Below are 288,358 nucleotides of genomic sequence, written 5' to 3' on the forward strand. Positions count from 1 at the left end.
TCAGCTCCAGCCATTGCACTCACTTGGGGAGTGAACCATCGGAACAAAGATCTTCCTCTCTGTCTCTCCCCCTCTCTGTATATCCGCCTTTCCAATAAAAATAAATAAATCTTAAAACAAAAAAAAGCAACAGGGATTTGGGCTGACCGTTTTACCCCTGTTTACAAAAATTTTAGAAATTGGAAGCAGGCCGTCTTGGCTTAGTACATACTAGGCTCTGTTACAACCCAACCAACTGGAAGGGGCAGAGAGGCATCACACACATTGTACATATTGCTCACATGATTAGCTGATATTTTTCTTTGAAGTGGTTCCAGTACTGTACATTAGTGAAAACGTACTATCATCCTCATTCTGTCTTCTTCAGGATTCATTATCCAAATTGCCCATTTCTAAAAGGAGTTGGATAATACCCTTTGCCTTCATTCTAGAGTCGTTTGTGTAACAGAGTAGTTACTGTCTTTGAATGGTTGATAGAATTCATCTCCAGCATCGCATGGGGCTGCAATTTCATTGGAGGTAAGATTTTTAAATAGTGATCCAATTACTTTAAGGCAAGAATCAGCAAACCTTTCCTGTCAAGAGCCAGTTAGTAAATATTTTAGACTTTGTGGGCCACATCCAATCTTGGTTATGTACACTTTTTTGTTTGTTTCTTTAAAAAAAAAAAAACAAGTATTAAAATGTAAAAACCATCCCTAGCTTTCAGGCTATACAAGGCCAAGTTTATCGAATGTACCATAGATGACCCATCCCAGATTTTGTGAGCATAGGAAATTTAGATTTTCTACATCTTCTTCAGCCACTTTGGCTGGTAATATATTTCAAGGATTGTGCTTCTTTCTTTCAATTATTTGTGAATTAAAATTGTTTAAAACATATTATCTTCCTAAAGTTTTTACCCGTTTCTAGCATTGCTAGTTTTCCTTTTGCCCATTGATTTCTTTTTTTTTATTAAAGATTTATTTATTTTATTACAAAGTCAGATATACAGAGAGGAGGAGAGACAGAGAGGAAGATCTTCCATCCAATGATTCACTCCCCAAGTGAGCCGCAACGGGCCGATGCGCCCATATGGGATCCCAGGACTTTCAAGGTGAGGACTTTAGCCACTAGGCCACACCACTGGGCCCGCCCATTGATTTCTTATTACACTTTACAAAAGGTTTTCAATTCTATTGTTCCAACTAATTCAATTTTTGTTTTTGCTAGTTCTTTCTAGTTTACCTTCCACTTTGCTAATATCAATTCTATCAAGTACTTGCTTCTGTTTTCTTACAGCTTAGTTTTTCTTTTTCGAACTTATTGAAATACATGTATAACTCACATTTTATTTTTCTTATTAACCTACACCAAAGGCGATGTGTTTCCTCTCACATCATATCTCAGTTTTTTTATATACTTTCTCATTTTCGTTATTATTTCATCTTTCTACATGGATTATTTTAAAGTGTGTTTTCATTTTCTATTCACATGATTTGCTTATTTGTTACATAACTTTTTACCTTGATTTTTGTGTGAGGAAATTAGGTGATCTGCAAAATTCCAACCTCTGGAAAATTAACTGTTACTCTAGGTCCCATTATGTAAGCAATTTTTTTAAATATCCCATATGTGTTTTTAAAAATACTTCTGCGTTCATTATGAGGCATTCTGTTCATTTTATTGTAAGGTATGTTATTCAATAGTGTATATCTTACTTTTTTCTTCTATTTTTATCAGCCATTGAGAGATTACACAAAACTCTGAAAACAAGTTCCCACTCTTTTTTTCTAATTTTAGCATCAAAATTGGTTTTTGTTTAATACAAGAATAATGTTATTCTAGATGAGTTTTTGGCAAGGATTTATCTGATTTTTTTAAATTTTATCTTAAAACTTTTTGAACCATTTGCCTAGAATCTGTGTGTCTCTTATCAACAGCCCTCATCTCTAATTTGTTTAGATTATAATCTGGCTAACCATCTTTAATTTATTTTTTTTTTTAGCTAGAGCATTTAATTCAGGATTGGTTGGATCCGTTTCTACCAGCATTTCCTTTTTAATTGCCCTTTCCTTTCTATCTCTTCTTTCTTCTCTCACTTTAGCTTGTAGAAAGTTTTGTACTCTTATTAATTAGGAAGTTGTATATTCCATGTCTTTTCCTTTAGTTGTTACTTTAGAAATTCCAACATGCATTGCCAGTTCAGTTATAATTTGTAAAGAGATTGCCCTCTTACCTTGTCAATACAGAAGTCCTAGGACACTGTACCTCTCAACTTACACGTCGCCAAGCAGTTTATTTCTGTCTTACTTTCAGGTTCTACCGTTCTTTTCTTTTGTAACATAATCAGAGTTTGCTTAGGTTCATCTTCATATTTAAAACTTTATTTGCTCTTAAGTCTTTTTTGCATCTCAGATGATCTATAATTTTCCTTCTTCCTGAAGTACAAACTCTTCAAATTTCCTTCAATTATACTACAGAAGTGACAAGCTTTCTCATTTGTGTTGTTCAAAATATCCTTGTTTCACCTTCAAAGTTACAGCTCTTTAATGCTACTCTAGCTTAATTTCAGGTGCTTATTTCATCATAACCCCACGCAAGAATAAATCATGGGCTTTGTTTCTGTTTCCTGAACCATGCTCTAGAATCACTACTCCAAAAACGCAAATTAAACTCTTAAGTTCATCAAGTTTGACAAACTTCTCAGCTTCATTTCTGTGCTTTCTTTCTTGGGTTTCATTTTCTTTTCCATTTTCCTTTTGACCTTGTTTATCTTACTCTCAACTCACAGATATATTCTTAATTTTTTTCAAATTTATTTGAGAGAGGAAAAAAAGGCTCCTACCTGCTGGTTCACTTCTCAAGGAAGATTGGGGGAGGCCAAAGCTGAGACAATATAATCCAAGTCTTGAAGGTTAGTGGCAAGAACTCAATTACTTGGGCCTGGCGGTGTGGCCTAGCAGCTAAAGTCCTCACCTTGAACTCACCGGGATCCCATATGGGCACCAGTTCTAATCCCGGCAGCTGCACTTCCCATCCAGCTCCCTGCTTATGGCCCAAAGATTTAGGACCCTGCACCTGTGTGGGAGACCCGGAAGAGGTTCCAGGTTCCCGGCTTCAGATCGGACGTTGTGCTTACTTGGGGAATGAATCGTCGGATGGAAAATCTTCCTCTCTGTCTCTCCTCTCTGTATATCTGACTTTGTAGTAAAAATAAATAAATCTTAAAAAAATAATAAGGTAGAAATTCGAGACATTTCACAAATGGTCAAATATTTAAAAAAAAAAGAAAGAACTCAGTTACTTGAGTCATCACCCTGTGCCCCAAGCTGTGCATTAACAGTGATCTAGAATCAAGAGTCAGAGCCAGAATTGAACCCAGGCATTCTAATGTGAGAGATGAGAACCTTAACTGCTAGACCAAGACTAAATTCTCACTCCCCGTAGGCACAGAGTTAAAGCGCGTGCACACGCACACACGCACACACACACACACACACACACAAAACATACAAGTTTTCCAGTATCTCTTCAAGGGTCAGTCAAGTTACTTAATACTCTTTTATTTACTTTTATAACATTAAGTAACACTGTTCCACATGTTATTTCAAAGGCTTTGTAAATATTGATTTTAAAAGAACTTATATTGCACACAACAAATCTATGGTTTACATTGCCATTCTTCAACCATTAGGCATAATTTACATTTTTGCTAGTACAAATAATGGAAAAAGCAAAAGCCATGAACCAGAAAGACACTAACAGGAAAAAAGCATGTAAACTTCAGAAACTCAATACGTATTTTCTCACGTATCCATTCTTGTTTCAGTATTCAAAAAAGTAAAAATTTTGCTATTTGTTCTATTTATTCTTTCCATTTCACACACCTAACTAGTAATGTTATTACATATTTTAACTCTTTCTAATAAAATAAATTTTTGTAAAAATTTTGACTGGAGTAACCTTATTTGAAATGTGCCAAAATTTGTGCTTCTGTTATATTTTAACAAAACCTTCTACCAAAGTCTGATTTCTGTGTCGCTCCTACCTGAGCACAATACAATGTGGCAAGTTGCATTGTCCTAAGATATTTGCCACAGCTTTATAAATGAGTAAACAAAGTTATCACCATGTTGTCATGGTTGGCTCAAATTAAAGGCTATGCACAGTTAGCAACCATTTAGAAAATCAACTGAATGCACAAATATCTTTGTTAAAGATCCCTGGCTCACTTTGGAAGTTGCTGATCAGCTTACTTCAAAGCACTGAAATTGGCCTGTTCCTAAAATCTGGGATCAGAAGAGGCATTGCAAGCCAAGAGGACAGGCCTAGAGATAATAATAATACACTACCTTGCCACCCAGTACTGTAGAACAGATCTTAAAAACAGTTGGCATCTTTACATAGAGGGAAAAAAGACAACACCCAACACTGAAATGGCCAAACCTAGTTCCAAATGAAACTAAAAACCAGTTCACATCTAGATTGCATACTTTCAACTTTCTTAAGCCTTAAATGATACAGAACAGTACTTCCAAAAGTTCATTGAAAATTAACTTAAAATATAAATTTGGGGGCACAAAAATCTGAAAGCCATGCATAGAAGAAGCCTTCAGAACATTCAAAGAAAATACATATCATGAAAATGCCTTGCATGGAGTTCAAAACTTTTTGCTCCCAAATAAACTTATTTCTATTTTAATTTCATTTTCCATGAACTTTTTGAGGTCCTCTTATATATTCTCTTTGAGCTGCAAGATCTATGACATGAAGACATTTATAAAATAATGTGTCCCTTGCTCGGGGTGGAGTGAGAATCATAAATTAACAAGTCAAAAAAATTTAACAAGTCAACTATGTTAAAAATAGAAGTTAGAAAAATGACTGCTCAGTCTCAAATCTCTTATTGAAATCCACCTAGGAGTCAGTGACTTTTGGAATGTATCATTTAAGGTAACATAATTCCTAGTGGAGCCACATCTGATTAAAAGGATAAGTTTTACCTTTCTGTGAGCAATGGAATCAGCACATATAAAAGGTAAAAGACAGGTCTGCTCTGTTAAAGACATTGCACCAATTTAAAATAACAATATCCTATGCCAAGTTTAATAGCTGGTTTCAAAAGTTGGTAGATAAGGGGTGGATGTTTAGCCTAACGATTAAGTAAGACACACACATCCAACATCTGAGTGCCTGAGTTGGATTCCTGGCTCCAGGTCCTGATGCCAGCTTTCCACCAATGTAAATCACAGCAATTGGCAGTGATGACTCAGGTAGCCAAGTTCTTATCACCCACATGGGGTTATGGATTGAATTTCTGGTTCCCAGCTTCCGGTCATTTGGGGGAGTGAGCCACAGGGTGGGAGTTTTCTCTCTCTCTCTCCAGCTTCTGGTTTAGTCTCCAAATGGCTGCAACTGTCAGGAATGGGCCAGGCCAAAGCCAGGAGCCTAGGAACATGACCAAGGATTTCTAGGTGGGTGCAGAGGCTCAACAACATGGACTATATCCCACCATTTTCCCAGATACATTAGCAGTGAGCTGGATAGGAAGTGGGACAGCCAGGACTCCGACCAGTGCCCATTAAGGATATGAGTAAGGAAAAGAGCATCTTGACCTTCTGTGTCACAATGCTGGGCTCTGAATAAACAGTTGCAAAATCTTTATTTTGTTGTTAAAAGTTTTGAAATCCATGCATAGTTTTTTGTGATATACATTTTCCTTGAACTTTATGAAAACCCCTGGAATGCACAGATTTCAAAATTTGCACCCATAAAAACACCCCTTAATCCAGTTTTCAAATAGCTGTTTGAAGTACCTTTGGGTCTTACCCAAAAGTCTATCCAGGCCAATATTTTTCACAAAGTTTTGCTCACATATTTTCCTCTAATAATTTCATGGTTTCAGGTCTTAGGTTTAAATCTTTGATTCACTCTGAGTTGACTTTTATACAGACTGTAGGGTATCCATCTTGTTTTAGATTTCTTCACATGGAAATTCAGTTTTCCAAACAGCATTATTTGATAGACTGTCCTTTCCTTAGGGAATGATTTTAATTCACTGATCAAAGATTAATTATACACATGTCCATTTTTTTGCCAGTGCCAGATTGTTCTGCATGTACCAGTCTTAGAGTATGTTTTAAAATCTGATATTGTGATGTCACCAGCTGCTTTTTATTATTTAAGATTGTTTTATCTATTCAGCATCTTTAGTATCTCCATATGAATATTTAGATTGTTTTAGCTAGATCTGTGAAGAATATCCTCAATTTTTTTTTTATTAGGATCTCACTGGATCTGTAAATTGCTATCGGTGGCAGGGCCATTTCAGTGATACTGATTATTCCAATCCATGAACATAGATGACTTTTCCATTGTCTTGTGTCTTCTGTTTATTTCCTTAATGTTTTGCAATTTTCATTACAGAGATATTTCACATTCTTGAGGAATAAATTTGTTCCAAAGTATTTGAATTTTTGTAGCTATTGAAAATAAGACTAACCTTATAAGTTCTTCTTCAGCCAAAGCTTTGCTGGTCAAAGAATGCTATTAATGCTTGTTTGATGTTGTTATATACTGAGCTTCATCAATCTCTCTTATTAGCTTCAATAGTCTTCTAGTAAAGTATTTTTTTTTTTGGTTCCCCTATACAAAGGATCATGGGAAGGAGGAGAGAACAAAGGGCAGTTAGATAATTGCTGCTGAAACACAAATATAACAAGCTCTTTTTCACAGTGGATGACTATAATTCACAATAATCTAATATAAACTTATAAAGAATGAGAAGAAAGGATCTGGTAGGCTCCAAACTTAAAGTATTAAGGAATCACAAATGCTAATTGCCTGGTTTGTTCAGTTTGTGGTATATATATGTATATATATATGTGTGTGTGTGTGTGTGTGTGTGTGTGTGTGTGTGTGTGTGTGTGTGTTGAAATATTGTCTTGTCCACCAACTGCATATAGTTTTGGCTGGTGGGAGGGAGTACAGCCCAGGCTCCTGACCCAGGAATTTCACCTTGTCAGCTGCTTAAACGCATCTGGCACCATCTTGGGTTGTGCCACCAGAGTGCCAAGAGCACCAGATGAAACCCTCTGGCCACCAAGCAATGAGCTCTGGGAACTTTGGGGTATCGGCCTATAAGGAGCCTTATGGTTGGCATAGGTGGGGGCATGTAGGAAACTGAGAGCTCATATACAGGTAATGAGTGACTTCCGAGGAACTTCCATGGACATTGCCACTGTTCCAGCAGGTAAGCAATGGTGCTGAGACTGGGTTGTTTGGAGCAGGAAACGGGAAGACCTTTGAGGGTCAGACCGAAGTACTAGTTTACCTAGGAGGCATGAACTGGAGTAGTTAGCATCAACCATCACTGAATACCACTCACATGCACATACTGAGGTTGGAATTGAGACCCTCTTAGTAAGGCTGGATCAAGGTGCTTACCCGTGAGAGACTGAACAGTGAGTGGCTAATGTGAGGCTGGACCATGACACTGAGTAGCACAAGAGTGAATCAGGACTGGAGGCAGAATTCGTGGGGTTGTATGAGTTCTCACTCTTGTGGAACTACAATCTCCATTGACACACACAAGAGCTGTGGCTAGGAACAGGCCTGGTTGGGGTACTAAGGGGATGCCCTAGCTGGGTTGGGGTTTCCACTGGTGAGCGCAAGAACCAGAATGAGCGTAATGCTCTAGGTTGGGCTTGGGTGCAGTCTCCCTTGGCATGAGTGTGGACAGGGTCTGGGGAATACCACACTGGGCTAGAATTCAGCACCCAGTATCTGGGTGTGGATCTGGTATGGCTGGGCTGCAACACCCAACAGTGAGAACTGAATTGAGTGTGGGCTGGTTGGACAAGGACACTGTCCCTGCCAGGACAAGAGGTGGATAAAGTTTACCAGGCCAAAGACAAACCAGTGTGTGCAACATCTGCCATTGGAATGAGACTTGATAGAGGAGCTTGGGAAACTCTGTCAGAGCACAGTCCTTGTAGATGAGCACAAGAACCAAGGCAAGGAGCAGCCTAGACCAGGCCAGGTTACAATATTCACCAGCATACATGTGGTCAGGTCCAGGAGCGGACCAGGCTGGACCAGTTCATAACATCCAATGACAGATCTGAGAAGTAGGATGGGATGCAGGAAGGGCCAGGTTAAGCCACATCAGGGCCAGGACTGGTGCTGGCTCGGCCTGGCTGGGCTGCACAACCCACCAGCATGAGCTTGAACTGGTGACAGCCTGTTAGCCCCAAGGGTGGGGGGTCTAGCAGGGACTGCATCTCCTGGCCCAGGCCCTTGGCCCACCTGTACAGTAAATACTGGTCCATGAGCCTCAAGGGCAGGAGGCACAGCGGAGCCTGGTCACCTGTCCCAGGTCTTTGGCTTACCTTGCATGGTAGGTACCAGGCCTGTGAGCTTCTGGGGCAGGGTTCCGACAGGGCCCTGGTCCCCTGGCCTGGGTGTTTGGCCTGCCTATGCCATGGGTGCTGGATCTGTAAGCTCCAGGGGTTGGGCATTTGGCCTGAATTGGGTCCTTGGCCTACCTGCGTGGTGGTGTCAGGTCCATGAGCCCTGGGGGTGCAGAGTCTGGGAGAGCCCTAGTGCCTGGCCGGGGCCCTAGGTCCAGCAGTGTACTGTGGCCCAGGTCTATGAGCCCCAGGGCATGGGGTGTCCATCATGTCCTGGGTTGCCTTGCCAGGGTCCTTGACCCACCTACTCAGTGTACTGACCCTGTGAGTCTCATGGGCAAGAGGTCCAGTGGGACCAGGGTTGCCCATCGCAGGTCCTTGACCTGCCTCCACGTTGGTTTCCAGGTCTGTGAGCCCCAGGGGTGAGGGGTCTGGCAAGGCCCTGGTGGCCTGATCTGAGTCCTTGGTCCACCTATGTGGTAGGTACCAGACCTTTGAGCCTAAGGGACAGAGATAAGGTCAAACCCAGGTCGTCTGGCCTGGGTCCTTGGCCCACCTGCATGGTGAGTGCTGGGTCCATGTGCGCCATAAGTGGGGGATCCGCTGGGACCATCGTCTCCTGGTCTGGGTCCTTAGACTGCCTGTGCAGTGAGTGCAGGGTCTGTCAGCCTCAGAGGCAGTGGGTCCAGCAGGGCCTGGGTCACCTACTTAGGGTCCTTGCCCACCTGTGAGAACTGGTCCTCTTCAGTGGAAAAGACAGAGTAGTGGACAGCTGACCCAGATCCACATGGAGGATACAGCAGGCCATTGAGCCCTGCAGGGGACATCTGCACCATCCCAGAGGAAGAAGAACAGAACAAATTGGACAACTGTCCCAACCAAACAATGACAGCAAATATCTGGACAAATGGAGATTCTGAGGATTGACTATGTCAGCCAATGGACATGGAAAAGGTTCTTTCATCCTTGGATCGGCGAGATCAATATCTCAGAACTATTGAAATCACCCAGGCAGAGCCTTCGGAGTATGTGCCACACAGGGACCCTGGCTTGATATCAAGTGGCCATTCTCCATCCCTGGGCACTGCAGCGGTTGTGGAGGCTGGGTATGGCTTCTCCTCTTATCCCTCTCCTCTTCCCCCCAAAAACAAGAAGGAGAAACAGATATTCAGAAACAATGATCACACCCACCTTACCCAAACCCTTGATCTATCCCACTCTGATCAACTATGTTAACATCATCTATAATTTAAAATAAATGTAAAAATAAAAAATTGCCTTGTATGCCTATAAGAACGAGAACATTACATGTTAACAAAAATATTGTTAACTTCTCCAAAATTCAAAAATATGAAGCAAGTTAGAAGGAAAGCTCTTACCAGAAACTGCATCTACTCTGTCACAACTTTGATGTTGAACCTCCTATTCTCAAGAATTGTGAGAAATGAATTTCCATTATTTAGGATACTCAGTCTATGATATTTGTGATGCCAATCACAGCTGAGTGACAGAGAGGAGCAGACAATTTCCATCTGCCAGTTCACTCTTGAAAAGCTTGGACCAGGCTGAAGCCAGAAACCAGGAACTCAATCTGAGTACCATGTGGGTAGCAGGGACAAAATCACTTGAGCGATTGATTATCTGCTGTGTGTGTTTTCAGTGAGCTGGGACTGTGAACAGAATAGGGAATGGAACTAAGGCAATCTGATATGATTGGTTACATGGGCATCCCAACAGCTGTCTTAACTTCTATGCCAAACACTCACTCCCTTTATGGAAAGTTTATTTTAAGCTAGTTTTAGGAATATTCTATTCCACCTATCTATTCTTAGATGAACTACAGTATTTTGGTTTTTGTAAGATATTTGAATATTTCATAATAATCACCTGTAATTAGAATACAGCTTTTTTCTCTTCTGAATGAATTTGTGATTCCAATTTCTTTGAGTTACTACTTAAAAATTTGGTTATTTTAGTGATTTTTATAGTTTATAATATTCATACTTAAATTAGTAAAGTCTACCTGCAAATAGTATTTTACCACTTTACATAGCAATTGCGTTTTAGCAGTATACTTCCATTTCTCTTTTCCTCATGTTGTTGACATATATTTTGCTTCTTTTTTAAAATTTATTTTACTAATTTGAAAGATAGAGTTACAGAGAGGGGTATGGGGAGAGACTGGGAGATCTTCCATTTGCTGGTTTACTCCACAAATAACCACAAAGTTCAGAGCTAAGCCATTCTGAAGCCAGGAACCAGAGGCTTCCTTGGGGTCTCCCATGTGGTTAAAGGCACAAGCACTTAGGCCATCTTCTGCTGCCTTCCCGAGCGTATTAGCAGGAACCAGTTCATAAGTGCAGCAACCAACAGTTGAACAGGCATCTATACAGGATGCTGGCACCACAGTCGATGGCTTCATGCACTACGCTACAGCTCCAGCCCCATACATTCTACTTCTACAAATATAAAGCCTACAACATTTGTAAGTTTTGCTTTAAATAATTATCTTTCAGTATACTGAACATAAAGAAAATGAAATGCTTTTATATAACCATAGTTACCATTTCCAATGTTCTTCAATTCTTTCATGTATATCCAAGCTTCTATCCAATATAATTTTTCTTCTATCAGCAAATTCTTCATTCAGATGTGAAACTAATCATGTTATTATTCCACTAAACTCTCCAATGAATCCCACCACAGTCTATATAAAGTTCAAAGTCCTAACCATGACCTGGTCAGTCTTAAAAGACTCAGACTTAACAGACTAACTACTTCCCTTCACTCATCTCCTGTCTCTACTCCAACACTCCGGTTTCCTGTCAAATTCTTGCTCCATCCTTACTCTTCCTCCTGATTTTTTGCTTCTCTTGCTCTCTCATTTCATGCTTATTTCCCTCTATCACCTCACTACACGCACACCACACAACAATTCCTTAAGCTTTATGCTGCTTTGCTTCTTCTCAGAGCATTTTTTGTCACCTGAATAATTTTATATTTTTGTTAATTATCCTAGCCTCTGTCATCAAAATTAAGATCTGGGCAAATAACTATTTGTTTTCTTCATTCATGTAGCTCCAGTGGCTGGAACAGTGACTGTTACATAGAACCAATTTAAAAAGAAAATCCTTCCAGTTACTACCTAAGTTAATTCTGATAATCTTCAGTATCTTGTATCAAACAGTCTCATAAATAGAGGCCAGAACAGACTGGATTCTGGAAATAATTCAAGAATAATCACAACGTTGGATATTCCTAAAAGACAATTTATTTGCTATTAACCTAAGTAAGTTGGCTTTGAATTTCAAAGCTATAATTAAGATCCTGCCTCAGGGCAAAGAACAAAGGACAAGGAAGGCTCTTTTCCTCTTAATTATTTCAGCCCCAATGCCCCTCATTTGTTGAGTACACAAAGGCACTATGAATGAAGAAAGTGAGAGGAGGATAAAATGCCAACTTCCCTGGAAGAAAAGAACTATTTCCACATCCCCAGAGCAACCATCACAGCCCAACAGGTCCTGGCAGATATTAAATTCCAAGAATGTGAAGGTGCATTAAAGGCTGTGAAGCTGTTCTCTCTGATTATAAAACTACTTGATCCACTCGACTAGCCACACTTGGAAAGAATTAAGTGATGGTCAGAAGCCTGGATTCTTGAACCCAGTCAAAAGCCCCAGCATCAGAGTACTCTGTCCATGGAACTCACAGTCATCATTTCTGTATTCTAAATATCCTGTCAGGACAAATGGACGTTATTTTGAGTTATATTATTAGTCTCTAATTTATACCTAGTTTGCATCATTCTCAACATCACTTTCTCTGACTTAACAAAGCTAAATTTATACTATGCAAATTCTGTTTAATGCAAATAACTTCCTCTTCCACATTTTTCCACTCCCCAAGCACCCATACTTACAGCCAGAGGAGAAGCCAAAATAAAGTGTGAAGCTAGTAAATTTGGAGTGGAATTCATAAAGGAAAAGTTATTTCCAAGTTCCTTTTGCCACTGTATGTTTTCATAATTTACAGCATATGTCGAAAGTAACCTGCAAATTAACTACAAAAAATAAAGGCACCAGCCTAATAGCAGAACCTACATTATTCTATGCCCCAGGTCTATTCATGATTGCAATAAAAGATATGTTGACCCTCTTTAACTTTAGTTTAGATAGTTGGACTGAAAACATTTCTACTACCAGCCTTCCCGCAAGACTAGTTTGAAAATAATGTATGCAAATAGATTCATTTAATAAATGTTAAATATTATTTTTAAATAAGTGCCAGTGTTACAAATACACATGCTATCTCAGATGTAATATTCCACAACGATTCTCAAGACGCTGCTTTCAATCTTCCCAAACCTTGATCACAATTTTAGTATATGTGCAGCCGAAGCGAGCACAAACCTTGATCACAATGAATGTCTAATTAAAACAGTATTCAAGGGAGGGCATAGGGTGGAGGAGCCCAGAGTCGCTCTTGCATTTTGCTTGCAATCTATTGTAACAGAGAAATATTAAGTGTAAATGTGATGAGTTTTAAAAAGAAATACAAAGAACTAACTAGTATCTAAGTTAGAAGTGACCTGAGTCAAGAAAATCTTTTTTGAAAAAACTGCTGACTTTGTATTTTATGTTGATCTGTAAAATATTGTTCCGTTGAACTACTAAGAACTGAAACTCAATCCATAGAGGCAGTACTTGTAATAAAGTGATCCTAAACGGTTATTAGAGTCTAAAGTTATAATTACCTTGAGTGACAACAAAAAATAAGTATATGTAGTCATATTTATATGGTATTGCCAATTTTGAGCTTTAACTGAGCCCTGTGCTTCAGGAAAATTGCAAACATTTAGAAACCTACTTACTTAACCTTTTGAGTTATAGAGAGTTGTCCATCCTTCCCGTGTGGTTCAGGTATGGCTTTAAGGAGGTCCCCTATTTATTTGTTACAGATCCCCCCACTTTTCATTCTTTGCTTCTTAAATAATAAGCCGAACTGCCTGCCTGCCACCCTGTTAAGCAGATCAAAACACTTCTTAAGCAGTGTGGACTACCCATTTCTCCTTGCCTGGAGTCCCTGAACCATCGTAAGCTGGCTCTAAGAGTGGCCTCAGGTCAGAGGGAGTCTCTCTCCGACCTGTTTCATCGTGTCTTTGGTTTGGCCTGCCTCCTCTCACTCAGTGCCTTCTATCCTTGTTTACTCCTGTCTACAAAAGAAAGCTCAGTGCAATTTACACAAAATAACCGCCCTTTCCCACTTTGCAATACTTCTCTCAAATAGTCTCAGATGTACTAGGTTCAGATTTGTGTTTTATTTGACACAATACACTGGAAACCAGTGTATGACTATCTCTCAGTAAGTACAATATAAGAAGATTTATCCTAATGCTGGAAGAGTTTAATGTGTTTTCAATTGTTCAGTAAATAAAATAATTACTTAGGATGTGGCACAAAGAAATATGTGGCTTCAAACACCATCACTGGGCCCGGCAAGGTAGCCTAGTGGATAAAATCCTCACCTTGCATGCGCCGGGATCCCATCTGAGCACCGGTTCTAATCCCGGCAGCCCTGCTTCCCATCCAACTCCCTGCTAGTGGCCCAAAGCCTTGGGACCCTGCACCCACATGGGCAACCCAGAAGAGGGTCCAGGCTCCTGGCTTCAGATTAGCTCAGCTCCAGCAGTTGCGGCCACTTGGGGAGTGAATCAGTGGATGGAAGATCTTCCTCTCTGTCTCTCCTCCTCTCTGTATAGCTGACTTTCCAATAAAATAAAATAAAATAAATGAAAACACCTCCATCAAGGAGCAGGATGTGCACGTCATAGGCGCCCCGAGAACATTGGGAATGTTGTGACAGCAAAGGGCCGTCTGCCGTACTCAGCCCAGTGCTGAAGGGTGTGCTCAGAGTGCAGCGGCCAAGGACAGCACCGCCACCAGGAGGAAGGCGGGGGGATTCCTTTCCTCTATTTCCTTTCTTCTCTTTCCTTTCACCTTTTTTTTTGTTGTTGTTTTGTTTTGTCCTGGACACAGGTAGCAGAATCAAGTAAACCGCAAGAATGACGTGTCTTCTCTATAGTCTGAAACGCTACGTGAGAAAGGAGACAAAAGAAAGATAATATAATGAAATCTCATCGGTTAGGACTCCTCAGAGGAGGTGTCACTTTTGAAAGGGTGAAGGTTTATAGAAATCTTTCTGAACTGCATTGCAGATTTTCCTGCCTTATTCAACACAGTGTGTTGAAGGTAGCTTACTGCTTTATTGGTTGAGAAGATATAATCATTGATATTTTAAAGTAGAAGTCCACGCTGGTGTAAATCAATGATATGACATTATCTGCTATGGTGCATGGGATTGTGCCTGGGATGCTGAGTTCACTTGCTTCCCCTGCAGCCCAGCCCGCAGCCCCGCGCCTCCCTTGATGGTTAATATTTCCTTTTCTATTGAAAAAGTCAAATTTTTTTCAGTTTTGTCATTGAGTCATCATGTGATGGCCATGTCTCCCTCCCAAATACTCCTTTTCATATTCTTTAGATTGAAGGGGAGGGGATATCAGAAATTTCTCTACTTCTAGAACCTGATTTTTTTTTCTTCGTTTTTATTTTTGTTTGACAGGCAGTTACAGAGAAAAGGACAGACAGAGCAAGAGACCTTCATCTGCTGGTTCCGGCCCCAAATGGCCACAATGGCTGGAGCTGAACCAACCTGAAACTAAGATTTCCTCCAGGTTTCCCACGTGGGGCTAGGGGCCCAGTGACCAGGGCTTTCCTCCACTGCTTTCCCAGGTCTGAAGTATGGAACCGGATGAGAAATGGAGTAGCCGGTTCCAAAACGAGCACTCATCTGGTCATGCTGTGACAGAGGCTTCGCTTACTACACTACAATCCCAAGCTAGCACGTTTGAAAGTTTTCAAGGTGAAACAGAACTCCAGGAGGATTTCAACCTCAAAACTATCTACCCTGAGTCAACTGCAAACGCGTTAGAGTGTTGACTTTGCTCTCGGTTTGGCTGGGTGGAGCTCTCCTCATCTAGTGACTTCCGGCTACTTTTCCGAACACTGAAGAAAATTAAACATAGTCATTCACCATTCAAGCACCTTGACAAGTTCTGAGAAATGCACCATTCTGTGATATTTTTTCCCATTTTCAAACATCAAAGGGTATATGCAGGAACTTCAAAATGTTTGTAGGGAAGGGCATTAGAAGTAAGTTTGTTTCTATCTCAAAAATTATAGACTCTATGAACAGTGCTTTTACTTAAATAAATCCAAATGGTACAGGTCAGGCAGTCAGAAACTTTCTGGACAGGATATGTATTAGAATTATGCTAATCTAACACACAGTAAACTTCTTTTAGACAAGCAAGAAGAGACCCTAAATTAATAATAAAAATACAGTACAGTAAGTATATATAAAGAAGCAAAATAGCTTATTGTCATTATCAAATATCATGTAATGTACACAATTGGCATATGCCATACCTTCATTTTCCTGGCTTTGCAATAGATCTGCTTATACTAGCAACACTGCTAATACACAGTTGCATTGCTCTAAGAGATGGGCAGTGGTTCAACTGTTGCTTGGAGTGCTCACGTCTTATACCGAGTATCCAGTTTGAATCCCCTCTCCACAGGTTATTTTGCTACCTCTGTGACTGCGGGCAATGCTGCAATGAATAAGGGAGCACAGCTGTCCCTATAAGATATTGGTTTGATTTCGTTTGGGTATCTGTGCCAAAGACAGAGGTTACAATAAAAACAGTTCACTTGTTTGTTTTTGTCTTGTTTTTTGAACCCCAATGCTATTTCTGATTAAAAATACTGCAACATAGTTTCTACCAATATTACACTAGGCTCTTTCTTCTACACTCCTCAACCCTATTGGTTGTTTCCTGGCTTTTTTATAATGACCATCCTAATAGGTGTGATGTGATATTGCAGTCTGGTTTGATTTGCAATTCACTGATAGTTCATGATGTGGAACATTTTTTTTCAAGTATTAATTTGCCAGTAAGTCTTCTTGGTAGAAATCCCATCTAAGTCCTCAGCCCATTTTAATATTTATTTGTTTATTTTTATTGAAAATGCAGATTTACAGAGAGAAGGAGAGACAGAGAGGAAAGATCTTCTAACCGCTGGTTCACTCCCCAAGTGGTTGCAACAGCCAGTGCTGAGCTGATCCAAAGTCAGGAGTCAGGAGCTTCTTCTAGGTCTCCAACATGCATGAAGGGTCCCAAGGCTTTGACAAGCAAGGACCTAGGTGGGAAGTGGATCAGCCAGGACATAAACCGGTGCCCATATGGGATTCTGGTACATGCAAGGCGAGGGCTTTAGCCACTAGGCTACTACACCAGGCTTTATTTATTCATTTATTTATTTATTTATTTATTTATTTATTTATTTATTTATGAGAGAAAAAATATTCTTGTCCATTGCTTCTTCAACAGCCAGAGTTTGGCCATAGCTGAAACCAGGAACTGGGAACTCAAAACAGGTGTGGGTGGCATATGCCCCATTAGCTGAGTCATCACTACTGCTTTCTAGGGTCTGTATCTGGAAGCTACAGCCAATAGCAGCAGATGGGCACTCTAATAAGGTGGGGAGGATCTTAATTAATATCTTAACCACTAGGCTAAATAATTTTCCCACTAACCAGGCTATTATTTCTGCCACTGTGTTGTAAGGGTTCCTTTCATTTTTTGGATGCAAACTCTTTTTCCAATGTATGCTTTGACAATATTTTCTCCTAATCCATTTCATTTTGTAGCCACAACTTTTCTGCAATTTAAGTTTTTCAGATTATTCATGGTACCTTTACTAGATTTCTGGCTAATACAGAACACTTCAAACAGTGCTTTTAAAATATTAATTGGTAGCCCTGGTGTTATAGCCTAGTGGCTAAAGTCCTCGCCTTGCATGCACCCTGACCCCATATGGATGCCAGTTCTTGTCTCAGCTGCTCCACTTCCTATCCAGCTCCTTGCCTGTAGCCTGGGAAACCAATAGAGGATGGACCAAAGCCTTGATACCCTACACCTATAGGGGAGACCTGGAAGAAACTCCTGGCTCTATCCTTCAAATCAACTCAACACCAGCCATTGTGGCCACTTGGAGAGTGAACCAGCAGACAGAAAATCTTTCTCTCCATATCTCCTTTTCTCTGTATGAGAAGTGATTCGACCATCAGTCCTGAAGATTGATAAGATCTCTGTCACTTTGGACTCAGCACCATTTTTTCTCACTACCTTGCTCTCCACCAATCTTCTATAACTTCATAACCTTGTTCCCATCAATCCACTGTAATCTCATAGCACCATACCTGACAGCCCTATCCACCAATCCCCTATGGCCACTCCTCATGGTACCTGCCTACCACAGCATCGACCAATCCCCTGTGGCCCACCCATGGCCCTATCCACCAATCCCTCATGACCCCATGTTTCCCAACCCCTGTCATTAAAGCATGATTCCACATGTATTCCACCCCTTTTCCTTGCTCACTCTCTCTCTCATCCCTTCCTCCTCTTCCCTTAGAGCCCCCTCTTGTCACTATAGCAGAAGACTTCTCTCTTCCTCTTTCTTTCTGCCTTTGCACCTGTCCCCATGGCCATCTTCCCCGCTGAATTAAAACCTCCTGCATGACGCACTGCGCATGGTGGTTCAGGTTTGTGGCGACAAACTGAAAAGAGTCAACACCAAAAAGAACTAACACTGAAAAAGCTGTGTAAATCTGCCTTTCAAAAAAAAAAAAAAGTAATACATCTTTTAAAAAAAATGGTAATTGACACATAATCATGTTAAAATGCACTGCTAAAGGCAGATTCAAATATGGCAGGTAGGGGATAGGAAGATGCCAGTGACCTGGGATCATGAACTACTGGTTTGATTGCTTGTTATTTATGTAGAATCCCCAGCCTCTCACAGACTCCCTACATCAGAATCCACACTTTAAATTTGAGAGCAATTCATATGCACATTAAAGTGTTAGAAGCGCTCCCATCCTACAGCAGTGGTTCTCAACCACAGAAAGGCACATTTTCAAGCCACCCCAGACTTAGAGAATCAGAAACTGCAAGAGAGGGAGGAACAGCATTCTCAACAAACCAGTGGCCTAGCATTTATTAAAAGGACAAATTTCTGGGACAAGTTTCCAGAAATTCTGAATTCACAGATCTGGGTCAAGACTCTGGAATCTGTGTTTTCACTCTTTCCTTCCTGGTAAATCACATTCAAGCAAATTTAGAAAAGTCACGGGGACCTCAATAGAGTCTCGTAGCCCTTTCCCTTGGCCTTTAACCCTTGCATTGGCAATACCACTGTGCACCATCTCCACTCCATTTAACAATTCAGCAGCTCTCTACTGAGCAGATGTGTGAATCAAGCACTACGTTAAACATCATTTAAACTTCCCATCCTACATATCTTAAGAGACAGTATTAGACTTTTAGCAACTCAGTAGCCATATAAATAGTTTGCTTCTTTTCAACAAGACTTCCCTTACCTCTCAAGGGTCTTTTAACAACCTTTGATCAGTACATTTGATACGGCAAAGAGGACACAAAGTTGCTCCCAGCATATATATTACTTTTGTTATTCAAAAATAAAACAGCTTTTTTTGTTTCCAGTTGATTAAACTGTAGCACATGCTAACTTGGTGATTAATATAAAAGTCAAAGTTAGCATTCCAATCTTTCCTCAAACAACATCAATTGGATTAATGTTGGTTCATTCATCATTCATTCATGTATTCATTTATATCATCCATCACAAGACTATTGAGCATTCACGGCTAAGGGCTGTGCATTTGAAAAATGGGTCTATAATTTAACTCAAAATACTTTGATATCAACAGCAAGATATTATCAATGTTCATATTGGAACCTAGCTGCAATATTCTTTTGTCTAAGCCAAAATCACCTGCTTTGAATTCTATGGGTGGCCAATCAACATACGCTATTCCCAAAGGCCACAGTTTAGAACAAGTTTTTGTATAGATTTCAACCACCTTTATACCTACCTATAAAGAAGAGCTCTTTGTAAATTATTATGTGGGTATGGGGAAATTGTTTTCTTTGGGAAAATTAGTAGGGTTTTTTTTACTATAATAAATATTAGGAACGAACATTCTTCAGTGAAATTAGTATTTAAAATATGTGGTTTGAGTAATGTATTTTGGTATACCCACTCCCATATCATTCCCATGTTACCAAAAACAAAAATAAGAATCTCATGAACAATCCACTTTCACCTTCATCTTCCATCGTTAGGGAAAATACTGAAAGCTTGATCTGGTTTTGAGCTTGAGTGTAACTACTGGTTCAGACAATTCTGCCAGGTGCTGCCAACTCTAAAGATAACTGAATCCTTCTTCTAAATCTATGTTTCATCTGCCTTCAGTGAAACCGTCTTCAAGGATGTAATTGGAACACATAACATGACTGAACCTTACGATCTTCTGGAGTTTGTCAGAATTGGTAGTATACACCGGTCTTTGTCTTGTTATGAGTTCCACAGTGCTGAATGGCATTTGTCTAAGACCTGATTCCAGCACAACTGAGCAGCAGCATCCAATCTTCACATATTCCATTATCAGTTTCTATTATCTGTTGAGAATAAACTGTGGTGTTTGTCTGGATTGGTTTAGTTCAGTGCTAAGCAAATCAAACAAGATCTTTCTCCTTGTGGAATTTACTTTGAGCTGCAAGATAGACATTAATTACACAGCCAACATGTAAAATGCAGTCATGGGAAGCACTCTGAACAGTTACGTGGAACAATGAGAGCCTGTAAGTTGGGATTCGACCCTTGTCAAGGGTTATGGGATGTCAATTGCTATGAGCTAAATTGTGGGAAACCTCCATAAATTTACATCTTGAAATCCTAAACTCCAATGTGACTGTATTTAGAGAATACATAACAGGTAATTAAAGTTACAGGGCCATAATAGTAGGCTTCTGGTAAGATTGGTGGCTTTCGAAGAAAGGAACAAACCTCTCTTTCACCTCTCATCTCTGTCTCTCTCTAAGCACATACAAAGGAAAGGTCAATAAAAGACACAGTAAAAAGTTGGCCACCTGTGTACCAAGAATAGGGCTCTCACAGAAACCTAATCTGCTGAAACTTTAGTCTTGGTCTTTCCGGACCTCAGAGCAGTAAGAAATAAGTTCCTGTTACTTAAGTCACCCCAACTTTGGTGCTCTGTTAGGACAGTACAAGAAGAATAGGAGAGCAATCACAGGAAAGGGTGAGTAGAAGACGTGAAGGAAGAATAGGAATTAACTATGTGTAGAAGAAGTCAGAGAAAAAGAGTTCCAAGGAGTGAGAAGACATTGATGGAGGTCTGAAAATAGGAAACAACAAGGCAGGTTGGTTCACAGAGGGACTGAAAGGAAGTGGATATGAATGGGCAGTAAGGTGGTATAAAACATGATCAAATTACAAACATAGAAAATGAACGGTGGGACGGCCAAGAGGATAGATTGACCAAATAAGCTGCAGCCCAGGCAAGATTTGGCTTGGACTAAGTTGTTGGTGTTGGTGTTAGCATTGGTATTGATGCTGCTAGATCTAGGGCAAAGTTGGTGGACTCAAAACATATTTAGGAGAGAAAATAAATGAAACTTAGTGATGCCCTGGATGTGAGGTTAAGAACAAAAAATTCTTGTGGATGAAGCATAGAATTTGATGTTTCCAAATGCATCAATGACACCATTCACTGATGGAACATTAAGAATGAAGCAGGACAATGGAAGAAAGAGTACCATGCAGTTCAACAGAATGCATGGAACATATGCAAGTAATAGAAATGATGAAAGAGAAAGACTATCAAGAGCTCACAAAATCAAAGGAAGATAGAGCATAAGGCCTGAGCAGTAGAGAGTAATGTCTTAGAAGAGAGGCCTGGGGTATGACTGTACCAAGACATGTCTTTTGGTAAGAATCATCTGGGCAAAACATCGTAACACTCCAAGAAGCATGCCACTCCAATACCAAAAATGATTCATAATTCTGTCTTCATTCATATGCTCCTTATCCAAATCTGCCCTGTCACTGGTGTCTAAGTGACCAGGTTGGACACTCTCCTAGGGGCAGAAATAAAGAGGATCGGACACATCTTCATCATCAGTAGTGGGAACTAGGCACTTATCCATACCCAGATAATATTTATTGGCGAATGCCCCAGATGGGCATATGGTTAACTGCTAGACAATCAGAAAGAAAATGACAGATATACACTCCACTCCATACCTTGGGTAGAACACCACTCATTCATATCCTTCTTAAAATGACTATGATTCCATGAGACTTTGTAGGGAGGCCGCTCCACCCACTAGAAGGAAGGACCTCGCTGGATATCCCCCTGCCTGACATTATAGTTCTCAGACTTCCAATCATGAGGAGAATAAATCTCTTTATTTTCATAAATTAGCACTTGGCTTTCAATTATAGCAACAGAAAACAAATTATGACACCTAGTATAAGGAATATCCTCTGGGCTTTCATGAGGGACATTTTTCAGATAGGTGGCAGGACACCAATGCACGCTATACACAAGATTCCAATCTCATAATTATTTGAGTTTTTAAACATTATTCCATGACATATATGATATTCCAAGTCAATTTATCATCCCATGCTAGTGTTAAACATCCAAGTTCCTAACCATCACAACAATAGATCAGGAATCTTCGGTAAGTGATTTAGACAGTTTAAGTAGAACAAAAATGTTTCTCCTTCCTTGATTATTAACCTTAAAATTCCATTCTATATGTGTTCTCAAAACTGCTGCTGATATCAATTGGTAAAGTCCTGCAATGTTGAAATCTAAGCCTTCTATTCATGGCTTCAGGTTATCGCTGGTGTCCTGGGGCTTTCTGGGATTCTCTCAGGACAAGGCTGCAAATACTTTCAAATCCATCTAGCGTCATCACTGCCTCATTTAAGTACATCAGTTCCATGTGTCTATGTCTCTTGGTAAATACTCATACTCTTCCTCCTTGGGCTGAAGGAGATCTGTGTTGCTCTCTGTTATTCGCCATCCAAAGCAAAAGAATTTGGAAACAGGAAAGAAGGATGTTGCAGAAGACACGAAATCCTTCTTAATATCTTGTGAACATAATGTAGAACTTCACAGGACACAATAACCTAAAGTAATGCAATTATCAATTGGCAGTCACACAGACTCCAATATCTAATAGGGATAAAACTCCAATATCTAATAGGGATAAAAACAAGGTCGCCATCACCAGTGAAAAATCTGAGCAGGTTAATGATCACTGGTAAAAGGTGATGTGTTTGGAAGCATTGTAAATAGTAAAAGGAAGAGATTATTATATTGAAAAAAAAACCCTACATTTTGGGTTCACAGTAAGAACTAAAATCAGGAACATTTACTTGCTGGTTAGTAGAAATTCACTTCTGCAAAATCAAAATCAGTCCCAATGTTAATCCATTTGTTGTTTGCTGCATTTCAACACCAATCTATCTAACACACCCCTGAAAGTAAGTATTGATTGTGGAAGAATTGACCCCAAAGATTGGATGAGGGCATAGGGAAAGATTGCCTCCTAAATAAGCACCCTTATCCTCACAGTCACTAATTAGCAGACAAAAGCTGAGATAGGTTTGCAGATCAAGAAACACAGAGGATCATTAATGCCTTTTGAAAGGAGAAGTCTGACCAGAACACCAAAACCACTACAGCAGAGTACTATTATTGTCACACAAGTTTTGAATGAATGTTAAATACCTCTTTACCTTTGGATCAGTTATTTAAGCAGTAAAGAGCAAATGAGAAAAGCCTTAATCATATGCTATGAACTGGCTACTTTTGCATTGATGAGAAAGAGGATCAGGCTTTTCCAAATGCTGTGGTGCAAATCTGTAAAATTCTATATCCAGAACTAGGGACTCTCCTCAATATTAGAAGGGGTGTATAAGAAGGAGTACAGTCTAGGCAAAGAGGCAGATATCTGCTACAATTATCTTGAGATTGAGATATTTCCAAAAATATCCTAAATAAGTAGGTGATTAGAGATGCAATCTGAAACTCTAAGAGATCTGGAATAGCAGTATTACTTTTTAAAGGATTTATATATTTTTATTAGAAATGTAGAGTTACAGAGAGGAGAGATAAACACAAAGAGAAAGTCTTCTACCTGCTGTTCACTCCCAAATCGCTGCTACAGCCAAAGCTGGACTGGGTCTCTCACACTAGTGCAGGGGCCCTAGGACTTTGGCTATCCCCTGCTGCTTTCCCACTGCTTTTTAGCAGTGAGCTGGATCAGAAGTGGAAGAGCCAGGCTGTGAATTAGTACCCATAAAAGATGCCAGTGCTACAGGTGGAAGATTAACGAGCTATGCCACCACGCCAGCATCAGAGATACTAAGTTTAAAATGATCTTGCACATGTATGCCAATTGAAGTAACAGTCCTAAATAAAGAGAGTAGAAATTGAGAAGATGTGAACTTCCAGGACTGAGGCTTAAGGATGTATCGACATTTGAAAGCCAGGAAGAGAATGATCCTCAAAAAACAGGAGTTGACCCTAGATGGCAGAACCAACGAGACTGTCATATCCATGAAATCAAGGAGGGCTGCTTCACCAGCTAGGCAGTAACAAATACTGCTTATAGGCAAAGCAGAGGAGGATTCAGAACGCTCTCAGGACAACCTGGAGGGCCGCGGTGATCTCATAACTCGTTTTTTAAAAAATAGAAAAATAGGCCTAGAAGCCAAACAGGGGGAGTCTGAGCAGTGAGTGAGGGCAAGGAACTGTTGTTGGCCATCCCTCCTAAACAACTATCAGAAGTGTGGCTGCAGAGAGGACAGGGCAGACCCTGGGTGTAGAGAAGGGGTTTTGCTTTGCTTTGTTTTCTTTAAGGGAAGAAATTTTGTCATGCTTAAGATCAAGATCAAGAATATAGAAAGCAGGAGTCAATACACATCAATGAGTATCAAGTGACACAATGTCACAAACTGAGGAGCTTTGAAGTAAAAAATGTAGCAGATGGCGTGGGGATGGTCTTTGCTTCAGCCAGGAGAAGCAGATACCCCTACTGTTGCAGCAAGTGTGGGCTGGGCGAATACTTTGTGTGTTGTGTTTGAGGTTGGAAAGATTTATGGGGGCATTTCCAACCAGTGGCAACCATTTCTCTGTAAAGAATGATACTACTTTGTTTTTCAGGATCTACTGACCTTTACTCACAAAACGTCAGTCGTCTGTCCACCTGCAGCTAGGGAAGCGCTTCCTCAGACAGGTCAAAATATCCTCCTCCCCTGATCCGGGGTGGCAGTGAGAGCATAATGGCCCCCACTGAGCCTCACTGCATTGCAGTATGTAGGAGAATGGAGAAGCTCTGAAAGCGTTGGGCAGACTGGGAGTTAAAGTTGACTGAATAGACACAGGAAGCTTGCCAGGCGGTGTCCAGGCGGATCTGAGGCTGGCTACCAATCCTAGTGGAAGCAAGCTTGACTTTTCTACTCCAGCCTAACTGCCAGGATACAGACACTGGAAAAGTAAATGCTTGTGTGCCCTAGGGATAGAGGTTTTGCCAGAGAAATGTGACAAAAAAATTTGAGGGACAGAAGACTGAAGAAATTGCCAAAATACGTAGTGAAAGTATGAGCCACAGAATATAAATAGGTTGAAGGTTGCACAGTAGAAAAAAATGGGTTTTTGGGGGGGTTTTTTGTTTGTTTTAAGAAAAATGTTAATTTTAGGAGCTAGAAACAAAGTTTTAACCAAAACATCATTGATATATCCGAACACAGAACACAAAAACAATGTACGCTTCTACCATTCCTTCTTTATGTGCTAAATGAAGAAAATAAAAGTGAAAATATATGTTCCATTTACTTTGTATCCTAATTTCAAACCACTATTTCCATAGTGTTCATTTTCTCATTAACTAGATTCGAAAACTGCTGTAGAATTTTATCTTTGCATTTTAGAGTTCTAAGTCCCTTATTTATTATAGGTAATATATAGACAGTGATACATTTAGAAGCAATAAAAGAACTCGATAAGGTTGGTGAACTAAAGTGTTCTGAAAGATACTGCAGAGAAGTGCGTGGAATTGCTGCTTCCATTTTTTGCAAGAACAGTGACACTGAAGGGAGAAATTAACAATAGTACATCTATTTTGAGAGATGGAAAGAACTAATGAGCCAGTTTCTTCTAACTGGTTATAGCATGTGGGGAGCAAGACAAAACAAAATTAAACAACCAAATATTTTTAATTGAACTAAAAACTTCCAAAGGGAAAAATAAAACAGAACAAAAAATTAAACAGCAACCTTAATTTTTTAGTCAACAAACAATGTTTGCGTAGTCCAAGTCTAATAAGAGAAGTAAGATAGGCACAGAGAAACCAGTGATAATGTTCAGAGGCCTACTGCACAAACGGAGGTTACTCTTTCTACCAGTCAAGTTTCTGATTCAAAAAAGAAATTACATCGAAACATTTAGTTGTTCATACTTTGCTTTTGTTTCATACGTATATTTTCATGACAAAAAGATATATGAAAATATATGAGTATTACATATGATCATTTCTATGGATCAAAATAACTGTTTTGCTTTTATCTTAATGTTTTGATTGCTCCAATTTCCTATAAAATATATCTATGTACTAAAACAAATAGATACTTTGTAATGATTTGGCATCAAGTGAAAGTAAATAAGTAATTAGAACAACTCATTAGAAACAGAAAATTGGTGATTTCTTAACAGTGACACTGTTCTTTAAGAGGGCTGGAGTTCCAGCGAAAGCATTACTCAATCTCTTCTGCCTTCAATGTTAGGCAAGAAGGAGAAATATTGCTGTAAACCACTTTCAAAAGGCAGGGGGAGATGAGAGACTCCAGAAAAAAAATGTTTTTCAACATAATAAAAGATACCCCACAAAATGATGATCTATACATACACAAAAAAAATATTATTGTAAAAATTTTAAGTCTTCTAAATTTTTTAAGATTTCTACATTTTTATAATACATAGTAATTATGCTTATAATAACACTAGAAAACAGCAGAAAGCAAAAGGTTCAAGTCAATGTAAAAGAAAAAATATAAGTTTAAGGAGGTAATGAATGCTATATGAATCAAAAATAAAAAATTCTTAGGATGCCCAATTATTATTATTTAAGGCTTGTGTGCTATTAATGGTGTTTCTGTTTTCATAGGTAGGGATTGACTGAACCTAGAAGATTCAAATAAACACAGGTTCTACACAAATTTGGTATTATGTCCTATTAAATAATTACTGTATCTTTAAAACACAGAATCGTAGTAATACTTTAAAATATTTTCACTTTTGGAGTTAAGGATGTTGGGGTGCATTGTCCCTTTGGTTTCCTCAATGGTGATTGTATAGGAATTTGAATACTAGGTTTACCAAGTGTTTAAAGACCATAAAAGATGTATTTATTTTTATTAGAAAGCAATCATACAGAGAGGACAATAGACAGAGAGAAAGATCTTTGTCCGTTGATTAACTCTCCAAGCAACCACAACGTCTGGAACTGCACCAATCGGAAGCCCAGAGCCAGGAGCCTCTTTCGGGTCTCCCATGCAGGTGCAGGGACCCATGGCTTTGGGCGATCTTTGACTGCTTTCACAAGCCACAAGCAGGGAGCTGGAATGGAAGTGGGGCAGCCGGGATTAGAAACAGTGCACATACGGAATTCTGTCGCTTACAAGGCCAGGACTTTAGTCACTAGGCTACCGCGCCAGGCCCAAGACCATAAGAAATATTAACTAACAATGTTACATAATGTTATTCACATAAACAGTAGTCATTAGTGATTATCAGTTATCTACAAGTTGGTACTGAGGCTTTGTAGGTAAAGCCAAAGCCTGCAGCATCTGTATCCCATTATGGGCACTGATTCTAGTCCCAGTTGCTCCATTTCTGATCCACTTCCCTACTAATGCCCTTAGAAAAACAGTAGAAGACAGCCCAAGTCCTTCGGCCCTACAACCAGAAAGGAGACCAGAAGAAGCTCCTGTCTCTTGCCTTCAGCCTGGCTCAGCCCTGGCCCTTGCCTCCATTCAGGAAGTGAACCAACAGGTGAACGATATCTCTCTTCCACCTATACTCTGCCTTTCAAATAGATGAAAACAAATCTTTAAAAATTAATTGGCTAGTAATATATCCCCAAAGAAGAACTTCCCATTATTTTCCTGCAGAAATTGGAGTTCTGGGTTTAATCCATAGATATCATAGCTACTTTAAAAAAATGGTTATGACTACAGCATGATTTTTCTTACGTTTAAAGACCATCTAATACAAACATCTTAAGTTCTCCTGATAACATTTAGGTCACCACAGTACTGTGAGGAACAGTTAATTTAATAGTAATTCTACATATATGAAAAATATGAATGATACTGTCAAGTTTTACTTCATAGAAATGGAAGTGATTCATCCCTGAAAATCATTTCCGTGGTGCAAGCTATTCAACAGAAATAGTTCCAAAGCTGAACAAATGTAGCATTTTCTTCAGTGTTTTTGGAAACATTCCTTGACGTTATATTCTTTACTTACTCATCTTCCGACTTTAATATTTAAAGTGCTACTTAGTAAAATGCCGACATCTTTTTGCTTTTATATCATTTTCATGTCATATGTTTCATGATTCCTATAAACCAATTCTAAAAAGGAAACATTTTTATAAGAACTTTGTTAAAAAATAACTCATATCCCACCAAAATAACCCATTTAAAGTATACAATTCAACAGTTTTTTTACATTAAGAGTTATGTAACTATCACCAAAATGAATGTTAGAACATTTTCGTCATCTCCAAAAGGAATCATACATGCGTTAGAGGAGGCACATTTGCTCTCTATTCCACTCCACACAGCCCAAGGCTTTGTATCTCTTGCAATTTACCTATCCTAGACATTTCATATAAACAGATTGCTGCTGTATGTTGTCTTCCTTTACTGGCATTTTTAATTCAGGATAATGATTTCAAGGTGTATCCATGTCATATGACATATCAGTGCTTTGGCCTTTTGATTGCTGAGTAATAATCTTTGCATGGATATACCATACGTGCTGTTCCATTCATCAGTATACGAACCTTTGCATTTTAAGTCTACCATTTTGACTATTATGAATGATACTGCTCTGAAAATTCAGGTCATCTTTTGTGTGTACATATATGCTTATTTCTTGAGGGTAAATTCTCAGTGCGGAATTGCTGGGTCATACAGTAGCTCTGTATTTGTCCTTTCAAGGAACTGCCCGTCTGTTTTCCAAAGTAGCTACACCATTTTATATTCCCACTAGTGGAGTATATGGGTGGAAACTTAATGTAAGCAGAAAAAAGGACCACAAATATATACCCTAGGTAGGATATGCTTACTGACATGCCATCATATATTTCATTCAGTCTGGAAATTTTCACAAAGTTAAATTTCCTGAGTTTGTGTGGGTGATCGCCCCAGGCCCCTGCCCTGCTGCCTGGATGGATTGGCTATGCCTGGAGCGACTGGTTTATGCCTAACCTTCCCCATGGCCTGAGGCACAGCCTTCAGGCCTACACATGGAGTGTGACTTTCAACAGGGCTACAGGTCAAGGGAGTGTACCTGAGCATGACCTCTGACATCACCGCAAGATCAAGGGAGATAGACCTGTCATGTAGCCAATTACAGCATCTTTGGTGGGTGTGGGGTCTGCCGGAAAGCTCCCTCCTGCCCGTCCCTTCCTTACCCTTTAAAACCTGTAACCTGGGGTCCAGTGTGGAGGCCTAGTAGCTAAAGTCCTTGCCTTGAACGCGCTGGGATCCCATATGGGCGCTGGTTCTAATCCCGGCAGCTCCACTTCCCATCCAGCTCCCTGCTTGTGGCCTGGGAAGGCAGTCGAGGACGGCCCACAGCCTTGGGACTCTGCACCCGCATGGGAGACCTGGAAGAGGTTCCTGGCTCCTGGCTTTGGATTGGCACAGACTGGCCGTTGTGGTCACTTGGGGATTGAATCAAGGACGGAAGATCTTCTTCTCTGTCTCTCCTCTTCTCTGTATATCTGACTTTCCAATAAAAATAAAATAAATCTTTTTAAAATAAATAAATAAATAAAATAAAACCTGTAACCTTTGGATAATAAAGTGGACATTCCTCACCAGCTTGTCTCCGGTGGTTCTTGTAGCCGAAGGCCACAATCTGCCTCACCCTCGGTGACCTCAGGGCCTGCTGGCAGAGCTAAACACCAAAAAGTTTCTTAATTTATTCTACCCTATGAAATAAAAGAAACAAGCCTAGTGCTATGGCTTGATTAGTTAATACTCCACCTCCAAGTGCCAAGATTCCATATTGGCACCAGTTTGTGTCCCGACTGCATCATTTCCCATCCAGCTTCCTGCTTGTGGCCTGGGAAAGTAGAGAAGGATGTCCCAAAGCCACGAGACCTTGCACCCACGTGGGAGACCTGGAAGAAGCTTCTGGCTTTAGATGAGCTCAGCTCTGGCCGCTGTGACCATCTGGAAAGTGAACTAGCAGATGAAGGATCTTTTTTTTTTTTTTAAAGTTTATTCATTAATTACATTGTGTTGTAATTTCGTAGGAACTGGGATTCTCCCCACCCCTCCCCACACTCTCCCCACACGGTGGGTTCCTCCACCTTGTTGCTTAATCATAGTTCAAGTTCATTTGAGATTCCCTCTTTGCAAGCATATGCCGAGCATAGAGTCCATCATCTTATAGTCCAGTCAAGTCCAACGACTTATTGGGGAGATCCTCTCTGGTATGATGGCAGAGTCAGCAGAGTATCATCCCAATCAAATAAAAGCACTAACATACCATCAGCAACAATTGACATCATTATGGAATTAATTGACATAGTATTGAGCAGCCAACATGTTAAAAAAAATAAATGCGATTTCTTAACCACATTCTGTGACCCCCCCACTCACATTTCAATTTTAGTTTATATACGATATATGACATAACATGTTATGCATAACATCATATCATCTTAAATTAAGGCAAACATGTGGTATCTAACCTTTTGGGATTGGCTCATTTCGATGGAGGATCTTTTTTTCTCTGCATACAATCTGCCTTTCCAATAAACAAATTAATAAATCTTTAAAACAAATCTTCAAATAATAAATCTTTTAAAAATAAGTACAAGAAACTACCTCTAGTTTTACTCAAGCAAATTAAAGTCTTTATAATGCTTATTCACTGATAAGGTTATTGAAGTTAATTTCTTAATGGAGATATACATGGATTCTAATGTTAAGAATGCAAAACGGATGGCATTTTTAGACTTCTGATATTTTTTCATTTTTTGTTAACCATCAATGAAGATATAATAGAATTAGAATAATAGACTGCCAGACCTTGTGCAATGGCCTAGTGGCTGAATCCTTGCCTTGCAGGTGCTGGGATCCCATATGGGTGCCGGTTAGTGTCCTGGCTGTTCCAGTTCCCTACCTGTGGCCTGAGAAAGCAGTGGAGAATGGCCCAAAACCTTGGGACCCTGCACCTGCATGGGAGACCCAGAAGCATCTCCTGACTCCTGGCTTCAGATCAGCTCAGCTCTGGCCATTGTGACCACCTGAGGAGTGAACCAGCAGACAGAGGATCTTTGTCTCTCCTCCTCTCTGTACATGTGCCCTTCCAATGAAAATAAATATATCTTTAAAAAAGAATAATAGACTGTATTGCACATTTTCAATATAAGGTATGAACAGGGAAAGTAATGACATCATGAATGTTCAATAGCTGTTAACAATCTAGGAGTCACCTCAAACTGATCTCATTTACCATTGTAGAAGCCTAGTAATATACAGACACCACACAAGAGCCCCTGCTCCTACCAGCCAACTAAGACTAACAAATACATGGGTCACTGGCTTGGAATTGTTCCTCCATCATTTATGATGGTAATTTCAGTATGTCTCTCCCTCATTCCCACAGTCAAGATCAGTACTAATTGTATCAGAGGAACAGGCTACCAGTCAAACAATCAGAAGCTATCATATATTCAGGTATTATCTGTGAGACAGATCTATTTTCACTTCTGCCCCTAAATGAATCTATGCATTCCTTTTTTTAAAAAGATTTACTTTTTATTACAAAGTCAGATATACAGAGAGGAGGAGAGAGAGAGAGAGAGAGAGGAAGATCTTCCATGTACTGATTCACTCCCCAAGTGACCGCAACAGCCGGTGCTGCGCCGATCCGAAGCCGGGAACCAGGAACCTCTTCCAGGTCTCCCAAGCGAGTGCATGGTTCCAAGGCTTGGGGCTGTTCTTGACTACTTTCCCAGACCACAAGCAGGGAGCTAGATGGGAAGTGGAGCTGCTAGGATTAGAACCAGCGCCCATATGGGATCCCACTGTGTTCAAGGCGAGGACTTTAGCCGCTAAGCCACGCTGCCGGGCCCCGGAATCTATGCATTCTAAAACAAGACTCCAAGTGAACTTGAAAAATAAGTTTAGTGGGCAAAGAAACACAAATTCTTTTGTATTTACAGACTCGGGGCTAAGACAAAGTTCTATTCTCATGGACAAAAGGAAAGATCACACATGTGGTACAAGCAGCACAATGATTTTGCAATAAGATTGGAAAGCCAAGCACTGTCATGTCATAGCTGTTGACAGTTTCTCCCAAACAGAAAGAAGCACATGTGGTTTCATTTCACTTTATGTTAAAAGCAAAAAAAGAAAAAATTCAATTGTATCAAAAAACAGATTACAACTTTTTTCTCTTTGGTTTTCTGGAACAGCATAAGACATTTCATGGAGCTGAGAATGCTGGGTTTTGTTGTTGTTTTTGTTAAGGCTACATTTTCAAAATCTGCCTAATGCATTAAAAACTAAGAAAGTGAAAGTTTTATCTCTTCCTCTGATCATGGAAAGAAGCTTTTAAAATACAATATCTGTTCAAGTCATCGACTTCAAATATTTCACGTATAAGGACTCCTCATGGTCATTGCCAGCATTCTCTGTCTATTCTTTCTGCCCTGACCCCTCAGATTCCTGACTAATTAAGCACTGAACAGCAAACCGTCCCTGTGAGACTTTATCGCTCCCAGCTTCTCAGGTCCTTAGGAACCTTAAAATTAATTGGAATGGCTTTTGGTCCTACTTACAAAGGGACGGAATGCAGGGTCTCCCCCACAGATTCCTTTAGTACCCCGTTGCTGGAGGGGATGAGCCTGCTGCCCGCCACCCAGCCTCCCGGCCCGCGAGAGACAAACAGACGGACAGGGGTTCTGTCTAAGCAGTTCCAATTTATTGGGGAAATTCAATTTCATATATAGGGTAAGGGATAGCCTCAGGCCGGGAATTTCAGGAATTCCAGGAGGGGAGAAACTAGGAGCCAATTACTAGGAGAATGACTGTGGAAGCCACCTCCCATAGGCCAGGGGTAAGTGAGCGAGATGGCCCTGGTTAATCAGTATTTCCTTGGAGCTACGTGACACCTGCCCTGGTTCACGCCCAGGGCTCTGTCCTTGGCCGCCATCTTGCCCACCAGTGACCTGGACTGTTAGTCGCCATCTTAGTGACTTAGTGACCTTTTTGCCCCTGAGCCCCACAATGGAACAGCTACCATTCCAAGGCTAGTCCTCCTACTCACTTCCCTGTTTCCAGGGAACATTGTTCAGGCTACAGTGACATATTATTAATATTAAGTAATTAACATCAATATGTTATTAATGGAATCCAAAATGTTGTCCTTGCCAACCTTTCCTGAGTCTTCTTAAAGCACTGTTTTTTCACCACTCCCAATACTATGTTTTTTAAATGAGAAACTGAATTAAATTTGTGTCATGCCTATATACATTATCTCATTTAAACTAAGAGATGAACAATTTGGAGATGAATTGGCAGTCACAGAAGACAGTTGACTTACTGGCCAGGACCACATTGCCAGGTCCTCTATCATGAAATTCTACTCTAATTCAAACCCTACCCTGGGAACCCAAGCAAATCCTTTCACTTGCTTATTTCTTTCAACACTTTTCAGTCTAAAACAAAAACACTGCAAGGGGAATACTCATGCTACTCTTCTCACCAATACAAAGCTACATATGAAGAAGGAAAATCATATGCCTTTCTGACCTTCAAAGTTGAAGAAAATCTTTCTAAAACCACCATCTTACATCTCCTTTTTAAAAGGAATCTATTAGGGCCGGGTGCAATAGCGTAGTGGTTAAAGTCCTCACCTTGAACGCACTAGGATCCCATATGGGTGCCGGTTCTAATCTCAGCAGTTCCACTTCCCATCCAGCTCCCTGCTTGTGGCCTGGGAAAGCAGTCGAGGATGGCCCAAAGCCTTGGGACCCTGCACCCGCGTGGGAGACCTGGAAGAGGTTCCTGGCTCCTGGCTTCGGATTAGCTCAGCTCCAGCCGTTGCTGCGGAGGATCTTCCTCTCTGTCTCTCCTCCTCTCTGTATATCTCAAGTTCCAATACAAATAAATAAATCTTTTTTTTCTTTTCTCTCTCTCTCTCTTTTTAATATTTTAAATAAATAAATCTTAAAAAAAAAAAAAGGGACTCTATTTCTCCCAGGCTGTATCATTAAAAAAAAACAAGCCAACAAGAACTACTACCACTGAAACAGCATTTTCCTTGGACATTTTATTCTTCTCCTCTTGGTGGAGCAGGCCAGGAACCCAGAACAAGGCTTACAAAGTGGTTTCTTTGGAGAGAAATGCTCTGAAAAATCCAGAGACAATTCACAAATACTTGTGGGACCCAATGCTTTTTTAAGTGAATGTTGTTAAAATTTATGAAGTTAATACTCAAAATAAAAATATACCTTTCAACAGAAGCCCACAAGGACAGAGGGGCTATTTCAACCCCTCGCCTCCACCTCTTCCGCGCTAGAACGCCAAAGGGAAATACAGTTCTATTAAAAAAAGAAGAAGAAGAAGAAGAAAACAAACAAATCAACCAAATAAACACACACACACACACACACCAGATTACCACTGAGGTAATTCCAAGATAGAGGAAGGAGGAATAAAAGCGAGGTATCATATATATTACTGTGAACTGCAATCTAATAATAAATACTAGCAATTTCTGTTAAAACTTTGGTCCATTCCCATCTTATTAAACTTCATGTGAAAATCAGAGCTGTCCATTGAAGAAAATTTACAAGTAATATTGGTAATGAACTCTCTCTTGCATATTGCATTTTAATTTTTCTAAAAGTAAAATGAAAGCTTACCTGGAATTCAAAAACAAATACAAAATCTCCTATGGGAAAATTAATGAGAAATTTAATTTGTTATTAGATTATTTTTATTTTTAAATCTGAGAACAAAAATATTCAGAGGTATTTTCCATAAACTTCTTATTGGTGCCTTTCAGGAACTCTTTGATAAAAAACATCTTTGCATCATAAAGTTTGAGGGCTTACAATTTTTAAAAATATGAACTCATCAAGTTTTTAAATAAAAATATTACCAATTTTCTCTCTGTAACCTTCCTAATAACTGTGATTATGTTTTACTTTAAACATGTTAGGGTAAAAATTGAATCTATCCTTTGTTAAATGTTATTTTAAAAGCAGAGAAACCCAAGCAGCCCAATATATTAGGATTTTTTTTTTTGTACTTTTGGAGGTATTTCTGACTATAACAGGCTTTTAAAATTGCTTACTAATAAAGATTTTACCTAGAAATACACAAATGTAAGACACACAGAGATGAGCATTTGAAAAAAAAAAAGTAAAATAAAGTTTACAAGCAACCTTGCCAAAGGTGCAAGAGAGTCAGTTCAGAAAGACTGATAAAAAAATACTTGCACTCAGAGAAAAAATCTTCCAGAATCACCATGTCGCCAAGTTGAATTAGATCACTCATCATTAGAAAAATCTCATAATTTTACCATGATTATTGATTCACAAGATGATGCTCTGTCTTCAGGTAGTTACCGCGGTGGGGTTCTGGGCTTAAGATAGTGCTCCTTCAAGGTTTGGTCAACTGATGGGCCAGAATCAAGGACTCTTCACTGTGCTCATCTCCCATCCAAAGCATTGCTTCCCAAATGGGGACTAGGAAGTGCCCTGTGCTTACTGAAAGCAGGGCACAGTGTCCGACTTGTTGATTAAATGATAGTTTTTACTCACCAACTGCCTTCTTCTCCACCCTTGCACGGGATTTTGCATGGTTATGTTAAAGGGGCATGCCCCATGAGATACTTCTCTGGGAATTTTAAAAAAACTGACTTTAGCCCCAACACAAGCATTCCCAAATATTCCTCATACCACCTGGAGTAAGCATGACATCCTCTAATAGGTACTATGTCTAACCAAACATGCTAATTTCCTCTTCAATAAATTATTAAAGTCATAATAAACCTATGTCTTGGAAAGAATTCTAGATATGAAGAAAACAATCTTTAAAGAAACTTTCTAAACATGAACTGAGATAGGATACCTTAGAAGATTGAAAAGTAATACAAATAAAGAAAATTTAAAGTTCTTGTGGGAGTTACCCGTAGGTGATAAGTTAAACGACTAGATTGGTTTGGTATCAAAATTAGAGTGTCAAAACAGAATCAGGTTATACGTCTCCTTCAATATTTTAATAAACAAGTACTGAAAGAGGCTTTTATTGTTCTTCTGGATCAAACAGTTATTTAGAATGAAAGCATCTAAATAGTTCTGTGACCAGAACATAATTTAAAAAAACCAGAACAATCCCTAAAACATGATCATAAAGAGATTGGCTTTTTGTGTCTATTTATGTCAATTTCTACCTATCGTCTTCCATCTACACATGAGACCGCTCAATTTTGAGGAACTTGTTGGGAATGTTTGCTCACAGTGTTCAAATACTTCAGCCTATTCACAACCTACCAACGTAGTTTGAAACAAAAAATACTTTTCCATCATTACAAAAGAGAGAGAGAGAGAGAGAGAGAGAGAGAGAGAGAGAGAGAGAGAGATCAGTTCTGTTTTGTTTCTCAGTCTAAATTTTATTACCCTGCTTGGATATGCTGCACTCTTCTGGGCATAGAATTTCATAGCACGAATCAAAATAACCAAGCCATAAAGCTGACTTGATCAAACCGTAATTCCCACAGATAACAACTTCGACTGTATGCTTGACACACTTTACACAAAACAAATATCCAACAAATAATGATGGCACAAGTTAATCCTTAAATGCAAGCTGGAATCAGGGTTTGTGATCCTGTTGTCTATTTTCTCACCTAGCCTAACACCTGGAAATAACTGTGGTGTGGGCAGCGGCAGGTGCCAGCGGCTTCCTTTGTGTGAACACCAGTGGTAGCTGACCTGAAACCAGGGCTCCAGAGAAGGGTGGGTGTAAAGTCAGGATGCACTAAGCGGCTTCTAGAAACGGGCAGTCAGTCAACTTTTTCCTCGCTGGAGCAACAGAGAAATCCAGAACGCGTTCTGGAAAACAATGCCGCGCTGTTTCCCGGGGGCAGGGGCAGTCGCGAGGGGATCCTGGTGGAAGCCTGGTGGAAGAGGGGCGGCCTCGGGGCACCAGGGCTTCCTCTGCCATACCCGCAGGGGCTAGGGTGTTCTGAGCGCTGTCACTAGGGGTGGAGCCAGCGTTTCCATGACATTCCCCAGATATCAAACCCTGTAAGGCTGTCTGGAAAACAATCTCTATTGGACCGAGTCCTTCCTTCGCTGGAAGTAGTCGGATCCAAGACTTAATTTCAACAAAGTGCTCAATTTATTGCTTGAAGCTCTGGCAGCCTAAAATTGTCTTCTTTGAATGGAAAATTTGACCAACTGCAATGAGGTAAATGAATTTTGAAAGCGGGGGGGGGGGGTTGGCGGGGAGGCACACACACAACTTTATTTTCCTTTCTTTTTCTTCCTTTGAAAGGGGGAGAGGGTGTGTGTTTGAAGAGTTCTAAGCAACCACAGAACCTTGGTGTCTCAGGACGCAAAAAGCATGTTAGTCAGACTAGAGGGCCCTCGAGGCGTTCACCTCAGAACGCAGGGATTTTGGCTTCCAGAGCTCCGAGGCGCCGGGGAATCCCTGTGTCGCTAATTGGAGGAAAGACGCGCCTCAGAGCCACCCGGGGCCGGGCTTTCCTCGGCTTTCGCGGACCCTTCGGGGCAGGCTCCGGCCGCGGGCGCGTGTCAGGGCGGGCTGACCAGGGAGTTCAGCGCCCGCCCAGGGCTCCTCGTGCCTCGGCCGCCCCGGGGTCCCGCCTGCCGGGCCTTGGGGTGGGGGAGCCCCGAGACGGGGCCGCTCCGCCCGCCGCGCGCCCTGGGGACCCGGAGACCTCCCCGCCCCCGACCCGGGCCCCATCAGGGCCCCTCGCCCAGCTGCGCTTCCCGTAAACTCCCCGCCCGCGCCGTCCCCTCCCAGCCTCGGCCCCTCCCCCGCGGGGCCCTGGGCGGCGCCAGATTGGCCGGGCCGCGCTGTCACTCTCCGGCCGCGTCACCGCCCTCGTTTCCGACCGCCCCAAGACCGGCAGTAGCTGTTAGTGCTGGCGGGGCCGCGGCGGAGGGCATCCTGCCGCCCGGCTCGCTCCTGCTCGCCCACCTGAACCGCGGCGGGTGGCTGCGCGCCCACAGGGACCGGGCTGCCGGTGTCCTCGGCTGCGAGATGGGGAGCGGCCGAAGTTGACGCGCTCCCCTCCTCCCGAACCCACGCCGCGTCCCGGCTCTCCCGGGAGCGCTGCTCCCCCTTCCCGGAGCTGTCGGCACGCGGCCCGGCCCCAGGTGTGCGCCGAGCGCCCCGCCCCTCGTCGGGACCCGAAAACTTCACCCCGAGTTGGAGGCGTGGGGCTGCGAGGGCGGTGCCCGGAGCTGGACTCCGGACTCCGTGCGCAAGGGGAGCTGTCCTGTTGCTGGCCCGGCCGTGGGAGGGCGGAGACCCGCGGGAAACTTTGTCACCGTGCTCATTCCGTGTTCCTGTCTCGTCTTCCCGCAGGGGCTGCAGCCGGCGGTCTGTCGCGCCTGCCTGTTTGCTAAAGGAGCCGCCCCCGGGAGAAGACCCGGCGGGGAGCGGTGTCCCCGGGGGGATCCCGCAGCCCAGCCGCACGGCTTGGATGGCCTGGATGCGCTCGAGCCAGCCCCGCAGCCGCTGACGCCTGGCGGCGGCGAAGTTTGGCTGCTGAGCGGTGCGGCGCCGGACCCCTGGACAGCCGGACAGCCGGCGGCCGCGGCGATGCCCTTGGGGGGGCTCTTGCCGCTCTTCGGCAGCCCCGCGGGCGGCGGCCTGGGCGGGGGGCTCGGCGGCGGCGGCGGCAGGAAGGGGTCTGGTCCCGCAGCCTTCCGCCTGACGGAGAAGTTCGTGCTGCTGCTGGTGTTCAGCGCCTTCATCACGCTGTGCTTCGGGGCGATCTTCTTCCTGCCTGACTCGTCCAAGCTGCTCAGCGGGGTCCTGTTCCACTCCAGTCCCGCTTTGCAGCCGGCTGCGGACCACAAGCCCGGGCCCGGGGTGCGCGCCGAGGACGCGGCCGAAGGGCGAGCCCGGCACCGGGAGGAAGGCGCGCCTGAGGACCCGGCGGTGGACCTGGAGGACCACCTGGCCAGGATCCGCGAGAACCACGAGCGGGCCCTGAGGGAGGCCAAGGAGACGCTGCAGAAACTGCCCGAGGAGATCCAGAGAGATATCCTGCGCGAGAAGGAGAAGGTGGCTCAGGACCAGCTGCGGGACCGCGCGCCTTTCCGGAGGCTGCCTCCGGTGGACTTTACGCAGCCCATCGGGGTGGAGAACCGGGAGCCCGCCGACGCTTTCGTCCGCGAGAAGAGGGCCAAGATCAAAGAGGTGAGTGCCCCGGGCCAGAAATGCGTGCCGGAGGCTCCGACGTCTGGGGAGAATGGGTCCACCCTTGCAACTCCACACTGCTTGTGTGAGTGCAGGGGGAGACACCGAGGTTTTCCCTTCCCGTCAGGAGCCAGGTCAAAAGCTTCTTCTATGCTCCGTTTTCAGTGTCACACCAGGCACGACCCGTTTTAAAATCTGAGGTCAAACCCCTTTGCTTTGAACTTGCATGCTCAGGTGAGCATCAGCCAGACCAGGTGGATACTAGACCGGTGATGACAGGCTGCAGAACAGAACCGAACAACCCCTTCCACTCCGCTCTCCCCCTCCCGCCCCCATCCAGCTGGGACGTGGCTTTAATATAAAGGCAGAGCCTCAATCATGCTTGATGAAACGGTTCCAGCAGAAGCCAGCCCAGCCGGTGTGAAGTCAGGTGGCCCCGTTCTGCCAGGTGGCACTCTGTGTACATACAGGCTATAAAGGTGAGACTGCTCATCACAGGAAGGATGTTACTATTTACTTGGGGTGGGGGGGAGGTGGCGGGGGGAGTTTTAAAAGCCAGTGTGCTGCCTCTTGCATTCCTGGTGTGCTGTCAGAGGTCTGGAACTACGTGCGATGCAACAGGTTTCCCTGCACAGCAGCCCATGATGACCAAGTTAATCTAGCACAAACATGGACTTTGGCAAGTGTTTCGCAATTTCTTTCTGGTGATTTTCGCTTAGAACTTGTAACAAGCTTAGTTCGTGGCCAGCTTAAAACTGAAGGAGATCTCAAAAACCGTTAAAGCCCCATGTTTAAGTGATGAGAGTTGAAGGACCCAAAGTTCCAGGACCGGTCAGTGACTGAGTCAGGACTGAAGGGAAGCCCAGACTTCTTGCCAGGCACCTGTCACCAGGCTCTCTGTCAACGTGCCTCCCTCTAGGACTGCTCCCCGCCATGAAACTGTGCCAGCTGTGTGTCACGCAAGAGTCCAAAGGGGCAGGAGCTGAATCAGAAACATGCCACGCCAAACTTCGTTCAGTTCTGTAAAATACATGATGCTTGGAAGTAGTACCTTGGCATTTTGAAAAATGGTAGTCTGTGAAAGTTCATTAGTTTTTGAATTTTGTGCTCTCCTATTGGGTGATGCTCAGGTAAAGAAGCCTCCTGATTGCCTGTTCAGAAAGTATGCAGAATGGTAAAGTGGTTGGGAAGGTGTTTTGCTTGAGTGGCTGCAAAAGCAGGCAGTCTGTTGCTGCCGGATTTGAGACCTTAAGAACAGATGACTTTGGCGAAGCTGTAACTGGACAAGTTAGAGTGCATTTGAGTCCTTTTCCGTGTCTTCTAGGAAGAATGCCTTTCCGCCCCCGTGTGTGTAGCTCACTTCTCCAGTCCACCACTCTTTTGGCTGTTTTGTGGCCTCTCAGATTTAGCAAGCCTCCCAGACTAGATGAGTGCCGCTCTCCCCTTTCCATGAAATCCCATCAGTGACATCCAACCAGGAAAGAGGAACAAAGCTATCCTAACCGAGCCTTCTCAACACTTTGCTAGTCTCTTTAAAGATATCCAACTGAAACAACAGGCAATCTGTATCTGCATGTGCTAAAGTTAAATATAGAGTTTAATTTATGCATTTCTTGCCTCCGAATTCACATGAGCTGCCAGGTAGTGTGCAGTAGATTGTCCCCAGGAAAGATTTTTCAGTTCTGTAGATGTTAAAAAAGCTGGTAGCACTGACCAGTACTGACTAACAGTGCGTTTGGAACAGAAACAGTGCAGTAGGAGCCATCCATCGAGAACGGCTTGTTAACTGTGCCTAGCCATCTTGAAGTCAAAAGTTCTTAATTAGCCATGCACAAGAAATGGCTGTGGCTTCTGTACAAATAGGAAACTAACATTTTAGCGCCTAGATGTTTTAAAACTGCCCAGTTTTGCATAAAGTGGTGACACTGAATGTGTTCTTTAAAATTCCATGTTGCCTTGAGAACCCAAAAGAGCCAACATAATTACCTTCCGTATTTAGTCCCTGGATAACGGAAAGAAATGGATTATGATTTTCCATTAGATTAGTTCAGGCAGGTGTCTGCCTTTGTAAATTAAAGAATAACACATGCTGTTCTAAAACCATGCTGTTAGAAAGAGTGGCTGCCCACAGTGAATGGGGTACTGGACTTGACACATTTAGAATCAGTTTAGGGAAGTACTATGTTCTTGCTGTAGACCAAGGGATTTTTTTTTTTTTTGCTTTAATTTTGTTCTTTATCTGTGTTTCTTAAATTCTCTTTATACTTAGGTTATATATTATACCTCAAAGCAATAATGCCTCTGTTAAAATAGAGAAGGCGAAGGTAGGTGTAACATGTTGGAAATTTATACTCTAATTTAGGAAAACCTTCCTTTAATGAATTTGGTTTCTTTTTTTAAAAAAAAAAATACTAACAAACTTGCATTATTGCACTGCAGAAGGGTTTTTTTCATATTTGTATCTTAAAAGGAGAGGCATAGATGTTACTTTAAAATAGGGCATTGCTTTTAATATCTTTATAAAAAAAGTTTTGAGTGATTTCCATACTAATATGTTGGATGGTAAACGTTTGATGTAAAAATTCAAGTTAAAAATAAAGATATTGTTTCCTTTGTCCCTCTGAAAAGTTTGTAAATGAACAAATTCTGGAATGTCCTTGAAACTAATGATATATACATACACAGTACACATTTATTTTCATGAGTTTGGTCTTAAGTTTATGTTCCAGTGTCCTTAGATTTTAAAAGCAGTGTTAGAATAACAAAGCACACAAGTTTAGAGGCACGATGGAACTTTTAGAAAAGTAATGCGTTTCTCCTTCTACTCCAGCTTTTTTTAAAAATTCGGAAGTTCGGGTTTTTTGTTTTGTTTTTTTGGTCTGTACCGTGAGTTTGCACCATCATTTCAGACAAGGCCCATTGTTGAGTTTGGGGGAATGGGCAGTTTATCGTTCCGTTTCTTGGGTAAAGGGAGTTGAATATGAGTTGTCAGAGGGGATTCCTCCTGTCTGAGACTGCAGTCTGCACCAGCCTAACTCACTCAGGAGTGTGTAGGCTTTGGGACTGTAGTGTGAGACATGGCGGCCCATCAGTAAAGGGGGTCACAAATGTCTTCTTCTCCAAACAAGGCATTATTAGTCTTTTACTCCGGGCCTTCTACAACCATCAATAAATGTTGATATTGGTAGCTAGTGATTTAAATATATTTTTATTATGTTTTACTTTGGCCTTCTACATACAGCCTTGAACATAATATATAATTATCGCAGCTGATTATTGTCAGTTAACTCTTTTTTTTCATGAAGATCAGATTTGGGAATGATTTACTTTGATTTAAAACTAAAGAGATTTTCAAACTTATCTTTTTAGTTTATTTCTATGAGAAGTTCTGATATGGAAAACAGTACTTACAAAATAATAAAAGCCACAGTTTGAAAAGCTGACCAAGGAGCTTAGAAATCTTGGGTCGCTTGCCTGATGCACAGCCCCAGCTCCATGATATACCATGTCCCTGAACATGGGCCGACGAGCGATCATTCCACTGAGAGCAGGGAGAGGGCAGGCAGAGTTTGTAAAGTCTTCTCATGAACAAGAAAATGTGCAAATTAGGGTTTAGAGTAGAAGCTGATTAATGTAACATTAATATGCAAAAGCAAGAGAAGACTCTTAATGGATAGTTAATTATATTTAGGCTAATCTCTGCAGTTACTGATAAATTCTCTGAGGAGAATATTCTGTCTTCTGGAATTCTGGAATTCATATGGTTAAGGCTCAAAAAAGCAGTCAGAAAAATGGATTTTCTGATCAATGCATCCTTATTTCTTAGGTGAACTGTTAAACAAACTGATACATCTTGAGAAACTGAACCTAATATTTGACCACTATTAAAAAGGGGGGGGCTGTTATGTGAGATCTAACTTTGTTGAAATGCATTGGAGAATTTACATATTTGAGTCAGATTGTTGCCTAAGCTGTGGGAGTACAAATTCTTTATTTAAGAGTTGTAGGGTATGTCTTAAAGACATAAGGAAGAATACATACAGACCTGTGTCAGTGATGAGGGATAAGTACAGAGCGAGATCCCATTGCCCTGGGATTGCTGTTACTCCCCAGCTCAGAAAAGCACCTGTCATCTTCTCATTTATGATCCACAGAGTCATCATCCTTGTATGTGTTGGAAGAATATGATGTTATTGGTGAAAATAAGAGCAGCAACTTCTGTCTTTGCACTATAAAATGATCTGTCAATTGTTTGTTCTCTAAGTAAATGAAATGATAAACGAGAAACTTGTGTTTAAGTAATTTAAGGAAGAGAGATTCTGGGCCTGGCGCCGTAGTCTAGCAGCTAAAATCCTTACCCTGAACACACCGGATTCCCATATGGCGCCAGTTCTAAACCTGGCGGCCCCGCTTCCCATCCAGCTCCCTGCTTGTGACCTGGGGAAGCAGTTGAGGACGGCCCAAAGCCTTGGGACCCTGCACCCGCGTGGGAGACCCAGATGAAGTTCCAGGCTCCTTGCTATGGATTGGTGCAGCTCCAGCCATTGCAGCTACTTGGGGAGTGAATCAGTGGATGGAAGGTCTTCCTCTCTGTCTCTCCTCCTCTCTGTATAGCTGACTTTCCAGTAAGAATAAGTTAAAATCTTTTTTTAAAAAATCAAAGGTTTAAAGTTATCACCTTTATGGTATATTGAGCTGAAAATTACATAATCAGTTAGTGACGGAATTGAAAGTGAAAGTTCCCATCTTCAGTGAGTCCTGCTTACTAGGCCCTGCATGGCAGTCTGTCTCCTGAATAAGACTTCAAAGTGTATTCATGCACTGGATTCATTGCTTGCAGACCCTGATGTACAGTGAGTACAAAACAGAGCTAGGACAGTTCTGATCCCATATTAGTGTTTGTAAACTATAATAGTTTTTAAGCAATTGCAGCTGGTGGTATGATGTTTTTAAAGCTCCCAGACAAGGTTTAATATAACTTCCCCTCTATCCTTATAATGTTGTCTGTGTAAAACGGAGGCATTTGTTATTATGTTGCATACATTTGTATAAAAAGAAGTGAGGATGAAGAAGGTAGGGAGAAAGAAAGTGTGACAGAGTTTGTGATATGCAATGTGAGTGGAGGGTTTCCCTGAGAAGAATGGAGTGGTGTGAGGAGCTCTTTCAAGTTATGCCTGTATACAAGCTCTTCTGACATTGTCCTACACGTAGCAGAATTGGTAGCTATTTTAAAAAAGCAGACATACATTTCAGACTCACACATGTTTATTGGCCATACTTGCCAGCCAGTTGGGTGGTGGAGACTCTCCAAGTGCTCCTGTCTGTTCCTGCTCCATTCACCTGTGCAATACAGTGATTTAAATGATGGCTTCTGGCCACCAGCATAGTAGTATAGCCAGTTAAGCTGTTGCCTGCTATGCCAGGTTTCCATAATAGACTGCTGGTTCAAACCCTGACTACCCACTACATTTCTGCTAATGTGTCTGGAAAGGTAGTAGATAAGGCCCCTAGTACTTGGACCTCTGCACCCATGTGGGAGACTAACTGGGATTTCTGACTCCAGATATTGGCCTGGCGCAAACCTAGCTCTTGTAGCCATTTGGGGAGCAAACCAGTGGGTGACAGGTTGATCTCTGCTTTCTCCTTTACGCTTGCGGCTAACTCTGACACTCTGCCTTTCTGATTTTTTTTTTAAGACTTATTTATTTTATTGGAAAGGTGGATTTACAGAGAGAAAGATCTTCTGTCTATTGGTCCACTCCTCAAGTGGCCACAACTGCCAGAGCTGAGCCAATCAAAGCCAGGAGCCTTTTCTGGATCTCCCAGACGAGTGCAGGGTCCCAAGGCTTTGGGTCATCCTCCACTGCCTTCCCAGGCCACAGGCAGGGAGCTGGACGACAAGTGGAGTGGCTGGGATACAACTGGTTCCTATATGGGATCCTGGTGTATGAAGGCTTGCACCTTAGCCCCTAGGCTACCGTGTAGGGCTCAGACACTCTGCCTTTTATATAAACAAATCTGGAAAAAGAATAGGTTCTAGACTTAAATGATCTGACTTCTACTACTCGCTAGCTTTGTGACCTTCTGCAAATTACTTAATGTTTTAGAGTCTCAGCTTCTCCATTTGTGAAATGGGGATGATAGCATCACCCACTTTGTGGAATACTTAGAATACACATGCGGTGGACACCTCATCAATGTTACTTGTTGCTTGTTGCTGATCCCCGCCTAAAGCCAGTAAGCCAAGGTTACCTTTTTCCATCCACTGTTCAACAAACCTAGAAGACAGATAATCAGATCTCAAATGATCAAAAAAGTTTAAGTTTTGGTGTATAAAGAAATAAATTTTGGGCCCCGCAGCGTGGCCTAGCGGCTGAAGGCCTCACCTTGAACGCCCCAGGATCCCATATGGGCGCCGGTTCTAATCCTGGCAGCTCCACTTCCCATCCAGCTCCCTGCTTGTGGCCTGGGAAAGCAGTCGAGGACGGCCCAAAGCCTTGGGACCCTGCACCCGTGTGGGAGACCCGGAAGAAGTTCCTGGTCCCGGCATCGGATCGGCGCGTACCGGCCTGTTACGGCTCACTTGGGGAGTGAAACATCGGATGGAAGATCTTCCTCTCTGTCTCTCCTCCTCTGTGTATATCCGGCTTTCCAATAATAATAAAAAATCTTTAAAAAAAAGAAAAAAAAGAAAGAAATTTCCAGTTCATCTAAATGATCTCTCCAGACGGTGATGACTTCATTGTGTGAGGGTTAACTCTGGTTTTCTTATATTCCTTCCACATTCAACAAAAACCCTTACATGCCTTTAACATCATAAACTTACTGTGAGTATAGCTGTTCAGATTCTGTGTTTCACAATATGTGCTGACGGATGAATTTGTCTTCTCTCAGTCGGATGTGCTTTGTTGCTGAAGTGTCTTCATCTCAGAGCACTCTCAGTAGGCTTGTCTCCTTAAGCATTAAAAACATTCCTCAAAACAGTGAGATGGAGTAAAGTGAATTTTAATCAGGTTTGTTTTTGGGTGAATTTTAGTTTTTTGTTTTTTTGTTTTGTTTTTGTTAAAGATTTATTCAAAAGGCAGAGTTACAGAGACAGGAGAGGCAGATGTGTTCTACCTGCTCGTTCCCTCCCCAGATGGCTCTACTGGTTTAGACTGGCCGAGACTCCATCCAGGTCTCCTGCGTGGGTGGCAGGGTTCTACATACTTGTGTCATCTTCTACTGCCTTCCCAGGAACATTAACCCAGGAACTGGATTAGAAGTGAAGCAGCCCAAACTTGAACTCATGTTTCTGTATGAGATCTGGGGTCTCAGGCAGCAGCTTAACCCAGTGATTTACAAATGCCAGTCCTGGAGGAATGTTAAGAACTTAGGGAAAAATATGTAATTATGGCAAATTCTATAATCAGATTAAGTCTATTACCTCGTAGTCAGGGATTGTAAAACCAGTTGTATTTTGGAGCTCACAGAGTCTGGCCATTTTGAGAGCTTCACATTGAACTGAAATATATTAGGATTTTAGATCCTGAGTGAGTTTCTGAGGTCCAGTACTCATTCTGCAGCTGAAAAATGGGACCTGGTGAGCTGGAACTTCCCAGGATTCCCTCAGTATTCCCAGAAATAGAGCATGTAGGGTGAACCTGTGCTTTGGAGACTGGCTGGTTGGGGTCCTCCTCCTTCTGCAGCCCTGGATGGCAGGGTGACAAGCCAACCACAAGAAGCCTAGCACATCCTGGAGGGAGGTGGAGCATCCTTTGTTCTCAAGAATGGGACAGCTCTGCCCCACCCCTGCTGGGTGTAGATAAAGACTTCTGTGATCAGTAGGTACTTGAAAGAAAACAAAATGAGATTAAGGTTTAAGAGCATTGAGGAGGCACAGCCCTCATTTCTGCCATAAATACTCTGGCAGTTGCTTTAGGTCCATTAGTGCTCTGCTCTTACAGGTAATCCAGAACAGAGATGATAGAATTACACAGGACACACATTCATTGTATTGACTTGATTTCTGCAATTGGAATAGCTCCCTCCTGCTCATTTTTTTTGTCTTTTTTTTTGGTTGGTCTGTTTGCTTCCCAGGCTTATAAACTTATGAAAAACCCAATCCCTGACTTGCTCTGCTATTTTCTGGTCACTGTTGCTTTGTGTGTTTCATGCAGGCGACACTCACACCATATTCTGTTAACATCCACTTGCAGTCTTCAAGTGTTTGTGTGTGGATCTCCATTAGATTGTCCCGTGGCCAGTCCTTTGTTTGGGGTGCTTATATGAGCCACTTTAGTCTGAGAGGAGGCGTGGAAATAAGGAAAGAAAATCTGAAAGAAAGCCTCCTAGTTCAGGAAGTTTACTGAAAGTAGCACACCACACTCAGACGCAAACTTGTTGCAGTGCTGTTGGGGAAGCCTGTAGACCCATGTTTGGAGTTTATGGAAAATGGTGTGGGGCAAATTGATGTATACAAGCCTGTGAAAGACTGGCTGAAACGCAGACTCAGGCCACCCAGGGACCATGAACCCTTGCTGGAGGCTGTGTTTCTGCCAAATCCTCCTTCACAGAATGGTTTTTGTTTGTTTGTTTTGTTTTGTTTTGTTTTCCAGATCACTTGACTCTTCTAAGGGTCTAGAGGGTCTCAGACAGGTGGCCAGGGCTCTAGGACCATGCTGGGATTGGCACAGCTAACTTCTCTGGTGTGTAGGCCTGATTGTTGAACTGTAGTCCTCTTTTGTAGGAATGTTTACTGTTGCTGTAAAAGGGTGTGTTGCCTGACTCTGTCTGTTGGAAGATAAGGCAAAAAGACAAGCCTGTGGCATAATTAGGGTAGAATAGGGAAATGTGCCAGAGCTCAAGACCTCCTTCCAGCCGCCTGAAGCTTCCCCACTAATACTTCCCTTCTTTGATGGATTGCTTGCTAAAACTTGCAGTCACAGGTATATCCTCAAAGTTGCTCAGGAGAAATTACACTTGAACATTTGTCTTAGCAAGGAACATAACAAGTTGTTAGGAAGAGCAAGTATCTTTCATTGTGTTATTTCGTTATGAACTAGTGCTTGCTTGGAAAAGAACATTCTGAAAGTACACAGAAGTGGAAAAATGAGAATCAATCCTTCACGGTTCATTCCTCAGTCATAAGCAGGGTCATTGCTAACTTTCACTGCCACAATGTGGACTTTTTTTCCCCACCACAATTGTAGTGTCTCATTAACAAAAAAATCATTTTATTTGAAAGAGTTACAGAGTGAGAGGGGAGACAGAAAGACATTTTCCATGCCTTCGTTCACTCCTCATGTGGCCACTACAGCTGGAGCTGGACCCATTAGGGCAAGGCCCCAAAGCCTTGGGCCATCCTCTGCTGCTTCTCCAGGCCGTAGCAGGAAGGTGGATGGGTAGTGGAGCAGCCAGTACTCAGACTTGTGACCTTGGGGGATACGGACATCACAGCTAGTAGGTCCTGTGACACCTTGCTGACCCAAGCTTCGTTTTAAGCATTGTTTTGCCATAGCATAAAATATGATATAGAAACATAATTTAAGCATTTCCTCATTGTGATTTGTCTAAAGCAAGGACTTTATATGGGATCAGGCTGGGAAAAAGGCTGAGCTCTGAAGCCTGGGGGTGGGTGTAGCAGAGCAGAGCAGTATCATCAGCTAGCTGCAAGCAGGTGCCTCCCGGCAGGGAGGCCACATCCTGAAATCAACAGGTAGCGTTTTAGACAGGTAGGCCAAAAAAAAAAAACAAACCCTCAGAACTTTAAGTAATTGACTTCTCCCCTGTGTTGGGAGAACCCAATAAAAAGTGCTCATTATTGCCAGGCATTATACTGCCTCCCAGCAGCCCACTTCCCCTCAGCTGAGAGCCTGCCTCTCCCGCTCAGTTCTCCTTTCTTCACTGTTGAGCCCCATTTGGGATTTGGTGCCAGATCTATGGCAAACACATTAGCATCTCCTGTGGATCTGGGCAGGGAGGTGGGAGTGAGTAGGGGTTTTTCTTATTCTAGAATTCATCAGAGAAGTTTCCTAAAATTGTTAGCTCATAGATGAAGATCAAACATCATCCAAGTTGAGTTTCAGAAGTGGCTTTAATAATGCCAGAAAATGGACAAATCTTACAAAGCTGAACTCTTATAAAAGAAAAATTAACAAAAAAGACACCATTCATTCCTAAGATTTCATAGTAACATACATTCTTATGTTTGAAAGGACAGACAAATCTTTTTATTCTAGAGACCTTTAGGGTTTTAAATAGGATCAGTAGACTTTTTGTCTAAGATATTTGGTTTTTAAATAAAAGCATGATTTGTTTATGACGTTTGAGCTCTGATGATTTTTATTTTAAAGATTTATTGATTTTTATTTTTATTGGAAAGTCAGATCTACAGAGAGGAGAGACAGAGAGGAAGATCTTCCATGCACTGATTCACTCCCCAAGTGACTGTAATGGCTAGAGCTGAGCCAATCTGAAGCCAGGAGCCCAAAGTCTCTTCCAGGTTTCCCATGCTGGTGCAGGGTCCTAAGGCTTTGGATCATTCTCAACTGCTTTCCCAGGCCACAAGCAGGGAGTTGGATGGGAAGTGGGACTGCTGGGATTAGCACCGGTGCCCATATGGGATCCTGGCTTGTTCAAGATGCAGACTTTAGCCACCAGGCTACAGTGCTAGGCTCTGGTTTTTTTTTTTTTTTTTGTGTGGGTTTTTGTTTTACTTTGTTTTTTGGTAGTTGTTTGGAAACTCCTTCAAGTGTTCATAGTTATGCATTTAAACATATTTAAGAACTTCATCTTTCAGAAATTTATTTATATTCTGACCTTGATTCTGAAAAGTCTGCCAAATACCAGAACTATTTAAATTTGGCTTGGAGACTGTGTTAACTTAATGAATAGTGATTGACATAAATATTATTTTTTACAAATTGTGGTTTGAAATGATAGTAACTTTAAAATATTTAGGCATGTTATTTTGTAGTCAATTGCAGGGTTGGAAATTAAATCTAATCCACTCCGGTTTTCAGCTTGTAATTAGAAATGCCTGATCAGTCCATATTATGATTTACAGAGATATTTGCCGAAGTCAGCAGTTTTCGAAGTCATTCTTAAGAAATGTAAATGGAACTGTATGTAGTAAAAGGGTGTTTTATAATTGGCATATATTTAATGAATTGTATACATTCACTCATTTTAAAAACTTCAGCTGGCCTTCATTATTTAATCCTTCTGGGGTTACTCAACATAGAATGCCTAATGAAGAACTTGATAACTGTCAGGGGAAAGGGAGCTTTTGAGGAGCATAAGAAATGGAGATGATTTATTAACTACTGTTGAAAGCTGCATTAGCAGTTAGAGTGAATAAAATTACAACTTCTGGAATATTCCATCAGTAGTAAGATAAAGGTACAGTGCAGATTATAAATATTTATTTTTTTCTTTTACTGTGAGCATGCCAAATTTCTGTGACCATGAGTCAGTCCTGAGCAAGACAGGAGAAAGAACCGCCTCTTTCTTCATTCATTTTCCATCAGGTCGTCTATCTTTGGGTTTTGTTGAATTTACAAGGCTTTTAAGCACAGACGTATCAGCAGGAATTACGCTGGTCCACTGTGATGCTCTTTCAAGTCATGAAATAGCCCACGAGTTATGCCCACTGGTCTTTGGAATCTTTCTCCTAAGAATGCACATAGTTATTATTGCCATCTTTTGAGAAGGCTTTTTCATTTTTTCTTTACAATAGCCAAAGGTCAGATCTAGTAAAAAGAGTGATGTAGGATTGAATTAACTTTTCACAGTTTTAAAGTTTTCTGAATGATTTATAAAATGAAATTTGTATCTGTTTTCTGTAAACTTCAAGCCTTGCTGCGAAAATGATTTCCAATCTTTTGAATAGGTACAGCTTTGCTGAAATAAGTGAAGTTAATTCTAAGATTCCTTGAAAGATCATCACTTGCTTGAACATAAATGTTGTGTAGTTTTGTTGACAAATCAGTGTGCTTTATATTTATACTCTTTTTTTTTTCAGATGCTTTATTTTTTAAACTAGGCACATTTCTGTTCATTCTTATCTAGTATTGAATAAATACCGAATAAGAACTGTTATATCGCTTCTCGGCCTTTTGGCTAAGATCAAATGTAGAACTGTTATTTTCTTGTGTTTCACTGTTCTGCAAGATAAATCTAATTAAAGCTGGCTTGAGGTTTTTATCCTGTTTGAATAGAAAAATTTGAGAAATAAAGGTGTTTCAGTAAGCAATGCATGCAGTACTGCAGTGAATTGAAAAGTTATAGGTTAAATATTCCTTCCCACTAGAGGAATCAGAATTTCACAAGCATATTCCTCTGTAATATGATATTGTAAGCAAGAAAAAGAACATTGTTCTTCTGTTTCCCAAGTTAACGTTGTAGCTCCTGACATGCGCCACCTCATACACTTGATTATGTGGCTGATACTCTGGATTTGCAAGAAGTTAGGTTAATCCTTCTCTTACATTGCTCTTCTCACAGTTATAGTGGTTCTCCCATTTCATACACTCCAAATCTCAAGATGTGCCACGATCAGCAAAAAATGTTAAAACACAGCTTTCTCTGCTCTGTCGCTAGAATTTCTGAGTCAATGGACATGGGTGGACCCCCAAATCTGCCTTTTTATAATATGTTCACATGTGGTGCTGATGCAATCGGGCCAATAAGTTCAATTTGGAAAGCATTGCTCTAGAATGAATGTCTAACTCCTTAGCTCCTACACATTGAATTCAGTGTGTGTCTTGAGTCATGTTTCCAGTTATTTACTGGGGAAAACTCATTAAACTTAAATCGTTACTGTTTCCAAAGCACATGTAAGTGAGAATGTTATCTTGTTCATTTCATTTCTCTCAAAAAGAGTATCCTTTTATTTGCTTGAAATGTATGCCTTCATGCAGCCCTTCTTGTATGTTTGGCCTTTACTGATCTCCCCTTCTGCAAATTCTCTTGTCACTTATTGTTTCTGCTTTTGAACCATGTAACTCTGATTTCATGCATGTGTATATCTACTGATTTTAGACACCTCACAGTAGAGACGTGTTTTTCTATTCCCTGGGTTCATGGTCCGGAATGTGATTCATCTTAAGCGTGCACAAAATGATAAACAATTTGATTTAATGTCACCATTTTTTTTTTACAGTCTCTTTAGTTTTTTGAGCAGTAAGTCAGAATAGAAACACCAGTGAGCCTCTCTTTCCACACTTGTGAACTGGGGCCAATAATTCTCTATTGCAGGAATGGAAGAGTTAAAATAGAAAGTATATGTGAATGAACATAATGCTTGGCATGAAGCATTATTCAGTCAATATTTACTTATTTATTAGCAACTAAAGATGGATCGAAGTAATAATCTTTGACTTTGGCTAAAAAGAAAAAAAGGTAGGTCCCAGCACAGTAGCCTAGCTGGCACAGTCCTCTTCTTGCCTGCCCTGGGATCCCATATGGGCACCGGTGCTAATCCCAGCAGCCTCGCTTCCCATCCAGCTCCCTGACTGTGGCCTGGGAAAGCAGTTGAGAATGGCCCAAAGCCTTAGGACCCTGCACCAGCATGGGAAACCTAGAAGAGACTTTGGGCTCCTGGCCTCGAATGGGTGCAGCTCTGGCCATTGTGGCCACTTGGGGAGTGAATCAGTGCATGGAAGATCTTCCTCTCTGTCTCTCCTCTCTGTATATCTGACTTTGCAAAAATTTTAAAAAAGGCAGGGATGGGGAGGGAGGTTAGTAAGTAAGTTGAACTCAGTAAGGATTTTTTTTTTCCAGGAAAGAAAAGGAAGTTTTAGTTGCAGTATTTGTGTATTGAGCAATATCTTCTGTTTCCTATCGTTGTTTTCCTCTGCAGTTGCGGTTGCCAAAATTCCTGCTTCCTGTAGCAGGAAAGTCAGCATTGTTCGCCTTGTTTCTATTGTTTTCCCCCAGAGGTTACACTTACTCTTAGGAGGTTAGTAGGAAGAGTGTTCAGCAGAGCAGTTTCTCATTCACTCATCAGGGTCCAGTTTCCTCTGACATCCTAGCTTGGTGTCACACAAACACTCAGAATAGGGAGAGGAGGGAAAGCCCAGGAGAAGAATCAGTCTCGAGAAATACCATCAGGGCATCAAAAGCAATACTGTGCGAGCTGAAATGCTGAAAGTCTCATTCAGAGATAGCTGTGTGTATAAATTTAGCTCAATAATTAGGCATATGGTGCTTTTCATTTGAGGACGTCGCTGCAGCCTTTGTGATAATATCCGTTGACTATTAGAGCGGCTGCAGCTCTAGCCGTGTTGGCAGTAGAGATTCCTGGTGCATTTAAAACAAGAATTGAAGAGTGAAATGGAAAACTGAATTAATAACTTGCTCTTGGTTGGTTTTAATCTGCTCTTTATTAACTGTAGCTTATGCCTGGAGGATTACATTTGGAAACAGAAAAACCAACTAATATTCTAAAAGTTTACGTCCTCTTTTTGGAACATTATGCTTTTTTTTTAAGATTTATTTATTTTTTATTGCAAAGTCAGATATACAGAGAGGAGGAGAGACAGAGAGGAAGATCTTCCATCCGATGATTCACTCCCCAAGTGAGCCTCAACGGGCCGGTGCTGTGCCGATCCGAAGCCGGGAACCAGGAACCTCTTCCAGGTCTCCCACGCGGGTGCAGGGTCCCAAGGCTTTGGGCCGTCCTCGACTGCTTTCCCAGGTCACAAGCAGGGAGCTGGATGGGAAGTGGAGCTGCCAGGATTAGAACCGGCGCCCATATGGGATCCCGGGGCTTTCAAGGCGAGGACTTTTAGCCGCTAGGCCACGCTGCCGGGCCCTGGAATATTACACTTTTGTAAAAAAAATTTATTTTACATTTTACAGTTTTGTAGATATGAGACTTCCCATTTTTCCCACACTTTCTTCCCTCTCCCTTTCCCCCTCCCCGTTGTTCCTGTGTTTTGCAATGATCTAGTCCTTCAGCTGTAGTCTTGAGTCCAGCTTTCTTCTCTTTATGTGTGTCATGACATTGTTGGAACATTGTATTCTGAAAGAATTCTGCAGCACATTTTGATTGCTTTTAGTCTTAACATAAGATGCTGAAATTCTTATGTTTCAATAGAAATAATAGCCCTTACTCAATGATATTTTTAGTTTTAAAAGCGTTTCAGATTAAAATTGGAATCACAAATCACTTAACTGAAAATGGTTAATACTATGTGATAATGGTATGTATCCTGGACATGAATGTATTTGGTCCCCTATTTTTCCCTAGCATTTCAGTCCACCCAAACCCATAGTTTTCAGTGTTGGAAATCTGCTTGCCCTTACTCGGTGGTAAGGAACATAGGGAAAGAAAAATGTTTGTAAAACTGGTTCAGAAAAGATAATTATAATTTTGTAAGTTTGGCGATGAGATCTGGTCCTAGATGTAGCATCGGGACGGGGGTTGAAACAGAGGTTTAAAAACAATTTCCTTTGGGCATGTGAGGGAGGATGATGATTTTCATGTATTTTTAATGCTTCTTTAATATAGTCCCATTTCAACGCGACCGTGTCTGTCTAGGAGCCTGGGACTTGCATGTCTTCAAATGCTTCTGTGGTTATAGCTCTCCACCCACCTGTGATGTGGAGAATTACACTTTAGGTTTAACTAGGGCGAAATCACTAGAATTCAGGCATTTACAGGGGACTTCTTTGAAAACAAGAAAGAATTTTGTAGAACAGTAACAAGGCACTACCCTGAGTTAACCCCTTAGGTGTATTCCTTATTAGGAGAACTTCTCTGGCCGTATTTCTTCTTCGGACATGAAGCTTCAGATCTGCGCTTCATTTTGGACTGGCAGAGTAACAGAGACTTAGGGTTTTATAATGAAATATGCTCCAAGTAGTCAGGTGTTGAATTTAGTCGAGTGTCTTGTTCTCTGGTGCTTTTAACCTAATTGTTTATCGTCGTGTATTCCTTGGTGTTTTCTCTTAGAAGGAGAGTGATACTAAACCACAGAGGTGGACACCAAAACCACAGCAGGACGGGGTTGTTTGTGTTAGGCATGTCTGCGTGTTGGTCACCTTCATCATCAGGCCTTGAGCATGCATCTCAGCAGGCTGTTGGTGGAAGCCTAAGAGGTGAACCGCCCTCCCGGCCATCGCCTTGCAGACACGTGGTCCCTTTGCCCCTGAGCTGTGCGAGGCACTTGCTTGCTGCTCAACCTGAGGGTAGGACATCTTGAGAAAGAAAGCTGTTTAGTGACATGATTGGTGAACGTGTTTGTGGGTCTAAGCCCTCCGTGGAGTCCTCCTCGGCTGATCGGGAAATCCTGCCTTTAACGCAGCCCCTGCTCCGAAGCACGGGGGAGGTTTTTGGTTTGCAGGCAGCACTTTGAGGATGTGATTTGAAGGTGACAAATCATACTGACAGCAAGAGAAGGGTCTTCCTCCTGGGCAAGGTGAGATCCTGTAATTCTCCCCAGCGTTTGTCCTCACAAACCCCAGGAGGCACAGAACAGTGGTGAATCTAAGAGAGTGTTTGTTATAGATAATGCTCTCCAAAGTTTTTCCACTGTTGCATCATGAGATGCCAAGTTAGAGATTTCTGTTGTCAGTAGAATTTTGCCTTAATGTTTAAAATAATAGCTTTATTATTATTATTATTATTATTATTATTATTATTATTATTATTATTTTACTCTTGAATGGCAGCTGTAAATTTTCAGGTGTATTGGTCTTATGAATAATAATAACAACAATGCCCAGTAGTTATCTTTCTCTGTAGCCTTAGAGTAGTGATAGCAGCTAAACCAACACGTTTGATAAAAGTGTGACTTGGTTAGAGTGCTTCCTTTTTTCTTCTGATAGAGTGGCTTTGTTACTCTTCCTGTTCGTAGAACTTCTCCTTAACTGGTTTTCTTGGTAGCTTGATCTTTATAGAAGTCAATAACTGGATTTCTTAAAACGAGATATTTGTTTATTTGGAAGTTGGAGCTAGAACGAGAGAGGCAGCTCTTTCATTTGCTGTCTCATTCCCCTGACAGCTACAGGGACCAGGGCTGAGGAAGTCTGGGCTTGGGAACCAGGAGCTTCGTCTGGTCTTCACTTGGCTGAGAAGGGCCCAAGCACTGGGGCTGTCTGCTGCCGCTCTCCGAGGCCATTGGCAGTGAGGTAGATCAGAAACGGAACAGCTGGGACATAAACAGGTGCCCATATGGGATGCTGGTTTTACGAGTGTCAGCTTTATCAGTTACATCCCAATAACTAGATTTTAAAGTCTCATTCTGCTTCGATTTTTGTCTCCTTTTATCTACAGTTGTCATTTTAGAATGCCAAAAGTATGCAAATAAGTACCACACACTGTGTTCCAGTGTTTTCTTGTTAGGCATTATGCCAACCACTTTATGTACCTGTTCTCATTTAATTATCAGAATGACCTTGAATTCAGTATTGGTTCCTCCGTTTGTGCACATATGAAATTTAGGCTAAATGGAGTCCAGAAAATTACACAGTGTTGTGAAGCTCCTGCAAGCTTGCCTGGAGATTTGAATTTAGGTCTGTCTTGCCCTCAAAAGCATTTTCCTGTCAGGTGCTGTTCCCCTTGGGTTTCCCTCAGTTCCTGGGGCTTTGGCACTCTTCGGGGTCTTGAGCCCTTTGACTGACAGCTGGGACTCCTGTGAAGGAAGTAGACAGAAGCAAGGCAGGGAGGGTTGGCAGGGTTTCCAGCTGTGGCAAACACTATGCTTTGATTCTAAAAGTACAACCCATGTTCAGATTCTTTGGAAAAGCTTCTCTTAAGAGCAGCATTGTGTCCAACATTAAGCATTATGTTTATTAGGTTATGTTCATGTATTTGATATACTTAAATATTATATATAATATTTAACATTATAATATATGATTTTATATATAATATATATATTTACTTAATGTGTGCATAGTTTTGTGTATGCCATTATTTCAAATGATGTCTTAAGCACTAGCCATAATAATTGAGGATCCTAGAAAGTTGTTTAACTCAAAGCAATGAGAAATCAGAGCAATGAGAAAGAGTGCAGGAATCAACTTCTAAATTTGCTTCATTTTCTATCCCTGATGCTGAGGAAACTATAACTCATAAATTGTGGCATAGCTATCTTTGAGTAAAAGATTCCATAAATTATAGTGGTATTAGACATGGTACTTCTCACAGTGAGGTTTTCAGTGGTGTTTCTGATAGTTTGTGGAGGTACTGAACTAAGACAGGTTTAGTCTGGTAGAGTAGTGCTTCTGAGGGCATGCAAGAAGCAGACCACGGAAGTCAAGCAGAGGTCTTGGAAAGTACTTAGTCTCTATCCTGAAGTGAGGGGACTGGTTAGGTTAGGCAAATAATAGCAAAGTTGTATTTTCAGATGATGCTGATGTCAAGGACGTGTGTTCGAAGGCTCAGCGGTAATGCACATGAGTAATAATATTGGCCTAAGGACATAAAAGTATAGGAGCTACAGAAAGTAAACAGATCCCTGAGATGTTAAAACATAAATTTAAGGAGCAGAATGTTTAGCCTAGTGGTTAAAACACCCTTGTCCTGCACTGTGGAACCTAGAGCGGATTGCCAGTGCTAGCTTCTAACTCCGTCTTCCGGCTGACGCAGACTGACCCTGGGAAGATGGTGGTAGCAGCTAACCACTGCCCCTCACATGGGAGACCTCTCAGCTTTTGGTTGCAGCCCAATGCAGGCCATTGTGTACATTTTGAGAGTGGACCAGTGGAGGTAAGTTTTCTGTCTCTCTTAACTCTGAAATAATAGAATGGATGTTACAGAATTTTGGGGGCCCATAATTATAGAGAGTGAGGGAGGCAGTTGAGTCAGATGGTGCCTGGGTTCCTGATTTAAACAAAGGGCTGGTGATGATTGCAATCCCAGGCAGTGGAAGAAGAGTTGGGAGGGAGTGATGAATGTGTGGGGTTTGAGGTAGGATGCATTAGTGAGGAGGAATATCTAATTAGAGTAAGTCTTTTGCAGGCAGTGAGAAATACTCAGGATTGCAGAGAGAGGTAGAGACTTTTAGACGCCGATCTGGAGACCATCAGCCGTGCAAGTAAATAAGCTCATCGTGTCCTATTAGAAGAGATAAAGGCAAAGGTGTCTCAAGAGCATTGACATTGAAGAGACATGCAGAGTAAGATAGACAAGAGGCAATCAGAGATGCAGGCAGAAAACTGGCAGAGTGTGGCACTTAGGAACAGTTTGCTTGCTTGCGGTTCTAAGGTGCGAATCTGGGTTCTAACTTGGATTTGATAACAAGCAGATTGAAGGTAACATTCCTACAGTGGAGCTAAGGAAGTGTATTGACAGTTCTTTGAAGAAGGTCACTGTGGACAGAGCTGGAAAGGCCACAGTGTGTTTGCTGCAATGTGACAAGGAGTGGGGGCAGACTTAAGTGGAGCAAGGGAGGGCTTACCTGGCATGGCTGAGCGCAGAGCCTGGGCCAGGAGCCGTGGATGTGTAGGGGCTTCCGCTCTCTAGTTTGATGAAGTTTAGCAGGTTTCAACCACTCTGCCCAACGTGGGGAGGAATGCAAGTAGACTGCGCCAGGTTTTGAGTCTCCCTAGGTTTTTGAAGCAGAGGGAACACGCACTGACCTTATATAACTTTTTGAAAACCTGATACAAGTGGTCATTTGTAAGAATAGAAAAATCCACTCAATTTACATTAAAGAAGGTGTTTATTATAAATATAAAGGGGGGCCCAGTGCGGTAGCCTAGTGGCTGAAGTCCTCACTTTGCATGCGCCGAGATACTATGTGGGTGCCGTTTCTAATCCCTCCAGCTCCCTGCTTGTGGCCTGCGAAAGCAGTCAAGGACAGCCCAAAGCCTTGGGACCCTGCACCCGCAAGAGGCTCCTGGCTCCTGGCTTCAAATCAGCTCAGCTCTGGCTGTCACAGCTGCTTGAGGAATGAATCATCAGACTGAACATCTTCCTGTCTCTCCTCCTCTCTGTATATCTGACTTTCCAATAAAAAAAAATAAATCTTTAAGAATTTATCATGAAAGAAGTACAGCAGAATGCCACAGGACCTGGAGCTGCATAGCCAAAAGCACCAGGAACCAAAACTCTTAATTCTTCACTTCTTTTCTTGGGCTACTTCATTCTTTTCTTTGTAGATGCCTGCTTATTTTTTTTTTTTCTCTGCAGACAAGCTCTCTATTAGCCAGTCTATAAGTTTACATGGTCATTGCAGTCAAGTACTAATGGAGGCTCCAGAAAGCATCTCAGAGGTTCCATTCCAAATTGCCAGTCTGGAATATGACCCAGCTTTAGTTAGGCATCTAATGAGCTAGCACCAGGGGGTGGAGTATTGATTTTTAGTGTTAAGTGTGACTGTGGTCTAGAGCCTCCCAGGTGATGGAGAGGAGCGGGTTGCCTGGCTGTGCAGGAACCTCCAGCTTTTCTGCTGCATCCAGATGTCTGCTTTGCTTCAATGTCATCACAGCAATTTCCTCGTTTCAGGGCTCCTCGGCAGAGGCAGGTAGTCTGGACTTCTGCTATATATTCAGCACAGAGCATTGTGCATTTTTCCTATACTTTTTATTTTCATTTATTTGGAGAAGAAAACAGAGACAAAGACAGAGGGATCTTTCAGGCCCTGGCTCATCCCCCAAATACCCACATTAGCCTGAGTCAGGTCAAACCCAGGAGCCTAGAACTTCATCCAAGTCTTCCTTGTGGGTGGCAGGGATGCAAATATTTGTCTTCATGTGCTGTGTCACAGGATGTGAGTTAGCAGGAAGCTGGAGCCTTGAAGCAGAGCTCAGACATGAGCCAGGCCGACTGATACAGTGTACACGTATCCCAGTCTGCATGGTAACCACATGAAATATCTGCCCCCACATTCTGTCTTGGTGAAATGACAGTCGTGATTCCCATATTATGCAAGAATCCTGAAGTGCCTAGAACATAAACCAAACTTATCTGCCATGAGATGTTCATATTGTTGCCCTATAACATAAAGTTTCAAACACTTTAATGGTGACTGGTTGGCACACGCACGTGTGTGTGCACATGTGTACACACACACACACACACACACACACACACACAATTTGATCCCAGATCTAAATAATTAGGTCTTGTCATTCATTTATTGAAATCCCACCTATTAACACCTGATTGGAATTTATCTGTTCCATAAATTCTTACTTGTTTTTCCTCCCCCGCCAGCGGAAAAAAATCATTTCTCTCCCTGTGTTTTGTGACTCATTTTGTTTAAATCTGTATATTTCTTATTCTCCTGATGTTAAAGGCAGCACAGATTTATAAAGGCAGTGAGACGAAAAGAGCTCACAGCCTTACCATGTGTTAACAGTCCAACTCCGCGTCCATCCATACACAGTGCCTTTGAATCTGTCTCGTTCCATGTGGCTGCTGGCTCACATCGCAGCAGCTCCCGTTCTGATCCAGCTCCTGCTGCTGTTCCTGGGACAGCAACAGGTGTCAATACAGGTGCCGAGGCCCAGCTTAGAATTTCATTTCTCACTAGTCTTTTGAGGTGTTCAGGTAAGAGACCTGGAAGAAGCTCTAGGCCTCTGGCTTCACTCTGTGGCACGACTCCAGCCATTATCGCCATTTGGGAAGTAAACCAGCAGATGAAGGCTATCTTTCACTGTAACTGCCTTTCATGTAAATAAATATCTTATTTATTTATATATTTTTGGAAAGCCAGATATACAGAGAGGAAGAGAGACAGAGAGGAAGATCTTCTGTCTGCTGATTCACTCCCCAGGAGCCTCTTCTGGGTCTCCCAAAGAGTGCAGGGTCCCAAGGCTTTGAGTCCTCCTCAGTTGCTTTCGCAGGCCACAAGCAGGGAGCTGGATGGGAAGTGGGGCTGGTGGGATTAAAACCAGCGCCCACATGGGATCTTGGTGCACATACAAGTTAAGGACTTTAGCTACTAGGCTACCATGCCAGGCCCCAATTGATATCTTTTTAAGTAATGTCTTTTAAGTTTTAGACAGAATTCATGTCTTTGCCCCTGTAACATTGAGGTCCCCAAGGCCTGCTGTTTTCAAATAGTAGACTCTCAGTTCCTCAAAACCACCTACATTTCTTGTTACTATTGTCCTTCCTCCATTTTCTATGGGGAGGGGTGATCCTTCAAAAAATTGCAGAAATTGTATGTTATGAAAGAAAGATCTGAGTTGTAATTTTTTGCACCAAAAATATGCCTAGAATTTCATTTTCCACTGATCTTTTGAAGTATTTTTGAATTCACTTATTCAAACAAATAAAATTTTTATGTATTTCTGGCATGTATCATGTTTTTTAAAAATATATGCCCATGAGGAGTGGCTAAATCTAACTGATTAAAGGTACTTGTTTTTTGTGATAAGAGCACTTAAAAACTACTGTCAACAACTTTCAGTGATAAAATATGTTTACGTATACTCACCATGTTGTAGAATTGATCTCCTAGAAATACGTAATACTTTATAAACTTGCATGTGATTCTCGTACCATGCCATGCTAATCTGTGTTTGGTCCAATGTAAAAATACAGTGGCCAGCCTCCTGCAGTCTGTGTTGTTCTTAATACAGTATGTTTCCTACTCGTGGTCAATCGCAGTCTGTCTGAAAATGGCAATATTTGTCCTGGACTATCTCTTTTTTATTATTATTAATTATTTTGCATTATGTGACAGTTTCATAGGCTCTGGGAATCCCCCCACGCCTCCCCACGCCCCTCCCCCCGGTGGATTCCTCCACCTTGATGCAGTATTACAGTTCAAATTCAATCAAGATTCTTTCCTTGCAAACATATACCAACCATAGAGTCCAGCTACTTATTGTCCAGATGGGTTGAACAGTTTCTTGGGGAGACCATTTCTGGTCCGAAGTTAGAGCTGGTAGAATATCATCACATTCAATTAAGAGTCCCAATATAACATCAACAGCAATTTGCAATATTATGGAATTGACATGGTTTTGAGTAACCAGTATGTTAAAAAAAAAAAAAAAAAGCAAGTCCTAACCACGACCTATGATTAGCTCATTGACATTTCAATTTTAGTTTATATACAGGACCGGCTGCTATATACCTTAAAATGGCTATAAGGTACCATTCAGCTGTCTTGTGTCTATTTCATTTTAGTATTTAGCCATTTGTTGTGTTGAAGTATAATTTTGCTGATCTTGGCAGATTTTAGGATAATCTAGACTGGCTTGTAACTCTAACAAGATATTTGTCAACAATTAAGGTGCAGAACATTTTTGGGGGGGTGTGTGTGCAGAAAAATCCTCAACACCATGGTGAGGAGTAACTAATCTTTGTGTCCCACCCAGCGAGGCATGAGCCAATCCACGCCAGCTCTTTCCTATCAGATTTGAAGTTTTACTATCTGTTGTTTGTCTATTTATTTTAGGTTTTTTTAGTTTGTATGATTGTTTGTTTGCTGTGAGGGGTTTTCGAAGCGATCCTGATGGTCATTGCAAGGGAGGGCGGGGGTCCAGAAGTGGAGTCAGGCTCGGACCAGAGAAAGCTCTCCTCCCTGGTCCCGAAGGACATTTATTGTTCTTCTGTTTCTGCGGACCGCTCAGGGCTTCTGGTTGTCTTTCCGATGACGTTGGTTTCTGCACGGTAGTGTTTGGACTTCTTCCATCCCCAGCGGAAGCTCCGGTTGGGGGTGGGTGACCTCAGAGTACTCGGCCTCCGAGGGCATCCAATTCCCTGTGGCCTCCTTGGCAGTTGGGACATAGTCCTTGTTGCTCGTATTAATAGTTTGTGGTGAAAGTCTGGGAGTCTTCATGGTTGGGATCCAAGCTTCCTCCTTACCACCTGCTCCACTCTGGAGTGCCCCCCTGCTCCACGCACATGACCTCCTGTTAAGAGGTTGCTGGACTGTCTCTTTAACAGTCCACATTCATGTAGCTCTTACTACATACTACAATGTAATGTGAAACTTGTTGTATTTTAATGCTGTTGTTAATTTACTGTAACTAATTTATAAGTTAAACTTTACCATAGGTATGTATGTGTAGGAAAAAGATTGTGCGTTCAGTACGTTCCAAGTTTTCAGTCCTCCATTGAGTTTTAGAAAACATCTCCCATAGAAAAAAGGAGCCTATTTTAGCTGCCACAATGAACACATCCCATCAAGTCTTAGTCAACTGAAGTTTTGTGACTTTCCCTCTTTGCTGCATGTCTTCTACCCCATGTGAAGAAAGTTCTCTTGCATTTAAAACATTAGGTTAAAATGGATCAACCTGGATAATCCTGGCTGCTAATCTCTAATTTGTGGTCATGTTAATTATCCTCAAGTAACTTTTTCGTTGTATCTTCCAGTTCCCTTTTTGTGCATAAAAGAACATATTCACAGATCCAAGGATTAAAACATTGCTGTGATTTGAGTGTGATTTATTTTCTTTTTCTCCGACTCAAGCAGGAGGTTCATTCCTAGAGTCTTATGTGAGTAGTATTAAGCAGGTAGAAAGCGAATCTGAGTCTGGTGTTTAAAGGGTGGGACCTTTGCAGTGTGGTTGGATTAGATCACAGCATGTGGGTGGGGCCCATGACTGAATCCATTAGCAGTAATAGGAAGAGAAAGGAGACCACACAGGTGTAGATTGACATTCCCGTTTCTTGACTCTTGTCACAAAATGCTGGGCACCCTGTCAAGACTGTCAACAAGAAGGCAGTCCTTGGATGAGATCCCTGGACACTGACCTGCAATCATGAACCGAAATAAACCATTTTTCTTTATAAAACTTAGCCTGCCTCACATATATCCTATAGTAATGAAAAATCAGCTAACACAGACATAGACGCTGTGTCTTGGAGGCCATTCATTCTGCTTACCAGTTGGATCACACACACATGCAATTTGTAAAGCCAAGCACTGTCCCTTACATGCACAGTGCTCCTCAGCAGTCACTGGTGACTCAGGTGGCCTATTGTTGTGTTTGACGCTCAACAAACATGCTACCCAAGAGGTGTTTTGATTAGGGTTACTAGTAGGAGTAACCCTAATCAAAACAAACTACATATACAGTAGTTCGTTCTTATAACCAGCTCTGTATGCTGATAAGCAGGGAAGGATAAGCTGATGTATTGACATGTAACAAGTATTGATAAATAAGAACATCCTGCTCTCTCCTAAATTTTTACTGAAGCCTAACTGCCTTTGATGGAATATCTTATTTTAATCCCATATTGTTTCTCTTTTGCAAATGAGTATACTGTGTGCAACAGGAGTATTTAATACATACAGCGTAGTGAGAATACTAAAATTCTTCAAGGAAGGGTAGGCATTTGGTGTGAGAGTTTTGAGTTAGTGCTTGGGATGCCTGCCTTCCTTCAGTAGAGTTCCTAATTTAATTTCCATCGACTCTGCCTTTGATCCAGCCTCAGATTCCTGTGGACCCTGGGAGGCAGGGGATAATGGCTCAAGAACCTGAGTCCCTGCCACCCCCATGGGAAACTGAATTGAGGGTCTGGGTTCCAGGCTTCACCCTGGCCGAGTACTGATTGTTAGGAACATTTTGTGAAGAGAATAAGCAGATAATAGATCTTTTTCCATTTCTTGTCCTCACTACTTTCAAAAGAAAATGAAAATAAATAAAAATTTGAAAATCTTGGATCAAAAGTAACTTGATTTGCAGTGATTCTCCCTGCATCTTATTAGTTGCAGAATAAAAATCAGGTGTACAAACTCTGGAGCCAGACTTCTGGATTGGCTTCCTCCCTCTTTGCCACTTGAAATGCCCAGTGGCCTTCTGCTAGTTGCTGAAACTCCTGGGTACCTCAGTTTTCTTATCTGTCAAGCAGGGTCCAAGATAGGCCTTATTGGATGTAGTTTTTATCAAATGTTGAATTACATGTGATGTTATGTGTAAAATGCTTAGAATCTTGACCAGAAGAATCTTGACTGTTGTTAGTATTATTTAGTTCAATAGTTTGCTTTAAGCATTGACTCTCACAGCTTTTTTTAGCCACCCCCCCCTAAATCACGTGTGGCAGTGTCTGGGAACAATAGCTGCCACTCCCGGTGAGTTGGGGTGGGGTGGGGAGTTCAGGCTTGAGTGTACCAAGGACAGCGATGCTGCTGAGCATCCTGAAGGGCACAGGCGCTCCTCCACACAACAGTGATGCACCCCAATGTCACTGGCACCAAGGTTTCATAACTCTGCTTAAAAGATTTTATCAATGATTTCATTTGCAAATAGTGTGCTCGTCTCTGGAGCACACATTCAGGGGTATGCAAAATTCTGTTCCAGTGAAAAATCGAGTAAATTTTCTTAATTTCCTCATTTTCCATTGCGCTTTATTCTGGGGGTCATAGGAAAGAAATTCGGGAACTCGTCATCACTATGTATGTGAAATGCTATGGTGGTTTAGACAATTACCTATTTGTTACCTGTTTAGAATTGACCTATACTATAGTGTATGACTCACAAGGCTTCATACATTTTTGTCAGTTTCACTTTGATTTCTCAGTATTCTGAAAAGCATGTACATTTACTGTGAGTTTGGTACTCAGAATGCTGATTACACAATCCAGCTGCTAGGTACTGGTAATGCAAATGAGACCTCAGTCATATTATAGTAAAAATACATTTGTCTTGTGGCCTTTAGCGAATTTTTGCCTTATAAAACCTTAGCAGGACCATGTCAGCTGTAGCAAAGATAACACCCGCTTTAATCCTTTTTATGTCATTAATGTTACAACTTTAATGAGTCTATGGACATAAAGGAATTACTGTGACATCTCATTGAAACATAAGAAACAAATGTTTTCCCCTCATATCTATATACTGTATTTTAAAGTCAGAATTATCAAATGGGGAGATAGGAATTTACAGCAGACTTACTATGTTGTGAAGCGGTTTGTGTGTAACATGCTGAGTTTATTTTGGTGACACTTCAGAGATTGTGTAATTCACAGGAATCAGCTTTAAATGTTACTGGCATCTTTCAAGAGTTTGTTTTCTGCAGTCTCAAGATGCTGAAATGCAGGAGGGAGGACTTCCTGTGTCAGCATCCACCTTGCTGCGGATTTGACTGAATGCTGGAGCAGCACACTGTACATCCAGCTAAATGCAGCTAAAAATTAGTTCCTGCCTTGTTTCCGTTGTGAAATCACTGCCAGCCATGTCTTGTTCTGCCGCTTCATAAGTCAGTGCCTCATGCTGAAGACATTTTAGGGAAACTCCTAATGGTGTTACAGGTGAAATATAGGGAGTTGTTTATGTTTCTCACTGAAAAATTAGTTGATCTGAGAAAGGGGAACCTTACTTATGTATATATATATAAAGGATATATATAGTCATGTTATTGAATAGTCTGGCCTAGCGACTAATGGGCCCAAGAACTAGGGATCATACCCAGAACACGTTTCATTTATGAGACATGGCTTGTACCAGGTAGTCAATATAGTATAATTGATATCTGAATGTAGATTTCAGAGAATAGCAGCAAAGGGATACTGTAATATTTAAGGCTATCAGATGAGCTGATCCTAATCCCTGGAGGTCTCAAGTCGGGGGGTGGGGATACATGTAGGAGCCAGAATTGCGGCACTCGGTGTCATTGAAAAGGTGATCGTAAGGTCACAGAGCTGTGCGCAGGTGAGTGCCTTCTGGACAAATGTTGAATGTAGGATAGACCTCGCAGTTACAGGTGCTTAGAGCATTCTATGGAAGGAAGCAGTGGTTCAACCTGTCACAAAGGAATAGGGAATGGGATTTTGTCTGGAGAGAACTGTATCCAGACAGGACCTTCCCGGCTGCCAGGATGAACCTCTTCAATAGTTGACTTCCTGCCCAGCTGACACAGGTGTGGCAGCAGATGGTACAGCTGCCAATCCCAGCAGTGGAGGAGTGTTTTGTACATCGTACATTACATTGCATTGTAATGTCTTCCCCGTTATACAGTACAGACAATTGTACCATTTATTGTCTCCATTACATTTTAGGACCTTACTTCCTCTTCAGTGCAAAATAGTTGCTTGGGGTAGAAAGTAAGGAAAGCTTACCATCTAAAAGTGAACCAAAGAAGAAGGGAGTATGGGCCTGTGCCATGTCATTACTACGTTAAGCCTTGGCTTGTGTGCCAGCAACCTTTATGCACACCAGTTTGAGTTCCTGCTACTGCATTTCCAATCAGCTTTGTGGGAAAGCAGCAGAGGATGGCCCAAATCCTTGGTCCCTGGCACCCACATGGGAGATCCAGAAAATGCTCCTGGCTGCTGGCTTTGCACCAGCCCAGTTCTGGCTGTTGCAACCATTTGGAGAGTGGATTGATGGATGCAACAGTCTCTCTCTCTCTCTCTCTCTCTCTCTTCACCTTTCAGCTAAAAAATAAATCTTAAAAAAAAAAAAAGGTGGGGAAGGGGAGAAAGGATGGATAGCTTCCACATAAATTCCGACAGAGCATCCTGGTAGAAGGCAAAATATTCTCCTGGTTTGACAGAGCACTTTAAACAAGGATATTTTAAATCAAGTTAGAAAGTCCAAAGCCAAGGACAGTATTTGATATTCACTCTGGGAAGGCATTTTCTGTCAATGGTAGAAGGTCATACTTTTCTGTTTAGAAGAATAGCCTTGTTTTCAAAAGTGAAGGATATGGAATCCTAATATTGTTCAAACAATGAAAAGAAAACAGTATTAAGAGGGTCAGTTTTTATGGAAATTCGTACTAAAAGATCACAAGTATACAGTCTTATTTTAAATAACATTTGGTGTAGTTGTAATGAAACTTTGGGGAAAGTTACAGATATGCAAGTTCGAAAGGAAAATTTTTATACTGGAGATAAAGGAATTAAAACTGTTATGATGTTCCATAAACATAGGTGAAATTACATTTCAATACCACTCTCATTTTGCTAACGATAAGTAGGGTATTTAGCAGAAATATTACTCTTAAAAATGCTTCCAACCAGGGCTCTTTTCAGAAAGAATAAAACTGTTTAGTTAACAAAACGAGATGCAATTATTTGGGTGAATCAACTTTTACCAGCTTTATTAACAAATTAGAGAAGTTGACTCAATTAATATTTGAGGCTTTTATTCAAAATAGTAAGCCATCTTTCTTTGATAACAGTATTTCCTTAAATAGCATCCGATTTAAGCTAAATACTTTGTTAAACAAGTAGTTGTGGGAATAGAATTGATATCTGAGTTAGGATTTCAGAGAATGGTAGTATACTGTAAAAGTCGTGGATCTAGAGGAAAACTACTCAGAGTATTCCATGATGTTCTGTGTGCTATGTACATCTAGGAACTCAAATATCTATGTTTTTTATTTTTTAGCATTTTGTGCCAAACTTAACATATCAATCATTCAACAGTTGATCACATGACCCAGCTACAATCTCTGTGGTAAATGTTCTTGATTATTATTCAGCTGTCACCTGTCCAACTTTTAAAATAGTTTCTGCTTCCAAACAATATTATAAAAATAAATATTGCAGAAAAGAATGCCATTTTCTCAAGTTGAAGATGTGGTATGGAATTGAACTTTGAACAAATCTCCCAGGTTTCTTTAAAAACAATTGGAAGGCAATTTTTTTTTTTTTTAAGATTTATTCATTTTATTACAGCCAGATATACAGAGAGGAGGAGAGACAGAGAGGAAGATCTTCTGTCCGATGATTCACTCCCCAAGTGAGCCGCAACGGGCCGGTGCGCCCCGATCCGAAGCCGGGAACCTGGAACCTCTTCCGGGTCTCCCACGTGGGTGCAGTGTCCCAATGCATTGGGCCGTCCTTGACTGCTTTCCCAGGCCACAAGCAGGGAGCTGGATGGGAAGTGGAGCTGCCGGGATTAGAACCGGCGCCCATATGGGATCCCGGGGCTTTCAAGGCGAGGACGTTAGCCACTAGGTCATGTCGCCGGGCCCCAGAAGGCAATTCTTTAAACGATAAAAACATTAGTGGCTGATAGCAAATCAGTTAGTAATTAGCTAACCTTTGTTAAACTTTAAACATAGTGGGCTGACTCCTATGAGGGATAAGGCCACTGCAGTTCCTGCAGCTTGTCACTCATTGATGGCAGCACAGTTGCCATGACAGCATATTCCCACCACAACAGCATGTAGCCATGTGACACACCTTGGCACAAGGCGGAGGGTCACAGAAACCATGGCCACCCACAGATGTGGGCGCTTGTCTCCTGATCACCCCCAGCTGTGGAAAAGCTGAGTGAGCACACGTGTGACTTTTACAGCCTTTCATCCAGGGACAAAGAAAAAGGAGATTTTTGGTATGGGGTAAATCAATCTGTAGTATCTGAAATAAGTAGAATATATATATATTTATGTTTTTCCATTTTTATTATTGTTTCTCAGCTTTTTCTCGTCTTTTTGAATAGTAAAATAATTTGACCTCTGCTAACAAAGTCGACATTTTTTTCTGTCGGAAATTTATGGAGATCCTTGCTGGATTTTTCAGCCATAAAATCGCTGCGCAGAATTGGAAGTCATCGCACTCAAAGCTACTACTAAGTAATGCAGTCTATTTTAACAGGTCGCTGGATCTGGCATATATTTAATGCTGGGCACTTGGCCATCCAGCACCAGTAGAATGAATGATGATTATCTTTTTTTACCCTTTGAAAAATATTCCAGCTTTATCAGAGTTTAAAGCTCTACTAGAATGGTTAAAGTAATGCATTTTCAGTTGCAGGATTTACCTGCTATTACTTGCAGGACATTGCAAATGATCATCAATCCATAAAAATATGTCTTATGGAATGATAATATAAGCATTTTGTTATAAAAGCTTGCCTTATAAATAGCAGGGTATCATGTACAATTGTTTCCAGCAATAATTTTTAGTAATATAGTAGAAGATTAATTGAAACTATGCAAAAGAGTGTTGAGAAATGATCAGTATCTCTGTACTTTGTTTTTTCTCTTATGCTCCACAGGAAATGTCATGTTGCTGATTTGGAGCAATTTTTAGACCCCTGTTGCCATTTAAACTAGTACACCTAGCATTATATACTTTTCTAATAGTCACAAAATGAAATCATTAGGATATTCAATTGGTTATGATCATGCTGTCTACAAGTGAAACCAAGAATGAAGATTACGGGATAGCTATGTTATATGCTCCAAAATGAACAAATAGCTTTCAAAGGAAGGGATTTTAGTTAAGATTTCCATAAGCAAGGTTTGTTGCAACATATGTAGGGTAGCTTTTTCCCACAGGGTATGTGAAGAAAGAGTCTAATTTTCAAATCTTGAATGTACCAGAATATTTAATGTTTCTCCCTGTGTCTGCGAATTTTTTTCAAACATGAAAAATTTGAAGCTAGTTTTATGTTATATTTCTGAAAAGTTTACCTCAAAAGCAAAGTTTTCTTGGAGTAATTAAAAAAATCAATTTGGAAACCTGTTAGAAGATATATAGCAAGAAACAAGTGACAGTTTAGAAATCAGTTTGGAAAGCAGGCTTCTCCCAGTTGTTATGGGTCATGTGTTTGGCTTAGAAAAGTATATAAGACAATATATATTAAATTTCAGAGTCAGTCTGAACTCAGAACCAGCCATCACTTGCAAGTGATTTGACCTTGGAGAATGTACTTAATGCTTTGATTTCTTTGTCTGTGCAGTATGTCACAATGGGGAGGGAGAGAGCTTTGTTGTTTCAAAGGACTGGAAAATAGGTGCTTTACAGATGTTCTCACATGGAAGTGTTCAGTAAACATTAGCTAAATATAATCAGATTTTTGGGAACATGTCACTTTGGGGACTTTAAGTCTTGTGTAAGAACTTATTGTTCCTGAAGGAATCGGCATTTCTGGTAATATACTGATTGTACATTTCATTAGTAGCTTTCTAAAAGATTTACTTATTTTTATTTGAAAAGCAGAGAGGGAAAGATAACTTTTATCTTCAAGAGCACTCTTCAAATGGCTGCAGCAGCCCAGATAAGCCAGGCCAAAACCAAGAGCTAGCAGCTTCTTCAAGATCTCCCATGTGGATGCAGGGCCCACTGGTTGTGGGCCATCGTTTGCTGCTTTCCTCGGTGTGCTAGTATGGAGCTGGGACAGAAGTGGAGCAGCTAGGACTTAAAGGGCAGCCACATGGGATGCCAGCACTCCGAGTGGTAGCTTTATGCACTGCTCCACAGTGCCAGTCCCCATAAGTAACTTTGAAGTATACATCTTTATGATTGCCATACCCATGTGATAATTCCTAAAATTTATCTGCAGCATACAAAGGTGTTGCTTTCAGAATATTACTATAAAGTAATGCTTTCTGGGATGACAGTGAATATTCCAGTTCTTAGTATGGGTTATTTTGAGGATAATCATTTCAGAATTATGGTTAAAAAAATATTTATTTCTGTTATTGCACATGCTGCTCAGTAGCAAATGCTGATTAAATGCTCCGATCTCTGCCACTCAGGAAGGACACCCAGGTGGAGTTCCTGGCTCCTGGCCTTCGTTTGGTTCAGTCATGGCTGTTGGTTCATTTGGAGAGGGCTGAAAGATCAAGCTGTCTCCACCTCTCCATCTCCCTCTATTACTTTGCCTTTCAAGTCAATAAAAATAAACCAATAAACTTGAAAAAAAAAAAAAACCACACGTGTGCCCTAAAACTTTCCTCTTGGTGATAATTTTATCTTTAATTGCCAAAACTTGGAAATGACTAAATGTCCTTCAGTAGGTGAATGGATAAGCTTTGCCAAATCCAGACAAGGAAATATTGCTCATTACTAAGAAGAATTACACCATCAAGCCATGAAAAGATTTGAAGTGTATATTTTTGTGTGAAGAAGCACTATGGAAAGGCTGGCTGTCGTGTGATGCTGACTAGTGTGATAAAATGTATAGGACAAAACCAGAGGCACAGCCATCAGATCAGGGACTGAGGAGAGACTGGGATGAACAGGCACAGCGAAGACTTCCGGAGCAGTCAAAATGTTTCTTTGTGAATAGAAGTGGGTCTGTGCCATTACACATTTGTCAAAACCTGTAACATACCACTCTGAGAATGAACCTTAGTGTAAATCAGGGACCTTGGGTGATAGTGATATGTCAATATAGCTTCATCTGTTTGGAAAAATTACAGTCTGGTATATGATGTTGACAGTGGGACGGTTGTACATCTGAGGGTAAGAGTGATATCTGGGAACTCGGTATTGACAGTGTTGCTGTGAATCTAAGATGACTCTTAAAAAATCTCTTAGAAAACAGATACACAAAAGAATAAAGACTTACGTGCTTATACCCTGCAAGTTTACCCTTGACTAACTGAAGAACAGAGCTCACTCTTAAGGCTATTCTGACAGTTTAAAAAATCAAATCTCTCTCTTTTGCTCATTTTTGTAAAATTCAAGCTGATTCTTTTTCATTATTCACTAAACATGTTTTTTATAAATTGCAGCTTTATTAGTAATAAGTCATTAATCCTATTAAAAAACTTTATGGTATTTGCATAGCTTAAAGAAGTAACCTAAAATAACTAGTAAACAGTCTTTGTGAACTTGATAAATCCATAAACAAATTCTTTACAGAAAAAATATTTCAATTAAAATAGCACTGTTACTACTGTATAAAAGAAATGTGAAAACAGAAATACAGTGAAAATTTGAAATTGTAGGTTGCGTGTATGAGGTAAAAAATTTTTGTTACAAATATTAAAGCTAAAATATATCTTAAGAGATAAAAACTACATGAGAACAGTATTTGGTTTATATGGAATCATATTTCAGATATTGCAATATGAAAGTATGTAATATGAAAGGGCATTATGATAGTCCAGAAAAAATATCATTTTTAAAAAGATTTATTTTATTTTTTATTTTTATTTGAAAGGCAGATTTACCGAAAGGAGACAGAAAGACCTTCCCTGCCTCAGTGGCATGAGCTGAGCTGATAAGTCAGGAACCTGGAGTTTCCTCCAGGTTTTCTACATGGGTACAGGGTCCCAAGGACTTGGTCTATCCTCTGCTGCTTTCCTAGGCAATAAGCAGGGAGCTGGATGACAAGTGGAGCAGCGGGGACACAAACTGGTGCTCATATGGAATGCCTATGCTTGAAGGTGGAGAATTAGCTTGTTGGCGCCAATCCCAAATGAACAAGCAATACCATTTTCTCTTGGTTAAAAATACAATGTTGTTGGTAAGTCCAGGGGTTGGCCTGGACACCAGGTAGGAAAGATCAGCTAACATCGTGGTAATACAAGGAGCTACCTGTTGGTCTTTTATTGACCACTGAGGTCTTGGCTGGCTTGATCTAATTAATGCAATTTTAGCATTAATTAAAAATCACAAAGATAAAAAGAATAAAAGACCTTAGGTATAACCTGTGAACTCAAGTGTCAGTTTCTGCATAAAGAGTCTGTAGTCATTAACCATGGAAGAAAAGTTTTCTGATAAGGGTACAACAGGCAGAGATAAACTGTAGTGATGTTAATTTACTGTATTTGAAGACAATCTTTAGCAGTACAGCTTCACTCCAAAAGAATGCTCTAGAAACCCACGGGTGAATAAGCCTTTTCTTTCATTTGAGATGCTGAGTTACTATCCCATAGAATTTTGTAGAGAAATCTAGTTACATATTAGTCAACTACTTTTTTTTTCATTTAATTTTGCTTTATGTTGTTTTGTTTCTTACCCCCTACCCTCTTCTATTTAGTAACAGCACAGAAGTGTCATAAAATAATGAGGTACATCTACTCAATGGAACACTATTAGGGCATTAAAAAGAATGAAATTCTGCCATTCTCAACAAAATGATCCCAACTGGAGATCCTTATATGCTCAGTGAAATAAGCCAATCCAAAAAGGACAAATATATGTTCTTTCTGATGTAAGACAACTTTCATCCAAAATACAAAACGAAAGGATATATAGGTAAACATGTATACACCTGTAGTCTCAAATGAGTGGTGTGATGGAGACCAGAGTATGGGAAACAGAATAATTTCAGTACACATCTCTACTCCCAAATAAAAGAAGGCCCCCAGTGAAACTTAAATAAACCTTGACAGCAAGATACTAGACTCTGCCATTGCTTATACCTACACTGTCATGACACACTTAAAGAACACAACACTGGAGTTGAGACTACAGCTGAAGAACTACATTATGGTGAAGTTGCAGGGGATGATGGGGCAGGGAGAAGAGGGAGGGAGTGGTGGTGGGGAGAAGAAAGGGGAGCCCCTATACCTATGAAACTGTATAATGGAAAAGAAGAATAGAAAAAAATGTGAAAATTTGGTCATCAAGAAAGACCATTCAATGCACATGATACAATTTTTTTTTCAGCTCGAAGTAAGAAGCACTGGATTTTTTCTTAGAAGAATGAGATACTTAGAAACAGGACAATCTGTCCTTTACAGGTAGTGATTACTAGAATTCACATTTTTTAAAACTGGCTTTATCAGGCACTCTGACTCTCATTCCAAGGAAATTGCTGTTGCCAGCCACTCTGATTTCCCTGGGGAATTTATGCTTAGAGTCCTATTAGGTCTCATAGAATAGCATTAAATAGTTATTCTTTCTTTGTCTATCTCCTTCTGTCTTAAAAATGTTTATTAAAATTGGCAGAAGGAATCAGGCCATCTAAACCTAAAGAAAATCACACACACACACACACACACACACACACATATGTACACTCAGTGCTTAAGGGGTCTCTTTGAGTATTAGATCACAAAATGATTACATACCTGTCAATGAGAAAGAAGTAGAGCTATGGAGAAAGAGAAAGGAAAATGGCTTAGAATTAGCCCTTAGTGGTAGTGGGCCGATTCTCAGACAGTGGTGTGAGCACAGTGCTGTAAGAATGGCTGTGGGGACAGATTTCCTTTAACTCTGGAGCACCCAGGTCAGCATAGAGCAGAGCAGTCTCATGCGCCCACGTAGTGGGCAGGGCCAGGTGGCAAAAATGTAGGCGTAGACCTGCAGGGAAGGGAAACTTGTTGAAGAACGGAAGGCAGTTAAGGAAAGGTGTTACTGTGATTGCTATTGTCAGTCCACAAGCCAACGCTGCTGCATGTTTTTAAAAATTCTTTTATTGGCCTGGTGTAGTAGCCTGGTGGCTAAAGTCATCACTTTGCACAAGCTGGGATCCCATATAGGTTCTGGTTCATGTCCCGGTGGCCCCGCATCCCATCCAGCTCCCTGCTCTTGGCCTACAAAAGCAGTTGAGGATGGCCCAAGGCCTTGTGCGTCCCGTGTGGGAGACCTGGAAGTTCCAGGCTTCTAGCTCCGTCTTGGCTCAGCTCTAGCTGTTGGGGTCACTTGGGGAGTGAATCAGTGGATGGATCTTGTTCTGTCTCTCCTCCTCTCTGTCTATCTGCCTTTCCAATAAAAGTAAATTAACCTTTTTAAAACATCTTGTATTTACTTATTTTCACTTTAAAATAAAGATAAATTGACATACAGATTTTCCATATGCTGGATCACCTCCAAAATCCCTGCAGTGGCCAGGGATGGACCAGCCCAATGCCAAAAACCCAGAACTCAGTCCACGTCTCTTGTGTGTAGCAGGAGCTCATGCACTGAGCCACCATCTGCTGTGTCCCGAGGCTGCAGTGGCAGAAATTTGGATGAAAGCAAAGCAGGAACTCAGATCCAAGCTTCTGATGTGGAATGCAGGTGTTCCAAACAGTATCCTGATGCACTAAATGCTGACCCCAGGGGGCATGTCATTTTGATATCATGGCTGACCACAGTTCCTGAGACCACAGAGAGAGTTCCTGTGTGCATGGAGCAGTGGCAAAGATCCAAGGTTGCAGCTGGTTGTTTTAAGGCTCGAAAGCAGCAGCTGAGTTAGGGTTGTTTTTAGTTATCTACTGGAGTCAGGATGCTAGTCCACAGCTTTGCTCCTCCTCTGTGCCGCACTGTTGCATGGGAGCAGTCACATCCCAGATGGGCATGGTGAAAATTTGTATCAAGTGTCCCTCACAGGGCATAGGAGTCTGGCCCCATTAGTTCACTTCTTCCTTTATGACCTCCAACTCTATAGCCCACGATGATGGTAACATCCTGCCATTTCATTTGTAAAATATGGAGTTAGAATTACAATTCACTTAATGCTTTCTAAGGTGTGAAACTTACTCATCCAATGAAAAGAATATGAAGGAGCATATGCATAGCTGCGTATATCTCAGCTTAAGGACTTTTCTGATTTGTGACTGTGAGACAGCACCTATAGCAGAGTCAGAACCTTCTGGGAAGCTGGCACTGAAGGGCAGCCTCCAGTGCAGCAGACTGGAAACTGCTCACTGACCACTGGGAGGCAGAGCTGATGGAAAGCTGCACGCCACAAACCTACAGCAGTGAGGCTCACCCAGACGTGTGCCTGTAAACTGGAGCTCGCAGTGCTAACTGCTGGGCTGCGGCTGGCTGTGGCTCACAGATGTTTTTTTTTTAGCCAGTATCGTAGTTTTGTTTTTGGTTTTTTGGTTTTTTTTTTCCTAAATGGCCTTAATTAGGACCCTTGATCTTTTGGTTTTGGTCATATTCTCCAACATTCCAGTTGCCCCAGATCTGGTCATTCTGTCCCAGTCTGGCTATTCAGTTTTCTGCCTCTCTTCTGAGCCCAAGAAAGAGGTAGGGATGACTGGAGGGCTGGCAGTGGAGACAGAAGCAAGGACTGACTGTGTTCCATCTCTGCATGCAAAGGTTGCTAGATGAAATATAACACGCTCAGTTAAATTGAATTTCAGATAAACAGCAAATACTTTTTCTTTTAGTTTTGAGTTTGCCTCTTGCAGTCAATCATTTTATTTCCTAAATCTGGCAAGCCTACTGTATACCTATTTATAATTCTTGTCCTGGCATCAGTAAGTACTCAATAAGCAGAATTGTCATTGCAACACAGGGAAAAAGGATCATAGAACTAGAATACCTTAACAGTCTTAGGAAAAAGGGATAAAGGGCTCATATTTTAGCAATTAAAAGGGTAAGTTGAACAAAATGCATGACTGGCTGTTTTAGTTTGATAGGGATTTATCAGAAACAGCGGCAGGGAAGGCTTTGTTGTGTTGTGTTTTGCTTTTTTTTCCCCTGGCACATTGGCAGTAGCAGCCAGAAGGTGACTGGAGGCAGATCTTCGCTCGGACAAGAGCCGTGTTCAAGTAATAATTGCCCCCAAGACCATCTTAGCAAGCATCCAGATATCCCTCAAGTACAGAGTGTTCAGTACTTGCAGAGGCAATTGTAACAGACTCCAGGCCTGCAGTCTTTGTGAATGCGGAGTCACACGAGGCTCTGCATTCTGTCACCTCTAGGTGACATTGTCCTCTTTTTTTTTCTTCCTGTCCAGCTTAAACCACCTCTCCATGGATTGCTGTGTGCACTCAGTTTCACCAAGGCCCCACCTTCCTCCAGGCTGAACTCCTGAAGCTGGAGGGATGCTGAGGAGATAGTGTGCGTGGGCAAAGGTCAACTTCGCTCGCTGAGTGTCCTCCACCAGTCTGCTGTGTTATCACTTTTCATTTCCTGACTATGTTGTCAGAGAGATAATGCTTTAAAAAAAATAGACATTATTTTTGGAGCAGTTTTAAGTTCACAGGGACATTGTACAGGAGGTAAAGTCTTCAAATATACCGTCTGCTGTCAGTATCCCACACAACAGTGCACTTGTTAAAATCAGCTAATTCTTTATGTTTATTTATTTATTTATTTGAAAGGGAGAGACGAACAGGTATCAGTCTTCTATGTACTGACTTACTCCCTCCCCAAATTGCTGCAATGGGCAGGGCTAGACCAAACTAAAACAGGAGCCTGGAACTCCATTTCAAGTCTCCCGTGTTGATGGGAGCCTAAACATGGACCATCTTCTTATGCTTTCCCAGGTGCATAAATAGGGAGCTGGACCAGAAGTGAAGCAGCCAGGACTCAACCAGAGCTGATATGGAATACAGCATCACAACCAGTGGTATCACCCACTGTGTCACTACACAGATCCCTTGAAAAAAGACAAGAAAACCAGAGGTTTGAGTGATGAAGCCCTTAGGCAGGTGGTCTGGCTCACCCGCCACAGCCTGCCCTGCCCTGACCCCTGCAGCCCCACTGCCAACACCAGCCCCAACGCTATCAGCACTGCTCCCCTGCTGGAGATGTGGCTATATTGCTGTCTTTTTCTTCACTTTTCTAAAAATCTTTTTCCAGGGAATAACAGAGGCTTAGAAAGAGCTGTGAATTCATTCTCAAAAGTTATTTTGTATCTTGTTCCCTCATCCCTTTTCCACTTCCACCAAAGACTGAAAGACAGTTGATACTGCAACTCTTAAGTACATTTTTTGTGTTGAGATTTCATCTAAAAACTCTAGAAGTTACTTTTACCTGGCACTTGAGTGCTTTCAGGCAAAGTTTGGTGGACAGTGCTGTCAGGTCTCTAAAATGCACATTTTCCAAAGCATCAACTGAGGTACTAAGAGCAGTGGCACAGCCCTGTTAGCGCTAAGGACTAGTTTGTGAGATTCATTTTGAATGGTGCAATTATGTTTGAAATTTGCCCAGACAAGCTTATCTTTGGCCATTTAGAGCCTACCTGCCTTACATAGGCTATAAAACCTTTCTGGTTTTATGAGATTGATGAGCTGAGGCCGTGTGGTTTCAAGACCCTGTGGATATGACATGTGATGCTGAATTGAGACCGTATTGCTACGCCAGCGTCCTCACTGGGCTGGGGATGGACCTCACAGGCCCTTCCTCTGATGCCCTCTCCTCTGGGACTTCCTGCTCACCTTCTGGGCTGGCCATGTCAACCTGCCCCAAGCCCCTCGTCTGGTGCTGTGACAAGCCTCTCTCTGTCTACTGCAGCCCTTTGCAAACAGCACCCACTAAGGCTTTTGTGTGTGTTGCTGCCTTTTGTGGTTAAGATCTTTTTCTGACACTTTCCCCCAATCCTTCAGACACTTTCTTGGCATAAGTCGGCCTGGCACAGTGAATATTTTATAAAAGCTACCTTGAATCTCTCCTGAACCATACACACCCCTTGCGTCCTCTGGAGTAGTGGGCAGAGTATTGCTGCAGTGCGAAGGTGCTTCAGAGCTAAGGGTCCAGACGCATTGCCTGAGAGCTGAGCAGCATCCTTCCTACTCTCCACCTTGCTTCCTCCATTTTTTTGCATAAGCACAATTTTCTTGTGTCTTCTCAGATGCAAATATTTGTAAGGATTTTTCCTAGTTTTGTATGTATCTGTCCCCGTCACTCCTTCTGTATTTGTATAAATAGGGTTGTGTAAAATTAGGATAACTTACAAAGCTTTTTCATAAATCAAAACGTACTTAGGTCTTTTAGAAAATGGCTTTAAGGCCTTAAGTGTATTGAGCACTCACTGTGTGTCAGGCAATAAGTTAAGCTCTTCTGCGCATTCTTTTATGTAATCAATACCAGAACCAATGAGACATGTCTTTTAATTTTATATTAATACAAAAGAATATATTGTGTGCATTCTATAGGTACACTTCGAAGAAGACAGCTACACTTTGTCCCTCTTCGTTTTTCAATACTCTGTTTCCTTTCCCTCTCTTCATTGGATGTTGCAAGGTTATAATTTTAATCTTCTATATTCGCAGGCTTGATTCACCACTTATCATAACATTCATCAAGTAAAAACTAAAAAGACCACAGTTCCACAGGAGTATAAATATGGGCTAAAAACTGAAATTATATCACAGAGTGATCATTTCCTTCTATACATTTTTTTATACTGTTTTTCCTGCTGCATATCAGAAAACATGATATTTGTCTTTGGGGATTGCCTTACTTCCTAAGCATTATGGTTTCCAGCTGTACCCATTTTGTTGTTGCAAAAGATGAGTTTCATTTGTTTTATGGCTCAGTAGTATTCCACAGTATCTCTATCCAGTCATCCACTGTTGGCCATCTGGATTGATGCCGTATCTTGGCTGTTGCAAATCAAGGTGCGGTAAACCTAACTTATGCTCAGATTTCACTTCACTTTGGTAAATTCCTAGAAGTGGCAGATCTGAGGAATGGCTATACTGTTTACAGGAATGTTATACTAGTTTACATTCCAACCAACACTAGACTATGGTGCCTTTCCCCCCACATCATTACCAACATTTATTATTATTATTATTTTTTATTTTGAGATTTTAGCCATTCTAACTGGGCTAAGGTAAAGCCTCATTGTGGTTTGTATTTGCATTTCCCTGATGACTGGAATTCTTGAACATTTCTAATGTGTCTATTGGCCATATGAATTTTTACTTTAAAATTGCCTTTTCATTTCCTTTGTCCATTTTTAAGCTGGATGGTTGACTTTGTTGTTGAGTTCCTGAGCTCTTTAGATCTTGGATGTTAATCTTTTTTCAGTTGCATTTTTTTGGCAAGTATTTTCTCACATTTTGTTGCTTACCTCTTCACGTTAGTGAATGTTTTCGTTGCAGTGTAGAAGCATCTTAGTTTGATATAATCCCATTTATCCTTTCTTGGCTTTTATGCCTTTGGCTTCTACAGTCTTTTTCAAGAAGTATTTGCCTATGCCCATATTTTGCAGAATTCCTACAGTGTTTAGTTTTGGTAGTTGGATGATATCAGCTCATTGATTTATATCCTTGATCCATTGAGTTGATATTCCTGTAAAGTGTTAGGTAGTAATCTTAATTGTTTCTTCTGCACACATCGATTCAGTTTTCAACACATAGATTCAGCAGTTTCTTTTTTTTTCCCATTTTTTACTTTGTAAACATATTTTTTAAAATTTCATTTTATGACACAGTTTCATAGGCTCTGGGATTCCCCCAACCCCTCTCCATAACCTCCCCCCATGTTGGATTCCTCCACATTGTTGCAGTGGTACAGTTCATATCCAGTCATGATTCCTTTATTGCGAGCATGTACCATGCATAGAGTTCAGCTTCTTATGGTCCAGATACATTCAACAGTTTCCTTGGAAGACCATCCCTAGTCTGAAAATAGAGTTGGCAGAAGTTGGCAGAATATCATCCTGTCCAATGAAAAGTCACAACATAACATTGACAACAATTTACAACATTATGGAATTAATTGACATGGTGTTGAGTGACCAATATGTTAGAAAATGCAAGTTCTTAACCACCTCCTATGACTACTTCATTCACATTTCAGTTTTAGTTTATACACAACCGGCTGCTATACACCTTAAAATGGTTATAGGGTACTATTCAGCTGTCTTATGCCTATTTTCATTTTTATATTTAATAGTTTAAGTATTGAAGCATGATTTTTACTGAACTTGGTGAATTTTAGGATGGTTCATGCTGGCTTATAATTCTAACAAGGCGTATGTTAATAATTGAGGCGCAGAAGTTTTAGGAGGGGTGTGCAGAGAAATCTTCAGTACCTTAGTGAGGAGTAACTAATCTTTGTGTCCTTCCTAGTAAGGTATATGGGAGTCCAAGCTGACCGTTTCCTGTCTGGTGCTAAGCTTTCCTTATTGGTCTCTGTCTATCTGATCTAACATTGGGGGGCTCCAGAGCGACCCTGATGGTCATTGCAAGAGGTGGTGGGGATCCAAAGTTGGAACTAAGCAAGGACCAGAGAAAGCTCCTCTCCCGAGTCTCGAAGAAAGTTTACTGTCTTGTTTCTGCAGACTGCTCAGGGCTCCTGGCTGTTGTTCCGATGACATTGGATCCTATGAGGAAGGATCTGGGCATCTTCCATCCCATGTGGGAGATCTGAAAGGGAGTGGATGACCTCAAGGGCAGTCCAGTTCCCCGTGGTGTCCTTGGCGGTTGGGATATAGCCCTTGATGTTCGTACTGATAGTCCTTGGTGAGGATCTGGGAGTCTCCAGGGTTGGAATACAAGCCTCCTCCTGTGTGACTCACTTTTGAATCAGGGGTATATTATTTAGTCTCCATGTGTGTCCAAGTTTTTGAGAGTTTCTTGGTGCTAAATTCCAGCTTCATTTCATTGTGGTCAGAAAAGATACATGGTGTGATTTCAGTTTTTATGAAGTTGCCGAGACATACCTCATGGCCTAACATGTGATCTATCCTACAGAAATTTTCATGAACTTCTGAAAAGAATGTAAGAATGTATGTTCTGTATCTGTGAGATGGAATGTTTGGTAGCTATCCTTTAGATCCATTTGGGCCGTAGTGTAGATTCGCCCTCTTGTCTCTGCTGATTTTCTGCGTAGTTGGTATGTCCAGGAATGGAAGTCCTCTATTATCGTTGTATTAGAGTCTGTGTCTTTCTTTAGATCCATTAACAATTTTTAAAAGCCAAGTGCCCTGACATTTGAGTGCATGCAGATTTACTATAGTCATATTATTTTTATAAAATTATAAAACTGATAATAGCAGTGCTGAAAGTGGGAATCCTTGTCCTTAATCATTCCATAATGTCCTTCTTTTTATCTTTTAATGCATTTCTGTAAAAGTCTGTTTTGTCTGATATTCAAATGGCTGTTTACATTTAAGGTTATTTCAACAGTTAGATGAACAAATATGTGGTTCAGTTTCTTGTTAGAGTGAAAACGGGAGGGGGCGGAGTCTCTTTTTTTTAAAAGTGTGCAAGATGCTTGCTTCTGTCCAGAAACTGCCTTTAGAAAGACAGAATACCCATTACACTCTTGAATTTCTAGTTCTATTGTTAGAATAGAAGGGTGGCAGTGTATTCACCCTTCTTAGTTTTTAACTTATGAGAATAAAAGAACGTTACTAAACACGCTCTTGTTTGTTTGTTTGTTTGTTTTGAGTAATCCAGGCAGGATTAGAATTCTGGTTCTTTGAGGTTGTGTCTTCAACCTCTGACTGATTGTTAGCTGCTTTTCTGTTTTCCCCCCAAATTGTGCTTTTCCGTAAGCATTTCCGTTGTTTGTTTTGGATTGCTTTTCTTCTTTCTTTTTGTAAACTAGGAGTCTTTCTGTCTTCACATTGGTTGACATTGATTACTGTCGTTCTGTTTCTGTGTGTAGCACATCCTTAAGAATCATTTGTATAAGTGGTGACAGATTCTTTCAATTCCTGTTTGTTTTGAAATGTCTTTTTTTCTCCACTTATAAATAAGAGTGTTGCCGAGTCCTGAATTTCGGGTTGGCAGTTTCTTTCTTTTAGGGATTTGACTATGTCTGCTCATTCTCCCCTAGCCTGTCAGACTTCTGATGAGAAATAAGCTATTACTTTAATTGGTAATCTGCTGAAGGGCATCTGACATTTTTATTGTGCACATTTTAGAGACTTTATGTTTTACTATTAAAAGTTTAATTACAATGTGTCTTGGTAAAGATGAAGACATTTTCTGGTCACATCTTTTAGGAGTTCTTTGTACTTCCTGTACTTGGAGTTCTCTCTCTCTTTTTTTTTTAACCCAAATTAAGGAAGTTTTCTGTTACTGTTTTGCTGGATCTTCTAATCCATTCTGCCTCTCCATGCCTTCAGGATTTCCTAGTACACACACGTTTGGTCATTTGATAGTATCTCATATATCTTGAACACTGTTTTCAGTTTTCCTGATTTTTCTTCTTCTTTTGGTCTGAGGATTTTCAAGTATTTGTTTTCCAGTTGGATATTCTTTCTGCTTCACCAAAGCTGTTATTGAGGCTTTCCCCTGTATTTTCTATTTGATGCATTGCAGTCTTCATTTCTAACGTTATACTTTACTATCTCTTCACTGTCTCAATCTGTTGCCATTTTGTGTATGGACTTGTTTATCTCACGAGTTTATTTCTCCTTGTTTTTGAGTAATATGATCATTCTTTTGAATTCAGTTTCAGCCATCTCTGTTAGTCTTTACATTATAATATTTTAAGTTTTGTGTTCCTTTCTATGAGTCATACTGTCTTCTTTGTTATTGTTTCTTGTATTTCTGCATTTTTAGGCATTTGTGGAAACACTTGTTGATTTTCTCCTGATGAGTTTAACCTTTGTAACATTACTCTAAGGCTTAGTGGAGTGTATGCTTTCATTGGATATCCAGAGGCATATGCTGGGTGGGATGAGGTAGCTCTGTTAAAGTGCCTATGGGTGGGACAAAAATCCAGGATGACACGCAGGATGAGAGTGTCAGGAGAGGGAAGCGTATGATTACAGCTGTTGGTGTAATTACAGCCTCACTTCCTCTCTGTCAAGGTGATTGATGTCTTAGATCAACTCACGGTGGGTAGAAGCCCCACCCCAGCAGGCACACACCTGTACAAAGGATTTCCAGGGTCTTCTTGGCATTCAGGGAGCTGTGCTCATCTGAAGCCAGACACAGTGATTGCCCAGAGACCCAACTACACCGTTGCTGTATTGTACCATCATAGAATCCCCACAGTCAGAGCTCACAGGCTCTCACAGTCTCAGTACAATGCCCACTGAGCCCTGAGTGCCTGCCCATCCATGGAGAGAACAGAGACCTCCCCAGAGCCAGCTTCCTGTTGATGCTCCACTTTGGCAGTTTGAGCCCCAAGGCCTGTGAGGGGGTCTGGGGTGAAAATGCTTCACAATCCCAAATGTGTGCATGGCCCCCTGCCAACCTTCTAGGCCAGACTGAAAGTCAGTGGGGAACACAGGTTTATCCATAACTCTGGTAAAGTCCCCTGACCATGTGCAAAAACTGATGAAGTTTACACTGGGGTGAAGATGGCACTTTTCTCCTCTTGATCACCAGACACCCTTGTTGGGGATACTAAGAGAAAGAAATGTCTTTTTCCTTCACTGGCTTAGGCATGTACCCCTCTACGCCACTGTGGCTCAGGACTGGACTCAAAGTCAATGTGATCTGGAAGGTCCTCCCTCAGATGGGTGCACCAGTGGTTCAGGGTACCATACCCTGCAGTCGCCTCTGAGTTGCCTTCAGGTCCCGACTGTCACAGTGGTTTCCCTTGTAACTGCTGTGTGTGTGTGTGTGTGTGTGTGTGTGTGTGTGTACTGCACTTCTTGCTCCCAACATTATCTTTTTATAGAATTTCCACTGCCAACTTTTCTCTCATTCTTCCCTGAGAATGCACTTCTCACTTTTCTTCTGCTGCCTTCCCATGTTCTATGGAGGCAGAGAAGCCCCAGTACTTTTTAAACTCACCTTTTACAGATGCAAAGAATGGGCGCAGGGCGAGGAATTGCTGCACGTCGAGTCACATCTGTGCTGGCAGAGCTTGCCTATGAAGCCGTTTTGTCAGAGGCCTACCCCCGTGCCCTGCTCCTGTGTGGCACTCCCTAGCTGAGAATGCGTTTTGTAATGACTCCTGGGAGCAAGCAACCAGGCAGCAGGCAAAGAGCCACTCCTTGCAGACTAACAGAAGATAATCCATCAGCATTCAAGCATCCACAGCACTGTTTGTACTTCTAGAGCTGTTCTGGAGACCTCACATAATTCCACTAGAGCACCTTGCAGTGACTGAACGCCTGATTCCAGGCTCTCGCTCAGCCTGCTTTCACTCTTCCTTGGCTTCTGTGTCCCTCAGGGCTTCCATTGCCTCATGACTCCTTTTTATGCTTTTTCGCTTTATGTATTTTGTTTCTCTGCTTCTGCAGCACTCTCCAGCCACCAATTCTTTTTTTTTTTAAGAATTAATTTATTTTTATTGGAAAGTCAGATATACAGAGAGGAGGAGAGACAGAGGAAAATCTTATATCCATTGATTCATTCCCCAAGTGGCTACAATAGCCAGAGCTGCGCTCATCCGAAACCAGGAACCAGGAGCCTCTTCCAGGTCTCCCACACAGGTACAGGGTCCCAAGGCTTTGGGCCGTCCCTGACTGCTTTCCCAGGCCACAGGCGGGGAGCTGGATGGGAAGTGGGGCTGCTGGGATTAGAACCTGCACCCATATGGGATCTCGGTGCGTTCAAGGCAAGGACTTTAGCCTCTAGACTGCCGTGCTGGGCCCATCCAGCCACTAATTCTCTATGAATGTCTCCCATTAATTTTAGGCAGAGTAATACTTGGGCTAGTCCAACTTGGACCATTAGTGAGAGCTCCTCCCCAGGATGCCTCAAACTGGAGGTTCATGGCCACCCCTCAGCTGTCTGCTTTTGGGTCCGGCACCAGACTCTGGATCATTTAGCTAGAGCCAAGGTCACATTATGAATTATAATATTTTGTAAAACACTCCAGAAGGAAACTGTAAGTGGGAACTGAGTTCATAGGTTTGCTTAAAAGAGCAGTGAAAGCCCAAAGTCTTTGTAAGGTCTATCAGTCAAAACTGGTGTTTGTTTTGAATGTGATTAAAACTTCAGATAATAAAATATTTACTAAGGATAGTTTATAACAACAAAAACGAAATATTGGGGAATCCATGTATGCTTTTTTCTACTGTCTTTGAGTCAGAACATAAAGTTTGAAGTGAATTGTTAGATAAGACAAAGAATTACATACATTTAATTCGCTTACTGCTTACCTACATTTATAAATTTTTATTGACTGTACAAGGGCGAGTGTTAAGCTTCCACTTATCTATTTGATTATAGGCAAGATGTAGTCCTGTTCGCTCACTTCCACTCTGGGCTTTTAGCACGTGACTATTCATAGTGTAGCAGACACTCAGTAAGTGACATTGGCTAATTACTCAGACTCATGTCAACTGAGAATAAAACACAACTTGAAGAATCTTTTCTATGAGCAGAGAATCAGGAAGAAGTAATGCATTTTATTTAACATCTTATGCCTAATTCCATCTTTTCTGTTTCAAAATGAGAGATTGCTGTTGGAAGCTTTATGCCATCGGCTCTTGTTGGTGTTAGTGATCCACTTCAGCAGTGCAAAGATAAATATGCAGAAAAATATCTTTGATTTGCTCTCAGTTCTTACTTTTTCATGGTTTTACTACCTCATTTGAAGTTCTAATCAGCTCCTAGTTTAAGCCCATTTTAATCCTTCTACTTGGTATGTCAAACTGTAAAACCCTAATTAAGTTGATGAAAGACTAGAAAAATTAAGGGGCCTGCAAAAGGGAAGGGGGAGATCACTCTTATCCATTGATTTCTTTGTTAATAATTGAGTTTTAGAAGTGACCTTGTTGTCTTCTCAGCGTATGAAATGAGTCTGGAGAGAATAAATGCCTTCATCTGTATGCTTCCTGAACTGACATGCAATTAGAAGCTAGTAGTATTTTGCTGTTTTCAAATATTTGTAGAACTCATAGATCTGAGTGAACCAGTCTGCTGTGCCTTGTGAATCGAGCTGGCTTGTTACTCTGTGTGCACGCAGGGACACAGCTGGTATCTTGTAGTTAGCTTTAATAAGGTGAATCATTTCCTGTGGTGATCAGCCAGTGGAATCAGGGAACAGTTCGACTGTCCTCTTTCTTGGCTTTACACACTACCTGAGAAGGCATTCCTAATGCTCCATTCAGGAAAGATCCCTCACTTCTTTGTGAATTTAACTCATAGGAATCCCACAGGAAGAGGAATGCTTTTTGAAAAACGTGTCACAGCAGCTTTTGAAACGTAAGAATCTAAGCAGTTAGCATCTGATTTTTCCCTAGGGGTAGGGGAAATAAATTCGTATATACTACAGAGATAACTTAAAGGGAAAATTTTATGCTGGTGGTTCATTGTATGAATCACCATTTTTGTTTTTGTTTTTAATAGAGCTCAGTCTTCTTTGAAAAAAGTTTTTGCCATCTTCAAATCATTGAGTCTATGGCTGCAGTAGTCAATGAGAAAAAAATCTCAGATATATTCTAATGCAGTTTTTCTGAATTTCATATGCCTATTCTTTCAGAGGCTTTGGTCTCTATTCTTTTTCATGTAACATAGTTTCAGTACAGGTTTAAATTTAATAAGCATGTAACTGTGTGACATCTATCAAGGTAGATGCTAGCTACAAAAACACAACCCATCTTGTTTGATCCTTCCATATACCCTGTGAGTAATTATTCCCATTTTTTCAGGTGAGGAAATAGAACCTCACAAGAAGTATGACTGTGAAAGAGTAGGAGATTGATCAGTGGCCTTGTGCATTATAAATCAGATAGATTATTTTGCCCTCAAATCTATTAAACTTTTTAAAGAAGTTAATTTATAAGAAAAAAATTCTTTGACATTTTCTGATTGTTAGAAGATAAACAATCTATTAGAGGAAGATTCTGATGTTGATTCATTAAAGGAAGATGATGGGGCCCTGCATGGTAGCCTACCGATTAAAGTCCTCGCCTTGCACATGCCAGGATCCCATATAGGCACCGGTTCTAATCCCAGCAGCCCCACTTCCCATCCAGCTCCCTGCCTGTGATCTGGGAAAGCGAATTGAGGAAGGCCCAAAGCCTTGGGACCCTGCACCCACACAGGAGGGCTGGAAGAAGCTCCTGGCTTCTGGCTTTGAATTGACTCAGCTGCAGCCATTACAGTCACTTGGGGAGTGAATCAATGGTTGGAAGATCATCTTCCCTGTCTCTGCTCCTCTCTGTATATCTGACTTTACAATAATAAATAAATTTAAAAAAAGGAAGATTACGCAGTATGTTGGCTAATGGGACTCAGGTCAACATTGGAGTAACTGAATCCTGGCTTCTTGGTTGTAGACAAATATCGTGACTTTCCTAAAGTTATGGTGTTGCCATTTTTAACTTCTTAGCCACAATTTCTTAATTTTTCCAGATGATAGTAAGGAAAGGTATTTCATAGAGTTGTAGACAGAATGTATACAACGTTGAAGATAGAACAAGTAACCAAGTTCTCAGCAAATATTACAGATTCTTAATAGCTGTTGGTAGTGACAATAGTAGAGCAATAGGCAGTAGTGAAAGATATTAATTATTGTGTTCAAAAACATACCAAGGCAGTTATTCATAACATTGTATGAAACTCACTAAGAATTTTAATAATAAAGAGCCTGTGAATATGGAGCGAAATTACAATATGTTCATTTTATGTCCATATTTTGATTCCTGTTGCTGATAGTGGAATTAATAAACTCTAGACAGATCAGAATTCTGCAGCTGTTTTTAAAAAGGATGTACAAGTGCAATTATATGTATCATTTGAGTCATTGAGTATGATTTATGCAACTAATTTGTGGTAGAAATATTTGGCCTTTAAAACACTGTTGTTGTGGATCCTCAGTTTGGAATATATGGAATCAACCCTACCTTCATTTGCATACACAGACAAATAAGCAGACACACACATGCGATTGAAGTTTGATCATAGGAAATTGAACTAGGTATAACCGTCAAGTTTCATTTTTATTTCCTACAGGTATTTTAAAATGTATCTCCAAATATAGGTTGGTTAAGAAACATCAAAATATTTAAGGCGATCAGCTGCAAGGTTAGCTTGTGTGCTATGAGGTCAGCAAAACAGAAGTTTTTATTAAAATATGAATTTTAGGGGACTGGGGAACGGTATTGTGAGTGAATTGGTTAAGCCTGTACTGGTCTCCCATATTATTGTGCTGGTTTGAGTCCCAGCTGCTCTACTTGAAATTTAGTTTTCTACTAACGCACCTTGGGAGGTAAGGAAGATGACCCAAGTACTTGGGTCTTGGCCATCCTCATGGGAGGCCAAGATGGTGTTCCTGGATTGGCCTGACCTAGACTAGTGCTGTAGCCATTCAGAGAATGATTTAGAAGACGAAGCTTCTCTCTTCTCCATCTCTCTCGGCCATTCAAATAAACGAATTTTCAAGCATAAATTTAAAAAAATATATCATTTGCAGATTTAATTCATTATGGAGAGTGAATCAGATTAATGTAGAAATAGTTCTTTCTTTTAGGATTAGCTGGATTTCTGAGTTGGGTACTGCGTTTTGAAGTAAATATGTGTAGAAAATAGTATCAGTGGAGTAAAAAATGAAAAATACTCATTTGCAAACAGAAAATGGTAATGTATGGGTGTATGTTTTGTGTGTGTGCATGTACCTATTCTACTTTATTTATTCATTATCACCCTTTTAATTAATCATCATCTTGTTAACTAAGCAGTGAATTTTATGTGTTAACCTTTAAATCTTCATTATATGCTTTGTTTTGTAGCAAAAGCCATTAAAATTATAATGCTGTTTTCATTTCTTTTCTCAGATGATGGAACATGCTTGGAATAGTTATAAACGCTATGCCTGGGGATTAAATGAACTGAAGCCCATAACTAAAGAAGGCCATTCAAGCAGTTTGTTTGGTGAGTAAAACGTGCTTTTGTTTCTTGGGTACAGTATCTTTTCTGAGGTTACAGGTGGTGGTGTTGATGTCCGTGTGCTAAGATGACCCTGCAGGACATCTTGTTAGGCACCTTGCACACCTGATGAAGTTGTCTGCAAGGACTGCACAGTGTGAGTTCAGGTGTTGCGCTGGCTGTGTTTTAGAGTGTCCTGTGAAACTTGAGAAAGTTCTAACTGAGGTATACCTCAGGGACTCTGCCTGCAAGGATGTGGAGTATAGCATTAGGACATTTAGCTCCTGGAGTCATGCCCAGCAGAGGAGCAAAGGCGAGCTGCGTTCAGTGCTGTTGTATAGGCAGCCACCTGAGGTGAGCCTCACTGGTGATTCTTCACTGAGGTGATCAGCGTTGGTTGTGGATTTCTCCACATTGAACCTAGAACAAAAGATGAGGATGATTTCCACCAGTTAGTTAAACTTCCGTTTATCTGCTTTTTTTAATGTTTAATACATACTACTCTCACAGATCCCTCTGCAGTTGGTACTATGAGTACTAAACAATGTTCCGTTATGGAAGTAAAAAAATCTAAGAAACAGAGGGTTTGATGAATTTTTGGAGACAGATCTACCACGTCCCCTTCTGATGGCACTTCATCTCTTTCTACCCTCCCAAATTTTGTGTGTGAGTACTGGGATGGAAGAAATAAAGCCTTATTTTAAGACTACTGAGTTCACCTAGAGAAAACATGGCTATCTATACTTATTAGTTGTATGTGTAATAGCATACATTATGTAACATATATCATATGTTCAGCTAAAACATGATGGTATTAATTTATCATCTTATTTAACCTCATTATAACATATATTTTATAGTGAAGATAAAGAATCAGAGAAAAGCCTTCTGAGAAATAGCGATCCACTAACTGGTTGAGCTAAGCCCCAGAGTATGTATTATTAATCATGGCATCATACTTTTCTGTATTTTAGACCTTCCATGTATTTGGCTCTATTTCTGGCATTGCTGTTAATGAAAATTGTAGAAGTGTTTTCAGATTTTGTGGCCTGACCTAGAACACTTACAATGGGACTTCAGTTTGTGGAAAATGGAATGAAAAGATGTTATTTTGACAAAAAAAAATTGAGATTCATGTGTATTTTTTTTTCCATAATGCACATCTTCCACACACTTTTTGAGTTGTCACAGCTCGAAGGTAGATCTGTAGATACTTACACAAAGTTCTGAGGAGACAAAAGGTTTGTCACAGCAGTCAGGGAACATTGCAGGAGTAAGACTGGGATGTGTGAATGAAAGAGGCTGGTTGGTCAGTCCCAGTGACATAATTTAAAGATGAGAAGGAGCCCAACCTTGGAGGAGTTTAATGGGAGAGATATCAGATGTTGCCGAAGTAGTGTTGTCAAGACACAGTGACCTGTTAATGTGGGTTATGAGAGGTAAAAATTTCAGAAACTAAAGCTTCATGATGAACCAGAAGTCTATATTTTATCATTATTTATAATAATACTTTTTCTAAAAAAAACTGTCTTCATTTTTCCTTTTCTTTCTGTGGAAGTGTTTGTAGCATTAAAAATAGCTTATATATTAGTTTTCCATGATGTGTATCCATTATCCAAGAGATTATTGGTTTGTCTTTTTATACATTGATGATTTTGAATTTACTATAGATTATTAAATATATTCTAGTCTCTTTGTAATGCTTTTTTGTTTTGCAGTTTTGATTGATTTTTTTTTTCAGTAAAAGCATTAATAATACAGATGAGAGCTTGCTATTCAAAGAAAAAAAGGAGCTTCCAATATTAGTATAAGGAAATGAGATATCAATAATTCAAATGCTATTTATCCTACTCCATCTTCAAATTAACATAGGATACATAAAAATTTTCTTGTTATAGTAGCACCAATGTATTAGGACATAACAACAAAGAATATGTCATTTTACAGATGAGAAAAATTATTTTTAAGATGTTTTCTGTTTGGACTGACATAATAAATGTACTTATAAAGTATTTGCAGCTTTTCACTACATACGTAGAATGTGTAAGGATCAGATCAGAGTGACTAACATATCCTTCATCTCAAACATTTTTGCTGGGAGCATTCAAAATTCTCTTGCCATCTGATTTGATATGTATAGTTAGTTAAGGATACCCATAGTTATCCTATCCAGCTGCACCCCTGAACCCATTCATTATTTTCTTTCCTTCTTCCCTTGCCTCCCACCCTTCAGGCTCTGATAACTGCTGTTCTACTCTCCACTTAAATGAAATAAACATTTTAACTTCTACATACAAATAAGAGCATGCAGTGTTTGTGCCTGGCATATTTCACTTCATGCAGTGTCTTCTGGTTCCATCTGTATTGCTGCAAATGACAGAATTTCATTTTTTTATGGCTAAATAGTTCATTGTATGTATTTACTGCATTGTCTTATCAGTCATCTGTGTGATGGGCAACTTTTGAATGAATTTTAAATGACTTCGTTAACCTACTTCTCAGCCAACTATAATCTGAATAGTATGAATTTCTGTATAGTCTTTTGGAAAATCAGGTAGAAAACAGAAATTTAACTTCTTTATCATATAGCTTCAAAATGGTTTTCCACGATGTTTTGACTTTAAAAATAGCATGCAATCTTGTTTTGTTTTGTGGGAGAGAGTATTATTCATTAAGAATCAAAGTTTTCACAGCTTTTAGTAGGTAAGGAGCTCTTCAAGGACACTTCTTTCTCTTGGGCATTCCTTACCAGTTATGTTGAATCTTCCATCTAGTTCTCATCAAGCAAAATTGGTCAGCTTACTAAACAATTTTCATGAACATAAGAACACATTCAAGATCTCCCACTTCTTTTAATAGGAAACTAGAATTGTTATTTCAAAATTTAAGGGTTCAAAAATATTTCCCTGTAATTGTACTTCAAAGAGATATTCTGTGCTTAACCAATTGTAGTCAATGCAAAGTTAAAATGTAAGAAATGAAAACATTTATTTAAAGCCCTTAATGATTGAGAAGCACTTAATGAGAATATGAAGTTGTTTAATGTTTTTAAATTTCCACTTTAAAATATCCCCGCAAGTGTCTCCTTAAATCAATAGTTCTAATCCCCCAAAGTTAAATTTTTAAAGAAAATAGAATTATAATGAAATGTGTCAGGAAATTAAAGAATATACTATAGTTGCTTTCTTCTAATCATTAGGAATGTCTTAGGATCATTGTTTACATTTTTTAAAGTACATTTTTAAATATTCCAGTACCTGTAGTTTTCTGCTAATAATTTCTCATTTTGATATCGGAAAGACATATTTCCAATAAAATGATTTCCACTTGAATGTATGGAGTGGGTCTTGAATTATGAGAAGCACAATCTACAAAAAGTTTGGTACCCAGTCTTTCCCCAGGCATGCATTGGACATCACTGTCACAATTGTGTAGGGCATTAGGAAGTATGTGGAGGTGAACAAAGTGTGAATTATTTTCTCTAAAGTAATTTACAGAGTGAAAGATAGGCACACGAGTAATTGTCATACAAGACCAAAAGTGGTGAGTGTCAGAGCGACACAGAGTCTCCACGTCAGGGAGTTGAAAGGAAATAAATCAGAGTCAAGGTGCGTCAGGGACCCAAACCAGTCGAGGTTCATGGAGGGGTGAAATTTCACATTAGCATCCTTCATTTCTTAGAGCTACCACAAAATAAATTTATATTTAGAAATTATGTTTAGATAGGTTTTCACAGACATAATTTCGCATAATTACACTAATATAAGTATGCATTGCTTCTTTGTTTTAGGATTATTCTTTTCTTACTAGAGAATGCAATCATAAATCACATTTGAAGACACTGACTTTCTACAAGTCGTAAGAAGCTATCAACTATAGTCAGCCTGTAGCCTGTGATCATTTTTAGCTCAGTTTAGTACACTTTATAGTTGCTTACACTAGAAGCTTAGAAGGCATTCAGTATTGTCACTTATTAATAAATCCAATATCACCTTATTTCTGGGGTATAATCAATTTGTGTGTAAAGAACTTCCTAAAAAATTTGTGGAGGGACCCGCATGTTAGTGCGTTGAGTTAAGCTGAAAACTTAGAGTACTGACATTCCAGTGAGGATGCTGGTTTGAGTCCTGACTCTTTTTCCAGTGTAGTGTGCTCTTAAACACACATGCATTCTCTGTTCTGTCTCCTTCCTTTTCTCCCTTCTCTTTATTGCTGTGTCTTTCAAATCAATATTTTGCTTATTTATGGCAAAATGAGATAAAAGCTAAATTCATTATGGTTAAAAAATTTGGATATTCATGCCTTTAAGGAAAACCTCAAAAATTTTATGAAAAAATGTGTATTATGGAAAAACAATGTAAGGATTTCACAGATTTTTCCATGAAAGTGAACTTGCCTTGATTCCATCTTTTGCAAACTTTCTGAAGTATCCCTATATTTATTTGTGGAAAGCGTTTTGCTGAGTAAATGTTGTTCTTATTTTCAGGCACCATCAAAGGAGCAACAATAGTTGATGCCCTGGATACACTTTTTATTATGGGAATGGAACATGAATTTCAAGAAGCAAAAGCATGGATTGAAGAAAATTTAGATTTTAATGTGGTAAGTTTGGTATAAGTTACTAATTCATTCCTTAAGTTTTAACAAAAAGAGATGAATGTGTAGTGGGACAGATTATTGTAATGCATTAGCAGAAAACAATCATGCAACTTTAAATAATAAAAATGCTGTTATCATGCTTTATTCTTAACGGTCTTCCCTTGCTACACACATAGCTGCCTGCTGTGGGGTAAATTCAGAGTGACAGAAGGAAATTAACATTCTTTAGTTTTAATATTATTAGCAATCCTATGAGTTGGTTATTTTCATGGCATTGTGGATGAGAAATCTGAACCTCAGACACTTCATCCAGACTACATAGTCACTCAGCTAAGGGTCAGAGCTGGGATTCCAGAACAGAGCTGTGTGGCTCCAGAGTTTCTGCTCTTAGGCTACCATAGTGCTTCCAACAGCTGCATCTGTTTTTCCATAAATAAAGCCTCAAACTTTGTTCATCATATATTCCTGTCAGTAGAAAGAAGTGTGTGTGTGTGTGTGTGTGTGTAAAACTTACTTTACTTTGTATGTGTCCTGTCATTTTTAGCAAATGCTTCAAGACTCGTAATGTACTGAGGGAAAGATTCAGATATAATGATAGTGCGTATCTCTAGTACTTCTTGATCAGAGAACACCCTATCAAATACAATTCAGTCAGTAATCATTGTTTTACTGCCTAAGGATGTTTGTAAAAAAATTATTCTAAGTCAAAAAAGTGTTACACAGTAGGTATCGGGGTACATTGCTTGTGATGCATGTATCCCATGGGAGTACTAGATCAAGTTCCTTTTCTCATCCAGCTCTTATGCTCTTACTCCAGGGAATCAGTTGATCTTGGGTAAGGTAGTTGGGCTTCTGCCACCCACATGGGAGACTTAGCTGGAGTTCTTGACTCCTGGGTCCAGCCCGGGTCAGCTCTGACTTTTACAGCCATTTGAGGGTCACTAAATAATTTTTTTTTCTAAGTACGTCAGTCCTGGCAGATCCTTAGTTATTCACTAATGGTTGCCTTATTGGTATTTTTTTTTTTTAAATCTAAGACTTCCTTACAGATATCCTCATAACCTTCTAGTACAGCTGGTAAGCATTCTAATGATTTATATAAATTTCATAACTCAGCACAGGTAATGTGCTGTATGTAGAAAATGAATAAACCAAGAAATCCCCTGTTAACCACTGAATTTTAGGATACTATTGTTCTACAGAACAAGGAAGTATACCAGAATCAGTGAAGATGTGCAAGATCTATAAAGATAAGTCTTTCCCCAACTCTGGTGAAAAAATATATAAATTAAAATTTTTAACACTTATTCTTACTCCTCTGATTAATTGTTATGTGTGTAGCATTGCATAACCTTAGCACAGGCAAATAAGTCTGTGTTTATCTGCCTGAGCATTTAACCTAGAATATAACAAGAGTATTTCACTACAAAGAGACCATTGAGATCGATGTGTTAAGATTTTTTTTTTATGTTAAACATGAGAAAAGTGTAGTGATCTAGTGATTTTCCTTAAAGTTAAAAGATATTTGATTGGAGTGACTCATGATTCCTTTAGTAATTACAGATAAATATGAGAAAATAAAGAAATGGAAAGGAAAATTATTGATTTTTTTGCATTTTGATCTGTTAATAAAACTTTAGCTCTACCTTGTTATTATTGAATTCACCTATTTAGTCTCAAAAAAGACCTACCAGGTTGTCTGTAAGTATCTGTGAGATCTCTTTCTTTCCACCTAAGAATGAGGAAACAATAACTTGGTTCCTCAAACCAGTGATGTGTTTCCTTGTATCTTCTGTATCGTGAGAACATGGAAGGCGTCTGCTCAGGGATATCAGACTGTATAGAAAACAAGAAACACATCTCTTGTTTTCTTGTAAGAAAGAGGGATTGAATTATCATTGAGTGACCGTTAAGATACAAAACTTTGAAAGTTTTTATTGAAGATGTTTGTTTTGTGAAGCATATTCAATTAGTAGTAGACTTTTCAGTTCTACACGTTTTAGGACTGTTAATGATAATCCTAAACTATAGACTTCATTGTATAAATATGTGCTTAAAAAATTAAGATCAGGCATTTGATGAAGTCATTAAAACTAACTTTGAGATGCCTACCTTCCATAGCAAAGTGACTGGGTTCCAGTCCCGGCTCAGTTTCTGATTCCAGCTGCTTGCTGATATGCACTCAGGCAACCAATGATGACTGTCATCAACATGGGAAGCCTGGATTAAGTTTTGAACTGGCTTTGCTTAACTGGCCTCCTGATGTTGTTAACATTTGGGCAGTGAATCAGGCTGCGGAAATATGCCTGCTTTCCCTCTGCCTTTAAAATTGAAAAAACAAATAATTTTAAAAGAAAAAAATTAAAAGATTCCGAATACACAGTGGCTTAAGCGCCCATTCCACAGCACTGGCTACATGTGCAGTTTTTGTGCACACAGCTACTCGGAGGACCTGAGCAATTCTCTGATTTTACACAGTTCTTAATGTGAAATATTTGTTGCCAGTACCTGTTTGGATATTGCTTCCTTTGTGTTTTCAAAAACATAATCAGTTTGGGCCAGCGTTGTGACGTTTCTTGTTAACCCTGCATCTGCAGCACTGGTGTCCCATATGATCGCCAGTTTTTGTCTTAGCTGCTCCGCTTTCAATTCTCCTCCCTGCTAATGGCCTGAGAAAGTAGTGGAGGATGGCCCAAGTAGCCCTTACACTCACTTGGAAACTCTGATGGAGTCCCAAGATCCTAGCTTTGACCTGCCCAGCCTTAATTGTTGCAACCATTTGGAGAGTGAAGCAGCAAGTGAAGGCCTGTGTCTCTTCCTCTAACTCTTACTTTCAAATAAGTAAGTAAATCTTTAAAACAAACAAAAAAACAAAATAAAATGTAAGTGATCAATAATATCCAAATGTGAACCATATTAAAAATAATACATATATTTAGGAAAAGTATATTGATTTACTTTACCCATTGCCATATTAACATCTTCAGGTTACTATTTTTAATTTTTATTAATACATGGTGCATAACAATTTGTATTTTACATCCACCCAATGTACCCAGATATCCTAACAGCAATTTCAGTCATTACTTAGTTTTCCTTCCAAAAACATTGAACATTTTTTCCACTTTATCTGAAGGAAGGAGAAATTTGAAAAGTTTTTAGGAAAAAGAAGTCATTTTTGTCAATAGATTGTAATATCGTTCTAGCTTGGATGCCTTATTCCTTCTATTTCACAATTTTTTCTGATTAAGTGTTTTAATAGTGTGAGGGTGTTTTTAAAAATGAAGTGAATGCACCCAAATTTATTGCTAGGCAAAAAAAAAAAAAAAAAAAAGATAACACTGAAACACTGTTGTTGAGTGTGAGTTTAGCCTGGGACTCCACTTGAAAAGAACAGGTCTTCTAGTCAACAGTTAATGTGTTTATATGATATATTCAATTTCCATCACTTAAAAGTAGAAAGTAAATTATTTTAATTGGTTGATACTGTCATTAACTAATCTTATTTTCATCTCATTAAGGCAGAGTGAGTTGTTTCATTTTGCATAATTGGTTGCATAAAGTTCAGATGACTTTGTTAACTGGCTTAAAATAAGACTCTGAGATAAGTTTTGGGAGTAGGAGCAAGGGCTCTATAGAAGGAGCTTTGTGTTCAATTCTGTTTCTGGAGGACATAGATATTGGCAGAAGACCCTAAGGGGACATTATAGTGGTTGTGTTTTCTGATTTTAAATCAGAGTAATCCTGGGACAGACAATCTATAACTGTCTCTTAGTTATTCAGTATTCAGTCATGTCTTTGCTAATTATTCTTCAAGTACCTGCAAAGATTTGAGTCCTTACCGTTGTGGAGCTTCTAGCCTAGCATTCAAAGTAGCCAGAGTATGTCAGCTAGATTTGCACTACATAAGGAAGAAGAAAAGGGGAAATTTCTATTCACTAAGTACTACACACCTCTATCAGGCACTATGGTAGTCCTTGGAGGAACCAAGGTAAGAGGTATTTTCCATGGTTTTACAGATGAAGAAGTAACGAATTAACCTGTCCAATATAACAACTGTGATTTGAGCAAGGTATGCATAAATCATCTACCCTCTAATGGATAGAAAGTGCAAAAGGAAAAAAATTTGAGTTCTCTAAAGTTAGGCACATTACCTTAACCTCACAATACAAAATGTACCATTCAGTAGGCATTCACAAATGTTTGTTCAATAAATGAAAATTCTCTTGTTCTGCTTCCTGGTGGACTGTACAAGGCTCAAGTGGAAGATCACTGACTGGGGTACAGAAGAGGCTGTATTGGGTCATTTTTAAAATTTTTACTTGTTTTTTATTTACTTGACAGGCTGAGGGTGAGGAAGGATACAGATAGCGAACAAGGGCATCCACACATACAGGATGGATCTGCCCTACCTGCTGGCTCACTCCCCAGATACCCCCACTGTCTGGAGGCCAAGGCCAGAACCTTGGGACTCCATGTAGGTCTGCCATGGCAGGGACTCAGCTACTCGAGCCGTTACCATGTCTACCTCCCAGAGTGAACACTAGGAGGGAAGTGGAATTGAGAACAGCCTGGATTGAAATCCTGGAATTCCAATGTGGAATGTGTGTGCCCTAACCAGCATATTAACTTCAAGGCTGAACAGTCATCCTGTGTTGTATTTCTGTGTAGTTAGAAATGATCTGGAGTTCAAGTGTAGATGGTCTATTTTTAGTCACTTTCTAAACAGATCTGTGTTAGGTCCTGACACAGGAAGATCATTTAACAAGAGCATAAATGAAGAAGACTTTCCTATTCAGGCATTTCTAAATTCAGTGTGAGCTTCCTGTTTTTCACTGGCACTCTAAAAGAAAAAATTGGCTACCTCGATCCTTACATGAGATATTGAAACCTATCTTTAGAAACAAATTTTGTAGCATATGTACAACATTTTCCCAGATAACAATTTCTTACATAAACCCTCTGCAAAAGCCAAAGCTATATTAAATTATCCTTAAAAAGCATCTTTCTACACTTAGGTAAAGTAGTATCTCAGAATCAGAGGTAAGCTTTGAGAATGGCAAAGGGGTGTTGAATCGCTGGCTCCTGAAAGTGACTAGCCACACATGGAGGCTGTGCTCTTTGGCAAACATCTGGATCGTACTTTTGGTCGTATTCATACCATGTGTTTTAGAAAATGGAAGAACTGATGGCAACGTTAACTTTTTTTTTTTTATTTAAAGATCCAGATAGCTTGTCTAACTGAAATGTTATGCTACTTTTCAGGAACGTAAACTTTAGGGTTCTCTGAAAGAAGAATGTAAATTCACTTGAAGCAGCCTTGGATCTTCTCAAGTTCTGAAATGAGTACTTGGTTTAGATTCAAAGTTTGATGCCATAGAGCAGGAAAGAAGTGATTTTTGCCCTAGTGTTTCTCTTGAAAAAAAAAAAAAAAAAGAAAGTCAATTTAGGAGCAGCTCACCTCCCAGGATGGGAGGAAATTGCTTGGTTAAACGTTCCCTTGAATAGTTAGTTATTCAGTACAGCACATCTGAATGCTAAGGAATGCCTGTCACTGGTGGTGGTGATTTGGTTTCTAACTAGAGGACACTAAGCTGTTGTCTCTGGTAGTAACTAGCCAGTGGTGGGTATGCTACTTGAGAGCATCTCTGGACCTCCTGGGGAAATCAAAATTAACTCTAAGATTATATTTACCTCATTTTGTGGTCCAGAGAACTTGCATTGTTTAGTCTTAAAAGATTCATCATGTTATCTAAAAGTGAAACTAAAATCTGCTTAGGACGTTCTGTTATTGATCACACTGTGAAATACAGCAATTTAATCTGTTGAAAGGATTTGATGCTTGAACTTAATTCTCAATGTATTGATAGAACATGTACTTTGAAATACCACTTACACAAAATAGGCTTTCATAATCATCACGTATTAGTACTTGGGCTTGCCTTATACTAATAAATAAAGGTTTATGCTAAACCTAAATTTGAAGCAGCTTCACTCAGTAAGTGGAAGGTAACAATACAAAGCAGAAACTATTTCTCAGCATAAGCTCCTTCAACTACAAGACACTTCCAGACGCTGATAGCAGCATTCAGTCTGTCTAAAAGAACCGAAGTTCCAAGAATAAAAAGCAGGTGTTATCCTTCTTTGGTCTTCCAGAGTACCACCAAGGAGCGTGCCTTGAGAATTCCAAAACATGCATTGCCTAGACATTTACTCTTCACCACTCCTGCTGTGACTGTGCCGCCACCACCCCCTGGTAGCCATTGCTTCAACTCTGCCTGGTCTTCAGGATCGTGGTGATAGAGCCGTTGTTGACTCCTAGTTAGAATTACTGGGAGAAATGCTGGGGGATCTTGATCTCATTTGTTTAAGATTTCCATTGAAAACTCTGCTGTTGTCCGCAGCAGATGTGAGCACCACAGCTTTGGTAGTCATCACGCATGAAGTTGACTCCACTTTAACTTTGCAGTCAGAGCCGCGTAAGCTGAGCCATGTGAGATGTCTCAGGTGATGTCTGGTTTCTCCTACTAGTCTAAGTAACTTTGAGTTAGGACACACGGTTTTTTGGGTTGTTTCGTTTGTGTGCTTGTTTCCCCTCACAGTGTCTGCTGCTGCAAGTCTCATCTTTATTGTCTTCTCCAGTTGAGGTGTCTATTCTAAACTAGATTTCTTTAAGGACATTATCTCTATAGTTCTATAGGCAAAGGAGAACTGTGGAATGCTCCCAATCCTAAATTTATTAACTCTTGTGGAAAAATGTTATTTCACTCGCCAAGATCTGTTAAAACTAGATCACTTTTAAGGTGATTTTAGTAAATGAATTGCTTATTTTAAAATGCAACCTAATAACTTCCTTTAAACTTCTGAAATTAATTCCTCATCTAGTGGCAGGAAGTTGACCATTCAGACATTCTATAGAAATAAATGTTGAAGTGTGCTGACTTTTCTACTGTTCAGATAAGATTAGATTCTTCATGCCCATGTGTTCGTGGTATGTTGATGTGACTGCCAGAAGGGACGAACAAAATATAAATTAGATTATTTTTTTCATATTTGCGTATGTGCTTGTAGGAATGTGTCTGTGTGTGTGTGTAGTTGAAAAAAATCTTTTTTAAAAAGATATATACTTAAAGTAGAAATTATGAGAATAAGACACACAGAATAAAAAGATATTTTCATTTTTTTAAAGATTTATTTTATTTTCGTTACAAAGTCAGATATACAGAGAGGAGGAGAGACAGAGAGGAAGATCTTCTGTCCGATGATTCACTCCCCAAGTGAGCCACAATGGCCAGTGGTGCTCTGGTCTGAAACCAGGAGCTTCTTCCAGGTCTCCCACACAGGTGCAGGGTCCCAAGGCTTTGGACCGTCCTCGACTGCTTTCCCAGGCCACAAGCAAGGAGCTGGATGGGAAATGGAGCAGAGCTGCCGGGATTAGAACCAGCGCCCATATGGGATCCTGGTGTTAAAGGTGAGGACTTTTAGCCGCTAGGCCACAGCGCCGGACCCAAAAAGATATTTTCAAAACTGGAGAAAATATATATATATATATATATATATATATATATATATATATATATATATATATATATATATATATATATATATAAAAGATTTATTTTATTTTTATATTGGGAAGGCAAATATACAGAGAAAAGAAAATACATAAAGAAAGATGCTCTGTCTGCTGATTCGCTCCCCAAGTAGCTGCAATAGCCGGAACTGAGCTGATCTGAAACCAGGAGCCAGGAGATTCTTTTGAGTTTCCCACAAGGATACAGGGTCCCAAGGCTTTGTACTGTCTTCAGCTGCTTTCCCAGGCTACAAGCAGGGAGCTGGATGGGAAGTAGAGCAGTCAGGACACAAACTGGCACCTCTGCGGGATCCTGGCGCATCCAAGACGAGGATTTAGTCATCAGACTATCGTGCCAGTTTCATAACTGGAGCATAATTTTTCCATGATTTGTAGTATCTGATTTTAAAGAAGTGGTATTTTTTTGGTAAATTTAATATTTTACTTTATATTAGATTTATGGATGAATCTGGTTAAGTATGTTCTTTGTTTCAGTGGCCATTGCTAGAAGTAAAAAATGAAAGAGCCATTTCTCCACTCCAGATTCTTGTTAAAGTGTAATCTTATAACCAAAAATTTGCAGCTTGAAAATTTTTCTCATCACTAATATTTGTGTGCAATTGAAACAGAAGATTAAATCTACTTCTCAAATGGTTCACTACATAAAACTTTTTATTAAAAGCCACAGAAGACATAGGCATATTCTAGCAATGTAATTTTAAATTAAGGATTTACGAAGGAATTTATATTTAAAACAAGCACAATGAAGTAGATTGCTAAGGTTAATGATTCATTAGGATAAATCTCACAAGATTTAGTGATACAGGCTGTTTTGTACACATACTGTCTTTCTCTACCCCAGCCCTTCTATGGGAGAGCATAGAACTTCTGAAAGGCATAGCATGATTACTCATAGGAGATATTTATTCATTTGCATTTATTATGATGTCAATGGAAATTAGAGTTAGAGTTTTATAAAAATGATTTAAAACTCTCAGAATGTAGAAAGTCACTTTTGAGAATTCAGGTATCATATAAAGTATATCAAACTTATAATGCAGTTGTTCAGGATACTGAATTTCTTTTTTTTTTTTTTAATTAATTACATTGCCTTATGTGACACAGTTTTATAGGTACTGGGATTCCTCCCACCCCTCCCCCACTCCATGGTGGATTCCTCCACCTTGTTGCATTACCACAGTTCAAGTTCAGTTGAGATTCTTTCATTGCAAACATATACCAAGCATAGAGTCTAGCATCTTATTGTCCAGATAAGTTCAACGGCTTCTTGGGGAGACCATCACTGGTCTGAAGGTAGAGCCAGCAGAGTATCATCCTGATCAATTAAAAGCCTCAACATAACATCAGCAACAATTTATAACATTATGGAGTTAATTGACATAGTATTGAGTAACCAATATGTTAAAAAAAAAATGCAAGTTCTTAACCACCACCTGTGACTTCTTCATTGACATTTCAATTTAGTTTATATATAACCGGGTTCTAAACACCTTAAAATGGCTATAGATTACTGTTCAGCTGTCTTGTGTCTATTTTCATTATAGTATTTAGCATTTTATAGTGTTGAAGCATAATTTTGCTGAATCTGGCTTTTTTTTCTTTTTTGTAGTCTAGACTGGCTTATAACTGTAACAAGACATATGTCAACAGTTTAGGTGCAGAACAGTTTTAACAGGGGTGTGCAGAGAAATCTTCAACACCCTTGTGAGGAGTAACCAATCTTTGTGTCCCACCTAGTGAGGTATAAGGGAATCCACACTGACCGTTTCCTGGCTGATTCTAAGCTTTCCTTGTTGTTCTCTATCTATTCCAGATTGTTTGTTTGTTTGTTTGTTTGTTTGTTTTTGAGGGATTTCTGGAGTGATCCTGATGGTCATTGCAAGAGAGTGTGGGGACCCAGAGTTGGAACCAAGCGAGGACCAGAGAAAGCTCCCCTCCCTAGTCCCAAAGGAAGTTTACTGTTCTGTTTCTGTGGACTGCTCAGGGCTCTTGGCTGTTGTTCTGATGACCTGGGATCCTGTGAGGAAGGATTTGGACTTATTCCATCCCATGTAGTAGACAGGATACTGAATTTCAAAAGAGGTTTTCTAGCTAATGAGAAATACGAGAGGCATGATTGTAGGGGGAGATGATGATTGTTTTTATGATTTTTTTTTTTAATTGGAAAGTCAGATTTACCCAGAGAAGGAAAGAAAGAAAGATCTGTCCAATGATTCACTCCCCAGGTGGTCGCAATGGCCAGAGCTGTGCTGATCCAGAGCCAGGACCCTAGCAGCTTCCTCCAGGTCTCCCATGCGGTTGCAGGGTCCCAAAGCTTTGGGCTGTCCTCAACTGCTTTCCCAGGCCACAAGCAGGGAGCTGGAAGGGAAGTGGAGAAGCCAGGGTATGAACCAGTGCCCATATGGGATCCTGGCACATGCCAGGTGAGGAGTTTAGCCACCAAGCTATTGTACTGGACTCATGCAAATGACTTTTTTAAGCAGAAAAATAGCAGTGCCTCAAGATCCTAGAAAAGTATTAGAAACAGTAGATTTCAAAATGTAATTTCATTCATACACGTTACATTTTTGTACTTGGTATATGAGTTACTCAAAATTAATGAAAACATGTAATATTTGTGTTTTGGGGACAGGCTGGTTTCACTAGGCATAATGGTTTCCAGTCACATCTACTTTGTTGCGAAACACAGAATCCCATTCCTTTTTGTGGCTGAGTAATACTCTGTAGTAGTGTGTGTAAGTTCCTTATTCCATTATCATTTGTTGGACATCAGAGTTGATTCCGTATCTTGGCTGTCATGAATTGGGCTACATAAGTAGGACAATGCAGAGAACGCTTTCGTATGCTGATTTCATTTCCTCTGGGTGAATTCCCAAGAGTAGGATATCTGGATCATATCATAGATGTATTTTGATATCTCTAAGGACTCTTCATCCTGTGATGCATAGCGATTTCACTAGTTTATACTCCCAGCAGCAGTGAATTGGGATACTTTTTTCACCACATCCTCACCAGCATTTCTTGTTTCCTTTTTATTTTTAGATTATAGCAATTTCATCTGGGTTCAGGTCAAACTGCATTGTGGTTTTTATTTGCATTTCCCTGCTGGCTAATGAGCCTGAGGAATTTTTCATGTGTCTGTTGGCCATTTGAATTTCTTGTCCTTTGCACACTTTTCAGCTAGATTGTTTGTTTTATAGTTGTTGAGTTCCTGAACTCTTTATAAATCATGGGTATTACATAATTTCAAATGTTTCCTCTCATCCTCTTGTTTGCCTCTTTGTTGAGTAATTCCTTTGCAGTACAGAGCTTTTTAGTTTAATATAATCCCATTTGTCCTTGCTTTTGTTGCCTGTGCTTCTGGGGTTGTCTCCAAGTAATCTTTATCTATATCAATGTCTTACAGAGCTTGCCTCTAGTAACTTGTTGATAGATTTAGATGATTGATCCATCTAGATTTGGTTTTGTGTAAGGTAGAGATCTAGTTTCATGCTTCCTGCATGTGGAGATTGGATTTTCCCAACAGCATTTGTTTAAAAGACTCCTTTCTGAAGGGATTGATTTTTATCTCGTTTTCTGAGGATTAGTTAGTTGTAGATGTCTGAATTAATTTCTAAGTTTCTGTTCTGGCTCACTGGTCAACATGTCTAATTGTGTGCCAGTACCAGACTGTTTTGATTACAAAAACCCTGTAGAATGTCTTGAAATGTGGTATCGTGATGCCTCTTGTTTTGTTTTTATTGTTTAAGATTGCTGTGATTATTTCGGCCTCTTCTGTTTCCATATGAGTTTTGGCATTGGTTTTTCTAGAACTGAGAAGAATGTTTTCTAGTAACTTTGTGAATGGTACTGTTTTTTTTTTTTTTTTCAAAAAGCTTTAGCTACGGTACATGGGTAATGGAGACAGACATCTGTTGGGTCAGGTATAGTAATTTACAGTACCTGGAAATTACTACAAGTATTGTTCACAGTAATTTATAGTGCCTTAGAAGAGATGCATTAACTTTGTTTGGAAATGGCAAACCAAGGCACTGAAAGAATAAGTTGACTAGGGACTCATTCCGTAGTAACTACAAGACTAGCCTTCTTTGTGACGCCAGGCCAGTAATTTTATGGTTGTTGTCCCAAGTAGCCAACTAATTGGTTATGGTAGGAATTTTTTTTTCCTTAGTCCTTTTTTGCATCTAAGAGTCTGTAAAGAGTGACTTAAAAAGTTTAATTTTTAATTTTCTGGCATAAAGCATAACAATTGTAGGATACTGGAAGAGCTCTCAAATTAAGGTTTCTAAAAAGGAACGAAAAAGAATTATAGGCAGGAATTCAAATGTAGGTTTAATTTTTCAATCAAAAGATGATGTTGGCTATTGAGACCACTGATGAAGATGTGTTATTCCTGAAAAAGGATTTACAGAAGTAAGGACATAGCAATCATTGGGAATTGCATGGATTCACTAACAGGCCAGTTTTGCTGCTTGGGCGGTTTCATGAGACTATATGGTACATGAAATTCAAAAATCATAACAACTGACTTTCAGCTTTGCACATTGCAAGGTCACTTCTTAATATCTTACAAGCAGAGCAAAATAAATAGAATCTATCTTCTCATACACTGTATGTAACTGGATCAATAACTGGGTGAATAACAGCATTCAATAGGTGATTGATGTCTAACTGAAGATATATTGCTAGTAGTATTTGACAATTTTCAGTCTTCCACCTTAAAATAATTTTTATCAGATATCTCCATAAAGGGTCTGATTCACAATTTTCAAAGGGAGATGGGAAATGCATGTGAAATAATCATATAACCAGGAAAATAAAATGATGTAAAATCATTGCCCGGCATCAATAAGCAGATATATAGAGAACTACGTAAGTTTAAAAACTGCAAAATAGAAGTATCAGTTGAGAGGAATGTAGTTTGATTCTTTAAATTCATTAGATTTTATTGGTAGACATTACTCTTGGACATAAGAAGTAATAGTTGTGTGAAAAACGAAATAAATGCATTCCCTTCCCAGTAATTATGTAGATTATTAAAGCTTTTATCAGTATTTATATCATATTCCTTCCGAGTGATATACCTGAAGATAAATTGGAACTATATGGAGTGCTTTTAATTAAAGTATATTAAATATTATGAAATGTGAAATACAGGTGAACTCATCAGTTTTATTTTATGATGCATTTACCTAATTTTAACCTAGTAATTCTCTTTCCTGTTTTCATAATCTTATTGCATAAATTATTTTTAACTTAAGCAATTACTTAGCTTTGTTAAACATTCATACCTTTTCAGAGAGGTAATAACATGAATATATATATATATATATATATACACACACACATCTCCCTTTTTCCTCTGAAAATATGTTATCCACTAAAATATAGACTCAGTGAGTTTGGAGACCTTCATTGTTCTATCTGTAGCAAATAAGATGTGGCCTATTTAGTGTTGTTACTTAATAAGTGTCTATTAAAGAAATCATCATTTTGACTGTTTATCTCCCAGATATTCCCTCTATATATTACAATTGGCTGTTATCTCTCATCAGTATCAAAAGAATGGTTTGATACAAGGTAAAATGATTGTTAACAATTAACACCATTAAAAAGGCTAGCGCAACTTGAAGTATACCTTATCCTTTGTATGTTTTCTGTGCTGAACTATGCAGTAATAAGAGTGAGGATATCCACTGAGTAATAAATATTATAAAATAATCAAAGTATTCACAGTAATTGTTTTTATATGTCACAACTATGTGGCCATGAATGCAGAGATTTGTGGGGTCACATTGTGGCACAGCTGGTTAAGCCCCTGCATGAGACTCTGGCTTCTCATATCAGGGTGTCAACTCATATCTGCTCTATTGCAACCCGGCTTCTTCCAGACAGAGTTGGGAAGGCTGTGGAAGATGGCCCTAGTGACTGAGCCCTTGCCACTCATTTAGGAGACTCAGGTGGGATTCACCCTCCTGGCCTCAGGCCTGGCTCACCTATGGGTACCGTGACCATTTAGGAATAAGTCAGCAAATTAAAGATCTGTCTCCCATGACACTCTGCCTTCCAAGTAATTTTTTAAATGCATGAAAAATTTTCTTGGATTCTTTTTTTTCAGCTCTTGAATTTCTCATATATTTTATTCAATTTTTTTTTAACTTTTTTTGGGAAAAGTGTTTTTTGATTTATTTTATAGTCAAAGGCTCAATGGCTCCACTAAAGAAAGAAATCAACAAACACAAAGTGAAAAAACATCACAGTCCAGCAAGAAAATAGGCAAAGATACAAACAATAATAAAATGAAAATATGTTCAACTTCACTCATAAAAAATTTTACACCAATTGCAAAAGCTGCAGTAGTATGTAATTCTTATCAGTATATTTCACAAAAGTTTAAAATAATTTGACAAAGGCCTAAGTGCAGCAAAACTGATACACACAGGCATTTCTTCTCCACTTTATTGTTGCTGTTGTTAATTTTAGTTCCCATCTATAAAGGAGAACATGTACCATTTGTCTTTCTGTGTCTGACTTGTTTCCTCAACATGATATCTTCCAGTTCCAAGCATTTTGGATCAAATGATAAGATTTCATTCCTTTTGTATAAATGAATAATTTCCTGTGCATGTGTGTAATAACTCAAAAAGTTGATAGTTTTGGTGCATTACCATGTGAAATATTATAGGACATAATAACAGCTCTTAGCAAGGAATCTGAATGCTCTGTTTCCATCTTCATTCTATTATCGAGTTATCTGACCTTCAGAAAGTCCCACTAACCACCATGGCTCTTAATTTCTCCATCTGTAAAATTAATTGGGGAATAAGAATTAATTTATAGGCTATGGCAGGGTTGAAAGGCCAGTCTTCACAAAGAGATTAGCACAGCATTTAGCACACTGTAAATAAGAAAGGCGAGCTACTTCTGCTACAAATAAGAACTGTTTCAGTGAGGTAAAGAGTGTACCATTATTACCACAATATTATATTAATGCAAAAATAAAATAAAATATTGTGTCACAGAAATTCAGCCATGCAAAGCCACAGGCACGAAGTGGGAGCAGCAAGGGGAGCGAAGGGCCCCAATTTCAGATTCTGGACTAATGAACTATCAGCACCGTGTAATCTGAATGACTAGCCTTCCAGGAAGAAGAAAATGGACTAATGAGTAAAATAAAGGAAGATTGCAAAATATGAAAAAAAAATCCAGCCTTATTGCTTTTACATAAAAGGAGCTGGCTATGTCTTGTATCTGCTTTTGAATAGAATAAGAAATGAATTACATTTTATGAGTATTTTTATAATTTTATCTTAAGTGTGAAATTGTTTTTATCTACTTAACTACATTTTTACACCATTAAGAGGTGGACTTTTCTCCCCATATATAAATGTATTTCAGGATATGAGATTTGAACAAAATTTCAGAGTTTATTACAGTTTATCATGATGTTGATAGTTATCTGAATTATGTACTGTTATGTTTGAATATCCTTTATTTTGTGTCCGTAGAATGCTGAAATTTCTGTGTTTGAAGTAAATATTCGCTTTGTTGGTGGACTACTCTCAGCCTACTATTTGTCTGGAGAAGAGGTAAGATGCAAAGTGATGTGTAAATGCCAAATGTCCTAAGTTTTATTTTTTGTAAATATGTCTTTTTGGTATAATTAGGCAGAAATCCATTTTTTACTGTCACATTTTATTGGACTTATGGTTTACATTGAATTTCTTATGATGTATACTAATTAAGTGAGCAGGATCGGGAAACTTTGACAAAAGTCCTGTTGGGGATGTTAAGTAATGACAGAAAAAGCCTGGCACCATTGTGTTATGTGTGATGTGATTAACTACAAGTTTTATATATACCTGGGGACAAATTAAAATGAGTTAGTGGAGTAGCAGGTTTACAGATGAATTTTTCTCTTAAAATTATGTTAACATCGGTATAATGTTAGCTTAATAAAAGCGTGAAAATGAAGAATGTACAGCAGGGCAGCCCTAGAGTGTTTTTGAAGATTCAGAGTGAATGGTGCACTCAGGTTTCCACTGAACTCTCACATACACAGAATCCCTGCATAAAGTGCTTGGTGATCTTCCTCAGTGAAGGCCTGATAAATTACCTGCTGCTTAGAACACAGCAGAAAACTTTAATTTAGGTGCCTAGATTAAGAAAGAATTTTTGTATTATGCTCCTAAAGGGTATGAGTGCTGTTTTCTTAAAAGGTTTTGGACAACTTTATGAATAACGTATGTGTCCACTGAGAATTGCTAGAATGGACCTCACTTTTAATAAGTGTTAAAAGCTGACATTAAGGAAAAACAGTCATGCGTTTCAGTTGTGTGACAGTCCGATTTGTGTTAGCTTCACACTCTGGGTAAGGAGAGTGGCTCATACCCATGGCAGTATTTCATGTGTCTCTGCTCTCCTTCAGATGGATTTAAGCAGAGTGATAAATCTTCAGTGAGAAAAGTTCCTTGCCATTGTTCCCGTCTCTTAGGTGCTTTTCTAACCATGGCAAAATAGTCCTCTCAGTCTTACATTTTCTTTGTTCCACTGTAGATCTTGGTAAAATGTGTAGATGGCGTCTGTATTCCCCCATTTCCATTCTGAGTGCTAAACTCTATCATCATGATCTTTGTCACCTTCCTAGAAAAGGTAATCAGACACGCTGGCACATTATGATTCTTCCTCCCTTTTTCCAGTCCCAAACCATTTAATTTGTCCAGTTGCTTTACAATATTTGAAGCATTGAGCTAAGAGATTTCTCATTTTTAAAAAGTCATCCTTAAAATTGACTAGTGCTTTAGTGTTAGCATGTTTATGCTTTTCAGGTGCTTTGAGTAACCAGTACCTGAGCAGTCTCATTTTAGCATGCTATGTCGATTTTCACTTTCTCCATAATGGAGAAACTGGAAGGGAATCAGCACTGCATCTTCTATAACAGAGCCTACCAATAGAAATAAAAATGTATTTCGTATAAATATGTTCATAATCATGTGTTTATACAAATGTATATATAATCAATTATATGTATCCATATAATTGGAGAGATTATAGACAATCTATAGATAATCTGCCTAAGACTTTATAGCATTTTAAAATATATAAATTTAGCTAATTTTAATAAGAAGCAGCTAAGAAATTTTCCTCTACAAATAGCTGTTGATATGTTATGTTTGCTCTGATGTTATCACATGCAGCCATTGTTTTATTACACCTAGGCTTTCTGCATTTTGTTTTGTTAGTAAGAAGTTACCTTCATTTTATATTCTTTTTATTATATTTATAAAACATTTAATTTTATTTCATAAAGCTGTTTTTTTCTTATCATGTGTTTTCCTATGGGTTACCTAAATGTTTATAATTTGATTATATCAAATATTTCCATATTTTGAATAACAGAATCATTCTTAAATATTCTCTAAAGTATTGGCAAGTGAAAAGTGACAAGCACTAATTCCTTTAATTTAATCTGCATCTGTCTCATAGTTACCTTGTCACTGACAGTTGTCTTTCAGTTGACTAAGACATTCAGGAGAATTGTCTACGAGGCTTATGATCAGGCAACATTATTTTGCCTTCAGTCTCTGAGTGACATATTTATCTCCCTGTCAAGATAAAAAAAAAAAAGAGTTATCACTAGCATGACCAAAGTGTAAGTTGTATGTATTGGTTTCAGATTTTTTGATACAGTCCAAGACCACACACTTCCATGTATATCAAAGGATTTAAACAGCTAGTAACATTGATCTTCTTAAATTATTTCATAGAGACACTACAAAACCACTATATAATTTATCATTCCTGTGTCACCTCAAAAGTTTAGGAGTGCTTCAAGAACATTTTGTGAATGACCTTCAGAAGTATGTACACTTAGGGGAGGGTGTTATGACATAGGGGTTAAGCAACAAATTGGAATACTTACATCCCATATCAGAGTGCCAGATTCCAGTGCCAGCTATTCTGGACTTCACATCTATGTTTGTGTTCATGTACCTGAAAGGCAGCAGATTGGTGACCGAACTTCCTGGGTCGCAGCAACCCATGTGGGAGACCCAGATGGAGTTCCTGGATCCTGCTTCAGATGGGCCTGAGTGCTGTGCATGTTTAGAGAGTGAATCACTGGATGAAAGACTTTCCCTCCCCATTTCTCTGTCTGTGTTTGTCTCACTGTGCCTTTTTTTCCCTTAAATATGTATTTAATTTTGATAGGAAAGGCAGATTTACAAAGAAGGGGAGTGGCTACAACAGCCAGGGCTGAGCCCATCCAAAGCCAGGTGTTTCTTCTGGGTCTGCCACACAGGTGCAGGGTCTCGAGGCTTTGGACAATCTTCTACTGCTTCCCCAGGACACAGGCAAGGAACTGAATGGGAAGTGGAGCAGCCAGGACATGAACTGGCTCACATACGGGATCCGGTGCATTTGAGGCACAGACTGAACCACCAAGCCATTGAGCCAGATCCATCTGCCTTTCAAGTAAATCAGTAGATATTATTTTGAAAAGAAACATATAAAGTTATTTTGACTGAATTGTAAAATCATTAAATATACATTGCATGAAAGCAAGAGAAACTACTGATTTCTGTAACGTGCTTCAAGAAAATTGCACATACTGCCATTTACCGCAGGAGTACCAGTGGAACTCTAGCCTGGTCAAAGAACAGTATAGTCAATACCTGCAGTAAACATGGATCGCAGGCAGATGTTTAATAACACATTCTATCCTAGCTCATTTAAAATATTTGTAGTATCATCAAAAATGATCAACCTTCAACTTTTTAAAACTGTGTAAGAAGTCGAGCCCGGCGGCATGGCCTAGCGGCTAAAGTCCTCGCCTTGAAAACCCCGGGATCCCATATGGGCGCCGGTTCTAATCCTGGCAGCTCCACTTCCCATCCAGCTCCCTGCTTTTGGCCTGGGAAAGCAGTCGAGGACGGCCCAATGCATTGGGACCCTGCACCCGCGTGGGAGACCCGGAAGAGGTTCCTGGTTCCCGGCATCGGATCGGCGCGCATCAGCCCGTTGCGGCTCACTTGGGGAGTGAAACATCGGATGGAAGATCTTCCTCTCTGTCTCTCCTCCTCTCTGTATATCCAGCTTTCCAATAACAATAAAAAAAAACTGTGTAAGAAGTCAACAGAGTCACAAACACATAGAATGGAGATAAGGGTTAATACTACATTGAGGTGATTGGTATTAATAAATTTAATTTGTCTACAGAAGGGTAGGGAAACTGAAGTCCTTACTCATGGGGGGCAGTAAGTATAGCAGCATCTAAAATATCACCAGCAGTCTCCTTTGATATGGTGGCATCAATCTGTGTCTGAATATGCAGTAAAAATGAGTTTGGGAAAAGCTGCGTCCTGTAGTCTGTCTTGGAAATTCACCATGCCAGAAAAAGAACATAATTGCATTTTATTGATCCTATGTTTTCTATTTTTGCTTAACTACACCACTGTGGTTTGCTTTTTGTGTGCATTTTTTTTCTGTCTTGTTTTGTTTTGTTTTTAATGTAATATATGCTTACACCAGGTTAGCATATTTGTGTTCCAGAATAATTTTGGGGAAGTGTCATTCTGTATAGGATAAGAATAACCAGGAAAAAAAAATGATACTGGAAATGTACTAATACAAAACACAAATAAGTAACATAAACTTGAGAGATTGTAAGAGATCATAACACATAGGCTAGAACATTATGAATATAGTATGTAATATTACTTGTTGTACAATAAAACCCAATAGCTCTGTTGAGCAGCATTTAATAAGAGAGAGTGAAGCCAATAAAATGGCTTCAAGAATGGCTGAAGAATAACCAGGACCTGTAACCACGGGATCTAGAATTAGTCAAAAATTTCTTCTACCCTTGCCTTATTTTGCTCAAGACACAAAATCTCTGCAGAAAGTCTAATTGACATGGTTTCAGTTGTGCAGCTACTTATGGTTCTGTGGGAATGAATGAAAGGGTCTAAAAGAAGTCTGCCACAGAGTTTGAAATCAGTATCCCATGAAGGCTAAGTGTAAGAAAACATGGGCGCTTAGGAAATGGAGGCCCCGGTAGAAGGATAGGGAGAGTAGGTTTCCACTATGCATCTGCTATGTTAATGTGGGTGTCAAGAAACATAGATCTTTATACAAAGTTAGCATTTCATTAAATACCTGGAAAAAACTACCTTATTTGAGAAGATACTTTATTTTTTAGAGTAAGATACTACATTTATAACTACCACAGTATATTTTTCAAATAATGTATTCTGCGTAGTAAATTTCAAGTCTTCAAATTGAAAAACACAGACCAATTCCTGGAAGCCAACATGCTTGAAGAACTGGGTTTTGAGGGAAGGAAGGAAGGAAGGAAAAAAGGTAGGGAGGGAGGGAGGGAAAGGGAAGGGAAGGAAAGGAGAAAGGAAGAAAGAAAAAAAACATGAAAGGAAGGCGAGGGAGGGAGGGAGGGAGGGAGGAAGGAAGGTGCAATCCCAGCCTGAGGAAACATCAAGGTGGATCCTTTATTAAATCCATTTAATCTGCATTTCATTTTGAAGGCAGCAAAGTGGTTTTTCCCTGATCCCAAAAAACTATCCTGTGTTCCATACACCAGGAAAATGTGCTGAGAGAGATTATTGAGTAAGAGAAGTAGCTAATACCACCAAATATGGACTGCTAGGGCAAGGAGTGCATGCAGCACTCAGCGAAATGGGAGAAGAGAGAAGGTAGAGAATGTGAGTTCAGTGGTACAAAGATGTGTCATCTTTTTGTTTTTTCAAAGAATGCACACATTTGGAATGTTTGGATCAGTGTTTGTTTAATGATGGATAAATCATAAGAGTATTTGGAAATCCTCTTAAAATTAGGCTATATTGATGTCATTGCTTTTCAAGCTCAATGTCAGCCACAATCCACCAGGGAAAGACATCTCCCAGATTGTCTCCTGCCCCGGTCTGAAAAAGAAAGAAAGAGAGAGAGAGAAATAAAAGTTAAAATGACTTACAGTATATGTGCCTGATGCAGACAGAATTATGGAAAAGCCGAGGATAAAGTCAAGGTATATTAAAGTTACAGATAAATTGCCAGCTTGTAAATCTCCGGGATTTTGTGCCGAAATATGCCCTCAAGTTTTCTAGTGACCAGACTAAAGAAGCAGAGGATTAATGGAATTGGTTTTGTGGGTGCTATGAACACTGAACATTTCATAATACAAAATGAGCAACATATAATACTACGTATATGAAATAAATTTTCCATAAAACTTACAATTCTTCAGCTACATACTATTGTATAAATAGTCGAAGCTGACTTAGCCTTGAATCTGATTTCTAAATATTTGACACCTAAAGGAAAAGGAAATTAAGAAAAGTTACTTGCTTTTTATAAAATATTTTCATCTTTTTCAGTTTAACACAGTTCTCACACATAGTACCAAAATCAAATCAGTAAGAACCTCAGGATACTTTAAAAAATTGTGTGGGAAATAGAAATGAAAGATACGTTGATTTAGACACAGAATATTTTTTTTTAAAGATTCATTTATTTTTATTGGAAAGTCGGATACACAGAGAGGAGGACAGAGAGGAAGATCTTCTGTCCGATGATTCACTCACCAAGCGGCCGCAATGGTTGGTGCTGAGCCGATCCAATGCCGGGAGCCAGGAACCTCCTCCAGGTCTCCCACACAGGTGCAGGGTCCCAAGGCTTTGGGCCGTCCTTGACTGCCTTCCCAGGCCACAAGCAGGGAGCTGGATGGGAAGCAGGGCTGCCGGGATTAGAACCAGCGCCCATATGGGATCCCGGGCGCATTCAGGGTGAGGACTTTAGCCGCTAGGCCATGGTGCTGGACCCCAGAATACTTTTTGAAATCATATGTACAGGATTCTTCAGAAAGCTAGAACAATTAAACTATGCATGAATTTTGATTTTTACACCAAAATAAATCTATGTTTTAATTCTATTTTTTTCACAAACCTTTGAAGTACCCTGTATGTCAAGGTTGTGATGCAATAGAAACCTCAAAATTTTAGTGCGTTAGGACAGAGTGCCCAGAGAGAGCTCTGTTTTTTCTCCTTGTCCTTTGTGGGCCCAGGTGAAGCTGACCTAGCCTTGAATCTGATTTGGGTCATTTTTAGTCTCATGGGAGAAGAGAAATAGAGAAAGAGCCTGGTACTCCATACATTAGCTTTCAGTGTATCTAGCTGAAAGAAGTGTGTCACTCCTCCTCTTAATTAATTAGCTGGAGCAAGTCATCTGGCCACTGTAATTTATTTAAAGGGTTAAGGAGGTGGAGCAGTACTACCACCATGTCCCTGGAGAATGAGGTGAACAAAATTCATAGCTTTTACAATGGCTAGAGATTGGGTATAAATATCTTGGTGGATAAGAGTGGCAAAAGGTATGAATTAGTGAAAAAACTGGTTGTTTGTTTAGGATCCCAAACTGGAAGCAGTCAGCCATGTTGTAAAAGTCTCCTATATTTCTTTAAGACATATGGAGAGAACAGATTTTGGATAGAAGTACACATCTTCACTTAAGTTTTCAAGTACATATCTAGTACTCTAACTCCTGTTAAAAGGTTCTGCAACAAATGGCTGCTACTCCACAGGTTTCTCCCCTCGCCTTTCAGTTCCTCACTGTAATGTTGACAAACAGACATAAAGTACCCATGAGTAAAGAATTCTGTCACCATCACACACTTGGCTGGATTGGAACCAAGCACTGCTTTGTGCATTCCCCCCCCCCCCCCCCCCGCCAACCTGGTGGTGATCAGGCACAGAGCATCTGGAGCTTCTCCTCCCTGTCTCTCCCTTAATGAGCCTGCTGAAAGAGGTGAGGTCATAGGTTGGCATTTCTGTTTGTTTTGAATCACTTTATAGTTCCCAATGATTGTTGAAACCAATACTTCAAATCGTTTGTACTGCTTGAGTCACATTGCCATGGATTTCTAACACTACATTTGTGTCTGTCTGCTTTCACTGAAAGTGATTTTTGTCCAGGGACATTCTTGCATACTTTGAGACACTGCATTCTGTGTCGCAAAAACAATGAACAAGAGAAAAGCAGTCCCCACTGACAAGTATTAATACAAATATCAATTTCATAACTCTATAAAGTTGGAGCAGATACTGTTTTTATCTGCATTTTATTGAGGAAGAAACGGAGGCATAGAGGAATAAATAATTTGCCCAAGGACATTTGTAGTAAAGAACTAGTCCTGTAACACGGGTAGACTGTCTCCAAGATACTGAGTAGTAGTAAGATATTAAGGGCACTGAGTCCAGAAGAATGATGGCAGCTGTAAGCCTGAACTTACGAGGCGTCAACAACTAAATGAGAACTGAAGAAATAGTCAGGAATGGGGTTGCCCAGGGCCCTGTAGTCTGAGAACAGAGCACCTTGACACTTTGGCATTGATGAGAAGCAGAACGCAGTAAAGGAGATTGAGAAGTAGCGGGAGGGAGTCAGAGAAAGAAGAAAACCAGGAGAACATGATGTTACAGAAGCCAAGAGAAAATAAGATTTTGTGAAATGAAGTAATCCGTTGTGTCAAATGTTAGCCCCAGGACAAGCTTCAGAAAAGCCAGTAAGTATCTTTAAGATGTACCAATATGGAAGTCTCAAATAACTATACTGAGGATATTGTAGAAAAGGTTAGGTCAGGTGTTTAGGCAGGTAGGGGAGGGTGGGATTCAGAAGACAGATGGCCTTAGAGATGAGCGGTGCTCCACTGAGATGTGAAAAGAAAACAGACATTTGAAAAGAGGGTGTAGCTTCAAATCGTCATTCCAGGGAAAGCTGGCTAAAGAAATATCGTAGAGTAGATTCTGGACAGTGTCTAAATTGATGACTGTAATTTATGGTGGCTTCCGTCCTGCCAGATGGGTGCTGCTTCTTTCCATGGCTGAGCTCAGCAGTTCAGATACAAGTATGGGAAAAGTGGTGAGTTTCACTTGCATTTTTAGTAGCCAGGTGAGAGAGACATTTTAAAAAGCATGGATTTGAAGGCATTTAGGCAATATTTTTTAAAGTTGGGGAATGGAAAACCCAGTGAGTATTAATGAGACATAATGGAATAAGTTTCCTGAAGTTTGGTTTAAGTAGAAAAGTAGTTGTAGCCGTAGTTTAGTAGCGATAGTAAGCTCTGCAAGTTAAAGCTGTTATGTTGGGAAGTCTGATTCTCCAGAGGTAGCCTTCTTTTGTTTTTGCTCTTTTTTTTATTGTCTTGTTTGCTTGATGAAGCAGTTTAATAATATCATAATCCAGGACACCATATGAGACCGTGTGGTTGAAAGGGAATTTTACCGGAATACCAGTGTGGATGACTATGCAATAAATTTTAATTGAGAAACTATGTGATGTAAAAACTAGCTTTTAAAAAATCCTCCACCAGTGGAGTGATTTTTATATTTGCGGAAGTATAGTGCTTACATAGAATTCATAAATCTATATGAAATTATGTACTGAACAAAGGTGGCTTTTAAAACAAAACAGAAGAATATTCATTCAGGTGTTTAACTGTATGAGAATTGCACAGACATTGCCAACTGTAAAACCTTAACAACTTAGTATGTATGAATACAGTTCCAAGTAGAAACAAATGTGTATTGGCTCATTAGCTGGATTTAATGCAACTATACCTAGGTAGAGCTGTTTATTTGAAATTAATTAATGGAATTTGTCTACGTGATTATATGCAGTAAGTTTGGTCTTGGAAATGTGAATTTATTTGAATTTTTTTAAAATAAGACTTATGTAGTATGTGGAAAGTACCATTAGATTTACCAAAAAAAAATTGCCTTGTTTAAAATCTTTATGGTTTCAATGAAAAAGAAATCTTTATGGTTTATAATTAGTAGCTTTCTAAAGTAAGTCCTCTGTAGATTTCATTTGCAAGCTTTCTTGTGTTGTTTAATAATGTAGTTTTGGTTTATGTAACTTTAAAAGTTGTTTAAGACACTTTAAAATAGTTAAATTTACGTATCTCTGGTTAGCTATTTTATTGAGGTCACTTATACTACGTTATGAAATGTTTTTCCAGGAGAGGTCATGGAAAATAGAATTAAAAGATTAGTTTATTTGATAAGTTTGCTTTGAATTCCCTGCATCATTTTTTCATAACATATTTTCTATGTGCATTTTTTGGCCATTATTAACCCTGTATTTGGAAGTGGACAATCACAAACTTATAATTTGACTGAAAATATATTTACCTTGTTATCACAATAACCTAAACCTTGAGGACAATTCTTGCTTGTAACTTTAAAACTGCTTTTTAATTTGAAGTGTCCCATTCTTCCGAAGCAGTGCTGATAGAGGTTCCTGGGTCCTGCAAAATGAAGACATGCAAGAGTCTTCCTTGGCTAGCATAAAGCTTTGTTTGTTTGTTTGTTTGTTTGTTTTTCAAGATTTATTTATTTTTATTACCAAGTCAGATATACAGAGAGGAGAGACAGAGGGGAAGATCTTCCGTCCAATGATTCACTCCCCAAGTGACCGCAACAGCCGGTGCTGTGCTGATCCAATGCCGGGAACCTGGAACCTCCTCCAGGTCTCCCACGCGGGTGCAGGGTCCCAAAGCTTTGGGCCATCCTCAACTGCTTTCCCAGGCCACAAGCAGGGAGCAGATAGTTGTGCGATATCATACCAAGAACTAAAAAGAATCTGTTAGAACCAGGTTAAATCAGCAAATAGATCAATGTAAAATCAAGGCAAAATCTTTTCTGCTTGTCTTCTTGCCCTAGCTTTCTAATGGTAAGAATAAAAACATAAAAGTGTTCCCAAAAGTTATTTGTGAACAAATCTTGGGGCCCGGCAGCATGGCCTAGTGGCTGAAGTCCTTGCCTTAAATGCGCCAGGATCCCATATGGGCGCCAGTTCTAATCCCGACAGCTCCACTTCCCATCCAGCTCCCTGCTTGTGGCCTGGGAAAGTAGTTGAGGATGGCCCAAAGCTTTGGGACCCTGCACCGGCGTGGGAGACCTGGAGGAGGTTCCAGGTTCCCTGCATTGGCTCAGCGCGCATTGGCCCGTTGCGGCTCACTTGGGGAGTGAAACATCGGATAGAAGATCTTCCTCTCTGTCTCTCCTCCTCTCTGTATATCCGGCTTTCCAATAATAAATCTTTAAAAAAAAAAAAAGAAATTGCTGTCTCCCTCTGCTTTTCAGATGTTGGATATAGCTTGGCATTATGATTTAAGTAATGACATGTTTAATTTCTATGTAATTCCTCTAGTCAGGTAGAAAATACCCTATGTTAATGTGTTCTAACAACTTCAACACATTCGTGACCTATTGCTTCGTGACTGGATTTGAAATAATAATAACTTGGAGTTTAACCATGATGAATCAGTTATGGTAGATTTTATATGTGCTCAGTCTTTCCAATTATTATGTTTTTATTAATGTGAAGAGAAAAGATTTCATTCATTCTATAAATATCATTCCAAGAAGGAAACCACTTTCCTCCCTCTCCTTTTATTGTGTCTAGTCCATTATATTGTACTGCTTTATTCAGTGAATGTATGCTGAGCACCTGTTATGTACCAGATGATAATGTGATTTTGTGGGATTCAACAGTGAAACAATTGGACAAAACCCTTCTTATCCTGAAATTGATACATTAGAGATTTAATGTAAAATATGAAAGATCTTCCCAGGTTGATGTTACTTGCTGATAAAACAAGTTCTGTGTAAAAATATAACACAATCATGTGATGAAGGGTGATGGGAGGTGGGGTGGGCAGTTGATTAGGATTAATTCAGTCAATCTGGAGCCATAAATTCAATGACATGATGAAACCATCCATTGAAGACTTAAGGAAACTAGCATTTTAAACAGAAGAACTCCAGAACTCTGAGTTTGTGCTTGGTTCCTCTCTCTTGAGATGAAGAGAAGGTAGTGAAGAACATGGTGGTAGCGATTGTGGTAAGAAGAACATTTTCTGAGGTCTTTTTTTGCTACATTGCAGTATTAGTACTGGCAAAGTTATGAAGTTATGTACTCCCGTGATGTAGAAGCACTAAACGCTGTTATAAATCTCATGTGTCTGCTCAAATATTATCACCCCAAAGCCAAGGTTACCCATGGTCAGTACTTCAGTGTTTTTCTTATTTGCTCATTAGGTCAGCATCTAAACCTCATAAAATGAACTAGCAAAAACTTTCTGTGGGCCATTAAATGTTCCATTGCCTAAACCATGAAAGAGACTTAAGTTATGAAAACTAAACCCCAATACATTTATAACTCTTGTGAATTAATACCAAATTTTATTTAAGTTGTATTGAGAACAAATATTCACTGTACTTACTTTTTTCTAAACAAGAATTTAAAAAAATTTTTCCACATTGTTCATTAAGTTGAACATATTCTTAATATCCACTCCCCTTCATCAGCAGTGTGTGAAATGCTTTTCGTTATGCAGTAAGTGCATGCAGCAAAAACCTTGAAATGTATGTAAAATGTGAATATGATTTCAACATTAAGTTTTTCCTTATTGTGAATTACTGTCAGAGAAAGTTCAAATTGTTGGAAATACTTTTATCAGCATTTTGGTCTGACACTATGATGATTAAATATACATTTCTCTTTCTCTGTAAGTCAGACTTATTGAACACAATAGTAATTGAGAGGACTGAATGATTGTAGATGTATATAATTTGGAAAAAATCTTTTTTGTTTTCTAATAAATATGAAGGATAAAGGGATTACTTTGTCATTTCAAATGAAACTAGAATATTTTAGGTTTATCAACAGATTGAGAAGGCTTACCAGTACAATTGGTGTGGTTTTATGTAATCAAAGAATTCCAAAAAGCATTTATAAATACCTCATAAATCAACCATTTGTGACCGCACTTTAATAAATTTCTCCAGGCTGTGAATAAAGATTTGGAGTCCAGTCGCCTATTTGGCTTTCAGTTTTGTTCACTTAAAAAAACAGAGAGAAACCTGAGTATTACTGTATACCACAAAGTAACTGCAAAAAATTGTTGAAGTATCTATTTAACATAATAATTAAAGATTTATAGTGAGCATTTTATTTTTTTAAAGCAAACATTTATTAAATTATAATAAAAACATTCCATCAAATTACAAAACCTGAGCAAGAAAAACAAACGGCACATGCTTAACTATAGTTGACATTCAAATAAAATTTGCATTCCCAAAATATTATACAGTAATTAGAAAATACCAGTCAAAGTAATATTAGGATACTTTTACGTGCGATCTCAACAAATTTGAACAGAAGCAAATTTTAACAAAGGTAAATTTTACAGTGAAACATAGCAGTAGATTAAAGATCTTAACATGTTTATTTTACTGCTATTTGACACTATGATACAAAAATAAGAGGATTTACTTGACATTTTTAATAAATATCTCATGGGCTGTTGAGTGCCTTACTGGTGAAAAGATTTAACTGGCTAATCTCATCAATCCATTTTGTACATTTAGTAAGCATCATCTCTGCCCTACATAACTCTTAATGCAATTCACAGCACACAAATGGTTATCATATTAAATACATAATCAACTCGGACTTCTCAACAACAAGGAAATTAGTAAACCATCAAATGAACTGCTTACCATACACTTTCCTCATAACTAAATAACACACAAAAAAATCAAAATAATATTTGTCCTCACTCTAAACTATTGCCAGCAACTGACGGAAACTGCCAATTTGCCATATTCATGTTCACAACATGAATATAGTGAACATGAATATAGTGAGCATTTTATAGCTTGAATAATTACTTTATTGTTTTCAAAAGAGAAAACTCAAAACCAGTGAGTCTAACATTAGATCCAATGTCAGCATCCACCAGGAATGTTCTCTAGAGATCCATCCTATTGTAGAAATTCAGTTCATCAAATTAGGAAGTTTAATCAGTACGGAGGTAAGTGGGCGGTGCCTTCATTTCAAGTACAAAACTTTTCACCACTGCCTATTGCGGCACTTGCCATTACTCTTAGTCATTCATCCAGTGCATGCCTCCCAAAGCTGAAAGACACAGAATCATCGCTTTCCCACTTTATAAACACTAAAATAAAAATGTCAACACCTTGACTTTCTCTCTCCATATTTGTTTTTCTGTCATATTAGCAAAGATTAAAAACTGTTTTGATACCCAGTTTGCTGAAAATGTGATCAAATAATCACCTGCAGATACTGCTCCTAAGAATGCAATTTTTCCAAGATATTATTAGGCACTTTGCATGAATACACATAAGAAAATGCATGACAAAGACATTTATTTATGACTTTACATTTGAGAATATATCCATGGAAAATAAGCTAAGATGTAATTTGTTTCATGCTCAAACAGATAATGGATGTATTTTTTGTGTCTAGCAAGGAAGAAAATACCTAAGTAATCCAATAGTAAGGAATAGTGGAGAGAAGATCATGTAATCCTCACATCATGAGACAGCCAATTAAGTTTGTTTGGGTATCTTATTAGATGACATTGACAATATTGGCAAAATATGTAAAGTAGTATATAAAATTTGATTTGTAAGATTACATTTGTAGAAAATTTAAATAAATGCAATATAAGCAATTTTCCTAAATGTAAATCAGCTTCCTCTTGATTCATTCATGACCATTTTCATTGTCTTTTTTTTTCTTTTTTAATTCATCAGGGTTCTGTAGTGAACTTGTAATATTTTTGTGATCAAAAAACAAAGGAAAAAGTCACAGCAGACTTGGAAAAAATATTAGTAGTAAACTTTTGGGATTATTCATACTCAGAATCCAGTTTTTCTAATGCTTTTTTTTATTACTATAAGCACAACAGATTTCATGTATTTCATAGATAAAATTCTAAGAATATAATGTCACTTCCTCCCTCCCAATTTCTCTTTATTTTCTATTTTTCTTTTAATTTTCACAATAACATGATTTATTTCATAATTGCAGGTTTAATGCTTCACTAAATAGGAGCCCAGTAAGTAAACAGTGGATAGATCAGTGTTCCCTGGTTTCAGTCACCTCAGCGCTAGCTATGGCAGCGATTTGGGGAGTGAAGCAGCAGATGGAAGACATTCTTTGTCTCTCTCCTCTCTCTCTAAAATCTGCCTTCAAAAATGATTTTTTTTTTATTTTAAAAAGTAAAAAAAAAAAGACTCAGAATAATAACAAAATTTGCTTACTTCCTCATGTACTCACAAGCAAATCGACACCAAGTATGATGCACAGTAGTGTACAGAATGGTTTTTTTTAATTGTGCATTTGAAGTCACTTTGCATTTCCTTTAAACAACTATTTCAAAGTTTAAAAATTGGAAATATTTGTGATGAGTGTATGGGTCCTATTATAAAGTTTATGTTCATTGTTAACATAGAAGGAGATGTAGACACTGAGGTACCTTGCATGACTTGTGACTTTGTCTTTTTCCCCATAATCTAATAGAAAGAAGCTGTTAGCGAAGACTTTGCAGAGAACTTTCTTGTTGTTACAACAATAAATGTCCTTTAAGAAACCTTAGCAGGATGCATGTTTGCTTGAAAAGAAGACAGTAAAGGAAAAGCTATTCGGTAATGAGCAAGGGTTTGAAAGTCAACCTGGTCTGAGAGATGTAGGAGCTAACTGTAAAAAGGGGAGGACACAACCTACCAGAAACTCAGGATTCGCAAAGGAACATCTAGATTTTACAATGGAAACTCAAGGTGCTTAGAATGTGTAGTTTTTCAAATTTATACTATTGGAAATTCTTTTTAAAACACAAGTAGATATAAAGAGTCCTGCATGGCAGCCTAATAGCTAAAGTCCTCACCTTGAACATGCCGGGATCCCATATGGGTGCTGGTTCTAATCCCTGCTTCCAGTCCAACTCCCTGCTTGTGGCCTGGGAAAGCAGTCAAGGACGGCCCAAAGCCTTGGGACCCTGCACCTGCGTGGGAGACCTAGAAGAAGCTCCTGGCTCCTGGCTCCAGATTGGCTCAGCTCCGACAATGTGGCCACTTGGGAAGTGAATCAGTGGACAGAAGACCTTCCTGTCTGTCTCTCCCCCTTTCTGTATATCTGACTTTGAAATAAAAATAAAATCTTTTTTTAAGTAGATATATAGACTATATTTTGTAACTACTTAGAAATTGCACTTTTTTGGGGTTTGAAATATTTATTTTTTTAAATGTCTCGGAAAATCTGTACATGTGATAAAATATCAGCGTCATCTTTTTCACTGCACTCTCTCCTCTCCCTAAAACAATGCCCCTCATGGCTATGATATAGTGTTTGAGAATTTGTAATGGTGACACGCTTTCATGGACTCTTTTTTTCAAAGATTTATTTATTTGTATTACAAAGTCAGATATACAGAGAGGAGGAGAGACACAGAGAGGAAGAACTTCCGTCCAATGTTTCACTCCCCAAGTGACCACGACGGCCGGTGCTGCGCCGATCCAAAGCCAGGAACCTGGTGCAGGGTCCCAAAGAATTGGGCCGTCCTTGACTGCTTTCCCAGGCCACAAGCAGGGAGCTGCATGGGAAGTGGAGCTGCCGGGATTAGAACCAGCGCCCATATGGGATCCTGGCGTGTTCAAGGCGAGGACTTTAGCCGCTAGGCCATGCCACCAGGCCCGCTTTCATAGACTCTTACAATGTGTCATTAATATGTCTTCCCAAAGGAAATTGCCAAGTTTTGTCTATAGATGAAGTATGAGAGACATATACTAAATGTCAGACATAAAGAAAGCATAATCCAAATATGTACAAATATTCCAAAACATTTTATTTTCTATTTATTTGGAAGGCAGAGTTAGAGAGAGGAAGAGAGATAAATGACTGCGATGGCCAGCTAGGGCTAGGCCAAATTCATGAACCAGGAACGTACAGTTTCAACTCCGTTGGGTAAATATTAAGTATGCCTTTACTGGATCCAATGGTAAGAGTATGTTTAGTTTCATAAGAAACTGCAGTTCTATTTTGCGGAGTAGTTCTACCATTGTGCTTTCCTATTACCAATGAAAGTTCCGATTACATGTGTTCACCAACACAAAATGCTGTGTTCTAGGTTTGGGAATTTTTTTTTTCCATGAGCTTTTTTTCTTTTCTTTTTTTTTTAATAATTTATCTTATTGTATTGTTGTTGACAATCTTTACATAGTTAATTATGGTTAAAAAAAAAGGTTCAGGGGGTATAGGGAAGTGGGTAATACTATTATGTCCATATTGTTTCCATCATGTATCTGAGGTAAAGGGGGATATTGAGGGAGAAGCCTCACCCGGTTTCCTGCCCACTCCAAGTCCCGGATGTGGGGCATGCTCTGAGATATTTGCTCAAGTGGTTTTAATAGTTCTCCAGCTATGAATCGCTGCCAGTTTCGCTCGATGAGGTCGTCCACTGATTGATATGGTCCTTCGTAAAGTCTCCGTTTGCCCCATATTTCGCTGCCAACATATAGCTGAGATGAATGATTGACCTGTTCTGTCTTCTGTCTTTTCTTGGTTAGAGTTCTGAGTCCAGCAGTTCGATTGGGGGAGATCTCCAAAGAAACTTTGAGGTATTCCCAGACTAGATTCTTGTATGTTCTAGCAAGCACAGGGCCCTGCACAGGTTTGGGAATTTGTAATCAGAATTGTTATCTCAGGGTTTTAAATTTGTATTTTTGAGGCCATGTGTTCTAGAGCATCTTTTCATATGCTTACTTATCATTCAAACTATCTTCTTTGGTGAAGTATCTATTAAGGTCTTTGCCATTTATTTTTTCTCTCTTTTTTTCTTTTGAATTTTTGAACTATGTGTTACAGTTTCGTGTAGACTGGGATTTCCCCCCAAACTCTCACCCCCCATAGATTTTCCTCATTTTACCACAGTGGTATAACCCTTCAAAAGGAATTATAATTCCATCAGTCTCTTATTTAAATGTACCCCAACATTGCTGGTACAAAGTCAGACAGTCCAGCATCCTATTGTCTACACTTGTTCAACAGTTTCATTGGAAATCCATATTTCGTCTAGATGCAGGGATGCATGTTCCATTGTACCCCCACATCTGGATATGGTAGACCCCAGTACTCCATCACTATACATTTCCATAATTGAGAAGCCATGAAACAAGGTTAACAACTGGTATGAGTTAGAACAACCACAACAACAATGACAACAACAACAAATTGCGGCACCATGAAAAAATACACCACCGAGTAACCAACGCATGGGTGACCAAAAGGAAATACAAAAGTCTCTTGGGAAAAATGATGGCACCATATAATCCATGGTCCAGCAATAAATTCAGTAAGAGAAAAGAGAGTAATGGTTGGGTTTTTAAAATTCTTTGTTTTGGTGAATAATTTTTATCAAATATGTTTCAATGAAAATATTTTCTCCCAGTCTGTGGTTTGTCTTTTCATTTTCTCAACAGTATATTTCATATAGAATGAAATTTTTGAAATGTCTTTATTTTTTCATGATATTATTTCATAGGCCAGTCTAAACTAAACCTTATTTTAAAAAATCTTTCAGTTACATTATTTGAAACCTATAGTATTTGTACAGTTTTCATGGCACTGTTGAAAAGAAATTTTTTTATTTAAAAAAACCTATTTTCTACTTTGTATGACTAATGCTATGCTAAAACATGGTTTACCTGCAAACTATAACAAATGGACAAAATAGCTACTTTACATATAAATGACTCTTTAAAACTGTATACTATATTATGCTGATTTGCAACACAGTGTGTATGAAGAGGAAAAAAAGTAATAAATGTTGTATTGTGAACCAATAATTAGATTCTCATTGTGGTATAAAGTACTCACAGGAGGCTCATTCTTGGCCTCATAAATTTGACCATATCTTTTCATTCTAATGCTATTAAGTGACTTAGAGATATGACTTAATATTAAAATAAGCTCCTAAACCACACTGGCAAGCCCATAAAGACTAAAATTATGCTGTGATGACATGCCATGTTTTTAGGAACTGGCTATCCCATTTGCTCTAAATGCAACAGTAATTGGAGAGTTGATTGTTAAACTGAAAGTTTGGCGTCACATGGTGTAATGCCTCTTAAACTATTTTTGCTAAAGCTATAGATTACTAAAGAATTTCTTGCTTTGTTCACTGCAGAAACAGTAAAATACCTGTTCAAATACTTTCACTAGAATTTTGTGTCTATTTTTTTCCCCATTCTTGTTGAATTACTTGAGTCCAACTGGCCCATTTAGATTCCTCCAGTTGTGGCATACACCGGAATCCGCAGACAGGCTGGTTACAACACATACCTAGAAACTCTACTCTCAGAGCTTAGGATTGCGTGCATCTGGGTGGAACATGCCTATTTACATTTTTGTCAAGTTTCAGGGAATGCTGAGGCTGCCAGTTTGAGAGCCATTGACCTAATACCATGAGATCCTCTAAGCAATTAACAAGGTTCCTTTGAAAAGGACATCAGCATTTAGCTATTGCCATGTCCTAATTTACATGGTGAAATATTGAGGGAAGCATTTATCCTATCACAGATTACAATACTGCTTTTTTCCCTAAAACCTCACAAATGAAGCATTAAACAGTTTGACATCCCATTTGTATCAGGGAAACTTCTGGTTAAATAAAGCAACTAGACGGGTCTAATAGTCCTTGTTTATTCTCTTGAGGAATATTAGTTTTTCTACTTACTGCTAGTTGAATTCTTTATTTGGTAGAGAGTTAAGCTTATGATTATAAAGAAAATCAAAAGTTATATTGTTATAGAAAGTGAAAAGAAAAATAAGAAAACAAGGTGGGTGGTAAGATGGGAAGTATCACCATGCTCTTAAAACTGTATTGTGAAATACGTGGAGTTTTGAAAATTTGTATAAAGAGAAATTAAGATTTATAAAGGGAAAAATTCAAAATTTATATAAAAGGGGAAAAAATCTGAAGAATATGTGGCTCAAATGTCTTCCATTAACATTTAATGAGAATTTTTTAGGAGATTTTTGAAATCTTGTTCCCTTAAAGTCCAAGAGCCATGCTGTACTTTGAATCTGAGTTTTTCTTTCCCAAATCCTAAGAAGATGGCTTCATTTTACCAGATGATAATCAGTTGTCGTCATCACTTCTGCTCTAGAGTGAATAAAATTAGGGCCAGAGAAAATTTCCTCATTTTTATTCTGTCCTACAACATACGACGTTTTCAGTGCTCATAGTTAATTGTTTTTTAAGACCTGTTCTTTTGTTCTACTTTAAAGACAAAGAGAGACCTTCCATCTGCTGGTTCACCCTCAATTGGCTGCAGTCATGGATTGGGCCAGGCTGAAGCCAGGAGGCCAGAGGCAAGACCATTGGGTCTCCTTGGGTGTTCAAGGACCTAGCAACCTGGGCCACTCTCCACTGCTTTCCCCAGGCCGCTGCAGAGCAGCGGGGGTCAAAATGGCACCCATGTGAAATGTCACTGTCACAGGCATCGACTTAACCTACTGCACCACAGTGCTGGCTCTCATTAAGTTTTTAAAGTAATGCGTTGCTTATGTTGAAACAGCTTGATTGCATTTCTTTTGTATCTTTTTTCTGTACATGGTAATCCTTGTAGCCCTTGTCTGCTGTCTAGCCTTAGAGTCTAGCCTCTGGAATGTAACCCATCCTTTTCCACTTGTATTTTACTCCCCTCTGTTGTTCCCTTGCTCTTTTTCATTGTACTTCAAACTTGATGTCTTACTTTGTAAAACACAGTGCTGCTATCGAATCGTACATCTGTCTTATTTGTACTGATTCCTTTAGACAAATCTAGTGGGAGCCATTCCTCAGCTGCTAATAGTCAAGCTTCTCTGAAGGATAATTTCATAATGTTGGCCAGGCTCATAACAAAATATGCATGTGATGTCCTCAAATCCTACTGGGCAATTTGCTTTGTCTAAAGCTAATTTGACATCTTGAAGCATGTCTGACATCTAATTTATCTGCCATTTTGTGCATCCTCGTTCTGTATGTCAGTGGGAAGAATGGCAAGGAATTGCCTGATGACTTTGTGCGGTATTCACACGTCCCTCTTCGTCTTCTGTTGGAAGAGGAAATAGGAGCTGCTTGTTTTCCTGTGTGTCATAAAACGGCACTCTGTGGATGCTGTTCCACTGTCATTCTTCAAAAACAAGCATTATTATGAGTCACTGACCACCGCTGTCTTGTTTACTTACGTATTCCAAGTGTCTTGAGCAGCTTGGCATGTGGTACATAGGCACTCAATAAATACTTGTTGAATAAATGAATTGGCATTTTTAAAAGGTCAAAATTGTAAAAGAGGTTCCTTTTTGAAAGTTTCTGATTTAGAAAGTTTAAATTATTTTGAAGTGTGTATATGTGTGTGTGTGCGTGTGTGGAGTGGACAAAATAAATTAGGTTTCCTGGTGGTTATTATTTCTATGTGTACTTTATACAGACAATATATATTTAAATTGATATTTTTGGAACTTTTCTGATAAGAAATATTTGAATTGAGTTGGCTTTCAACTCAGCTAAGTTGAGACATTGTTTCATTGAGTTGCTTATGGCACTGTAAGAATATAACAGTAAAATATTGAAAACAGTTATCATGAATTTAGAAATAATTTAACACCTCAATTTAAATGAAAACAAATTAAGATGTTTTCAATCGAGTTTGTATAATGAAGGGTTAACAAAGTACAAACACACTTATATTGTCTATGCCTTCTTTGACTTCACAAGCTATAGGGAGTTAGTGAGTACTTTCTGAACAGAAATTACACTTTCAGGCATTTAATCTGAAGAAGTTATTAATGTATATATAAAAGTTGTATAGGGATATTTATTCCACAGTTGTTTTCATAGCAAAGGAAGACCAAACATCAACAAATAAGCCACTGGTGTTCTGTTGTATCTGTTTACTGGCATACCATATAGTTGTTTCTTGAAATGTGTTGTGGAAATTTATTCACTAATGTAAGTGTCAATGTCCTGTCCAAATTTAACCTAACTTCTGATTTTGTACTGTGAAGGCTAAGATGGCTTTTACTTTTCAAATGTTTAGAAGAGGAAGAAGTAACTATAAAACAGAGTAAGTCTGAATTTGTATAGAATGAAAAAGGCTAACTTATATTGTGCACTTAAAAACAAATCCTGAATATGCACTTAGGTATTTAGCTTATAAATTTGCAGCTGTCACTGTTTCATAGTAACCCATTACTTCGTAATATCTGTTGAGTTGATAATTCACATTCAGTTGTATGACACACAAAAAAAGGCGCACATAACCTGAATCATGCCCTGTAATTGCAAGAGATGTAGAAGAGACTTTTAACTTATCCTTACAGATAGTTGTTTATAGGGAAGTCACGAGCTTGGAGGGAAAGCCAATACATTCCAACAGTGAGAAGTCTCTGTAATGAGCTGGTCACTGAACAGAAGGAAGCAGTAGGACTGTGGAAAGCAGGTGGACAGCTAAGTAGTCTTTGGACCTTCTAGTGTATGGAAAGAAAGGCTAATGCCTTTCTGTTACTCCTGAGAGAGCCACTATGTTAGGCAAAGATCAGTGATGATGACTTTCTTTGCTCTTCAGAAATCTCTTACATATTTAATCCTAACCATCTTGCAATTTGAGGAAATACTTCCCCAATTCCTGGAATTCCACTAGAAATCACAGCCAGACAGGTGACATGTTTTCCTAATTCCCTGTCTCTTTAGCAGACATTGAACTTTATCAAAGAGATTTCCCTTTTGATGTGAAGAGTATGTTCAGGAACTATCTGGCATATCTATACTAAATATATTTTATTACATGCTACATGTTTTTCCAAATATCGTATTCGTAATGTTCCCATTTAACATTTTCTATTTCAGATGCAGAGACAGAGAAAGACAGAGGGAGAGAAAGTCAGACACTAAGAGCCTCCCATCTAATGGCTTACTCCAAGATGCCCACAATAGTCAAGGCTGAACTGATGCCAAAGCCAGGACACAGGAACATAACCTAGGTTCCCTGTGAGGGTGGCCGGAATCCAGTTACTTCAGCTGTCACCTCTGTGCTCTAGGGCCTGCACTGGCTGCAAGCTGGAGTGAAGAAGCAGAGCTGGGTATCAGGCCCAGGGTCTCTGATAGAGCCTGGGCTTCTTAACCAGAGTCTTAATTGCTAGGCCAGACACATACCCCAACTTTCCCATTTTAAAACCTGAGCAGGTAGAATGAACATCTTTAGGCATTGTAGCTTGGGTTATTATCTATTATTTGTCATTCAGCTGTCTGGTTTTATTTATTCTTGGGAAGGTGTTTTAACGAGTTAGAATTTCTAAAACAATATAGCATGTTGTAAACCCAGGGATAATTCTAACCCATACAGCATTGGGTTTCCTCCCTTTTCTGTGAATTTTTAACTTTCATGTTGAATGCACATGAGACGGATGTATGAGGACTGCTGACATCATACTATTTCCCTTCTTTAAGACTGCTGCTCATTTATTCCAATGACAAACACATAATTTTTTCTTGAGGTCATTTTTTTCTGTTGGAAAGGCAGATATGCAGAGAGGAGATACATAGAGAAAGATCTTTGATCCACTGGTTCACTCCCCAAGTGACCACAACAGCCAAAGCCAAGGCTGTCCAAAGCCAGGAGCTTCTGACAGGTCACCCACATGGGTACAGGTCCCGAGGTCTTAGGCCATCCTCTCCTGCGTTTCCAGCTGTAAGCATGGAACTGGATGGGAAGTGGAGCAGCCCAGATACGAACCAGCACCCATACAGGATCCTAGCAAATGCAAGGTTAGGATTTAGCAGCTAGGCTATCGAACTGGGCCCGAAGACATGTTTTTTTAAAAATCTGAATTCTTTCTGAAGATTTTATTATATAGTCAAAGTATTACTTAATTGATGGGGTCCGTGCAGTAGGTGTGAATAACACGAAGATGTGAAGAGAACAGCTCCCTGACTGGCAGGGCCTAGGGAGCTACCAGCTGCTTAGCAGGGCTCATTGGATTCAACTCTGACCACCTTGACACAGTTTTCACCCCCCTTCGCATGGGCACTCAACCACCCTACTAAGAATTTTGTAATCTATTGAGACATTGTCTGCCCCTGTGAGATGGCTTTTACAACCAATGTGAGCTTAAGAGTTAATGTTACTGAGGATGTCCTGGTGAGTGGGCCTTTAACTACACACAGGAGTATAATTAAGTCTGTGCTGTTTACCCATTGCCATAAAATCTGGCAGATATTTAGCATGCTTTCTGGGAAATGGCTTGATAAGAGGGACCCTAAAAGTTATCCTGTTACTGTGACCCTAAAGGCCATCCTGCTATGACAAAGAATATAGCTACTGTAACCTTGAAGGCTATCCTGCTAAGGCAAAAAATATAGTTACTGTGGTCTTAAAGGTTAGCCTGTCCTTGCAATTCTTTAGAATATAGAAAATGTAGTTGCTTTAGTTGTTTTCATAAATTTTTAGCTAGAGGAAATACAGGGTGATTTCACTAACATCATAAAGATATATATATATATATTTTTTTTTTTTTAAAGATTTATTTATTTTATTACAAAGTCAGATATACAGAGAGGAGGAGAGACAGAGAGGAAGATCTTCCATCCGATGATTCACTCCCCAAGTGAGCTGCAACGGGCCGGTGCTGCGCCGATCCGAAGCTGGGAACCAGGAACCTCTTCTGGGTCTCCCACGTGGGTGCAGGGTCCCAATGCATTGGGCCGTCCTCGACTGCTTTCCCAGGCCACAAGCAGGGAGCTGGATGGGAAGTGGAGCTGCCAGGATTAGAACCGGCGCCCATATGGGATCCCGGGGCTTTCAAGGCGAGGACTTTAGCCGCTAGGCCATGCCGCCGGGCCCCATAAAGATATATTTTTGATTATTGTTTGATCACTTATGAAATTGTAGAGCCTGCAGTTGTAGAGGAATGTAATGTTTAAAACTTTTTGTCTTAGATCTTCATGTTTTTTCTCTCTTGATGTATTTCTCCCATTTAGTGATAGATAAGTTGTAGAATAAGAATTGTAGTAGGAGTGTATTACTGCATAAGATGTGTTGTCTACTGAGAAACTCTTGGTTGCAACGTTGAAATGGATAACGCCTTATCTAATACTGAAACAATTTGTAGAATTGTCTTTGGAAACACTCACTCATCCATTGTAGAGTTGAAACTTAAATAGAGTAACTTAGCTCATTGCTAACTGCAGTTCTTTCCGCCGTTATAACCCTTGCTTTACTTGTTTGGTCAACAAACTGTGTGAGCTTACAGACCTAATGGCCAACTAATGTCAATAACCCCAATCCCCATAAACCAAGGCCCCAGACCTTTTAACTCATACGTAATTCAAGGTAGGGGTCTGGTTGTCACAGGCGACGCCTAGGTTATAGCCCAGACCTGAGGAGAGCAGATGAAGACTGGCAAGCCAAGATAAGCAAGGAATGTGGAATCCTTCCTCAATCATTTCTCAAGAAGTTGCAAATTGTGCCCCTCTGAAGCTATGTCAAAATGCCCCTAAAAGAAAACTTTGTACTGCTTCTGTATAAATAAAGCGGACAGCTTTCTCGCGGGGTCCACAATGATCAAGGAATCCTAGTGGTCCGTCTCTCCTTTCTTTCTCTCTTCGCGCCTCATCCACGCACCCTTCTCGAGCTCCAGACTCAGCTGGAGCTGGTCTCCGGCACTAAATGTTGTCATGTTTGTGTGTTTGCTTCTTACAACTCAGAAAAGTTCCATAAGCGGTGAGCACAGCTGTCTTTCTCCCTGCTCCACTTCTCATGATGATCTAGAAATGAGAGTCACAAAGCTAGCAAGTATTGGATGTCACTTAAGTCATGTGATGTGCTCTTTAAACCATCCCTTTAAAAATTCTCTTTCTGGTATTTAATATCTTTATCTATTTCATCTATCTCTTATATTTTAGGCACTATTAATTTAATTTTATATTGGCTGTCTCTGATGAAAAGAAGCAAGCCTTTTCATCTCTCCTTTTCCTTTATCTCCTACCTTCCTCCGGATTAACCCAGAATGTGCACAGATGCATACATGCCTACCTCCCCACAAATGAGCACATGCCTGCACCCATGTAAATGCTACCACACCAGACTTACATCTCCCGCAAGACCTGGCTTATTCTGATTTTTATGTTTCCAGAGGGATTTATTATCTACCTATGAGTTGCTTTATGTTGCATGCTTTGTTTTTTTATCTAGTTTTATGTGATCAATTTGCTTTCTGATTGTCGGTTCCTTTAAGTCAAGGACTGGTTCTGTTTGTTTTCCTGTATCTCTTTCATAACCTTCATCACATTGTACACATAGAAAGTCCTATAAAATCAGTTAAGACAAGTAGTCTTTAGCTGTTTTTTAACTAAACCTTTAAAAACTATTTTATTCTTAGTTGAAAAGCAGACTTACAGAGAGAAGGGGAGACAGTGAGATCTTCCACATGCTGTTTCATTTCCCAGTGGCCTTAATGGCTGGAGCTAAGCCGATGCAAAGCCAGGAGTGAGGAGCTTCTTCTGGGTCTCCCATGTGGGTGCAGAGTCCAAGGATTTGAGCCATCTTTCCATAAGAAGGGGGCTGGATTGGAAGTGGAGCTGCCAGGTCATGAACCAGTGAACCAGTGCCCATATGGAATGCCAGTGCTGCAGGTGGAGGATTAACATTCTATGCTACTGTGCCAGCCCCTGTAATTGCTTATTCTTTGCATAATACATTTAAAATGAAATTCACAGTGCAGTTTGACAGATATCACTTAGAAAGACAGTTTTAGGTTTTAACCAGAGAAAGAGAATAGGAAGATTATAAAGTCGGTGTAAAAGAAAGATGTTAACATCTACACGTACACTTATCAGGAATCCACAAGGGAGAGCCGCTCTGGATGTAAAGATTTATAATGTCTCAGATGCCAGAAGCAGATGCTCATTGAATGTTTCTATCGGTGAAACAGCTCACACAGCATCTAACTGGGACGCTCTGCCCATCTGTGTACCAAGGTCATGGAACTGAATGCACTCTGAGGTCTCCTTCAGCTCCACATTTCAGCTGAATTAAGTATTTTTATGTTATCTGTATTCTAATACTTAAGCCTTTCAAGGTTCCACTCTAAATTGAAAAGTAAGTGGTTTAAAGTGTAGGTTTCCATTGAGTGACTGAATTTGGTACCTAATGTGTGCAGGTGAACTTGGCTAACCATGTGTGTTACTTCAGTTACTTTCACGTGAAAATGTCTGCCGTTGGTGTTGCATTTTGTGCCGAGAGCTTTATATACCAAACATGAGTCATAGTTAAATCTGCTTAAGCTAATGGGGAATTAGTGTTTCACCTCTTCGAACAGAGAGAAGTCTTTAAAAAGAGCATTTGAAGAAAGGCTTTACCATTGATTGAGCATTTCAAAGTGAAAGATGTCTGGACTGAAGTGTTTCTTTCCAGAGCCATCTGTTCTGATTGTTTCTGTTTTCCAGACTCTGCTGTAGCACGTATATATACTTGTACTGTCCTTCAGGGAACTGCAAGCAAGCACGTCAGAGGAGACCAGGCAGGTTATTTACTGCCTTATCTTCTCCTGTCTGTAAGGGTGAAGTCAAAAGATAAATCTTTTAAATGATTTAAATTTTTTAAATTGTAAGAACACTGACCAAGAAGAGCAATGAAGCCATTGTGTCACTCAGTGAAATGTAATGAAAAGATACAGTTTTAAAATGATTATTTTAGAGTTCTTAAACATGAAAAGTTTTCACAGAAGCTTTCACTGTATTATACCACCCTTCTTTCAGGAAATGATATTATTTTTGACTTTTGCTGTGAATGTAATAAAACGCCCATAATGCAAAACCATTTTGAAAATTGGGGAGATCATAGATGTCTTCCTAGATCAGACTACTTGCGAGTTTTGTGAAAACCTATTTTCTCTTAATGGTCATTTTTAAAGATGTATTCCATTGTAGGAAAAGGGTACATTTTGGGGAGAAAAGGGTGGAGGGAATCCCAGTACCTATAAAACTGTGTCACATAATGCAATGTAATTAATAATAATAATAAAAAAAGAAAATGGGTACATTTTATGAACTGTCCTTTCTCATCTTGACCTGTTAGTATACACAGTTCTCCCCACCAAACTCATATAGGTGCCTGACGCCTTGGAAGCCAACGGGGACTAAGAAGTGGGTAGAAAATTAACACTTCCTATCTTTTTAAAAGTAACACTTCCTATCTTTTTAAAAGTAACTTTTTAGAAGTAAGTTTTTAAAAAAGTAATTTTGCTTTCCTGACAGTCAAAATTTTGTACTAGTATTATGGCTCCAGAGTCATTTTTCCTGTTTTAATCCAAAAGAAGAAATGATTAGTCCTGTTGTCCCATTTTGCTAGGGAAGCTGAGAACCGGAAAGCTTCTGCGACTGTCCTAGGTTGCCAGTGGAGCAGTAATGGGGCTCCTCCCACGACTGAGGGCCTTGCCTCGTCAGGTGCTTTTCCCAGCGTGCCTGTCACCTTTGGAAGCAGCACTGAAGTACCGTCACTGCTCTTTTCTAATCATTTGCTGCCCCGCACATCATCTGCGATTTCCTGCTTTAAGCTTAATTGCACATTAGGATAATTTGTGACATACATCATCTGCTTTTTTAATAGTATTCATTTTTATCTGCTAATCTAACATTCCTTGCTCACCATTTAGGTACAAAGATGTTTGCTTTTAGAATCTAGGCTTGTCTTCCAGGTAAACTTTCAGATCTCAGAAATAAATACCAAATAGGACGTTGAGAACTGAAAAAGTTCAGGCTCACATATGGTATTTTTAAAGCATCAATGGATAATGTTTATATCTAATACTTTTTGAATTATCATCTAATTCTAATCAAGACTGAGATTTCAGAATTGAGATGCTATGCAAATGCTATAATATAAATAGTTTCTCATTGCAACGTCTCAGACATGTTAATATTTGAATTGCTCATTTATTAAATGAATATTTGTTGAATGCCAACCACTTTGCTGGTCACTAAGTATAAATACAGAAAAAGCAAGGCAAAAGTCCATGCCATCATCAAACTTATATTTAATGGGAATGTCAGATGATAAGTAAGCAAATAAGATAATTAATATGTGATCAGTAATGGGACAGAAATAGACAATATGATAATCAGTAAATGAAAATGGCAATTTTTTTTGCATGGTGTTGTTAGGAAAAGACCTCTCTGAAGAAGAGACATTTATGCAGTTCTTATACATAAGAATGAGCCAGGCATAAAAGGGTTAGAGAAAAGAATTGCAGATAAATAGCAAAATCTCTGAGATGAGAAAGTACCACTGCTTCCGCTATGTTCACTGAAATATAAGCATCATGCTATCTACTGCTTAGAGGAACACTATCACTATGAATAAATTTAAGCAGTTACCCTAGGTTGGATATGTGTAGGAGACAATGAGAATAAGATGAGGTCTTTTTCTTTACTTTTAGAAAAAAAATTATGGGATACAAGAAAGTAACACAAACATTAAAAATTTGTATCTTGCCTTCCATAATCAGACACCTCATTGTGTTATAGCCACTAAAGAGTGGAATTCACAGAAGGCTAAGATTTTGACCTTGACTTTGCTCTTTATCTGCACCTGGAAGAATGGGTGCTTTTGGATTGGCCAAAAGGAATTAGAAGAGGATGATTCAAAGTGAGCGAGCTATGTAATAAAATTGCTGAGTACTGAATTTGAGTGAACACTCGGAAACACCGAGACTCAAAAGTTGGAACCTGGTGATCTTTGAAAATACTAGATAGGTCAGACTCATAGAAGTTGTTGAAATGTCAACAGTGCAGTTTTAGACCACATAGGAGGACTCATAGTTCTTGAACAAGAAAATTGTGTGGTACAAAGATCAGTTACTCCTCACTAGGGCATTGAAGATTTCTCTGCACACCCCTCCTAAAACTGTTCTGCACCTCAGCTGTTGACATATGCCTTGTTAGAATTAGAACTCAGTTTAGACTATCCTAAAATCTACCAAGTTCAGCAAAATTATACTTCAACACTATAAACTGCTAAATACTAAAATGAAAATAGACACAAGACAGCTGAATAGTACCCTATAGCCATTTTAAGGTGTATAACAGCCAGTTCTGTGTATAAACTATAATTGAAATGTCAATAAAGTAGTCACAGCATGTGGTTAAGAACTTGCATTTTTTTAACATATTGATTACTCAATACCATATCAATTCCACAATGTTGTAAATTGTCATTGATGTTATGTTGTTGCTTTAAATTGATCGGGATGATATTCTGCAAGCTCTGCCTTCAGATCAGAGATGGTCTCCCCAAGAAACTGTTGAATTTACCTGGACAATAAGATGCTGGACTCTATGCTTGGCATACGGTTGCAATGAAAGAATCTTGACTGAATTTGAAATGTAATACAGCAACAAGGTGGAGGAATCCACCATGGGAGTGGGTATGGGGAGGGGTTGGGGGAATCCCAGAGCCTATGAAACTGTGTCACATAATGCAATGTAATTAATAACAAATATATATTATTAAACAAAAAATAAAAAAATAAAAATGTAAAAAAAAGAAAATTATGTGGTAGAAAAAAATTGGAAATATAGATTAAGGAAAACAAGAGGAAAAATTATGGGAAGCAAGATAAGACCTTCTTTTGAAAAAATGTGTTTTCTTGTGCCTGTCAGTGAGAGTATATCCTGTGTTTATATTAGAGATGAATAGAATACAGACAGTTCATTGGAATTAAGAATGAAACTTAATTAATACAACAAATGGAAAGTCAGCATACTTGCTGCTTCAAGCACACAGGGCTAACCAAAATCAGTGACAAAACAAAGAAAAGTTTGCCCAGGATGTGAAATGATTGACTCCATATTGAACATGTTGAGTTTCAGAAGAAAATAAGGAGTTCTAGCTGTGATATGCTTATATATGTACTAAACTAGAGTGGTACTGGAAAACAGAATAAAGGGATTCAAAAAATACTGAGAACTGAGGGCTTAACTCTTAAAGATGAATGCCCATAATCAAGAACATGTGTTTGTAGGCAAGGGAGGTGGATGAGGAATAACCTAGGGATATAAGAGGAAAGAAAGGATATGTGTAAGCCCGAATAGGTAGAAGGCACCAAAACAGCAGTTGTATAAAATCCAATACCAGAAAAAGAATTTCAGGGGCTGGCATTCTCACATAGTAGGTTAAGCCCACCTCTTGAAATGACAGCTTCCCATAAGTGTGAGTTCTGACTCTGCTTCCAATCTAACACTCTAATAATGTGTCTGAGAAACGGAACTCCTTCCTATGTGCAAGTCCCTGGCTCCAACCTGGCCCATCCCTGCCATTGTGACCATTTAGGAAGTAACCAGCACATGAAAGATCTCTGTCTTTCCCTCTGTTTGTGTCTGTCTTTCAAATAAATAGTTAAGTCCTTCATAAAGGAGGATGGGGTGGGGGTGTTGTGTTATAGCAGGGGAAAGCTACCACCTGCAATGCAGACATCCCAAGTGGTCACCAACTCAAATCCTAGTTACCCTCGCTCTCAATCCAGATCCCTATTAATGTGCCTGGGAAAGCAGCAGAAGATGGCCCAAGTGTTTGGAACCCTTTTGTCTGCAGGGGAGCCCTGTTTCCTGCTCATTACTTCAGACTAGCCCAGCTCCATTCAATGTGGCCATTTGGGGAGTCAACAAACAGCTGGAATCTCTCTCTCTCTCTCTCTCTCTCTCTCTCTCTCTCTCTCTCTCTCTCTCTCCCCTTCTTTCTGTCTTTCTCTCTGTGTGTAACTCTTTCAAATAAAGAAACCATTATTTTAAAAAGAAGAGTTTCAATTATTGAAAAGGGGTAGTTGTTGGGGAAATACCTTTGTTAATTGCCAGTATAAAAATTACAACTACCCTTTTAGGGAGACTGCTGTGCTTCCTAAGGTCTTTAAATGGGTTAGTTTCATTATTGCTTTTCACACCCTTTTAAAAACTAGTGCTATTATTGTCTTCATTTGTAGATAAGGAAGCTTACAGCAAAGAGATTGAGAATCTTGCCCAGGATAATCCAGTTTGGAAAAGTTGAGCTGAGATTCAGACACAAGCATTGTGCCTTCAGAGCCTGAGTCCTTAACTCCCATGCCATATGGTTAGATCTAAGACGGTGTTTTAATTACATAGTTTTACTTCTGTCTTATGTGAGTCTCTTGAAAAGGAGTTAATTAACAGTTTAAAAAGTTGGGAGGAAACCAGAAAGTCAACAGATGGTTGGGTAGTGATTGGCTAGAACCTTACAAGAAAAGACAATCTAGAATTATCCAAGGTGGGGTAGAGAAAAAGGGAGAATATCCCTTCTGGTCTGTTTTGTCTTTCTCTCCCTTTTTTAAAAATGCTTTTTTATACTACAGATGTGTGTATCCTTATTTGCATACAAGGAATGTCAGTTTCTCTAAATTAGTTGTCAACCCAGTTGTTACTGAATGAGGATTAGATTCTAAAAGAGTAGGATTTGAAAGTAACCTCAGTATTAGTGTTCATAAAAAACATTTTAGTCTGCTAGCCCAGGCTAAATACCTGTAATTCTCTGTTCAGAGGTTCAGGTCTAAAATCAGGGATTTGAGGCTGGACCCTTCCCTCCAGTGCAAATGTAAACCTTGCCCATAAGTCATTGCTTCCCTTCTGGCTGAGAAAGGCCTTCACCTTTGCCATTCTCCCTAGTCTTTGGGCCTCCTCCAGCCCTTCTCACTCGTTACTTACTTGTGGAGACAGAAGGAAATAATAAGATCCCAGCCCACCATGCTAAGGAGATGGGTAAGAATCCTGCCACAGCTGTTGCAGGCAAGTCTGTGGCAGTCTTCTTTCAAAGAGTGTAAGTTAGTGCTTTCCTTTGGGCCTAAAACTATGAATAAATGTCATTTAATTAATTATCCTAAAGTATAGTTCTACATTGGATGCCCCACATATTAACAGAATACAAATCTTAGCCTTCATTTGTGACTCTTTAGGACTTTTAACCCATGCTATAGATACTCAACAGTATTTACCTGTCCTCCCCCGACACCTTTTTTTGTTATTGTTAAGCAAGCTCCCCCATACCTGTTCACTCTGTAGGGCCCTAGTTGTCTCCATCTGTGCTTAGCTGATCCCTCAGAGGTGCTCTCTGCTCTCCTCATGTCCCACACCAGTGTTATTAGCTGTAATAGATTCCTCATCTGCTTTGACCTGTGTACAGCTTTACTAAATCCATCCAAATAATTATAAGGTTTCATGTGTGTGTCTTTCCTGCTTAAATCTAGGCAGACTCTTTACCTAATTTAACTTTGTATTTTCCACAAAACCTATAATTAATATCAGAGAGAGTTACAGCTGCAGGGCACAGAGGAATGTAAAGATTACATGTGATGATATGTTTTCTAAAACATCTCCTTTCACCGCTCGCCAGTAAATAGCAGTGCCAATGACGGGGTAGGACCAGATTCCATTCAAAGCCCAGGACTGGTCTCCAATAGCAGAGTTTCTGAGCTTGTACCTCACTTGGTGTCAGCTGTGATGCCTTGATCCGGGAGCCCCAAACCTTAGAAATTAGAATCTCAATCATGAGCCCCACACACTGCTAGCATTAACACCTCCCCATATGAATCTCACCTGAAACCAAGACTGAGAATAAATACCCCAAAAACCTTTGGATAATTGCAACTTTGCCAGGTAATTCTATTAATTTGATTTTTTTTTAGGTAAAGAAAATTTTGAAATAAAAAAATGCTAAATGTAATATAATAGCATAGTACATTTTGTTTTGCTTGCTGCAGTAACTTATTTGCCTTAACTTTTCAGATATTTCGAAAGAAAGCAGTGGAACTTGGGATAAAATTGCTCCCTGCATTTCAAACTCCCTCAGGAATACCTTGGGCATTGCTGAATATAAAAAGGTAAAACTCCTCATTTTCAACAACATATTCTAAAGTAAAGCGTTCAAGATTGTAGTCTAACATATAGACACTAAATGAAAATTGCTTGTTCTCTGTAGGTGACAGAATCCATTGAGATTCTTGGGATCTGTACTTGTTCAATTTCAGTGTTCCATAGCCGCAGTCCCTAGCGTGGGAGAGCATGACCCCACCAGAGCCGTGCAAGCAAATGTGTTTGGAGGTTTTCATTATTCCATTATTTTATTAGTCAACTGGTCAGAGACATTGCAGAGATAACACACTGGGACCACTCAAACTCCTCTATAAGGAATGGGCCTAATGAGCCTGGAAGGAGGAAAAGGCCTTGATCAGTCTCACCTGCCTGTCCCCTCTACATGGAGAGCCCGGGGATACCAAGTACATAGGAATAAGGCTCCCACAAAAATCCTGGGCTGACCCAACTTCTGCTGTTCTCCCAGGGAGTAACTTGGATTTTTGTGGGAGTTTATTCATTTCACATTTCATTAATAAACTGTTTTGTCTTAAATCTCCCTCTGTACTTCATCTTCCCCTAAGCTAGTAATTGTATTTGTGTCTTTGCGATGATGATTATAATTGTGATTATGATAGGCATTATTATCATCACAAATGTGGTAAGCTGTTTGCTTGTGTTACCATATATATAATCATCACAATAATTCAGTAAGGCCAATAACGTTATCTCTGTTTCACTCATTGAGAACTCAAGTCATAGAAAGATAAGTTCATCTAACGTTATACAGTAACGAAGGAGTAGAACTAGAATATGTACTCAGATGTTTATGTACACATTACATACATACACAATGAAATGGCTTTCTTATTTTGGAAAAGCCAAGAGTGTGTTCAGAGTGGTTTGATATGAGTAAGGTAGATTTCTTATTATTTATTTCATGTAAATTTTGTCCTACAATTAGTCATGAATAATTATGTAAATAATAACTGAATAGTGAATAAATTCATAAAATACGATACTTTGTTTTCATTTGTGTTGTGCATCTGTACTTGAAAGCATCCTGACACTGTGCATAGCAGGGGGTTTGAGAACATTTGTTGGGCAACATGACAGTGGTAGTCAGGCAATGAGATGGAGAGAGGCCACACTACTCATTCAGTTTCAAGTGTGGTTGTTCTTTGTTGCACAGTGTGATGTCTGAGGAGCTGCCTTTTCCTTTTAACAAACCCTAGCACATTCTCTATGAGCTTAGAGATTACAGTACTTAAAGACAGGGAAAGGTCTCAGTTTGATCTGGAGGCAGGTTGGAATTTCTCCTGAAGCCCAAGATGTTGATATTATTTTATGAGTTCTGGCCTCTCCTGAAATAAGTACATCAAATTGAGTATGGCCTTTACTTGGTGTTAATTTCAAATAGCAAAGTAGATTTTTCCTTAGTTACGGTTACCCTTATAATAACATGCAGGTGTTTTTCAGTACAGGAAAGAGTGCCTAACCATTACTTACTGAATTTCTGTACCTGTCAAGAATGAGCAGACATTGAGATTTTGTATAACACCTCATTTTGGACAGTACTTCACATTACAACTTCTGAATTCCAAAGATTGTAGGAAAACTATGTATAGTAAAAAAATAATAATAACATCGTCTCACGTTATATATTTTCTGATGTTTTCTATTTAAACTTGGTGAAATTAGGTAAATACTTTGAAGCAGATGGAAGCACTATTAGTTTCTTCCTGACAACTTGTGTAATTTTTGTAACTTATCCACTCATTTTTTTTTAAATATTCATTTTATTTATTTGAAAGGCAAATTTAGAGGTGGAGAGACAAAGAGGTCTTCCATGCACTGGTTCACTCCCCCAAATGGCCAGAAGAGCTAGGGCTGGGCCAGGCCCAGCTGGGATCCAGGATGTTAATCCAGCCCTCTCACATGGGTGCAGGGACTCTAGCACTTGGGTCGTCCTCCATTGCTTTCCCAGATGCATTAGCAGGGAGCTGGGTTGGAGGTGGCACAGATGGGTCTTGATCCAGGACTGTCTGGTACAGGCGGCAGCTTTACTCTGCACCATTGTGCCAGCTCCTAAAAAGTTATCCTGGCCCTTATAAATTATCCCCCCCTTTTTTTTAAGTTATCAACTCTTAATTCCACTTACTCAATAACATTGAAACTGTCCAAATTAAAACAATAAGCATTGACAATAATATTGCCAAGCATTGTTAATAATATCAATTTACCAAAATGCTTTCTGTCGTCCACCCAGTTGAATGTGTTCACTGAATCCACTATCCTTCCTAATCTAGCTGATTTGCCATCTTAATTTTTTTTTTCTGTAGGGGAATAAAACATTTCACGGCTTTCTATGATATTATTTCTCTATGATGTTATTTTCTATGATATTATTGCTATTACTGTTATCTACACATAACTGTTGTTTCCTCTGAATCTCTGTGTTCTCACAGAATGAGCCAAGGTGAAGGGGACAGCTAAAGCTTTTTTTTTTTTTTTTTTCTGGTTTTTGAAGACTGTTACCAGGAAACCTTTCAAGGAAGAGGGGAAAAAATATGTCTGACAACATTGTATTTTCTTACTTACCTTCTCAGAATACAGGAGTGTTTGTAGATGGAAGCCTGAGCGCAGCTGGTATTCTTTGGCTGGTTCTGAAACTCTTGGCTAGAGTGTGAGAGGCACTGAACATCAGTGGTGGCTGCATGATCCTAATTCCAGTTTGCCCTCTCAGTTTTGAAAATAAGTATAGATGCCACTCTGCCTACATCTGTAAGAACTCACTGGCATTATCTGTTCACATTTCTCTAGTATTCAGGTTATTGCCTAAAGATAGTTGATTTCTTTACCTTTTCCTTGTCAAGTATAATCATTTGTTTGAGTGCCTGCTGTGATGAAAGCTCCAACTAAGTCCTGGAAAGATTTGCTAATTCACTTTATTCAAGAAGATAACAGACTTATTTTCCACTAGGGGAATTCACAGCCTGTTTGGTAAAACACAGTGCTTATTTTATATTTTATATTATGTACTCACACGTATAGTTGGCAATTGTAAGATGGTCAGTGCCAAGGAGAGACAAGAAGTAGTATTTAGAATTGAGAAGACTTACATATTTGGAGCCAAAACACCAACAAACCAAACTGGATTGCAGTATTTTTGCAAGCCAAAAATGGGTAGAGAACCTAAATAATTATCCAGATTTTACATTAAGAATTCTATCTCAGAATCTGTTCAGAGGAAAAAGTGTTTTCAGACTGCCTGTCTGCCATATCTATAATAAATTCATGTTTTTAAAGATCTGTTTGTTTATTTGAAAGGCAAAGATAGGGAGAGATAGCTTTCATCTTCTGATCTACTCCCTCCCGAGATGCCTGTTACGAATTCCCAGATCAGGGTAGGCTAAAGCCAGGAAGCCAGGGTCTCCATCTGGATCACTAAGACCCCAGTTTCCTGGGCCATCATCTGTTGCCTCCCAAGGATTTTAGCAGGGAACTGGGATTAGAAGCAGAGGAAGGACTTAATTCCTGGCACTCCTGTATGTGATGCACCAAGAGGCAGCTTCACATGCCGAGCCACAATACCTGCCCCATAGCAAACTCTTAATTCAAGAGGTGATATTTTTAGGTGTAGATTAAATTGTGTAAGTGAAATTGTGATTTAGTAACCAAGGAATCCTAAACATACACGAGTAGACGAGTAAACGAGCATCCTTGCTGCGCCAGTATGATCTTAGATGACTGTGTGTAGGTCATGTATCCCTAACCAAAGAAAGACATTGCCTTTCTAATAGGTAGAACTCAGTTTCCCTAATTTGAAAATGTCAAATTTGATGTCTGATTTTGTCACTGTTAGCAAGAGGTCCTAGCCCTTTTCTTCTTCAGTTCAATGCAGAAGAATCATTTCTATGGTTTAAGATTTAAAAATCAAGCATTTCACCATTTCCATATTTCAAGAGGTAATTCAAGTCTATGTGGAGTAGATTTCTTAGATTTGAGGTTTTCTAAAATGCATCTTAATTCAAAATAAAGTAGTTAATGTCCCCATTACTCATTTCTATCATGGGGCACTGCAGTCTGTAATTATTCTGTCTTTCTTGATAAATGAGTTGGTTTTAGCTGTATACTCTTTATCACTTTTTTGTGGATTTTTCTGCAGTGACATTTGCCAAGTGGTTGTATGAACTAGTACAATGGTGTGCAGTGTGTGCGCTTCCTGAACATCCTCTGCGGTGTGCTTGGAAATGGCTCGTCTCTGTTCCGAGTCTCAGGAGTCTGTCGGGACACGGCTAAGACACAGCTCCTTCTCCTGGTTTTGTTTACTTATTTTGTGAAGCTTTCCTTACTGAATGCACCAGTCATCTGGAAACATATACAATGCCATTAGTTACATTGGCGTTTACAGTTAAATTGCAAATTTTAAAATTTTTTTAAATTTTTCATGATGATTTTATTGACACAGATTTTCCTTCTCCCCATCCTCCTACAATGCTTTCCCCAATATTATTACAACAGTACAGTCCTTCAGCAACAGTGTTTAATGGCATTGTTGATATAGACAATATTTTTTCTTTAACTAAAATATGGCCTAATTAAAAGTTGTGTGTAACTGGATGAATTCTAGTAGTGAAACCCTGTCTTGTGTGAGATGTGTGGCATGTGTATTTTAACAAAAGGAGATAGTCTTATTATTGTTTCTTAATACTTGAATGGTATAAAGTGCTTAAGTAGTAAGTTATAGTTGGTTAGCTTTTTTTAAATCCATACATTATTTTTCATTGGATTTTCTTTTTTATTCTTATGTTTCATTTAACAGTTTTGAACAGCTAGTTTTAGCAGTCATTTACTATAAAGACAGTCTAGAATAAATCTTTTTTAAAATGTTCCTATGTATCTTAAGCTTTTACCTGACTGCTGAACAATAGATTTGTACATTATTAGATTTGCCAATGATTTTTCAAAATGTGTGATTTCAAGTTTGAAGGAAGCACATTATGTTTTAAAATGTAGCAGAATATGGTTTCATACATCAACATCATGGGAATAGTATTAAAAAATCAGTAAGAATATTTTCTCCCCTTAAGAGTTAACTGATCCAATGATTTGCTATTTATCTAAGAAGCAAAAATGAAAATATTACCTAATTATCCTAAAAACATAGTAGTGATACAAACCTGAGTATAAAAATCAAAGCTTAATCTTTTAGTTATATTTTATTTATATGTTTATAGATCTGTTAAGAGTTCAAAGACAAGTTCTTCCAACTCAGGAAAACTGACAAGGAGATCATACCTTTCCAAGTATTAAAATACTAGACATCTTTACGAGTTGTGTCCCCCTTGATTGGGTGTTTTATTATATTTTCGTTCATACATTCAGTTGCTGTATCTGCTGGAAATTGTAACCAACCATACCTTGGGGTTTTAATAGTGACATGTAAAAAAATACAAGAGATTAGATTATGACCATAGTCAAAGTTTTTATTTATTAGTATTACCAGTATGGCCTGAGGCCTTGGATAATTTTCTTGACTATTCAAATGTGTCTTCTCACATGTAAAACTAAAATAGCAGTAATAGTAATATCTACCCTAATGTAAGACTTATGTAAATCTAGTTAATATAATCAAAACATTTTAAACATGGAAAAGTACTGTAAAATTTATGTATTTTGGAATTATTTTTCATTTCTGGCCTGTTCTTGGTATATTTTTGTGAAATAGATTACACAGGTAACGTGGTTATGTTGGTCTTCAGATTTCAATCCATCAGGTACTCTTATCCTATCTGCAAGATCTAGTCACACTTTCCTATTTCAGGGAGGGAAGTGGTGATTGCTGAAACTGGTGGAAATCTGGAATATCTCCATGCTCCATGTAGGATGGCGGTGACACCTGCTCAGTCATTTATTGTTTCTGTTTTTCATTTGCGGTTCAATCTTCAGGATAAAACAGAATTTGCTCCCTAAAGCAAAATATTGTATTCTTTCCCCAAGTCCTCCATGCCAACTAATACCTAATTAATATGGTACAAATTCAGTCTATGGATAAGTGTATTCCTTCCAAAAATATCTTACCACTCTTTTCCATTTTCTGAACTGTTCTGCTAAGGGGCTGTGTGGTGGCAGCTTGGTAATCAGTGATTCTCAGCCTTCCCAGTGCTTTCAAACAACTGAAAAATTTTTGCTTGGTGTCATTGAGACCCCATCTTCCCTCACTTCCCTCAGTCTGTTTCAACGTTAGGCATTTTTTTAAAAAGCCATTAGGAATATTCTAAACTTCAGCTAAGGTTGAGAATCATTTCTTCAGTTCTAATATTTACCTTAAGATAGCTTCATTTCTTTTCTCAGTTGGCCTTCGAAAACTCTTCCCTTTCCATTCAGATCAGTTCAATTACCAAAACAGAAAAATACTGGAACATTTGTTTGAACATACTCACGTATAATAGAACCATCCTTTTCAAATTTAAGTATCTACAAAACTTGCCAGGATAGCTTGTTCAGATGTGTATTACAAAGTTTCCGATTTAGCAGATGTTGAATATAGTTCAGTAATTCATTTTTCTAGCCAGATCTGAGCTGTTCCAGAAGCTGTTGCTGGTGGTCCAAGAGCACATTTTGAGAACTCTTAGGACAGCCTAAATCATGAGAATTTATTCAAATCTTCCACATCTCTTACTTGCTCAGCGAGGCAGTGGACTCCACTGTCTCCCATTATTATACTTTCGTTAATCATCATACAAAATTTCTACTTAAGTCTGAGCACTTTACTGCTTCTTGAAAGCATCTAATTCCAAACATGAATAGCCCAAGAAGAGTTTACATAATCTGTTTCTCCTTCTTATGTGTAAGCCAGTAAGTCCAGAAAGCAAACTTTGGGTCATTTTAATTAAAAAAAGAAGAAGAAAAGAAAATCATTTTTATTGAAAACTTCAGCATGACTGATAAAATGAAAAACTGTTTCCCAAAACTCATGTTTGTAGTTTCAGCAAAGTGACTTTTATAAGCAGTTGTTGACGTGGCCCCCTGCATATAAGGGTAAAACAAGGCCAAAGCAAAGACAAGCATTGTCCTCCCTCCTGATGAGCTGGTGGGGAAGCCAGGCGCTTTCTGGTACCATTTTAACTCCTCACCAAACCTTGTAGCACTGTACTCTGCCAGGTGCTAAGTAGGTTGTCCAAATGAGAAGGATTAATTTGTTGCAGGGTACAATAAGGGTAACGAGACTTAGGTTGAACGTGTGTTGTGCCTCCTTGATGAAGACATAAGGGACAGCGAGGATGAGCCTAGGGTGCTTTGATGTTCTTAGTCATGCCCTGTGAAGCAGGGGGATTTGAAGAGCTTCAGAATGCCTGGACTTCTCTTCCTCCCACCTTACTGGTTCTAATGAAAGCATTGCCTGGTAAATCAGTTTTTAAAGAGTCTTTTACTCTCTGTGAGATCAGCAGACAATATAAGCCTCGGTACACAGTATTTGGGGTCCCCATGTCTTCCTCAAGCCTCTGCTTCCTCCTTCTCTCTGAAGTCCTGTTTACATACATACTTACTGAAGAGGAGGGACAGGAAATGGACAGGTGAGTGGAGAATCTGTCTGATTCATGATTCACTTATCCACACCTGACATACTTTTAAATATTTTTTCTGTTTCCAGAAGGCTTGTGGGGGGGGGCGTTGGGATTTCAACATGTGAAATACAGATAATGAAAGTGCAGAATTGTATCAGGAGTGGTATGTGGATAATTTAGAAACAACTTATCCAAAAAGAGTTACTTATTTCATTAAAAAAAAAAAAAACTTGCAGTGAGGTTAGGATGCCTTCCTTACCCTTCAGTCTGAGGCCTTTAGAGCTTTGGTGTACAGCACGTGAGAATGGATCGTTAAAAATGAGCACTGCCTTCCCCACAGCATCTGCCCCTGTTGAGGCAGTTCCTTCACTGGGAAGATTTCATGTAAGCACAGTAATAGTTATTTCAGTGCAACAAAACTCCGAAGTGGCTTTCATCTCAACTTTTTTCAGACACACAGAGCCGATGCTTTACAGAGTCGGCTTTGTTCTGTCTGCTCACAGAATTGGAGAATCAGCCTTGACAACTTGAAATTTATGCTGCATACAGACCTTAGATTAGGAACAAGTCAGAACGCATAAATCCGTACTCTTTTTCACAGACCAGCAATGGAATAATCTTTGAAGGACTTGACTTCTCCGGGTTTTTAATAGGCCAACAGTCAATTTTACTGTGATTAATTTTAAGACCAGGCTTATGTTGTTCTGGTAGGGGTAAACCTTTCAAATATCTGATTAATAAAGTTTAATTTCAAAGTTTATGAAACAGTTTGAATAGGTGTTTGAAAAGCAGTTCAGGTATCCAAGCACCTTAGCAGCCCTCGCACTTGTTAATCATTGCAAATATTGAACTTGCTACATTAAATCTTCAAGTGGAAATTGGAAGGTCAATAAGAAATACTTTGATGACAGCCAGCGATTTTTAGAGACTTCATAATTCAGGGGTACATTAAGCACTCCATTTTCCTGTATGTGCACTAATAGCTATAGTTGATCTGTTCTGGAAAATGGGATGCACAATAATTGATTGCCAGCTCTTTTATTAACTGGAAAAGGAAAAGTGATGGAGCAGTACTACGAATTAATTGTAATTTATGGATCTGGAAATTAATGTGCAGCTGGGCTTGTACAGGCAATACAATTTGGTGATTTAGCAATCATGACAAATTTTCTTCATTGTCAGGTGGGGAGTTGTCTGCATTCCTTTACTCAGTTTTCAGTGACAGACCCAGATGCAGGGAGATGTTGTGTGAATGTTCCTGTTGTCCTTTGATCCTGAAAACTAGCTTTTGGAGGTTAGCATTATTAACTCAATGTCTCTTTCCTTCTTTGTCATGTCATGCTGTAGTTTTTGTGGAACACTTGTACAAAACAATGATTATTGGTAATTGACTTGCATATGTTGAACAATTTTGAGATGCAACTAAGAGTTTAATGTACTTTGGAGATTGAGAGGTTTCCAATTAAGCCAAGTTCTTAAGATAATCACTTTCAAAACTAATCGGACATCAGTAAGGCGCTTATTGACTTAATTGTGACAAATTAATAAAAAGACCCAGTGCAATTACTGTAATGGCTTTATCAGTGAACAGTTTTTCAAAATTTAGCATGAATCCATCTGTTCTTCCCAACCCCCAGAAATACAACAAAAATTGCATAAGCTATTTTAAGTCGATATCATTTGTCTATTTGTTTATTTGTTTTTATTTGAAAGGATTACAGAAAGAGGGAGAGAGAGAGAGAGAGATCTTGCACGCACTGGTTCACTCCCCAAATGGCCACAATGGCCAAAGTTGAGCCAGTCTGAATCTGGGAGCTAGGAGCTTCTTCCAGCAACTTGAGCCACCCCCCACTGCTTTCTCAGACCATTAGCTGAGATCTAGATTGAAAGTGGAGTAGTAGGCACATGAACTGGTGTCCATACAGGTTGCAAGCAACATAGGTGGAGGGTTAGCTATGCCATCACACCAGCTCCATTGGGTATTATTTCCAATAGCTGTGTTTGAGTACATTGGACAAGTAACTTGGATTTTTTGCATTCCTCTAAAATAAAATTGAGTCTACTTGCTATGCCTTTAGAGCACATAGTTTTATAGAAATTCTCAAAAGTGTTAAACAAAGATATTTTACACGTCCTTGTGTATTCTGTTACATCTGCTCTTCTATGCCCTGTACCACTGCTTTGACATTCTGTCTGACCTGAAGGATGTAGAATGTCTTGCCTTGTACGCCCGCTCTGTCCCCAGAAACTGTCACTCTGGTGCCTTTTTACTCCTGATAGACGCTCATCAAATGAACAGTGGAAAATGATGAATTATTAAATTTTAGATTTGCTATAATTTTTTCCAGGATCTGGCAGTGCCAGTTCTTATAATTGTTGCTTATGCTTTAGACAGATCAGCAAAAAGAAAAGACAGCAGAAATAACCAGGGAATTTGTTAAATTCTCACCTCTGTTTTCCAATGCTAGATTATGTTGTTTCTTCATGTTTCATCTTTTTAGATACAGTCAGTTACCAGGAACTGTATGGACACCTTTCTTTTTGTAAAATAACAACTTGTTTAATGAATAAGAATTAGATGTTTCGTAAAAAAAATATGTTATTAAAATCTCTTAAAACTCTTTCTAGCTCTTCACAAAACATTATCATATTATACCTATTTCACATTGTAAATATTTGAGATTCTAAAATTAATGGCTTTGGTGATAATGGCTTTGGTGGTTCATAGGCCAGAACACCTCAGAAGTCTCTGAAAGTTATTGGAGTAAGGGTCTCGTTGTCAAATTCTCATTACAGAGTCTGGGGGAATGCCATGTCATTTCTGTATAACGTTTCTCAAAGCACCAGGGTATGGGAACAGCATACATATTTAATAAAGCTTTTCTCTTATTTTTGATAAAAAATTTAGAAACAGCTTTTCCAGTTTCTACTTTCACACTAATTAACAGTCCTCGGCTGAGCCTCGGAGGCTACTGCCATAAACAATAAGTATCTAGATGTCATTTAGCTTTACGCTCAGGCCAGCTTCTTATCATGTGCAGTTTATAATGGACATATTGTCTCATTATATTAAATTTACTTTTATCCTGTTTAGAGGATTATTGAGAATATTTTTTAAATTGACTTAAGGGCAAATTCTGAATTTCCTTTGACTAGATATAAATATTGCAAGACTAAGTAATCTCATGGCACATTCTCTTATTTGTTTAATTTTCCACACTTCAAAACACGCCAACTCTGGTTATACTCCTTAAAGTGTTATTGATTAGATCAAGAGCAATTGTTGGGTTGGTTTAATATAATGTAGCGCTGCAAGGGGTTAAATGCATTACTTTTTAATGTTGGTTAGGTAAGCAATAAAAGTGTTAATGTTACTGGTCTACCCTGAAAGAGGAATATTTTTAAATGAATGTATTTTTGCGAGTATTAAAATATTCCCACTAGATGTAAAAAGGTTCAAGTTGAAAAATTTGCTGATCTGACTTTCTGAGTCCTTTGAGCGAGAGAGCAATGATTTTTTATTTATACTTGAAAAGGACATTTGTAAAAAAGTGAAATTCATTGAGTAAGTGTAGGCACTGTGTAGAATAATCTATAAGAATTATACATTTGCTTTACAGTTTTTAACTTAAGTTGGTAATACTTTGGTGCCCTGTCATGAAAAGCACTGCAAAATATATTTATTATTTGGGTGAATTTAAAGGGAAAGAACGTGTGTGTTAGTCAGAAGCAGCCAGACCAGCCTCGTGCTTCTGCAAGTCACTGCAATGTAGAGGACTGCCTCGTACATGTGGGTTTTAAACAATGCATTAATGTGATTTAATCTCATGCAATACAGACATGCATGGATAGCTTATTGTATAATTTCAATTTTCTTGTTGTAAGATTTTTTTTATTATTTATTATTTTTACTTCACTAATTACATTGTATTATGTGACACAGTTACATAGGTACTTGGGTTCTCCCCACCCCTCCCCAAACCCTCCCACCATGGTGGATTCCTCCACCTTGTTGCATAACCACAGCTCAAGTTCAGTTGAGATTCCCCCATTGCAAGCGTATAATTTCAATTTTCATTTGAAGTGGTTTCAAATTATTGGAACTCAGCAAAAATAATGTTAAATTTTTTTAACCAGTTGTTTTTTAAAGATTTATTTATTTTTATTACAAAGTCAGATATACAGAGAGGAGAAGAGACAGAGAGGAAGATATTCCGTCCAATGATTCACTCCCCAAGTGAGCTGCAACGGGCCGGTGCGCGCCAATCCGAAGCTGGAAACCTGGAACCTCCTCCGGGTCTCGCATGCGGGTGCAGGGTCCCAATGCATTGGGCCGTCCTCAACTGCTTTCCCAGGCCACAAGCAGGGAGCTGGATGGGAAGTGGAGCTGCCGGGATTAGAACCGGCGCCCATATGGGATCCTGGGGCGTTCAAGGCTAGGACTTTAGCCGCTAGGCCACGCCGTCGGGCCCAAACCAGTTTAACTGGGCAGAAAACTGGGAAGAGAAAATGATCCCGTTATTTTATTGACACTCTGGATAATCAATCTCTGTCTACTTGTTGTATAGTCATCTTTAAGCACTTTCAGAGGTATTAGAGGGATTTGGTTGAAATTACCTGTCTTGCACAACTAAATTTCACAAGTAACCCTAGGATTTGACACACACAACTACTGTTTGCAAAAACTCAAAGTATTTAAAGACAAAAACAAAACTTACAGAATACTCTTTCTGAAAAGCTAAAAATGGGGAATAGGGTTTCACTTAGTGGTTAAGGCGTCCATTGAGATGTCCACATTTGATACCAGAGTGACTCAGCACTGTACCAAACCTTGCTTTGTGTCGCTCTGATGGAGTGACCATCCTTGTCTCTGCCCTCCACTAGGTCCTTCCTTTGGACCTGGAAACTCCACAAGATGTTAGAAAACATCATACCTCGGAACTGGCCATAAAGGGCATGTGGCCATGAACAGTGTGAGGATGTTACACATTTGGGGGTACCACCGTCTATATTACACTTGTAGTTCACACTACTTTGAGGACCCATTCAAAGCTAAGTTTGACCTGTCACTGCTTGGCATAAAGGTGCTTGGCATATATGTGCATATAAGGGGTCTTCGAGAAGTTCATAGAAAATGCATATTATGAAAACACAGTGCCTGGGTTTAAACTTCCAATGCATCAATATAAATTTCTTTGTTAATCTATGTCTCCAGAAGCCTTGGGAAGCAGCCCTCTGTGAGAGCAGGTGATGCTCTCGGGCTTTGTTGTCTCTATGAAACCCTTTACAAGGAGACAGGGGAGCCCTCCTTTGTTTAAAACTCACTAGCTGCTCAGTAATCCAGGCCTCACTGGTGGGTTAATCCCTGTATCTAGATGAATGCCTAGATGGCTCCTAACTGAATCTGTCAAAAATTGTGTCTGTCATGTTAACTCTGAAAGCGGTTTCCCTTACCGGTTTGACCTTTTGTTATTCCAGTAACCTCAGTTAGAAAACCCTGAGGTCATCTTCATAGTTTCCCCTTATTGCTCATACTAGTTTGCCATCAAATCCTGTCCACTCCATTTCGGTAATGTATTTGACACTTCTCACAGTCAAACTTTGTTATCATCCTCCTTTGTTCTCCGTTTCAGTCCCCCTTTGGTTCGGTTCTCTGCTGGAGAACTTTGAAAGGAGTCTCCTGGCCACATGTTTCTCTTCTCTCCAATTGGACTGCTTATATATCTCACAGCTGAATTCATCATTTAAAAATACAGCTTCCTTTTGCTCTCCATACGTGTGCCCTTTAGTCAAAAAATCTTTGTCCCCAAAAGATTTCATTGATAAGCACTGGTCTGTTTAACCCCTGTGTCCTTGCATATATAACCCTCTGGCATCCAAGGATCTTTTTGCCCTGACAAAACTTTGTAGTTTACCTTGTGTCACCGCTTTGTAAGAGATTTCTTCAGTTGCTTTTTCTTTGGCTTGTCCCGGCGTTGCCTTTGTCTTTTTCCAACACACTATAACACTGAGCTAACACATTTGAGTTGTGGAATTTAAAAGTCTTACATAACTGTGTTAAATACACAAATATGAAAGCCCCTGGCTAAATTAAAATGGAGTATGTTCATTTATCTTTTTGCCTAAAACAAGACGCTGATACACCTAGAAGAAACGATGGACTGTTTTGGCAAATCTCCAACATGTAAATACAAAAATATCTCAAGGGGGCCTGGCGTGATGGCTCAGTGGCTAAATCCTGGCCAATCCTGTGCCGGGATCCCATGGGGGCACCCAGTGGTGCCCCAGCTACTCCACTTCCATCTGGATCCATGCTTATGGCCTGGGAAGGCAATGGAAGATAGACCAAAAAGTCTTTAGGCCTTGCACCCGCGTGGGAGATCCGGAGGAAGCTCCTGGTTCCTGGCCTTGAGTCAACTCAGCTCTGGCCGTTGCAGCAGTTGAGGAGTGAACCAGCAAGTGAAGATCTTTCTATCTCCTTCTCTCTGTAAGTCTGTCTTTCTTCTAATAAAAATAAATAGATCTTAAAAGAAAAATAGCTGAAAGGGCCAGGCCCTGTGGCTCAGCAGGCTAGTCCTATACCCTTTGTCACCAGTGTCCCACATGGGTGCTGGTCCGTGTCTGGCTGCTTTACTTTCAATCCAGCTCTTTGCTTATGGCCTAGGAGAGCCCCAGAGAATGGCCCAAGTACTTGGGACCTTGTCACCATGTGAGAGACCCAGAAGAAACTCCTGACTACCAGCTTCACATCAGCCCAGCTCCAGCCATTGTGGCGATTGCGCGAGTAAAACAGCAGATGAAAGATCCTCTCTTTCTTTCTTTCTCTCTGTGTATCTACCTTAAAAAAAAAACACTTTATATTTAAAAAAAGGTAACTCAAAATATTTGTCCAAAAAAATGGAATTAAAAGAAAAGTTTATAGGACCCAGTACGATAGCTCAGTAGCTAAATGCTTACCTTACATGTGCTAGGATCTCATAAGGGCCCTGGTCCATGTCCCAGTTGCTCTACTTCCTATCCAGCTCCCTGGTTGTGGCCTGGGAAAGCAGTAGAGGATGGACCAAGTCCTTGGGACCCTGCACCTGATGGGGCGCCTGGAGGAAGCTGCTGGCTACTGTCTTCAGATTGGCTCAGCTCCAGCCATTGCAGCCACTAGGGGAATGAACCAGTGGGTAGACGATCTTTCTTTCTGTATCTTTTTCTCTTTTTTTTTTTTTTTTAAAGATTTATTATTATTGGAAAGCCGGATATACAGAGAGGAGGAGAGACAGAGAGGAAGATCTTCCGTCCGATGTTTCACTCCCCAAGTGAGCCGCAACGGGCCGGTGCGCGCCAATCCGATGCCGGGAACCAGGAACTTCTTCCAGGTCTCCTACGCGGGTGCAGTGTCCCAATGCATTGGGCCGTCCTCGAACTGCTTTCCCAGGCCACAAGCAGGGAGCTGGATGGGAAGTGGAGCTGCCGGGATTAGAACCGGCGCCCATATGGGATCCCGGTGCATTCAAGGCGAGGACTTAAGCCACTAGGCCATGCTGCCGGGCCCCTCTTTTTCTCTTTTTAAATCTGCTTTTCCCATAAAAATTTAAAAATGCTAAAATAATTTTAAAAACAAAAAATAGCTCTCAAAAAATAAATATCTAAAATTATTTTTAAAAATAAAAATTTACATTGGGAAAGAAAATTAACCCCAAGCATACTTTTTAAAATATATAATATGCAGTTTCCAAACCCTTTCTTTTTTAGTAAGCAATGGGAGATTTTTTAAGGTAGTATCCTAACAGCTACAACATCGTGGGGGGCACTCCATGAAAGGAAAGCTAAGGAACCTGGTTGAAGTGGAGTGTTTTAGGCAAGATGGCTGAGGGGGAGGAGTTCTGCACCAGCAGCTGATTATCAGAAGGAGGGGACAAAGCTCATCTAAGCGCAAGAATGGTGGTCCTGTCTAGCTTGGTGAAGCCAAAACCATCAAAAGGCTGTGATCGGCAACTTCTTCTTTCTGTTATTATGATTAACTGAGAGCTTGGACATTGTCTCCTTGCTTTTGTATGATTAAATTCCAAACATGTTTTAAAGACTTCATAAATGACATAATTTAATGAAAAGATCATAAATATCTTTTTATTAAAGTGGTATTTTTGGATTTTCGTATACCTGGATCTCAATTTTTTTTTAAATAAAATAGGCTTGTCTTTGTCTTTTTTTAAAGATTTATTTATTTTTATTTTTATTGGGAAATCAGATATACAGAGAGGAGGAGAGACAGAGTGGAAGAACTTCTGTTTGTTGATTCACTCCCCAAGTAGCCACAGTGGCCGCAGCTGCACTAATCCGATCTGAAGCCAGGAGCCAGGAGCCTCTTCTGGATCTCCCATGCAAGTGCAGGGTCCCAAAGCTTTGGCCGTCCTCTGCTGTTTTCTCAGGTCACAAGCAGGGAACTGGTTGGGAAGAAGGGCTGCTGGGACACAAACTGGCGTCCATATGGGATCCCGGCACATGCAAGGCGAGGACTTAAGCTGTTAGGCGACCGCACCAGGCCCAAGCTTGTCTTTTGATTGTATTTTTCTATATTGTTTAGATGCTGCTGTTCTGGGACATGTGTTTTAAGAAAGAGTTTGATTATATTTGGGTACTTTAATGTATAGAAGGCAGTACGTTTGTTCAGAAAGGATGTTTAAAGGCAGATAACATGAGGACTGTAGTTACTTTTTTATTGTACAGCAGAAACATACTGAGAATAGATTTTAGATACTTTCACCACACACACACATCATTATGTGACACAATGGATGTATTTGCTTAACTATGGTAATCATTTCAGTATGTAAATATACAATTCTATAAAAATGTAAGTGTTTTATGTATATATGAAATATAAAATATTTTCAGAAAGTAAAGTTACTGCCTTTAGGGAGACACTCTTCCTAATGTTCCAGTATAAAAGCACTGTAATTAAAGAGTAAGATGGAAAGTTAGTTCTATTAAGAATGGATAAGCATAATCTTTGGTCCAGAAAATCTGGAATGATAAAAAGTAGAATACCATGATAGTGCAGCGTGACAAATATTCCCCATTAATCACCAACCTACTGCTGAAGCAGTGGCCAGCAAAGCATTTCTTTTAACTTTGCCTTATAAACATTGCATAAATTTCTTTGGAAGAAAATGTTTAAATCTGTAAAATGCAGTCTTAACACCAAGAAAGCTGTATCCAAGCACACTCTTCTTTAACAGCTAGTAAGTGGCTTGAGCAGTTAGTGACAGAGTGGAAGGGATTTCGTTCATGCATTTGCGTGATGAGAAGGCAAGACATTAATTCATACGGCAAGTGAGGAATCATGAAGTTAGCAGAAGGACCATGGAGTGAGAGACAGGCATATTCCTGTGATTGCCTCTTGATGCCCACTTGGTGTTGAAGCAGAGAGCAGTCACTCAGAGAAAACCACCAGTGAGCCAAATCTGTGCTCCAGTTGTGGTGATTCAAGGTCCCTTTTCGCACATTCAGCAAATATCAAGTAAACACTCATCTATCTCCCAGGTCCTATATTTGTTCCATATTTCAGCCAACAAAGTAGAATTTACAGATAAGGAAAATTTCCCAAGCTACATTACACAAAACGTTATACTCACAAAATATTTGTAAGTAATCTGAGAGAGGAGGGAAATAAATTTCTAAACCCTGATTAAAGAATTTTCTTACTGTGACCTTCTCAGAGGCACTAACTGGATAATATGTGCGAAGTCCATGGCTCATCTCTGGGATGGAGCTTTATGATTCTGTGGCTTCCCAGGTGTCTACCACCAAGGAATCTCTTCTGTTAAACATCACTGTTAGCATTTCTGATCTGCAGTTCTTTTCTCCGTAGCAGAGTTTAATGATGCAATTCTGGATGATGACGTTATGTGGACCTCAAAATAATCCTCTTAGTGAACATATCATTATCCCAATTGCAAACGTTTTTAAGGCAGGGCAGGCATTCCATATGGGCACCTGTTCAATTCCCAGATGCTCTGCTTCTGATCAAGCGCTCTGCTCTAGCACCAAGCAGTTGGGCCCTTGCCACTCTCATGGGAGACCCAGATGGAGTTGCAGATTCCTGGCTCCAACCTGGCCCAGCCCTGGCTTTGGCAGCCATTTACGTTGTAGATGAGTGAATGGGAAAAAAAAATAATTCTTTCTCTCTCTCTCTGCCTTTCAAGTTAATAAAACTAAAACTTTTTAAGAAGTAGATTTTTTTCAAGTAAGTTATAGATTGAGAAATAATTTGGTGAGTCATTTGTTACGTGTTAGTATAATGAGAATATAATGGGTAACATAAAATCGTAATCTCAATAGCACTAACTGAAAAAAATACTCAACGTTTTTTTTTATGGTTATGCCACTTTTAGTCAGTAAGGAGTGTTCATGTTTTCTCTTAGTACTTGAACACCAGAAAGTCAAGTAAGATTTGTCAGGGCCTGTGTGTGGACTCATATGCCTGTGTTTTTGTGATGTTTTGAAGTTATACACTTAATGCAGATTACAACTATTTTATCTAACATTTGCATCTTTATTTAAAGCCTTTTTGATTTAATCTCAATTTCTAACACTCCACAGCTAAGAAACTAAACTTTAAAAAATGGCTTCTTAAAAGAATATGAACTACATAATTTTACAAGAAAAAAATAAGATGTATAGTTAAGAACTTTTTCTGATGCTAAAACAGGAGTTCTAGTAACTTATGACATGTATTTGAATGTAAATCTAGTTGAATTTCTGTTAAGAAGTAATTGGTAACACAATCATTAAAAGATACTGAAGAATGATCAGTATATGTTGTTACAGAAAACTCTTAAGCCAGTATCACATTATCATATTTTCAGTGTAATCATTTAGATTGATTAAAACTTTGGATTCACTAGTCTCATTGTTTACGTGTGAATTATCAATAGGGTTACAGTGAAGTTAATCGGATTCTTTGGTCTTGAGCCAAATGTAAAACTTCCCTTAAGTTATGTCAACAAAGAATAAATGCGCTGCGGAACAGTCAATAATTACCACAAAGCGCTGAGTTATCTTTGACCCGTATTACTTCCTAAGTGAATATTTTGACATTCTTTAACTTTCATTTGAATATATTAGACTAAGAGCTAGGAAATAAAACTTTTTTTCTTTTGTCCTTTTCACAGATATTTTATAATTTTAGATAAATTTAAGTTCCCAACCAATTAAAGGATAGAGCAATGAAACATTACAGTTGGAGTATTTCTCTAATTATATTTCTTTAAAATTTTATCAATAAATAAAATCTTATAAGACCATGATTTTTAACAAAATCTATAGTGTCTGTTTAATATTAAAGTATATTCTATGCATTGCAGAAAACAGACTATTTAGTTTATTGAAAGAAAATAATATCGCAGCTTTAATCCAATGTTAGTATATGTCATGTGTCTCTCAGATCTCAATTGTTTTACAAAAGATAAAATAATGTACTTTGCTTCACTCTTTTCCTTTCACCCACTTTATTGAGACATAAGTTACAAACAAACCTTGAAGTGTAAATTTAAGCAAATTTTGACAAATGTACAGGCTTTTGTTACCCCCAATACATTTAAGATAGGGAACTTTGCATCATATGGTCGCCCCCTCTACTCAGGAACCGACTGTATAGATACAGCATAGTTTGTACAGCCATTCTTTTGTTTATGGGCATTTATGCTGTTTCCAGTTTTTGGACAATTACAGACACAGCACCTTCTTTAAAAAAAAAAAACTATGTATGTGTTTATTTGAGAGGCACACTGGTGCTGGAGTGGGAGAAAAGAGAGACTAGAGATCTTCCATCTGCTGAGTCACTACTCAGATAGCTACAGCCAGGCCCAAGCCAGGAGCCGAGAAGTCCATCTACGTCTCCCATGGGTAGCAGGGCCCTTGGAACTTGGACTGTCTTATACTGCTTTCCAAACTCATTAACAGATTGAACCAGAGCAGATGGGATTTAATCTGGTACTCATGTGGGATTTCCAGTAACATAGGAGGCAGCTTAACACACTATGCCACAACACCAGAACCTATACCTTCCCCTGAATATTCCTTTTTTAGTTCTTGATGTGAAAACATTTTTTAAAGTTTTTGTTTCTTCATTTGTCTGAAATGCAGAGTTACAGAGAGAGGATCTTCCTTCTCTGGTTCACTTCCCAAATGGGCCAGACCAAAGTCAGGAGCTTCGTCAGGGTCTCCCACATGGGTGGCGGAGGCCCAAGACTTGGGCATCTGCTGCTTTCCCAGATACACAGAGAGCTGGGTCGGAAGTGGAGCAGTCAGGGCTGCAGCGAGCAACCGTAAGGGATGCTGGTGTTATGGGGGCAGATTAATGCACTGTATGCCTTACCAGCCTGGCTGATATGAATATTTCATGGATTCATTTCTCTTCGATAAATGATCAGGAGTGGAATTGTTGAATTATATCACGTTTTGCTCGTGTTTTTTCAAGGATGATTTCATAGCAAACAGTTTTAGAAGACTAAGTGTTTACAGCTTCACTTTCTGTGGCAGGAAAGGGGAAGCACTTTTCTGCCAAAGACCATTTGAATATTTATAACATCATTTGTGAGCCATACAAAATTAACAACTTAAAAATTAACCTGCTGCTTGACAGGACAGGACCAAATGATTTCATAGGCCATATATATTCTGTGGACCTGACCTTGCACACCTCTGTTCTAATGGACAGTTTTTACATTTTTTTTTTTTTTTTGCGTTGCTTGTTGTCTAGGATAGAAGCAAAGCAAAAGATTAGACAGGTTCACTGGCAGCCTGTTTGGAAGATTTCTTTCTTCAGCTGTCACACCTGTGTTTAGCATCCTGGCCCATCCCAGCCACTGAGTTACCATGGGCGATGGCTCCCTCTCACCTGAATAGCTTCCTCCAGTTTGTCTTATACTGCAGATCAGCAGGTGACTTCAGTGTTTTCCTTGTTGCACATACCTATGTATTTCCCTCTCACTTCTGGGGGGAAGTTTAACCAGAGTTATTATCGGGTATTTTTGTCAGCATTTGAGGTGCCCTTCTTTTGTCTCATGAGCACCATTGCTTCTGATGCCAGTTGTTAATCTTACTATTTCTCTATACGTAGTGTTCTGTTCAGACGAATTCTTTGAGAAGTTCATGGGGGAAAGTAGAAACAAAGATATGTTTACCGTACGCAAGAAAGTTTTTTACAAATCTGTGTATGGTTTTTTGCTAGTTTGTGTTTGACATGAACTTTTTCAAGGTACCTCACATTTTTTGGATGCTTTCAAGATTTTCTCCTCTTAACTATCAGAAATTTCTTTTTTAAGATATATATATTTTAAAAATAAAAATATATATATATATTTTTTTTTTTTCTTAATTACATTGTATTATGTGACACAGTTTCATAGGCTCTGGGATTCCCCCATCCCCTCCCCGTACCCTCCACTATCAGAAAATTTCACTCTGATGAATATAACTAATTGTGGGTTTAAGTTTTGGGTTTTGGGGTTTGTTGTGTTTTGTATCCTGCTTGAGTTTACTGAGGTTTTTTAATTACTAAATTCAAGTTTTCACCACTCTCAAAAGTTGTTAGCAGTTAGCTACTCAGAATTTCGTGGCTATACCTTTCTTTGTCTTTTCCTTGTGGGACTCCAGTACATTTTTGTTTGACCCCCCAGGGTTACTTCACAGGTTGCTGAAGCTCTAGTCATTTGTGCAGATAGAACCATTTGTATTGATGTCTCCAAAGTTACTGTTCCTTCTGCCCATCTTTAGCACATTTCGCTCTAGCTCTTTGAATTATTGAAGTCACCATTGTGACATCACTACTGAATCCAACATGGAGAACCATTCAGATTCAGTGTCTGTTGCCTGACCTTCCTGAGCATGAGTTCCTGTTTCCTGTTTCTTCATGGGTCTAGCAATTTTGGGTTAAAAATCAAATATTATGGATTATGTTTAGCAGCTCCTGCTGTGTGTCATTCTGAACATTATTCTGTTATTCTTTAACAAGCAGTTAACTCTCCTGGGTTCCAACCAGAAACTCCATCTCCCCTGCTGTGTGTAATGACTGGTATTTTCTCAGCTATGCCTCCTGGGGATGCTGTCTGAACCTGTGTAATCTAGCATTTAGTCAAAGAATGGGCAAAGTTTGTGAAAGGCCATCATTAAGCTCAGTCCTCAGACACTTCAAATCAGTAAAGATTTCACTTTCTGCCTCTTGAGTTAAAAAGCAGCAGACTCCCATTTCTCAACCAGTGCAGTCATGTCTTTCAAAGATAAATGCCCCTTCGGTTCCTGCTGCTCTTCTCCTGATATCTCCCTTCTGAATGCCCTATGTAGTGATCATCCAGGAATTTGGACACAGATTATACTCCGATTTTTTTTCCACCCCTTCTATGGCTCACTTGTCTGCAGGATTCCACCCTCAGCTTGCAGCTGCTTTTGCCAGCTTTGGACTCTGTTCTGTGCCATCTTAAATATAAAACTACAATTTTCTGAGATGACACAGAAAATTTCTAAAGCAAATTGCTACTCCTTATAGTTGCTGTTTTCCACTGGTTAATGCCCTTTCAGATTGTGCCTGCTTTTAGAATCTCTCTAATGCCTTTAAATGGTTGGGTTTAAAATATGCAAAGTGTAGATACGTAATTGCGGCTTATGGTAATATTTGCCAACCAGTTTATCTCACTATTACTAGAAGCAAGAAATTCCTCCATTTTTAAAATATTTTGAAGAATTCCATTATTAAACATTTTCTTGGAGCCAACTGCCACCTGCAGCGCCGGCGTCCCTGTTCGAATCCCAGCTGCTATACTTGTGATCCGGCCCCCAGCCAACATTCCTATGAAACTTGCATACAGTGGCCCAGGTGTTTGGATGTCTGCACCCTTGTGGAAAACCTAGTGAAACCCCTGGATCCTGGCTTTTGTTTGGCCCAGTCTAGTCACTTTGGCCATTTGGGGAGTAAGCTAGCATGTAAAAGATTCATCTCTCTTTCTCTCTCTCTCTCTCTACCTTTAAAATAAATAAATGAAATTATTTTTTTCCCAATGTAATCTTTAAAAGCTTCATAATATTAGATACTCCAAATCGACCATACTTTTTAATGCATCTCCTAGTGCTAGATATCAAAACTCTCTGTAATTTTATATTATTATCAAGACTATAATATACAGTCATATATTTATCCTTGAGGATGTCAGTGTATATTTATACTTGGCGGTAAGATTGTCAAAACTTGTTTAGCACCAGAATCCAGAAGTAGAATTATTAGTATGAAAAATATTATTACTTTTAATACATTTTGCCGAACATTATGCAAAATGATTGTAAAATTTTCAGTGCTACTCACAGCATTAAGGTTACTTCTCTTTGAGTCAGATTACCTCTGAAGTTATTATAAAATTGGATATTGTTTTATTTTGTTCAGAAAATCATCTCACTGATTTTAGAAAATTCAAGATTGTGTTATTTACCCTGTTTATACAATGTTGATCTGTACTGTGTTTGCATTTGTGAGATCCACACTTGTAATATGGTTATATAACCAAAAAAGTATAGATGGGATTTTTATTTAGTTTAATTATGTCTTTATATTAATTTTTCTCCTTCCCCCCTTTTAGTACTACTTTATTGAGATAGAATTCATGTTCTGTACAAATCACTCAAATGCAGTATCAGTGGTTTTAGCATATTCTGAGCTATGCGGCCATTGCCATAGTTTTCCCATGTTTTTTAATAATAAAACCAAAATACCAGATAGATCCTAGCAAGGTCAGGAAAATAAACAAAGAAGTCTGAGCAGGGAGAAGAAAGGTCTTCTAACAGGGAAACCTGGATTGTCCCAGCTCATTCCCTAACTTGCAAAGATTTAGCCATGATCATATAATGACATTTTAAGCCAATTTTGTGCATGTCAAACTGTAGGAAATCAGCATGTAAAGGTTTCCTATTCAAAATGTGAAAATGAAATCAAGATTTTCACAAAGTTTTGTTTTAAACATAAAATAACACCCACAACCAAAAATTTTAAAATACTTAGACAAAAATATATAGTAAAAAAAATATGTAGGTGAGCTCTTGAAATTATCAGAAATTATATTAAGCTTATGCCAGGAGTGCAATAGCAAATGTGAGCCTTGTAAAAAATGCAATTCATATTTTCAGCTCAAATTGGAACAAATTGGAATATAGACTACTAGACATTAGATGATTTGAGGAAATGCGTTTAGTGTTCTTCACTGCCATTGGTACTGCGATCATATGGATAATGTCCTGATTTTGCAGATACATACTAAAATGGTCAGTAATTTTGGCATTTCTTTGTCATTTCTTTAAAATAATCCCCCAAAATCCAGCGGGGCCTGGATCGCCTGGTCCCAGTGCTTTGGCCCACCTGAGGTGGGTGCTGGGTCTGTGAGTCCCAAGGGCAAGAGGTCCGATAGGGTCTGTGTCACTTGGCTCAGGTCCTTGGGCCCACCTAAGAGGTGGGTGCTGGGTCCATGAGCCCTGGGGATGGGGGTCTGGCTAGGTCTGGGTCACCTGGTCTGGACCCTTGGGTCCACCTGCAAGAACTGGTCCTCCTCAGTGGAAGACAAAACAGTGGACAGCAGGCCCCTGACGCACATGGAGAATATGGCAGCCCACTGGGGCTGCAGAGGTCATCTTGTACCGTAGTAGATGAAGGAGAACAGAACAAATTAGACAGTTTCCCCAGCCAAATAATGACAGCAATATTTTGGTCAGATGGAGATTGTAAGGTTGACTATGTCACTCAGTGGCACTGAGTTTCCTCATCTTTGGATGGGCAATATCAAAAACACTTCAGAACTTTTGAAACCATCCCCTCAGTGTGTGCCACATTAGGACCCTAGGTTAATATCCTGTGGCCTTTCCCCATCCTGGGTGCTGGGATGGTTGGGAGTCTGGGCATGGCTCATCCCTTTATCTCTTCCCTTCCCCCAGAAACAGGAGGAGAAAGTAGAAAATTAGGGAACAATGACCACACCCACTTTCCTCTTAACCATCAATCCTCCTCACTCTCATCAACTATGTAAACATCATTAATCAGTATGTTTATAAACAGATATATGGCACAAGTATAACAAAACAAATAGTAGTACTTTTTTTTTTTAAGATTTATTTTTATTACAAAGTCAGATATACAGAGAGGAGGAGAGACAGAGAGGAAGATCTTCCGTCCGATGATTCACTCCCCAAGTGAGCCGCAACGGGCCGGTGCGTGCCAATCCGATGCCAGGAACCAGGAACCTCTTCCGGGTCTCCCACGCGGGTGCAGGGTCCCAAAGCATTGGGCCGTCCTCAACTGCTTTCCCAGGCCACAGACAGGGAGTTGGATGGGAAGTGGAGCTGCCGGGATTAGAACCAGCGCCCATATGGGATCCCAGGGCGTTCAAGGCGAGGACTTAAGCCGCTAGGCCACGCCGCCAGGCCCAATAGTAGTACTTTTTAAACATAGATGTTGGGTGTATAGGTAGATTTATTCATTTTATGCTTGCTTTATCTTGTCTATGTGTGCTTGAAACATTTCGACAAAAACAAAGATTTAAGAGGGCCGTTGTTGTGGCACAGGGTGTTAAGCAGCCACCTTTTCATTCCAGATCAGTCTACTGGTTCAGGTCCCACCTGTTCTACTTTCCATTCAGCCCCCCTGCCAAGGTGTGTGAGAAGGCAGACAGTGGTCCAGAGTGTTTGGGTCTCTACCACACGTATAGAAGGCCCAGGTGGAACCCTGGTTTCTGGCTTAAAAGTCGAGGTGCTAGTGTAATGGAAGCACCTGGCCAGAAAGAGAGTGAGAGCCACTGCTTCATGGGCCTTTTAAAGGGGCTTGTGAGGGGAGTGGTTACACAGCAATGTAATATTGTCCCCTCTCAGTTGATAGGTGAGTCACAGGTGGGCAGGAGCGAATATCTAAGCGTTGTGGGCTAAGGAGTTAATGAGTGCTCGTTGGGATGGCAGGAACAGGAACTGGGTTTGTAGCTAAAACACCTAGACTAATTGGACTTCCAATAACCTGGCTCATTTAGGATGTAGGGGAAGTGGTTGAGGATGGAATTAACATTCCATTGCTGTTAGGGCTCACCTTAAGGACAGAGGGTAGAGAACACAGCCAAATTTCATTTGCCCACTGTCAATGGGTGCTGGCTATCACTGGCTGCACCCCATAACAGTTAGTAGCTATAAAAATAGATTTTTAGACAAATTCAAGAAACAATAGAGATTGTATATGAAGAGACTTTAAAAAGTAAAAATTTTTGTTTTGCTGTTGAATCTTTTAATATTTTGCAGTGTTTTATTAGCTAGTAAAATATATGTTTGGAAACAGACAGTTGGTATAGCAGGTAGTTGGTGGGAGCCCTTGGTGCTCCCACATGCTTGTCGTGAATGCATGGGTTCGGAGCCCAGCTCAGCTTCCTGCATACCATAGCAGACAACAGGTGATGGCTCAAGGACTTGGATTGCTGCCACCCTCCATGGAGACCTAGGTTGGCGCCCTGGTTTCGGCCTGGCTGCTGCAAGCATCTGGGAAGTAAATCGACAGTTAAGCTCTTTTTCTCTCTCTTTTCCCCTCACCCAATCCTCTTACCCCCCCCCCCCCCCGCCACCTGTCTCTATCTCTTTCTGTCTCCTTCAAATAAGTGTAAATAAATAAATGTGTTCCATTAATATACATGTTGAGAGAGAAAACATGTTCTTACAGTGCCATTAAAGATCAGATTTTTTTAAAGATTTATTTTTATTTGAAAGGTAGCTTTTACAGAGAGAGAAGAAACAGAAAGAAGGTCGTAGATTAAATGCTCTCAGAAAGCTGCCGTTGTTTCTTTTTAAAATATAGATTACTGATTAGTCTGTGCAGGACTAAATTTTTTAACTTATTTACATAGCTATTTGTCAATGCATAATTTCATTGAGAAAGAGATTTAAATTATTTTACCTTGCAATAGCACAGTATATGAAAGTAATTTTTAAATTAAAATTTAACAAAGATGTTAGTAAGATAAACTGCTGAGCTATCAAGCTTTTACTCCTTAGAACTAAGTTTTGGATTTTTTTATTGCATTTAGTACACAGCTTCCCTGGTGATTAGACCAGCAGTTCTGAAAACCAAAATGTTCTTTACAAATGTACTGTATTGTCTATGGGAAAATAGGTGTCATAATGACCCTGTTTGGACCCAAGAAAGACTTTAGGAAGACACTATAAAATATTGTGAAATTCCTCTTCTAGCAGACAGTCATCTAAAAGAATAATTTCTGCTTATTTCCTATGCATATGAATATTCAAAATGAGGACTTGATGTGATGACTAAATAGTTAATTCTCTCCTTGCAAGTGCCAGGATCCATAGGAGTGCCTGTTTGTATCCTGGCTGCTCCACTTCCCATCCAGCTCCCTGCTTATGACCTGGGAAAGCAGTAGAGAATGGGCCAAAGCCTGGAGACCTGCACTCAGGCAGGAGACCCGGAGGAAACTCCTGGCTTCCGGCCTTGGATTCACTCGGCTCCAGCCATTGCCCAAGCCACTTGGGGAGTGAACCAGTGGACAAAAGATCTTTCTCTGCTTCTCCTTCTCTCTGGAAATCTAATTTTCCAATGAAAATAAGTAAATCTTTAAAAAATATATTCAAGGGCCCAGCGTGATAGTATTGTGCCCGGATTTTGAGATCCCCAGAAATCATCAGGAGTCTGAAGTCGATCCAAGTGCACAAGGATGTTTTATTCGAGCTTGTTCGTCTGAGCCTGTGTTCTTGGTTGAGAGCAGGCAGCTGGCTGACCTACACCCCTTACCGGAGTATGACCCCGAACAGCACATTCATAGGGTTTTTATAGGGGCAGTCCACAAGAGCTTGAAAGGGGACAATTCACAATAGCCTGCGAGGTGAGGGGAAATACCATATATTCCCTACCTATCTGGGCTGGATAGCTCAGGCCTGGAGAGCTCAGGCCTGTCTCTTCTCTGTTCCAACAATTAAGGTAACCACCCACTTAATTACTTGGAGCCACCTGTGAGATAACCAGACTTGGGTGGGCTTTGATTCATGAGATTGGAGCCCATCCGAGTTTTGGTCACATAGGCCATTGGCCTGCAAGCTCACTCAGTTTGTTATAGCAATGAGCCATGAACAAATCGTTGGGATTTTGATCCTAAGGTTCCTCTTAGCATAACAGCTTAAGTTCTCACCTTGAACACTCTGGGATCCCATCCCAGCCACCCCACTTCCCATACAGCTCTCTGTTTGTGGCCTGGGAAAGCAGTCGAGGATGGCCCAAAGCCTTGGGACCCTGCACCCACATGGGAGACCTGGAAAAGGCTCCTGGCTCCTGACTTCAGATTGGCTCAGCTCCAGGTGTGGCCACATGGGCAGTGAACTGTTGGGGACAGAAGATCTTCCTCTGTGTTTCTCCTCCTCTCTGTATATCTGCCTTTCCAATAAAAATAAATAAATCTTTTAAAAATAAAAAAATAAATACTCAAAAGGAAATGATTTTTTTCTAAATCATGATTCTACTGGAAACCCAATTGATTACTTAATCAAATGGAAGATCTGGTGTACTGCATCTTACACCAAACAAAATATTTTTGCCCCCATCAAGGAAGAAAACCACTGGACACGATTTCCTTAGCATATCACATTACATTGTATAATGAATCATAGATTTCTGTGACTTTCTTTTATTATGAGAAATAATTTAATTACCTTTTTTAAAGCATTGCCTATTTGATAGTTATATAACAAACCACTTTAAGACAGTTGACTGTTAACAGTAGCAATTTGTTACATCATGAACTTTGGGAATGCCTTACTTTGTTTCATTATTAGTTGTATTAATATTTCTAACTCCAAGTGAACATTTGTTGAATTTATTTTTATTGAGTAGTCAGACATCTTTTACATTGAAGAGAAAACCCTTCAAACAGTTTTTTTCTTTTGGGTAGGTGAATGACAATTGCTTGATCAAAAAGATAAAAATATTTTTACTAGCTAACCCGTGTAGTTCCGGAGCATTTTCGTGTGTGTTGTCCTGTCTGATCCCACTGCGAGCCTTCACTGTAGACTGAGCAGGTGACACTTAGATTTCTGCATCGTGAGTGCCTGCTTAGAGTTTTTAAGGGACTTGCTCAAAGTCATACTGGAAGATTATGTAGAAACATAATTTATTGATTCTCTGTCTCATTTTTTTATTTGACTTCAGCCTCTCTGTTGTCTAAATTATCTAGATAAAGTGTTCTTCATTATTGAAATGCAAATTTCCCCCTTAATGGGGAAATATTAGCAAAACTACTAAATCATTGTTTAAACACAGGAGAGAAATCAGTGGAATTTTGCTGAAGATAAAAAAGATTATGCTTAGAACTGGAGACCATTATGCTCAGTGAAATGGGCCAGTCCCCAAAGAGGAAGTGTTGTATGTTCTCTCTGATATAAGGCAACCTTCATGCAAAATGCAAAACAAATGGATGTGTAGGTAAACAAGTATAGACGTATCTTCTCACAGATGGACTGCGTAATGGAGACAAGCATACCGGGAAGTGAAGATACATTGCAGTATAATAAACAAATAAAAGGACTCCCAGTGAAACAGTTTACAGCACCTTGACAGTAAGATAATAGATTTTCCACCATTGTCTGTACCTGCAGTGCCATGACACACTGAAAGAGTTGCACTTGTGACTATGGCCCAAGTATAATACTATTGTAATAATATGTGGAAAATGGAGGGAGGGGAACGGGAAGTAAGGACAGAGAGAGAGGAATCCTTAGCCTACAAAACTGTATCATGGAAAATAATAATAATAATAGCAGTTATGTCAGTAGCCATGATTAGCTAAACTATTGAGCAGGCGAGGCCAAAGCAATAACAACAAAAACATGTCATGTGATGACTTTTAAATGCAAATTTAGACTCAATTATGATCAATTCTTGAAACTAACAAGAAAGAAAGACATTGCTGCCCAGATTTTCACAATTTTTAAAGCATTCTTGGGTGAAGGGAGAAGATTTTCTAAGTAAAGCACAGAACCAAGAATGTTTATATTGAGAGGAAAATATGGAAAAATTTACCATATAAAGATCAGTGTAACCAAAAATGACTAAAACCGAAAAGGGCAACAAACTGAAGGAAAATTTCAAAACATAGAATGGGTGAAATTAAGATTTATTAATGTATAAAAAGCTTCCTGAGAGCATTGGGGTCAATGCTTATGGCTAATATAACATGATTAAACAATTTTTAAAGTTTTGAAGAGGTCTACCAGTTCATCAATAGAGAGTTGGTTTGGGCCTGGCACAGTATAGTGTCTAAAGTCCTCTCCCTGCATGCGTTGGGATCCCCTATAGATACCAATTTGTATCCCAGCTGCTCACTTCACATCCAGCTGCCTGCATGTGGCCTGGGAAAGCAGTAGAGGATAGCCCACAACCTTGGGACCCTGATCCACATGGGAGATGCAGAGGGAACTTCTGGCTCCTGGCTTCGGATCAGATTGGCTCAGCTCCAGCCGTTATGGGCACTTGCAGAGTGAACCAGCAGGTGGAAGATCTTTATCTCTCCTTCTCTGTGTAAAAATAAATAAATCTTCTTTAAAAAGAGGTTTTGTTTAATAAAATGTGATTACCCATTTTATAATTCAAGGTTATGATGCAGCTGTTAAACATTGTTATCTCAGAATAGTATCCTTGGTGGACTATTAAGATAAGCATGTTGATTATAATGAAATCACAGTTTATTAAAAATTACAAGTTCTGAAGGGAAGGCACTCAATTAATTTCACACAGTTAGCTAAGCTTCAGCCTTATAGCCCCGACATCTCATATGGATTCCAGTTCATGTCCCAGCTACTCCAGTTCCCATCCATCTCCCTGCTTACAGACTGGGAGAGCAGCAGAGGATGGGCCAAAGCCTTGGGAAACCCACAAGAGGTTCCTGACTTCTGGTTTCAGATCTGCCACAACTCTAGCCATTGCGGCCATTTAAGGAGTAAACCAGTGGATGGAAGAGACCTCTTTCCCCTTCTGTCTTTGACTCTGCCTTTCAAATGAAAAACAGTAAGGTGAATCTTTTTTTAAACAATAGCAAATTCTCAATGTTTGCATCCGTGCAGATGATTAACATTGCATAACCCTAACTAAAAGTACAAGTTGGAAGTGCAGGAAGAATTGTAAAGGGATAACGATGTAATATTGGCTTTTACTCAAGTAATCTCTACATTATTCGACTCATAATAGAGTGTACACTACTTGAATAATTTTTGCACTTATAAGTAATGCTTGGATAGAAAGGAAAAAGGCAGTAATACCAAAATATCAATACAAGTTCACGCTAGGCTCTTCTAAGAAGTGCAATGCCCACTGAATATTAGAAACCTGTAACTGAAGAAATGCAAGTTTAAACAGGTTAATGTTGTTTACTGCAACAATCAAGTAAATGCCCAGCTAATGAGCAGTTGCGCCATTGTCGTGCACATTTAGAGAGAGTATGTATTGGGGCAAATGATAAGGCGAATAGGTAATGTTTACTGAGCATGTACTTCACAATAGAATTCCGTGGTTTTGTCCCGAGGACATCCCCATGTATGTACACCTTGTTAATAATAGCAAAAAAGGAGAAATGTTCAGTAAGTCATTGTACCCCTGCAGACAGAAACTCTGCAACTGCAGAGGGAGGAGTGGGACACCAAGCGGCTTTCCTCTTCGGGAAACACTGAACATCAATGTTGTTTCCTTTTATTCTTTCATTTTATGTGCATGACCACAGAAAAATAGATTTCATTAAAGTGTTACATAGAACACTAACATCAGAATCTAAAATATGAACTTCTTTCATTTCTATTAAGTAATATTTTGTATGATTTTAGCATTTTGCCATATGCATGCTGGCTTTGTAATTCTAAATGATTTTAGTAAAACAATTGCAAAAAAAAAGCTCAAATTGAATAATTTTTATTTTTAAAAGAATTTTTAAAAAAAAAACCAAAATGTTAAAATTTGGTTTATTCTTATAGTTGTGAACAACAGTTTTTATAGCAAATCCATGAAACAGAATTTATACTTATGTTTGTAGCACCTGCTATATCCCAGTCTTTTCCATTAACAAAAAAATGGTTTCAGTACTTACTCAGCTGGCATAGCCAAAAAATTAGAAATCTTTCTTAATTCCCGTCTTCCTGTATCCCCACATCCTGTTGTTCCTAGCAGCTCTTGCCTGCAGCATGTGACCTGTCTCCCAGTTCCGACAAGGTGTGTTCTGCTCCTTGCAGACATGAAGATGTCATTGGTCCTTCTCTTACATCTGTTCTCAGCTCATGCCTGGATAACCATTTGCTTGCTTGTTTTCTTTCATGTAAGCTACTCTAAGCCTAACCTCCATCACAAATTCTGAAAGTGCAAATCAGGTTTTATCATCCCTTCTTTAAAAACCCTGAGTGACTTCCCATTGCAGTTGAATCCTGTGTGTTCCCCTTTATCCAGGTCTCTGGTGTTTGCTCACTGCTTACCTTTGAGGTAGACCTGCCGCTCCGTTCTCACACTTACGGTCATGCCCACCTTGGAGCACTTGCAGGAGCCACTCCCCAGTTCTCAGTGGCAGGTTCATTTGACCATTTCTGATTTCAGCTTCACTGTCTTCCTTTCAACCTGCTCCCTTCAACAAACCAACCTAAGAAGCTCATTACCATTTTGTTTTATTTTCCGCTTGGCACCTCACATAACATTTGCATCCTACTGTTAGCTGAAGTTGGTAACTGACTATTTAGATTTTCCTCATGATATCCAAGAAGGCATTTTCATATTGAATAAAGAGAAAGATAGCCCATAAGCATTCTTGTTCTTACACTGACATTCAAGGGACAAGAAGGGCTGCATGACAACCATAAGATATACTTTATAGCAGGAGTAGACCCACTCCATAGAACCCTGGCATCCTCCTGACTTCACAGCTGTTCATTTCAGACCCGATCCATCTGGAAGGCTTGTGTTAGTCTGTTATAACCTTCCAAGTTTGCCTCTCCCTTTCCATTTCAAATTATTTTCTTTCTCTCAAATACTAACTGTCACATTCCTATTCCCCAGCTCACTGTGGCGGAACATTGTCTGGGGCCTAATTATGGGATAAGATTTGCTGAACACATTACCATACACCTTACCCTGTATGCGTAATGCTGTGTCAAATACAAACTCTGGGAACAAGCCATACGGAGAGGAAGCTTTTTTCTTTTTATTAAAGGCAAAATGAAAGTGACTATTGTTTTTATTTTCAAAATAATATTTTGGTATTTTTATTTTAGCATTTCATAATACTTCCTAAAAGTAGGTAGTTATTAAATTGAATCTACATTTTTGTGTGTTATCACTCATTTAAATGAATGCTTCCTTAAAGACAAAATAGTAATTGTAATTTTATTTCAAAATACTAGACTGATATTTTTATTTTTTTACATTTTACAGATAAAGCAATCATCCAGTATTTTTAGGAACTACAGTTATGTCTGTGAATGCATGCATTTTGAGTATTTCTTCTGGAAAATAAGTAGTTTTGCTATTAAAGCTCCACCCGTGAATTTCTCAGTCCTTTGAAATTATTTTTCAAATGTTGACATCTTTAGGAGGCTACCAAAGTTCAGAGCATATAACTACATGTTTTGATTATTCTTACTTTATAAAAATGGTTAAGAAATTCAATAACATTTTCAGTTTCTTCAATAGTATAAAATTTAGTGAAAAAAGCATAGACATGTAAATTGAATATCAACACATGTGCAGTATTTTAACTAAAAGTATTAAACTTTCTTAATTTTACAGAAAGTATTATGGTTACTGTAGTATGTTAGAAATGAATTCGTTGCTGCCATTTATAAGTGCAGCTGTTGTCAAATTAAGACAACTACCATGTGACATCCATTTGAGGAATTGTATCTCCGGTTAAGGAGATAAGCTAAGCATGCATGAAAAGTTAAGCACAGAAGATAACACAGGGCAACCTGTAGCTAACTGTATACAGATCGGATTATTTTTAAGCAGTGACTTTACTTTCTCTTGGGATATTGGTGAGGACCAAAATGGGGCAGACATTGGTTTTGTTTTGTTTTTTTTTTCTTTTTTTAAAAGATTTTATTATTATTGGAAAGCCGGATATACAGAGAGGAGGAGAGACAGAGAGGAAGATCTTCCATCCGATGATTCACTCCCCAAATGAGCCGCAATGGGCTGGTGCGCGCCTATCCAAAGCCAGGAACCAGGAACCTCTTCCGGGTCTCCCACGCGGGTGCAGGGTCCCAAAGCCTTGGGCCGTCCTCAACTGCTTTCCCAGGCCACAAGCAGGGAGCTGGATGGGAAGTGGAGCTGCCGGGATTAGAACCGGCGCCCATATGGGATCCCGGGGCTTTCAAGGCGAGGACTTTAGCCACTAGGCCACGCCACCAGGCCCGGTTTTGTTTTAGTAGTTCATATTTCGTTGAAAAGAATACCTGTGTTTATGATTGAGTATTCCTTTATTTATTATTTCCTTTATTATTATGTTTACTGTTCATTGTCCTCTGTACTATTTTGTCATGATTTTGCCTCTGATATTTTGTGTTTTTAAAACTTCAGTTGCCAAACTATTTCACGACACAGCTTCCCGCTGCCTGCCTTCAAACCAGCAGCTTTAGACAGAAAGCAGAAAAATAGGAGTGAAATAGCTCAATAATTTCAAAATCTGTGGCCTCTGGGAATAATCCTTGGGTCTGTTTGTTCTTACCATAAGCTATGCACAGTTATTATTTGTGTTACTTCTTACATGTAAATCCAAAGCTAAGAAAAGCTAACATAGAATTTTAAGTTATAATTTAATTTTGTGGTTGGTTCTACAGCTTTAAATGGAACATCCTAGTTGTTGGCTTTAATTATCTAAGCTCCACCTATTTCTGAAACTTTCTGATTATTCACTAATTGTGAATTAAATAGAAATGGTAGTATTAACTATGTGACTCCACTATGGGTTACTTAATCCAACCTTAATTTCACTAAAATTTTCTGAAAAAGTAATTTCTGGTGACTCTGAATAACAGTCGTAAGCAATTTATTAGGTATCCAAGAATGAATTTTTCTCAGGTGGTTCAATAGCTGCAAAAGACCTACAGTGAGAATTTGCTGAACTGGGCAGTAAGATATTAATGTGTTCTGTATCCTAGTCAGATGAAGTTCACTTTCATTTACAAAAAAATGTAATTAGGCCCGTTTGATTTCTTGGCTATGCCCACTGAAACACAGAAATGTTTTCCAAAGCCTGTATTTCCTTTTTACAGCTAACTTAATAAAATTTTAATTGGATTGTAGTTGAGACCCCCAGCCCCCTAAAATTTCATTACCACCCATCTTGACCATAAAATTCCCTGACTGTGTCTATGCAGTGTTTGATGTTTGCATTGCATCGTTAGTGGCATGAGGTAAGCACTCAGTATATTATGGTCAGTCTTTGCTGCTCAATTTGGCAAGATGCATCCAAAGAGCATGTATTTAAACCTTTTGAATTACTCATTTAATGTTGTTGTTAGATATATACTTCACAACTTCAGCAGAACCTGACATGAGTTTTGGCATCATTAATAAAGAAATACTGTTTCTGACAGGAATTGTTCCGTTATATAAGTGCCCTAAGACCACTTATGTCAGACTTAACAACTTTCATGGACTAAATAAAACTTCCCTGATTATTGAGAATATCACATGTAAGTTATCAGTGTTTTTTGGTTTGTTTTTCATCAAAAGTGTGTTCCCCAAACAAACAAAAACCTATAGGAAGGACATGGATTCAGAATAAAAATTATTTAAGTTGAATAAAAGGTATTCTTCATCAGACTATTCCCTCCCGTCCTTATTTCCCTCATGTTGCCCTATCTCAGCTCTCCTAAGTCATGACCTCAGACTCCTGCAGCTTCGTAATAGTAAACCATATGATTAGGCCACAAGAGATGTTTCTCTTATGCCTCTAACAGGGATATGTGTTTGGTGACAGTAAATATAAGGTTGTACGAGTGTTGCTTATACCTGAAGCAGGGTGGGTTCCAGTGGCACAACTCTTTTAGTTTTGCCTTTAAATTTGCTAAATTAAACATTGATCTGGCAACTGCATGTCTGAACACGATCCTGGTCCTGGGGATTGTACATATGCACAACACAACATCTCTGTCCGTGATGGCTTCATGGGAAAGAAATGAATCCAAAGTCAAGTTTCATGCAAAAAGATTATAATCCTTACACTCACTTTGAGAACACAAATGCTTATACACTTTCTTTGATAACTTTCTGGGAACTTTTTGAAGATTCCTCTTATGTCTATATTTTTAAAAATATGTATCAAAACTTGCATCTTTTAATTCCATTTTCCATGAACTTTGTAAAGTAGATCCTTGGTAAAAGTAGTAATAAGAATAATAATAAGCAATACTGGCCACCGTGGGTTAAAGGACAAAATTATAAAGCAGAATTTGAAGATTTTTTTTTGAGCCTAGAAACTGTATTGATTTCATGTAGTTTGACCCAGAGATGATCCACAGACCCATAGAAGGAAGCAGACAAGGAGATGGGCAAAATGGCCAAAATATCATTCGTGTTAAGTACTGTCTTCTCATGATAGGTATAAAACACAGTAATGGCATAATTGCTTCAAAGTCTAAGTAAAAGGAAATTTTAGAGGAATACTTGGGAAATAAATTTACTGAATTACAATTTCTCAAGTAAGAATATCCTGAGGTTTCTTAGAAAAGTGTCTGAATGCAGTGGTGGTGTTTAGCCGCCCGTCTCCCAGTGTTGAACGGCTCATGCGATGATTTATAACACATGGTTCTGAGATATTCCAAGAATTTTAGAGGCTGTCACGTATGGCAGTATGTCATAGGCCCACATTCTAAAGTTAAACAACTTTGTAAATGGTGGAAATGTATACCTTAAATATACACTTCCAAATCCATCTTAATTATAGTTTAGAGGATTAAAATTAAAATAACGTCTTCCAACTGAAATCTATGTAGACATTTTTATCTGAAAAAAATTAGCTTCAGTACCTACCAGTAGCATATGCTTAATAAATTATAATATGTATATTCAATCAAATGTTGTACACTTGCCAACAATGATGATGTATAATGACTAGAATGGAAAATGTCTATTACAAATGCAGTATGTATTTAAAGCGGTATTTAGAATATGATTCCTTTTATTTTATTAAAAACATGATAAAGTAAGTTTCTGTGTGTGTGTGTCCTAGATTTATTAGTTCTGCTCTGCTTTTTGATAGTGTTCCCTGAAACTAATGAAACTAAGGGTAGGATAGTAATTATCAAGGAGCTATTACCCAGAGAACAGCTGGGAAAGAGAATTATGTGTCTTTAGAATTTGGGAGCCAGTTACTCATGAGAATAGAGAAGGCATCTCCAGTCTTTGAAAGCCCCGGCTTCCCCCATAATCCAGGGTAATCAGATGCAAACACAACAGCGTGGAGATTTAGAATTAAACCATAAGTACTCAGGTTCAGCTATATCTAAAGTAACTGCCCATGATGAGATTGAACAAACCTGTGATGAGTGTTAGGAATTTTTGTCATTAACCCAGGACGCCAGATGCTGTGAGCCACACAGGAGATCTTTATTCCAGTGGGGGAGAAGGCCACAGGGAGAGAAAACGCAGGGCCGAAGAATATGGCATGGGAAGAGGGAGAAGGCAGAAAGAGATAGGGGAAGAGAGAGAAGTCTCCTGCCTTAGTGACAGGAGGGGGCTCTAAGAGAAGAGGGGGGGGGGAGAGAGAGAGAGAGAGAGAGAAAGAGAGAGAGAGAGAAGGGCAGCGGGCGCTCAGACCTGTGCCTTTATGGCTGGGGGCAGGCATACCAGCCAGGAGGGTTTTGTGGGTAGGGCCATGGGAGGGCTGCAAAAGATTGGTAGATGTGGTAGTAGGCGGGTAGTAGGTGGAGGGGCTGCAAGGAATTGGTGGATAGGGCAGTCAGATACAGTGCCAGGAGGTTACAGCGGATTGGTGGGAATGGGGTTGCAAAGTACAGCAGATTGATGGAGAACAGGGTTGCACATTTACAGCAGATAGGCAGATAGCAAAATTGAAACCTAAAGGGCTCGAACCTAGGGGAAGCAGATATTTAAAAATGGCTCCAAGTCCAAGATGACGGAGATCTTATCAATCTTCAGTACAGATGTTTGAGTCACTTCTCACAGTAAGATTGAACAAGATACAACAAAGCTTAAATATTATTTTAGGCTTTGGTTAAAAAGATTGAATGTGGGATTCCTTGGGGATTTTACGCACATACTACTGTTCAGAGGCAGGAAAAAGGTGCATTTGAATTAATTCAGCTCCGTGACCCCTTAATTAGCACCTTTCCCTCCACGGAATAGTTCTTCCTCGTCAGATTTTCAGTCATGGAGCTGATACAGTAGCATATTGGCTGCTCTTAAAGTGCCAGACCCTGGAATTGTTAGTCCAGCGCTTAGTAGAACAGTAGAATGTAAACTTGAAAAGACTGGCACTAGGCAACTCCTTTCAGGAAGGAAGCATCCATAAGTAAGGCTGAACTTGCCCTATCTCAAAATCATAAAGCCTTAGGAACACAACTGAATGAAGCAACCATTTGTGACATTTCTAATAATTCTTTATTAATTTATGTAAGAATCCAAAAGGGCTAATATTTGGGTGGTCTGTTCTGTTGAATTCATGTATCTTTCCAGTTGCACTGAAGTAAGGCTACCTAACAGTATGTAGGCTGGCATAAGGGTGAATTTCTTCCAAACCTTGCTAACTATAGACTCAAGGATTGAACGATATTCTAGTGTATGAACTTGAAGAGAGTTGGTTCACTTATTAGCCGATCAGAAATTATTCAAGCAGTAATTCTCAAAAATTTTAGTGCACCATTTCTCATTTCGCATGGAATAACAAGCAGCAAGGTACAATAATTTAAAAGTTATAGCTAATCAAGTCTTCATGCCTATTCAATGCCTTGTTTATGTATTCATCTGGCAGTTTTTTAGAATAATTTCAGCTCCATAAATTATTTGTTGCATTTGATCATACCAGGATACCCAAATATGTATTAATGTTCCACGTGGTAGTTGGGAAGTTACTAATGTATGCACACATCCCCTCAGTTCCCCAGTTTATGGTTATTTTGAAAGAGTCCGCTGGCAATGCAGGGCAATAGTAGAGTCAGAATTGTTAGCAGCATGAATTTCAGACATGAATAAAACAGTGCCACTAGCTCTGTTAACTGTTCCCTGGAGAAGGAAGGCATAAAATACCCATTATTTGTCAGGGCTGTGAGGTCAGTAAATAATTATACCTTCCTATTTTTCAGTACAGAAGAGTGAGAAAGCATGTTGACACTGCTGATAAACTGCATTCAGTTGTAGTCTCTGAAGCAACAAGATAGCTTTCCACCATTTCAAAAGAGTCTTCAGGACTCAATTCTTTTCAAGACATGCTTCTGATTGCAGCCACCAAAACCAGATATTTTTGTTGTGATGTTTTATTTTCAAATAATGAGTACCTTCATAGAGCACTGAGAAGTTAAATTAGAACATATAATAATAAATAATACTCTAGTTTAAAGTGGAAGAATTAGGCACTGGGCGAAACAGAAATAAAGTGATAACAAAAGTTTGAAATTCTCCACTAGGATTCTCTGAACCAAATACTTGGCAGCTCCCCAGATGGTGTTAATTGCCTGTGTATACATTTCCATATGGCATCTCCTCATTTGGCCTTAAAATGTAGTCATTATAACAAAATTCAGAATATTCAGTTCCTTTCTTTCATGCCTTTCATATGGAGCTAATAGTTGCTTAACACCAGCTATTATTTTAAGACTTTTTTAAAAATGTTATTCATACTTTTAAAGTAAGAAAATCACAGCTGCCTTTAAAATATTGTGCTAATGAGACTCAAGTTTAAAAGATTTAACCCTCCCCTGGTCTAGAGCTACACAATGATGTGATGCCCGGATTCCTAGACTAAGAAAGAAGTCTCTCTGAATTCATTTTCACAAACCCATTTTTTGTATTAAATGCTTACTCTTTTTAGAGTCTCACAAATACATTGATTGTTAAGTAGCCATTGACTATGGAGACAAAATGAATCTTAACAATCTTGTGTTCATCTTCCTTTTTGTGAGTAATCAGAAGTTGCTGTTAACTCAGTGCGTGCCTGCCGTGCAGGATGGGAAGCAAAGCTTTTGCCTGAGACACACATTTCAGCCTTGAGGACCCATGTGAGGCCCCATGTGAGGCCCCGTGTGAGGCCCCGTGTGAGGCCCCGTGTGCACTGCCCTTGTGGATCTGCAGGTCTTTGCAGTTTAGACTATTGAAAGGCAAGTGACATTGCATATCTAGCTACAGTTGTGGCCTCACTGATTTCTTGAGCCCCTTCCCTGAGTAATATTTAAAAGCTGATTACAACCATTAATCTTATAAGTAAGCAGTTTTACTGAAACACACTAGTTCTGTAGGCTGAATGAATGGTAAGTAAAGCTATCTTTTCATAAGAACACACCATGTGTCCTAAACCATTTGCTTTCTGGCGTGACATTTTTTCGCTAGTGCTTTTAGCGTTCTTGCTCCCCTATAATTACATGGTGGTAGAAAGGAGTGCTGCTTTCCTTAGATATGGATGTGTTCAAAGGAGACGTGAGGACTATATAACCCTTTTTAAACTGTAATGTTTAACACATTCAGAAATTTTAAGTGTATCTTTGATTTTCACTCCATTTACCCCACTAATGGCAGAGAACAAATATGTGGATACAAAAATAATTCAGGATTGAGTAATTTGGAGTTATTTGTCTAGCTGAGTATGCCACCACACACTGCAACCCCTTGCAATGAAAGCTTCAGTGCCTGATCATTACAGGGAGTGAGGTGGCGGGGAATGGGGGTGGTGAGAGAGACAGACACCTGGGAGTCCTCAGCTCACTCTTTTCTTCACCAGCCACTCGCACGTTGACATTCCTTAATGTTGCAGCTTCATTCGTTGTTTCTCCAGGATACAGAAAGTTTTGATTTGCTTCATAGAGTTTCATCATAGACTCTCATCAGTGATAAAACAAGTGGAATATGACTTCACTTCATGGGTCAGGCATTTGGCATAACAGTAAAGATGCCACTGAGGACACTTGGGCTCATGTCAAAATGCCTGAGTTTATGTCCCAGCCCCACCTACAGTTCCAATGTCCTGCCGAGGAGCACCCTGGAAGGCAGTCACAGTGGTTTGAGTACTTGGGTCCCTACCACCTGCATGGAAAACCCCTATTGGGTACCTTGGCCCTGGTTTCAGGCTAATCCTGCCTAACCACAGCAGGCGTTGAGAGAATAAACCAGGGAAAAATAGATACAACTTGCTCTCTCTTTCCCTCTTTCCCTCTTTCTCTTCCTTCTAAATAAATTTGTAAGAACTAGCAAAAAAAAAAATCGGTATGTTCTGGACAAATACATGACCAATTACTATGTGCATTAGACATAAAATTTTAAATTAGCTGTTTAGTGTATTTGAATGTTTGAATATTCTTTTTGTCGAAACCAACCGTGAAAATAAAAACTCACCCAAATTTCCAGAACCTAAAAAGTTTGGTGCATGTTCTGAAAAGATAATTTTCAGGTATCTGAATCTTATTTTCGGTTTACTCTTTATTAGGTATACTGCACATCTGAGTGTTTGAACAAATTCTAGATTTTGCTGTTAAAAGGAGCAGGGAGCAAGAGCTAGCCTAGCCCAGGATTCAGGCTCAGCAGCAACACTGAGGAGCCTGGGATTGCTCAGTCCGTGGTTGGGACTAATAGAAGGCAATTTGGTAAATTAAGAGGTGTAGGGGACAGCCAGAGCAGCGTTTAAATAGGGCTGAGCTTGAAAAAAAAGAAAAGTGAGAATCCCAGGAGCCTAAGGAGACCTGAGCTGAGCTTAGAGCTTTCTCTCCCACCACCTGCTCTTCCCTGTACTCATCAGGGCCAAAGCTGCCTGGGTCCGGCATAGGCCCCCTGTTGAAGTGTTCTCTCCAGGCCCTCAGACCGGGCCCCTCCTCCCTTCCTTACCAATTCTGACTTACGCTTCGGGCATCAACTGAGGGAGGCAGTGTTGGCTGTCCTGTGAGATTCCCACGTCTCATGTGAGAGTATCTGTGTTCATGTCAGAGTACCCCTGCTCTGCCTTCCAGTTCCAGACCCTCGTGTCATTGGGTCTCTGTCTCACACGTGAGTTCCTTGCACTTGGCTGCAGCTGGGCTCTACCCCAGTCATTGCAGACCTCTGGGGAGTGAAGCAGCAGATGGCAGATGTGTGTGTGTGTGTGTGTTACTGCCTCTTAAATACATTTAAAAACGAAAAGACGGAGTCTCTTGCTCTTGCTCAGGGATGGCTGTGAGTACTGCATTAGACTGCATTCTCTAGTCACACTTTACCTTGGCACTTCCCCCGTAAATTGGAAGTATTCATGTTTATATCATTCCAGCCTATTACACTGTAAGATCTTTGAAAAAAGAAAACCGTGACTTATTTTCATAACCCTGCCTGTAATCCAACCCCATGCTTAGCCCGTAGCAAATACACACATTCATAATGTACCTGTGCGCTAAAACCAAAATGTGATTGTCAGGTATTAGAAAAGAATTTATTGCCTAGGAGAATAATTGACTTAATTACTGATTCAAATTACCACATATCTCTTGAAGTTTTAAGTGGTTTTTCAGAAGTAAACTATTCCTACAAGTGTAATGATGTGTAAGAGTCATTTTATATGTGTGCACATCTATGCCCATAAGTATTTTTTTAAATCACCATGTGTTTGGGTGGGGGTGGGGGGGATTTATTTTATTTTTATTTGAAAGTCAGACATACAGAGAGGAGGAGACACAGAGAGGAAGATCTTCTGTCTGTTGATTCATTCCCCAAGTGGCCACAAGGCCAGAGCTGAGCCAATCCGAAGCCTGGAGCCTGGAGTCTCCTCCAGGTCTTCCACATGGGTGCAGGGTCCCAAGGCTTTGTCCTCAACTGCTTTCCCAGTCAAAGACGGATAGGAAGCAGGGCCACTGGGGTTGGAACCGGTGCCCATATGGGATCCTGGCGCATGCAAGGCAAAGACGTTAGCCACTAGGCTATCCTACTGGGCCCACTCATAAGTATTTTTTTAAAAAGCAGTGCTGCAAGGTGAACCATGACACCATAATTTTTAAAGGTTATACCTTTGAGCCCAGCACAATAGATCAGTGGCTAAATTGTCACCTTGAACATGCCAGGATTTGTTATGGGCTCCAGTTCATGTCCCAGCTGCTCCAGTTGCCATCCATCTACTTGCTTGGGAAAACGCTAGAGGATGGACCAAGTCCTAGGGACCCAGCACCCATGTGAGAGACCTGGAAGAGATGCTGGCTCCTGGCTTCAGACTGCTCAGCACCAGCCATTGCAGTCACCCGGGGAGTGAACCGGTGGACAGAAACTTTCTGTGTCTCCTTCTTTCTATAAATCTGCCTTTCCAGTAAAAATAAAGAAATCATTTGAAAAGAAAAAAAAATGAAGGTTATACAATTGCCTTCTTTCCGATTTTTACAATATGATTTTGTGGAGATTCTTGAGGAAAGAATGTGTTAGTGCCTGATATCCTCGGGCAATACATAAAGTAGTGTGAAGAAGAAACAGGAGGGCTAGTAAGTGGAACCAGGATTTGGGAAGGATGAAATGAGCAAATAGCAATTGCATTTCTGATGTTTACCTTCTGTCCAAATAAATCTTCTGTAGAATGTGACTTGTCTAACATTCCATGGCATTTCAGACTAAAATTAATTAAAATGTTGGGCTGGTGCAAGGTTGAAATGTTTTGATGGGGTTGTTTTATATGTTACTGGGAATCGTATGTCTCTGTGTACCTCCTGTACCTTCCAAAATATTTGTTCATCAATATCAGTCTCACAGAAACATCTTTATGACTGAAGTCAACACTAAGTTTTAATTTGGAGACGGGGGGGACACTTAAGCCAGTGTCCAGCGCTCCGTTTTCAGTGCTCAGTGTTAGAATACCCAAGTGGAGCATTTGCTGGGATGCCGTCGTTAAGAAGCTGTCTCCCTCACTTCTTCTGTTTGGAGCCGTGGCAGCCTCTGTGCGCCTGAGCCATAACGCTCCACCAATTCTCTTCTCCAGCGGCATTGGGAGAAACTGGCCCTGGGCCTCCGGAGGCAGCAGCATTCTGGCAGAGTTTGGAACCCTGCATCTGGAGTTCATGCACCTGAGCCACTTATCAGGAAACCCCATCTTCGCTGAAAAGGTGAGCGTCTGCAGTGCACCTTGAGGGTCTCAAAACAGCACCGGTGAGAAAAAAAAATGCCCTTCCCTGAGTGATGTAGTAAGATACAGTGTTATTAACATAGCAGTCAAGGCTAACAGAGCTCTTCCTTTAACCCAGAGAGAAGCCCATGGTCTTTCCATAGCACTTTCCAACCCCAGGTGAGAGAGCCGGCTTCCTCTTTTGGTTCTCTGCCTGCTCACAATACTTCACCTGTTAGAATATTTTTCATTATCTAAAAATGTATAGTGTCAAATAGACTATAAAAAACAAATACATGGAAATTTTTTTACGTATTTATACGTGATGTGGTCAAAGAATTCATTTGTAGTTTTCAAGAAGTAAACCTAAACGTGTTTGGGTAGATTCAGTCAGCACTGTGCCCTTAGATGGAGGCGCACTTTTCAGCTCCTCTTTGCAGCGGTTCTTGGAAGGAGTGGCCTCCATTGATCGTGTTCTCCTGAAGTCTGTCCAGTTGAGCTTTTCTCCCACCACATTTGTCACAGTGAACGGTGGCCCAGGCCAGGCGTCCTTTCTCCCCACGCGTGTTCCTTGTCTGCATTTGACAAGGGGGCAGTTTCTGCTTCATGAGGTGCTCCTCTGCTGCACTTGGCTGCAGGCGTGCAAAGCTCTCTCACAGTCTCACCATGCCTGTTGGCTTCACCGTAGGGATTTGTGGGTGACACCATTTAGCTAGCACGTCCTCTTGTATTTTTTTTTTTTTTTGCAGTGTTTGAAATCTCTTGATTTATTTTATTTTCTGTTTCTTACCAGTGGGTTGCAGAACCCCAAAAAGACTGTGATTTTGTTTATCCACTGTGTAGTATGGCGTGTAACATGTGGTCAATAATTAATCAATGTGACTATATTCACCAACTGTAATTATTTGGTAATGAAAATATGCTGACACTATGTTTATGCTATGTTTTCTTTTTTTGTTGTTGTTTTTTGTTTGTTTGTTTTAAAGATTTATTCCATTTTTATTACAAAGTCAGATATACTGAGAGGAGGAGAGACAGAGAGGAAGTGGAGCTGCCGGGATTAGAACCAGCAGCCATATGGGATCAAGGCAGGGACCTTAGCCACTAGGCCACGCTGCCGAGCCCTATGCTATGTTTTCTAACTCTGGATCTTTCAAATCAATTGATTTGTTTCTAACATGAAAAGATATAATCATGAAAGATGGCATGAAAACCGCCTCGGGAAGGGGTTTGGATTTTTCATTGAGAGTATTCAATTTTCTGTCGTAGGTCATGAATATTCGAAAGGTACTGAACAAACTGGAAAAGCCAGAAGGCCTTTATCCCAACTACCTGAATCCCAGTAGTGGGCAGTGGGGTCAACGTAAGTAAAGACATCAGTGTTTCTTCAGTTCTTTTTGGTGCTCAGCGTTGTCTAGCAGCAATGTGACGGAACACCAAGGAAGCATAAATCTTTCAGAATAATGTTTAGGAAAAGAGATGTGCGATCCCTTTTAATAAGGAGACTGTTGTCATAAGACAGGCTGCGTTAACAGGAAACTGGATTGTTTCCTTTCCATGTATAACTGTGCAGATGTGACACCACAGCACATCGAAGGCTGTTATCAGAGAGGAGGTAGGAAAGTTAACCTGTGACAAGCTGGTCATGCAGATCCCTTTGTGCTAACAGTGGCCAGAAGGGGTGTACACAGAGTGGCTGTGAATCGTTCTACTTCTTGGCACGTTTTTCTTGTTCGGTATGGCTGGTCAGTGAGAAAACCAAGTGAATCTTAAGATTTGGGAAACAGGCCCGGCGCAATAGCATGATGGTTAAAGTCCTCTCCTTAAATGCACCGGGATCCCATATGGGCGCCGGTTTGTATCCCAGCAGCCACGCTTCCCATCCAGCTCCCTGCTTGTGGCCTGGAAGAGCAATCGAGGATGGCCCAAGGACTTGGGACCCTGCACTCGTGTGGGAGACCCGGAAGAGACTCCTGGCTCCTGGCTTCAGATTGGCTCAGCTCCAGCCATTGTGCCACTTGGGGAGTGAACCATCGGATGGAGGATCTTCCTCTCTGTCTCTCTTTCTCTGTCTATATCCGCCTTCCCAATAAAAATAAATAAATCTTTTTTCAAAATTGGGGAAACTGAAAGAGTGATCAAGGCTTTTTCTCTACTGAATGTTAAGTCACAAAATGAGGATCTATTGGCGATACAGTTACATTCAGGGCAGGAAAAAGCCTTACGAAAGGATTTTTGTTAGGAAGAGCCCTCACTTCACACTCTTAGGACAGTTTTGATCAGGAGTAAAAAGATTCAAATTAGTTAAAAAAAATTTTTCCTAGCTAATCTGGAAAACCAGTGTTTGGTTAGATAGCACCTGAAAGCAGGTAAAGAATGTTAATGATAAACCCACTATGGCAGGGCAAACAGCGCTGTCTGAAAATTTTACTCTCATTTGGGCTGCTTTTTCTTTATACTTAAAAATTTCATTGTTGGATAGTTATGCTTCATGGTTACTTTAGGAAGTGTTTTTCCCAGTGAATAATTTCTTAGGAAAAATGAGCTAATACCCACATCTGTGTGATGGTACTAACTACAGAGGCCTTACCTGTTGAAGCGTTGGGCCCATGGTCAAGGCTGCCATCCTTGTCACTTAGACCACTAAAGTACGTGAGAACTTTCAGGGGCTTTCCAAGGTCACATTATTTTTATGATAATGACAACACATGCTGCTTTTTTTTTTGAAACCATGTTAACATGATCACGAATGTCACAAAAGTAATGTAAGGAAAACTGCCGAAGCTCCCGGGAGAACCAAAGCAGACACCACATGGTATTAATACACATTGTATTGTTCTCTGTACTTAAAACATACGGTTTTCATTTCTGAATATTATTGATGAAGTGGTAAAATGACTGATTCTAGTACATGGCAGCCCTTGCCTGTGTGTCTTCATGATGCTCCACACAGTGAAATGGAAAATACAGGAAAGCATGCTAACTGCAGGGCGAGAAGCGCTAGGCGCGACAAGAGAAACTTCCCAGGATTCGTTGTGAACTGAACTAACCACACACTATTTCATGGGTCAATAATAATAACAATAATAATTGGATGTTTGGACTTGAGTAATCAGTAGACATGTTCTTGAAAATGAGCCTGCCACTTCGAGGATAAGTGTCAGTATTTGTGCCAACAAAGATAAAACTGGAGTTTTTAATTAAAAATTGGAATTTGGGGAAACTTGCATTTGTCACCATGAACTTTGACAACTTTTCTGATTAAATTGATGGTGATTATTCACAAGCGTGGTTTTTGATATTGCGTAATGGAATGTGTCCACATTAAGAAGATCCACATGATTCAGGGATCCAATACTTTTCAAATGACCCAGCATACTGCTGCAAAATTACACATGAGAAAGACTTAACACAAGGTAGACCAATAGGAGTTTTTTTAAAAAAATGTATTTGGAAGTCACAGTTACAGACAGGAAAGAGACACAGAGAGAAAGAAATCCTCCATTCAGTGGTGCACTCCCCAGATGGCTGCAACAGTAAGTGCTGAGCCAGACTGAAACCAGAAGCAGGGAGAGCTCCTTCCAAACCTCCCTCATGAGTCCCATGCGCCCGGGGACTTGACCTGTTCGCTGCTTTGCGAGGCACATTAGGAGGGAACTGGATTAGAAGTGGAGTGGTCTGGACCTAAGCCAATGCTCTTAGGAGATATGAGTGCGTTTTGTTTTTGTTTTTGTTTTGTCTTTCTTTTTTTGTGGGTGGCAGCTTAACCTACTACACAACAGCAGTCCCACCAACGGATGTTAGTGTAACAAAATACAAAAGTCCTTTGATATAACTTCTATTTCCACATTGAAGCTAACTTTTAGCAACCACTTTTGTCAAATTTTCTCTTAGAATCGAAGAAAAATATCCACAGTTACTTAAAAAGATTGTTAAGATATTCTTGCTTTTTCCAAATGGAAAGCTGTGTAAGACTTAACTGTTATGTTTTGCCAGAACATGTCAGCAGTAGGTTGGAATTAGATATGAGAATGTAGGTGTCTTTTACCAAGGCAAACGTGAAAGGAATTTACAAAAAAACATCAAACAGTCGGGGCAGGCATTGGATACAGCAGTGAGAATGCCATTTCCGATGTTTGCCACGCGCAAGGGAATAGCCAGGTGCAGCCACTGCCTGCGCTGCCAGTCCGGCCTCCTGTGAGGGCGCGCCCTGAGAGGCCACGCAGGCTGGTACATGCATGTGGGCCCTTACCACCTGGCCCAGTGCCAGGCACTGTGGGCATTTGGGGGGTAAACCAACAAATGGGAGATCTCTCTATTTCTCTCCCCCTTTGTCCTTGACATTCAAATAAAGGAAAATAGTTAATAAAATTTTAAGTATAAAACAGTATCAGTCTATTTGTTTTGTTTTGGAAAACATAACATTTTGTGAAAAGTAAATATATGTTAATATAATAGCTAATGACTAATGACTTAACAAACACCTTTAAATTCTGTTTCTAAGTTTTAGTGTAATATTAAGAGCTATTACATAAATTGAATCACTCATTTGTTTCTAAGCGCATTAAAGATGCTAAAACTGAAAAAGCCTTTTTTAGCATTTTGTTTTACAGTAGTTTTACATTTACAAAGCGAAAATTGTGAGCGAAAATTGAGAACCCACATACCCTGCACCCCAGCTTTATACATCTCTTTGTTACAATTAATGAATCATGCCCAGTTTCCCCTATTGTTTTAGAGTTATTTATTTTTATTGGGAGGGCAGATTTACAGAGAGGAGGAGAGACAGAGAGGAAGATCTTTCATCCGATGATTCGCTCCCCAAGTGAGCACAACAGCCAATGCTATGCCGATCCTAAGCCAGAAGCCAGGAGCCAGGAACTTCCTCCAGGTCTCGCATGCTGGTGCAGGGTCCCAAGGCTTTGGGCCATCATCGACTTCTTTCCCAGGCCACAAGCAGGGAGGTGGATGGGAAGCAGGACGGCTAGGACACAAACCAACCCCGTTTGGGATCCTCGCACATGTAAGCTAAGGACTTTAGACGCTTGGCTACTGCTCCAGGCCCTTCTGTATTGTTTGTAAGCCAAACATCTTTCATATCGTCCTTCTCGCCCATTCTGTATTCAGTCTTTTTTTTTCTTTAATTTTAGCTCCAAAATATAAGGAAAAACATGTGATGTTTATCTTTCTGTGTCTAATTTATTTCTGTCAGCATTATTTCCTGTAGTTTTATTGATTTTGCTGCAAATGACAGAATGGCATTCTTTTTTATAGCTGAATAACATCCTGTTGTGTATATATACCACATTTTTTTAGATTTATTTATTTATTCTAATTTAAAAGGCAGAGCTATAGAGAGAAGGAGAGGCAGAGGAATGCTCCATCCTCTGGTTCTCTCTTCAAATACCTAAAATACCTAGAACGCAACTGGGCCGAGGCTGGGAGCCAGGAACTTCTTCCAGCCTCCATGTGGCTACAGGGGCCCAAAGTTGTCTACCATGCTCTGCTGCTCTCCCAAATGCATTAGCAGGGAGCAGCATCAGGAGAGGAGTATCCAGCCTCAAACCCACGCTTGCATGGGATGCTGGCACCGCAGGCAGGTGCTTAGCATGCTATGCTATGCACAGTGCCAACCCCCACATTTTCTTTATCTGTTCATCTAATGAGAAATACCTTGGCTGAATTCTTCTTTTGCCTATTATGAATAGGTAAAACATGTTCTAAAACATGTTAGAACACGTATCTGTTTGATACCGTGATTTTCATATCTCTCAGATATATACCCAGTGGAGGGATTGCTGAATTGTGTGGCAGTTTCATTTCTATTTTGTTGTTGTTGTTGTTGTTTTTAAGAGAGCTCCATACTGTCTTCCGTCGTGGCTGCACTGAGCTGCATCGCAGCTAGCAATGTACAGGAACTGTCATTTCCGTGCTCAGCAGCAATTGTTCCTGTGGCTTTGTTGCTTTTGTATTTTTTTTGTTTTTCACAGTTCCCATCCTGACAATGGTGAGATGATATCTCATTGTGGTTTTCATTTGTATTTTCCTGGTGGCTGGTGATAGCAAGCATGTTTTCAAATATTTGTTAGCCATTTGCATTTCTTTGGAAAACTCTCTGTTCAGGTCCTTTGTCCATTTCTTGAGTAAACTAGGGATTTCGTTTTTTTGCTGTTGACTCTTGAATTGCTGATACCTTCTAGCTATTGATGCTGAGACTAAACGTTTGATGTCCAGTTGCATTCGGGGATAAAACAGAACCTTCCAGGTACAAGACAACTAAATCTACGATAGATGTCAGAGTTGTGTGAACCGCAGCTTTCAGAAACTGAAGTCTTTGATTTCCTGTCCCCTTGCTCTGATTTGGTACTGAGAAGTCACTGTGAAGAGGACCGGAAAAAGCCAGTTGTGCTACAACATCCCTGCCTCCCCCTCCCTCGCTGGGAAGCTGTGTTTGGCCGGGTTTTCTGGTACACAATCCTTTCCATTTGCATTGCTGGCAGGCCAGTTTCCTGGTGGAAAAACAAAGAGGACTGCTGAGCCCTGTGTCTGTCTCTTCCTCCAACTCCCATCCTGCGTTCCAGTCACAAAACAAACAGGAAAGGACACTTTCAATCTGCAGCCATGGCCCAACTGGCCACATCCAGGCCTTTATGCTTCTTCTTCCATTCTTGGGTCTCTCTTCCTGCACTACCAAGGTCTACCCTAATGACCCTTTCTCCCCCAGAGTTCTTCTTTAGGGCTCTGAGATATTTGTCATGCACTCCTCCTCCACATCAGCCCCGGCACATTGGGCATGTGTCTGTCCTAGTCCTTCAGCTCGGTATTCACACATACACTGTCTTAGCCACAGCTGTTGGTCAGCCCGGCACACAGTGTCTTGTGCCTGGTTGTAGGTTTTTGCATACTTGAATCTTGTGAGTACGCACGTGCTCCATAGCCAATCTGTATATTTCTACCCCTGCTTTTAACAATGGTCCTGTTCACCATTACTAATGTTGCCCCAGTCCTCAGTTGTGGCTGAATGGTAGCATCCTGTCCTGACCACTGATGATATAAATAGGTCTTACAACCCTTGACACCAGATCTGCGGTCTCATGCCTGCAGGACAGAACTAGCATAACACTTTGATTTATGCAAAACTGTGTAGTGTCGCTGGCATCATTGGAGGATTACCTCAAAGAGAGAGATTCGTAGAAAGGCTCCAAAAAAGTCAAAGTGAAAATATTGTGATCCTCCTCTTGCTGTCTGTCCTCTGTCTCCAACACTCCCCAATTCCCGCCCCTACTATCCTCAGGGATCCTTTACAGGATGAATTCCTATCAGGAAGAAGACAAGGCATTACCCCTTTAAGAGATGAGCAGAATATTTGACCAACAACAGTAGACATTATCTTTAGAGCAGTTGGGCAGGAAACCACCAACATATGTTCTTTCTAAAAGTAGGCAGCCCTTTTCCTGCTCTTGCATGTTCTCTCTCTCTTGCCCACTGGGAGGTTTACACAGGATGCTATCGTTGATAGTCATCCAGACCTCAGGAACGTGTAATGAGTAGCATGTTCATCAGTTATGTTCCTTTTTTTTGTTTTTTCATTTTTCCAAATGTGAAATTTTATAGGCAGAATATTTTAAAAGAAAGCCCGTATTGGTAATTCATTAAAGCAAGTGTTTTATGCTGTAACTATTTTCTCTCTTTCAAAAACCCCCAAATGTCTTTGCTTCTTCCTTCCATTGCTGCGTCATAACCCAAGGAGAGTGAGTCACAAGCTGCTTCTGGCTGTTAGTTTTCAGCTCTCATTGCCTTAACTCTGATGGACAGGTCTGGCTTGTGGCCATCGTTTCTAATTATTTCATTTAGTCCTTGTTATTTTGACAGTAACTGGACAGTGATCTGCTTTCCCATGGATCACTTGCAGTTTTCTCCCATAATCATGTTTAGAGTAACATGGCTTATTATTGATGAAATCGTACCTACTCGAGTTTGTTAATGTCGGAGGTTTCTCTCGTCGTTTGTCTAGAGAACTGTAAAGGCCTCTTCAAACTTACTATTTCAAGAATCAGGCTTGACTTTAAAAATACTTTTATAAGAAATTTAAACCATGGTTCTGGATTTTATACAGTAAGAAAATTGTGGAAAGTACTTTCAAATAAATCTTTTGGAAAAATATACATCTTCTATCTTCAATAGATGCAATGCTTTTTAAGGTTGACTTGGAGGAGTTTTGTTCATTGTTTTGTGAGTACCTACATGCAGACAGTTCCTAGGGGTTAGTGTGCACTGAGAAACACGAAGTGTGGTCTCTCCTCTTGGATCAGTACCTTGTGGAAGATGCAGCAGCACATTATGCCGCAGTACAGAAACTGCAAGGATGGTAAACATGTGCCTGCCATCAAAAAGCATGTGACAGGGGACCCTTCCAGCGGAGTCAGTGAAGGCCTCTTTGGCGAAAAGCTGACTGATCCCAGACATTTGTGCTTCCTGCAGAGAACAAGGCCTTAGAAGCCCTGAGCTGATTTGGAGCCTCCTGTGTTTGGGAAAACGAAAGATGGAAAACATAGCAAGCAAGGCAACTGGAATTAGAGAAGCTTAGGGTTTTTTTTGCAAGGCTTCCTAAGTCTCCAAATACCTGAGCTTGGAGGATTTCAAGTAAAAGGGATGATCCACTTCACAAGGCTGATGAGTTACTCTGACATGAATCTGGAGACATATTTACATTGACGCCACCGTCAGAGCTTTGTGCAGTGATGGAAATTTCCTGAATCTTCCCTATCCAGAATCATAGGCAAGGGCCGCGTGCAGCCGCTGAATCTTGCTGTGCCTTTCAAGGAACTGAATCCTTCATCTAATTTCAGTTCATTTAAACTGAAGCAGCATATTCTGTAAGAGCAAAAGCAGGAAAGCTGAAAACTGGCCGTTGCAGACTCTGAGGCAGGAGGCAGCGGAGGCGCGAGCCAGAACCAAATTTGTGAGGACAGAGCTGAGTGGATTCAAGAGGTGAATGGAAGTAAAACCCGTAGTTTGGTGGCTCTTTGGATATGGGAGTGATCAGGAAGAAACAGAGTGATTATGTACCTGATTTCTGACATGCTAACATGTACAAATGAGAGGATAGGACCACAGCAGAAGATAAATTTGATGAGGAAGAGATAAATTCATTTTTTAAAGAGTTATTTTAATTAGAAAGACAGATTTCCAGAGAAAAGGAGAGATGGAGGCAAAGATCTTCCATCTGCTGGTTCACTCCCCAAGTGGCCGCAACAGCCAGAACTGAGCCAATATGAAGCTAGGAGCCAGGAGCTTACTCCAGGTCTCCCACGCAGGTGCGGAGTCCCAAGGCTTTGGGCCAGCCTCTGCTGCTTTCCCAGGTCATAAACAGGGAGCTGGATAAGAAGTAGAGCAAGCGGAACAGAAACTGTTGCCCATATGGGATACCGGCACTTGGAAGTGTAAGATTAGCCTATTGAGCCAACACAGTAGGCCCAAGATGAACTCAGTGGTTAGCCTGTACAGTTTTAGATTCGCTTCTAGACACACAAATGGAGTTGTTGAGCAGGCATCAGGAGAAAACTTGTCTTGTTAGCTTTGAACAATAATTTCCTCTTGCATAATTGAGTTATAAATGAAGTTTTTATGTTTAAAATTAGATGTGTTTGTGTCAATTTACGTAACTTGAAAGGGTATTTTACTAATACTGAATTTTTGTTTTTGTATGCAAACTTGCTTGAAAATAAGAAGTATTAACTCAAACAGCGGATACTCTTTGTGGGTTGTGGAGTCAGATAGTACTGAATCAGTGTTGTCATGTTATTAACCTCTGTAAGCCTCAGTTTTCTCACCTTTAAAATGAGGGTCTATGCCATTCATTTACAGGAGTATTGGTAACATATATATTCAGTGTGGCCATTGCAAGTGAGGGTATACTGTAGGAGTGGAACATTAGGAGAAACTTCTTCTGCCCCAATTTCTTTCTTTCTTATGAGTCCATTCCAGATGGATGACCCCAGAAAACCTCCTTCATCATTATCTTCATGGTTGCAAAATCATTGCAGAGCAAGAACCTAAAAAGCTTCTTGTTTTATTGCTAGTTACTGGTTTTTTAAAATTTACTAATACTCAGTTTTGACAGATTTACTACTAAGATCTAAAATAAATAGATTTTGTACATATACAGATTGTATATATCTATATATATGTTTTATGTATAGATATATATGTGGTATATATATAGTGTACAATAAAGCAACTAATTTTGTTTATTACTAAAAAACCAGGTTTTTAGGATGGGATGAGTTAATATCTTTTATCTTCCTGTTTTAAGGAATTACACTGGTAATTATGTATAGTCTATTATTACATTAGTTAACGTGCATTGGCTCATTTCAGAATATCTTTCTGAAAACAAAAAGTTGTTGGCACCTAAATGTAACATCAAGTTGCACTTTGCAGTTTTTCATCCTAAATGTTGATATGGCTTTTGCCAGACTATCTGAATCAATGACTGATTCACTCTAAAATTCATTTCAACCTCTTTTTAGATCATGTTTCAATTGGAGGACTTGGAGATAGCTTCTATGAATATTTGCTGAAGGCCTGGCTAATGTCTGAGAAGACAGATCTAGAAGCCAAGAAGATGTATTTTGATGCTGTTCGGGTAACGCAAAATTTACATCGTTTTACCACTCATTTCTAATTTATACCTTGTATATTAACCAAGCTTTAATGAAAACAATGGAATACAATATGAGTGAGTTACAAAACATTTCCGATTAGGTAGAGTCAGTGTCAGCACATTTTATAACAAAGGTGATAACACTTAATGTGTTAGTCCAGTAGGGTTGTTAGACATTTTTTTCATGGTTCAACCCTCAGTGGAGAGCCAGTTATCTATTTCTTTCTGGTAACAACCATTTTACCATGGATGAGGTGATAGCCCATTGTGACTTTGACTTACATTGACCTGATACTTTTCATGTATTTGTTGGCCATCTGTACTTCTTCCTTTGAAAGTTGTCTAATCATGTCCTTTGGTTATTATTAACTGAATTGGTTGTTTCTTCTTGTTGCATTTTTGGTATTTTGAGTAATAATTCTTTATTGAATCTGTATCTTGTGAATGGATGGATAAAGAAATTGTGTATTTTTTGGCTATGAAAAAAAGAATGCAATTTTGTCATTTACAGCTAATGGATGGACCTGGAGTGAAATAAACTAGTAAGCCAGACACAGAAGGATAAACCCCTCATATTTTTCCGCATAAGTGGAAACTTAAAATATAATCTGAACCCAAAGCAGAATAGTAATTACTGTAGACTGGAAAAGATTAGGGTATAAAGAGTTTGAGTAAAAGATATCATGAGAAAATTAAAGAAAGGGACTCCAAGTCACCTTGACGTGTCACACTGCAACCCATAAATAGGTACAACGCTCGTCAATACAAAAGTATTTTAAAAAAGAATCATTTAACTGTAAAAGAGATATTCTTCTTTCATGATTATGAATTTTATTACAACTATAACTAAAATTATGGAGGACAGTGAATGCTAAATTTATATTCTGAAATTGGTTTTTATAATGCAGACAGGTCCAAGGGCTGCCTGCATTTGTCTCTGGAGTTACATGGATGTGTCTTTAAGGAAATCCACATTTGAACATTTGAACAAACCAGGACTTAAGGGAAGGTCACTAGTAGTGTACAGAAATTCTTTATCATATATGAGGAATGAAAAGAAATTGCCTACTGAATGTTCAGGACTATGTTAGGTGGAAACTTTCAGAGGAATAATGAAGTAATTTTTTTTTTCTGTTTTCCCTCACAATGCTTTAGCTGCCATTCACCCAATTTTACAGATAAGGTTGCTCAGTAACAGAGAAGTTTAGGTGTGTGGTCACAATTCACACAAAAATTTTTGTGAACGCCTATCCCTCTTTATTTCAGCATTGTGGATTTATATGTAATTAGGGATTGTCTCACTATGTTTATATGTTTATTTCCTGTCCATAGTTAGGAAGCTGAGAAACTACTTAGCAAAGCCCATAAAAGGTAAAAATAAACTAAGAACACCTCCATTTAAGCATCAATCACAAAACGAAGTGAGGTTAGAAATTAAATGAACTCAAGAAGACTATTTTATGTAAAATACCTGCCTTTGTACCCAATTTTTAAGGAATAAATTTTAGACTAGGGTCAAATTCCTTTGTGATTGATAAGTACTTTACATGTTAACTTTACATACGTTCTTTTGACATTATGATCAAGGATTCTCAATTAATGTAAAAATATGACTAAATCCTCAAACTATTAGCTGCTTTCTTGACTGCTTAGAATTTTTATAACCAATAATTATTCATATGGAAATTTATAATCTATTTTTACATGATGTAGCCATTATTCTAAAATTGGTCTCTGAAATAAGAGGTCTGGCTGTTTTTGACACATGCTGATTTATTGATTTAAATGTAAATGTAGTTTGCTTTGCTTGAGTTAACTCCATTGAGTGTTACTTTATTTCTCCTCCAAGATGAGAACTTCACTAGGCAGAGGACTTCACATACAGGAAACAAAATGCCCTGGTTAGAACATTTACCTTCATTTGGCACAGCCTTTGTTAAATCACAGGATGAACATCTAAAATAAACTATGATTTGGTCCGTGTGGCTTCTTGTAGATTTATTTTACTCATCCCTACGAAGTGTCAGTTTAGCCTACAGAGTTCCCTATGTATGATGACCTGGTAAGTCATCTTCTAGTTACCATCCTGGCAGACATTTTAACCCTTCTCATCTCACAGTGGCCCTCTGAAAATCTTTGTGTTCCAAAAAGGACAACTTTAAGGTATTCTTTGTAATATTTCCTCTAGCTTTAGACTATACCCATGCAAGTTTTAGTGAATGCATTTAGACAAGAACATCCATTAAGAATGAAGAAAATGCAAATGTTTCCTATTTCTCTAATAAGAAATATTTTCCATCCATTGCGGAACAAAGCTGAAACAACTGAACTCCTGATTGTGAGAAACAGCAGTGTCTCCTGGAGCAATGCTTTCGGTTGTGTTTGGGAGATCCCCACCCAGGCCCCCTACGTCAGTGTTCTGAATGGTTGAGTTACTGAACATGAGGTTGTATGGTTCTGGGAAAGCATTTACGTACAGATAGGTGTATTTTCTTTGATTATTTTAACCACAAAATACTTTGAATTTTTAGCTGGCTGTTATGGCCCTGTGTAGAGACCACACTAAGTATCCACAATGGTGAAGGATACCTGGGCAGGAAATGTATCAGGCACTCAAGATTCTACAGTTTTTCCATCAGAGTAACTTTCTTGGCAAATATAAGGGTGAAATGACAAAATATACAGTATTCTGTCTTCCTGATGAAGTCTCTGTAGCCTTGACACACACACACAAAATATATTTTAGAGCAATAAAGGAACTATTTTTCTTCTTTGTATCTGTTTATGTTTTTCTATTATCATACGAAATCAGATTTCCATTGCCATCCAAACACAGAATGCTGTGGAAGCATTGAATCTTCATTGCAGTTGGAGAAGTAGTAAGTGGGGCAGAATCACATTAAAAATAACCTAGTGTTTAGTCAAGATTCCTAACAGGGTTATAATGTTTCTCTGATTCATGCTAAAAAGTTATTACTCTTGCCATGTAGAAGAAATAATTTCCTGGATGATGAATAAGTATCTGCTTGAAGAAATTTACTGTAATTTGTGTTATGAGAGGTGTTAATAGCTAAGATGTTCAGTTGTGTTATGTAAGGATGAAATACTAATGTAATAACTAAGTCATCGATAAGATTACCTCAACAACAGTTAATGAACACAGTAGTATGTTCATTTCTTACCGTCTTGCTTTTGTTTACTTCCAAAGAAAACTAGAAAGGTATTATCTACCTATCTGTTTCCATTCATTTTCCTTATCACCATTTTTTTCATATTTATATAATTGTCTAATGTATTCCCATGCCCAAGTTCCTCATTTGATACTAGCATACACATATAGACCAAATAATAGCCATGTGCCCCTAGTGAAGTAAATGAGGGTGAAAACAGAAAGTATCTGCAGTTACACTAATGAGAAATTAGTAACTTGAAACATTTCATGTTTGCTCTGTAAAACGAGAGGCTGTGTGGACACTTGGTGAGCAGTTAAGGCATCACCTGGGATTCCGACATTGTTTATAGAGTGCCCGGCTGTGTTTGTGCCTGTGGTACAACTCCATTTACGATGCCTGCTTCCTACCAGTGTGCATTCTAGAAGGCAGCAGGTGATGGCTCAAATACTTGGATGCTTGTGACCCATATCATGTAGAGTTCCTGCTCCTGATTTGGTCTCCTGGTGCAGCCCTAGCTATTGTCAGTATCTGTAGAATAAACCAGAAGATGGAAGATCTTTCTCGTTTATTTTTTAAGATTAATTTATTTATATTGCAAAGGAAGATTTACAGAGAGAAGAAGACAGAAAAAGATCTTGGTTCACTCCCCAAATAATTGCAATGGCCAGAGCTGAGCCAGTCCAGAGCCAAGAGCTTCTTCTATTTCTCCCACATGGGTGCAGGGTCTTAAGGCTTTGGGCCATCCTCCACTGCCTTCCTAAGCCATAAGCACGAGCTAGGATGGGAAGCCAAGCAGCTGGGACATGAACAAATGTCCATATGGTATCCCAGTGCTTGCAAGGTGGAGGAATAACCAATCAAGTCATTGCGCTAGGCCCTATCTTTTTCTTACCTTCTCTTTGTGTTACTCTGTCTTTCAAAGGAATAATTAAACAGTCTCTAAGAAAATAAAGCATAAGACTTACTTTATCTAGTTTAAAACTATCAACAGTCCCACAGCAGAAACAAGAGGTTTTATAATTATTTTTACAAACATTGTTATTTCTTCAGCAAATTTAAAGATCTTTGTTCTTGAAAAAAAGTGTAGTCAGTACATACTAGTATGCTTTTAATAGCATGTTTTCCCACACTGGAAATGTAAATGAGGATGGTAAATAGTCTTCATCAAATGTCAGTTACAGTTCTAACCACTTTACAGATACAGGCAGAAGATTATCCACAGAATTCAGACGGGAAAGGTAATCTGACCCCAGAACAGCCTCACTGCAACTCTGTTTGGCTCTTGCAAGTCTAAATGAGTAAAAGTAAGAATATGCCACCAGCCTGGAGTTTATACACCGATGGCTGTGTTCTTCATCTGTAATTGGGTGTGGGTCTTGTCTTGGCTCTCCATTCGTATAAATGAAAATGCAGTAAACCAGCTGTCAGCACTGTATCCTTGGTCTTTCTTTGAGAAGGAGATGACTTTCTGGTTAAGAGGACTATGTGTGTTATGGCATCCAGCCAGGCAAATCCAACTGGAGTAGCCTTACAATGTCAGTTCTAACTGAGCAAACTTATAAGGCATGGATGAAAGAAAGGCTACAAAGTCGGTTACAGAAAACTTCGGGTTGACTTGGGTTTGTACCACCCAGTTAAAGTTGTAAATCATGTTTCATTCTTTCATTTTAATATTGGTGATGTTTTCAGTAAAACTGAAGATTCCATAAAGTTTTTAAAAAATGTGTTCTTTTTAGGCCATTGAGACTCACTTGATCCGCAAATCTAGTGGGGGCCTAACTTACATTGCAGAGTGGAAAGGGGGCCTCCTGGAACACAAGATGGGCCACTTGACCTGCTTTGCTGGAGGCATGTTTGCACTTGGGGCAGATGGAGCCCCTGAAGGGCTGGCTCAGCACTATCTTGAACTCGGGGCTGAAATTGCCCGTACATGTCATGAATCTTACAATCGCACGTGTGAGTATATTCTTCACTTACAGTCTATTCGCACCTGCTTTCATTTCATTAAACAGGAAGCTTTGTCATTCTTGCCATCCAGAGAATGGCCATTAGCCTGATGAAACTTGTTCGTGATGGACATCTTATAAGGATTGATATTTTCATTTTATAGGGCACTGCTTTTCTACCTAAAAATATATATCCTTAGTGTATCAAGAAGCAAAAATCTAATTCACAAAGGGTTGAACTAGCCTAATATACTGTCCCCAGCTGTAACTAATTACATTGGATAAGGATCTCCATCCTAGTACAAAAATAAACTAAGTAGTTTGATAAATGATTATTTTTTTAAAAAGATTTTATTATTTATTTTATTACAAAGTCAGATATACAGAGAGGAGGAGAGAGACAGAGAGGAAGATCTTCCGTCCGATGTTTCACTCCCCAAGTGAGCCGCAACGGGCTGGTGCGCGCCGATCCGAAGCCGGGAACCAGGAACCTTTTCCAGGTCTCCCACGCAGGTGCGGGGTCCCAAAGCATTGGGCCGTCCTCGACTGCTTTCCCAGGCCACAAGCATGGAGCTAGATGGGAAGTGGAGCTGCCGGGATTAGAACCGGAGCCCATATGGGATCCCGGGGCTTTCAAGGCGAGGACTTTAGCCGCTAGGCCACGCCGCCGGGCCCAATAAATGATTATTGATCTTTCCCATACTCCCATACCGTCTTTTAAATGGAAGTTTGAAACATAGAGTTAAGTAACTGGCTTTTGGGACACACTGACTTAGAATTCTCAGCTACTGAATTCCCAGCTAACAACAAGGTGCCCCATAATACATGTGTCTACTTGGTGTAATGCTGGGTAAATATGGGTTAAGTGGAGAAAAAAATAAAAAGTATTATTACCATGAATGGTAAGAATATATTGAATATTGCCTGTCATACCATGTTTATAATGATTTCCTAAAATAATCATTTTGATCATGTATCTTGAATGCTAAATACTTTCTAGTTTAAGTTACAAGCCTTAAGTGTCTCCCACAACAATAACCCCTGTTTATCCACTACATGCCCTGCAGTCATGAAACTTGGACCAGAAGCCTTCAGATTTGATGGTGGTGTTGAAGCCATTGCTACAAGACAAAATGAGAAATACTACATCTTACGACCAGAGGTTGTTGAGACGTACATGTATATGTGGCGACTCACGCATGATCCAAAGTACAGGAAATGGGCCTGGGAAGCTGTAGAGGTAACATTCTCATATTTTGCATATTTTCTTATAAGTAAATGCCTTAGTAAAATTATACCTGCTTACCTGGCCTAACAACTTGTCTCTCATTTTTAAAGCTTTAACCAGAGGATTTCCCTTTCAGGACTGCATATTTGCAGTTACATCATTCTACATTCCAGGACTGGATATTTTCAGTTAGGTCATTCTGTATTCCTGGTTTACCTCTGTTGTATGAAGCAATGATGTAAGTATTGCTGTAGTGAACTAAGATACTAGAATAGCTGTCCAGAAAGACATATTATAAAATTAAATTCCCATCACTTCAGAAACAATGAGCACTTAATTCTTCAAGGATTGTGGTCAACTTTAACATATTCAGCTCTGAAACCACCACAGGGAGCCAGTGTTGTTGAATAGCCAGTAAGGCCACTGCCTGAAGTGCCAGCATACATATATTTTCCATATGGCGGATCCACTTACAATCCGGCTCCCTACAAGTAGCCTGGGGAAAGCAAGGGATCATAGCTCAAGTGTTTGAGCCCTTGCCACCAGTGTGGGAGACTGGGAAGGAGCTTCTGGCTCCTGGCTCCTGGTGTCACCCTGGCCCAGCCCTGATTATTGCAGCCATCTAGGGACTGAGCCAACACATAGAAGACTCTCTCCTTCTCCCTCGCTCTCTCTCTCTCTTTTCCCCCTCCTTCTCCCTCTCTACCTGCCTCCCTCTTTCTCTATAGCTCTGATTTTTAGATGAATTGATAAACCTTGAAAAAAGAAGGAAACCACTATGTATTCTTATGTATTTTTTCTGTTAGTCTTTAGGCTTTAAAAGAATATATTTGAATTAGCTAATTGTGTCCAACGGTAGAAGGAGCTTATAGAATTAAAAGGATTTCCTTCAGTAACAGCCTTCCTTCTCGGTATCTGTGAACATTGCATCTGTCCAATACACTGAATTCTCTTTCACTTCTTGGGTCTCACTAGTGATTATTGTCAATCATCTTCCTAAGCTAATCCACTGAATCCTTCGTGCGCTGGATGTTAGAGGCAGTGCCCTCCTGGATCTGCAGCCAACAGTGTCTAATTTGAAGAGCGAGTATTCTGAGATTATAGTGGGACATAATCCATGGAACAAGAATAAGCAAATGCTTTCATTATACTCTTCATCCTCAAGCACTGCTTGTTAGAAAGTTAGCTGTCTTTTAAAAATATGCATTATGTATTACTTCTTTCCGGAAATCGTAAATGAATATTGCTTTTATACAAAATTGAACAGATATCTTAGGAAGCTATTGGTGAATTTGCTTATTTCCTTCTTTATCTAGTGTATTAACACTAATCATCAGTCATTTTCAGTAATGGCATTCGAAGTAAAACATGCTAAGCTTCCTAATTATGTTTAATCAGCAGTAATTTCAATTTCTTTAAAGCTCTGAGCTTTTTTCTGTGAGGGGAAAATGTTTTTAAGTTGCAGTTCATGTAAACTCTGATGATAGGAAATTACTTTTGTCTGGAGTTGACCAGTAAAGGAATTGAAGAATATCGACAACATGAAAGTATCAGAAATACTATATATAATTTTTTGAAAGACTTTTTTAATTTATATTGGAAAGTCAGTTATACAGAGAGGAGGAGAGACAGAGAGGAAGATCTTCCGTCTGATGATTCACTCCCCAAGTGACTGCTGGCGCTACTCCAATCCAAAGCCAGGAGCCAGAAACTTCTTCCAGGTCTCCCACACAGGTGCAGAGTCCCAAGGCTTTGGGCCGTCCTCGACTGCTTTCCCAGGCCACAAGCAGGGAGCTGGATGGAAAGTGGAGCTGCCAGGATTAGAACTGGCGCCCATATGGGATCCCGGCGCGTTCAAGGCGAGGACTTTAGCCACTAGGCCACGGTGCCAGGCCCAAAAATACTATATTTTATCAAGCCTGAAACACTGTGATGCTTAAGAAGCATCACTATTTTATACACCAATAATAAAGAACAAAGCTGCCAGTTAAAGCAGAAAGCACTAATTTTATAGATGTTAAAATGTGAAAAACATATGCAGTAGAAGTAATAAAACACAGACAGGAAATAAGTCCCTGTTGCCAAGTGGGCAGGACAGTTTGGAAGGCTTGCTTCTTCAGCGGTGTTGTTTGTGGGTTACGACAGTTGGTTTTGTGTCAGTAACATCACTTCTGTGTGCTACAGCACCACAACCAACTCCCTCCACTTTTGCCACGGCTACTTCTGCCAGAACTTGCAAGAGTGGCAAGCCAGGCATGCTGGTGGCATTTCCTTTTGTTTTTTTTGACAACGCAGCAGCAGTCACGTGTGTAGAAGGCGTGGCAGCAGTTGTGTCTTGCCGTTGTCACCCTCCGGCCCCCTGTGTTTCACCCCTGCACGCTCAAGCACCCAGAGCTTCCCAGCTGCCCTGACTCACTCTGTCCTGTGACTTGGCCCTGGGAGACCACAGCTGCAGACCTTGTCAGAAGACAGGAGTCTCTCCCCAGGCAGCTGCTTGTGGTGGGGCAAGGTAATGGCGCTGAGGGCTGCCTGCAGCCAGTGAGGTTTTGGAGTTGATAGCTGACTGTTACTTCTTCCTTCTTTAAAGAGAAATTGTGTGATCTACGCATGCGTGCTCTGAGGTGGCCGGATGTCCCACGCTGCTGCTCACCTGCTTCAGTGCCTCTTCTCCAGTCCCTGTTTCTCTCTGCCCCTCCTCACTTCCTGCCATGAACTTTTCCCCTGCCCATAAACATCTTGCATCCATTGCTGCCTCCTAGTTCTGTGGAGTTGGGAGTACAAGGCTGGATGGCAGGGATTTACTCTTAACAACAGTAGTGTTAAAAGGTTATTAGGGATGGGCCCGGCGGCACAGCCTAGTGGCTAAAGTCCTCGCCTTGAACGCGCCGGGATCCCATATGGGCGCCGGTTCTAATCCTGGCAGCTCCACTTCCCATCCAGCTCCCTACTTGTGGCCTGGGAAAAGCAGTCGAGGACGGCCCAAGAGTTTGGGACCCCGCACCCGCGTGGGAGACCTGGGGGAGGTTCCTGGTTCCCGGCTTCGGATTGGCACAGCACTGGCCGTTGCAGTCACTTGGGGAGTGAATCATCAGATGAAAGATCTTCCTCTGTCTCTCCTCCTCTCTGTATATCTGACTTTATAATAAAAATAAATAAATCTTTAAAAAAAAAGGTTATTAGGGATAAATAGTAAACTAGTGTCTAGAGGTGAGACCAGTTAAACATATCGTAGTAAGAATACAAGAGTGCTAAGTAGCGATAAGGAAGTTTCTTAACTGTTGGCATAACCACTGTATTTGGCTTCTGTAATCGTTGCTTGGCTTTGCTGCATAAAGAACAGGACTGCCGCCGTGGTGGGCCTAAAGTCGGGGAGTAGGCCTTAGTCTCACTTCACTTCAAAGTTTCATTTTCCTAAGAGTGATGGAGTTGCAGGGGGCGGGAATGACCTTGGAGATGGGCCAATCAGGGACATGCGTACGTCTGCAAATGGCATGTGGTCTACACTGTTATGGGTTGCATGGGAATGTGGCCTGCACCAGTGTGTGTCATACGTGACCAAGATAAGGACTGCTTGCTGGAGACGTGCTGTACGTGACTAGCAGGGAAATAAGAGTCTGCAAGAGACCAACGGGGTGCTTGTCAGGACTCCACTGCGATGAAGGAGACATGGACCCGAGCTCAACCTAGCAGTAAAGTCTCTTTGCTTTTGCATTGTTGCACGTGGAACCTGTCTGTCCGTGGTTCGGGGATCTTTTTGACCTAACAGTTCGTTTTCTTTTTCTTAGTTTTAGACATAGGATTTTTTAAATTTGCGTTACAATAAAAAGGCTTAGTGCTTCACCAATTAAGTTTAACAGATAAAAAGCAAAAAGACCTATGTTTAGTGCAAATATAGACTACTATCAATAGTAATTGAATTGGGGAAAAATTGGCCTTTTCTCCAATATTGACATTTAGAAGTAATCACAGATCATTAAGACTATAATAGTATAAAATTTTTAACCAGCGGCTTATCAGAGCTATAAAACAAAGTTTCACAAAACTGTATTTGCAGAAATGATCCATGCAGACATTTTTATCTTTGTTGTTGGCTTTTGATTTTTTTTCTTTGTAATTTAAGCTCCCGCATAAAAGGGAGAACATGCAGTATTTGTCTTTCTTGATCCAGCTTATTTTACTCAACATGATGTCCTCCAGTTGCATCCACGTTGAGACAATGGTAGAATTTCATTCTTTTTCAAAGTGGAGTGATACTCCTGTGTGCATACCACATTTTCACTATCCAGGCATTTGTGGAGGGGCACCTTGGCTGATTCCAAATTCTGGCTGTTGTGAAGAATGCTGCTGCAAACTCGACACAGTGAGTTTATGCTGTTGGTTATGAACTCAGTGATTTAATTGCTGGCCATTTTATTCCTGGTGTCCACAGTGGCTACACTACTTTACACTCCCACCAGCACATAAGTGTTCACCGTTTTCCGCAGCCTCGCTAACATCTCTTACTCTCTGCATTTTGTGTTTTAGCCTTTCTGACAGGAGTGTGCTGTTACCTCATTGTGGCTTTGATTTGTATTTCCCTAATGTTGAGTAATTTTTTTAATATGTGTTGACCAGTTGTATTTCTTCTCTGTGAACTGTCTGTTGATTATTTGTCCATCTCTTTACTTTTAAGATTTATTGATTATTTTTATTTTTTATTTTAAAGACATTCATTTTTATTGGAAAGGCAAATTTATAAAGACAAGGAGAGACAAAGATCCCCCAGCTGCTGGATCACTCCCCAGGAGGCTGCAATGGGCAAAGCTAAATTGATCCAAAACCAGGAGCCAAGAGCTTCTTCCCGTTCCCATGTTGGATGCAGGATCGCACCAAGGCATTGGGACCATTCCCACTGTTTTCCCAGGCCACAAGGAGGGAGCTGGATGGGAAGTGGAGCAGCCAGGACATGAACCAACACCCATATAGAATCCCAGGTGTGCAAAGTGAGAATTTAGCTGCTGGGCCATTGCACCAGGCCCTATTTGCTCATTTCTTAGCCAGATTGTTAATTTTGCTGTCATTGAGGTTTTTTAAAGTTAAGTAATATATTGTGGATAGTAATCCTTCATTGAATAGGAAACCTGCAAGTATTTTTTTCCCAGTCTCCTGGATGTGTCTTCAGTCTATATAGCTTTTTGTTTGGCTTTTTTTTTTTCCTTTACAAAAGCTTCTGAGCTTAGTATAGTCCCATTTGTTTGGTTTCGGGGGCCTTGTAAAAAAGTTGTCTCCTACACAACATCTTGAAGTACTTCCCCTACACTTTTCTTCCAGCAACTTCTTAGTCTCAGGCTTTAAGTTTACTTCTCTGATCCATCTTGAATTGATTTTTCTATATGGTGACATGTATGGGTCTAGTTTCATTCCTTTATGTAAGTGTACCCAGCTTTGCCAGCACCATTTGTTGAAGAGTTATCCTTATTCCACTGTATCATCTGAGCGCGTTTGTCAAAATCAGTTAACTGTATGTATATGGATTCAACTCTGTGCTTTCTATCTCTTTCATTAATCTGTAGGTTGATTTTTATGCCAATACCATAACGTTTTCATGACTGTTAACTTTATACTATGTCCAAGTCAGGTATTGTGATGCCTCCAGCTTGGATTTTCCTGCTCAGCCTATCTTTGACTATCCTGGGTCTTTTGTGATTCCATATGAATTTTAGGATTGAGTTTTCTAATTTTGTAAAGAATGTTATTGGGATTTTGATAGGCATTGCATTGATCTGTAGATTGTTTTAGATAGCAAAGATATTTTAATGATATTATTTCATCTAGTCCATGAGCAAGGAGTATCCTTCCACTTTTTTGTGTCTTTAATGATGTTTTTCTATCAGTGTTTAATCATTTCCAGTTTAGATGTTTTTCACATTGGTTGAATATTTTCCTAAATAGTTGATTTTTTTGGTAGCTGTTCTGAATGGGATTTCTCTTTCTTTCCTGTTTTGGTGAATTTATAATTAGCATATTAAGAAGGCTCTTTATGTTTATTTTGTTAACTGTAACTTTACCGAATTGACCTGTCAGTCCTAATAGCTTTTTTGTGGAATATTTAGTTTTTTCCATGTATGTCATCAAACTGCATGGTTAGTTTTACTTTCTTTTCTCCAGGTTTGATGTCCTTTATTTCTTTCTCCTCCCTAGCAGCTCCTTCTAGAGTTCCCAATGCTAGATTGAGTAAATGTATATCCTTGTCTTGCTCCAGGTCTGAGGGGAGATGTCTTCCACTTTTACATATTCATTACGGTATTGACTATTGGTTTGTATTAAATAGCCTTTGTAATTTTGAGTAATGTTTCTCCTGTACCTAATTTATGGAGAGTTTTTGTCTTGAAGGGCTCTTGAGTCTTACCACCTGCCATGCCTGCATCTATTGAAATGACCATGTGGCTTTTATTCTTCATTCTGTTGATGTTGTTTATGACATGTATTGATTAGAGAATGTTGAACCACCCTTGCATTACTAAGATAAATACCACTTGATTTATGTCTGTGTGTGACGTGTGATCTGTTTGATGTGGTTCTGGGTATGATTTGCAAGTATTCTGTTGCCAATCTTTGCATCTGTTTTCATTAAAGGTATATATCTATAGTTTTCTTTTGCATTATACCTTTGTTTGATTTTGCTTTTACAGTGGTGCTGGCCTCATAATAAAGCAAAAATGTTTAGCATAGTCCCATCCTGTTCAGTATTTTAGAGTAGTTTAGAAAGTTCTGGAATTATTTGCTCTTTGAATGTTTTGTAGAATTCCATAGCAAAGCCGTCAAGTCCTGCACTTCTCGTTGATTTGAGACGTTTAATCACTGCTTCCTTCTCATGCTTGTTATGGCTCTGGTTAGATGTCTGTACCTGCTTGGTCTCTCAGTTATCCAAAGAGGGTCCATTCTGCAAACTCTTCCTGCTTCGTCCATAATTTACCTCCGCCATCTTCTCCCGCCGCTGTTTATTGCTGTGAGCTCTCAGGACTCGGCAGTGCGAGTTAAAAACCTGCTTTCTCAATATATGCCCTGCAGCCTGTGGCCCTGTTGCTCTCATGGTTGACTTATAAAGCCCTGGCTCAGGTTGAAATGAGGTGAGAGACGTTAACTGTTCCATTAGCTGCTGTTGAGTCACCTGTTTGTTTCTGTACCTTCTGATCTGTACCTGTTTGTTTCAACCACACTTCCAGTTTGTGGAGTATTTAGCCATCTTCTTATCTCCTAAAAAGGCCCTCCAATCACCAGCCTTATTTCACAGTACACTTGATAAACATTCTTTCCATCTCAAAGGTGCATTTCTTAATAACGGTGCAGATTGTGGAATGGAAAAGTCTGCAGGCTAGGCAGTGATTTCCTCCATGAGTTAACAGCAGCGTGTTAACCATTTAGTTAATCATGTTTTTCCCTTTTCTCAATAATGTGATGAAGGACTTTGTTATCCTCCCAATTAAACATCAGATAGCTGGAAAATTGGCTTTATCAGACGGTTAGTTATACATACACATTCACATTATATTATACATTTTTCCAACTGTCCTACCGCAGCAGAGGCAAAGCTTTACCTGGGGACTTTGGTAGGAGATGAAGGGAGGCGGAGGGGAGACGTGCTCATGCATACAGTTTCATTTAGTTCCAAAAAACCAGTCTTTTCCACATGTACATCTTGAGTGACAGAGAGGAGTTCAGCTCTTCTCTTACCCTTGCTGGTTCTGCCTCCCCGCCCCTGGCCTGATACCTGTTTTTCTGGTCTCCCTGCAGCCTGGTGCTGTATTCTGCCCTTGAGTCCAGACCCAACTCAAGCAGATGTCTGCCGTTGCAACATTCCTCTGAATTCCTTCTTGGAAATCAGCATGAGTCAGCCATTTATCTAATTTAGAGGATCAGGGAACACTCCCCAGGCCTGAGCCTTTCTGACTTGTGGCTTAACACATGCTGTCATCTGCTTGCTGTGTTCTTTTCTTGTGCCCGCAAATGCAATCCCTTAGGATCCGATTTGTCCTTTTATTGTTTGCTTACAACTCCAGTCTCCTGTCCTGTTCTCTGCTATGAACACATCCCAGTCGCACATGGTCACTGACAACATAGGCATCCTAGAAAGTCAAGGTGGTCCATAAACCTAGGGGCTGAGTCCAGAGAACACATTGTAGTTACATGGCGCAATGTCATACTGAACGGAGCAAATGACCAGCTGCAGAGATACTGATGCAATCAGCCCCTGATACAAAGACCTAGGAAAAAGCCACTTCTCCCTGACTTTACCTTCTCAAATCTTAAAAGTTAGGCCTTTGACCTGAACACATTTAATTTTTTGAAAGTGAAGCGTTCCTCTTGGCATTCTATCTTTCTGCTTTTTAAAATTTGCCAAAAGTCATAACAAAAAAAAGTGGAAGTAAATGATCCTCTCTAAATCTGTAGAAGGAGAAATGCAGGCAACCATTTGAGCTACCTGAACCCATCTCAGAGCATGTGGACTCAGTTCTTAACTCTGGCTCCTGAGGCCAGCCTCCTGCCCATGCAGATCCTCCTGGTGGCTCAAGCTCTGCCCCCACCGACCTGGGAGACCTGCATTGATTTCCTGTCACAGCATTGGTCTCAGCCCAGCCCAGCATGCTGAGCAGGCATGTTTGGAATGAATCAATGGATGGAAGATCTCTTTCTACTGAGAGAGAATGGATTGATAAATGGTTGATTGATTGATAGATGAATAGGTGTTATTTTCTGTCAAGATAGTTAACAAAAAATAAACCTCTAAAAGCTCATTATCATTGTGCCTTTCATTCTCTCCTCTTGTTTTATTCTTACTACAGCTCCATGTTGAGAAATGTACTCCCTGGATCGAAGAATCCCAGAGGCCATAGTCAGGAATCCTGGATCTAGCCTCTATTCTCAGGCTTTTTGTTCTTGACTGCTATAGCTTACCCCATAAGAACTGGGAGAAAAAGAATGAGTGAGATTGTCTGCAAAGATACCCCCAGTGGGCCTTCAAAACTACTGTGTTCCTGTAAGCAATGAAGGAGCTGTGGGCAGCTCAAAGGAACCTAAAAGGAACAACCAGGACCAAGGTTGTTTGGGGTTAAAAATCACGTTAAGAGATTATCTCAAAATGGAGTTTCATAACAAGGTTCTCCATTCCTTCTCAATTTTTCCACCTTTCATGAATAATTTTTGACCTTCTGTGTGCCTGTTACCTGACTTCTTATCTAACCTTTTATCAAAAAGAAAGTAAAGACCTGAAAGTTTCTTCAAACTTGTCCTGCATTTCCCTTATCTGAAACTTAGAATACAATCACAGCATCTTTTTTTAAGTGGACTGTTTCCTTTTCATGGGAGCTTTTAAAAAGTACCAAATCATAGGGCATTTTCTTTTCTCATGGAACCTGCTGGTCAGATTTTGTTTAACCTAGTAATTAAATGCTTCTCCTCATGGCCCCAAGCTCTCTCCCTTCTGACTTGCAGCCCTGGTGTGAAAATCAATGGCCTCATTATCAGCATCTGCAGATGGAGGCTGAGCTCTCTGCAGTCTCCATCCCTGAGAAGCCATGGCCAGAACTGACTCCCTCCTTCTTGTCTTTTCTAGGTTCTGCAGTCTGTCAATTCCACTTTCCAGCAAAATCTGTGCTTTCCAGAAAAAAGAATGATGTGGCTATATAGGCAGGAAAAAGATAGGATTATGACTCGCAAAACTGAAAAAGAAATGAAAAGTGACATGAAAACATTTGTTCTGTTTATATTTTCTTTATCTCATTAGAAACTTTAGGAGTTCAGTCTTTAAAATTAATTATTTTTGTGCACAGTTGATGAATTAAAACCAGATTTCAGATGGCAATTTTCACTTGACTGTTTAATTAGTAGCATTAATAGGATGTGGTAAGCAAAAAAGCAACTTGCCTGAAGGAGAAAATGCCTGGTAATAAGCATAGCAACCAACATAATTTCAAAAGAGTAACAACTTGCAAAAATCAACTAAAAATGGATTTAAAGACTGATGCATAAGATCTAAACCCATGAAACAGAAGAAAACAGGGCACAAAGCTCCTTGACAATGATTTTTGGATTTAACTCTAAAAACACAGGTAACAAAAGCAAAAATAAATGCATGGTACTATCAATCTAAAAAATTCCCGTGTACGGCGAAGGAGACAGTCAACTTGATGAAAAGCCAGCCTGTGGACAGAAATTTTAGAAGCCATCTGTAAAATATTAACATCTAAATTGTACACAAAATTCATACAATCAATAGCAAAACAATTTTAAGGGGAAAAGGACGGGATAAACAAATTCCAAAGAGGATATGCAAACAGCCAACAGGCATATGAAAAGGTGCTGCACATCACAAGCCATCAGAGACGTGCAGATCAGAACCACATTCTAGTTAGAGTGCAGTTACCAAGAGTCCAAGACAACCATTGTTGAAAGGGGGTAGAAGAAAGGAAACCTTTGAACATTGTTGCTGGTCATACAAGTTAACACAACCATTATGGAAAACTATGGACATTCTCCACAAAATTAGACACAGGTCTACCAAAGGTGCACCCGTAATGCTGGATACCAGAAGTATTTCAAATTTCAGAGCTTTTCAATTTTTGGAATATAAATTGTATAGATTTTAGTGGTTGAATAGGTCTAATTCAAAAATCTGAAGTCAGAAGACTCCAGACTCTGAAACATTTAGAGAAGAGACATGATCTTTAGCCAGTACAACCAAAGGAAATGAAATCCGAATCTCAAAGGTATCACTCATTCACATGTTCTTGAAAGAACTCACAGCACAGCTAACAAAGGGAAAAACTTATGTGTTCATCAGTAGATGAATGGATTTTTAAAAGTGTGTGTTTTGCATTTAGTTGCGTGTGTGTGTATAGAGATATCACCTAACATATGTAAATGTATACACACAGGAATATTATCCAGCCCTAAGAAAGAATGCCTGCCATTTGTGACAACATGGGTTCATTTGGAGGACATTATGTTAAATGAAGCAAGCTTAACGTAGGGAAAAAAATCATGTATTATGTGGAATCTAAAATAGTTTAATATGAAACTCATAGAGTAGACGGTGCAATGGTAGTTATCAGAAATTGAAGGTTGGGTGAAAAAGGAGAGATACTGATCAAAAACTACAAATTATGACTTCAGTCCTACCTTAGAAGAGCAAGTATTAGAAACCTAACATACAGGCTGGTGACTAGTGAGTAGATCTTAGTTGTTCTCCCACAAATGTAACTTATGAAATGTAAGGTGATGCATTTGTTGGTCAGCTTCATTGTGGGAATAATTTTACAATATATGTTTATGTATCAGAATATAATGTATACATTTCAACAATAGGGCCTGGGGCAGTAGCCTAGTGGCTGGAGTCCTGCCTTGCATGTGCTGGGGTCCCATCTGGGTGCCAGTTCATGTCCTGGTGACCCCACTCCCATCCAACTCCCTGCTTGTCCCCTGGGAAAGCAATTGAGGACGGTCCAAAGCCTTGGATCCCTACACCTGCGTGGGAGGCTCCTGGCTCCTGGCTTCAGATCAGCACAGCTCTGGCTGTTGCAGCCACGTAAGGAGTGAACCAGCAGACGGAAGATTTTCCTCTCTGTCTCCCCTTCTCTCTGTGTATTGGACTTTCCAATAAAAATGAATAAAATCTTCAAAAAAAAAAAAAGACATGTGAACAAAAAAGCCTGAAGAAACTTTTAATACCAGGTGGAAAGAAAGGAAGGAACGGAGGTAAAGAGGGAGGGCAAATAGCAGCCTTTTACTGGCACCCGTGAAGTCGGAAGGCTGGTTGGAATTCGTTGTTAGTTATACTTTGATACTCCCACTGCCCGATGCTGTTTTTTTTTCTTATCAGTGATGTTCAGACAAGTATGGAAATGTAGGATCATGTCTTAAGTTGCCAGTGATTCTTCTCAGCTTCCTCCATATTAAAGGAAGAATGCATTTCAGGAATAAATAATAGTCACATTTCTCTAACTGCCTTCCATTTTCTGCTTTTAACACTATCACAAGTATCACGTATTAGTACCCCCATAATCAATTTAAGAAATAAGATGTTCTTATTATAATAGTAGCCATTTAGAGTCCAGTACAGTTCCTCAAACAGTAGTTCATACTCGCAGTTAATATTAACTGTCTCTAGATCCAGGAATCAACACACTTTGCCTCTGAGAAGCAGACAGTATAGGCTTGGGGCCCTCCGGTCTGCAGCTGCTCAACTCTGACCTCTGCCATTTAGGGCAGTAGCGGTCCAGACAATATGGAAACAAATAAGCATCGGTGGGGCTCCAAAACATCAGCAAAAACAAACAGAAGGAGCAGGCATCTGAAGCAGTGGTTAGATCACAGTTTGAGTTACTCTCATCGCACGGAGTGTGTGGCTAGGATCCCAGATATTCTGCTCCTGCTCCAGCTTCATGCTTCATGCACACCCTTGGAGGCAGCAGATGACGACCCAGCGACATTGACTCTTGGCCCCCACATGGGAGACCCAGATGGAATTCCTAGCCCTTGGCTTCGGTCTGGCCAGTCCAGCCTGTTGAAGGCATTTGAGGAATAAAACCAGCCAGTAGGAATTCTCTGTGTCTCTTTCATTCAAATAAACAAAATGAATTATCGGTTTGCCAAAAGTAAATATGTTGCATAGTTGGCCAAATCTTAACTCTAAACCGAAATAGGCTATCAGTGAATATTACTCTAAAACAAATTATAGTTTTATATAAACCTTTCCAATTAAATAAAGCCTGTTGTCCATATATCCTCTGACTTTATGTATTATTTTACACTCATGTTTTATGGTGTTTAAATTTTTCATTTAATTGCAGTATTTGATCTGAATCTGACAGTAAACATTCGTGATAATCAGTTTACTGGAATGTAACCCTTCCCTGCAGAGTGAATGGAGCCTAATCAGGCCTCATTGGTGTTTGGATCTTTTTTTTTTTTAATTTGAATCGGATAATAACAAGAACTAGTGACAGTTAGCTTACTGAAATGTGGCCATTTTGTCTCCTTCTCTGTTCTCTAGGCCCTGGAAAGTCACTGCAGAGTGAATGGAGGCTACTCAGGCCTCAGGGATGTTTACTTCACTCATGAGAAATACGATAATGTGCAACAGAGTTTTTTCCTAGCAGAGACATTAAAGTAAGTGGAAATGGTTCTAAAAGTATGTGACTATGGTACCTGAGCAAATCTTCTTTGTAGATATCATTATTGTGAATACATTCATATCATATCAATACGACTGACTCGCCATGCCCTGCTGCATGCACAGTAATTGCAGGTGTGTTTTTAAACCTTGATGAATTTGATCAGTTGGGATGGCTTAGTATCTCTCACCCATAATACCAAAGCACACATTAGTTTCCATATTCCACATGAGTATGTGACCTGGGGGGATATCATAACACCGCCTCCACAAGTTGACTCGGAGAGTGATGTAGTTTTACTGTCTTTTTGATTTCTCTACCTACTGTATTCTGCTGGGTCTCATATACTCTTGTTTTTCTCACCAGATATTTGTACTTAATATTTTCTGATGATGATCTTCTTCCGCTGGAACATTGGATCTTCAATACGGAGGCACATCTTCTCCCTATCCTCCCTACAGATCAAAAGGAAGTTGAGGTTAAAGAGAAATAAAAAGAGATTTTATATTAGACTCTGCTCCAGTCCCTTCACTGCATACCTTAATAATTCCTTTTCTGATAATCAGACACATGAACTCTTATTAATGTCTGTGTTACTCTAAGTTGTAAAACTGTTTTTGCAGTCTTTTACGTTTGTTACCATAGCATAAATGGACCTGAATTCTTGATTGTGTCCTCTGTTATTCAGTCAGTGGATCCACAGGTTTTTATTATAAGTAATCTATTATCTCTGGAATTTAGGAAGGAATAATATGGTTTTTCTTCAGCTGTATGTAATGGTATACCAATGACCTCTTAATTATAATTTGATTTGACTGCAAAAATTTTTCCTCCTCTATGAGGAGATGATGTCTGCTTTAAGCTGTAATGTTTTGCCATGTTGCAAAAAGCCATAATAATAAATTAAGTATTAAAAAGCTTTTTCCTTTTCAATTTCTTGTGAACCTGGTTTGTCTATCCACCAGAGACAGATCTTATAACTGTGACAGCCTCCTTAAGCAGGTCTATCATTATTTGATAGAATATCCTCTAAAATATGTCACTCACATTGTAATTCAAATTAGAATGTCATCCCCAAAGCTCATCTCATGTTGACCTCATTTCATTAGAACTGCAGGATATTTTTGTTGGTTCCTTGTGTTAGTGTTCCCTAGTTTGTGACTCTGTTCTCTACTTATTTTGAATGCTATGTGTCACTTCTGGATCATGGACTTCCTAATTTCTTCCAACCCCCACTACAGAGCAAGGTGAATAAGCTTTGCAGAGCTCTGCTGTCACTAAGTGTAGTTTCTAAATGGAACTGATGCCGTTTTCAGTGGGACTTTGTCTTTTTTTTTTTTATTATTGTTAATTATTTTGCATTATGTGACAGTTTCATAGGCTCTGGGAATCCCTCCCCCTCCCCCCCCCTCCCCCCGGTGGATTCCTCCACCTTGATGCAGTATTACAGTTCAAATTCAATCAAGATTCTTTCATTGCAAACATATACCAAGCATAGAGTCCAGCTACTTATTGTCCAGATGGGTTGAACAGTTTCTTGGGGAGACCTTTTCTGGTCTGAAGTTTGAGCTGGCAGAATATCATCACAGTCAATTAAGAGTCCCAATATAACATCAACAGCAATTTGCAATGTTATGGAATTGACATGGTTTTGAGTAACCAGTGTATTAAAAAGAAAAAAAAAAAAAAAAAAAGGAAAACAAGTCCTAGCCAGAACCTATGATTAGCTCATTGACATTTCAATTTTAGTTCATATAGAGGACCGGCTGCTCTATACCTTAAAATGGCCATAAGGCACCATTCAGCTGTTTCGTGTCCATTTCATCTTAGTATTTAGCCAGTTGTTGTGTTGAAGTAAAATTTTGCTGATCTTGGCAGATTTTAGGATAATCCAGACTGGCTTGTAACTCTAACAAGATATATGTCAACATTTTAGGTGCAGAACATTTTTTTTGGGGGGGGGGGTGTGCAGGAAAATCCTCAACACCATGGTGAGGAGTAACTAATCTTTGTGACCCACCCAGCGAGGCATGAGCCAATCCATGCCAGCTCTTTCCTGTCAGATTTCAAGTTCTACTTTCTGTTGTTTATTTATTTTAGGTTTTTTTTTTTTTTTTTTTTTTTTTTTTTTAGTTTGTAGGATTGTTTGCTGTGAGGGGTTTTCGAAGCGATCCCGATGGTCATTGCGGGGACTTTGTCTTTTGCTTTTACCTGGAGATATATAAGGAAATTGGGTCTCAAGAGACAGAATTTTATATGGCCTTAGTTCATTTGTTTATGAATCATCGTGTGTGTGTGTGTGTAAAGCATTCCATTGGATTCAAGTTTGAAAAGTTCTCTTTCTTAAACATACTGATTTGTTTCATTTCAGTTTATGAAAATGATATTTGACTCTGAAAGAACTTTTGCAGATTTGTTTATTCATGACAATTAAGAAAAATCTAATAATCTTTTGGGCCGAATAAGAATTTACCTGTGGTTAGAAGCAGCTTATAGCAATGGACACTGTCAGTTCCCCACAATTTGATCTGCAACTGCTGAAGGTAATGACATGGATCTTCCAAACATTAAGGTGTGAACTCTGAGTGGTTTTCCCAAGAACAGATTGATGGCACTTCATGTTCTCTTATCATATTGATTCATATGATACCTGTTTCCCATTTTAAAAGGCTGATATGATGATGCACATTTTGAGGCATGACTTGACTTAAATTCGCAACCTACAGTGATCAAACAGATCAGTGAAACCTTGTGGATTAGGCTGAAACATGAAATTGCTGCATTTGTAGTTTAAAAACCACCCTTATCAGCAGTTTAATACAGTGCAAACTAATAATAAAAAAGACACTGTTTCTTGGCTGCCAGTAAACTTAAATAGTTTTAATGTTTCAGCCTTTAAAAATGTTTCAAAACATTACCTGTGACAGGATCACAAGATATGACCTCCTTTTCTCTGCTTCCACACCAACACCAGCATTGTACATTGGTATGTCGAAGAATAAATTAGTAAAACTAGCCGAAACATCATCAGAGCCATATACATGTTCTCTGTAACCACATAGCTTTTCACACTCAGAGGTTCAGCTCTCTTAATGAAATAAACGATAGTTCCCTTTTTTCCAGAACTTAAAGGCAGCCTACAAAAGTTATTAGCAATATTGTGCCACATGTGTTTACACTGTAATTTTCATATTAATATCCTTGAATTAATCATTGAAATTAGTTAATTTTCTTTGCTTTCCACTTTAATTTGAAAGAGCACATTGACTGATAAGTACTTTTACAGCAGATAGGGTTTAAAGCCGAATGTATGTACAAACTGCAATACAATGTCCTGTTTGTATCCTAATGTAAGTAGACAAGAAATCATACTGCTTGCCCCCTCTGCCAAAGGCAAGAATAGAATTTCTTATTTTAGAGCTCAGATTATTTTAGCCCAAGTCCCAAAACACCAAAATTGTAAGCAAGAAAAAAGAATAGTATTAGGAGATACAATTTAATTAAAGTTATGTTTTTGTGTTAATTATTTTAGACAGCTGAAGTCTTTAAGTAAACATTATCTTTGATTCATGTTCAACAAAACTGTGCAGTTGAATTTACACATATAGTCACATCTTGAAGGATGAACAATTAAATTAGCACTTCATTTTGTTTATACAATATGCTGTTTATATACCCTGTGCAATTAATATTACATATATAAGTTGTATGCCAATGTAAGACTGTCATGACTTTTTCATGTATATTATCCATTTTTACATTGATTGTTTCTTATTTGTACATAAACCCATTCTGTCATTTCCAACTTTATATAAATCTCTAATGTTATGGAAACAATAGATTGACACATAATTTTTAAAAATTATATTTGTAAAATTTCTCTATTGTGAATAAAGTCTTTTAATATAGCTCCTCATGTGTCGTGTTTTTCTCTGTTCAAATAAGCTTCAGCCGTATCTGGAGGTGATTGCGTACAGTTAGAGGTGGAAATATTAGATCCTAATAGGAATTACATACCACACCTGGAACGTAGACAGGGAAATATTAACATTGCAGATTCATTTCCTCAGTTGTCTATTGTCTGTCCAACCCATTAGTGTTTAAACTCAGTGAGAACAGAAGCTTAACTTCATTTGGCCTACCCAAGCCCCCATCCGTGATTCCAGTGCCAAAAGGACCACCAGACACTTGGCAGCATAAAATCAGAGTCTGATGAGCCAGTTCACAAATAAGTGAGACCCTACTTGATATTCGGAGACTTTGTTGCAACTATCTGCAAATGTATGTTAATCAGCAATTTTTTTTTTAGTATGCATAAGTTTGTATGACTGGAGTCAACTGTCAATCAATACATTTTTAAACTTATCATATCACTAAGAAATAATGTATGGTCCTGTGTAGAAATACGAAACAAAAAAACCTGAAAATTCATGAAGTCATAATTCTATCAATATTGTTTTCTACATGTTGCTATTTAGATATCTATCATTGTCTTAGATGGCTTGATCTCAGGCCTTCATACACATGCGTGGGTGGATGGCTCGATGAATGCATAGATCTAAATGACTATCTTAGCAGGATCAAGCCAAAGAATTGTTTTCTTAACTAACACAGAATTGGTCAGACAAAAACCTTCTGATTCAGTTATTTATAACCAAAGTCACAGTGATAATTCTCAAAATTTCATTGAAATGTGATTTTAGCTTACACTAGTGACAAGCCCTTTAGAGAAATGACAGCCTGACAACTAGTACATCTGCTTTTAGATAAAGATCTGTGTGTAGGCAGTTGAGATACACACACACACACACACACACACACATATATATATATATATATATATATATATATATATATAAACTTTGTTGGTCTAAAGAATGATTTCTGTTCTTCTAGACCCATTCCACCCACACTAGCCAATACATGAGTCATTATTTCTTTTTGTAAGGTTTATGTATTTGAAAGAGTTACACAGAGAGGCATGGGGACAGAGCAAATGAAAGAGAGAAAAATCTTCCATGTGCTAGTTTACTCTCTGATGGTTGCAATGACAAGGGATAGGCTAGGCCAAAGGCACAAGCAGGAGCTTCCTCTAGGTCTCACATGGGTGCAGGGACCAAAGCAGTTGGATCATCTTCCATTGCTGTTCCCAGGCCATCAGCAGGGAATTGGATCACAAGTGTGTAGCAACCATGACGTGAACCGGCATCCATGTGGGATGCTCTGCCACAATGTTGGCCCAGTAATTCCCAAGAAATATATGTCAGATGTCAGACATGCATTTGAAGAATTAGAACTGCATGAGAGTCTAAATTGCATTTAACTCTTATTTTAAGATGGAAAAATTGGGAGATTTCCCCAATTTCAGGAACTACTTTTTCTACCCTTACTGTAAACTGCCAAACACAGGAATATGGCAGGATTTTATGCTAACTTACAAACGTGGAATATGGGTACATTTAGTATGTCCAATTAGCCACACCAAGATAAGGATATGAATCCATAAGTTGCCCTTAGCAGTTTATCTACGTTGTTTCCGTGTCAAGGTATAGGAGAATTTCTTGGAAGGCTTATTAAAATGCAGATCCAGAGACCTCCCTTAAATTTAACAAATTAAAAATGGTAGGGTCTTAGAATATCCATGCTAAACTACCTCTATTATTAGAAAGTAAAGACAAATGCATGTACCTTCTGTGTGTTTTTGCTTTCATACTCCAAGGTTCAAGTACTTGACATAAGCTTGGTCACTCGGGAAACACATTCACCATTTCACAAAAGCATTCGTGAGCAATAAGCCGTGTGCCTAAACCTTTCGCAACTGATTCACACTGGATTTGTAAACATAATTCTTTCTTATTAGAGGAATTTCAAAATTATTTAACTTCAGTCTTTCATGTTTTTAATCAGGGATTGTTTTGGTTACTTGCTTCCTCCAGTAGCTGCTTTTAAAGTCATCTCTCCATTTGCTGTTTCTCTGTCCTTCGCACGGAATCCCTGCTTTGGCTATGCCGCATGTAAATGTGTAAAATGTTCTTGCTAGTGACCTCTGAAGATCACCTTCATTTGCTTCCTCCCTCCTCCTCTACCCCCACGTCAGCCCCATGTTTTACACCTATTGCAATGCTAATCAGAGATTTGTTAGCTTGCCATTATTATGATCACTTTGAATCCCTTTAAAACATGCCATTACTTACTGAATAAATTAACTTAAATTTGTGTCACAGATCCATTTAACTCTCCAGTGAATGCAAATTACCATGAAACATTAGGAAATGGTGCTAGACATATAGCTTTATGAAAAACTTTATACTGGGGTATTTTGGCCGCAGGCTATGAGCACATATTAATTCACAACTCTACAGAGCCATGTGCTGCTTTTCAAACAGCAGCTTCCAAAGTGACTGGCACTTGTTTGTCATCTTTTGTTTCTAAACTCTTCTAGGAGAAATGTGAATGATCCTCATAGACAAAATCTTTGGGAACTTGATTTTGGACTTTCCAGTTCTTTGGAAATTTTTGTGTGTGTGTGGAAAATCAAACACACACCTTATATAATCATCTGTTAGAATCAAGGCAAGAGGTCTCGATAACTTCTTCAGGTAGGCACGATGCAATTGGTTTGTTTCTGTATATGTCAAAGCCTTGACTGCTTGTAACCACAGAGTATAGCCAACAACAAGAAGTGAACAACCTCTTCTGTTGCAAAGGGAGCTCTTCCTTCCTCTGTCAGTCCACACAGCACTTAAACTCAACTGGCTAAACAAACTGCGTGCACTCAAACGCTAGTCACCTTCCTTTTCCATCTTACTTTGCCAAATGGATAATTTTTTTATTTAGGTAGTTTTTTCCAAGGTCTGCAAATGTGTACGCATTTTAAATGCCCCCACTATAGGAAAGGGAAAGAAAGTAGGAGTAATTGAGCCAATGAGAAACATTTCACTGGGAAGTGAGATCATTGGATTTGATTCTTTATTTTTTTAAAACATTTATTTTAATTGGAAAGGTAGATTTACAAAGAAGAAAGGAGAGAATGACCTTCCATCTGCTGGTTTACTACCCAAATGACAGCCAGAGCTGAGCTGAGCTGAAGCCCGGACCTTCTTTTTGGTCTCCCACATGGGTGCAGGGTCCCGGAACCTTCTCTTCTTTCCTAGGCCACAAACCAGCCATCCTCCACAAACCCTTTCCCCTGTGTGATGCAATGCTTGGAGGTAGAGGAGTAACCAGTTGAGCCACTGCACCGGCCTTGAGATAACTGGATTTCAAACTTGGCACTGTAAACTCCCTGTGTGCTTTGAGGCAAGCCCTTGGACTCTTAATATCCCAGTGTCCTTGTCTGCAGAATGAGAGGTGTGGTGAGCACAGGCATAGCAGTGAGACTGCACTGGGTGCTGCTTGCTATGGATGCTCAAATGAAATATCTTGACAATAGGATGCTGTACTGTATCATTGTGCCTACAGTGTCATGGCACACTTAAATAGAAGAATGATGGACTTGTGATTGTTGCCGAAGGACTATACTATTGTAATAATATAGGGGAAAACTGTGGGAGGGGAGTTGAGGAGAGTTGAAGGGGAAATGCCAATGGAACTATATCATGAAATACAAAAATAATTTTTTTTGAAAACTTTAAAAGCTCACAGAATCGCTTTAGCACAGAAGAGACCATAGTACAGACATCCCAGCGATTTCTCATTCATAGACTAGAGACCACCACACCCAAGTTACAAGACAGCCAAATATCGATGTGCTCAACCATAAGATGAGAGCAATCATGTCTGCTTGCCAGACAATTAACATCACTGATTATTAGTAAAGTTCTCAGTGCCGTGCCTGACAGCATCATGCCTTCAGTCCAGGAGTTTCAGCTCTACTTTCAGCTCTTTTCACTGTATGAAAAACAGCATCTTTTCTCTCTCTCTTGGGATACCTCCAACTTGTTTTGTTATGACAACACATTCGTTATTATTTTGCTTGCCATTTCCAACCACCCTAGGATTTCTGGATGACTTAGCTCAGTCAGCCTGCTTCAAGCACATGTTGTTACTCATCTGCTAAGAACAGAGTTCAGCTCTTATTTTCTAACATGCGAAGGCAGAAATAGGCAGTTCTGCCTCCTGACACCTGTATTATGCACTCAATGAACATCTTTCCAGCTACTTTCATTGAATAACAGGGAATTTCCTTGTAGTCAAACCACATGATTGTGATGCTGATGAGAATATTATTATTGTTATCATTGATTTGCATCCCCAAGAACTTGTTCTATCAATGATGAAGAATGTGGCCCGTGAACCAGCAAAGGAGAAGGTAATTTTAACAAAGTTTACGTGAGATAATGAAGAGAAATACCTACACCCCCGACAAACTGAGAGCAGTCTGTATTCAGATTGGGCTGTTCGTGAATGTGAATATGGGCCTCCCATGTTCCCCCTCTTCCTTTTTCTGTGCAAGTTTGGTTGGGAGGAGATTTGGATCTGGAATTCACCTAAACAAACCTCATTCAGACAATACTGACCACCGAGGTTCTTCTCTATCGAAGAAGCAAATGACTCCTTCAGCCCAGTGATTCCGACTTAGACCAGCTATATTACTTCCTCAATTCAGTGAGTTCCTTTTGCTAAGGGACAGTCAAGGACATCTGGAGCGAGGTGACCAGACAAGAGGCCAGGTTCTGCTCTCAGCACTTGTTTCCTTGTTCCATTGCACATGCACTCATTTTCTTGAGTCTCTTTTACACGCACAGGTTAATTTCTACATAGTTGCCTTAACATTATCATTTATGTTATTTGTATATTCATATAATCAAGTGACTGCAGCAATTAAGCTCTCTGTTTAGATGAAAGGGCAGTCTTATTTGCATCCCAGAGTAGCTTTGGAAACCAACAAAATCAATTTTATGAACCAGGAGGGATTACTGAAATAACTCTTGTGAAGAAGCCAGCATTACTTCCCAAATCATCTTTTTTATGTTTAGCAATCACTTAAATGACTTAAAACCCTCATTTCCAAAGAAAAGTGAAGCAGTTTTGATTGAGTCTATGTACCCATTTTTAACCAACGTTAACCTCCACATCACATGGTTTCTGCATCACTGAGGATGTGAATTTTGTCTGGCAAACACTTTTTCTTCCAGTATTCTCACTCAAGAACATAATGTAATCAGACAGAAAACCCAAGGGTTCTTGTCTGGTGTGTAGGCCCATGGAAACATGTAGACATGGTTTTAGCTGGAAGCAGAAAGGAATTTATTTGGATTGCACAAGTCAGCAGGGTTGTGACCAAAAACCAAGCTCCCAGATAACAAAAAGTTCGCCTTAGAGAAGTCATACACATTGACTAAATTTCAGGAAAGTTCTGCCTAGGGTTCTGCATAATCAAAGGGGGGTGGGCAAGCATGCACATGGAGTTATATATGCAGTATACCCGCTGAGCAGTTGGGTGGAGATCTAGCATTATGATGAGAGTGATTTTGACTTTCTACATTAGAAAGGTGAAGTTGAGGACACAATTGTCCCGTACCCACTAATCCCTAATGGGCTTCAGCCAGGTCATGGTGGGAATGTCTTATCAAGGGGAGTTCACCGCTGGAATGTGTTTTCAATCAATTGTGACTCACTTCTCCCCTGCAAGGACATCTAGTTGTTTTTAATTCTGATGAGAACAGGATTGGGGCATTTCCTTTGGGGTGAAGGGGTGCAACCTAAAACGTCCTCATGGCTTTTGAAAAGGACGCGTAGGATCTGCTCCTGGAATCTGCTTCACAAAGTACCAGCCTGCCTCCTCCCTTCCCTGCAAGGCCACACTCCTGCTGCCCTTCACTTTTCTGCAGTCCACAAGAAGCCCTTGGACAACAGCTACTCCTCCTCTCAATCTTAATTGTCTACCTCTTTCCTCCTCTAATTTTGTTCTTGCTTCTTCTGCAACTTGGATGGACTGTGTGCAAGTTCCTAATCACGTGTACTGGATTACATTGTCATGATTTAGTTATATTTATTCATTCATCCACAGATACACACTGAGCACCAAAAGGCTTCAGACATTGTCCCAGTTTCTAGACAAATCAACAATGGTTCTTGCTTTCATGGAGCTAAAGAATAAAAAAAGGTAAATACACAAAACAAATCAATTTTTACTTAAAAAGGAAATAATTATGGCTTTTAGTTAATATAAATAAATGCAAGAGTTCATAAGGCATCCGACCCATATTTCTCTTCAATCCAACTTCTTTGGAAGAACTCGGTGAACTTTGAGAGAAGAGTAGACAAGTTGTATTGAAAAGGCAAAAAGAACCAAACGCTTATTCAAAATATAAACAGAACTCTCATCTTAAATTTGCCTGCAACAAAACTCAGTCCCTGCTGTGCCTATTAACACAAAGTGGTACATTCAGGAAGTTAAGCACGGACTGTATTTTTAATGAATAATCTAGAATTTGTTTAATTTTGATATATTTAATTATAAGCTGTCATGAGAAAGATTTTATCACTGTATTTGTAAAAGCAAACTTTCTAACGAGAGGTATTTTCTCATCCTTTAGTTCATTCTACTGTCTTAGGGAAAACATACAGGAGGCCAGGCTGTATTCCTCCTTAGTGGCTGCTAACGTGGTACATGTTGTCACAAAGGACGACAGACACATCGGATACTCCAACTCCTAAGCACATGCTGTGCTTAGGCATGTTCATTTGTAGATTATTTGTAGGGGTGACAAGTGAGCAACTGTCAGTGTGTTCCTGCATTATGGATAAGGCTATTCATCGGCATGCCTGCATATCCAAGCTGGCTTCCTCGGACAGCAGAACACTGGGCAGGGGAGGATACTGTCAGTGATGAAAATAGTAACGAACTTCTCCATAGTGACTGCAGCCTTTGTACAATCTTCCCCACACTGGTACCAAGGACTCTAGGATGAAAGGAAACTCCTTACGAAATATATGTACGGTTATATGTTTTCGAGTAAGTTCAACTTTTTTCTCTTAAGCTAGCTTTTCTAAGAGATGACAATAATCACTGGTTAGAATTTCGTCCACATCCACCTTACCTGTTTGTAACCTTTAGAGCAGGTGCTAATGTAAATGAGTTATGAACGGAGCAGGAGGAGCAGTACAAATAAAGAGATCAATCAGTCCCTGGAAATTAGAAAGTGATTTTTGTCACTGTAATAAATCAATATACAAACTTTCTTTACACATCAGATAACTCCATATAATATGTCAAAATCATGGTTAAAAGGGAGATAAAAATAATCAATTCCAATAAGATCTCAATTTATTTTAGTGCTTTAAAAAAGGTATAGAATAGATTACATTTTTCTCCTTTTACTTTCTGTTCCTGCACACAATGATGATTACATTAAGGAGAAGTTTCTGAATTTCTACATTATATATCTGCGCTTTTAACCTCTTCTCAAAGATCAGATAAAGACTGCCAAAGCAAAAAGCATTTTTGGCTCACGCACACAGCTCATTCTTTAAATAGAAGCTTCACCACAGCAAAGCAAAGACTTCTCCAGAGTCTTTATCTATTGATTAACTGCAGAGGATATTCTGTTTAAAATACGTCTTGAATATTCTCTAAAATAAATGTATTATTCGGCTTTTGGATGAAATGCATAAAGGGAAAAATGAGACATAACTCCTTCCCCACTCTGCAAATGTGTTGGGCTTTTGCCCACAATATTTCTATAAAAGCTGAAAGCAGAAACAAATAAATCTTTTCGACAATGAGACTGTCTTTTTTTTTCCTTCTTGAAAGTTAAACCCAACCCAGGTGCCAGTGTCTATTCTGTTGGACAGAGGTCTTTCGCTGGCTCACTAGTACTCTTAAACACTGCCTCGAGAGCTGTACTTGACACAACTTACAGGAGGGCAGGACAACTTTCTTTTCCCTCTGTGATTCTGAGGGTTAAGATACGGAGTCTCCTCCAGGAATCCCTGTGGAGGAGGTGACAGGTAGCAAAGAGGTCAATTTGAAGTGAGAATTGCTCCAGTGTTATTCAGTGGTCTTTGTAATTAAGATAAGTATTGTGCCAGTCAGGAAAACAGAAACCACTCTGACTCTAAAACAAAAAATTTAACAAGAGGTATCAGTGACACCAGTGATGGGGAGTTGAAATCGCACATAGCGAATGTTGAACTCCGATTAACAATTCAGAATTTAGCCATGCAGAGTGCCACTATCTGGGGCAAGGCTGGGCAAACACAGCGGAAGTGATGATGGATGTTACCTCTAACCACCCATGGTGGTCATGGCATGGGCAACTTCCCAAGGGCACTGAAACCAGACAAGAAAGGAAGCGTCTAACAGGGCATAGACGCCGAGGTGCAGCAACTACCAGCGATAAGTTAAAACAACAGGAAGAGGAGCAGTACCCTGGCTTCACCCTGTATCCTAACTTCCGATCTTATAGCAATATCTCTCATTGGTCAAGACTACCAGGTAAACAACACAAAGGAGTCTGGGAAATGTAGTTCTCCGAGAAGCAGTGCCAAGCAGGAAAAGTTTAGGAAATAAATGTGAGAGAAGGCAAGTTAAGGCCTTTGAAAAGCAGTTAAACCTAGTCAGTGTTCACCATCTGAAACCTCTGCTTATCCTAAGAATCTTGACTGAAATAAACAAGCGTCAACACCACAAGCTTCCTTCTAGAAACTGAGATTTGCAGCCTTGATTGCTATGATCTATGTGTCTTTCCCGAAACACACAGTTAAAACCCTGGATGCATTTTTAAGGTCACATCATTTCCTTCAGATCTCAGTAGTCAACTTACTAGTATCAACCCATCCACCACCCAAGTTCAATAAAAAGACCCTTAAAAATTGCTGTCATTTGCAGAACAGACTTCAGGAGAGGAAATCTGTGAATCCATGAAGCACTTGTTCTCAGAGAGTAGAAGAAGAAAGGCCTGAAATAAACCTACCGAAACCACAACCATCAAAATGATCAGTTAAGATGTTAGTGATTACGTGTTAGCCATCCTGCCTTACACTGCAACTGATTCTAACTCCACATTTCCACACGAATCATATTAGCACTTCTCTAAGCCTTCTTCTGCCAACCCAAATATATCAGCCTCGTTTTATGCTCTACTTAGTGGAGCATAAAAACTGATAAAGCCTAGATGGTCATGCCAGAGAGAGTTTAGAATTTCTTTTAAAGACACCAACTCTATTTGCTTAAGAATATTCACCAGCCTGTGTGTGTGTGTGTGTGTGTGTGTGTGTGTGTGTGTGTGTGTAATTACTTAGAAGACACTTGGCTCATCTGCACCATATTTTTCTCCAAGCGTGGATGGAAATACCTCCTCTTTCGAATCCACTTTGAACACCAGCTCTGACACTGTCTTTCCTGGTTCGGTTTTGTCATCAGCTTAGTGGTTGCACGTATTATAGGATATTGCAATTATTGTTGCCTATCTGTTCTTTCTAAGTTAGTGAGTTAGACCAAAACAATTTGTCAAAAGCTATTTAACTTTACAAATTGGAAAAATCTAAGTTGGTCAGCACTGTAATTTGGTCAAAATGTATACCCTTCAGTCACTGTTGCCAAGGGTGATTATTTTATTGAATAAGGGTTATTTTGCAAACAGTTTATGGATCCACAATATAAGTATTTTTGTCATTTTTTCAGAAATGAATTTGGGATTTTTTTTCTTACTTAGAGATAATTTATTTTCAGCTCAATTGTTGCTACTCTGTTATTTTTAATAGGGAAAACTTGAAACAACCAGAATACCCATTTTAGGAGACTCATTAAAGAAGAATTTCAGGAGACAGAATGGAATAATTTGCTAATTGGCTAGAAAACTATATGTAAGTTATGTTTGTTTTATTAAAAAATACAAAATGAATTTAGCTTATAGTACTTATTAAGCACATACTACTAAGTGAGGTTAGTGTAATTTTTTTCTTTTCCTTCTGAATTCAATCCATGTTAATAAACAACTCTCATTCTTTCAAGCATTCAACCAATGTGTAGATATCGCCTGGACAAAGACCTTTTAAAAAAAAAATTATTTTTATTGGAAAACTAGACATACAGAGAGGAGAAGAGACAGAGAAGAAGATCTTCCATTACTCCCCAAGTGACCGCAACGGCCAGAACTGTGCTGATCTGAAGCCAGGAACCAGAAGACTCTTCCAGGTCTCCCACACGGGTACAGGGTCCCAAGGCTTAGGGCTGTCTTGTGCTGCTTTCCCAGGCCACAAGCAGGGAGCTAAATGGGAAGCAAGGCAACCAGGATTAGAACCAGCATCCATATGGAATCCCAGAGCATTCAAGGTGAAAACTTTAGCCACTAGGCCACTGCAGCAGGCCCGAGATCTTTCTTTTTCAAGCTTTCTTCTCCTTAATCTTAGCCTGTATGCGCTAGTTCAAAGTTGGCTCTGCTGAGCTAAGATGCTGTTTTTCAAGACAGGAAATGCATGCTGTCTCTTTTCCTACTCTTCTTGCAGAATAAGTCTGTTTTTTAACTTCTAGTTCTTCTTGTTCCACTCCTACTCCCCAAATGTTACTCAAAAGTCTCATTATACATAAATCATATGCCAAGACAAGATTATCCCTTTCACAATTATTTTCTACCGAACTCTAAGAATTTCGTTTAAACAACACACTTGAGGAAATTCCACATACAGATAGTACATTATTGCTAAAAGCACCAGCAAACTCATCAGTTTTTCTTGAGTAGATATATACTTGCAAAGGCTAAATGAGAGGCATCCTTTATAATCGATCCTGGCAAAGTGTTGACTGCTGTTATTTCCAGTATATGATACAGGAGCTGTGAAATCTAATTTGATGTATTAATGAACACTAATGGTCTACAATCAGTATATAATAAGAAATCAGTTAAACAGATAATAATTAGCTTGTTTAAAATACAATTAATAAAATTACAAACTCACATCACAATTTAATTTCTTTTGACAAGACCTTTCTTAGAGTTACATCGAGGTACTTAAGGTATACTGGAGAAGTGTTTCCTTTTTTATAACAGAAATCAAAAGGTCTTACACATAATTTGTACTCCAAAAAATAACCTAGCTTGTCCTGAAAAAAGTAAGCATGTAATTTTGAACTTTTAAAAATGTATCATTTTAATGAAAATATAAGGAAGTATTTTAGATTGTTAACACAAGGCCATACTTGAGAGCAGCTTTCTTTTTTTAAGAGTTATTTATTTTTATTTGAAAGTCAGATATACAGAGAGGAGGAGAGACAGAGAGGAAGATCTTCCATCCGATGATTCGCTCCCCAAGTGAGCACAACGGCTGATGCTATGCCGATCCAAAGCCAGAAGCCAGGAACTTCCTCCAGGTCTCCCATGCTGGTGCAGGTCCCAATGCATTGGGCCGTCCTTGACTGCTTTCCCAGGCCACAAGCAGGGAGCTGGATGGGAAGTGGAGCCACTGGGACTAGAACCGGCGCCCATATGGGATCCCGGGGCGTGTTCAAGGCAAGGACTTTAGCCGCTAGGCCACCCCGCGGGGCCCAGAGAGCAGCTTTTATACAAAACATTTTGTTACTCTTTTCTTTTTAATCTACTTGAAAGACAGATTGAAAGACAGGGTGGGGAAGAAGAGACAGAGAAAGAGAGAGAGAGAGAGAGAGAGAGAAAGAGAGAGATCTTACTTTCCCTGGTTTACTCCCAAATTTCCAAATTTACTCCCCAAAACCAGAATCTCAAAACTCCCACAATGTTGTCAGTAACCCAGACATTTAAGCCACCAGCTGCAGCCTCTCAGGATATATTATCAAGAAGGTAGATGCGAACAAGAGTAGCTGTGACTTGAATCAGCGCTCCCATGTAGCATGTTAGTATCCCAAAAAGTCACAACACCTGCCACCATGTGACAAATTATATCCTCCTATGTATCACTTACCAACTTTATTGAAGCATGTTTGAATGCAATAATACCAATGTCATTCTCATAACTGATTTATTATATATATATTCATATACAATATTTCATTCCCTTATTTCAGTACAGAACATGTGAATATAGTATGGATGCATGTTTCTAAGAGCATAATTGTGGCACCTTTCTAGAGTGTAGTCCAAGGAAGACATAGACACAAGAAATTTCTAGCATGGTGTCAGATGTGTGGTAGCTGACATAGGAGTTCATGATTAGAGCCTAAGGGGGGGGTGAGTGTATCTTTCGCGGACAAGGACCTAGCACTTTCATTTGAATCTCATATCAGGAGGAGAAGCTGTGTCCTGGAAGCCACAGATTTAGGTTGATGCCACACTTAACACTGAGATGTAAATTTCAATTCACCAGCAGCTTCCCAAGCATAGCTAAGCTTGGATCGGGAGAACTTCAGTAAAATTTGTCATTTTTTCCCATTCTCCCAGTTACATACAAAGAAAGCAATCAGTCTCCATTTTGCTCATGTAGAGCTTTCATTAAAACCACAGGAGAAGGGATGTGCCCATGGAAGGGAAGGTTTGAGGCTGAGGAGTCTTCAGTGTGCTTTCTGCTACACCGGGTGAGCTGATCAATGGTCCTTGCACACCCTGTGCACACCAGCAAACTGAAAACAGGCTGCCCATGACTTCAGATTTTTTTCCTACTTTATGAGGTGGAAAAGGCGTATAAGGCGTATACGGTCTGATACAGTGTGCTACCTCCTCATGATGCTGGGAAGAAGCAGCACAGTGCTCAGGCAGCCACATGATCACGGGAGGAAACAACCGACACTCCACAGTGTACAAGGGGACCTCAAGTGGAAGTCAAAGACAACTGTGTTTTGGTGCAAAAAAAAAAAAAACCCTGAAATTTAAATGCATTGCTTTTTAATATATATAGTAGCATTTTCCATGGGCTTTTTTGAAGATTCTTCTACTGTATATACCAAATTGTAATGTTCAATGAGGACATTTTCATCTTACGATTCAACAGTTTACAGTGAGTCTACCAGGACATATCCTCATGTAAGTCAAGAAGCATCTGTACATGCTCTTAAGTCTCTGGGGTGCTATTTAAAAGTTTTGCACTAGGGTCCAGTGTCATGGCCTAGCGGCTAAAGTCCTCACCTTGAACACACCAAGGTCCCATATGGGCACGGTTCTAATCCCGGCTGCCCACTTCCCATCCAGCTCCTTGGATCACTTTATGATCTCTCATTACAAAGCACTTCATGAGGAGAAAAGCTATACATATTCTGAGTACAATCATGAGAATCATGCAGAATCAATTAGAACAATGCCACATCATTTCCAAGTGCTGGGAAAGTTCCAGATGTGAACATCTGCAGGAGCAAATGTCATAGAAGCAGTTTGTTTTCATTAAGTCCACTTTCCAAATACTGGTCCCAAGTACATACATTGGTCCCTTGCATGCCATCAGCCAAGGCTGATTTGTGTTTGTTCTGATCTTTCTCATTGCAATATTCCCCTAAATACTCTGCTCTATAGTTCTGTGTGCAATCGATCTCTATATAGAGATTTATGTGGAAATATATGCCACAAACTAGGGAATGTGGAATTAATCCCATTACTCTCTTCTGTGAAAAGTAATTACTTGTTGTTGACTAAATACTAGTCTAACTGGCTGCTCTCTGAGCGGGTTAATACACTCCAAAATGGTATTCCTGAATATTTGGTGTGTGCAGTAAAACATGAATTACCATGCTATCCCAGAAACTCTAATGGTAATCCAGGACGTATGTGAATAAATAGGAATGTTCCCTTTCACTCAGCATCCTTAAAATGTGTAACATTTTATTACCAAGCTACTGATTTTACAAGAATTGTCCTTCATGCCAACATAAACAAGGTCAGCAAAAAACAAGAACAAAAATAAGAAAAACAAAACAGAAACAAGAATCACAAGTATAGCAAGTAAAAAAATCAGGTGAATGGGAGTTCAAAAAGAAAAATCCACGCAGAGGAAACTGGTTCAGAAGGAACAGCTAATTGTGTGTCTTTTTTTTTTTTTTATAGGTGGTGGCTCCCAATAGTTGGCCCAGTTTTGCCCTATGGACTAAACTTTCCTTTCTTTTTTCTTTCTTTTTTTTTTCTTTTAATGCTTAGTTGATTAGGGTGCAAAGGGTCAAGGGCTACAGGAAAGTGGGTAAGACCATTGTTTCCACACTAATATCATTATTTTTCCCTGTATCTGGGGTCAGGGGAGAAGCAAAGGGAGAAGCCCCACCCAGCTTCCCACCCATCCCAGGACCCCGATGTGAGGCATGCTCCAAGGGTCCTGCTCATGCAGTTTTGATAGTTCCATAGTTCTGAATTGCTGCCAATCTTGCCGTTACAATTGTAATGAAATCTCTTCAGAATCCACTGGCTGGCATAGTCTCTTCATGGTTGCGATTCTGAGATCAGCAGTTCAGTTGGAGGGATCTCCAAAGAAACTTCATCTGAGGTGATCCCAGACCTGATTCTTGTGTGAGTTTGCCAGTACAGGGCCTGGCACAGTCTTGCCTCAATCAGCTTATGCACATGCTGTTTATTGCAATTGCTGGGTCAGTTCTGTTTCCAGCCCTGTCTTCCACTCGAACCCATGGGTGTTGTAGTCCAGCCTGATCCTTCCCACTTCATACTCACCCTTATGCAAACCAGTGGGAGCTGCAGTCTAGTCCGGGTGACTCTCTGTAACCCCCACCAGACCTGCCCCCTACCCTGGTTCCCATGCTTGCCAGTATGTACTGCAGACTTGTCCAGTCTGTCCCACATCCCATTGAAGCCTAGTTCTACCCAACCAACCTACTATCCAGCCGACACACATACTGGCAGGTGCTGTTCTGTCCAGCTACCCCTGTCCCAATCCTGCTTTCCAGTGGGAGTGGTAACCCAAGAGGGAGCTGCCCACTATTTCCCTACTAGGTCACTCTCCAGGTAGTGACAGATTAAGCTAAATTTTCTTTACAATAAAGGACGAAGCCACCAGAGCGATGCAGCCCCAGGACACATCTGTATTCCTGCCCAAAGAGCAGCCATCCCAGTCAGGCGTGATTTCCCATCCCTACACTTCTCCTCACACCCTACCAGGGTCTTCCCTGCTCCGCCACCTCTAGCTCGTGCTGCACACACCCCAGCTGTTTCTGCCCATCATTTCCTAGAGAGCAAATACCTGGAACGAAGGCTGGCAGTCAGAACAGGCTTTGACAGGTGTCGTACTCGGAGAGGCCCGTGCTGTTGGCAGAGAGCTCATTCAGGACACTCCTGAGGAACAGAGAACTTGGTGCCCTGTGACAGGCAGCATGCCACCTCATTAGAAACACAGGCTGCCAGCATCAGGAGAGCCATGGGACGCACCAGTCACCCAGAAAAAAACTAGACAAGACTCTGTCTTCACAAACATGACTCTGATATCTCCGCTTTGAGGAAGCAGTCTGCCGTGGAAATCTAATTAACAGGCATCTCAATCAGATGACAATGTGCTCTCTACCTGGCCAGGCCATGGGCTCTAATGAGATGGCAGCAGCCCAACTCTTCATCTTACCAGGTCAAGACCGGAGTAAACCTTCGTTAAATTGATTCATTGGCTCAGTGATTGAGTGCCTAACCACCCGCCAATCACAACTCCAGGTGCTTTTGTAGTATCAGTGGACAAAAAGCCAGGTGTCCTGCTCCTAGGCAGCTTCTGTTCTGGCAGAAGGCAGTACATTTCCTAATTAAGTATAGAAATCTGAGAAAATGATAAAGAAAAATCTAGAACAAAGTTTAAAGTGCAACCGGGTAAGCCAATGCAGAGTGCCAGGAATAGCAAACCAGACACTGCACATGTTGCAGTATTAAGATCAGGCAGATGGGTAGGTGCTGTGGCACTGCTTGTAACACCAACATCACATATTAGAGTAGCGGTTTAAGTTCTGGCTTCTGCTTCACTTGTGTTCCAGACCCCTGCTAGTGCTAGTGCACCTGGAAAGACGGGGGGCGGGGGGATGGCCCAAGAGTCTGGTCTTATAGACACGCAGGTGGGAGGCTCGGTTAGAGTTCCTGGCTCCTGGTTTAAATGTGATCCAGACCTCCTGGCTGTTGAGACCATTTTGAACATGAACCAGATTGAACATCTCTCTCTCTCTCTCTCTCTCTCTCTCTCTCTCTCTCTCTCTCTCTCTCTCTGTTAAAAACAAGTGGTTAGAGCAAAGGCATGTATGCCATGAAGAGTTAGCAATGCAATTCTTTGAGATACCAAGGAGAAGGATGTCGCAGATAGGAGGATGAGATGCAGCCAAGGAAGCTCGGGGGAGAACAAGCAGAGCATGGGGCAGCAGTAGAGTGTGCGGGGATGGCAGGAACAGGGTGTCGAAATGATTGTCAGCATCAAGTACCTCCCCTTGGCCCGCAGGTCTTCACTGGCACAATGTAGAGGGGGTGGGGTGGGGAAATGCCTTCTGAAAGGAACTGTGAGAGCTGCGAACAGGTGTGAAGGGCTCGGCAGAGAGCCTCCATATGGAGGCCCCATAAATGTCAATGGTTTTTCTTCCATCTCTTCTACTGCAGATAGAATTTTTAAAAATTTTTTAAAAAGGAGCCCAAAATTAGGACTGGGAAATGAGAACTGTGCCTTACAATGCAATTTTTAAAAAAGATTAATTTATTTTTATTACAAAGTCAGATATACAGAGAGCTGGAGAGACAGAGAGGAAGATCTTCCGTCCGATGATTCACTCCCCAAGTGTCCCAATGGCCGATGCTGCGCTGATCCGAATCCAGGAACCTCTTCCAGGTCTCCCACGCGGGTGCAGGGTCCCAAAGCTTTGGTCTGTCCTGGACTGCTTTCCCAGGCCACAAGCAGGGAGGTGGATGGGAAGTGGAGCTGCCGGGATTAGAATCGGCACCCATATGAGATCCCAGCGCATTCAAGGCGAGGACTTTAGCCACTAGGCTATGGTGCTGGGCCCAGAAGCACAGATTTCTTAACATGGCTTCTCTCCTTCACTACTCAGGAAGGAGTCCCCACTGGTGAGGCCATGTGCACTTGTTCTCAGCAGAACCACAGAATCTGTGTTCCTATCCCTGACTTTGGGTCAGTGTGAGCTCCAAGTCTAGCACCGAGGGAAGGAGAAGCCAGAGAATGGCTGGAAGGGGAAGGTGCCCTCTCAGCCAGCCCAGGACCTGTTCTGCTTGTACTTCAATTCGTTCCAGGAATATGCCGTCTACTTGTTAGCCAACAGTTGCCCCATACATCTTTCCCTTCCAAGAACTGGCTGTGCTAGTTCCCTCTCTGTTTCATAGCAAAAAGCCTTGAATCTCCTATTTGTAAATTCCTGAACCCCAGAGAAAGTTTCTCCTCCTCTCTGCAGCTTTGTGAGAATTAGGCAGTGATCCTGGCTTTGGTTTACACATGAGCTGGAGGGCACATAAAACATGAGCTTCAGGAGTGCGTGCATGATCACTGTCACGCATGGGGCAATTCTGTGTATCTCTCTACCTTTCAAATACAATGAAAATAAGTAGAAATTAAATAAAAACATATCTTTTCCTCCCACACCATGATCTTTAGTGAAATGATTCCATTTAGGAAATAGTTGCAGGACTCCTCCTATGCCCTATGACGTGGGCTGTTTGCTTACACTGCTAACTATAGTGCCTTGCCCCAGGTGTTTTCAATGTCTGTACCCAGCACACAGACATCTGTCTCTCTCCTGAGAAAGACCCTACAGAAAATCTCTGGGAAAAGTAGTTGTAAGGAACCCATCTATCCACTCAGCATCAGCCCAGCTCCACTGTGGTCTTACCCATTGTTCAGATCTGAGCCAAACTTGCAGCCTCTGCACCTCCTCAATCTGAAGTACAGACTCAGCTACCACTTACTCATCTTACTCATTATGCAATCAGGCTGAATGTCAGGAAATGAAGAAGAGTCCCAGGAAAGCAGGAAGGAAGCCCCCAGGAAGTGGTGGGAAGGAGCCCACCAGCATGGCATCCAGTCAGCCACATTTCAGGCCTGCCCTGGCCACAGAGGCAGTGAACATTTGGTGAAAGCCGGAAGCTGAGCCCAGTTAGAAGTCATTGATCTCTCACTCCAGGCTTCTGCAAGCTGAGCTCCTGCCAGTACTGAGATTGGCTCTTGGATAAGATCACTGGCATGTGCTGAGGCAAAGCTTAGGCTGGGAGAAGTTCTCCACTCCAGTTAGGAGATAGATTGTAAAATAGCGGCCCCAGTTCTTGGGGTATCTTTCCTGCCTCCAAATGAGCGGTCCCACTCTGCGTTATTCTGCTTCATTAGCCATCTCAGGCACCAATGTAAGATCCTCAGCATGGAGCAGTCAGCTCCCACTGACACGCTCTGGCTCCCACTTGCACACTGATGAGCTATATGGATTGTTCTCCTGGTACCTCTCGTCTTTTACAAAAGCATGATGCTGCGCTGTGTTGCACAGATATTCCAGACTAATTTGGCTCAACATCAGAGTGTTGGCAATATTTACAGCCATGTAAAAATGTACTGGCAAGGATTGTTAGCCATGTGATGTTGTTTTAAACCACAGTGTTGGGACTAGAATTACCTATGTGTATCACTGATTTAAAGTTCACAATATAAATTAATAAGTGCATGCATCAATCCTGTCATCTATTTCCAAAGAGTTTCTTTAATTCTAAAGTGACAAGCAAAACCCTCAGAGCACCAGAATGAACTAGTTGGCTCTGAACTTGGACATGTCAATGGCTACGTATGCCCTCTGTCCCTCTTCCTAAGCTGTCCTTGTCTTAGTGCTCATCTCAAACCTGGGAGATGCTTCCTCTCAACACGTGAATCCAATCCCACGGACTCTATTTAAGGATTTCCTTCTGGTAGAGCAGCCAAGATCTCAGAAAACTGCACCCCAGAACATTCCTGAGAGTTGAAGTGGTTGCTTCACATTCTGACCCACTTGGCTCTCTCCTGAACCATGTGAGCACAGTGACTCATCCTCAGCCATCAGCTGTCTTCCTAGGCTGGACATTCAGTGGCTAGCATGCTCGCAGTGCAGAAGGGATTTAACCTAGGTGCTTCTCTGGTGCAGAGCTGATGAGCATGTCCAGGCCTGAGTCTTCAGCTCCAAAACAGTTTCTATTCACTTGAATTTGAAACTTAAGTGTGATGGGGCTGGTACAAGGGCTCAATTAGTTAATCCTTTGCCTGTAAGTGCCAGCATCCCATTTGGACACTTGTTTGTGTCCCAGCTGCTCCACTTCCCATCCAGCTCCCTGCTTGTGGACTGGGAAAGCAGTGGAGGATGGCCCAAAGCCTTGGGACCCTGCACCTGTGTAAAAGACCCAAGCTCCTGGTTTCTGGATTCCAATCAACTCAGCCCTGGCCATTCAGAGCATTAGGGAGTGAACCAGTGGATAAAGATCTTTCTCTCTGTCTCTCTTTCTCTTTGTGAATCTGCCTTTCAAAAAAATTTTTAAATAGGAAAAAACCCTCAAGTTTGAGACCACTGACGATTTGGCTGGAAAAGCATCCCCTTCCAACACAAAAAGGCATAGGGCTTTCATCTCTGTGGCTGTGGAGTCATCAGGACTCTTTTTAAAATTTCTTTTTATTTATAAATTCATTTTTTATTAGACAAAGCATCTGTGGATTCACTCCTAAAATGCCTGTAAATAGCACAGGTAGGCTAGGTGGTAACCAGGACCCATCAACTCAGTCTGGTCCCCCAACAATGGTGGCAGGAACCCAAGTTCTTGAGCCATCACCAGCTTCCCCCCAGGAAGCTGAAATGGGGGACACAGCTGGGGCCCAAACATAGGCACCTGAACATGGGATGCAACTATCACAAGTGGTGATATAACTAACACACCAAGTGCCCATTCCATCTCTTCCTCTAATGGGACATTTTAGGAGGTCAAGAGGAAGGATGACTTTCTGTCTCATACTGTATTGGTGGACTCAGTCCATCCTTGAGTTCATCCAGCTTGTCTGGCATGCTCATCAGAGCTTACCAGAGACATAAACTTAGTGAGTCGGATAGGTCAATAGGGGTTCAGGATGCCTCAATGCTATCATAAAAACACATCTCCTTTATCCTTTCCACCTAACAAGCACACTCCTGAATGGACTCCATCCATCTCAGCTATTTTGAAATCCTTCTGTGACCACCACAGAAATATCCAGAGTACAGACTTCCAGAATATAGGCCTGGCTGGGATAAAGATGCAAATGAGAAAGCAATCATTAAGCTAAAGTAGTAGAAATCATTGGGGCCACTATCTGTTTTAAAGGACAGTTGGCAAACCTTTACCTGGGATCAATAATAAATGGTAAAAACGCCCATGTTTGGCCAAATATACTACCTTAATAAGTTGGAGAAAAAAATAGTTTAGAAATCTATACTAACCACATAATCTGAGATTCAAATAAAATGTGTGTTTAAGGTTTTCATTGCAATATTACTGACAGCAAAAAAACAAAACCAATTCATACTTTAAGTAATAAGAAAAACACAAAACCATGTCAATGAGTCAGAATATTACACAGCCATTTAAAAAGATGCAAAGCCAAAAAGATTAAGGAAGTAACAAAATAGTCATAATTATGTAAAAATGAAGATTTTTAAAGTGCATACAATCTAAGCGGTACTGTTTTTAGTTTCATAGCCATTAGCTGCCTTTAATTTGACATAAACAGATCCTGTGTGATATTTATTTTCTTCTAATTCCCAGATTTTTCTGAAACATATGCTATTTATATAAATAAGAACACTAAAGAGAATATTAAGAATTTTATGTGGATAAGAGTCATTTTATATAGACTATGAAAAATATTTAACTGCCCTGTTGCATTAAAATGTAATTTAGTTTCCAAGCACAACTCATTAATTTAACCTATTAGATGTCTACACTTCATCAAATAAACTATTTACCCATGCAGTAAGTACTTACGGGAAATTGACCTGGAATTATAGAAGATAACAAAGTAGATTCGGTGTCCTTTAGACCTGGACTCTGTTGGGAATTGGTGATACTGAAATTAATGACAGAACTCTTCTTTCAAACTACTCCACAATCCAGAAAGAGCCAGACAGTTTGATAAGAAATGATGAACACTCTGGATGGGTACGTGATACAGTGATTAAGACACTTGCATCTTACGTTGGGTTCCAGTCCTGACTGCACTCCCAATTCCAGCTTTCTGCTAATGCACATACTGGGACACAACAAGTGAGGGCTCAAACACCTGAGTTCCTTCCACTGACTCCATGGAGTTAAACTCCAAGCTCCTGCCTTTGTCCTAACCCATTCCTGGCTGCTGCAGGATTTGGGGAAGTGAACTAGCAAACAGATGGAATCTCTTCTCTTTCTTTCTTTCTCTCTCCCTTTTATATAAATAAATAAAGTTTAATGCTCTGCTAAGATACGATGTGGTATGAGCTGGAATCTGTGAAGCAAGCTGGGAAGAGAGCATAACTGTAAGAGTCTGTTGGGAGTCTAACCCTCCTGCAGAACGCAATTAAACTGCTTTGGTTTCTTCATTCGATCGGTGTTAGTTCCTGAGCTACTTCATTACTGACCATATCAAAGGGTCCAATTGCTTTCAAAATCACCAACTTAACAGAGAGTTTGGGCCCGGCGGCATGGCCTAGTGGCTAAAGTCCTCGCCTTGAAAGCCCCGGGATCCCATATGGGTGCCGGTTCTGGCTTGTGGCCTGGGAAAGCAGTTGAGGCCACAAGCCAGGCCACAAGCAGGGAGGTGGATGGGAAGTGGAGCTGCCGGGATTAGAACCGGCGCCCATATGGGATCCCGGGGCCCTCAAGGCGAGGACTTCAGCCGCTAGGCCACGCCGCCGGGCCCTAAAGGGTCAATTTTTAACACAAAACAATAAAGTGTTAGGTATGCCATGTTCACTTCTATACTAGCCTTCATCACGATATTACATCCCTTTATTTCTTAAGAATGCTGAGAGAGTTCGTCTCTTTATTTGTTAAGAATACTGAGGAAAGCTAAACACCTTTGCGTCTGATCATTGCTGGTAGCCCCTGTGTATCTTCCTGCTTGACTGTGGTCTTTTACTTTTTATTTGTTAAACTGTATTTAGTAAAAAAAAAAAAAAAAAAAAAAAACCATGAAGCCTTTAACTATCATGTAAACTAAAAGTGTGTTATCTCAAAAAAAAAGTTGAAAATAACATCACGGGTAAAAAAGGGAACTCGAAGTATCACTGAGTTTAATACAAGCAGGGAACAATTCTAGAATAAAGGCAAAGAAACCAGGAGAGAAGCAAATGTTGCTTTCTGTCTCCAAATTCCCTTTCCCATTTGTTACTATATTTTATTTATTTGGGAGGCATCGAGTCAGAGAGAGATCATCCATCCTCTTGTTCATCCTTCAAATGTCCACTTCAAGGTCAGGCCTATTATGTCTGGGTCTCCCATGTGGGTGGAAGAAGCCCAACTGCCTGAGCTACCCTAGCCACCACCTGTTTCCTCCTAGCGTGCTTACTAGCAGAAAGCTGAAACTGGAAGCAAGACTCCATCCCTGGCATCTCAAGAGACAACACAACCGCCATGGCCAACCCCCACCCCTCCACCATCCAAATGGCTTTCAGATTTCTTACATAATATATAACACTGCATTATGTAGCATTTTTCCTGGAGAATCTTACAGGAATAAACAGAGACTCTATAATCCATTCCTCCCAAAACCTGGACATATTTTTCCTAAGTTAGTTTCAATCTTCTAGGCCATTTATTACTATCAACAATGTCTTTGTTCCTCATTCTTTCATTTTAGTTTACCATTCTTTTCTTGTACTGCCTTTGTGATCAGCCAATCAAAATCTTCCTTCTAGAAGGTTGGGTGTTAATAAACTCATAAAGATATGATTCCCAAAAAGAGCTCCATGAAATAATTAGCCTACGATGGAGCTCAGTTTTCCAAGTGTTGTTTGCCACAGGCAGTTTGAAAAAAGTCAAGGAAGAGCAAGACTAATTGTGCCTGGAACCTTTAGTTCACAGACCGCTGGTGCTGGAGACTGAGGTCAAGCTCTGTGGACCAAGCCAAGGTTGAGGACTGTGGTTGAGGGTCCGCAGTTGGGCAACAGTCCAAGGCCACAGGACTGTGTGTGTTAAGACATCTTTGAGACAGTCACATGCTAGCTTCCTGATCGTCAAGCATTGACTAGTTTACGTCAATACGGGCTGCAGCTAATCAGCATTTGTGCCACATCAACACTTGTAATTTGAATACCTGAGCAGTTGATTAAAACATTGAGCCTTCTAGGTCGACCTCGTTCCTCTGGCCACCCGCTTTTGCAGTCTTAATCTTGGGTCTGTCTCGTTTCTTATTTTCTCAATTGCACTTTGCCTCCCTCTCAACCCTGTTCATGCCAATCAGGTCACGGTATTGTGGGGTTACCTGAAGTGTTTGCAGGATAAAAGAGAGTGCTGATTACTAGAAAGAAGTGAATCACATTAGAGGTCTCTACCTCATGGGGGCAGAGCTTTGTCTTCTTCATACATTGATAACCCTAGTCTAATCACATAGCTTACATCATGTCCTTCTTGTGAAAACATTGTCTGGGCAAGTGATAAAAACATAACGGAAAAGGAGCTGTCAGATCACAGAAGAAGTAGTGTTTGGTCTCCTAGGGAAAGGCCAGGAACAGAGATGGGAGGAGTAGTCACAGAAGGAAAGAGGAAGAGGTGGAGGAGAGTGAGCAATTTTAAATGAAAAATTAAATTAATTAAAAAATCTAATTTAAAGCAAAATAGAGCAGCAGATGTGGAGGGCGTTCAAACTCCTCCTTGGATTGTACCCCTCCTAAATGTACCTGTTCTTTCATTCAGCCCGAATATCAGCCTAGTTATACCAAATAGCAAAGCTGGATTAATTAACAAATAAAGTACTCTAGACAGTTCATTTCTAGGGATTGTTTGTACACAGCATGTATAAGAGGAAGGATATGTTTGCAATTTTAATTTCTCCAAAAACAAAGACAATCAATGCCTCCAATGCTTCATAAATATGCATTCCTGTGGGGATTTCCTAATTTTCTTTAAATCCCAAATCAAATACTAGTGAAATACATATTTAGATTTTGTAGCTCATTTGTTCTTACAGCAAATATAAAAGTATTTCAAAAAATTTATGGAAAATAGAATTAAAAGATGTATATTTGGATGAGAAGATTTTTTATATTATGCAATTATTTTATAATATGGATATTGTATGGACTTTTTGAGGACTACTGCATGCATACATTTCAAAAATTTGTTACACTAAAATAAGCTTCTCTTTCAATTTCATTTCTACAATCTTACTAAAATACCCTTGTACTTATTATGGAATGCCTTCTATGAGTCTGAAACTGTGCTAATTTCTGTGATGCACGGATGTTTTAGAGATTCTGCTGGTTTAGAGACAGTTTGGAGACCAAGGTACATACTCAAGTCAGAAGCCAGATTGGTTCTGCAAGACTTCTTCACAGTGGTCATCAGCAAGACAGTTCATGTCAAGGAATGAGAGTATAAAATTGCCTACTTTGAGCTACCACAGAGCTTGCAAAAAAGAAAAGAGAAAAGAAACCAGTGAGGAGCCTTGCTATGACCCTTGGGCTTTTCAGGAGGTAAGCTTCCATTCCCGCAGATGCCTGAACAGCAAACGCCATACTCCTCTCTCAGCCCTGCTGCCGTGTCTCGTGCTGGCCACAAACATGAAAGTCAGAGGACCAAGTAGTGCAATCATGGATATTGCCTGACTCCACCCTCACCTTTTAAAATCCATGCATCATACATCGATCTTCCTACTTAATAATCTTTGTCTAGGGCATTTAATTTTTTAGAAATCATGACATTTGCTTGATCAAAATCTGCTTTTTTATATTTTTTTCTGCATGTGCTTAAGCATTACCATGAAAAATTCCACTAATCAGGTAGGAGACATCAACTGAGAATATTCCCACGCAAAGCAACTGATGTTGGAAAAGGCAGGAAATCACACTAGGCAACACCAACAGTAGTACTATCTAAAGTTTTCCAAATGCTTACTCGGTGCCACGCACTGCATTACATATATCCATATTCATCAGCTTACTAAAGCAGCCACAGCAAAGGGACACCAACTGAATGTCTTAAACAACAGGACTGTATTGTCTCACAGTTCTTTTTTTCTTTTCTAAGACTAATTTCATTTATTTCAAAGGTGGAGTTATGGAGAGAAGTGGCATAAGAGAAAAAGGGGTTGGGGGGTCCCGGGCTGGCTCAGACTCCATGCTTGGGGCCCTGGCTCCAGCCATCATGAACATGAGGTGAGCTGGGCATGGGTGGTGAGTGAGCCATTTAGTGCCAGGTTCTGCCTGCTGGATGCCTGGTGGTGAGCTCTGGGTTCTTGGGGGTATGGAATTGCTGCCTAGGTATGTGCATGTTGAGCCCACTGTGCTTGTGGGTTGCGAATCAATTCTGAAGGGCTTCCAATGACAGAGTAACTTTTCCTTGAAAGTAAGCAAGGGTACTGAGACCTGGTGGTTTGGAGAAGCGAGACCTGATGATCTTTATGGGTCAGACTGATACACCAGTTTACTTATGAGTCCTGTGTAGAACTTGTTATCACCAAACAATGCTGTCCACCAAACACCAGTCCACGTGAAAGCTAAGGATGGGGGCTTGTCTGGCAGGGCCAGATCCTAGTACCTGACAGAATGGTGAATCAGGAGATGGGTCACATTAAGCAGGGCCGTGATATTAACCAGCATGCGAGAGAACCATGTCTGTGGGTAGATTCTGTGGAGGATGTATGGGCCAAACCCTATGGAAATACTAGTCCCCCTGGTTAGCTCAGGAGTTGGGGAGGTGATGGGTTGAGTTAGGTGTGTCCATGGAACCTGCCATCAGTCACGTGCAAAGGTACTGACAACAGTCTGGGCTAGTCAAGGCAGCAGCACCCAAATGTGCATCCTAAAGTAGGGTATACACCAGCTCATGCAAGGCCAAAATGGAAGGCCAGACTATGCTGGGGACTGGCCTAACACTCACTGATATGTATGAGAACTGGGTCTGGGAGTGGGTCAAGTGGGGGAACTTAGGGAACTCCCCTAGTGGGTTGTAACTCTCACTGATGATCACATGGTCCAGGCCTGGGGGTCAGGCAAGCGGGACAAAATAGCTCCAATGACTGGCTAATGTGTGGGTTGGTTAGGGAAAGGGGTGGACTGGGCAGGGCTAAGCAAACCTTAGCTCACAATAAAGGATAGAAATCAGGATGGAGCACAGGTCATGCCGAGATAGGCTCTTACACCGACTGGTTTGCATGAGCCAGGAATGCCAGGCCACAGCATCTAACGCAAAGGTTAAGACAGGTGAGGGGCTATGCCACTCTGGGTCAGAGCAATCACTGGTATGTGTGCGATCTATGGCTGGGAACAGGCCCGGTTGGAGAGATAAGAGGACACTTTGGCTGGGTTGGGGTTCCCACTGGTGAGTGCAGGGGCCAGATGAGGGCTGTGTTCTGGTCTGGATATGGCTTCAGTCTCTCTTGGCACAAGTGTGGACTAGGATTGGACGCACCTAGCTGGACTAGACTTCAGCACCATCTGGTGCTCTGGAGGACCAGCGTAGATATAGGACAGACTAGGCTAGGTCTCTACTCCTACTGAACCATGTGTGAGCTGTGTCTGGGTATGGACAAGCCTTGGCTGGGCTGAAACATCCAACAGTAAGAACTGGAATGGGTTGAAGGACAGTCAGGAAAAGCCACTGTTCCTGCTAGGACAGGAGGTGGACTAAGTAGGGCTGGCCCATGGACCCACTGGTATGCACGAGATCTGGCTTTGGGAGAGGTTCTGAAGGAGGAGCTGGGCAACTCCTCTGTTGGGACATAGTCCCTGCAAGTAAGCGCAAGAACCATGATAGGGAGCAGCCCAGACCAGGCCAGAGAAAGGTACCCACTGGCATATATTTGGCATAGGTCAGGAATGGACCAGTCTGACCCAGTTCATATCACCCATTGGCGAATCCAACAGTGTGGGTCGGGCCATGTTTAGTTGCAACACATACCAGTACACATTACAACTGGGATTGGGTGCCTTCTAGCCTGGGATAGACAGGAACCCTCACCAATATGAACTGAAATTGAGGGTGGCTGGGCCAGGCAAGGCTATAGCACCCACTGGTAAACGCCAAGGCACAGGGGGCCATGCCAGATTGGGCCACAGCACCAAAACAGCACATGTAGGAACCAGGGATGTAGGGGGTAAAGCTAATAGGGGGAATGTGGAGGGACACCCTACTGGAAGACCACTCCCACTGGAGAGCGTGAGTTGGGATGGTGGGCTGACCAGGCAGGGCAGGGCTACAACACCTGTGGGCCTCATATAAACCAGATCAAGGAAGAGCCAGGCATGGTTGACTGTCCCTACTGGTGCAAGCATAAATCAAAATGGGTGATGGTTGACTGGGCTTTGTTGCAGCATCAGCTGGCAGATGCTGGCACTGGGAACAAATTCTGTCAAGTTAAACCCCAGAACTACCTATAAAGTGCATGATATGGGAGTGGGCTCAGGAGGGAAATAGTGGGCACCTCCCTCTTGGGTTACCACTCCCACTGGAGAGCATGAAAACCAGGACAGGGGCAGGGGTGGCTGGACAGAACAGCAACCAACAGCATGTGCGTGGGCTGGATAGTGGAGCTGGTTAGAGGGAACAAAGCTTTAATACCCATTGACATGTAGGAGAGCTGAACGGAATGTGGGAAGACTGGACAAGTCTGCGGTACTTACTGGCAAGCATGGGAACCAGGGCAGGGGGCGGGCCTGGTGGGAGTTATTGTGGGTCGCTCTAACTAGGCTGCAGCTCCCACTGGTTTATGTGAGGGCTGAGTGTGTGCTGGGCAGAACCAGGCTGGACCGCAACACCCAGTGGTTCGAGTGGAAGATAGGGCTGGAAACAGAACTGACCCAGCAATTGCAACCACCAGCTGACTAGGGCGATGGACTGTGCAGGGCCCTGTACTGGCAGGCACACACAAGAATCAGGTCTGGGATCACCTCAGACAAAGTTTCTTTGGGGATCTCCCCAGTCGAACTGCCACACTCAGAACTGCAACCATGAAGAGAAGAGCAGGTTCCATGGTCTGCCATGGAGTGCAAATGTCAAAGCTGAGCCTCCTCAGAGGCTCACACAGAGCAGTGGACAGCAAAACCAGGTGCACATGGAGGATATGGCAGTCCATCGGAACCTGCAGAGGACACCTGGTACCACAACAGAGGATGGAGGACAGACCGAATCAATCAGCTACCCCAGCCACATGTTGGCAGTGTAAATCTGGGCAAACAGAGACTCTAAGATGGACTATGTCAATCAGTGGCTTCTGCAGTGATTTCATCGTGCTTGGAATGGTGAAACTAACAGCAATTCAGAACTGTTGGACTGTAAACAACATTTGAGCAGGACCCTCAGAGCATGCCCCACATCAGAGACCTGGGATGGGTGGGAGTCTGGGTGGGGCTTTTCCCTTTGCTTCTCCCCTGACCCCAGATACAGGAAAAAAAAACGATAATATTAGTGTGGAAACAATAGTATTATCCACTTTCTTTTTTTTTTTTTAAGATTTATTTATTTTATTACAAAGCCAGATATACACAGAGGAGGAGAGACAGAGAGGAAAGGAAGATCTTCCGTCCGATGATTCACTCCGCAAGTGAGCCACAACGGGCCGGTGCACGCCGATCCAAAGCCGGGAACCAGGAACCTCTTCCAGGTCTCCCACACGGGTGCAGTATCCCAATGCATTGGGCCGTCCTTGACTGTTTTCCCAGGCCACAAGCAGGGAGCTGGATGGGCAGTGGATCAGCCGGGATTAGAACCGGCGCCTATATGGGATCCCGGGGCTTTCAAGGCGAGGACTTTAGCCACTAGGCCACACCACTGGGCCGAGTATTACCCACTTTCATCCTGTAACCCTTGACCCTTTGTGCCTTAATCAACTATGTAAAGATTGTCAAAATAAAGCAATTTCATAAATAAATAAATAAATAAATCAGTAAAAGAAAGGGATAGACATTGAGAGATCTTCCATTCATTGGTTCACTCCCCTAAATGGCTATGTCAATGATAGATGGGCCAGTCCGGATCCAGGACCCTGAACCCCATCTGGGTCTCCCACATAGGTAGCAGGGCACAGCCTCTTCTATTTCTTTCCCATGTGTAGTAGCAGGGAGCTAAATTGGACACAGAGCAGACAAAACATGAACCAGTGCTCATATGGGATGTCAGCTTGCAGGTAGCAGAATATTGGCCCTAAATTCTCAAAGTTGTAAGTCCAGGTGAAGTGTCAGCTGAGTTGGTTCCTTCAAAGGGTTGTGAAAGAGATCTTCCTCATTCTTTTCTCTTATTTGTGGAAATTTTCTGGCATTCTCTGCAGATGCATCACCTAAATATCTGCTTTCATCTTCCCATGGCATCCCTCCATGTGTGGGTGCTTCCCTTTCTACTGAGAGTATTAGTAGTATTGGTCTACATTTCACTCTAATGACCCCATTTAAGTTGATCTTCTAAACATAAGACTGTCTATTTTTTCAGGATTCATTTACTAATTTCTGAAAGAGTTACAGAGAGAGAGAGAGAGAGAGATCTTTCATCTACTGGTTCACTCTCAAGATGGCCACAATAGCCAGGGTTGTGCCAGCTCAAAACCAAGAGCCAAGTGCTTCCTTCTGGTCTCTATGTGGTTGCAGGAACCATAATCCTCTATCTCCTCTTGCACATTAGCAGAGACTAGGTTGGAAGTGCATGGAACAGCCAGGAAGAAAAACCAGCTGATATGTGGAATATCAATATCACAAGTGGAAGTTTGGCTTGTTACACCACAACACCAGCCTCTTTTAGACCCTATTTCAAGTAAAAATCACTTTTGCAAATACTGGGAGTTAGGACTACAGCATTGTTTGGAGAGATCCAATTCAGTCTCTAAAATATGCATGACCTTATTCAATGCTCCCATCAGCATCCTGTGGCACAGCCTGTAACCATCAACATTGCAAAGTGAGATGCTGAGGCCTGCAAAGCTTTGCTTGGCTTTTCTTAACTTGTCTACCATTTAAATGGTAGAATCATTATTGCAGGCAGTTTGATTCAAAAGATGTAGTCTCAGTCACTGTATGGGATTCACAAAGGTGCATGAAAAATTATCCTGAACTTTTAGTTTGACTCTAGGTTACACATGGTGACCACCCACTCTACTCACAGGAATATTAACTACCCACGATGGAGCACCTGTCCTGCATACCACATTTGGACTACATGAACAATCCCCAATGCAAGGTCAGAAGTCAAATGCTTTTTATTCCAGTCCATAGGTAAGCAAGTTGAAGGGCAAGGCAGAGGAGAATATTTGACTGCAGGTTGAGGCAGGTGCAGGCTGCCCTCTGCTATCCATCACTCCCACAGGACCCTGAAGATGCAGAAAGGCAATTCACAAAGGCCAATGAAATTACACTGGGTGAAAACATACTTACTTTGGTACACAAAACTTTGAAATCCAGATTTGATTTTTTTATGATAACTTCTTTTCATGAGCTTTCTGACATACTCTCATATCTTCAATGTGTTATGGTGATTCTCAAACAGAATTCAGGGATTATTGGCCTATCATGCAGTCACATTAAAAAACAAAAAGTGCAAGTAAATTTCACAGTGGTCTGCTTTCAAAAGCACTCACAAAACAAATCTCAATGCCAAAAAATTTGAGTTGAGAAAGTAAAGTATAGAAAAACATCTACTGTTTGTGTGATTACCTGGGCAACCACGCCTGTGCAAGTCAGCGTGCAGTGACTAATCAGCCAGGGCAGCCAAGGGATGTTTTTAGAAGTGGGCCCCTTCCATTCTGCACCTGTGATTTGCCCAGCTGTAGATGGGAAGTCGGAAATGCTTCTATTACTTAGCATAATGACGAAGCAAAACAAAAAATAAGAAATCATTTTGGTGATGCTTAGGTGAGACATTTTAATCTTTCTTAAATCTCTGTAAGTCTATTTTCATGTTCATAGCAACTGGCATACTATCCTTGGATGAAAATGTGCCTGTGTTCAAAGCAAAGGAAAGACCGTGTTGAGAGGTGGGCTGGGTCCTGAAGAGCGGGAACTTGTGTTTGGCACGTGTCAAACCCAAATGGCCACTGATTGGAAAGAAACTCTGGCAAAATAGTATTAGGGTTTTCAGGAGGTTGTGGACCATGACCGAATCGCAACCTTCCAACAGTCAGGGAAATAGAAAATGCAGTGTTTCACTCCCCGGGGCGTTGCAGCTTGCTGGCTCTGAGAGCACTTGTGGCTTTAGAGTGCCATCATGTGGCCACTTGGCAATCTGATCAAAACTGCTGCCAGGCCAGGCCCTGCAGAATGAGAGAAAAGGTTTCTGTGTGGGGCAAAGAGCCTGGGAGACCCTCGTGGCAGGTGCACCTCTGATGGGGCAGTTTGTGTGTGCACAAACACAGGGTGAGGCAGGGCTGAGTGGGACGAGGAGAATTGAAGCAGCTGGGCTCGGCCATGCAGACAGGCAACTGGCATTTAATCACTTGGGATTAGGGCTATGGTAGTTGTCTTGGGTTCATAAGCAAAAGTAAGGCTGGGCTCCAATCCTAATGAGTTGGGTGAGACTGCGAATTCTAGTATGACTGGAGTTAAAACCCAATTATAATCCTGGCTGGCCACTTGCTCTTAAACGAACAAACGAACAAAAAGCAGGATAGTCTTTGTGCCTTATACAGGGGAACCCCTGAAGTCAACAGCTCTACCTAGGCACTCCACCAGGAAGAGCTAAATTGTGCCCAGAAATTGAGAAACTGAAGCCTGGGGATTTATCACTACGCCTGGCATGAAGACTAGGCATGGCATGAAGGTGGGATGGGTCAGTGGAGAAGCGGTTTTTAAGCTCTGGTGAAATGGACAAAAACTAGCCAAATTTTAAAAATACATATTATTGCATATTCTGAGCTTGCTAGAGCCAAGCAGTCAGCCACTCTCAACTCAACAGAGCAGTTTTGGCAGAGAACCCAAGGCAGGCAGAGCAGTTTTTACAGTGGAAAACAGGGCAAGCTTCAGGTTCACCCTGATTGGAGGCTATTGGCCTGGGGAAACTGCAGGTGACCTAATTTCAAAAGGCATCCCATATGACTGGTGTTCTATTTGCCTTTCTCTGGCTGGTCCTAAAGTTCGATGTGGAGATAAAAAAAATCAGAGAAGTTATCATTATTTATCAGGTTCTGGTCATGTGGGACTGATTTTTATGGAAGTTACTGTTCAACTTCCTGTATTGTCACTAGAGATAGCCAACTGACTTCCCGTTAGTCGCATGCTAGCTTGCTGGCTTGTTTATCATAGATAAGGAGGTTGGTTTCCTGCATGCAGGCTCTGCTGCAGATTGTAGGTCAATGTTTTATATTCATACGCTGGTTGGCTTGTTTGCATGGTTAGTCTGAGTGGCTGTGAGCTGAACATCAGCCCAGGAATAAATGGCCAAGGAAGCCACTTTGTCTTGAGTCTAACAGGCAATGATGAGTTGCAATTGGCAAAAGACCCCATCCTATCCCCAGTCAGAATCGAGTTTGAGTAAACAGGAGCAGCCGGAAGCCCACTGGTGAAGACTGGGGTGTCTCATGGCTCAAAGCAACAGCTAAGATGAGTTCATGCTGAACTCCTTATATGTTGTTTTTATTGTAGCTAGAGGAAGAACCTGGAAGATAGTTAAGCTTCAAGAGAAGGGGCAGGAAATGAAGTTGGTGCTGGTGGTAGTACTAATAGCTGGCACTTTGTGGATGATGAGAACATAGAAGATAAGTAACAGAGCCTGCTGATATCCACCAAAGCAAGTCTGAGAAAACACGAGCAACTGGAGGCTCAGTGGTGACGACTGGGGTGTCTCCCTTCATGAGGAGTACCAAGACATCCCAGGCTGGGAGCCAAGGCCTGACCCTGTTGAAACACTGCAGTTAATTTTCTTGAGATGTGATGACTGTCCTTGGAATAGGCCAGGGGTGCTGCACCTGCAAGGCTCTGGTGCACGCTGGAGAGGGAGCAGGTGCCACTGTTGATGGGAGCCGAGGTGAAGGCCAAGCTGAAGGAACTGAAAGCTGAAAGCTCAAGTGCACTCTGGACAGCAGGAAAGTGGTGGGCACTGCCTTTCCTGCTGCGGGCTTCACTTCTATTCCTGTGACATCTTCCCTGACTAGGAAGAGGCACACGTGGTAACCACAACTCTTCCTTATGCTACTGACATGATTGTCTTATTTGTCAACCCCACAGAAGCTGTCTGTCGGCGCAGAACCCTTACTTGCAGTGAAACCGACTGTATCATAAACTCACTCTGGAAATGGGAACGTTTTCCGCAGTGAGTTATTCTGAAAAGGGCTTGAAATGAATATGCATTTCCTTCTGTTTCACTTTCCAGCAGAGCCTTGTTTGCTGTGGACACTTCATGATCCCTGAGGGACAGAGTGGCATGTGTCTTAGACTTCAGCTGTAACTTCAGCCACAACCATGCTCCACCTACACAGGTCTTTGCTATTTTTCTTTAGATATATTTACTTCCTTTTATTACATTGATATGAAAAGGGAAACTACCTCACTCTTAAAAATGTAAAACAAAGGGCCAGTGCTGTGGTACAGCAGGTTCAACGCCAGCATCTCGTCTCAACACAGAGTCAAGTCCAGCTGCCCTTCTTCCAATCTACCTCCCTGCTAGTCCATGTAGAAAAGCAGTGGGTGACGACGATGGCCCAGGTCCTTGTACCCCTGCACCCACATGAGAGACCTAGATGAGTCTCCTGGCTCCTGGCCAAGCTGCAGCTGATGTGGCTATTGGGGAATAAACCAACAGATGTCTCTCCCTCTCCTTCTATAATTCTGTCTCTTTCAAATAAGTAAAGGAAGAGTTTTAATGTAAAACCAGAATCACCTTCAGAAATACAAGGTATCCCAAACTCCAACTACAGGGAAAATCATAGGACCTGATCCTGGAGTGTGTTAGAACTGGGCCACCTCAGTTGCTGAGGACTGTGTAGTGGACAGCATGCCCAGATGCACATGAGGGACATGACAGATCATTGAGGCCTTCAGAGGATGTCTAGCACCATCTCATACAATGGAAGGCAGAACAAATTGGACAACTCTCCTGACCAAGCTTTGACAGCAAGTATCTCGTTGAGTAGAGACTCTAAGGTGGACTATGTCAGCCAGTGGACACAGGATTTCCTCAAAATAAATAAATAAATAAATAAATAAATAAATAAATAAATAAATAAAGGATTTCCTCAACCTCGGATCAACAAAATCAAGATCATCTCAGAACTACTGAATCCACTTAAGCAGTATCTTCACAACATGTTCCACACTGGGGATCCTAAGATGACATCCAGTGGCCATGTCCCATCCCCGGGTACTAATGCATTTAGGCTGCAGGGAGCTGCCCTTCCTGTTTTTCTTCCCCCTACAAATGCAGGAAGATAACAACAAATTAAAAGTAACTGTCTCATCCATTTTCTCCATGCCTCAACCCGCCCCACACTAGTCAGTGGTCCACATGGTTGTGCATCCTTTTCAACTATGTAAACAACATTGAGAATTAAATAAATTACTAAATTAACATAAATAAATAAATAGGTGCTATCCATAAGTACAAATACATAACTATAAATAAACTTGCTCACCCATAGATAATTTCCACGTTGTCTCTTTTCATACCCCTGATATTAGGGCCACTTTGAGGGAAAATCTCCTGCAATAGTTAAGAACTCTGGTGTCAACTGGCCTGGATTACACCTTGGCTGTAAAAGCATGAGCAAATATTTAGCCTCTTTACTTAATCTGGATTTCCTCACTGGTAAAGCAGGATGTTTTCTTCATGGAGCTGGTGTTCAGTGAATTCCTAGAGAAATGACCACACGCAATGCTTGTTGTACAATAGGCAATGTCAGCAGTCACAATTACCATTATCCTGTTAGACGAGGTCACGGGTGCATAGCTCCTAGCAACTGAGCCTCAAAACATCCATGCTGTGACTGTGGACAGAAATAATGGTCAGAATACGCCGTGGGTGCATATCTTGAAAAATGTTCAGGCTGCTAAAAAACAGAAGCGAAATCAGCAGAGCTGTTGAATCCTCCATGTTTAATCTCCAGCCAGTGACTCTGTGAACCTAAGTGCATCTATCAACTTTTATTTTTGATGTTACCCATCCTTTCCCTGCCCCTTGGTTTCCTAGAATAATATCCCCCACATCCCACCACCACCACTCACAGAATGTTTCAGAGTCAAGCAGGAATCAGATGGTACACAAAAGACTCATGACCAGGTTTCTTGGTAGACCTACGTACAGAAGTGTGGGGACGAATTAAAGCAGACAAAAGGAACAGGGCGAGCCAGCCTTTGGCCTCGCTGTTAGACACACACTTCTATCAGAGCGCCTGGCTTCAGCACGTGGCTTCCGATCCCAGATTCTTGCCAAGGCCCTTTGAATCAATAGTAGTTGAACCCCTGCCACCACAAGGGGGCTCTGGATCGAGCTCCTGGCTCCTGGGCATTTGAGTATAATGCATTGTTGTTGTTCTTGGTTTGTTGTTGTTGTTGTTATTGTTGTTTTTCTCCTGAAAGAAGCTAACAAAAGGTACTAAAGTGCTCAGGGCCTATCAACAACAGTCTATGTTAGCCCCTAAGGCCTAAAGGGTAAAGGGAAGTGGCTGCCATGGGAAGTTAGGAGAACCACGACTGTACGAGGCCAGCCTACCCTGCCCCATTAGAGTCCTGGCCTTACAGGGACCAGCAGGGAGGAAGGAAAGGAAGGATCCTGCCGGCCTGTTCCTGCCAGTTCATTCCAGGATCTGAATCCAGTAGGAAGTCAGATGGCAAGGGGGCCACACCATGTTTACAGGCTACCAGAAAAATGGCAGTGGATCTGACGGCCCACTGCAGAGCAGTCAACACATACACAGCATTCTGATGCTTACAGACCTGTAACAAGTGTCTGTATCCCTTTAATACCCGGGAGAACAAGATGTATAAGCCCAATGAGTCAGACCAAGAAGGTAGTGGTGCACTTCCCTCTGGAACTCTGATAGAGCACCCCCTGCAGGCCACCTCCCACAACACCGCCACAGCTGAATCCTTAACTGCCAATCCAGGAAGCAACCGGCTGAAGCCAGCCAGCCAGCCACAGCTCTACTTCCTGGGAGCATGACCTTGAAGATGAATGGAATAGTTTGCTGGTGAGACTCTCAGACCTTCTGTCTGTACCATGAGCTAGCAAAATCAGGCAGCAATGCGATTAAAAGTGCTCATCGGCTAACAAAGATGTGATGTGCCCCTGAGATCTTTTGAGAGAAGGACTCAGGGTTCTCAGCCTCAGGGGCAGATGCTAAACACCTGAGTCAAGCTGTTGTTGACAGCACTTTAGGATACAACTGGAAGTGTGTGCTGGCATGAAGGCAAAACTGACGGCAATCAGAGTGCAGGCTTCCAGGCCCCCTTAGAGTAAGGCAGCGCCCACCGTCACCCCAACCTCTGCCTTCTGCCTGCCTTCTTTGAGTGCTTCTGTAGGGAGCATGTCCCTGCAAGCGCATGAGTACCGTCTTGCACAACGAAGTCAGCCTTGTGCAAGCCAGACCAGCTCACAATCCTGTTGTCAGAGTAAGTCCCAGCCTTCCTCCTTTGTTTAATTGTGGTAAAACACACACAGAAATTTCCATCTTGGTAATATTTGAGAGTATCCTCAGTAGCACTAAATACATTTGAGCTGTTGTAAAATCAGTCTTCGGGACTCTTTTCATTTTCTAAAATTAAAATTAAAATTTTGTACCAAGTAGATAATCTCTCTTTCCACCATGGGTGTCTTCTGACTTTGACCTTAGCCAGCCCTGCCCTTGGCAGGCATTTGGGTTGTGGATCAGCAGAAACAAGCCCTGTCTGTGTCTGTCCTTCAAATAAATAAATAAATAAATGCTCTCTTTTTTAAAAAAAAAAAATGTACAAAATGCTTTTAAAATTTCAAAATCAGGTGTCAGGAGGGTTGGCTCCTATTCAGGAGCTCAGAGAGAATCTGGCCCGTGCTGCTCCGCCAGTTTCACGCTCTTGTCAGCCGTCTGGGTGTTTTTGGTTCAAAGCCACATGACTCCAGCGACTCCTGTCCTCTGTGTGTCTGTCATGGCCTGGCATTCTATTGTCTGTGTGTGCCTAATAGTCCCTTGCTTTATAAGCACACCTATAATCAGATTAAGACCCATCTGGATCCAGTGTAGCTCATGTTGGCTTGATTCCATTGGAAAAGACTCTATTTTCAAATGAGGTCACCAGCACAAGGACTGAGGCTAAACTTCCTACTGACAGTCCCCCACAACGCTCGCCCTCCAGAAGCTCTGTGAGAAATGAACCTATTTGCAAAGTGCTAAAGCACCACTCTGGACACTAGCGCTGGTCTCCACTGAGCTGACATTTAGATGTTCGTCGTTGAACAGAAGCACTTCCTCCTCGCTGGGCTGCACGATTTAGTGGAGCTGAATGCTCAGGGTCCAGCTGGGACTGCATTAGCTGTGAGTTGTTAAATGTGCAATGACATTTTCATCCCTGGAAGGAGGAGGAAGAGCATTCAGGGTGGACTTTAGTGGATCAAATCTGGCTCCTGAAACTTCGTACCTTTGTTGTTGCTGCCTGGGGTGTCAGAACACACCCTCTTTGTCCTGGAAGAAGCAGCATGCCTCGGGTGATCTCCAGAGGTGACACCGGCAGGGCTGTAAGGTCATTACATCCTTTCCTGGCCCATGGATTGTCACCACATTCCAAAAATACCACACTCCAGAGTCTGGCTGCCTGGGTGATATATGGTCTTCAGATGGTCACCAGTGTCCTACATAATGTTCTCCAAGCCGGAACGCACAAAGTAGATTTCCTGGGAATAGGGGTAGAAATGATTAACTCTCAGCACCAGCTATAGTGCCACTAAATGACTTACTTGTCCATGTGCCTTGTACTCTGGGAGAATAACCATTTCCAACATATGAAAATCAGCATTTTTAGAAGAGATAAAATTAAGGGATGATTATTTGCAATTCCATGAAGGAGAAGATGTAATAACCATAATAATAAGATTTCACTTACCGTCGCTCTGGCTCTCTACTGCAAAGGTGTAGTGATTATTACGGACTCTTTCCAGAACAGGCAGTGCTAGGCCCTTGAGTTGGACTTTTAAAGGAGTTCAGCCAAGGAGTCAATTGTCTCCTGCCATCCCGCAGTTTGGCAGCCCTGCACTTAGCCTGCTCAGGTCACTGCCAACCCCGCACTTGGCTGTCGAACTGCAAGCAGCTGGAAGGGAGAAGTGACAAACTTGGTGACATACACTTCCCAAAGGTTTGGACAGGGCCACCTACTGATTAATTTGCAGGGGCAGCTTTGCATCAAGATCAACGCCAGAGAGATCTGACTGGGCAGGCTGTCAACCCTAAGGCAAAGTCAAGGTTTTAAAAGTGTTGTTATTTTCATGCTCCCGTTGTCTGGTCCGCTTTAATGAGCTGCGGCTTTCTAGTAAACGAGTTGAAGAGCAATACGAATAGGAGCCAGCCTAAGCAGGAGACTTGAGATGCAAATGGCCGTCTACTCCTGTGTCCCAGCCAACTACCTGCCACCAGCTGAAGGAGTCCTGACTTACGTACCTCCTGGCAGACAGAGTGTCGGGGTGTCTTATCGCCAGCTGTAAAAGCCTGTTCAGTGTTATGAACTACATAAGGAATTTCTCTGGACGGGAGAGGGGAGATGTTTCCATTTATTACCTAGCCAGTCAATCCTAGCTTTAACAGAAATGACCGTGGCTGCAGAAGTCTGTGCACAATGAAGGACTGCTTCCGGTATTCAGATGACAAGATTGTGAAGTGGAAGCACAGACTCCCCCCAACCCCAAATCCCTCTCACTCTCTTTCCAGCTCAGAGTGTGGGAAAGGAGAGTCTACTTCTGGCATAGCAGCTTCTGTTCTTCGGCCTATGCCCTTGAGACTTGAGACGGCCACAGTGGAGGAGGAAGGGAGAGGGCCAGATGGTAGCGGGTATTGTGCTGCGAGTCAGCTAGACAGAGCAAATGAGATGCTGATTATCAGCGCGGAAGGAAAACTGAGAGCAGAGAAATGGCTGAGAAAGGAAGAAAGAATTGCCCTGGGAGCCCAGGAAAGAGGATATTACCTATTGGGTACCTCTTGTGCGTTTGTCCTCCAAAGAGGAAGCCTGCCCACCTGAACTTAATTTCACGGCTTCTCCCAGGGGCTCTCTCTGGGAGAAATGGGAAGCCTGTGGGAAATGGAGACTCCATTGCACCAAAGAAGTAAACCTGACCTGATGACCCAGAAGCGTGGGAAACGACAGCCAATAAAGGCCCAGGTGACCGCAGTGTTCCTTTTCCGACCTCTTTCGCAGCACACCCTTCCCTCACCAGCATCCTGCCCTGTTAGACCAGCCCTACTCACGAGAGCGAGCTGCAGCGTCTTCCTGCACATCTAGGCAGCCAGCCTCCCTCTCAGGTCCAGTCTCACCTGCATATCTTAAACCACTGCCCCTGCCAGCCTTAGGCTGTCTCGTCCCAGGGGCTAGAGAGCCACACAACCTGGGAAGCCCCTCCTAAACTGAGGGCAGGCACTGGCACTGCAGCAGCTGCACGCCCACTCACCCCTCATGCACCTGTGTACCGGAGAGGGTTACTTTTTCACAGCTGGTATGAGATTGGCAGTTCTTTGTCTGGAATTAGGAAACCACAGCCATTAGCTTAAGGGGAAAAGAGAGAGAAGAGAGAGAGAAACTTAAGACAGCCCTTTGTGTCCTTTTAACATCTGCTCCTGGGAGAGATTTTAAAAACTACAGCCTAAACCTTGCTAGGAAATGTCAATTAATTTAATTTTAAATGGGGTCACTACTAAATATCCCAAGTGGCATTTTTTCCCTCATGCCTCAAATATGCAAAATTATAGAAAAATTGTGGTAATACTTGTACTTTATAAAAGTCTTAGAATACCTTCCTCCAGAAAAACATTGAAGAAGTAAGTTCCCCTTCTCTCTCTCTCTCTCTTTTTTTTTTGAAGGGGTCGTTTTTTAAATTTGTTACATAGTTGATTAGGGTGCAAAGGGTAAAGGGCTAGAGGAAAGTGGGTGAGACTACCATTTCCACATTCTTTCCCCCCCCCCCCCTCCTTCATGCATCTGGAGGGAAGCGGGAGACAAGGGGAGAAGCCACACCCAGCCTCCCAAGTGCCTCTGCACCCTGGGATGGAGGACAGCCACTTGACGTCACCCAAATGCCTCTGCACCCTGGGATGCAGGACAGCCACTTGACACCACCCAAATGCCTCTGCACCCTGGGATGGAGGACAGCCACTTGACGCCATCCCAAGGTCCCCGATGTGGGGCATGCTCTGAGGGTCCTGCTCAACAGTTCTGAATTACTGCTGAACTTGCCACTCCAACCACGCTGAAATATTTCTACAATCCACTGGTTGACACAGTCACCTCAGAATCTCCATTTGCCCAGATATTCACTGCCAGCAATTGGCTGGAGTAGTTGATCAATTTGTTCTGTCCTCTGTCCTCTGTTGTGGTACCAGGAGTTCTCTGCAGACTCCAAGGTACTGCTATATCCTCCATGTGCTCCTGGATGTGTTGCCCACTGCTCCATCTAAGCCACTGAGGAGGCTCAGCTCTAACCACATGCACTCCATGATCAGGCCACGGAACCTGCAATTTTCTCCATGGTTGCAGTTCTGAGTCCAGTGATTCAGTTGGGGGGATTCCCACAAAAGCTTCACCTGAAGTGTTCCCAGACCTGATTCTTGCATGTGCTTGCCAATACCAGTTCTGGTACAGTCTGTCACACATACTGGTAGTTGCAATTGCTGGGTCATTTCTGTCTCCAGCCCTGTCTTCTATGTAAACCAATGGGTGTTGTAGTCCAATCTGATCCTGCCCACCATACACCCAACCCTCACACAAACCAGTGGGAGCTGCAGCCTAGTTGGAGCAGGCTGCAATAACCCACACCAGGCCTGCCCCCTGCCCTGGTTCCCATGCTTGCCCTGGTCCACTCTGTCCCACATCCCATTCAACTCTCCTACATGTCAATAGGCACTGAAGCCCAGTTCAACTCAACCAGCCACACTATCGAGACCACACACCTGCCAGTGGGTGTCACACTTTGTCTAGTCAAACCTGCCCCAGTCCTGGTTCTCATTCTCACCAGTCGGAGTGGCAACCCAAGAGGCAGGTGTCCACTGTTTCTCAACTGGACCCACTCTTACTCCTGGACCTTGTACTCTCCAGGTGGTTCTGTAGTTTAACTTGACACAATTTGTTCCCAGTGCCAGCCTCTCCCAGCTGATTCTGCGACAAAGCCCGACCAGCCCATACCCACTCTGGCTTTTGCATTCATCAGTGGGTATAGTCAATCCAGCCTGGCTTTCCCCTGATCCAGTTCACATGCAGGCCAACAGGTGTTGTAGCCCTCCCTGCCTGGTCTGTCCCTATCCCAGCTCTCATGCTGTCCTGTAGGAGTGGTGGTCCAGCAGGCAAACCCCACACAGCCCCACTGCCAGGTTTACTCCCTCCCCACTAGGTCTCACATGTGCTCATTGGGTGCTACAGCCCAGTCTGGCATGGGCCCGCCTCACCTCAGCATTTGCCAGTTGGTGCTGTAGCTTGGCCAGGCCAAGCCCTCCCCCAATTTCAGCTCACGCTGGTGGAGGCTACAGCCTAGACCAACCCAGCCAACTCCCAATCCTGGCCCTCATGTGAACTGACTTTTGTTGCGGCCCAACCCAGCCTGATCCACACTCCATTCTGGTGCTCAGATTCACCAGCAGGTGATACTAACTGGCCTACCCTGGTTCACCCCCAACCTGAGCCAAACATACGCTGCTGGGTACCATTACCTGGCCTGGTTTGGGCAGCTCCCTATCATGGTTCTCGTGCTCACCTGCAGGGACTGTGTCCTGACAGAAGAGTACCCCAAGCTCCTCCATCAGAATTTCTCCCATTGCGAAATCTCGTGCCCACCAGTGGGTCCATAGGAATAGTGGCCTTTCCTGACCTGCCTTCACCCATTCTGGTTTTTACTGTTGGGTGTAACAAGTCCATCCAAGCCTGGTCCACACCTAGACACACCTCACACATGGCTCAGCAGAGACCTAGCCCAGCCTGTCCCACACCCACCCTGGTTCTCATGATCACCAGTAGGTGCTATAGTATGGCCCAGTTTGGTGCACCCCAGACCCAGTCCACACTTGTGCTGAGGGACACTGCAGCCATGTCCAGACCCAACAGCAGCCCCCACTCTGACCCTCGCACTCACCCAGTGGGAACTACAACCCAGCCACACCTAACCCTAGCTCCCCAATCAGACCTGTTCCCAGCCATTGATCTTACATACACCAGTGGTTGCTCTGATCCAGCTTGGCACAGTCCCTTACCTATTCTGGCCCTTGCCTTTGGATGCTGTAACCTGGCCTGATCTGGCCTGCCCCCAGTCCCAACTCTCACTGATGGGTGCTGGCAACTGGCCCTACTCAGTCTGCTCCCATCCCTGACTTATGCAAACTGGCAGGTGTGACAGCCTAGTTCAGCATGACCTACATTGCAGCCTGGTTTCTGCACTTGTCAGAAGTTTTGCTTGGCTCTTTCCAGTCTGCCCCCTTCGAAAACCAACCCACACACTTGCCATTGGATGGAGTTATCTTACCCAGCCTGCCTGACGCCCCAGGTCTCAACCATATGCTCACCAGTGGAGCTTTGAGCCCATAAGGGAGTTTCCCAAGTTCTCCCACTTGGCCCACTCCCAGACACAGATCTCACACATGCCAGTGGGTGCTAGGCCCTTGGCCGGCATAACCTGCCCCTCCATCTTTGCCTTTTCAGCCTATTCTGGGCCCTAGTATCAGTGAGTGTTGGCAGGTTCCATGATCACACCTAGTTCATCCCATCACCACCCCAACAAAAACAGAGAGGAAGATCTATTGTCTGATGATTCACTCCCCAAGTGGCTGCAACGGCCAGTGCTGTGCCGATCCGAAGCCAGGAGCCAGGAACTTCTTTCTGGTATCCCTGCAGGTGCAGGAGCCCAAGGCATTGGGCCATCTTCAACTGCTTTCCCAGGCCACAAGCAGGGAGCTGGATGGGAAGTGGAGCTGCCAGGATTAGAACCAGCACCCATATAGGATCCTGGCACACTCAAGGTGATAACCTTAACCATTACGCTATCGTGCGGGATTCAACCACCACCCCAATTCTTAAGCTTACCAATGGGACTTGTATTTCCACAGGGTTGGGCCCACTTATCCTCCACAGAATCTACCCCAGGACCTGGTTCTCTTGTGTACTGGTTAGTGACATGACCCTGACAATGTGATCTATCCCCTGTTCTGACAGTCAGGTACTGGGATCTAGCCCTGCTAGGCAGGCCCCCAGCCCTAGCTTTCGTGTGGGCTGGCGTGTGGCATTCAGCAATGTCTTGTGCTAACAAGTCCATCTCCGACTCCCATGTGGACTCGTGAATCAGTCTGACCCATACAGATCTTCCACTCCCCTCCAAACCACCAGGTCTTAATCCTCTTGCTTACCTGCAAGTACAGTGGCCCTATTATTGGGAGTCCCTCAGGATTCATTCCTCACCTTGTCCATGGATGTCCCTAGGCAGTAATTTCTCACCCTCAAGTTCCCTGAGCTCATTGGCAGATGGCCAGCAGGTGGAGCCTGGCTCCAATAGGCACTCTGGCTGCCTGAGCCATGATGGTGCCCGCTGCTTTTCAAGCAGTTGGGCCATGAGGTGCCCCCCGCCTGCCAGCCAAAAGTGGCCAATGCAGTGGAGGTTCCCATTTGCATGCCTTGCCGCAGTTCCCCTTCTCTTATCCACCTGGATCTTTGTCCTGTGCCTGAGCTGTGAAGTGTGTCAGGGATGTTTTTGAAGGGTTCCATGAGGAACCCTGTAGGGAGGAAAGCTTGCACAGCAGAGCACTCATGGTTAAAAGTATGCAGATACTGGCTAGAATATTTTAAGGTTACAGGATCAAGTGTGGTAACCAGAAGTGACCTGCTGGGGCCTCCTTGTCCACAGAACTGGGAGAGGTCTATAGTTTGGACACTTAACTCTCTAATAAAGACCAAGCTCTCTAGGGTGCTCTTGAAACCACTCCGGCAAAAGAAACAGAAATCGATTGAACTTTGGCTGTCCCTGTGTTTCAGTCACTTTATTGCTCACTTGCACACTGAGAACAAAACTGGAAGGAGAAATTAGGACTCTTTTATGAATTGGGCACACATGGGTACAGCACAGGCAAAACAATTACCAACCCTGGAAACTGTCTCTTTTCCTGCCCCAGAACCTGTGTGTTAGCAGACAGGGCAGATGAGGGTAAGAGGGATATTGAGGTAGTGAGATTAGGAGGATTGTCTGTGTAGACCCAATGTAGTCATAAGATTCAAACCGAGTGAATTCAGAGCACTATAAGATCAGAGACATGTGACTGGACACCACTGGCCTTGAAAATGAAAAGACCAGCAAGAGCCAGGAAGGTGGTCTCGGGAAGCTGGAGGACACAAGGAAATGGACTCTCCCCAGGGCTTCTAGAACCTAGCCTTCTTGATGCCCTGATTTTAGCCCAGTGAGATACCTTTTGGATTTCTGACCTGTAGGACTTTCAGACAAGACATTTGTGTTGTGTTAAGCCACAGAGTATGTAGTGACTTGCTGTAGGAAGTATAGGGACGAAGGTAAAAATTAGTAGTCACTAGAGATCACTAGACCACAGATTCCAACATAACCAGTCCTGCCTGGGCAATCTATGCGTCTCATTTGATGTTGCCATAAGAGTATGCAAACCATTTTTCTAGAAGGTAAGCTTCTATAGGGAAAAGTCTTGGTTTTTACCCATTGCTATGTCTTTCGCCCCTAGAAAAAATACTTAGATGAAATAATTGCTCAGTAAATGTGTTGAGTGTGTTAGTAAACAATTCTCTAGGCCAGCCAGGTCAATGTAACACAATCTACAACCACCATCCTTTGTGGAAAATGACTGATCTGATGATTAACCCCTTCTCTTCCCAACCTGTTCCAAACCAGCCTCCTCTTTCACCTTTGGCTGGTCTAGCCTCAGCCACTTTTGTTTCTCTCCAGTATTCCCTTGGAGAGCAGTCTGAGGGATCTGTAAACATACTGGGGTTCTTTCTCTCTTGCTCCCGCTTCAGGTGCTGGGACAGGCAACAAAGTCTCTGACAGAGCCTGACAGCTGCATGCTGCCATCTTGTCAAGCCTCATCCCATAGCACGCCACATGTTGCATACCACTTTTGCCTCAGAGCCAAGGCACACACTGTTCCCGCTGGAACAGAATGGGGGCAGATTGAACAAGCCAATCAGCACACAGACATTGTGGCCAGAGCCTAGGCTTTGCATACAGAGTGTTTTGGTCAAGTAGGAGGGTAGGGTTGGTGGCCAGCAGCAATAAACCCCACAGAGCATGACAACTTCCCCAACAGATTTCTCAGGAAACGGTTGGCACTTGCTCCTTGGACTCGGCCATCACTTTTGTACCTGAGGTTCCACGACAATCAAATTGTGAATTCCATCTAGGTGGCCACCATAAACTTAATTGCATATCTCAAATTTCATGTTGAAGCCCGAACTCCAAAGTGATCTTATTTGTAAACAGGGTTTGACGGAGATAATTATGGTTCATTAGATCATAAGAGTAGGTCCTAACCCAGTGGGATTCATGGCATAAGCAGAGGGAGAGAGAGACTGTCACACATACACCCAGAGTGAGGAAAGGTCAAGTGAGGGCACAGGAAGAGTGTCTGCCATGAGCCCGAGGGTGAATCCATCCCAGAGCCTGACTCCGCGCCCACCCTGATTGCAGAGCTGCAGCATCGAGGACTCTGAGAAGATACATGTGAGCTCTTTCCGTCCCCAGATGATGGCATTTGGCCGTGGCAGCTGGGTAGACTAGGTCAGTGTCCAGGATGGGTGGCACTGAAATATACAATTTTCTGCATAAGAAATTAGCATCTGTTCAAGGAAATAGTGGAAATTTGCTATTTTTCCAGTCCAACATCAATGCTCCTATTCTTTTTGTAATAAGTACCTTGGTTTTCCTTTGGAAAATCTTAGACTTCTCCTGACAGTATTCTAACTCTTTTATTATAGTAGTCTTGGTGGAATTATTAATTCCATCACATTTTCCTCTTGCTGAGAAATAGTCAAATGACCAAGACCGTAGCAGGCATTTGAAAGCTAAGTACAGTAATGCATACATTGAAAAAATATTGAAGCTAATTTATTTTTCATAGTACGACCTAAGGAAAAAAAAACATCACCCAATAAATCCCTTAGTACAGATTCCTGGAGCTAACCTAATTTCTAATTTCTGCCCTTTCCAAAGTATGGTTGGTCAATTGCTGCTTTATTTCAATAAAACATCCCATATTTTTTTAATAAATGTTCTAATGTTCATTACTCAGGTTTGGATTTGGTTCTTTGCAACCAAAGAACTGTGAGTAATTCAAGGCTTTATCAAATACACTTCTGATTTTTAAATGCCAATTATTCTGATATATTCATGTAACTAAAATGCATATGCATTGTTGAAAACTATAATTTAGCAAAAATCTTGCTTTTAAAAACTTTAGTGATTAGTATACCTATTGGGAAAAAACATGCTTTATTTCTGGAAAAATTCTTTCTCAGCAGAAAAAAAAAAATACTTTTCAGCAACAGGAAAAGCCTAGTATTTCAGCCATTTGAATCACAGTAAAGTTGGTAAGGTTTCCATTCTGAAATCTAAAAACAAAGAGACTAAAAAGGGAGAATATATTTTAATGTTATAATTCTGGGTGCTGTGAGGCTTGGTGAATCCACCTGGTAAATTAATTTTCCATTCTCCTCTGTCTTGCATGAAGCCCCGATTTGGGCATTTCATTCTCAGTCTAATTCAGCTTTTTTCCTGAAACTCCGGTCTGTGACCTAGAGCCAGATCGGGACCTGGAAAGAGCTCAGGGCAAATTACCAGGACTTTTTTTGTAGCATTTTTTTAATTAAGGAGAGTCTGTCCCCTTTTCCAAATTTATTTATACTTTCTGTATCTACAGGGAGATAGGCAGGATGGGAGATGCTTGATCTGTCATGATGAATATTTAAGAACATGCATTTGTTCGCTAAAATAGCTGTGACATTTTAAACTGTGTCTTAAGTACAATTTAATTTCCAATTCTTTTATTGGGAAGCATATCATTTTTACAAAAGGACTGTATTATAAAACATTATCTGTAGAGCTTAAGGAATAATAGCAACACTCCTGGCGTTCGAGAAACAGAACATGATCAATCCCTTAGAGCCTCTTTGAGCTTCTGTCCTATGGCTTCCTGATCTGTCTCCTGCAGGAACAATTACATGCCTGCATTTTGTGCTGATCATTCTCTTGTTTTGCTCTATAATTTTATTTCATTATCTGTGGTGCTCTAAAGAATATATTATGTGTGTTGCTCTGTAATTCGAGTCTTTATTTCAACATTGCTTTTTAGGATGTCCGAACTCATACAAGGTCCAATAATTCATTCACTTTGCATCACTACAAAGTATCATACATTAGTGACATTTCATAATTTGTTTATCCATTGAAGAATTATTTATGATTTTTTTCCTCTTAGGAATAAGGTATCTATGAACATGTCATTTTAGTATGCAAATGCAAAAAAGTAATTTTTAGGTACATACTGAAGTGGAACTGCTGGGTCATAAATTAGGTACAAGCTCAAATCTCCTACAAAACTCATACACTTTAGATACAGTTGTGTGGGTGATCACCCCTGAATACTGCCTGTGGTGTGACTCACAGCTTACCTGCCCGTGACCTGAAGCACAGCTTTCAGCCCTGTGAGCAGAACCTGACCTGTGACATGATTGGAGGGTCTAAAGAGATAGACGTGCCTTTCAGCCAATTACAGTGTCATTGTTGGGCGGGAGGAATGTCAGGGAATGCCCTTCTGTCTTCCGCTTTCCTAGTCTATTTTTAAAGTTGTGTCTGCTTTAGGATAAGAAACATGCTCCATCAGACTGTCCCCTATGGTTCTTGTTCCAGGAGTCCACCGTCACCTCGCCCTCTCGGTGGTCTCAGGTTCTGCCAGCAGAAAAACCACCCAAAGGGAGTTGTGCCTGTTTCTGTTGAGCAGAGTTTTCATTATTTCACACGTATGCACTGAGAGACAACACGGCTTAATGACCCTGTTTCTCTCCCCAGAAGGACGTCATAAGGTTGATGGATCCATAGAATATCGTAATTCTTTCTGCCTGTGAGATTTTAGCATGTGATCCTAGTAAGTGTAACTTTGTCCCTCTCATGACAGGGAGTGATAAACCTTTTCATTTTTGTCAGTCTGTTACATAAGCAACGACTGGGGTAGTAGCTAATACCCAATGGTTCTCAGCGTTTTTTGCCTCCTAGGATTCACATTCCCACAATAAACACAGCTGGACTGTATAAGCAGTAAAATATTACAGAAATTATTTGGTATAATCTCTGAGGCAAAATCCTAAAGGACGTTGCAATCGTTGCTTGCATTTCTCTTGTGTTATTTGCTCTGGGAGAAATCAGATGCTATTGTGAGGATGCTCAAGCAATTTCTCCACATGCAGCAACCATTGGCCAACTTTACCTCACCAGCCATGTGAGTGAGCCAACTCAAACACATGTGCTGGTCCCCATCAAACCTTCAAATGACTACAGCTCAGCTAGCCTGTGTATTGTTAATTGACATATAGTAGCTTAATTTGATATGGGAATCATTCCTAAATATGTATCAAGGTGTATCGATCAGTTTAGAGTAATTGGTGTATCTGTCACAGATGCATTTTACTTTTATAAAACTCTACTAGCAGTCAGCAGCAACCTTGTACTAGTCAGCTTCTGTTGTTGTTCTTACTTTATTTAAAATACCTGACTGGAGCATCTGGGGAGAAAAAGGTTTCTTTTGGCTCACAATTTGGAGGTTTGTTGTCCAAGATCAAACAGTACCATTAGTCTGACATTTGATGGAAGCTGGCAAAAACAGGTGTGAAGGAACAATCCCAGAGTGAGCCAAAGAGCACAAAACCAGCTAGGGTTGTCTCCCGTGGGGCTGGCAGGGAACCAAGAGCCCAAATCAACAGCTTTTACCTCCAAAGATTTGCATTATTAGCATGAAGTTGGAATGAAAGCCGATCTAGGACTTGAACTGTAGGCTCCTGATGTGAGATGCAAGCATCCCAAGCAGCTTCTTAACCACTGCCCCAAATGGTCATCCCAGATCTCTGCTGCTTGCCACCCTGGAATGAAGGGCACGTCCCTCTGGGATATCAGCCTGATGCGGGTACTCCAGATCTCTTCCATTCAGATGGGTTCTGGACTCACCACTGGACTCCCATTGTACATTGTGTGTTAATCAAAATGGGCCTCAACATCCCTAGGATTTTGTTAAAACACTCAGAAAAAGTCTGGTTAATTTGCTCACCTCCCAGAGTTTTTGCTGTCATTTCTGTCTGGGAAGTCTTTAATTTTTTGCTGTAAAAGTGTCAGTAGTTTAAAATCATTTTTTCATTAATTTTATTATTTTCTATAATACATTTTATGGGTATAGAGATTCCCCCAGTGCCCCCTTTTCACCCTCCATATTTTCCCCCTTCCCATTTTTCCAAAATCATTTTTCTTAAACTTAAAAAACTATCCAAGAGTTTAGTGTTTCAAATAGGAAAGTCGTTCCAGATGTCCAATCTACTTTACTGCCAGAAGTGTAAATACAAATATTCTAGCATTTTTAATCAGTTCAGATATTTCACAAGGCAGAATAAATTAAAATGCACAAGAAAAACCCTATGGGAACTGAGCTGGAGAAAATAGGGCAGTAACCAACCAGCAGAGCTCATTCATGTGCCAATTACTTTGCCAGGTTTTCTTTTCTGAAAAAGAGGCTTCCTACAGAGAATTTATTAATTTTCAAACCTCTAAGGAAATTGTCATTTATCATTCACACAAAATATCCACAACTCAGTATAAACAAAGGATCAAACAAAACTTATTATGACCCAATTCTTAGTACGTTGTCTCAGCCTGGTGATCCCATTGTCCTGTTTGGCTTTTTGTCCCCTGATATTTTGAGCCCTGAGTGTTGATTAAATTGAAGGGAGCATTATGTGAGCATCTGGGTCCTAATTCAACCTATTCTCTAAGCTCCTCACCACCAAGGGAAAAGTTAATTGAGTTCTAATGTTCCAGAAAGGTATAACTAATGCCAGGGTAATAAAGATTTCACTTTCAGTGCCAACTTCCAACGATGCTAGTACTACTTGCATCTTGAGTTGCAAAGAGCTAAAGAACTATGTCCCCATTCAAAGACAAATAGATTGTAATCTGTCAGAGAGGCCTGTGACAGCTGGGTTGGGTAAGGAAAGATGGGAACTGACACACGTATAAGAAAATGGCAGAAGAAATGAATGAAACGTGATGTCCATAATTGTAATAATATTTCTCTTGGGAAATGTAAGTTGGCATGCATGAATTATTGAGTCTGAGATCCAGGCAGCTGCTGCAGCACCGGATGACCATTTTAATAATCTTGTGGAGTTGGAGCTGCATCAGATCCTAAAACAAAAGCTCTTAGCCTCTAGCCAGGCCAGCCAGAGAGAAGCTACAGGTTTCGCTGCTAACCACCTTACAGCAAATTGTATTAGATTTGCAGCCAAAAGATTGAAAAGAAAAATGATTAGTAGAAATGCTCTCAGGTAAGGAAGGACCTGCAAATGATTCTGCAATTACTAGGGACTGGTTAAAGGATACATGTACTCTTCACCTAGGGTAAAGCAGTAAATATTCTGACACTTAGTTTCACTAAACCCACAGAGAATTTGTGATCTTTTTCAAAGTAGAAATAAATGGATGGATAGATTTGTGGCATAAAGTCATTTTATTTATTTATTTTTATACATCTGCAAGGCAGAGAGAAAGAGAAAGAGAGAAAGAGATGGAGAGGCCATCCCTTTGCTGGCTCATTCCCAAATTGCCCACAGCAGCCAAGGCTGGGCTAAGCTGAAGCCAGGAGCTTGGAACCCAAGCCAGACTTCCCAAATAGGTGACAGAACCCCAACAGTATGAGTTATCACCAAGTGCCTCCCAAGGGGGACATTAGCACAAAGCTGAGATTTAAAGTGGCATCTATGGCATTCTGACATGGCATGTAGGGATCCCAAGGCGTATCTTAACCACTGCACCAAATGCTGCTGCCACATTTTTATTATTGCTTCATTTAATTAATCCAGAACAATCTTTTAGGAGAAATGTTCCAAGTCTGATAAAGAATTTTTGTGTGCTTAGCTGGAGCAGTCAGGAGACATTCATTCCCTCCCGCCTGATATAGGAAACCATTTGCCATCGGGAAGTGCAATCTTGAGCAACAGATTGTGGAAAATATTCAGTGAGGGTGGACCCTGTGGGTGACAGAACATTGATCTGAGTTTTTAATTTGATATTCAAACTAAGGTTTTTCAGAGGCCTGTTACAAAGATCAGCTGTTATCATAAAGTCCCAGGCTATTTGGTGCTTGTTTCAACAAATTAAATTTGTGAATTTCCATAAGGCAGCAGGGCCCTAGGGCAGATAGCTCAGTGTTTCTTAAACTGGAGTGCTCGTTGTGTTCATATCATCTGGATTATCTAATATCCTTTACTGTAAACCAATAAGATTACCTTCACTTCATTTTAAACTGCTTTGTATGTGGAAAAGATTTATTAAATCCTCCCCATGACAATCCTTGTGGCCTCTTTTCTTCCTATAATTCCAGTTTGTGCCTTTAAGCCATTTTGCCAGCATGAATTTGATGCTATGGCAACATCTGTGACTGGCAGCAACGGGATCTGAGGCATTTGCTCCTAGTCCCTAGATAAAAATCACATCAGCCTTTCATGATGTACTTATTTCAGGAGGAAAAAAAAACATGCTGTTTTATGACTTGGGGTCTCCCTAACACTTCATTTCCAGAGCCGGAAGTCTTCCTCCAATAGCAACTTTCTAATTTTCTTCTGCCTCTAAATAAATCATATATGTGCTATTTCAAAGTTGACATTGCTTAACTGAAAAAGACGTATGGCGAATAATCCAAACGTTGATGATGTTTAAGTATTTCACCTCTACGCATTTTTCAGAGGAGGCTCCAGGCTCCTTCAGTCTGGCCCAGCCCTGTCCGTTGTGGCCATTTGGGGAATGAATCAGTGGATGAAAATCGTTCTCTTGCTCTGTAATTCTTTCAAGTTAAAATAAATCTTAAAAACAAAACAAAACCTCCCGCTCTTTCAGTTCTGCTACAAGCCTGAAACAGCTCCACCAAAATACATTCTATGATTTTTAATATAAATAAATTAAAAGGCCAAAAAATAAAAACAAACAAAAAAGCAAGTGTTCATGACTTTGATCAGCAGTCCACTTAAAGAGCTCCTGGGTATTCCTCTGATGCTGAGCACATTACAGAACTTAGATAAGTCTTGTTAGCTACAATGTCTAATCTCTCTGGTTCCTTCTAGTGGATTAAGAGAAAATATACTTCATGGGCCGGGCGGCGTGGCCTAGCGGCTAAAGTCCTCGCCTTGAAAGCCCCGGGATCCCATATGGGCACCGGTTCTAATCCCGGCTGCTCCACTTCCCATCCAGCTCCCTGCTTGTGGCCTGGGAAAGCAGTTGAGGACGGCCCAAAGCACTGGGACCCTGCACCCGTGTGGGAGACCCGGAGGAGGTTCCTGGTTCCCGGCTTCGGATCGGCGCGCATCGGCCCGTTGCGGCTCACTTGGGGAGTGAATCATCGGACGGAAGATCTTCCTCTCTGTCTCTCCTCCTCTCTGTATATCTGACTGTAATAAAATAAGTAAATCTTTAAAAAAAAAAAGCATTTTTTAAGATTATATTTTATAATTGGTCTTCACATATTTTTTAGGCTAATTTCACACCTCCAATTTTTTTAAACTATGGGAAGTATATTTTCTTTTTTTAAAAAAAAAGATTTAAAAAAAGGGCCGTCCTCAACTGCTTTCCCAGGCCACAAGCAGGGAGCTGGATCGGAAGTGGAGCTGCCGGGATTAGAATTGGTGCCCATATGGGATCCCGGGGCGTTCAAGGCTAGGACTTTAGCCACTAGGCCACGCCGCTGGGCCCTAAAAAATGTTTTAAAAGAACACACAAGCAAGATCAATGGGCCTGGACCACAAACACATGGAAAAGTCCGACTCTCTGTTCCATGACTGCTATTGCTGAGAGGAGCCCAAGCTGGCACCAGAGACTGAACCACAAGCACAGCTTTTTCAACCCTGCCCACTGCGGATGGCGTACAAATCTATCTGACTTGGCCACAGAGCCCACTTAGTGATTGAGATTTCTGGGGGAAGAGCAAAATGAAGATTTAGAGTTGGAAATGTTTTTGGTTGAACTCGTGTTCTTTGCGATACTTGCTACACCTTCCTCTGAGAGAGGAGAGAATAAAGAAAATTGTATATCAGATATTCAAGTTAGTTCATACTGGCTTGTAGCATTCTGTATAAAACTTAACCTTGGGTAGCAAAATGTGCAGGCTTGACGGTTACCCTGAGCAATGCTGACATTCTTTGGGGTAGTCCTTGATCCAAAGGGCCACTGAGGATTCCTGTGGCACTGCAGTGAGCAGCTCAGCCAGCCTGGAAAGAGACCAAAGGTAGCACAGAGCCTCTGATGAGCTTCCATGGCTTCAGGAAGGTCAGATCTAGTGTCAGTCTTTTGAGATTCCCCCCTTGATGAGCAGATGAGGAACCAAGGCCCCTGAACTCGGATCCTTTGACTATTGCTTGAGTACTTGGCCCTGGTGGGGCGAGTATCCCAGCAGGACAGAGATGCTCCATCCTGAAGACCCTGTGAATGGAGAAGCTGCAGCGCGAGCAGCTGGAAAAGGCAGCCCTAAGTCATGATACATGCAGCTAGTCACATTCAAGCCTGTTTTTGGAAATCGTATCAGTCTGTTTTTGTTTATCATAGCAAAATTTCTGAGGGTGGATAAAGTATAAAGAAAAGAGGTTTATTAGCCACAGTTTTTGGAGGCTGACAGTTCAAACAGCATGGTATAGGCTCTGTGAGGGCCCCCAGCTGTGGCAGGACATAGTGATTTCATCAAGGTAGGAAGGTATGTGAGAGAAGACACGTGGCAAGGCAAGAGGCCAGGGCATAGGGAGTGGTCACTCTCGTTGTTTCACAGCAACCTGCTCATGCGAGATAACCAAGGTCTCATAAGAACAAGATTTCCTTCCAAATTCATGAATCCACAAGGAGCTGATTACGTTCCACCAGGCCTCATCTCTTCAAGATTTCCTCACCTCCCACATTGCTACACTCAGGCCAAGATTCCAACACATGAATTTTGGAGGGCCCCATTTAACCCATATCTAAACCACAACACACATATACGCATGCTCCTTGAATCCAACCAACCACAGTGCTATTGTTTCTACTCTGATCATTGGCAATGGTCTTTTTGAGCAACATAGCCACACTCCTAGCTAAATTTTTCACATGTAAAAAGTGTCAAACCCTCCAAGGCACTCTCACTTAAAGCCTTTCAATTTCTTCCCATTGTGCTTAGGTTAAAAATAGAAACTCATTTGCATGATTTGTAAAACTGGCTTTGATGCATGTACCAACTCAGATCATATTGGCTAATTAAAGCTCCTTAAATGTTTCTTAGTCACTTAAGCTTCCTTCCACCCCCTTTTGAATATTTTTCCCTTGCCTGAAACAGGATCCACCTTCCCACACCTGACTTCATTGCATCTTTATCCTCTCTCCTAGCTAATTCCTACACAAGCATCATTTCCTCCATGACCCTCTTGCTCTCAGCTCCCATATAGTCTCACCCACAAAACATTCACTACGTTGTACTCATTTGCTTCTGTCTCCTTGTTTGGAAGGTAAGCAGAGAACCTCTTTTCTCTATTCACGCTAATATTCCCAGTGCCTAACACAGTAGGTACAAGGTACTGGGCACAAGGTAAGTAAACAGTGAATATTTGTTGAGTGAACTGATGGAACAAGGAATGAACTAAGGAGCAGTTGAACCCTGCACATATTCATCCTTCCTTTCTCACCCCTTCTCTCCCACCTCCCAACACGGGACAACATCTTGAGAAGGCAGGAGATGCGTTCGGTTGGAGAAGGCACCTGCTTCTTTCCCACTCAGTTGCAAACTCCTGCTCTACTCAACAGCTCTAGAAGCACAGAGGTTGAGTGACCTAAGTAAGACCACATGGCTGAGGAGCAGCAGGTTTCATGTGCCCAAGGTTTCTGTGAGGTTAAATAACATTGACAGAAACTCAGGACAGACCCTCTGATACCCTGCATGTGTTCAAACATGTCAGAGCTCCTTGTTTCCCCTGGCAGGTCCCATAATCTTCCCTCCACTAACCCACCTTGATAACCACAATTCTAAGACACTCCCCGGATATCCCCACCTAACACCACAGTGCACACATCTCTTCCCAGTTTTTCAAACAATAATCCATATGCTGCTATAAATGAATTTCACAAGAATTTAGGCCCCAAATCAATTGTCTTTCGGAGAGAGAAATTTCCTTGATGGGCCCAATTTGAATAAGCCCTCAAAGGGACTCTGCTCTTTCTAGAAAGGTTTTTGAAGCAAGAAGGAGAAGTGATGGAAGATTCTATGTTGCTGACTTTAACAAGGGAGGGGCCGGGGGTAGAGGTAATTCTGAGAACAGTCCTGCCAGTGAAGTGGTGACACCCTCAGTCCTACATGCACAATAAATGAGGTCCTGTCAACAGGCTCAGGAAGCATGGGTGACTCCAAGCTTCTGGAAGAACTGCAGCCCTGCTTGCGGCTTCGATTTCAGCCTTGACCCTGAGAGGAGAACTCAGCCATGTCATGCCCAGACTGCTCACTCACAGAACCTGGGCTAACAAATGGCTGTTTTACAACTTGTTGTGAAGAAATAGAAGGTGTATGTCTCTTCTGCACTAAAATTACAGCAGATTATAGCCAGGAAAATTCCATTCTAGTCTGTGTGGCTGCAGCACTACTAGGAAAAGTCAACCACTCGCTGAGTCGCTAGTTGCTCCCAACAGCATTCTTGAGTTCACTGTACAAGAAGGACTCTGTAACCTCCTCTTCACTGAAAAGTTGACCCACTGCCCCATTGTGGAATTAGATCAACTCTTTGGGGAATTCAAAAGCATTATAAGTATGTAGTTTGTATACCAGAAAATGCATGATCTTCAACACTGTTAAGCAAATTGTCGTATCCATCTAGGTTGGCAACTAATTCTTTAAAGAAATAAATTGGAAGAAAAAGGTAATATTAGTTCATGTTACTAGACTTACCTAAAGATGACCACATAGCAATCGTTAACGACACCTGTGTTGATTGGTTAGTAAAGCAGGCTCACTCCATAGGCAAGACTTCTATGCAAATTTTCTGAAAGCTGCTACAAAAAACTATTGATGGGAGTAGTCCTTTGACACATTGGTTCAGTTGCTGCTTGGGATGCCTGCTTCCCATATGGAGTGTTTGGGTTTGAATTCAGGATCCACTTGCAGTTCCAGGTTCCTGCTATTGCTAATAACCCTGGAAGTACTCGTGTCTCTGCCACTGTTGTGAGAGAGTTGGATTGAGTTCAGGCTCCCGGCTTCCACTTGCCCCAGCTCTGGCTGTTGTAGACATTTGGAGAGTGATCCAAAAGATGAGAAATCTCAGTCTCTGTCTCATGGTCTCTTTATCCACCTTTAAAATAAACAAAAGTATTTATACATAAACAATTTTTTTTTTGCAAAAGCTGTTGATGGATACAGTTGCATAGATAAGAATAAAAATTCCTGAATATAAAACCATAGAAAAATGTATAAATGATACCTTTAGAAGCACTTTCAAAGTATTAGTAAAAATTCCTATTTTTTTAGGTTTATTTAATTTTTATTGCAAAGTCAGATATACAGAGAGGAGGCAAGACAGAGAGGAAGCTCTTCCACCCAATGGTTCACTCCCCAAGTGGCCGCAAAAGGCTGGAGCTGAGCCAATCCGGTGCCAGGAGCTTCTTCCAGGTCTCCCACATGGGTGCAAGGTCCCAAGGCTTTGGCCCGTCCTCAAATGCCTTCTCAGGCCACAAGCAGGGAGCTGGATGGGAAGCAGGGCTGCCAGGATTAGAATCAGTGACCATATGGGATCCCGGCGCGTTCAAGGCGAGGACTTTAACCACTATGCTATCATGCCAGGCACAAAAAATTACTCTTAATTATACTTAATAGTTGTTCTGTTTGTGAGTGAACAAATAGGAGATCTAGGCAATCTTGCATCCTTGGAATTTTACATCAAGTTAAGCACCCACAGATGGATTCTCCTGGAGCAAAGAACTTGTCATTTTCATCATAGACTTAACTCCTTGAAAGCTAAAACCAAGTGTTTTACTATAAAGTTTCTGAGGTTGTTTCTGTTGGCATAACGAGATTAATGATTATCACTACGTTTATTTTACAATGTAAAATAAAGTAAAGCACTAGAGGCTCTTTTATTTGGTCTTCTAATTGGGTTATTAATTTATTCATGACTAACTCTTTTCAAGCTATTATTAAATTTTCCAGATGGAAAAAAAGACCTGTACCATCAGGGTATAAGTTACTTTTTATGCATATTAACATTTTGGTGAACCCCTTGTAAGTAATAATTTCAGCTTGACTCATTTTAATAGCATATAAAACCATCATCCTTTTAATAGGGAATGAGAAAGTTTTTATTCCCCCAGGTGAAATTTTATAAATAAATGTAGATTATTAAAATTATAATTACAATTAACGATACAAAGTTAAAGTTAATGGGCTAGCTATAATCATTGTTTTTTTGTTTAAAAATTTTTTTTGAGATGCCACTGTAAGTTTCAATATAGCTTAATTCTAAAAATTACATAATATATTGTGAGACAATAAAAGTGGATAAGATGAACTTGGATGCTTTAGAGCTCTTTGCACAGTCAACATACGTGAGACGTCTTTAATGTAGAGTCCAACAGCCAGAGTAGGAGAAATACGGTCATAATTTAAGTTATTAGAGGTCTGAGAGTTAAGCCAAATAAAAGGAAATTATTATAATCCTTCTTTTAAAAAAAAAACTACTTAGTTTTATTGGAAAGGCAGATTTACAGAGAGAAGAAGAGACAAAGAGAAAGATGTTCCACCCTCTAGTTCACTCCCCAGCTGGCTGCACGGCTGGAGCTGAGCCAATCTGAAGCCAGGAGCCAGGAGTTTCTTCCCAGTCTCCCACATAGGTGCAGGGTCCCACGGTCTTGGATCATTCTCCACTGCTTTCCCAGCAGAGAAGTGGATAGGAAGTGGAGCAGTCGGCAGAGGAATGGTGCTTGTGTGGGATCCTGATGCTTGTAAGGCAAGGATTTAGCCACTGAGCTATAATGCCAGGTCCCAGTTCTTCTGTGAAAATAATTCCCTTGGCTATCATTTGGAACTCCACAGATATCAATTAGCTAAGGGTATGAATAGCCAAGAATATTTAAAGTTCTTAAAGAAAACAAAATGAAAATTCTTTTTAAAATGAATTTATTAATACATTAGTTTCTAAGGGTCACAGAAAATGCATAATAATTACTACAACACAATACAATGCTATTTTGAAAGTTGTTACAATCAGTAGCATAGGGTTCTATAAATAGAATTGACAGAAGTATGTGTATGCAATTTTATACATATTTATATGCTTTGTAAATATCTTTGTCTAAAGGCTTATCTCAACTTGTACATTAAAACTTAAAGATAATATCAGTAGCTTAGAAGCAAGGAACGGACCCGGCATGATAGCATAGTGGTTAAAGTCCTCGCCTTGAACACGCCAGGATCCCATATGGGCGCTGGTTCTAGACCCAGCAGCCCCACTTCCCATCCAGCTCCCTGCCTTTGGCCTGGGAAAGCAGTCGAGGATGGCCCAAAAATTTGGGACCCTGCACCCGCATGGGAGACCTGGAAGAGATTTCTGGCTCCTGGCATTGGATTGGTTCAGCTCCAGCTGTTGCAGTCACTTGGGGAGTGAACCATCGGATGGAAGATCTTCCTTTCTGTCTTTCCTCCTCTCTGTATATCTGCCTTTCCAATAAATATAAATAAATCTTTTTTTTTAAAGGCGCAAAGAAATGTTTCCACATATATTTATAATACACAACTGCCTATGTTTATTTTCAAAATGTAGCTAGCTATCCAAAGATTACATGACCGACTCATCCATACAGACAGAAAATGGGGGAATAAGATTCAACCAATCTACAAAAATAGCCTGTTTCAAATAGGAGCCTGCCTTCATTAGGTCATCAGTAGCTGAACTCCCCCAGAAGCCCTTTTCATAGGAGACCTATGCTGTGGTGGCCTTGTGCCACTGCTTTCTGACTGCTAAAGCTGCAAGGTCTGGGACAAGGAAGGTTGGCCCCGCCTCGGGTGACTCTGTAAAGACCTGCAGAAGTCTCCTAGGAGATGGCTCAATTAATTGATTCTCATAGAAAGGAAGGGCCCTAGAAAGCGACAGTCTATTTAGAAAGGGTGATAAATAGAGCCAAAATCTGTGAAGTAGAGCATCACTTTTCCCCTGAAAAGCAGAGTCCAGCACTTCATCGTTGGTTTGAAAAATCACATTGCCTAATCCTTAACACACTTAGCTGGCTAAATCTATTTAGCGTCAAGCCAGGTGTGCATGATACAGCTGCTGTGCTAACTTACACTTAAATACCAGATAATTACTCAACTGATAGCAAATATTTCAGGCAGTCCGCATTAGAATTTGGTGCTGCTGAAACACTGATCAAGAAAGGGAACTGCGTCTCAGATTTTCTGACAAAATTAAGCTTCATTAATTTAGAAATCATGCAATTTCAGAAATTATTTTAAATGAATGGAAAGAGCACCCAAACTAAAACTCACATACTGCTTATATATCTAAAATTATTATTTATTTTCATGATAATTTTTTAAATGAAAATAAACTAAACAATGTTTTATTTTAAACTCTGCCAGAGTCCAGCTTCAGCTAAGTTCGGGACTCGAGAAGGGCGCGTGAAATAGGCGTAGAAAGAGAAACAGAAACGGACCACTACAATTCCATGATCATTGTGGACAACGCAAGAAAGTTGTCCGCGTTATTTCTACAGAAGCAGTCACCAGCTCTGGCACAGACCTTTTACGTCATGGTGTTGCATCCACGCAACCACAGAGTGCAGCCCTGAGCAGTACAATTACAAAGTTTTCTTTAGGGGCAGTTTGACATAGCTTTCGGCAGGGGAGTGGGGGGGCACAATTTACAACTTCTTGAGAGATGAATGAGGGAGGATTACACATTCCTTGTTTGTCTTGGTTTGCCAGTCCCCACCTGCTCTCTCTGGGCTCTTTTCTTGGCCCCGCCTGTGACAACCAGGCCCCTGTCTTGAATTATGTATGGGTTACAAGGTCTGGGGCCTTGGTTTATGGGGATTGGGGTCATTGACATTAGTTGGCCATTAGACCTGCAAGCTCAGCCTTTAGGGTCACAATATCAGGATAGCCATTGGGGTCCCAGTAGCTATACTTTTTGTCATAGCAGTTTCAGTCCATACTCTCACCACTTCCATTAGTTTGTAAAATTCTTATCAAGCCATTTCCCAGAAGACATGCTATATGTCTGGGCCAGATTTCAGGGCAATGGGTAGGCACACAATAAGGTGTCCAGAAACAGCATGGGCTTAATTGTACTCCTGTGCACAGTTAAAGGCCCACTCACTAAGGCATTATCAATAGCATTAACTCTCAAGCTCATGTTGGTTGCAAAAGCCATCTCACAGGGGCAAACAATGCCTCAATAGATTACAAAATTCTTAGTGGGGTGGTTGAGTGTCCATGCGAAAGGGGTGAAACTGTGTCAAGGTGGTCAGAGAGAAATCCGCCGTGCCCTGCCAAACAGCTGGAAGCTCCCCCGGGTCCTGCCAAGCAGGGGAGCTGTTCTCTTCACACCTTATTGTCATCTACACCTACTGCAGGGATCCCAGCAAAACTCCTTAAAAAAAAAAAAACATATTTACATACACTAAAGAAGTTTCACATTTTTCACAGTAATATTTAGGGGCATACAAAAAGAGATTTTTCCCTACCCTCCCTCCAACCCATGTTCCCCACCCACTTACCTCATTCCACATTTTTTAAAATTAGTTACCCCAGAGACAGATGATCTCATGGTTAGAAACTTTGTCTAACTCCCCAAGAAGACGGATCCCTTCTCTCCTGAGTGGTAGACTGCACACCCATGTGCCCAGGTCCCTGAGAAGCAGAGGCAGGAGGCAGGGGTCACTCTGCTGCTCGCCTCACTGTCAGGCCTCTAGGCTAAAAGCCATGTTTACTACAGAGGTGATTCAACTGTGCATCCTCCCACCCACGTCTTACTCCTGAGGTCTTGAGTAGGTAAGAGGGCCCTTAGAGATTCAGAATTGTAAACCTCTCCAAGGGATGACTCTGCCATCAGAATGTTCTGTCATTTTCTTTCAAGTCCCTGGCAAAACTCCAGAGGCAGAGTGTTTTGTATCTAGTACAAGATACATATGTAATCCCGTTTTCAGAGGCAGATGTGATGTAGTTAAGAGCATTGGTAGGAGCCTCCCCTGTGTTTCACTGCCTTCCAGAAGATGGACATTACAGTGCAATGATTTGTGTAGCAAGGCCATGCCTATTAAATGTGCTGTGGTTGTTAGGTCATTAAGAATGAGAGCCTGGAGGTCACAAAAGTAAAAATAGCCTGATGTTCTTTTCCAGAGCAATCTTTCTTCTTACCAAATAAGCTTTGTGGGTACAGTAAAATCTATTTTCAAGTCAAAGAGGTGAAAACAGGTAAAACTACTTACATTCAGTAGAAATGATCCTTTTTTGGTATAAAAACATGCATGTATAAATATGTGCAGAAAATATTTTTAAAAGATATGTAAGAATTATTAAAAGTAATGTTTAATGAATGATGATGTAAGTAATTTTAAAATAAGTAAATGATTGTGTAGAAGTGTAACATCCATATAAGAAAATACATATTGTATGCTAACAGTCCAATGCATATATATCCATTGACACAATGGAGATGTTAAGCATTTGTATCTCTACAAAAAGTTTTTTTGTGTTCTTTTTAATTAGTCCCATTTTCTGTAGCTTCAAGCCCCTACTACTGATCTGTTTTTCTCAGATATTTCAAATGTGGTTTTGTTTGCTTATCTATGTATTTTGACACTTTCCAGTGACTATATATTTATTTCTGAACAAAGTAGTTAAAAATGTAAAGGTAATTTTAAAAATATGAAAGTTATTTGATAAGATAGCATGACTTACAATAAAATAAAAAATTAACAATCAAAAAAAAAAAAGTAATTAGTTGATTTTATTCTTCCATGATGCAGTTCCATAGGCTCCAGGATTTCCCTTTCCCCCTTCCCAAATCCCTGCCTCCCCACTGATTACCCCCCCCATAGAATTATAAACATATTGGTTCTCTCCTTCCCTTCCCTTTCTCCCTCCCCACTGTGTGTCCTCATGTTATCAGGAAAGCACAGTCACTCAGTTTGTGGTTATACAAGCATCTTACACTAACAACGCAGTCCGTTTCTTCACTCAGGCGCAACTCTGCAATGAGATACCACTTCACATTCACAAGGACGGCTACAATCGGGAAGACAGACAATGAGAAGTGTGGATGAGAATAAGGAGAAAAGTGAGACCTCACACCTTGTTAGTGGGCGCGTAAAATAGTGCTGTCACTATGTTGGAGGGGTTTTTTCCTAGTCTCAATTTTTCTTTTCTCATGATATTATGCTGCCACAATTAAAATTTTTGAGTTTTGCCATGTTACTAAAACCATATTAGAAACAAAATTTTGCTTAAAACCAAGACTCCCTTCAAAGGTGCTTTTTCTCTGAAGTGTTACATCCACATATGATCTCTGTCACACAAAAAGTATTCTTAGGACACACAAGTAGTGCAGCAGTGACGTTGCCACGGAGATGCCTGCATCTCATTTATCATGCTGCTTGATTTTGCAGCCCAGCTACACTCGTGATGCCAACGACTTGCTAATGTGCACTTGGGGAAGCACAAGATGACAGGTGAAATACTTAGGTCCCTGCCACTGTTGTGGAAAACCAGACTGAGTTCTGTCTAGACTCCTGGCTTCAACCTGGACAGACACAGATGTTGCACGCACTAAGAGACAATGGAAGATATTTCTCTCTCCATCTGCTTTGTTTTCAAATAAGATAAACATAAATGAATACTTAAAAAAAGAAAAACCTCCTGACTGGGTTATGCATTTGACTCATGGAACATATAAGCTAGCAGACTGGAAGATGGCCCAGGGGCCTGTCTCATAGTATGTGTTTTAAACAGTTTTAGAAATGGCCAAGTTTCCCTGTGCTTGCTAGAACATACAAGAATCAGGTCTGGGAATACCTCAAAGTTTCTTTGGAGATCTCTCCAATCAAACTGCTGGACTCAGAACTCTAACCAAGAAAATACAGAAGACAGAACATTCATCTCAGCTATATGTTGGCAGCGAAATATGGGACAAATATGGGACCCTATCATGGACTGTGTCAATCAGTGGACGACCTCATCGAGCGAAACTGGCAGCGATTCATAACTGGAGAACTATTAAAACCACTTGAGCAAATATCTCAGAGCATGCCCTACATCCGGCACTTGGGGTGGACGGGAAACCGGGTGGGGCTTCTCCCTCAATATCCCCCTTTACCTCAGATACAAGTTGGAAACAATATGGACATAATAGTATTACCCACTTCCCTATACCCCCTGAACCTTTTTTTTTTAACCGTAATTAACTATGTAAAGATTGTCAACAACAATACAATAAAATATATATAAAAAAAAAAAGAAATGGCCAAGTTTTTGATCTAGACTGTGACCTTCAAAATAAATTTAAATGTGGCAGAGAAAAATATCATTTGAGGTTAGGAATTAGTAACAGAGGCCACTTATGGGATCATCTATGTAGATTTTACAAACCTGAAATTATGACAGAGATAAGGAAGAGGATTAACAAACAGAAATTATGTGTTATATGATTAAAAATCAGATTTCAAAGATTTTCACAAGAAAAAGATATTGAGAGAGCTTTCAGCCAGTGGTTCACACCCCAAATACTCAGTCCAGGGCTGAGCTGAACCTGCGAGTTGGAAATTCAGACCTGGGTCCCCTATGTGTTTGACAAGAACCCAATTACTTGAGCCAGCACTGCTGCCTGTCTGGGTCTGCATTACCTGGAAGTTTGGATCAGGAGCCAGAGGCAGTAATCAAATCCAGTGCAGATGTCTTAACCACTGAGCTGAAACCTATCACTGAGAGCCAGATTTAATGGGGCACCCTCTGTTTAGATGGGCTGATGATGAAAACTGTTGGTGGACAGAAGCCCTGAACGGAAGGCTGCAGTCATCCATGTGAGAGGATGAGCATGAGTGACACAGGGGTGTGGTTGGGGTGGAGTTTGGAAGAAAAGTGGTTTCAGAGGGGTAACTAGGAAGCAAGGATAATTCTTACCCACATCGCAGCTCTGAGGTACAATGGGGAGTTGAGAACCCTGTAGGGAAACCAGTGGCCTCGGGACACTCAGGTTGCATTTGTAACAGTGAAGGCAAAGGATGCTGAGAACATGAAAACAAACAGAATTTGGAGGCAGGTTGAATGTGTGACTTTGTTGGTCACAGTTCTGGAATTTCAAAGAACACAGGGAATTTCAAAAAGAGGGTTGAGTCCAGTAAGCTGCTAATGAGTGGTTTGGGCCGCCCATGAAAGCAGCGCCCCATGCCACAGGGATGGGCTGATGCTAGCACCCGTATCATGCTCAGGCATTGGCCGGAGCAGCCCTGGGCACTGAGGATTCAGCAACTACAGTTGGAATGGCAGTCAAGGGGGCTCCCTTCTGTGAGGATCCACCAGAGTAAATAAATCCTCACCCCTCTCCTTTCCTGGAGAGCTTCACTTAGCACTTGGCCGGAGGAGAAGGTGCTGTACTTGGGCTTCTGTGCTGCTCATGGCATGCGGGCAAGTCCTCCACAGGTGCCTTGGATCCCATATATATCCTTTTCCACTTTCCCTATATTTCACACATCATTCTCAGTTCAGTGGCTATCTCAAGTTATGGTAAAAGATTGAAGATTGCAGTCAATGTTCTGAAAGACTAAAATTTTAAATTTGCTTTTTCCTTGGAGCAAGCCACTCCTCAGGGGTGTGATAGGTAACAGTGGCGGACACTCTGAATCACAGGTGTCAGAATGGAAACCAATTAAACTGAAAGTGGAAAAGAAAAATGCAGACGGCTTTATTCTAAAACCCATAAGCAATGGTGAGAAAAAAATTTTTTAAAAAGAAACTCTATCCTATAAAAAAAAATTTCAAATGATTTAAATTCAGCCAGGTTGGAACTGATTGTGTAGGGCAAGTGCAAATTGAAAGCGAATATGATAGACCAGTGAGTGAACCTGGGAGGTCTCCATCTAGTCTCCTTCCAGGATGAGTAAAATTCAGGAATTATGTGATTTTTAACAATTAAAATAATATATTCGTGGCCTTGCTATCTTCTGAAACTACTGAAAGGCCAGAGAGATGACTTTTTAAAAAATCCTCTAGGTTGCTACACAGTCCAACACAGTTTCTTATGAAATTACCCAGCTCTATATACCAAGAGATTGCTTTTCTCCAGATGCAGGAGTCGCCCAGATTGCCCTCCTTTGCAGCCTTCCCTGAAGCTGAAATTGCCACCTACTTTGCTGCAGAGCACTCAACCGCTGCATCCCTGACACTGCCAAACTGACCTGCACAGCACCTAGAACATGAGCATCTACTCATTCACAGGTAAAGGCTCCAGATCCTATGAGAGTGGGGAAAATGCAAAAGACAATACATTATGCCACGGAAATACAAGGTAGAGCACAGCAGTTTTATAGTCTATGAAAGCATCTTACTTACTCCCTAGCAATTTGATATTTGCTAAAATTAATTTTTGTTGTGGTAAAGTATACATGGTAAAACTAATTCAAAAGCCATATTAGAACATATGGTTCTATGGGCACTAAGTACAATTTCATTGTAGTTCAGTCACCAGCACTATAGATCATCTTTCCCACCTGGAGGCAACTGCCTAGCTTGCCTTGTACCTAAACAAGTGTTACAGTGCTGGAAGAAAAGCAGCCACGAGTTGGTGGGCCAACACAAGGAGCCAGGAGCTACGTTTGGGTGTCTCACATGGGTGGCAGGGGCCCAAGGATTTGGCTCACCTTCTACAGCCTGCCCAGACACATTAGTAGATAGATGGATCCGAAGTAGAGCAGCTGCAACTTTAGCTGGCACCTGCATGGGATGCTGGTGGTGTTGTAGCTGATGGCTTAACCTCTTTTACCTCAGCACTGGCCCCTGCTGCCACATTTTGACTACTATAAATAATGCTTCTATGAACACGATGTGAAAATACAAAGTTAGGGTAATTGCAAAGCTGTAGAAGTGACAAGGATACTTGCATTTTACTCTTTCTTTTCATTTCCTAAGACGTTCTGTTCCCACTGCAGGGGAGGACCACAACGAACCTCAAGCTTTAACTGCAGGTGGCAGCAAATACCCACAAACAAGACAGAAAACTGGGTAAGGCAATGATTTTTTATATATAACTGTATTAAAGTTTGCTGCTTCAGAATCAGCTTTTTTTTTTTTTTTCATATCTCCCATGCTCAATGTAAAGAATCCTGGAAGCATTTCTTTGAGTATGACTAGTAAACATTGTTATTAATTGTGAAATACAAAAGAATAGTGAGCTGGCGAGATCAGTGTCTGAATGCTTTTAATTCTGCCCAGAGCTGTTATTGACCACACTTAAAATGTCTCAACTGACCACACACCTATTATCTTTCTGTATTTTGGAGTTCTGAAAGTAGATTTTCACTACTGATGAAATTCCCTCTGGTTTTCCTATGTCACAAATACTACAGGTAATATATCCAACACCTTCTCATTTTCTTTCCTAATTAAAACCCCAATTTTGAATAGGGATACATTGTCCCCACCTTAAAACAAACTGCATTTTCTCACCTCCTTTGCAGCCATAGATAACCATATGAACCCAGATCTATTCTTTTTTTTTTTATTATTAATTACATTGCATTATGTGACACAGTTTTACAGGCACTGGGATTCTCCCCACCCCTCCCCAAACCCTCCCCCCAGGGTGGATTCCTACACCTTGTTGCATTACCACAGTTCAAGTTCACTTGAGATGCTTTCATTGCAAGCATATACCAAGCATAGAGTCCAGCATCT

At 40.5% G+C, this 288,358-nt stretch overlaps 1 protein-coding gene and 1 pseudogene across 1 annotated transcript; both read left to right on the top strand.

Annotated features, from left to right (window-relative positions):
- The first annotated feature begins 36,998 nt into the window (after window positions 1-36,998).
- On the top strand, window positions 36,999-218,395 carry MAN1A1 (mannosidase alpha class 1A member 1). The gene is made up of 13 exons (XM_004597577.3): window positions 36,999-37,147; window positions 38,294-39,133; window positions 89,978-90,074; window positions 94,555-94,670; window positions 109,770-109,850; window positions 142,964-143,058; window positions 186,777-186,900; window positions 188,169-188,262; window positions 197,432-197,547; window positions 202,475-202,694; window positions 203,752-203,924; window positions 216,943-217,058; window positions 217,430-218,395. The coding sequence occupies exons 1-13, from the start codon at window positions 37,121-37,123 to the stop codon at window positions 217,554-217,556; spliced, it is 2,226 nt and encodes a 741-aa protein (XP_004597634.2). The 5' UTR covers window positions 36,999-37,120; the 3' UTR covers window positions 217,557-218,395.
- Window positions 51,216-51,341, top strand: LOC118758315 (U2 spliceosomal RNA; annotated as a pseudogene).
- Window positions 218,396-288,358: the final 69,963 nt, after the last annotated feature.

Source organism: Ochotona princeps, chromosome 1 (assembly GCF_030435755.1).
Source record: "Ochotona princeps isolate mOchPri1 chromosome 1, mOchPri1.hap1, whole genome shotgun sequence".
NCBI lineage: Eukaryota > Metazoa > Chordata > Mammalia > Lagomorpha > Ochotonidae > Ochotona > Ochotona princeps.

Excerpts from the sequence above, each read along its gene's own strand:
- MAN1A1 (XM_004597577.3), top strand. The coding sequence starts at position 37,121 with ATGGAAAATTTGACCAACTGCAATGAG. Across the intron at positions 94,671-109,769 it reads AAAATTTAGATTTTAATGTG|AATGCTGAAATTTCTGTGTT; the intron begins GTAAGTTTGGTA and ends TTGTGTCCGTAG. Across the intron at positions 217,059-217,429 it reads TTCCTAGCAGAGACATTAAA|ATATTTGTACTTAATATTTT; the intron begins GTAAGTGGAAAT and ends TTTTCTCACCAG.